Here is a 225,154-nt window from a genome sequence, read left to right as displayed (position 1 = left end):
AGGCCATAAAATGGCAATAAAAGCCGCTGGGCAGCGGGAGATAAAAATTTATCTTGCATCCGGCCACCGTTAGCGCCGGCAAATGGGCTGGCCCTGGAGCCAAGAGCTTTGGCCACAGGGGAAATTTCGAGCTCACATGTTTTCGTGTGGTTACGGAGGGCCGAACCTTCGGCTCCGTTCCCTCCGCACCGGAACCGTGACCTCACGTCGAATTCGGCTGGAGTGTTATAGCCATTACGGGTGGTAAAGAACTACACAGAAGGTCGACTTCGAAGCCCGTTCGGTGGTTGTTGGCTCGCTCGGGTGAGGATCGTCTGGAAATCTGGCCCGAAGCCGGATATGGCTAACTGCATTTCGAAATGACAGCACATTCATCTTCATTGCTGCCAGGAAATGAGGTCATCCGTCAGGGTTGGTGCATTCTCATCCACGGTGTATTTTATGCGCATTACTTGTGCAATAGATAAATGGTTTTAAAGCCTTTCTATTTCGCCACAACTGTTTTTGTACCAAGTTTAAAATTACCCAGCGTATTTTTTAAAATAAATTTTATACTGTACTATGTAACGTTTCGTAATCCTCACATTCGAACATCCTTTTACTGGCATTGAATGATTGATGACATGTTGGGTGTGGTGAGCAAACCAGTCTTAAAATAAAACCTTCCTTGGCCAGCGCAACCAGCAGCACTCAAAGTTTATTCCCGAAAACACAATATTTACACTGGGCCCTTCGAAACAACACCAAAGCACAAAGCATCAAAGCCGAAGGCTGCGAACGCACGCACACTTGCATGCGGGCTTTTGGCACCCGCTGGGTGAGGCTAAACATTTAGGGAGTTGTTTGAACGACAGAACCCACCCCTCGTACACACATACACACATACACAAACAACGAACGGCCCGTTAAGAAAACTATCCTTTTTATGCAGGGTTGTAAATCCTATTTTTGCATAATAAAATTTATGAAATAGCTTCACGCTAGCCCGTCTTGTGGAGCTTAGGAAAAGTTTGGATCAAAAGACGATGGACGAAGTTCGTAATTGAATAAAGCACCAGGCGCCTCCATTGGATTTTCAACGGCGTGGAAAAAGGGTTTTAAATTAGAAATCTAAAAATTTTAACTATATAGAAAACTTGGAAATTATAAACAAATTATTGCATGACGACAAAAAGGTAGAAAAAAGATAATCAATTTCAGAAGAATTGGTAACGTTGAGAAAAACACTCGTGAGCCACCATGCGCCTCCATCGGTGACATTCAACTAATATCCTTTCTTTTTGGTGGCCTTCATGGGGAAGACACTGTTGTGCTCGATAGTTTCGTTCCTGTTTTCAAAACTATTGTTTTTCGTTGCCCTTCGTGAGGGGAAAGGTATTCGTCGAAATTATTTGCTGACGACCTTTTCGTCGGCAATTGTTTTTCCACCTCCACTTCCATCGGGTCCATCGGATGGGCACATTTCGGTGCTGCTCATCCCGTGGCTCGTATGCAAATAGGCGGACGTATTTGATCGCCTCAGAAGGACGATGTTTGAGCAAACAACAAACCTTTAGCCGCTTCCTCCGTCTCCTTTTGTCTCGTCATCTCGCTCTCTTTATCTCTCCATCTCTCCTCATCGTCCACTCGGATGACGGAAGCGAACTCATACAGGCGCTTTGGAGAAGATGCTCCGGATGGCTCCCGGCTACTGGGTAGTGGCCGCTAGCGAATGCAAGGACACGGAACGCAAACGTAGTCGCTCCGTTTGCAAACATAAAACCCCGGATAGGAAATAATCCCAAACGCCAGGGCACGGATTGCAGCGGCAGATGCAGCTTTCGGTGGTGAATGGGAGGCTCCCATACGCTGCGTAACCTAGTTTGTCATTTATTAAACAAAGTGAGCCTCGTATTTTTCCAGCACCAGCTGGTTCAACAGTCGTACAACCCAGTAAGTGAAATGAGAGACTGGATGCCGCTTGATGCTTGTTTCTGTGTGTTCATCAGCAGACTTCAATGTGTAAATATTATTTGAGTAGTTTTCTTCTCCTGGTTCTTTCCACTGCCGAGAGTAGGTCCCATATTATATCAGTTCACACTGCGCAACATAAGCCATTGTAAACAACAATTTACTGGTTCAAACAATTCCATCCTTAAGCTTCAACTCAGTTTTTACTTTGGACTAATTGATATGCCCTTTTTATTCATTAAGAGTGCTCATCATGAAAGCAATAATAGTAGTTTTAGATAGGTAGGATCTCCAAAACTTTTACCAAATGCCTTGAAGTGTCAATGTTGGGTGAATTTTGAAAAATCTTATCGTAAACGGTTCTCTATCACAAGACTGAATACTGAAATGAAACCATTTGCTACATCAATCAGATGAGAGTCCAGCAAATGTTAATTTGATTAGATTAGCCAAAGTCTAGTAATTCGTTTTTGTAACTTTTAGGATAGTGTTTAGTTGGCCTATGTCAATGGTATGGTTTTGTAAAGGATATGTTAAGAAACAATGGTAAATAAACTTTGAAAAAAAAACTTGAAGGGCCTCATAGAGTAGATCTTTCCATTCCTAAAACATGATCATTTATCTTTCCATTCCTAAAACTTCCCAACGTTCATGCATAGGCACTTAGAGTAGAAATCATCAAAGGTTGTTTGTACCTTGCACGTCACCGACGTTGGTTCTGTAAATGCATTAGATTGGCAGGAGAAAAGATTGTCCCTTTTTCAGTGTTAAGTCCCATACAAATATCTATTGATGCATAAAGGGAGCAGTGAGATTACTAGAGCCTGATTGAAAGTTACCGGGGGATAACATTTCTCGTTTCGAAGCTAAAGTGCTAAACATTGTCAACCCCCCTTTTCGTTCTGCCCTTGGTCAAACGTTTCATATGACAGCGTGCATCTTCCTATGAAGATTACACTTGATTGCATTAAAATGCTGTTTGAAATGTAGATGTTATTGGTACTCTAGTAAAATAAAAAGGATCAACTTGAAGAAACGAGTGTGTCCATAGGTGCTGTTGTGAAGAAACACTTTATAGTTTCCTGCTTCAGGCGAACATTATCTCAGCTTTGGTATACAATATTGAACAAATAGCAAGTGGGAAATATTATTGAAAACCTGTTCAAACAAACATATTTATTTTTTCTCATCCAGACTCATAATTATGTTACGCAATTCTAAGTTAACCCTTTCACGACCAAGGGAAACATTTTTCCCATCTACAAAACTCGTTACTGTTTGTTCAACTATTATCAAAACGATACTTTTGAAACGAAACATCAAAGAAAACATTATGTCAAAGGCGGAAAATGTCTTTCTGAACGAATAAACAAAAAAGAACTATCAAAATTAATTGATCCAAAACCAAACCATTTGTGCGTGCAACCAACAACAAAAACTTAGTATGTGGCAAGTTGATGAATTCACTATTTTTCTCATAGAAATGGATAAACTCTTTTTTTTAGAATTTTGATTATGTAATTTGTAGTGGAAAGCAAATAAAATAAATTCCGATATCATAACTATACTGGTCATTTATTGACTTTTATGGTTCATAAAAAAAATATTTCCAATGAAATTATACAAAACCTGCACATACTGCTAGGTTTTTCTGGTGATATTCTCTTATTATACACCCCAAATAGCCAAAATATTGTGTTGTTTTGCCATTTTTAGTCTTGAATAGCTTACGGTCGTGAAAGGGTTAAAGCATTTGGATTTTTGTTTTTAATGTAAATTAATTATAAGGAACAGACGTTAGCAAATACAGTTTGATTCATTTATCTTCGTACAGGCAAGTTTTGATTCCCTTACCTTCGTACAGACAAACCAGAATTAGAGACTATCGAAAAAAAATGCTCGTTTCAAATAAAAATGCGCTCAAAACTTTGTTAAAGTGTTGGTATCAATTTATTCTGGTTTGAAGCCAAATTTGGGAGCGATTGTATCAATATTTTTCGAGGAAATCGTTAATATCTACGAAGCTGTCACTTTTTCAACCCATCATGCTGTGAGCAGATAGTTCGCCCACCTTGAAATTTAAGCAACCACTGCGTAAACAAATTGGAAGTGTTTTTTTCTCAAGCTTTGAATGTTTTTAGCAATGTTTTAGCTCGAAAAATAATTTTAATTACGATGTAAAAGTGGGCCAAAATAGAAATCTGGTTTCAATTGAAACGAAATTTATATGCCGTCTGACACTGACAGCCGATTGTCAAAAACATTCTAGACAAAAGAGTCATCATCGTGCACCGTGGATATTTTAATCTTACTTTTAATCACATGTAATCGCACTTATTTGACAATAGTAAAAGTAAACAGTAGATTCTAAATTTTTAAAGATTATTTAAACCATAAAACACATAAAATAGGCATTTTTCATGTGGGCCAAAACAGGTACACAGGAGGACCAACATAGAAACAAATGGTGGGAAACAATGAGTCCTCCAATTGTTAATTTTTCAGTGAAAACATCAAATAAACTCAAAAATATGTAATTCAGTGCATGCTTAGATAGCTACTCTACATTACCATACCAAGTTTATCGTTTAAATGGGCCAAAACTGGCAATTTACCCCTATTTTGTCTTTTATAGAAATTTCATCACATAAATCCAACAAAATATTCAAATAATGGTATCCTCTGTTTTGTGACAAACAATTACTCTATGCGATAGAGAGGTCATGTATCCAGCGTATTTAACTATAAGTTATGTTTAACGCAGTTGGTAATGGTTCGCAGAAGCTGTACGGTAGAAACGTTCAAACATGACGCATTATAATCCGAATGATCCATAACAATTGAGTTGATCAACGAGATGATGGTTCGACAAATCGAATAAATCGCCCCCGCTACACCATTCAGTTTTCCCGTGGTAATATTTGTGCACTAATCAGAACCATTATTCGTTCCCTTTCCGTCATTACAGAGCTTCCGTGCAGTTCATCGAAGGCCCTAGCTTCGACGGCAATGGTGCCGATCCCTTTCGAGCCATTGAATTGATCCAATCACGCGAATGGTTCTGCAGGGTGCATCACTTGAGCTAGTGCATTGAAGCGTCGCTTGCGGGATAAGAAGTAAACCATCAACCACTCACACCAACACACACCCCGCCCCGGCGCACAAAGCCACAAGAAGTTTTGCGGGCACTCGTCCAAGAGGGAGGAAGACCGTACCGGAAGTGTAGAGCGCGCTGCACACAATGAACCGCCGGCGTGCAGTTGTTGTCCTGTGGGTGACGCTGCTGGCGCTGGGTGTGAGGGCGGGCGAGCCGTCGACGGAGCAGGACGTTGAAGTGTTGTTGACTACCGCCGCATCCGTCGACTCATCCGGGGTGTCCCCGTCTACGTCTGTGCCCTCGCCCCAGCCCTCGCAGTCGCTGCCTGTCGTCGAAGACAGCCGAACGGAAGTGTCATCGTCGTCGTCGTCGTCCTCCTCATCGGCTCCGTTATCGTCACCGGCATCGGCGGTCGACGTGCCATCGACGGCGTCGCCTTCGTCTTCGCCGGCGCCGTCCTCGGAAGCGCCACTAATGGAAGCGTCGAGTACGGTTGTCTCTAGTGCGGCGACGACGACGACGACCGTGCCCGAGGCTGACACGACGGCGACGGAGGCGCCTAAGTTGGTGCACGAGGCGGGTGTGAGCCCCGTGGCGACAGGCACGCCCGATCAGACCCCTGAGGGTGACGATAAGAAGGTGGGCGGTGAGCTGGAACCGGAGAGTGAGACGCCGGTGATAAGCTTCGGCATTCGCTCGTTCACGGTGGAGGTTGGGACGGGCACGGAGCGTGCGAGCACGGACGTGGAGCTGGTGAATGCAACGCAGGCGGGCGACAACTTCACCCACGAAGCCGTGGCGTCCACTCCGGTGTTGCCCGCGGCGGTCGAACCGGGGCCCGAGAAGGCAGATGTACCAACAGCGCTGCATGGTCAGTCGACCGTGACGATCAACACGCAGGTGCTGGCCAACGGGGGGGCCGCGCCGCTCGATCTCGCCGAGGACCCGCCGGAGGAAGCGTTCTCCAACGAGATCCACGTCGAGCGCAACCTCAAGAACGGCCTGTACCGGATCAAGATAGCGGAAATCACGACCGACGAGTTCGACAACGGGCTGCGCGAGAACGACAACGAGAACATGCTGATGACGGACACGCTGGGGGCGGGGCAGCGCCGTCCACCGCTGCACAAGTCGGTCTACCCGAGCAAGATCAACATGGACGACTTCTACCCCTCGAAGCTGGAGGACTTCAAGCACGACGATCAGCAACCGGTGGCCATGCAGGAGGCGGTGGAGGAGGATGGGGAGGGGGAGGAGCGCCTGCGGGAGAAGGCCATCCTGCGGAACGGTGGGGAAGGGGGGACCGATGAGAAGCTGCTGTTCGAGTCCACCATCATGAAGCCGTCGGATATGCTGCCTTTGCCGCTGGCGACGACGACGGAGGTGTTGGGCGAGGGCATGGAGCGACCGTCGAATGGTGTCGGGACGGTGACGAGTGTCAGTAGTAGTGGTAGCAGCCCGGTAAGTCCACCAGCTAATGGAACCGGACCGGACGGTGGCGACATCTCGACTACCAAAATCGAAATCGAGCTGATTGACGACACGTCGGAAACGTCGGCAAGTGACGAGCGGGGTGGAAGCAGCAGCAGCAGCAGCAAGCCCACGATCGACAACATCACGGAGAAGCTGGAGGAGAACGACGAGGTGATCAGCCGGATCGAGGAAAACTTCAAGGGCTTCCGGACGTTCGAGGGCACCGCGGTTGGGGAAACGGAAGACGAGGTCGAGTACCGGGATGCGTCGGAGGGCCGGGGAAAGGACGACGAGGTGATCACGATCGCCATCTCCTCCGTGACGTTCTCCTCCTCGCAGCAGGACGTGCAGGACGCGCAAACGCAGCCGCCAATGGCGTCGAGTTCGCCGATGGCGGCCCAAACGGAAGAGGTCGGTGTTCCGGTGAGTGGCGGCGACATCGTGACGAGCGGCTTCGACGGCAATCTGTTCATCCCTCGGCGCGTGAAGAAGAACGACCCCTCGACGGTGGCGAAGCTGGCCCAGCTGGCGGCCAAGTCGGACGCCGAGCAGGGCGCGCCGATCAAGAAGATTGACTTCGCCGCCACGAAGTTCAACACGGACAACAGCGGACCGGGCGGAAACGGGCACGATCTGGCCGACGGCAGCAAGAAGGACAAGCCGGAGTTCTCCACCACCAAGTTCTACAACAGCAAGGAGCTGTATAGTGAGCTGCACCACCAGCAGGCCCCTCCTCCGCCGCCCGCTCCCGTGCCGAATCGGACGCAGTCGACCGCCAAGTCCCGGGCGGCGGCCGCCGCCATCCTCTCCGAGAAGGACATCATCACGGCGAAAACGATGTCAAAACCGGCGCAGGCCATTCTGGCGGCTTCGTCCCGCAAACCGACGCGCCCTCAACCCGCGTCGCCCGCCTCCGGCGAGTTGAAGCAGCACACGCTCAAGACGAACTTCGTGCTGCACGAGGACACCAACGGTTCGCCGTCGGCCGCGGTCGCACTCAAGCCGAGCAAGACGGTCGTCGACGATCCGCAGCAGCGCAAAATAAAGTCGCTCGGTTCGGCCGCGTCCGCCATCATTGCCGCCACCGCCAAGCTGGCCAAACCGAACCGCCCGTCGACCTCAACGGTTGCCACCGCAACGTCCGCAACGACAACGACGGCACAGTCGGCCGTGTTGCCCTCGGTGGACGGCGGGAGAAGCGGCGCTACCGGTGACCGGACGCTGGACTCCTCGAACGCGCCGCACGAAACCGTCATCACGAAACCGACCGCGCCCCTGTCGCGTCTGCACGAGAAAATTAACACGCTCGATTGCGAAATCCAAGCCATCGCACCGGAGTCGAGCGTCTGGCGAGGCAACGAAACGCACGAGCTGCAGCTTCCGGCCATGGTGAGTACCGAGGACTGTTGATGAGATGGGGGGTCTAACCAGGTGTTGCTTTTTGCTGAACTGAAGGAGTGCTTCACTGGAGAGCAACAACGATGCTTTTAACTACGAGTAATCTGAAACCCGAAGCAATGTCAGACGAGCTCGGGGCGTCACATCCACTTCGCAACTTCTGGGTGAAAGTTGTAAAAAGCTTCTAGCACCCGTACTCTATGATAAAATGATGCTTACGCAACTGTGATGAAAGTGGTCGTTTATATTTTGACGTACTTCCCGAAACATAAGTTATAACAGTTTTGTACGTGACTTTTACCTAGGATATTATTTTTAATTCATCAACTATAACGCGTACTTTAAAGATATAAACAAAAGTTTTACATTTAGCCGTTGGTTTGTGCTCCAAACCGTTTTACATGGTTTTAATGCGGTGCCTTTTTATATATTTTGTCATACTTGTTAATTTATTCCATCGGTCTTATCTTGTTATTACTTCCAACACGCAGTAAACATCTTAGAAAGTGCGGCACAATTTAAAAATATAAAAAAATAATGTTAGCTAACTTATTTTTCAATTAAACAGTTTTGCACGATATTTAGCTTTGAGTTTTTAATCATTTTGATATTAACCTTCTCTTTAGTCAGTAATTACCATATTTTCGCGTGAATGACCCTTCCATAACACTACCCCAATTTTTTTGTTATTTTGATGAAAAGAAGATTTGGTAACAGCTTTTTCTGTATCTACTTCAAAATTATTTTTATATGTTTTGTGTTTGTTTATCATCATTACAATCCATTTCAGTTGGTTTATGATGTACAACATCTAGTTCAGTTCCAACGGAGTTTACACCGAGATCCCCTATTTATTAATGTTTGTAATACTTTTGTTAGTGCAAAGGTCAATTTAAATTTGAAGTACAGTTGGGTATTTTTATTATACATTCCAACATTTCCTAGTGGGACCAGGTTTCTCCCCGAAGCGAGTTACGGGACCGAAAGATAGGATATCATAGATCGGTGGGAACACTACTGATAGTGTTGTGCCTTATGAATCCTTAGGTGAGATTCATTCATATCAATTTTTCACCTAAGATTCATTCAGGTTGATTCATGAATCTTTTGGGTTTCGAATCTTAAAACATTGAAGAATCCTTCAAGAACCTTCATGATTCTTTAATTTAAAAAACTATTGTGTCCCTTTTCACATTTTTATCTTAACTGTTTTTGAACATTAACGAATCTTTGGGATTTAATCCTTCATTAAAAGATTCATGAATCTCGAAAAATGTAGCATAAGGTCATTCAGCTTCATGAATTGAATGAATTGGAATCACACAACTTTAATGGTCAGCCATTACCCAAGGGAGCCAGCCTTGAACTTTATCTCCAGTTTTAAAACAAAAAGATGAAAAATGTATCGAAATAACACATTTTCGTATTGTCACACTTATCACATCTGCTTTTCGATGCAATAATCTGAGATGCAAAAGGTGGTGTTGTTCACGCGAAAATTCGGTATTTATAATGAAGCTGTTACTTTTAACGACTGGCGATCGAGACACCCAATAACATTAGATGCTGCCATTTCACTTGATGGGATAGAGATTCAAAAGCTGATGAATTCGACTGCCTTGAGAACCGGTAGAATGCATCTTTCAGCAAAACCACTTTTACTTACGTCCGGAGTAAAGTACATCGAATGCTGTTTTAAATATAAATTTCCTTGAGAATAATTTAAATTGTTCGGCTAATAAAATGTGAATCATCATTCAATTTGATAAGCCTGATGTAGATAAAAGAGTTAGATTTTTTTTTGTGGGACAACGTCCCCAAGTGGGACAAGGCCTCTCTCCGAGGAGAGTTTTCGGTGACCAAAAGACGGTATATCGGTGGATAGATCGGTGGTCAGCCGTTCGTAATAGCGGGGGGTGCCAAGACTCGAGATTCGATCCCACACCTGTGGCGTGGTATTTCCTCGCGCTACCGCTGCGCCATGGGCACCCCCAAAAATGCTAGATACTAGAAGATTACTTAAAGCTATTGGTCAAAAACTGAAAAGGAACAGCTCTGAAAAATATTAAACAAAGTTAAAAAGCTACTAATCTGTGGTAGTTGATTCATTGGGTACACATGACTTTACCATGCCATGATTGCACGATGGTAGCAAAACAAACCTAAGATTTCAATTTAGGCTGAACACATAAAAATCTTACTCGAATTGATACTTATGTTCCCTCTCAACTTAATAACTCTTATTTAACAGCCACAGCTCAAACTAACCATTAAGGGAAACGCTAGGCGGTTACGAAATAACTATTTCCCGGAAATGTTTTACTTTTAACCATCATGGTTGTGTTGATTAAATGAAACTAAAATCGACATCATCCAATATCCAACGGAGCTCTCATACCCACTCGAATCTACTCGAACCGAAGGATAATATGTCAAAGTCGACAATCCGAAAACACATCGAACGGCACGGGTAGATCGTGGCGGTATTTTCGTACCGGGAACCGTAGATTACCTTCAGCTTCAGTCGGTGGTTCCCGGAATCTGCCTAATTCCAGGGCACTCAAATGGAAAGAAAAATCGATGATCTCCATTTGAATAAAATTTTACTGCTCCCACGCTCCCACGCTCGGCAGCCGGCCATGGATGGGGAATCTGGCAAAAAAGGGATAAGCACTTGCAATAATACTGGTTGCGATAGGCGAACCGGGCCGAAAGTTGGATAGGAGCACAACGAGCACAAGAAAAAAAAAAAAAGAAAACATTACAGTACCGGCACCGTCTGGGCCGAATTTCCGAGTGGCTCGAACGAAGCACGCTTTCCAACTGTCTCATTTGAAATGGTGAGTAGCCGCCCTCGACTCCCAGCTGCTCCTGCGGTCACCTGCTGCTTCCGTTAGCAGTTTGAAGAGTTTTATGTGCCCAATAAGCAAACGCAAAACCCGATGGCGTCTGATACAAGCAAGAGGGTAGTGGAAGGGGGGGGGGGGGGGGGGGGGGGGAGAGGAGCGAAAAAGCGCACCCAACCTTTGGGAAATGAAAAGGTGGAACCGAACGGAAAAAGGAAGGCTAATTGAATTAATTTCGGTATCCGTACGAATACATCTTCGTTTTATGCGCTCCGGTGCTTCCGGTTTCTTTTTTTTTTTTTTTGGGAAGCAGGACCGGGGAAGAGGGTGCGTGCTTTTTTCCTAACATTTTTCTTTTCCGCCTGCACCCCCCGACATTGCTTTATCCCATTGATGCCATTTGTTTTATCTTTATTGCGAAACGCGAACCGGGCAACGGATTTCGCTGGATGGTGTGTTTTGGAAAGGGTTGGTATCTCATCCCCAGCGCTCGTGGTTTTTATTTTCACAAATTCACTGCACATTCTGGCCACCGCTAGGTTCAAGAGGCAGAAAAAGAAATGAATGGAAATCAAAAAAAAAAAAATGGCGACATAAAAATTCGTCCTTTTCAAAAGCTTTATGTCCCTGACAGGTGCTGGCTTTCGTCAATTGCTTTGTTATTCATGACCAATTTACGCGGGAAGCCCGGGAGGAAAAACTCGACCGAGGGAATGATAAGCCCGTAGGAGCAGCGTCGGTTGCGAAGAAAGAAATGTATTTGAATGGGTTGTTCCTTTTTCCGCGCTATTTCTCCACTTTATGGAACTTATCAATATCCGTTTGCAAAGATGCTTTTGCAGACAAGTCTTGTTTTGTTCGTCCGGCAGCAGCGGAACCGCACCAAAAGGTGCAGACGCAATCGGGAAAACAATGCACGCGTTCGGTGCCACCCACGGCAGGGGCACAAGGAACCGGAAACAAAAGCTTACCCCCAACTCGTTCCCGTTCGACCGAAAGGGGGGTTGCAACGCATGATATACACACACACACACGCCCGGCGCGCTTTATCTACCGAGCACTTGTCAACAACAGCCGGAATACACCGTTTTGAATGCGCCATTTACGGTGTGTCTTTTCAAGCCATCAGCGGCACAAACGGGAGGGCTTCCGGCGCACTATGGGCGTTGGTCGGTTGGTAGCTAGGAGGGAAAATGTAAATATAAGCTTTAAATCGATTGTTTTCGATAAAACTTTAACCGAGGTTAGAATTTTATTTAGTAATATATTTTTAAAACAGTGTGATCTTTTGCATCGCTCAACAAATATACATTTTTATAATGTTCTTAGACTTTTCCTTCGGCTCGCGAAAGATAATCTGTTGCATTAGCAATAACTTACCACCAAAATATCCCCCGAGCAATCTCGCCGTTGGCCGGGTAGGAGTTGATTTTTCCTGGCAGCCAGAATCCGCCGCATGAATAATGTGCCTCGTATGAAAAACGATGTACGATCGCCGGAGAAAACGGGGAAATGTTTTATAAAATCGCAGGGATTATTTATCTTCCTGTAAGCTGCTGCTGCTGCTGCTGTTCGTGTGTATCTAAACTTGTGCCCGGTGTTCGTTTTCTTCTTCGCATCCGGAAAGGCTCGATGGAAACGCGAGAACACACACACGAACGCACACATGTAACCGGAAATGTAGCGCACGACTAAGGATTGCCTTCCTGTTGTTGTTCACCGAAGCGAGGAGAGGAACCTTTTATATTTTCTCGTCAGGTTTTGTTTTTTTTTTCTTTCTTTTTGTTTTAGTTATTTCGTTCCTACATCTCGCGCGCAGGATGGGAGACTGAGAGCTCAAACGGGCGGATGAAAAATAGAAGTCGATGTCAAAAAGGTTTTACTCGTTAAAATGTTTTCCACCTCCATGGTATGCCTCCATGAACGGGCAGGGTGGGAGAGCGGAGTGTGGCCGCGGGTATGCATTTGCAAGTTGGCGTAATGCTTCGTAATTACTGCGACTTTTACGTTGCTGCATTCATGCAGTTAATCTCGGTGCGCCGGATATGCCATGGGCCCTGATGGGCACTGCGGTTTCGAACGAAGCAGAAGAAAGCATAAATCTATCGACAAAACATCAGCTGGAGGTTGTGCAAATGTTTGTGGAATGGAGAAGAAAAACATATTAAAATATGTTTTACGCAAAACTCGTTGGAACATAATCATGTTCATCATTTACATTGTATCATATTGTTGTTTTGAATAGACATAACGCTATCATTCGACCAATATGGAAAGAATCTCTATACCAAAGTATCGATGTATTAACCAAATTACAATTTAAAATAAATTTGTGTTCATCATCACGAAGAGATGGCAAAGGAACTATGTTCTAAGCCAGCATTCTTCCAAGTTAAAAAAAAGTAAAAACAGAGCACAGTCATAAAATGAAATGTTTATCTACTATGAGTTCGCTGGATTAAAATATCGTTGTGCCTTCACGGAATGTGGAAGAACTTTATCACCGAATTATACCGTAAAGAGACAAATCCTACGAACTCTATTTTCATAAAATCAAATAAGGAATTTCAGGAATATTATTATTGGTAGAAGAATGAACAATAGATCCTAAATAAAGGTGAATGGATGGGACAATATATTTTCTCAAGAAGATTTAAGGTTCTATTGAGTACCAAAGCAAAATGGAAATTGAAACAAGGAATTTCAGGAATATTTGTATTGTTGGATGAATGAAAAACAGATCCTAAGTTATTCACTTTATGTTGAAAACCATTGTTGGAAAAGTATGTTCCCACTTTTTACCAATCCTTTTTCACTATCGAATGCAACTTATGAAAATTAGCTGCGGGAATCATTGGATGGCAGAATCAAATAGTTAAATAGTTAAAGAAAATAAATTTACCTTTTTGAGGAGTATGCTAGGATAAACAAGTTGAAATCACGTTGGTTTACACAGTAATGTTAGTATCAGGGCACAAAAAAGCTTTTGAAAATATTTAGGAACAGAATAAATTAAGTTCTGTTTCAGCATTTCTGCTAAGATAATTCAACACTTTGTGTACCATGTTTCGGCGAAGCGTACTCAAGCTAAACTTTTGCCGAGCGTTGGGACTTTCGGCGGTAGAAATCTCTACAGCCCGCAATTTCTGCATACCAGCTCGAGCCACCAAAATATAATATCGCTGAGGAATGTACTTTCCGCGAAAATCCCGCATCATCGCTTTTAATGCCTCACTTCCGGTGGAGGGTGCGTGACGTCGATGAACCGAACGCTTGCTCTAAAGCCAGCCCAGCAAGCTTCGGTCGCCGCAACGGGCACTTGTGAAGTCTAATCGATCGTGGCCTTCCGTCTTCAAAGGCGGATGCTGAGCAAAATAGCGAGCGATAGTGAAATGACTCGCTGTTTTCTTGGCACACAACCATCTCCGGAGGGGTCCTACGGTTTGACCTTTGAAAGCACTTGAATTTCCACGGTTGGTGAGATTCAATTAATGCACTTGTTTCCCGCCCCGCAAGCCGCTATTATTAATCTTTGCCCGTAACGCAACACTTTTATGATTAGCATTATGTGTTTCGGTTCGCAACAAGAAAAAGGAAAGAAAAATAATGGCGATAAAGAATATGACGGTCTGCCCACCATCTTTTATTGCCCCACCGAAAACCACAGCGAGGCCCCCTTCGGATGGAAAATCTTATTTTCACCACCATTGGTCGTCGGTTTTCCAACGCCTGTTTTCCCCTTTGCGGTTGCACAAGACACGCGCCTTTTCCGAGCAAGTTAGGGGTCGCCCGAATTTCCAGCTAATAAATTAATTAATATGAAAGTACCCACGGTTTTCGAGGAGGGTACCCCGAGGTTGGCTTGGTTTTTTTTTATTTAGCTTCTCACTTTAAACACTTTACACACCCTGACCCACGAACGTTGACGCCCGTTTCTCTTTCGGCGGAAAAAAGGGACGCTTTGCTCCATATTTCAAAGGATTTGCGTTGGTTTTGGTTTTCCCTTTGTTGGGTTGCAAAATATCCACTGCTAACAATGCGTAAAGGTTGCAGGTAGGAGGTTGCGGCTGAGAACAGTTTGCGATGGCTAAAATTATGATGGTCAACCCCGACGTAAATAATATAAGCTACTCGAACAACATTTTTGGAAAAACCGACAACCACCCTTTCCATGGAAAAGGGAAGGTCATTATAAAGGGAAAATGCGTCATGGATAAGTTACGCGCATCTATCAAACTTGGGTGGTGTGAAAATAAGTTTTCTTTACTCGAGAATAAGTAGCCCCCCAAACAAGAATATGAAGTTTTTTTGAACGAAACAAATAAGAATCACTGGACAGTGTGTTGAGCAACTAGAAAAATATTGTTTTCTCCCAGTGTTCAATAACTAAACCGAAACGCTGCTGATGTTATTTTTTTCTGCGATTTCTCAGGCCAAGTTTCTCTCTTGCAAATTTATTAAATAAATTTCCAAACTCGATCGCCGATTTGATAGATGTAATCTTGGAATTTGCTCTCATTATAGTCATCAATTGTTCTTAAGGCCTTCAATACTAAAAGTCTTATTTTTAAACAACGATTTCGATTGTTTCGTGAATGCTGAGTTAATCATAAACATCGAGTGGCAAGAAAATTCCATTATCATTCGATTGGAAGTGATATCTACTTAGAAAATGTGGGTAGTATCGACGTGGAAAACTATTGGCATATTATGGAAAAATTAGAAAATTTCATTGAATTATGAAGCTGGAAGGTTTGGGTATTGATGATTTAAAAGTACAAAATCAAATAAAAACACGAAAGAGTTTATTTGTTAAACTTCATTCTTGATAACCTCCCAGTTTTTTGCATTGAACTGGTCAAATGGAGTGGTTTTTCTATTACTTTTGCAGAAATAACGTTATTTTTATGGTCCCATTGCGATGTTACGCAAACCATTTTGTTTCTTCCAAGTGGAACACATTGAGATGCACAGCGAATTCAATTTTGGCTAATTGATGACCACTCCATCGTAGATACCAAGAGTTACAAAGACTTAGTTTGGTTATGCAACAACGTTTTCGCAACCGTTACGAACCGTAAGAAAAGGGGAGGAAATTTAAATAACTATCGACATCTTCAAATGCAAAGCAGTGCTGAAAAAGAAAATACTTTGGAGAGGTTTTTAAGCATCCCCCAAGTTTTGCCGTCGTTTCGGTGCTTCGCAAAAGTATACGGCAGTTACATCAACGCTGGATGATCGGAACCTTAAGAATCTAGAAAAAAAAAATAATAATAAAGCGAAAAGAAAGAATGAATCTAAAATAAACCACCGAGGTTCGGGGCCGAACGATCCCTCCTCTGCCGCGCGGGGTGCCACGAGTACCCCATTTGGTGCAGCCATTTCCAGCGCTAGAAAACACAAAATGGAGCAAACACATTTATTTTGCGCGCCTCCATTTTCGAGCAGGGCGCCTGCTCACTGTCGCCGCTCGAAAAAGGGGAGTACGATGTGGATTCAAAGTTTTTCAATTCTATTTTCTGATCACTAGTTTTGCAACTGCTTCTCTCCCACTACTACTGCTTCTTCTGGAATAAATTAAAGTGAGCATAAGTTTGTCCGCGCGAGGTTCCTACGCCGTCGTCCACCAGCTTTTCCACCGAACTCCACGGCTCCCTTTATTCTTCCGCTGCAGAAAAAGGTTGTTTTCGCCGTTTGCTCGCTGGCCAAATAGCGTTTGATCTTGGAAAGATAGTTTGCTCGAGTGCTGCTACAAGGACCTGCAGCAGCAGCAGCGAAAAACGAAAAAGAAGGAACTTTGTTCCGCTGGCTCCCGAGGTCCCGGAGAACTTGATGTTTGCACTCATATTCGGGAAAAGTAGTTTCCATTCGAGCACACCACCGTACTCCGTGCGCTCCGAAGCGTACCGAATGGTGGGTAATTATGGCATTCTTCATAAATCGCCACCGGAGCTCTCCACCATCCGGCCCCCGCTTCGGTACTGATTGACTTTGATTGGAATTTCGAACAGATTTAACAACCGCCCCAACCCACCACCGGCCCCCTCTGATGGCGAACTCCGGAACCGGGAGTCCATTCATCATCATTGACTTTTGCCGACAAACCGGATCGATGTTTCGGATTTATGGATTCGCTCGTCACGCTTCCACGCGTCGCAAAGACGCGAAGCATACACTTCGAGGAATGCATAAACGAAGCTCGCTGGAACTGTCGCGAGCTGCAGCTCTCTTGAATTTCGCCCCACCAAAGCTCCCCCACAGATACACCCCCCTGACCCGCAAGTTTGGGCGAGTGATAATATTTCAATTTGTATGCAAATCTGTACCATTAATTTATCGCTTCCAAATCCCACAATTCATCCGTTCGCATATTGTCGAGCATGCATCATGAGGACGATGGGCAGGGTTTAATGATATGGCATATGCATGAGCATCGCTTGCCTCCGCAGATCGGTCCGTCCCGGGCCGAGACCACCGGCTGCACAATCATTATTTATCGCGCACGTGATACGCTAATGGGTCCAGTAAAATCATAAAGGCCGTTTTGTGTGACATTTCTTTCCCTTTCTCTAGCCTTTTCCTCGGCGCTCAATACTTTAACTTCGGTTTGCCCATCATGTTGACTGATTATCTGCGCCCACATTCTGAGAGACCGATCGGGTTGGGATAAAGTGAAATCATTCTGCCCAACAGGCGCACAACCATTTTTATTGTTCTCTTCTTAATGCAATGCTTTCCCCCTTCGAGTTGTCCATTAAGCTGTCACCCTCGAAATGTCAGCTACGCAAGGGAACCGGCGGCCCGTGCGTACGTGACGGCAATGTTGCTGACGCTTGTGAGCGGTCATCAGCGGACGAATGTGTGGCCATTTCGCCCTCAACCGAACCAACCATCCATTACTCGGCCATATGCCCACCTGCTCGCCAACGGCACGGACGACGGCTTAATCGGTTGAGAGGATCGTTTCCCTTCCGAGAAGTTAATCTTATGCCATCATCATTTGTAAGGATTCGTCCTACACACGCGGTACGATTGATAAGTGTCCTAGTGGGGGAAAAAAGAACCAAAGGCGCAAAAGAAAAACAAGGACATCATAAAAATCCGGAGAACGTATTTCTCGCCCCCACCCCCCGCCCTTTGGTTCTGTGCCATCCGACTACGCACCGCGAAGCGTACCGGCAGGCATTCTTTTGAGAGCATTCCTTCACCAACCTTCGATGGCCAGGGGGAGGGAAAAAGGATAAAGGAAGGACAAGAATTTTGACTATTCACTCGATGGCAAGAAGGTGCGCGCGGAAAGGATGGGGTGGGGAAAATTCTGCTTACAGCTGCTCTGGTTTGGTACGTGTTTTTCGTGGCTGCTATGTAAGTGAAGTCGAACTGCTGTAGAGATGCATAACATTTGCTGGTATTAGAGACAAGGTGCTGCAGATATGGTTGTTTTCTGTTAGCCACGGTTATCGTTATCTTTTCTAAATCTTCTTTTATTAATGATTTGGAAATGAACGAAAGTAACTGCTTTTGAAGAAGTATTTAGTCTTGAAAGATGTCTGCTCTCTTCAAGATTTTTACCTAAGGAGGCCCAGGCTGTAAACCTATTATTCTAGCTACTATTTTACTTTGATAATCCTTTATCACTTTTAATTTTCACTTTTAAAGTCTTGGTAGAATATATTTTCTTTTCTGTTTTTTTTTGTCTTACCTCTCCGGTTGAAGTGCCTGCGACACACTTGCAAAGGATTATATTGTTATCCATGCAAATTATTTTCCTCATCGGAGTGCAAAATATTCCTCATCGGAGTGAAATTATTGGAGAAAACTATTTAAAAATGGATATTACTTTTAATATATTAGTTTGTGCTACTAAGTACAAACAAGTAGTTTCCAATAGAAATTGATTGTGTTAGCTAGATTTAGGATTTGGAGGCAGTAATGAACAGCAAGATTCGGATAGTGTGGGGTTTTTTTTCTAGTTGTTTAGATTGCTTAAGTGAATTTAATGAATTTTAAAAGTTACATATAAACAACAAGTTAATATTGTGAATATAATAATATTAAGAAAACGTGAATTTATCACATCATAATTTTGCTGAATTTATAGAAATAATTAAAAATCGAATCCGAATCGAAAGTCGTTCGGAAATCATAAAACTAATCAAAGCTGCTTAAACTACATTATTTTAAATTCTTCTTCTGCTATTTCCCATTTACATCAACTAACATTCGTTATGAGATATGTAATCGAATTAGTAAAAATAATAGAATACTTTTTAGTGTTTATTATTCGTAATGATAAATATATGTGACAACACCTCAAACATGTGTAATCGATTTTAAGCTCTTATAAAACAAATAAATTCAATTTTGTTCTTTTGTATAGAAATATTTGAGGTAATGGAAATGTTTGGAGAGTCTCAATTACCCCACAGCTTGGGATCCCGGAATAGATTAATACGCCTCTGAATATCTGTTAAGACATTTAAATTAAATTAAAACGGAATCAATTGACAGGTTAAGGAAACCCATACCCGCAAATATTGATTATGTCCTCTGTTTTGCTGACAGTATGTTTAATGCAAATTCTTCAGATATCTGAACCACTACAACATTCTGAGGTTAAACATACTAATCGACCTCTGATGGCTTTTCCCTGAATGTAACAAGTTCTCAGCAGCTGAATATGTTTCACAAGGAGCTCAAGGAACGAAACAGTAACATGAAAATGCAATTGTTTGAAATTCCTTTTGCTACTTTGACAATAAAAAAACAAGCATCAGCTTTCGATTGCATAAATCTGTACCTATTCAGTCAGTATCCCTTTCCGACAAGCGTACTTATAAGAACATTCGTCAACGTAAGAAGCTCGTTCCGGATACAGATTAACGGTGCTCTTGCTAATGCACTGCAAGTTACAGTACATTCCAGAGAGCCACCGTTTTATATAAACAATGCTTTCCTTTTTGTGCCCCGACCGTGGCCATCCGTTGCAGATGTTCTTTGAAATGCAATCGTTTCAATTTGAACGTGTACACCGGCAGCAGCATGCTTTCTCCATGTGAGATACATCTCAGAGGATACATTACCCGTACCGCACCGTGACGGTACGAAAGGAATTGTGCAAACGCTACACGGCATCGTTCCGTTAGACAAACCCATCCGAAGGATTATCGGCAGAACAGCGGCAGCATTACTCGAGATGACGAGATGTTCTTTAAAGATGTTTCGCTACATTGTTCGGCGCTTTTCCCTCTCCGCAGACTCCCGAGGATTGCTCGGCCGGCTCGAGCTGCACCCCGACCACCATCTCCTGGGAAGGCACGGCCGACATCCAGTCCGGCGACGTGCTCATCGTGGAAATCGACGACCAGCACTTGATCCCTTCCAACTACAACAAATCCTCCGAAGGGTAAGTTATTCACAAGCGCCATAGTTTCCCAGGACGTTCCCCGCGCCTCCGGGGTCACATAAACTTGCCCTCCCCCCACAAGCGTGGGCTTACGCTTTTCCATTTAGAAACGATGAAACAGAAAACGCAGGCGAAAGTACAAATAAAAGATGTCCACCGTGGTGTCCACGACGCCGTCAACCCAAGCCGTCACCCCAAGTCGTAAGGTTAAGTGGACAGCTAAGCGGCTAGACGATTGCACTCGACAGTTTATTTCGGTGGTGCTTGCGAGATGTTTTTTCTTCATTTTTATGACGCAACCAGACGAGAGGAGTCGAGAAGAAAAAGTTCTTAGAAACTAAGGCTACCCCCGCAACCGTTCCCTGCCCGGCGCGATGGGGGGGAGGAAATTGTTTTACGTGGCTCATATGTTAATGGATAAGAATCGGCTCAGTGTAAGTGCTATTGGGTTGGAGGGGGTAGCTGTGAAAAAGTACGAGAGAGCTTTGTCAACGGACCATCGCTCGAATGCCAGCGGGCATCCAATAATATTTTCCATGATTACCTTCCTGTGCGAACAATTGGCCGGGAAAGTTGAAAGGCGCTCAACTGGTGAGCGGCTCAACGTCGCTCGCGCCGGGGAAGAAGAGATTTCCGGGCCTGCAGTTTTATCTTGTACTTTATTTTGCGACCAAAACGATGCCATTCGTCGGCACCGACGGCGAATGGCTCTAGGAAGGCTCGCTCGGGCCGAACGGCCAGGAGCAAGCAGCGTTCCGGTTCCGGGCGGTTCCCGTTACAGCCCCTCCGGTGTCATCTGTTTTCGCAAACGATATCAGATCCCAGCGACAGTTCCACTTACTCTGCACATTATTTTGATTACATTATTAACTTGCGCGCGGGCGCCGGCAACAGCGAAGTCACTTCTCCGAAGTTATGGCTCCGCTTAAGAAGGCGGAGCCATATTCCACCGCGTAGCCGAAGGATAAGCCGGAAGGCACTGCTTAAACGTCGTTGTGTCGTGACCCACCGAGGATCATTTGACTGGCGCGAGATGGACGGTAAGGACAAGGAGAAGCGAGAGGAAAAAAGAAAAACAAACTCGAAACGGATGGTAAAGATTTGCTGGTGAAAAGTGAGCAACCCAATCTATGGGCGAGGATTAGGTGAGGATCCACGGCAATGGGGACGGAGACGGGGGCGGTAGTAATCACTTTTCACAGCCAGCCGGACTTGATGAATGTTGTCCGCCGCAGTGGCGAGAAAATTTTCATTCCTCGCTAGCGTGCGCGCGGTTTTCCGGGTGTTCTCGGAGCCGGTAAGATTTTTCCGGGAACCCAAGTGCGCGGAGTGGGTTTCGGAGTTTGGAGGTTCTCGCTCTCCCAGTTATTGCGAGTGGTTACGCTCATTTTCACATCCCACCGGAAGCCCGGAATGTGGCCGCACTATCTCGCCGCGTTTTTCCAGCCCGATGCACCGCGAAATAAATCATCATTTTTCCCAACCCAACTTCTGCCGTCCGGCAACCAAGGAACCCGCGAACCCGCCTCCCCGAAGCCTCCTTCTTGCGCTGACCGCTGACGTTCTGCTGCTTGTTTCTTCCCTCTTTTCAATTAAAATCAGCGCCCATCACACGACCACCGCCGTTTATCAGGTTACCCGGCTCGGGCACGAGAACTGCGACATCACCGAGGGCGTCCTGCTCGACATCACGCCGCTCGTGGCCGACGGCAAGAAGCTGGTCACCCTTTACGACAAGGATCTGACGGAGGGAATTAATCTACTAATTGGTAAGTAAGATCTATCTCCGCCTTAGCCCGCGTCCGCCGGCCGCCGATTTTCGGCCAAGCGTGCCGGCTCATTAGCCGCTTTCCCGCCGAGGGAGCGGTTTTCCAAAATGTTCCCTCGCCCGGGGGGGTTGAGTGGTACAAACTTTCGCGGCGTACCTTTTTTTCCTTTTACATCCCACCCAAAACCGTGATATTTTTCCCTCCATAATCGCCCGGGTGGCCGGGGTTTGATTCGAGAATGATGGCGACGGTTCGCGTTTTTCCCGACCGTTTTGCGGCTCCGTGGGTGGGAAACGCTTGCCGGCCGGCCGGAAAAAGGTTGCCAAAACTGGCCCCAAACCGATATTAGGCGGGCCGATAAGGCCTTTGGCCACGGATGGTCGCTGGTTTTGGTATTCACGGAGTCGCAACGCGCGGTCAAAGCCGCGTTCGGTCCGATTAGCCCCGGGCTCGTGTCCGGAAAATCCCACGCCTTGCCGGCGTTCGTGTCGGTTCCCGGTGGTTTATCTTCTTCTTGGTGCTTCGGTACCACGAAGGTAGTTTACGTGACACGAATGAATATCGTTAATTCGATAATAGGATCACCATTACGCTGCAATGCTTTCCCGGTGGCACCCGCGTGAGATTCCCCACCCACACACACTCATATCACGCACACCGCACGATGTAACTCCGGGCTAACTGATAAAACTTTTGATCCTCCCCGCCGGCAAGCGATGCTTTTGGAGTGCCTCTTAGTGGAGGCTTTGGCATAATTACGACCGGATTTTCTCACCAGTTTTCCGTTTCGGTATGGATTGAGTTTAAAGCTCAATTTAAGTTGGTGTCATTGAAATCTCGTGTGTTCTTATGCATTTTTATCATTACATTAACTTTTTTTAAATATATTTCGTAGCTTGCATGCATCATGTGTCACAGTTCTTATTTTTTTTTACTTCGCTCGTAGGAGAACTCAAAAATTTTTATTTGATTTTATTAGTGATAAAAATCATCCCTTGGTTTACAGAAAAAGAATGGAAACTAATTTTCTTTAAAAAAAACTTTTTTGCGGTGCGCTATCTTGTGTGTTCTATTTTGTCAGTAATAATTCTGTTTTTGCTATCGTCCGACAGTTTCAAGCTCACTTAGTACTTTAGATATATTGATCATCATGTACCGTTTTACGTAATTGAAGATCAACCATCTTTTATGCAAACATTAATTAATGAGTAACGGTTTTCTATTTAATGTTTGAATAAAAATTGTGAAAAAGAAAAGTAATATTGATTGAGGCATACATATTTTTCAATCATTTTATCTCTGTTTAGGACATTGAATTTTAACCTCGTTTCAAACATCAAACATACGTTAAACTGATCAGAGTATAAAGTTGTACCTTTTTTATTTGGTGTTGCTTGAAAACTTCTTGACTTAGCATCTTTAACATATTTTTTGTGTCCTTTTTTTCATTCATATCAATTCGTTTACCAAAAATATAACCCGCTTGCCTAAATTTACTCACGGTCGATGCCTTTTATCAAGGATTGCGAAAATCTTATGTTTAGGTTTGATTAATAAACCATGATGGAAAATATAATTACGCTTTAGTCAGTTGTTAGTTTGTCATGAACCTTGTCTTTGTGTTGGTTTTTTTTGACATTGACTTTGTTTTTTTTATGACAAACCCATTCCTGGAACAGTCACATATTCTATTATATAATTTTACCAGTTTTTCAACTTTGATAAGCGAATCAAAATCTATAATTTGAGAAAACTTTAATTTTACTTCTTGTGATTAGTCTTTTATTATCTAATTGCACGCTAAGATTTAATTTATGTAGCTACTTATCGTTAGCTTTGAATCGAACGACATTCGGTTAGCTTTCCCGTTTCTATTAAATGGTTTTTTAATTTCCCCATCAAATGAAAGCATTTCAAAAGCAGCACCGTTTCGTAACTACCACGGCACAAAACGATTATATGCCGATCGCAGCAGTGCTGTCTCATTAATCCGCTTTTATCGAACGGGCTATAAATTATTTTAATTACACATAAATTATGTTCAAATCATAACACAAAAAGCTATTCCGGTGGCCAACGCCACCCATCTTGCAAACTCGAAACAAACATCAAATTTAATGCTCCTTCGGTCTTATACTGCTCGGGCAGAGTTTTCAGCAGCGGACTTTTCCCCTCTATATAATCTCTGCCCGGTCAGCAACTAAAATGGAAGCCTCGGCGAAATGCGAAGTCGAAAAGTAGACAAAAAAAGAAAAACCGAACACCCGTCACAAAACGCGCTGCATCTCGTACGAGTCACGGAGAGCTTCTTTCGTTTCGGTTCACGGCACCGCCAAACTACGCCAATTGTTGACCATTAATGCGACATCCTGACGTCCCTCGTTCGCTCTATATCTCTCTCATCCCCTTCTCTTTCCGTTCCCTCTCATCCACAGTCGTGTCCGAGCAGTGGGGCCAACAGTGCGTCCGGCTGAAGGTGACCGTAAAGTCGGATAATTGTGGCGAAAATGCTGACTGCTCCGGAAAGGGTGTGTGCTATTCGAATATTTCTATGGTAAGTTTCGGGCGCACCACGAAAAAGTGAACCTTTCAGCCTCCGCCCAAAGTTGCGGGGTGGTAAAAAAACGGTTCGTTGCGGAATCGCACATTCGCGCTGATTCGTCCTCGGAAGAGAAAAAAAACCCAACCGAACGGGGGAAAAAAAATCCAACCGAAGGAAGCGACGGAGCGGAAATGGAAGCCATCGTATGGAAGCAGGGCGGCAGCAGGGACATTAGAATGAAACAGAATCAATCCGGTCGAGCTCATCAGCGTTTATTATGTCCGTTTGACCATGACCGGAAGCCGGCGGCGCCCGAAAGCGCAGCGTCCCGGATGGACCCGAAATGAAATAGTGACCTCATTAATGCTGGATTGTCGGAGCCGACGCCGACGGAACGGTGACGACGATGGCGCAGCATCCGAACCACACAGCTGTCCTTCGCGTGCTCGTGTGCTACCCATGATGTTGCCGCATTTGTCATGGTAATGATGATGATAATGCCCTTTGCTGATGCTGCCACTCGACGCGGACGATGCAGATGAGGACATCAGCGTGAAATGATTACCAGCGTGGCAGCTTCGCATCATAGTTTTGCAGCTCACTCAACTTTTTTTTAACCGCACATCACAGCGCCATCTCCCCGGTAGTGGTTGCATATTCTATTGATTTCTGACACTTTCCTTCGTTTGGCGTTGCGTTTCTTCCTCGCACTTCCGGCCATTTGCGGGCGCTCGTGTGACAGGAGGGATACGAGTGCCAGTGCTGCAGCGGGTTCGCCGGCACGCACTGCGAGGAGATCGATGCCTGCAGCCCTTCGCCCTGCACCAACAACGGGATCTGCGTCGATCTGTCGCAAGGACACGAGGGCAACGCGTACCAGTGCCTCTGTCCGTACGGTAAGTACTCGCTCTTCGCGAACCGCATTCTTCGCGCAGCACCGTAGGAATTTTCATTAAATGTTAAAATAGCTCTCGCCAGCGTGGCACCACATGCTCGGCGTTCGGGGTGAGAAATTAGCCCTTTTTTGACTCGACCACGTTGAGATAAATTTGGGTGGGACGGTGGAGCAATGATGTGTTGTCGAAAAGATAACTCCATCACACAGGGGTGAAATATTTTTAACTCAGACAAACCATTTGGGGAAGAATGTTCAATCCAGCCACACATTTGTTTAGGTAAATTTGTGGTGAATATTTGCGCAAGGAACTCGCTGTAGCAGCTTTTGATTTGATTTTTGTTTCATTAACCATCCTCCATGTTTTCTCACATAAACTTCGTTATGTCGTTTTATAATAGTTTCTAATTGCATATTTCAATCATTGATTGCATTTTTGATGACACAACCCCTATAGGCACGCAGAGTTAAAAAATACGAAAATGCTGTATGGGCTCTATTGAATAATTTTATCTGCTAACCTTAGCTAAAGAAATTTGGTTCGATTTGAAAATAGCAGGTATGCATAATAATGATTTTGATAAAATACCTTTTTAAGATAAGAGATAAAATCGATTGTTTGTAAGAAAGGTGTTGTGTCATTTAAACCAATCGTTTTCTAAAAATCAATATGTTCCTGTTCTAGTTTCGCCTGCTGTAACTTAAAGTTTGCAGCTTGTAAATGATGGAAATGATTTGAAATGACGTTTAAAAATCACTGTATAAATCTGTGACTTATGTCAATATGAGATTTTTGAACAGTTGAACAAACAATTAGAAAAATGAATCGTTGAAGAAAAGACCTACTTAAGAATTTTCTGTTTCTCCATAGTCAAACACTTTGAAGAAGCATTTTGGAAGATCAATAAATTAATATCCCCATATTTTTTTTTTGTTGATACACTAAAATTATTACAATATGTACGAAAATCAAAATATCCAGCAACTGTCACCGTCAAACGGTTTCTGAAGTAAAAGATTATCTCATGCCTGGTTCTTTTGCGTTGTTTAAAAAAAGGAACACACAATTTAGAAAGTAAATCAGAATCAAATTCATCAAATCATTTGCTTTGTTTCATCCTGCATAAAGTCCTTCAGCCCAATGCCAGTACATTGCAGACTGGCAATCGCAAAGGCAAGACAAAATCCCTAAACATGATATCTTTATGTTTCATGCTTGACACAACAATTTGCAAGGGCCTTCGGTAGTGATTTTCGTTCATCAATAAAACGGTTCGGCCCCATAAAAATGCAACTGCTCGCCTCCTATTGACTGCAATTCGGCACAACCAACCGGGCACGTATGGCTCAATGCGTGAATAAGCACTAAAACCAAGCGGCCATTGTCGCACATAAAACCGCCATCGCTATCGACGGAACTATCGGTATTTTTTTTTCCCCCTCGCGATCGCATTTGTTTGAAGGGGGATGCATAGAACACATTTATTGCCACAACAATCACCGCACAATAACAATCTCAATTTGCGTTCCGGTTAGCGTGTGCAACACATTACCCGTGCATGGCCCAAAAAGCTAAAGCCCCTCCTTGGTGGGGTGGAAACCCCTGGAACCTTACCGTGGCCACTCGGAGGAGTGAAAAATTTATATAAATAAAAGTGAAACAAGGTTAATGCCTAATCCCGATCTTTATGTGCCGAAAGCGTTCGGTTTTCGCAATTGCAAACAAATCCTTCGAGGCGGCGGAATGTGTTTCCCCGTTGTTTTGGCAGGATTTTCCTCCACTTCTCCACCGAACGAAATAACGGGTGGAAAAGCATGGACGAAAAAATCAGGACCACATAAAAATTTATATCGCTCGCGCGCCTTTTATTTGCATTTGCCGCGTGTCCACCTTTCCCTCTACTCAGTCACTCGAGGACAAGGTGGATGGATTGTGTATGTGTGTGTGTTTGTATATGTTTTTATCTTTGCGATTGGTGCGCTTTTTCCAACCACCCTTTTGGGTGAGAGTTGTTGGGCCTTTTTTCGGTCCGGAGTCGGAGTGTCCTTTTTTCACATCCTCCCCGCCACTGATACCCTGGTGGTGATTCGTCACCCGACGGTTCTTGGAGTCGCTGCCATCGTGCCAGGAGTCAACGTCGGAATGTGGACGACGTATGGCGAGCATCGATAAAATATTGATACCCTGGCTCCCGCCGTTGTGTGCGTCCGGGAACGATCCGGTGGAGCCTGGGTCGGATTGTTTGGGTTTTATGTGGGTCCTATTTGAATATTTTACGACCAATGATCCCGCGAACCTCTCCCCTTACACACTCGCCCACCACCCTGCGTGCGTGCGTTTTTCCGTTCCGGCGCTGATGGCTGATGGATGTATTTCAAGCGGCCCTCGGTGGCCCGTTTTCCCTTTGATGTATGGACTGGCTTGTATGGGAATGCGACACCCACACACAATCGTACGTCGGGGTTGGCCAGTCGCAACGGGTAACGGGAGGGGGGATAGGTTTTTTTTCCTACCATTTTTCCTCATTTTCTCGGTGCCGCTGATGGTTTTCTTTTTTATATGCTTCCTCTTTATTTGTGGTAATATATTTCCATTTTCATTGCTTCTCTTCGCCCCGCGCAGGCTACACCGGGAAGAACTGTCAATTCGAGTCCGATCCGTGCAATCCATCGCAGTGCCTGAACGGGGGCACCTGCGTCGGTAACTCGACCCACTTCAGGTTAGTATGACCACATCCCTACCCTCCACGAAAAACCCGACCACTCGGTCCGAAATGTCTCATCGGAGGTTGACAGCCTAATTAGCATACCTCACCGTCCGTCCGTCCGAGTTATTTTTTCATTGTTTTTTCTTCTCTCTCTCTCTCTCTCTCTCTACCTCCCGCGATACAGATGCGATTGTACTTCCGGCTACACTGGGCCGCTCTGCCAGCACAATCTGAACGAGTGCGAATCGTCGCCCTGCGTCCACGGGATCTGCGTCGATCAGGAGGACGGCTTCCGGTGCTTCTGCCAGCCAGGTGAGTTCCAATTTTGGGCCCCGGAAGGTGTGCCATAGCCCTGGGCGGGACGCACAAAGGGCGAGCGTGATGGAGCGGACTTTTTTGATGAGGTTTCGAAACAAATGGATTACTTTTTCGGGACCCTGTTCGTACGGGGTTTATTTGCAAAACGAAAACAGATTTGCTGCGGAGTTTTTCTTCACGTTAAGGTTGTGTTTTTGTTATGGTTGTTTTGAATAACTTTCTGGAAATTGTCATTCCCTATTTGGAAAAGGCTTTGAGCATTGAACTTTCTGCTATTTAACTGCATTTACCTAACTGCTAACAATAACCGTTCCTTTTTAGATTATTTATTAATTTGCTAGATAAAGATTGCTATCATTAAATTAATTGGATTATAGCACAAAATGTCATCTTAAATGAGTAAGTTTCAATTGAAAATTCAAAACTTACGCTTGTAACATTCAAGATTATTTTTATCAAGATCCATTGTTTTATATGAAAAGAAATAAAACTGTAATTAAAAGAACATTAATATTATACAAAAAAACAAGGATTGATACACGTTTTTAGCATAAATTAACGCAACAACAATTTGAAATAAGTCTCATAGGAGTTGAATCGAGGCATAAAAGATGACTGTCGAAGAGAAAAAACAAGGAAACTTTCGAACATTTTACCGTTTTTCATCTGTAAAGATGAATGTTTAGTAATATTTAGATCCTCTTCTGTTATTTTAGCAGCATTTATGCGAAGGAATTGTTTTCAAATTAAAAATTACAAAATTGTTTTCGATAAACTTGTTTTGATATTTTGGCTTTTTGAATTCTAAGTTAAGTTTTTCAACTAAACAGATATTTTAGAAGTTGAGAAAAGGCAAAAGAAATTTTAGAACTCGATCCTACAGACTGACAGGACAATTTTGACCAGCTGTCAACAGTTTGACACAGCACCAGTGTTCTCATGACGCAACAGCGAAACAATGGCCCAGATTGGCAATACCGGAAGTCCTTCGGAGCAGCGTCATGCAAACGACCTGCCAGTTGCATCGACGCCGCGCATCTGTATGCATCGTTGGCCGCGACCGGTGATGCACGAATGAAAAACGGTCGATCTTGCACTTGACTTGGTGCATGTGCAATGTGCAATAAATTGGTGCGCCGAAATTGGAAGCCAACGGTGGCGCTTCCCTTTTGCGCCTCGAGAGAAAAACATGGAGTCAGAAAAAAACAAAAAACCTCCTGTATACAGAAGCAGAGATTGCGCCGAGTTAAAGAAGAAAAAAATACAACGATAACCCTATGCACTGCTGTCCCAACCCTGAAGGGACTCAGAGGGTCCTAGAAATCGGTGAAGCGGGCTCGTCCGTGTCGCCCTTGTTTCCTTTCCGTCCTGCCGCCCTGTTGGCATCCGAAGGCGAATTTGAGCGCGGCGACCGATAGTTTTCCGCGAAACCCACAGAAATGAAAGTCTGTGGGGAGAATAATTCAATTTGCTTGTGATGGAAAATAAATTGATGTTATTGACGTGAAATTATGTTGCGCAGCGTGGCAGTGCAAGAGGCCAGCGTGTGTATTTTTGTGTGTTTGTGTGTGTGTATTTTGCAATCTCGAGAAATCTGGAGCAGAGCTCATCGGTTCTGCGAGGCGCTATTTTAAGGAGCCGTCGCGACACGGCATCGCAGCGCGCAGTAAATATAGAAGCCATTGCAAATGCGAATAAATTGTACGTATGTGCTGCGCGAATTTGATCTCACTCTGTTATGGCGCGATTTGTCGTTTGAGAGAAGCGAAGCCAGAAAATGCATTGAGTAGAAACATGGGCATTAAAATGCTTGTTATGCATTTATTAAAAGCAACGTTCAATGTAATGTCGATTTTTTGATCATATTACAATTTTTGTTCTAGGTTAACCTCTATTATTTAAAGAACTTTAACCTATCGTAACAAATTATGCGAGTTTAGTAAAAATCTATCAGTAAGAAGAATGTCATACAATACTATTGACATACTGACGAATTATTTTCTTCTTTGTTGATTTTACCACGCTTACGTGTTGGAAAAAATAATTATTTTCGAGGCCATTTGTATTTACAAATGAACCGAAATGTAAATTTGGTTTCAATCTCCAAACAACCCAAATAAGAGTAGTTACAATAGTGAAAAATGGGTAGCATTCCAATTAAAAATAACAAGTCCACTTTGAAATTGATCTTTTAAAGTTTTCTAGTATTGAAACTTTTAACTTTACTTAGTTATAAATTATTTTCAACAGAATGAAATTTCATTAAGTGTAAATGTATGCAAAGCTCTTCAAAAAAGCGGTCGGATTATGTTATTTATGGTTTGTCACGATTGCAACATTATTGTATATTATGGCGATACAGCAATTTGGTCAAGAAAAAGAAAAATTAAAACATAGCAAAAACTATAGACAGTTTCAATTCATGTAAGAAACTAAACCAAGAAAGTAATGGAAGAGAAAAAAAACAAATGCAGAGAAATAAACAATTCATCTGAAATTCATGTACTATGACAATATAAAGAAACCCTGAAACTGTAATCCTACTTCGATGGACTAACAATTTGGCTTAGAAAAAGCATTGCTGACCTAACATCGCAAAAACATTTTATTGGAATAGTGATAGAACAAGCGTATTGAAGCTTTTGTTTGAGCTACACTTGTTCGTTTCAGCGCGTGTTGTCAGTTATCGATGAAATTAAGAGTTTTTAAGAATTTATTAATTCGTTTTAAGCATTCAATTTAATTTATTTGTTTTGTAGGCAAATGGATTAGTTAACTCTGAAAGCAGTTAACTTCAGCTTGCTTCGTTGAAAATACTGTACAATGTTGTGGTAGCGCCACTCGATGTTTCGTCTGCATCCATTGCAGTACGCAAGTGAAAGCAATTCTGTACAGTTCAATATAATTCTCCGTAACAAAGTTGGTTCGGTAGCGAATGACACAATTTATGAAACCCAGCTTTGCCAGCTTTATGCTGCCGTCCTAACGATCCCACACCCTTGCACTCCGAGGGTGAGGGTGGCACTTAAATTGATCTAAACTTTCTACAACAAAGCTGCATTACGACCCGGGCACGGCTGTGCACGAACCACCACCATCGTCAGCCGGGCCGCATATTTTATGGCACTGCTTGCGAAGAAAAGCCTCCGTCTGCTCCGATTTCCGGGAACCGTGCAAATTATTCATTGCCATGGCGCATTAATATAATTCACCCTTCTCTTCCCGGCACTCGCCACCCGCCGCGTTGCCGCGTCCCTCTATTTCGCAGGATTCTCCGGTGAACTGTGCAACTTCGAGTACAACGAGTGCGAATCCAACCCATGCATCAACGGCGGCCAGTGCATCGACAATATCGGTGGATTCTCGTGCAAGTGCACCCGGGGCTACACCGGCAAACGGTGTCACATTAAGGTAAGTTGTGCCAGATTGCCGTCGCCGGCTCGACTGCCTGCCGTAGAGAAACGGTGAGAGCATTTGAATTAAACAATCGATCATAGATTAAAATGAGCGCCAGCGCCATCGAGTGTTCCTCGGTTCGGTGCAAATGAAAGAAACTAGACGTTCTCCGGAAATGCACCTTGGGAAAAGACCAACCTACATGCTCGGGGTTAATAGCGCAGAAGATTTTAATTGTTCCTGCTCCGCAATGGCATCGACCGCACGGCGAAAAACAACGGACATCGAACGGCAGCCATTTGTCGGCCGCCATGTTCGCGCGATTCGCGTTCGATTTACAACACTAATGATGTTCTCATTACGCCCGCAGGTCGATTTCTGCGCCAACGATCCCTGCCCGGACGGCCATCGGTGCATCGACCATGGCGACGACTTCACCTGCGAGTGTCCCGGCGGCAGGAACGGGCCGGACTGCAATCAGGTGCCTCGTACGGTAAGTGCATGCCCGCCTGATGCGGGCCTAATAATACGGTTCAGTGGATTATTGCGATGAAATTCGATGAAAATATAGGGGGGGCCAAAGTGAATGGCTCAAGAATCTCCGATGGCAATTTGGTTGGGACATCTTCAAGCAATCTTGTTGCATGATTGAAAATTATAACGTGCAGTTATTCCGATTGAAATGGAATAAATCAATTTCAAACAATAAACCATTTCATACCAAAATTAATAACTTCATTCCAATAACATTTTGCTCATCCGTTTCGAATTAATACATTCACAATGCAATTTATTCTGAACAGATTGTCTGTAGTCCAGAGTTTCGAGTTTCTTTCTTTGTTTATATTTTTCTACCTTTTCGTATTGAGTGTAGTTTATTTTGAGACAATTTTTAAACTTATCAGTATTACTATGTAAGCGTCTCTTTAATCTTTTCTGTGTCCGTATGTCTAGTAGACGTGTAGATTTTACTTTGTTAATAAAAATCTTCAACGTTTATAATGTTTATCGTTAAATTTATAGTTAAAAAAATTTGTTGAAATTTGAAACTATCAAACTGCTGTGAAGCAGTTTTTTGAAACATTTCTTTTGAGTTCATCCTGACATGTTTCCTGATTGTTATTAGCGCTGGGAGCTGTTAAGGTGCATATGGTTTTGAAAGCCTTTCCGGTAAATAGCCCGATGCTAAAAATTTGCACATGTTGTATGACAGTCATGGTTTTTCTATCCATATATAACAATTCTGTTCCATATGCACATACATGATTTATCAATGTTTCCTTTTTCTGTACTTTTTTAACTGATTGAATTACAGTTATGCTTATTTCGGGCAATATGGACAGAAATCTATGAAATTGAAAATAAAAGTGTTTAAAAACAGGACTAGAGTGCAAAATAAACAAATAAAGTTTAAAGTAATAGATACGATGCTGACTTGAACGCCACATACCTATAATGAATTTCTTCAATTTGGTATCAGAAGAACAATATTTTTTAAGCCTTTAAAATACATTTCACAGACTTGTTCTTTTTTGTCAGGCATTTAACAGAAATTACCCCTGATTACACTCTTCTCATTCATTATCACTGAACTCAAAATAATTCTTTTCTTAAATCAGGTTAAAGTGCTTCATCTATATCCCGTCATGCGCTTCATTAGTAACTTTTCACTACAGTTCCGGTACTTCTGCTATAAGCTTTGCGTGGAATTGTTTGAGTTTATTTGTTCTCTCGATGTTTTCGCTTGTACGGTTGGTCACAACTTTTGTCGTTAATTTAAAGCCTTTTCACAATGATCCTTTTGGGTCCAACAGTTCTTCTTTTGATGTGATCTGCAAAAACTAGAATAGAAGCTTCCTCGTTAAGATTCTCCCCCGCTGAAACACGCGAAGAAACTCTAAAATCCTGCGAAAAGAGTTGAGTCTAGCTTTTAATGCAGATCCATCGCACGATGCAACATTGCAGTTATGTGCTGCAAAGATGGTGCCGGCTGGCAAGACGCCATATGGATATGATGTAACATCGCGCTCGCTATCAACAAATACTGCCAACTCTTGGTGGGCGACGTTCTGCGTCCGGGGAACCCACGCCACGAAGAAACCCACGCCCCCTTTCGCCGTTTTCACAAGTTTGTCATGTTGGTGTCTAAAATTTCCACTCAAATTTCCCCGCATAAGACCGCACGCGCCCTGTCGGTGTGCGCTTCAATTTGAGCGCTCTTTTCTTTTCCATCAAAAATCTCCTTCTGCACTCTATTATCTTGTCGTTTAGTTTGATTTATGTGGCGTGTTATCCGCTATTACGGCGGCACCGTAAAAGTGCACCCGGTTTTACAACATCCCGACGGCGCCATTTCTCGGCCAGCGTTTTATTTTACTTTCGTCCGGAGCCACGGTTCGGTGCCGATTGCATCGCGCTGCATTTCTTCGAGCAGCATTTTTCGGCGTTCGGAAAGCAAACGAAAGCTCGCAAGACGGACGGCCGGGTGTCGGTGGAGGCGGGTTTCGGGATGGTGGAATAATTATGCTCCTATATCTTCATACGGGGAATCGGGTTGAAAACTAATTAAAATTCATGACTCCAAGGCGGCGTGGAGTGGGGTTCGGTGGTACCCTCTTCCACCACCCGTTCGCCGCTTGAGCAACTGGGCGCCTCCATTTAAACTTTAATGACTTTGCCGGTAATTTAATCCGCAGAGCATCGACCATATAGCGGGTGTGCACGGGTTGATTGTGGCTTTATTTTGTTTGCTGCATTAGATCGGGTCGTAAGATGGCGTATGCGTTCCCCGTGAACGCGAACATTCATCCTCGAAACATCCTCGTGCATTTCACTCGTGTTTCGTTCATTCCGTTCGCTCCTTCCGTTGGGCCAGCAAGCTACCATTCCCTTTTACCTGGCCCAACCGATGCGCCAACCCTGAGCCCAGCGAAAATCGCGCGGCTCTAAAATCGTCGCAGGAAAACCAGCCAGGCGGACCGAAGCCGTCAACCGACCGTGCCACAAATCAAATCAGTCACTGAGTGCGGATGACTTATCCGAGCAGCCCGACCCCGAGCTTGTTTAGTATTGGTGTGGGATGGACCACCGAAACACTTTCGGGTTCCCGCTCGCGGTCGCACACTTTCCAACGGCAACCCCGGCCGGGCGTGGAAATGGCAGAAGTGGAGAGAAAAAAAAGGATTAAAACATAAATCAGCTTACCCGGGGACCGGGAAATGGGAATCACTTATTTTCGTTATTTTCGGTGCCTTTTCTCTCGCTCGCTCTCGCGCTTGAGTATTTTTTTTTTGCCGCACACCGCAGGGCATTTTCTGAACTTTTTTTTACGACCGTGGGTTTTTTTTTTGCTGTGTTTGTGCACTCCGGTGTGTCCTGTCGGTTTTCGTTCGATTGTTTGGACTTTTCGCCATCCGTCACCGAAAAGAACGGCCATCCACTAGGCGTCCGTCCGCTTTCCAGCTTCCATTTAGTTCGACTCGTTCACTCTTGCCCTCTATCTCTCTCTCTCTTTCACGCTTCGTATCCACAATCCGGTGGCCGAAAGTTTCCCTCGTAAATGGGGAAAAACATTTCGACTAACCGTAAGATATATTGTTCCCTTTGTGTGCCGTAAACCGGTTGGCGTACGGCAAAAGAAAAAAGGATTTTCCATGCCCAAAACCGTTTCTCTTCTTTCCCACGTTTCCCCCCCCCCCCCCCCCCAACTTCTCTTCTACTTTGGTCGAAACGCATTGCCAGGATAGCGAAAGCGGTTCGGTAAGCCTTTCTTAGGTTTCGGGCAGAACGAATTCTGGCCGAAAGTGTGTACGACTCTAAGTTTGGGCTTTCTCTTTGGTCACCCACCACAACCATGACCTCTCCCTCCAGCTCTCCCGCAGCTCCCAAAGCGCTGGCTTTTCTTTTCGCTACGCCCCAACCCCCCTCCTTTTGCGTCGGTGAAAGGATCACGGATTTGAGGTTTGAGAGTTGTTTTTCCATGCGCCCGGGCACACATCGGCTTTTGATCGGCAAAGAAAAGCCCTCCCGCGGCACAAGCGGTGTAGGGATAGTTTTGGGCACCTTTTCTTTTCGGTTGGCCTTTTCTACCGTCCCCCACACCGTATTGAGGGACCGGAAAATGGGCACCAATAGAACTGCTTCCTTCGGAAAACAACCTCTCCGGAGCATCCGGATCACCCGAAAATCGGGCCAACCGAATGGGGTGCGCCTTTGTCGCCAGGAATCCCATGGAAACGCGGCTAGAATTTCAATCAGGTTGAACTGAACTGTATGTGTGTGTGTGTGTGTGTGTGCGGGATCGAGAGTGCGCGTGTCATAAAACAAGACAAATGTCCTCTCGAGCGGCAAAAAGTGTCCTTTAGAGCGGCGTTAATTTTCAGTTAATTCGAATATCGGGTTGCAGCACTAATATGAAGGTTCAAACGGAAACCTTCTCAGAAGCACCAAAGCCAGCAAACAATCCCGAACCTGAAACTTGTACCGGGCACCGTATACAGCTTCGGATTAAATTATCCATGAATATACGATTAAAGATATCGGTGTGACAACCGGCACCGGGACGATAATCGTGCCCTCGGAAAGGCGGCCGCTTTTTATTATTCTATTTATTTCGAAACATCAAACGAACGAAAGCAAACCTGAACCGGCACACGATGTGAGCGAGAAAGTACCGATGTACATATTTTATGACCCGCCAGGCATCGGATGTAACCACACGCGAGTGTGTGTTATGCATGTTGTCTTCGGGCGACCGACGAATTGAAATTCTTGGCGCGTACCACCAAACGATATTTCTTTCCGGCCAGTGAATTGGAAGGGAAAGTACTTTTCACCTTTTCACCGGCGCAAATCGTAACGACACAGATTTTGCACTGATTCATTCGTTTCACTGGTTGAAAGTTGTGAATTCGTCGAGGTAAAACGAAATTATTGTCAAAAAAAGTGTTTATACGTATGAAAACATTAAATTTGATATTTTTAACTGAGAACAGAGGATTGCACAACAAACGTTGCAAACATATGAAATTTCCCTTTTCACACATCATTTGCCACAACTTTGTTTTCATTTCTATGAACGAAATTCGATTCCGGGCCTAGTTCTAGGCTGGTAAACGAGTATTTTTCATTTTAACATTGCCCACAAGATGCGCATGGAAACATTCTAGCGCATTCAAATAAATCAATTTTGGTCAATTTTTCAAATGCAATTCAAACAGCAGAACGCACATGCTTTACTCATTAAAAAAAACCAGGGTTTAACAGCTTTTCTGGTGTGGATGTTTCGCTTCTAATCGGTTGGCCACAATGCGCCACTCCACAGTTTTGATAGTTCATTTGTAACAGTTGATAGTTTAGTTAGTTTTTTACACAGTTTAGATGTTTCTAATATATAAATGATTGTTTTCTACGAAAGTATGGAATTTCCTAATTTGTTTAAAACATTTAGATGTTTTAGAATAGGGGTCCGCGACAGCCGAGCGGTAGCGCCGGTTAGAAAATCGGCCCATGAGCGCCGGGGCTCACCACCTCGACGGCGTGGGTTCGAATCCCAACCGAGACCGGACCCTCCCCTGTACGAGAGGACTGACTATCCATGTACACATAAGGTAAAAAGTCTCGTAAGCCCTTTACAGGGCAGGCATGACCAACAAGGTCGTTACGCCAAGAAGAAGAAGATGTTTTAGAATCCAAAATAGCTCTCTACAATTTATATCGCAATATGTTTTGTCATTTTGTCAGTGATGACAATAGTACGTCGGTACTTTCCATCCGTATGAAGATCAATATGTCCTAAAACTAATTCTCATGATTCCTTATTGTGTTATGCTTTATTTTAACTAAACTAATTGTTAAACATAAACATTTTTCCCGTCTATCCTGTGTACACATTATTGCAGACGTCTTTCTCGAATTCTCCATTAAACTTTTTTGTGGAAAACAGTATGTAGTTACTGTTCAGATTCCAGATTATTTCGTCTACATTTGGCTTTACATTGAACCACATTGAAATGAGTAACACACCAAAACAAAATATTTTTGAATCTCAAACAAGCTTTTATACTTCCATCGTGTTCAAAAAAAACTTGAGACAATGTTCATAATTCCATTGCAGTACAGTGTAGTATTATTTCATGTTTTACTCAGCTGATAGAATATTATTCAACGACGTCTGACACCTAATTGACTCAATGGCTTCGCCAGTATTTATAGACACCGATCCGAAGTGAGTCTAAGAAGCTTTGAAACTACCCTTTTCCCTCCTAAGTCATGCATATTTCCAATGCATACGTAACAAGGCGCGCTCCCTTTGCCTCGCTCAGCTCCATCTAATTCTGTCTGGCGAAGAACATCTCAGGTGACAACTCCCGGTGCTTGCGTTCGATTTTTATGCAACATCATTTGCATACCGGCGCACCCGGGGACTTTACTTCAACTCCATCACGACGCCGCGTTCCGTTGGCCACTCGAGGGTCTTGGAAAAGGTTGGGCTTCGGCTGGCCAAGCCCAAGAAGCTGCAAGAAGTGTAATATACCCTTGTCAAGGGACTTTGTTGCTGTTTGTCGGATATCACACCTCCGCACACCCGCACGTGAATGTGTATGTGTGCGTGTGTGTGCGGGGGTGAATAACATGTACATAAAACCACTGTTTACCACCTTCGGCCGGGCGTACATTTGCGCACTCTGCTGGGATGCGATATTTTCCTTCGCTTGGGCACCCCCGGAGGGAATTTAATCTGTATTGATTTTGGATCTCTCCACCCAGCGTCCCGCTGTACCTCCGGGTCGTCCCATGTCCCACGTTTCCAACGTCGACCGTCGGTACGATAAACAACCCGTGCTCCTCAACTCCGGACATACTTGGGCGTCGGTATAAATCAGATATAACTTTCATATTTGTATGCATTCGACATGAGGCGGGGGGTGGTACGTTCTTTTCCGAAATCGAGCAGCACGACACATTCCTTCCCAAAGGGTGGAAGCTTCCGTCCCACCCTCGAGACCCTCCGGAGCCCACAGCGGCCATGGGCGTCGTCAGCGGAGCGCTCGTGTCATCGCCAATGTGACTCGGTGGGAGTCTGTGGCCCGTCGAAGCCCAGACTTGACGTCGTATTTCATTCGATTCGATAAACTTGTCGAAGCTATGTGCTGCCGCATACTGGCGAAAGCCCGGGAAGGGCCCTCTCGGTCGGAAGAGTCCTTCGAGTCCTTGGAGCGAGTGAAAAGAGAAACGAAACACCCAAGAATTACGAGATGTTCAATACGCCATTTTTGCCCCGTTATCCTATAAAGCGTGGAATGAACGAAAACACGGAAAACGCCCTCTCAAACCACCAAAGGACGCCAAGAAGAGCCAGGATATAAATAAAATAAATACGAACGAAACGAAACAAATGGAATGAAATATTTCTCTCCATCTCGCCAATCGCACCAAGTGGAAGTAGAAGGAATGAAAACATCTCCGAAGGAATTTAGATTACGTCTTCCGGAACTGGGAAAGCGATTCCGGGTTCCCTCTTCTCCCACTACTTGGTTTGCTTTCTCTCCTCCACCGCTTGATGATGGGCTACAAATGTAGGCGCAAGCTACGGCCGAGCAGGTTCCGGGTCGGGATTCGTGTTTCCATCTTATCGGAGCGAATTAAAAGATTATATTACTAATTTTGTTTTCGTTCGTGCGATTGTGCGTTTTCAAAAATAGCCTCTTCCGGCAAAGTAAACATGCTTAATCCCGTTTCGCTGTGTACCTTGTTGGAGAAAGCTTCCAATTATGTTTATTTTTAACGAGCATCCATTACCCTTTAAATATATTTTGTGTTTGAAATGTTCGTATTTAAAGTAGCTACGTAAACGGAAAGCCAATAAATCATTAATTTTCCTAGCGTCACAAATCATCCTTTCATCGGTTGAACTTCATCATCCATCATTCAATTGATGCCGGACACGATGGACACGGTGAATGCCGAAGCCCGTTACGTAAACCTGTCGAAATGTGATGCCTTGTGCTTCCGCTTCGTTGCGTTCAAGGATCGATTCCGTGTTTTCACTGTGGTTGGAAAAACTCGTCTTCCCTCCCACAAACGTTGCAAATGAATATTAAAGTAATAAAAACACATTCCAGTTGAGAGGGGGGATCAAAGCAAAATCATACTCATTACAAAATGCAAACAACAGCATTCGGAAGCAATCGTCGAGAGGAGAATGAAACAGCAACAATAAAAAAGGGCACAATTTATTACGAAAAGGAAACTTACAAAACGCACCGAGGAAATGGTGCGCACGGAATGGGCTTTCCGGCCAGCCCCAACTTGCGGGCGACTTGTACAAGATGAATTGGAATCGACTTTTTTCCTCGGCTCGCTTGACACATTGTTTGCTATCGGCATCGGACCAATTAATCTCCGGCCGTCTTCCGTCGCCCAACTTTTTTGCCCTCCCAACTGTTTAACCGTCCCAGCGTTAGGCTTACGTATTTTTTTTCTTCACTTTTCCGTTGTTTTTATCAATCATGGGTTTTTCGATGCTTTTCCACACTCCCTCGCCCGCCCGATAAAAGGATTATTTTTTTGGGTCAAACATGTTGTACAAGCAGCGCTTTTGAGCAGCGTGAAATTTTGTTCACCCTCTGTGAATGGCTTTAAATGGTTTGGCCTTTTTTATTTTGTTGACGATCGATACGAAACATACAATTGGAGGTTTTTTTATCGATTGCGATGGCAAGCAGTGCGTGTTTTTCGTGACTTATCAACCGATTAAATGGAACACTTTTAACTTGCTTCCATATTTTTGCCATGTAAAACAGTCAATAAAAATATAAAACGCACCCAACAAAGGTATCGAAACAGCTAGCTTGGAGAATAATTGCACCTGCTACAATAAAATGTTAAAAATTTATTGTTGAGCGTGAAACTGTTGCGATCGGCTCAAACATTTTCCAATTCCATGTTGGAAAAGACTTACTACACTGTTTGAAAAGGATACTATAAATCAATTAACAAATAGTATGCATCAATGCTTTTTTTCCAGTGTATGTGCATTTGTTTAATTTGAATGAAGCGTAATAAGTCTGTACTTTGAGGTAGCAAATATTTTATTTAAAGAAAATCTATGAAACTGTTCGATGGTTCTCATATCAGTAAAAGAGGCGAAGGAAACCACGCGGTCCAAAGCCTATATAAACCATATATACTACTACTTCTCATATCAGTTCCATGGATTTGTCCTTATTATGGCGTTTTCGATTGTGAATTCCACCCCTTTTCAAACCTTTGTATATTGACTTCCCTTGTATTTTCTAACAAATTTCCTTGGAATGAGATTCTTGCGATAATACTTCTCCCTTTTTCAAAATAGTACTCTTTATTTAGGAAACAATAATGACACAAAAAAGCATTAACATTTCAAGCGCCAATCTTGAAAATCAGCATTCAAACGAAAAACAGTCAATTGAAAACGTTTGTCACATGATTGTCTTGATCAACACGCCACATATTGGTTTCTTTTCTCTCCCTTGTTAAGTAGTTTTTAATTTTTCAAAATAATGATGATTTATGAAAGAAAAAAAATGAATGTCTCAAAATGGCCTGTTTTATCGTCGTACAGTTTATCAATTATTCGTTTAAAGTCAGTTTTGAACTGTTGGTAGCTACAAAATGGAAACGAATGGCTCTCAAAATACTCCGTGATCGTAAAAATCAGAAACATTTCGCTATTTACAAAACCCTTGAAAGCTTTACCCCCAACATGAACCACCAGTCCACAACGCAAACATAATCATTTGTTTCCCGAATCCCGAAAGGATTTCCAGGAGATGAAGGTCTAGGCGTCCGTTTCTCTTGCCACACCCATTCATTTCCCATTTCCTGGGCTTCATATCCAAATCAATTCAAGGCTTCCGATGAAGCGGACGGGCAAACACACATGCGAAAGAATAACTACTCCCGAGCTAATGGTGGCCCATCCTGTACGCACCAATTGGTGCGTTAAACGCGGATTGGCGTATTATGGCACACGGAAGGGATGTAACAGGAACCGGAACAAACCATGCAAAACCCTCTATCCCACAGGTTTCCATTTAGTGCCCGGGGTTGAGGGTTCTTTTGCAATCGACCCCGATTAAAAAAAAAAAATGGGCGGGACATGGATCCCTTTTGTGGCGGGTGTAGCTTCGACAATCAGGTCAACGATGTGTGGGACGATAGAGCATGCCTACGCTCGGCCGACGCGGGTGGAAAATGCACACCAGATGATCTAAACCCTTTGCCGGGCCAATTTAATGGGATGGGAAAATAGGGGCAAATAGAGCTAAAAAATATATAAACCCATTCTTCGGAACCGTATTGTAAGCCAGTGTCCGCACACAAACCCACGCACACAAACGGACAGACACACACGATCCTTGGCCATATTTTAACATTTCAACATTCACCTCATCCGCAACAGCTGTGCAACGTGAATCCTTGCGCCAACGGCGGCACCTGCTGGACAACGGAGGAGTCCTTCTATTGCGCCTGCCGACCAGGATTTACCGGCAAAATGTGCGAAGGTAAGAGAGCCGACGGGGGCAGGGGTGCTCGGGGTTATGGGAATTATTATTTAAATGCGATATTAATCGACCAGGGCAGATGAAGAACAATGGGAGAATCCGTAATGGATTTCCCATCGAAGCCATCCGCGTTGCGGACGGGGAATCATTTTAAAGAACATTTGTGCCACGGAACGTGACAAATGAACGTCTTTCAATTCGATATAAGAACCTCGTTCCATCGGAACAATGACACTTTTCTAGAACTTAAAGGAAGGGGAACTCGAGCCATTATAAAGTTGTTAGATTGGCTAGTCTGGGAGTCTCGTATATCCTATTAACAAAAACAATAAATTTTAAACAGTTTTATAGAAATATGTCATTTTTATGTTTTGGTGTTATTTTAACAGTGTAATCAATTCAAACACAGTGTTTTAAGACCTGTTTGAAGATAATTCTTGAAATTGTTTTTAGATTTTTGAACAAAAAACCAAATGATCATGTATGAAGCTACTTTTTCCTTTATCTATGTTCAAAATTATTTTAAAATCTATAAAATAAACTCTTCTTGAGTAAATTATATTTAGGTTATAACGGTAGAATATAGTGCAATAAATTCTTATGCGCTTTTGCTAATTTTTCAGATTTGTGCTCGTATCAAATGTTGAATACCGTATATTACAATGTTTAATGGCAAATGGCCAACTTCTGTTGTTTTACTATGTTTTCCATCGCTGTTCGATCGATAGATCACATTTTTACTCATATAATATAATCGAAATCATACTAGGTTGGAGTCCTAGATCCCGTTTCCTTGTTGTATGATTTAAACTCAAATGCACCATCACCAAATTTTTGTTGTTCTTATCAGATAAGATGATTTGCTCTATTTATTATGTTTTAATATTTAAAAGTAGCCAGATCTGTTTAAAAATATGCAAGTACATCTGGTCAAGTTCGTTGCATATTGCCCAGCGATCCCCTATACAAGGATCCCTTTCAATAAATAGTCTACAATGTTGAAACCCAGCGCGAATCGTTTTTTTATCGAAAATAAATACAAAAGACACACAACACAGTGCCAATAAAATGGTTCACTTTACTTCCACTCGCCGGAATGTCCCGCACGGCCCAGGCCGGGGCGGTAAATTCCCACAAGAGCAAAACTAATTGGAGTATGATCCTGGCGGATTACGGCGGAAGCAACTGGACCATTTTTCATGGGTTTTTCATGGGGCCCAAATTAAACACTGGCCAGCTCCGATTCCCGTGCCCCTTTTCCCCGCACGACAATCTCGGGACGGCATTTCTGCGGAATCGAAACGTCCTAGACGGGACCGGTTGCAAAGGGAAGCACAAACACACGCATACACACACACACACATTATGAAAGTGCAGGAGCGAAAAAAAAAAATGAAGGAAAACTTTCCTAATCTCCCGGGTGTTATGATATCATTACGTTCGCTTTCACCTTCCGACAGAAAACTTCGTCATCGATACGATGGTGAGCTCGAGCGAGATGCTCTCGGACACGTTGGCCAACCAGAATGGTCTCCGGGCCATCAGCGGCAGCACGATGTACGGCGAGGACGGCGGTGTGGCGGGTGGACACGCCGGCAAGCACAACAGCGCGCTGGAGCTACACAATGCGTACATCGCGGCCGGCACGCTGGCCACCGCCATTTTGATTGTAGCCATTGTGGTGAGTATTGGGTGGCCCGGGTGGTTTCTATATTATGTTTTCCTACTCACCCTTCCCACACTCTCCCCCCCCCCCACCACCTTCCATTTCTAACACTCCATCAATAGAACATGTGCCACACCTCGAGCGAGACGTGTCGGAGGCATCTAAGCACAAAGCGGGGAAGGGAAAAACGCAGGAAAAACATCCATTTATTACTCGTCCAAGCGCCACCGCAAACATTAGCGAACCGTGGCTCATTAGTTATCGACGGCCCTGCTCGCCTATCGATTGCTGATCAAAGTCAATAAGATCCGCTACAAGTCGAGCAACAAGCAGGGCTCTGGCACACATAACTTTCCTCCCACCCCAGGTGGCTAAAGCCACGAGGGAAAATGAGAATTATGTTTGCTCTGCGGAGGGAAAAGCAGTTGCAGTGACCGCGGACGGCCACAGAAGCCGACCCGATGTTTATCCAGCGCAATCGATATTGTGCTACATAGTTTTTACTGTTACATGCTGGCTATACGAAATAGATTAAAATGTGCGATTAGGGACCATCGATGCCGCGGTGTTTATTTATTTTAGTCTGTTTTGCTTTCTATGCAAAAGCCTATGGAAGTCTTGTTTTTTTCCAATTCATCAATTATATTTGTTTAATTTTGCAAAAAAATATAACCATCCATAGAAAAAACCCACAAATCGCAGTTAACGCAACTTAAGTTTTGAAAAAAAAGTTGGTAATGCAGATTCCATTACCTTCTGCTCGTAATAACTAATTGATGGTATCACAGAATCATCTAACGTTCGGTCAAAATGGCTAATGATTCCAAATCGATCATCAGTGTTTTTGTTATAAAATTTGTATATAGATTCTGTTATGTCGATTTGCTTTGTTCAGTTTGTTGGTTGAAGTTGGTGATGAACAAAACATTAGCAGTCTGGTTGACTTTACCGTCTGCTAGTGTCTATTTTTGGTTTTGATGAATAAATGTTCGTTGTTTACATGCCAATGATTATTCTGGTTTATGTAACCTTAAGTAAATAAAGGTAAAGTAATATTATTTAGGAATAAACTTATTACATATTTAAAGCATGAGTATGAAAAATGATTCATGATTTCAGGTGTTATTTTGAGAGAGATCTAATAATTTCGCGAAAATAACATCTTTTCCTCTATTTAGCCGATAAATCCTCTATTTAGCAACCGTAGTTTTTCAATAAAAAGAACAAAATAAGTGATAGAGACGACTAGGAAAACTTGTTAATTGCCATAATTGTTTTCTCAGGCAGCTAAAGCAAAGAATAAATGATCGGTGGAGAACTCCAATTTTCTCAACTGATTTTAGTTCATGATTTCGTAGAAACAGAGCATGATTTCACAACAAATTCAAGCGGTTCGTTCTTTCGCATTTATCACAGAAGAATTTTTGTTACAAACACTCTCTGGTGGCGTAGACAATTCAAAGAGTTCTTAGAAATTACGCGGTAAAGTAAATCCAAAAATTGACTCTTTATTTCCTGCTGCTTGTTACAGAGTGTACTCCTTGTGCTTGTAACAGAGTAAAGAGAAACGTTGGCCCGCTTTCTATATATTTTTTTAGTTTTTCCTAACTCTAATCTCGTTCCTTTTTGATTTGATAAGTGCTGTTGGAGAGAGTTCGAACTTGCGGGTCCGGACTGTCTCTGACAAATCAGTTTCAACTATTATTAAATATCATTGAATAACTGTATTGCATCTGGTTGAGTAATAAATATAACACGTAATATTCTGTATTCCATACCGACATATTTTCATATGTCCATTGGAAATTCGTTCATGTACATTTAATTTGCTGCACAACAATAAGCAAGCAAGTACTTTGCCTGTGTTTTTTTTAATTTAAAAAGAAATAAAATTCATCCCAAGTGGGAAGTAAAATTTTCAACACTGTTGTAATTTAAACAACTCCATTGATTTTTGCCGGGGGTAAGAAAATTTAATCACAAGATTAAATGGCTGGTTCACCAAAATGAGGCCAAACGGAAGCAAAGTTTTCGTGTTGTTTCAGACAAACTTTACCAAACTTGCTCGTTATACTTATTCATTCCATTCGGAGCCTTTATATTTGACCCCTTTCGTCACCAACGTTCAAAATCAACCTCTCAACAAATGCGTCCCTGTGGCGTAACCACAACTTGGAACCGCTGCGATAACCTACGAACCGCTCTTCTCCGCCCGCTCCGCCGCACAGGTAACCGCATGTCACTGCAAGGTGCACCAGAGCTATCGCCACTTCGCCACCAAGCACCGCCAGCTCATACCGGTGTTCGGGCGGCGGACCAAGCCGGCCAGCGCCAACCGGCACTGGCTGAGCGGCAAGGGCCACCAGCAGCAGCAGCACCAGCACCAGCAGAGCCACTCCAACCCGAACTACAACTACGCGCACCAGCTGCCCAACTCGTACGCCGGCCTGCAACCGGAGCGGATAATCAACAAGCCGCTGCCGATGAACCTGGAGAACGACATGTACTACACGGTGGACTTTGGCGACTCGCAGAACGCCCCCTTGATACAGTAATGGCCCCGTGGCCGACGGTCTCTTGTAAGCTGTGTAAGTACGGATGGTGGTTGTTCTTAAGAAGAATGTTGTTCGTTTCCCATCCTCGCTTTCGTTCGGGTTTTTGTATCCTTGCGTGTCCCTCCTCGTTTGCCCCAGTTACGAAACAAAACTAAACTAAAAGACTAGTGCGTACGTACGTTTTGTGTGCATTCCAAACGATGAAAATGAGCGTGGTGGGCGAGTAGGAAAGGAAAACTCACATGCTCAGTCGGAAGTACTTGAAAAGTAAAGGAAAATTGAAAAGAAAACTCCCTCCAGCAAAACCAGAAAGAAAACCCCCTGCAAGACCCGCCCCGCAAGTTAGCAAGAAGCCTTTTCCGCAATACGCCGGGGCGAGCATAAATAAGTGGACTAATAGTGTTACCCAAAGGCAAACCAGTACATGTGATGGGTCCGATTCAATTGTTTTCGCAGCACGACATTCAAAAACATCTCGTGTATCTCACTGAGGAACGACAGAACGTGGACCTAATTTCAGCTCTACCACTCGGAGTGCAAACATAGGGCCACAACTTTGGCACAACACTGGCCGAAATGGAATCATTGAATTCGAAACCCGGTACGAAGCGGACCCCAAACTCCCGTGGGCAATTTGGCTGCAAGTTGCGCCCGGCGGAAGGTACGCCAGCGTAACGTACCGAAAGGTCGGAAATTAAAGATTTTTATCAGACAGAAGTACTCGAACGATTTTCGGATGGCGAGAGTGTGGAGAAAGTGAGACACAAGGATATGCAGCAGCAGTAGGTGAGGGCGGGAGCGGACCGGCACATAAATTGAGTTGCAAAAGTTCGAGGGAGTTTTCGGCCGAAGTGACTTGTCCGCTAGTTCCAACGCTTGGCCGTTCGCTTTTGGGATTGACTCGAAGTTGCCAAAACTCGTCAAAAAAGGGAAAAAAAACTGGCAACGGCAGAGAAACAACCGGAAATAAAAAGATAATAAGAAAGACAGAGCGCGTGTTCTGCGTGGGGTTGCTCCTCGGGGACCCACGGACCTTGGCAACGAATCAATAACTTTCTTCTAGCGATGCCGCTCGTTTCTCCTCAGAAATAGTCCGAAATACTGTTTGGGTACCGAAATCGAACGAGATCGGCCAATAGCTAAACTTATTCCGAACGTGTGGGAGTGCCAATGTGCGTTCGGTAAAGTTTGCTGCAAGATCCACTTGTGAGATGTGCCACCTCTCACCTTTCCCTCCTCCATTGGATCGTTTTTACCGATCCAAGGTCCACCAAGGGGGTTGTGGTGTTTGCTTCCGGGAAAGGTAAGCCGTATTGTCCACGCGACGAAAGGATGCTCGGAGGGAATTGTGCTACGCAATGTGTGTGCGACAAATAAACGATTTCATTACACTTTACCGGTACGGTCCTCCCCAGTGAGATAAGTTTTGCCGCTCAACCCTACTTACTCGTATTATTTCGATACGAAAGTAGCAAAACCAAATAAGTAGACCCGACCCGGTCGCCTCGATTAACGGACAGTCCATCAAAGGGTGTGCCCTTTTTGCCGAAATGGCCATAATTGTTCGACTCCTGCAGTTACTTGGGCATGGCTTAGTGGCAAAAACCGAAAGTTTTGAAACCTTGTTGAAGAAATACACCGAGCAGGAAAGCGCTTATGTAGCGCCGTGTTTAAACACACGGGAATAAAGTTTACTGTGTTAATCGTACCGTACCATGTCCGGAGCCACGTGGGAAGTAAAGTCCAGGGTAAAGTAATGGTGGAGGAGGCTTGAATGTGCCAATAATATATTTTGAATCTCATTGAAACGAAGTAGCAAGAAACACAGATCATTTGATGCATATATTAGAATAAGAAATACAACTAAATGCAACCAGGTAGAAAAGGATGCGATGGAGCAAGTACGATGCGGAGAAACTAATGGAGAGTTAAAACCAACACTCACCATTTGATGCGAGACAAACAAAACAACAAAGAAAAAAACTTAAAAACAAACACATTCATTGATATCTTATTACAACATAAATATGACCTTTTCTTAAGCTACCAAAATCTTAGCAAAAAATACCCGTTACTTGACATTGAGTGAAAAGAGAACTAAAAGAAAACACACGCTAGTAACATAAATCAAGAGCATGATAAGAAAACAACCGAAAAATATTACTTACAAATTTCAACCTACATTATGAAGTGAAACGAATGAACAAAAACAAACAAATGAAAACATTTAGCGAAACAAAACCCATACAACTGAACTCTTCCAATGCAATCAAACATTGCAAATACTGACCCAACAAACACACACAAATAGTTCCAAACGAAACGCTGTCAGCTGTTAGAAAGTGCAAGTAGAATGATAGAGGTTTAGTTGCTTATCGGTTTTAATCACAAGCAAACGAATAAACCAGAACAAACAAACAAACAAAAAACAACTTACATAAAATAGCACTAAACATCAACATACAAAAAATATAGGATTTATCCAAAATGAACACTCACCGAATTAATCCGCGGCCAACCCGAAAAAAACAATCGTAGAACTATGCAATCCGTGGCCAAAACCTGGATGGATCCAGTTGTTTCCCCCACAAACGTTTTCTCTTCTTCTCCTCTTCTTCTTCCCCAACACTAGGCTCAAATTGGGGGTTCTTTTACATTTTGCTAGTTGAAAATAAAGAAACGTTGAAGTCAAGATCAAGTCCGTTTTTGTAGTTGAACGTTTCCTGGTCCGGAAAGGGGCTGAACAATCCGGCTGCTTCCGTCTATCTTCGTCTTAGTAGTAGCGGCTAGGATTCGGTTAACTTCTTGTTCCGTTGAGCCGTGCGAGCGAAGAACAAAAAACAAACAAAAACCATCGGTGTTGTTTACGACTCGAGAACAGCTGTTTTTCGAGCCGATCACAAACCCAGACGGTTAGTTTTCTTGCTAGAGCTTTTAATGTAGCGAAGATTAAATAATACCGTTCTTATTGCTCCACCCTTCCGGGAAGGAAAGCTTTTCCTTGGTCGAGTTTCTTCCCGAACCTCGGACATGGAGAAAACGGAGCGGTGTGTGTGTGTGTTTTTTTAGTACCATCAATTGCGTTCCATGACTACAAGCCATCTGACGAGGAGGGAAGCATAACAAGAAAGTAACAAAAAAAGATTAATCAAATGTACATCTTTACCGTAGATATTAGACAGAAACACGCGCACACATACATAGTTCACCTAGTTGAGACAGCTGGAAGCAAAAGCGAAACAAGAGAAGGAAAAAGAATACCAAAATATTATAGGAAATAAAATGAAACGATAGAATAGCATCGGGAGGGAGAGATAGAAAGAGGGAGAGTCCACTTGAACGTCCACCGGATGTAAGCGGTAAACCTGGTGGCCATTTTCTCTCCTGGAAAAACCTCCCCCCGCGCAAAAGGACGCAAGCAGCACAATAATCGTAGAGCCAACAGCGTAGGGCATTTATTTCGCGTGTCCAAACGAGATGTGCTTCCGGCATGAATTTGTGGCAATTATTAGCAAAACCCGCGACCCAGTCCACCAGCAAGTGGAACAAATTGGTGGCCAGTGCGGAAGTGAAACAATGCATCCAGTAATCCCTCCATGATAGAAAACTTCAGACGTCCTGTGGAGCAGTTAGTTTTCTCCCCTTCTGTTTGCCTCGTTTGCTCGTTTTGTTTGCAATTGTTTGCGGTCAAATGAAATGCTGTTGCTCGACCCAGAGGCCCCCGGATGTGAGAACGTATGGGTCAGTTGTGTGAACTGTCAATTTGAGATCGAAATGCGAGGCTGCGAAATGTTAATAAATGATAAATAGCTGGTTTACGGTTTTTACATTCGGTATTGTAAACGGCTCGGAGTGAAAAAGCAAATATATACGGAAGTTATTCAAACATCCCAACGGGTACAGAAATAATTAATAGAATTCGAAAAATTCGCCATCTTTGTTCATGAAGGTCATCTGTCAAACGATGGATGGATTTGTTTTTATTTAAAGTTAAAAAATGGATACTATTATGTTAATACGTTTGAACGACGTTATATCTTGTTAGGTTGTACTCGTTCTGTGGCATCTCGACAAGAGCTCTTCAAACCGGTCCGTAAACCCGCTGGATACATGTCCAGCTCGGCTGCATTCGTTTGCATTCTTTCAATTGCCAATTAAGAGACCCGGTGAAGCTCGCATGAAAGTGCTCCTTCCCTAGCGCTAACTGAAGCGAACTGACCGCAATCAAACCGTACCGTCGAAGGACTAATGGGCAGTCCAGCGGAACGAAGCACTTGAGTGCGCTTCAGGATGATGAGATGATTTTTGTACGCTAGTGAAATGGAAATCGAATTCATTTTTCCATCGCCATGGCGTGCCGTCCACCATGTCATCCGGGATGGGGCCCTGGAAGATGCTTGGAAATTTAAAATAAAAGAGGTACAAGAACGATTAAATCCCACACTGAGCGACGCTTCTAGTTACCCGCGATCCAATGTTGCCACCAGCTAGGCTTAAAAGAAAGCATAAGTCACACATCCCGAAAAACTAAGCAACAAACCCTCCTTTAGCCAATCAGTATTTGCGACCCCTGATCCTAGGGCTGCTGGTCGAGTTGGTCGGCTGGTCACAGAAAGTAACTGTTAGAAGAAAGAAGAAGGTCGTCGTAGCATGCGGCTATGGCTTTCGATACGACTGCATGGTTAAAGAGAATGGGCAAGCATTTTAGTATATTCGTCCGAAAGAGGTCAGCCAAGAGGCGAATGAAGCCGAGTAGTAGGACGACCTCGATGGAGATTGTGAACGAAAAAGGAGGAATAGAAAGAAAAAGAGTGAAAGAGAAGCTCCAACAACCTTAACCTTCTAATGCATGAGTAATTAACGGAAAGTGACAAAATAAACATGAAAATTGTTATAAAATTTAACACGAAAGTTGTGCACACTTTGGGGTTGGAAGATGATCAGAGCTGGGCAAATCCGAAACAGATATTTTTTGATAATAATTAAAACGAGGTAAGTAAATGATGAATGTTAAGAGATCTATAGGAATACTTCATCAACTGCAAAAAATAATAATCTATTCTACTACATATCTTCTCATTTTACATCTATTACCAAGAACTTGATATAAAATAAAATTGTATTTTAAATATTATCCTAAAGTTGTGATGTAATGTGAATATCAGAAGAAGAGATATTGTTCGAAATCATCTGACGAAAAGCCATGAAATTGAGGATAAGATTTCTTTTTTTGTTTGTTTTACGGTACGTGCCATATTTTAGCGAATAAAATTTCTATTGTGTTAGTATTTTTGTCTGTTGGCTTTTCTCGATCTGGGATGAATGGACGAATTAATTGCAAAATGTTATGTTTTGGATGAAAAAAAATAACATGACTAGAAAGTAGCTCACAATTGCTCTTATTGTAGGACCTTTAGAATAATCTAAAAACCGAATCTATAAATAACAGTAGAAATTGAATACTTCAATTTACGTACTTACCATTTTGCATGCCCTATAATACTTCATTTAATAAAAATACCGTTCTCTGCACTTTTAGTTTTCAATGGAAACACCTGCATTTATGAGTTCATCCTTACATCTTGTACTTATGGTATGGAAGCTACAGATCGTACGCTGGTGATCGCAACCGCGACCGTGCTGATCAAACTAGCCCGCTACTTCAGGTGAAATGTATTGAACAAAAGAAATCGTACAGACTAAAACTAAACGAAACGGAAATAGGAAAACAATGATGTTTATCATTTATCGAGAATGCTTGTCGGAAGCCTGTCAGGTAGCGTCGGTTTTGGCCTGCCCATTAGCTATGCTCTGCCCATCGGCCGGGGGGACCACCGTTGCCTGGGACGGCTCGGCGGGTTCGGTCGGTGTCGGGGTGGGTGGTACCGGTGTTGACGGGCTCGCATCGGACGCTTCGACCGTGCGCTCGGGGATGTCGTTCAGCACGGGACCACGGGAAGCCTTCTTGATCATCTCCAGTTTGTAGTTTTCCTCCTCACCCTCGGTGATTGAATCGCGTTGTTCCGTTTCCTGTAAGAGGATTGTCCATAGTTTAAAACTGTTCCGACTCGGCCAAAGGAAGGAGCGTTCCGCCCGAGCGTAGAAACCGTGTACCATGGACGATGCATCCTCGTTCGAGTTTTTACTTCTCAATTTACTACACATTCCTTCATCGAATCAGATTTCATTTTCATTAGATGCAAAGCATTTCAAAGAATGCCAATTTCAAACTATTCAGAATAACCCGCTTCCTTTTAACCTCGTTTATATGTTTATCATGCAATCAACCTCCCTCACTCATGAGAATTTTAGTGAAGAAAACCTATTTAATAGCAAATCTAACATGTTGTAAATCCATGATCCAGGTCCCAGTATAGCTTAATAAATGTTGATACTAAATAACCTAAAACTGATCATCTAATACCTTTACAGCATGCAGTTTTCATGTTAGTTTAAAATCATAAATGATTCATGCTCTACATGAATGTAGGAATGTCTATAAAATTAAAAGGTGTGAATTGATTTTTTCTTTAATCAAGTAAGATCAATAAGAATAGGTTTATTTGGTTATGTTATCATAACTGACATATTCTTCTTTTCAAAAGCATATAAAACGATTATGACTCGCGTCTGGGTTTGATTCGAAAGCATATTAATTCTACAAAGTCTAATACATGGTCTAATCTAGTACGGATCTTTGACTCTCAATATATTTCCAAAGGTTCAAGGTCTTTAAACTTAAACACATGGTCGATTTTCAGCTCAATGATTAGCATTGGACATAATATCGAGCAAATTCATAAACCACATGCCCGGGTATTATTTCTTCACTTTAAAGTAATGTAAATGTTTTGATAAATTGGAAACTAAAGTTCAATCAAACTGAACAAGAACTGATTTCGATAATCGAATTGAATAAAACTTATTTCATCATTATTTTTCAAATCAGACATGTATAAAAATTAAATTCCTTATATGAATAAAGAAAGACGTTCTTAATACGTTTATACAACAGCACTTATTCAACATTTAACGTTACACAATTCGTTCATATTGTAATATTATTATAATATAAATCACTTTACGCACAACCATATAAAGGTTGAAATTCACAAGCCATATGTGGAGGGAGCCTAAAATCTAGCAAATAGTTGTTTGTCATAGTTGTCATATTTTTAACTGGCATAGCAACAACATACTAATACTGGCAGATAATTATCGAATAATTAAATTTACGCAACAGCCGCCCAACCAGCTCATTTCAATGGTCAATGTTTTATGGATGATTATCGATAAAATTACACAGAGCATTGAACCGATTGCAGCCGAAGGTCGGGCATATAAATTAGCATTCCACGAGCAAACACAAAACCCATCATGCATTATGCACTAAATAAAAAAGAGTAAAGTACGTCTCATCAGTGTGAGCAACATTACCCGTAAATAATTACGCAAATCCAGATCGCCATCCTGACTGCAGGCCTTCACCACCAGGATGCCGCTCTGATGGTGTTTTTTCCTGTGGCGCGACAGCACGGACGTCGGCAGATCCTAAACCGAACGGAACACTCGTACAACATCAGATACCCGTCAGAATGTCAAACCGTCCACCGACCGCGGACGTTCTACCCATTTCCCCCAGCCAGCTCCATCCCATCGCCCAACGAAGTGTTTCGTTGTTTTACGCTGCGGGAATCACTGAAACTGAACGCCTAGACCCTTCAAAGCCCTCGTTATGGAACACAGACTCCAAAGGCTGACAGTGAACATGATTCCTGCAGCTCTTCCTCGGTCGGTCCACAATAGAGCGTCCTTCGCACAAACCTATCCCATTTCTCTTATTTTGCTCCCAGTCCCCCCACCCTTCCTCCCGACCTTCCTCTTCTAGCCCAACTCACCTCGTCCACCACCGCACTCAGCGCCGGCTGGGAAATGTTCTTCGATTGGTTCAGACGTGGCGCACTGTCGGCACGTTTCGAGTTGAGTGACTGGTCCGAAGCCTTGCCCTCCTTGCGCAGGTGTGGGTGGGACGTCTTGTGGTTGATTTCCACCGCCGACTTCAGCAGATCGACCTGCGCGAAGAATCGAAAAACCGAACGGTTGCAATTAGGCAATCGATGTTTGTATCAGCTTAAACCGGAACCATACCTTTGACGCACTGCCACCGCCTTTCTGTACTCGCACGAACTCGATGTTGTAGCTGCTGCGACGCTTCGAGAAAACATCGTTAACGTCGCCCTGGAACGGGTGAGGGAATGAGGTTTAAAAACGTTGTTCCTCCCAACAGACGAGTAGTTTTCAACCAAAATGCAACAGTAAAGCATGTGTTTAATATAATAATATTTAGAAAAATATATAATATTATTATATTAAACAATAATATTTAAAAAAAAATTTAAACTTTTTTTTTAAATACACTTTTACATCCTCCAGAATTATTATCTTAGCATCTATTATTTCCTAGAAATGTTTAAACAAATATTACAACTTTTAGGTTGCATCTTGTTTAATCGTGCAAAATGTATCCTATTAACGGGTTTGGCTTTATAATAACACTGATGAAAGCGACAAAAATACATTATAATTTTACTTGCAAACTTTTAATTTAAATGTACCATAACACAGGATGAGGATAAAGTTATTTGAATAAAGTAATAGAAAGTGGTCATTGATGTGTCTAATGTGAATTTTACGGCTCTACAATAAGAGTTAACAGAGAAAATCGGATATGATAGTTTAACCTGTAGCAAGTGTTCAAATAAAATATTGCAACCAATGAGACATTCATAAAGTACCTCAATACGTTACTAAACGAATACTAAACATAATTAGATTCATAAATGTATTTGGCATCCGCAACTCACAAATTAATAGTTTTAGATATTTGATATTGAAATACATGATGTAACATTCAGTGCAACAATACAGAATTTTCTTGAAGTTGAAAGTACATTTAAGTAATTTTCTCAACATATTCTACTTTGTGATCTGGGTCATTTGGGTAGAAAATCTATAATGAATCTATGAAAATTGATCTAGGAAAATTCGGAATATTTTTCAAGAATGGTCTGCGAGATTCAAGTTATCCGCTTGAGGGGGGCATTTTGCCCCTATCTGCATTTTTCCACTATCGGTGCACAACCCCCCTTTTTCTTTTTCTTTTTTTCTCTCCCTAGGGGGGGTGGGGAGGGCCCTGCCACACATTCAGGGAGTATATGAAAAAAATGCATATGGAAAGATAATGATGAATCACATCATGCCATTCGTGATTTAAGTAATTATTCTCATGACAATTTAGAAATGACTTGTGAAGCACGATGAAAATACATTAAAAAAGTGTCAGTGCGATTCCACGAAAAGTGAATTCTGTTTCACTTAGTAATTTTCGAATACGTCAAAATCTATTTACTGAAAATTTAAAAATGGTTTTTGAAATTTCGAAACCACTTCACACCGGCAAGAGATAATCTTATTTTCTGTTTTTCGGTTTGCCCGCAAACTAAGTTTTAGGGAATTCAAACCGCTTACAAAGAGATTTCGATCGAAAAAAATCTTGAAAACAAAATAAAAGGAAAACAGATCTAGCAGGCTAACGAACCTTCGTCAAAGTTTTTCCAAAGACAAAGATCGAGAGACAGATTTGATTTAAAAAAATCCAATAAGTAGTCGGGTTTGCTGTTTTTCTACAGTTGAATAAGTTTCCAGGCTGCAAGCCAAATTAAATGTTATTTAGCTTATGGAAAATTTTACGTAACATTTAAAATAAATACCCAAAGTCTTCAAAGGGCAAAAAGAACCTCTCATAACTCATATCACTGGTAATTAGAACTGCTCTGCAAAATTCTCAACAAACATAGCGCAACGACACGTAGCCGAACCACGTGAGCAAACATTTTAAACTGATTTCATCATATTACCTACACGTCACCATCGTCATCTCGGCCAGAGTCGAAAAAAGCAGAAAAACCGGCCTCGTTATCGTTGTTATTCACCTTGTTATCTTACTTACTCGCAGAGGGAGATTTTTCTGCTTTGCTTTTGTTACCAAAATTTTCCACGAAAACAATCCCAAAACCGCATGGGTAATAACATGCGAACTGTCAAAACCAACGAGCTTTTTCAACAGCATAACAAAAATATAAGTAATAATAATTCACGAGCACGGTGCGCCCCCCCGCACGGTACGACACCCAACCCAACTTCTATCGGCCCGCCTAAAAGGAACAAGTTTATCAGTTCACGGCTCAGCATGATTTTCCGCACTGTGTGTGAGTTTTCTCTTTTATTTTTCCGCACATCCGGCCCCAGGAAAAGCTCGCCACGGATGACACGGGTCGCTCCGGAAGCTTCACGGGGGCGAGGGTGGGCAAGGACGTCGGCCAGTCAAGAAAAAGGACGCAGCACGCCAGGGAGAAGAAACACATTAATACTCGTTACACACCGCGGATCGGTCGCGCTCGGCTTGAAGGTAAACAGCGATAAGGGGTGTTTTAGATAAAAATAACTTCGCAAAGAGTTCTACTCCGCGCAAATCGCTGCCCGTATCCAGTTTGAGGCGGAAATCGACTTGGAACGAAATGTGACAGCAAACGTAGACGATGGGCAGAACGCCCGGTAAGAGGAAGGAATACACATAACCTTTTTTAATCAAGTTGTCGCACCCACAGTCAATCCTCTCGAGCTTAGATTCGGTGGATTGTTGTTGGTTAAAACATTTAACGAAGTTCCGTTCAGCCTGTTCGGCTAATGGAGTCGACCTGCTTCGCGTTAGGCAAACGTTTTGCCCCATCGGAAAAAAAAACTGTTGCATAACACGGCGATAACTTTACCACTCGGCACGTACTGGTGACGTCACAACTAGAGGACTTACCCTCGAGCCACGCGGTAGGGACGTGAGGCTGCCTATCTGATTGTACTTTATCATCAGCGAGAGCCGCTCCTGCGACATGGAGGTGCCCTGATCCTTCGTCTTCGGTTCGTCGCCCTCGTTGTACAGCTTCTCCGCCTCGCCCTTCTCGACCGCTTCCTCGTCCGCATCCTGTTTCCGGCCCGCCCGACCGGACAGACAAAGCAAAGACCGATCCGGCCAAGTAAATATCTTCGCCAACCCAAATTGCCAATGCGCCACAAGCGGGACCTTACCGGGTTGTCGTACTTCCTCAGCCAGATGGCGTGGATGAACTTGTACGCCAGGCCACCGGCGACCGCGACCAGACCCATGTACCGGAACGCTTCGCGCGTGCCCACCTCGGCGATCAGGAAGCCACCGAAGAAGGAACCGCTACCGCGACCCAGACTGAAGTGCGCCATACCCAGCACGCCGATCAGTGTGGCGAGCAGGCTCTTCGGAGCCAGCAGGGCACAGTAGGTGGCGGCCGCGACCCACATCAGGTGGCACGAGAGGGCTTCCATCGCCTCGAATGGAAAGCACCACCAGGCGTTCCTGGGGGAGGAAAAAGAGATACAGGGTATCCGATGAGGTGCTTAGACGGGGGTAAAGTTTGGCACAACCGTGCACCTACTCGATGAAGGAGTAGCCAACCAAACGGCAGGCGTGGGCGACGAATGCGATCACGATCAGATTTACATGTCCGACCACCTTCGTGATGCGACCAGCTCCATACAGGAACGGGATACTGCTCACTGTGCCGACAGTTATGGTGATACCTAGTTGAATAAATGTAATAACAAGACATATATGTAAATGTATTAGCGACTCTTTAAACTAGTACCACCCTGAAGTATTTCGTCTCAGACGTTTAGTTAACGAAACCCTAGAAAGAATTCGTGAATTGTTGAAGGAAACTACATGTTACCAATTAAAATCAGGACATGTCATGCAGCGCAAATATAGGTTTGAAAATACATGTTTGTTAGCAAGTCTAATACATCCTTTGCAAATTTCACGGTTGTACATTAAGATTCAACAGAGCAAACAGGGAGAACAGGAAGCAGACTAAGCCTGAAATTACGTAAGGCTTCCTTACCATAGTTAAAACTATTACAAGTGTTAACATGAAATATTGGAATAGACAATCATTCATCACGTAGCTCTATATTATGCTCAACGAATACTGAAAAGATTTGGATTCATAATTCTTGGTTATGTAGATAAAACCTATAACGTCTCATCCGGGAGCAATGTGCAACGGTAAATGTGGGGTACACTCATTCTTTCCCAACTGTTCAACCCAATTAATTTGAAGTCCCAGCTAAATTAACTCAAGGTTCCCCGTGTTTTGTACGAACTCGCACCTCACGAATGATTAATTTTCAATGTTTTATCTAGAAATAGTCTTTGCAAGAATTAAAAACATGTTCAGTTGGAAGCACATGTAACCAATTGTATAGAAATAGAAGTATTAGGGTATATGACTGCCGAGCGATTATGCCGGTTAGAAAAACAATCCATGAGCGCAGGGGCATTAAGGTTAGGCATGATCGAAGACGATCATGACTCTGCTCTAATTTGTAATCCATTTTTGCTAACAAATTATCCTATAATCTTAATTTTTGTAACAATTTGAGAAAATACATGTCATTTTTTTAGTTAGAAAAAAACCGATATTAGAAAATCGGTCAGCTGATATTAGGAGTACTTTTTTTTTTGACTGGGCCACGATGTTCTTCGCCTATAGGTTGTATCTTATCTTGCATTACCTTACGTGCAATCAATTGTAATTGTTATAATAAAATTGAAAGTAAATAAATTATTTATTGTTGATTCGACGACGAGATATTGGAGAACATATTGTATCTTTTTGAAAAACAAATTTTGAGAAATCAATTTAGACAATCAAACATTGTTAGGCCTTTCAAACATAAAAACAATATCATCAGCAATGAAATGTTTCATGTTGGAATTTACTTAATTTAGTAGTTCCCTATCCTATAGCGTAAAAAGAATCGTTATATCCATGACAGTAAAATTGTATATCCCTACAGATATTCCGTGTCATACTCACCAAGAAGATAGTTGGGAGCACCGAGCTCCTTGAGGTAGAGGAAGAGGAAGCTCTCGATGAAGCCCCAGAAGTTGCCGAGCAGGAACAGGAACCAGATGAAGATGATCACGTGCTTCAGCTTGAGCAGGTTCAGCAAGTCCTTGAACACGTTGTCGGCCGGCAGCTTCTCGCCGAGCGGCATCAGGAACACGGTGACGGACGAGATAATCAGCAGAATGTCGTACGTGTAGAACGCGGCCGAATAGTCCGTGTAGCCGAGGTCCTTCGAGAACAGATCGATCAGGATGCCGGTGATGGGCGAAAAGATCGCCATACCGATGCTCGAGAACAACCGTTCGCGTCCAAAGTCGCCGCCGTACTTCTCGATCATGGTGAGCGCGATTGGGTCCATGATGGTGACGCCCGCCGACAGCATCGTCGTCGCGAGGAACCGCAGTGCGAAATAGATCCAGAAGATCTTGTCATCGCTTTCCTTATAGTCCGGCGGACAGATGTCGGGTCCGTTCCGGCGGAACCGGCATCGCTGCACCATACAGTCGGCGGCCCACTCGGACAGTTTGAGGTTGCTGTTGAGCGACATGTTTGATGCCTGCACAAGACCCCCGCAGCGAAGGTCCTCCTCCTCCAATGCTGTCACATTGACACCTTGCTTCCAAAGCAATGCTACGCCAAAGCGCGTCTTGAAGTCCGTCACTGTTGCGTTGTCGTCGTGATCCACCTCCATGCCGAGCTGTTCGATCGGTTCGCCCAGATCTGGGTGCATATCGAGCACGATAAACGCCGAGTCACCACTGCCAGCTACCACCCAGCCTTCTTCACTTTCCTCCGACTCGTCTTCCGGCTCCTCCTTAAGTATCGGCTCTACAGAAGACAATAGAAAAAGGTTGATATCGGAAACCGTTTATGACGATCCCTTCGCCTCACAGGAGGTTCCACTTACTGTCCCTGTACGGCTCGGTAGTGCTGGGGATGGCACTACTGGTACTGGTACTGCTGCTAAGTACGTCACCCGGGGTGTGTTTGTTCTTATTCTTATTCTGCACGAACAGGTCCAGATCGTCCTTCGGATCGTTGACGGCGTCCCCGTTTGGAGTCACGACCAGCGGTATGTCCGTCGGTAGCGGTGCCTGCTCAATCAGCGGATTCTGCTCCAGCAGCAGACAGTGGTCCATGCATTGGTCGACGATGATGTCCATCTCTTCCTCTTCCGGACATTCGCGGCTAGGACAGGGGGACCACCATACCTGCGCGTACATGATGATAAATATCAACCAGCATGTTCCTTCAACTCAAAGGGTTTTTTTAAGCAAACCTTGTTTCAATTTCTAACAAAAACTATAAATATAAAGTACAACAGTTGTTCAAAACGATATAAAAGTACGTACAGTTGCTCCCAAAAGTGAAAGTAACGTGTCAATTGGCTCGTTTAGCTCCAATAATTTTGGTCTATTGTCATCGTAGCCGTAAAATTCTGAAAGCATATACTAGAGGAACGAACCAAACTATTCACGCCATAAATGTTCTATAGGGTTTAAATTCGACGACTGTGGTGACGTTTTCAACTGTTTGGAGACATTACGTAGCAGCCATTCCTACACCAAACGTGCAGTATGCTTAGTATCGTTATCCTACTGGTAAAAATGAATTGGTGGAAGTAGCCGTTTTGCTGCACTTTCTTTGACGATTAAAACATGTTTAAAAGCATCACCATCACTTCTAGCTCCGTATTTTTTATTCTCCACACCAGTTGTGGCAATGGGTGAAACATTATATAATTATGAACCCTTTATGTCATAATTACCTAAGCCTACTTGAGCCGTTTCTGGACGTTAACGGTGTAATATGACTTTAGTGAGGTTTCATTATCGTGTTTTATCAGGTAATGACTTAAAACTGTAGTAATTTGGCTATAAAAACCTCCTTTGAGGCATATTTGGAGCATCACTAGTTCCTCTATTATATGTTTGTATAATCTTAAGGCTACGGTGAGAGTTTATCAAGATAATTGGGGTTAAACGACCAAATCGACACTGTACCTACTCTTTTGGGACCAACTGTATTTATCCGGCGAAAAACATGCAAAACAATATTTGTGACCAATTGGTGTTGTACATTTAAATCTAGCATAAAATGTTACGACTTTTGTGTTGCAAGTCATACGTTTTATAGTTATTGAGATTCGATAAAATTTGAAAAATTATACTATCTGTTTATTATTATTTCTTATAATTCTCTTTTTAATTTGTTTGTTTATCCAGGATAATATGATGTCTTAATATGCAAAAACGAAAGTTTATTACTCCACACCACACATAAAGAAGATATAATAAACTAAAAACAAATATTTTAAATTCTTCCACAATTTTATCGCTCATTATTTTCTACATTTAGCAAAAACATGCAAATAAAAAAAAATCTTAGAAGTAGAAAAGAGAAAAAAATTATCACAAATTATCGGAAACAAGCTGTCTCTAAAATTAGTGTAAATACAATTCTAGCCAACCAAATATTTACATAGTTTAGACTGCTGTGAGTTTTCAGTATTTTAGAAAATAACTGGCGAATAGTTTTAATTGAATTACTGACATCTGTCAGTTCAACTCATCTTGTTCCGGATAAAACTGTACTTTTATTGCTCCATTTTTATGGCACACGGTCATGGGTCCAATGTTGTTGGAACCACTATGAACGCTGTTCGAGCTCCGCACGGTAGGTGGAGGGTAAACTAATTTCATCAGCGATGAGCGCACATCCCCCGGTTCTAACCCACCGGTGCTTTCGACCAAATCCTTCGCCCCCCAGTGCGCCGGAAAAGTTGACTTTTCACTTTCCCAACTGTCGAACGCGCATCAAGCAACAAACCCGCCGTGCGCCATCCCGCCGTGACCGACCGCTGGCTGACGAACGCCTGACAGCTTGACGAAATCAACACCCCACCATGCATGGTGATTGAATTATGAATGTGTTGTAACACTCACCTCTACATTTCCCGTGCCGGGATGTCTCATTACGTACGCATCCGGTACCTTGCCAGGTATTTCCTGCTGCGGGATGAGCATCAGCGAATGGTGGAATAATGCATTTAAAAGCAAACTCATGATGACGACCGGTTTGTAGCGTCCGAACTTGTCGACCAGGAACCCTGCCGGGAAGGGGATGTACAAGCAAAACACCAATGTTAGATGCTTTTTGGGGGGCAATCAGTGAGCCGGTGTGATTGCCCACGGCCAGTTGGCAGCAAGGAAATGGCAACTCAGGTTCAAACGATTCGATTAAGTCTTATCCAATTTTTTGGGTTCGTATGGGGTATACGATGGAGGGTTGTTTCATTGCAATATTTATAAATTTGTTGTGTTGTGCTTATGGAAAAATGACAAACAGATGTAGAAGAACATAGCTTTGATTTTTGTGTGCAGTTTTGTTGCATGGTGAATTTTAAAGATTTTCTCAGAACTTCTGTAAACTTCTATGCGATTAACATGTTTCACAATCTGCCCATGGTGACAAATCTGTTCTGCTCAAGTTTGCAAACCGAACAATTAGTTAGTTCATTTTTAACGCTAGGCGAGACGATACCTTGTTCAAAGAAAAATTATGGTCTAACATTTATAAACATTATAGAAACCGTATTACTTTTGCTTATACAAATAAAATGTCTAAAATGATAATAACCAAGTACGAGCGCTTAGTTTAATTATTGTTGTGTTGAAGAATACAAGCAGCTTTTTACGGCCAATGTTTATGTTATTCTGCTTCTTGCTATTCTCTCAAATACGTCTCAATTTGTGGCATCAAATGAATTGTTAAAAGTTATACCACTATCTTGCTGTAAACATTTCAATATTTTCAGAATGATATTTTTTATTTAAGCTTGACGACGTGTTTGAAAAAAAAAATCGATGCATCAAAGATATTGTTTTGGGAAAGTATAAAAAATTTTGTTTGCATTGAATCAAAGACTAACAATAATCAACTTATAGTCGTATTATACAAATGGAGGAGCCAGAAAACTAAACTTCTGTTATTTCAAATCGTTTTCAGGTGGTAAAATAACTTGTACTCATTGGTGGATTTACACCCATGGGAACCCTAAGCGTGTAAATGAACGGAGCCCCTAAGCAATACTGTAAAAAATATAAATTTTCGAATTATTGTTATGTTGTTCAACCAAATCAATATTAGGTATTATTTTTATCCGACAATCAAAATGTTTTGTGGTGAACTCGTCGAAGTTTGATTTTATCAATTTAGTTTTTTTCTGTTATTATTCAACTCGGATTATATACCGGACCATCTTTTCATTATTTCGTTATAGTTCTTAGCATTAATTTTTATAGGATACAGTAAAATTACCCATTATTGTAAGAATGGCCCGGTTCCAGTTTATTACCTATCGACCATCATAGAAGATTGATGAGCTCAATAGAATATTTGTTTAATTATCCAACGAACTTGGCCCTTGAAGATCCGGGGCCCCTTGCGAGCTCGGAGCCCCCCGCCGCCCCTTAGTCCGCGCACCGTTAAATCCGCCGCTGGTTGTAGGCATGAAGCGAAATTCATTTTTATTTCTTCTACCATTGCCGGAAAACATTAATACGTAGAGCTACCATCGGCAACAAATATGTTATTACAATAACCGAACCTTTAAACCTACACTTGTAGAGATTTATGAAACTATAACTTCACGGGAAGCTCATACAAGCATAGCTGTAGATAATTATGAAACATGTCGTATGATTAACTACCGGAAACACTACATAAAAGCATTGTTCAACGCCCGGTGGGTAGCGAAGCTGCCACTACCGCTGCTGTTGCTGCAATAATCGACTAAATAAATCCCCGGTACCGGACTGCCTTTACAACTAAACAACCACCCTCGTCCTGTAGCTTGGCGAAGCGTTGGCAGCTGCTTACGTTTCAATTAACAACATGTGCACCATTTTCCCCCTTATTAGTATTCGCTTAAATTATCATGCTGCTAGTGAGATTGATTAATTTATGTTATACAAAAACATAATTAATTTTACTTCCAGCGCGTCCCCTCCGAGCCACCATTTTGGCCTTTTCACTTCCATCAATTGCGGAAACACCAACCAGGTAGCGGGGAAAACCCATTTCCCTGGTTTCCCCCCACTCTTCCTAGGGATGAAGCTGCGGAACAACGTCACAAATCCGCCATCCGAAGTCCGCTTCGAACTCTCGCGGACGGGTGCCGTTGCGTCGTTGGCCCGCAGGCCACGCTGGTAGGTGGAAAATGGCGCATTCCCCACCATGTTCACACGCCCAATCCCAACGTCGACGTGCGGCTAATGATGGTAGCTTTCAATTTGTAAAGCTTTCTGGCTGATTTCACGCACTTAAGCAAGGACGTCGATGAAAATCTCGCCCGCCCATACCACCGTGTCAATATTATACACGCACATGCACAAACACACGCACACTCATCGAGGCACACGGATACTTTAAGATCAAACAAGTTCCTGTCCGCGGATGTTCAGAATTTCTTCTTGCTGTTGTATCTCACTCTCTCTCTCTCATCTCATCCCACATTCGCGAAGTAGTGGACCATCCCTTTCTTTTAATTTCTTTTATCGATCTTCTCGCCCCATCTTCTGGGCGGGAAAAAGGGGGGCCTACCTTAATGCGCTGTACTTTTCCATTCTACTCCTGGTCGGGCAAAACTTTGCGTTCCATTTTGTTTCGTTTGTTTCGGCCTGCCTGGGTGGGGGTTTGGACCGGGCTTTTCCTCCCGCCTGCCGAATAAATTGTTTTCCAATTTTCGAGTTTAATGAAAGAAAAAAGCGGAAAACTTTTCCATTTCGCCCGGCGAACCGTGGCGGACAAATCAGCCCACAGAACCGAAACCGAAACAAAACGCCGCACAGCCAGCCCGTCGGGCCGAGCTGTTATCGGTAAAATATAAATTTATTCCAAGCGCCAAGTTCGCCAAATCGCGGCCCGGAGCGAGACGCGCCAAGGATTGGAGTGCGAGAGTGTTTTCTTATCTCGATTTCGACCGTGCGTTGGACGATAAGATGCTGGGGTGGGAGGTTCGATGACGTCGTCGGATATGGAGGTGTCGTCCCAAACCCCTCGTGGCAAACGCTTACCGGTGATCGGTGGACTCAGGAAGGTCGTGAACGGGAGTGCCAAGTAGATGATTGCAATTTCCTCCACCGTCAGCCCGGTGCTCTGCATGTGGATCGTCAGGTACGGCAGCAGGGACGAGGTAGCTGCGGACGAAGTGGGAGAAAAACATGGTGAGCAAAGTTATTGGATGTTATTGTTTGAAAAATTCGCCACAGAAAATCCCGCCGGTAATTTCCATACATTTTTCTTCCATTCTAGCTACACGCAACACGCATTGACGGCTGGGTGGAAAATATTCTGCAAATTATATGTTTGACCTATGACCTCCACGAGACAGGGTAGCGTAAAACATGTGACAGAGTAAAACCTGTTTTCTTTCACAGGATACTTTTTTTTACATTCTTTCTCATTTTGAATGAAGTTACAAAGCATACATAAGCATATTGTTCAAGAACACGATGTACCCTTATGAGACAATACAAGGTGAGAAATGTGTTTAATGACATTGATATTTATTGACTGCTATCAATACACAATGGATCCTCATGGATCATGGTATAAATTTTAAATTAATAAATATTAAATTCACTGCGTATGTAAATCAAGCAGCAAGCTTTTCGCCTAATTTTGTTAGTAGTTGGCGTAAAACATACACTGTTTTACAAAAGAGATTAAAACGCAAGAATCTTAATTTGTTGATTTTGTAATAGGAATAGACAAATATTTATGAAAGACATGCAACTTATGAAAAATGAAAAAGGATCTAAACAATTTAAAAACAACGGTAAAGACGTTACAAACAGTAGCGCTTCAATCAATTGTTCTCAGTGTTATCAATCAAAACTGTTTTTCTCAGTTTTATCCCCGTACTAATTGAGCAACAACATGTTCTTAAAAAGAATAGATAGGATGATAACTGAAGCAAACTGCTTCTTTATCCTAGCTTGCAAGCAGTATGTTTCAGTTTAGTATGTTTTAATTTTCTTTTTGTAGCTTCTGCTTCCAACTTAAGCTGTTGAAGATCAATAAGATTCCATGACACTGATATACACCCATTTGCTTCAACGCGATGGCTGAGAAGAAGGACGAGAGTGACGAATTATTACAATACTGTTTAAAAAATCGAATCGCGAGGCTCTTTTCAGTATTTTGTTTTATACACATCATTTTATGGCCTTATTATACTTCTTTCCGGGGGTCCGCGACAGCCGAGCGGTAGCGCCGGTTAGAACATCGGCCCATGAGCGCCGGGGCTCACCACCTCGACGGCGTGGGTTCGAATCCCAACCGAGACCGGACCCTCCCCTGTACGAGAGGACTGACTATCCACGTACAACAGGGAAACAAGTCTCGTAAGCCCTTAACGGGCAGCCATGACCAAGAGGTCGTTACGCCAAGAAGAAGAAGAAGAAGATACTTCTTTACCGATCTGTCGAACAAAGGACATTCAGCATCTCTTTCATTTTTATTCTTTCCACCGTCGTCTTTGGTTTTAAGTTATGGTTTTATTTCTTTTTATTTATATTTTGGTCAAGTTTTTCGACATCTTACAAAGTTGGCAAGTTTTCCAACATCCATTTGTTGTGGATAAGTGCACAATGACGTAGTTTCGCCGAATTTCAAATCTCAAGGACAGCCAAAGGCATTTTTTATCTGGATTCTTCGTGAAAAGAATCATTTTATCTATCCACCAAATAACCGAAGCAAGAGTAGTACTGTCATTTGATTTGATTTGTTTATTTATTTCTCTCCCTGTCGTTGAAATTTGTAGCTCCCTCTGGCTAGGACAAATTGTTGAATCACACTTAAAACACACTGACATGTTTCCAACTTTGAACATCCCAAAGCTTTAATTACAATCGGAGAACGTTATTTTAACTGCAGTGAAATCAAATCAACCCCCAGCGGGGCAGAGAGTAGCCCCAGCAGGCAAACCCTATTCCAGGAAGCACTTTCACGACGGAACTGTTTTGATGAGCCCAATCAAAATGCTCCTATCGGTCAGATTTGCCTCCACGAGGGCGAAAAGCGCCGTTCAAACCGGCGAAGTCGCCGTTAAGCTCGAGTCAGGCAAATTAATTTACGACACTCGCCGACTGTCGTAAACGTTTTTATGTGCCGCAAGCGGTGTGTCATTTGCTTGAAGAGTCGCTCCCGGTCCCGTGCCGAACCGGTGGGCAAGTTCGAGGTGATCTATCCGCTTCCGTGCCCCAATCCGTTGTAGCTCCAGTTTCTGCATTCCACGTCGACCCAGCTCTCCGGCCATGAAGCTCACCGGGGACAGGCGCCGGCTCAATAGAACATATGTAGCGACACACTGCGAAACAGGAAAGTTCATAATTCAATTTCGCACTGGGACTCGTTCCAGCCCCTCCCACTCCGCAATACTCCACCCTTGCCCGCTACGTAAAGTATGCTACAGTTTCAAAGGATGCAGGCCACGTCTCGAGCCCTTCGGTTTCCTGTTCCGCCGCAATCGACAGCTTCAAGGAGAGTTGTCCAAGCGCTCCAAAACGGCCCGGCTCCTACGTACGACCGAACGACTTTGGAACCCGAGAACGGAAACCTCTCGAGCCCGACATCACCGGCATACCGGCCTCAATGGCACTCCGGGGAGTGTCTGGAGTTCTGCGGTGCACCGAGCGCCCATTCGTCATCGTCCGAGCGCATGCCAGGGTTCAGCATTAGGAATAGCAGATGCATTTTAACAGTGACATTGCCATGCCCACACTCACACCCCTTCCTTCGGTCGTGTTGCATGAAATTGAAACGAAAACGTTATGAATAGAAATAGGTTTTTGAAACATCATTTTGTATTTATACCTTCGACCAGGGGAGCCATGCCGAGCCAAAGGGAGGGACGCGAGACGAATTTGCCGGAGCATGAGTATCATGTAAATTCGATGACTTTTGACCCGACACTCCGGGACCGTATCCGCACGGTCCGGGAACCCAATCCGTCCGCCCGTTTTTCGCAAACCGAACTGGCACTCGTTCGTTTCGTCCGTGATCCATTTTTCACCACCGGATCACAACCATCGGAGCGGAATGCTGTTCCTGCTGGAGCTGGAGTGGCCGGTTGACTGGTGCCCGGCAAAGAAGTCCGGCCCGAAACATGGCTTACGGACGATACGGAATACGGAACAAGTTGATAAATTCGACTGTCCACTCTCGACGATGGAAACAGGGGGACGGGAGAGGGGGGAGGGGTTTGAATAAGCGTGTGGAGGTAATCGAAAAGAACTTTCCGGTAAAGACACCCGAAGCACTACATGGCTCCGATACATTGGGGCAAATAGCCAATATGCAATTGCAGTTCGGTAGGCTGCCTTGTTGATTATTGTGCATGTCCAGTGAAACTCGAGCGTCAAATCTGAATCCTTATTGAACGCTGCTATGGTTACATGTCTCGTCGGGAAAATTTGTTGCGCTTTACAAATAGCGTACCTTTTTACGGAATAATATAGCGACAAATTGGGAGAAGGGGTTTCGGTTTTGTAACTCCACAAGCAAAAGAGGCCTATTCTGCAAACCGTCAATCATAAAACTACTGTTTGCATAATCAAACCAACCAACCAAATACATTTCACACCAGATCCGCTCCAAGCTACAATGTTATGAAGATACAATGTACAATAAAAGCTACAGCAGTCATATTCTGTAGAATAGGCACTGGTAAAATGTTATGAGGTTTGATATTCAAACAGAGAAGATAAGATAGAAGGCAATCTTTGTTTACCTTACACGGGTAGACCTCACTGCTATTTTTACATTACGCTTAAAGGCAACTAAGTTTTAGAGGAAAAGGTAATTTGATTGGGGGTACAAGGAAATGTAAAAGTAAATTTGCTGTGTTTTGCCGTTTTTCACCTGTTATAGGCTATTTTGAATTTGTGCATAAGTTTCTTCGAAGAGAATGAAATGCTACATAAAGTTTTTAGAAATTCAGTGGCAGGTTCAAACATCGTGAACTGATTCTACAAAGTAGTTCGAAAGTAGTAAATTCGAGTAAATCTCATCTTATCGAACAATTATTGCTATTTGAAATAGCTATTTCATATTGAAAATATTGAATTGTAAATCTGCCCGTAATTGTAATTGATCTTCTCCAATTGCGATGATGTTAGCTATTACACACACACAGTACACACACACATACGCACACAGTTTTAGAATATTTCGACTATAACAATATTACATGAGCACTTTAAGGTATCTACGTACAAATTATTTGAAATGATTTTATGTTAAAAAGTATTTTTAGCACAATATGCCTTGTTGAACTTTTTGTAAATCTATTTTAATTTGTTTTTGTTGGATTCATCTTGATGCTTCCAAATATACTCACACAACGCATGTATTTTGTTTATGATCATGATTTTACTAACTATTTACCTAACACTTTTTTATGTACAATAAACCACAATTTAAAATACTTGCATCTTGAAATGTCCGCTGGGTACATGGGCAGAGGCGGATAAAGGCTTCAAGCAGCTTTAATTTGAAGCCGTTTTAGTGACTCACACACACTATATTCACCATATATTTTTCATTTTAAAATAAAATGTCAATTAATATTTAAAAAAAAACATTTATTTTTTTATTTATCTGCAGTTTACTTCAATGTTATTTTAAACAAATAGTTTTTTATTTCGCTTATTTTATGTGATACCAACAACAATTATCGAAGAGAATCCATGATATCCCTTTTAACAAAAAAGATTAACCAGTTAATAATTCTTTTACTCTAAGAAAATAGCTGTTCACTCGTTTCAGAGCTGGAATTTATTTTTTTATTAATGCTTGATGCTTAAAATGCTTAAAAATGAAAACATAATACAGTTTTAAGCACTATCTCTATGTTTTGATATTTACAGCTTATCTATACATGTCTATTATACTCAAACTATTCTACGAATAGTCCTCTTTCTTATGAAATCAAATCACAAATCTTTTCATTTGAACCCCAACAAAAACGCAAGAAGGCGACGTTTCGTGACGTTTTCTTCAAAACTAAATTCTGATAGTTTAGTTGCATTATCCTCACATTTTCATATTCGTGATTTTAGCGAAACCACAATCCCACGATTCCTTAATCCAACAAACACAATAAATCACTACTTACCACCGTACATCACAAACAGCGTTATCTTCAACATGATCAGGTTCGGGTTGATACCGTGGCGCTGGCAGAACTTCTCCCACCGGGTTGGATCAGTCAGCAGCTCCACGGGGTTGGTGCCATTTTCTTCTGCCATTTTTGGCGGCTTTTCACTGTCGGCGGACGCCATTCGCGCCAACCAACGCCCTGCGCACGTCACTCAAGCACTGAACTTCGCGGGAGTTACCCTCGCGGATCGTCGAACGAGTTCACGCCTTTCTTCCCTAAGTTCCGCGGATAACCACTGTAACACACTGTAAAAATAACAAAAAAGCGAAGGTCAATGCAAATTCCGGTCTATTTGGTTTCACGAAGCAGCCACAATGCGTTTCGAACGGTACGTCCCCGTTCCGCCGAAGGAGAAGCGACTTTAATTTGTAATTTCCGATCCGGATACCGCACTGGACGCGTCTGTTCGATGATGCAAAACGTCTTAACGCGCGAACGTCTTCCACCTACACCGACACTCCCGGCCGCGGCCGTCCATAGACTCCGGACTCCATCACGTACCAGTAATTGAGCGCAGTGTGTTAGTATCACTTTACGCCTAACCGCAGAACATCCCATCCCAACGAAGCGGCTCGATTCCATCTCCCGGACCGCATAACGGCTTAAGGACGGATATAATTAGGCCGGCACCGGCGGTGTGTAGCGTTTGCATCTAGATGCTCTTGAATTTGCATCATAATATTGGGCCGACAGCGAACAAACGGTGGCGCTACGGTGGCTGGGACGGAGGCCGTATTAACCCTAATTTAATGGCTCGATTCAATTAGCCTTGGCCACGGTTAGCGGTGTCCTTACGGGGGGAATAGGATCCTGCTTGTTGCAAAATTCGTTTGGTTTAATATTAAAAACCGTCAATCCTATCTTAACATTGAAGCAACAAAAAAGGGTAAATAAGATCCACAGAACAACCCTTCTTTAGTTTTAGAACTAGACCAAGGTTTCCTCCTAAAACCAATCGACTTTCCAGAAGCCACGAGTACTCAGACACTGTGTTCTAACCAAATACACCATGCTACGGTCGCCCAGAATGGTGGAAATGATGACAAAACAGGCATTGTAATTCGTCGTGGCATTCCTTGTTCCAGTCCAAACCGCATCGTTGGTTACGAACGGTTTCCTAATACAGCCGAGACCTCCACCAGCAGAGCTTACGAGAGCAATTTTTCAATCAAATCTCATTCCCTTCTGCCTTGCTCCGTGGCCGTGACGGACGCAACGAGAAACTCTGGTGTTGAGGTCGATCTTCGTTATGTATTACGCACTCTTGTAGGATGCAAGAAATTTTCCATCAAATATCCGATGACACTGCCACAGTAGAAGTTGTGTTAAAAGTCTTGTTTTTCGAGAGATTTAGAACTAAGTACAACACCAACACCTATTTCAATCCTGCACATTTCAGGAAGTCCAGTCATCCTGGGCGAACTTGATCGAGGAAAAAACTCGTTGGACACATAATCACTCGTTTTGAATTCTGATCACCTGATCACTACTCCCTCAGCTCTTAATGTCACCAACACCTACCGCTAGATTAGATCCTACCCAAGAACTGGAGCACCGAGGACGAACTACTCGCGAACGCGACCGTGGACGAACTGAAAATCTTGCCGTACGGTCGAGATTATACACTTGCGGCGAGTAAAGATCTTCCAGGTAATCTTCCAATCATCCCCACCATAGTCCATCAGTGGCGGGCCATATACTAGCAAGCCAGTACGGGACAACACAGAAATTGACTGTGGTTGTGTTACGGGAACCCAACAGCAAGCCCGAGCTGTGACAACCACGAACCCTGTGACTGTGGTCGACCTGACTGGAGCAATGTCGGCAGCCCTCGCGAGAATAACCGCATCTGTGTTGTGCTCCATTGTGTACCATTGTCGGACGGCCTGGAAGGAACTGCTTTGCCTTGGGTAAGAAGCTTCCGCGCAGTGTTTGTCATCCGATCAAGCTTATCGCACGCTCACCGATTCAAACGCGGGTGGCTCACCCGGTGACCAGGACCCGGGCCGAGGGTAAGTGCCTCGGTCCGGGCATCTCGTCACACCATTTACATCCCAGCCGTAGGCCCACCTTATCGTCGCCTCTGCGCCGACCGGTCGGTCATCGTCGTCGGCGTGATCGTTAGCAACGCTTCCACGGCCTGTTTGTGTGTTTCCCAACGGGAAAAATAGGACAGCAAGCTCCAGGCTGTGCGGGATAACTCGGGACTCAACTGCCAGGGCTAGCTACTCCCGACATAAATTATCATGTAATCCTTGCGTACCACGCTGGTGTTTGATGTTTGATTTGTTATAGAGGCGAGTTATAGCCATTCCAATGCTTTGGAATGATCGTGAAGTTTATTCTTCTTATGGTGTTTGTTAGATACTACCGAGACATTGTGGCTGAAAAACACAGTCAAGAGGACAGATCCGGCATTTGACCTGATTTTCGAATGCTTTTAGAAAATATTTCACAAATAAAGGGATTCGTTTTCTTATTCATTATAATATTACCGACTTTGTTGTATAGTCAAATAGCGTTATAGTATATTGACTATTAACACGTTCCGTACCGCGTCACCCAAATATGGGTGACAGCAGTTCTAGTTCTAAAAAGTTTTTGACCCATAAACAAATGAAAATGCAACATAAAAATTATTGTAATATTTTATATAAATATTTTGGAAAGCTAAGTTTTTGCTTGGCCTTTAAAAACAATCGGTTTAACAAATTTTATAAACAAATTGTCATTAGAAAAATTGTACTAAAAATTGTGCTAAAACGCTTGGTACGCAACGTGTTAATAGCTGCACAAATCTTATGCTGGTAATACCCATTTGGTCTAAACAGACAAGAAAAGAGCCAGAGACACAACTTTATTCAAATAAGGAAAAAATAATAAAAATTTATATTTTTCCCCATAAAGTACATTTTCAATCTGAAATTCCAAAATACACTTTTGGCTGAAAATTCCACAAATTCCCATGAGAACTTTTTTAAGAAACTCCCACCCACAGTCAACAGATTTTCATAGCTATCAGGGTGATGAAAGATTTTCTAAATATCCCTGAAACCCTGAATATTGATTAGCTTTAACCTTTCCAAATGCACAAAAAGCCTCTAGGTTGTTTATCCCACAGAAAGAGACAAAATATTTATCATGCGTTCAAATTTCAAATCCAATAAGTGAAGCTTTAATTTCAACTTCTTACTGTAACCTCAAGCCTTAGGAAAACCCCTAGATTTAATTTAACAGTATCTCATTTTAAGTTTTTACAAAAATATCAACATTATGCTCTCATCACACAAGACTCTTATCCAACGGTCAGGATAGCAACAATTTGTTGTGATTAAAATACCACGTGGAAAGCCGATTTCTCTTTTATTCAAAATCCTGCACTATTTAATGTTTTTGCTGATCATAAATATAAATATGACTCGCTCCTGCATCAAAGTATGAGAATAATATCTTTGCAATCAAATGTTCAACGCCTTGAACGTGTTTCCTGCGTACACATGCAGGAAGCACGTTTATCTTACTGTTTGGATAGAAACTGTGAAAGACAGGTGGGCCATTGTTCTTCTCACTCAAATATCGTAAATTCGGGTTGCTTTATTAGACTACCGTGTTTGATGCGTAATGTGGCGCCGCTTAAAAATAAGTTTATCTGACATGATTTGCAAGCAGGTTGTTATTGTTCCACGTTTCGGCACACACGTGATGGAATGTTTAGCTCACACGATACATATATTTGAATGTTTTTTGAAGCGCATAAAACTCATTCATATGATGTCATCCATTTCCAAGTTAGTCGTAGTGTCCTGCTAATTTGCAGAACAAAGTAAACAGTAATTACTTTTGATATTTGGATATAATTGCTGTGCCATACTTATTTCCAGAAGAATATTCCTTTTCTTCTTCCTCTTCTTCTTCTTCTTCTTGGCGTAACGACCTTGTTGGTCATGCCTGCCCCGTTAAGGGCTTACGAGACTTTTTACCCTATGTGTACGTTGATAGTCAGTCCTCTCGTACAGGGAAGGGTCCGGCCTCGGTTGGGATTCGAACCCACGCCGTCGAGGTGGTATTCCTTTTACGAAATGTTAATGCAAAGCATTTTCTCCCATGAATACGCACATCAATTAATTTCTTCAGGTGAATGTTATCCATAATTAATCAATTCCATTATCCGTTCCCGGATCAATTTTTCTGGACCAACGGTTCATTCGAATCATAAAAAATTCATGCAACAACCACTAGGCATTCAAAATTTGTCGCGAAATGTTTCCAAAACCGATTGAAATGTTTCGAATATTGAATTTTCAACTATTTTTTCCGTTCATTCCGAACGGTTTCCTCCCCTCATTGTCCACAGCTAGACGATCTTTGTCGTAAAATCGTTCTGGTAACCTTCCTATTAGATAATTAATTGGGTAGTTCGTCCTATTTAGCTAATTCGTTAAAGATGCTGCTTGTGGTGTTGGCCGTGTGTTTGTTGTCAGAATTCCCGCAGCGACGCGGTTATGTGCAATAATACTGTAACAGTACTACCCTAAACGATCTTTAGGTATGCGATAGTAATAACCCCTACACGGTGCGACTCCATTTAACCTGCAAAGTGTTAGTGACAAATTTGGCGGAACAGGTGCAACAATTTCGATGTGAAATAGTTACTTCCCAAGATGTGCCAGTGCCCACACAATTAGTCCGAGGAGGAGGATTAGTCGAGTAAAAGCTACACGGTGCTATTCCAGACTGACAAACCCGAGTACAAACCCGGTGATAAGGTGCAGTTCCATGTACTGTTTCTTTTGCCCAATTTGCGACCGGTGCAGCGAGACGTGGCCCCAAGCGTCTTCATCTCCGTCGCCAGGGGCTATCGCATCCAGAAGTATCGAGGCGAGCCTACAGAATGGTGTGTTTGGAGGAAGTTTCCAACTTGCACCACATACATCAATCAGAGATTGGTCAATTAGTGCGCTGATATGTTAAGAGATAACAATAGTTCGTTACTCTCACTCTAGCATTTCTAGACACCATCAGAGTTGCGGTATATATCCTCCCTGTGTTCAAGGTGGAGCTTAACAGTATACCCAAATCATTCCATTGCAACCAGCGAAACATGGAGTTGCGTTTGGCCAAGCGTTACATGGGAGATGCGTACCCCGAGCCAACTACAACGAAGGAAGCTGGCCGGTATCATTTAATGCTCAACGAAACTGCAGTGGTTCAATTCCCGACAAGTAACGATGAAGAGCGCTACGTGTGGTTCGATGTGGAAGTCATCGATAGTCTAACAGGCATCAGCTATAATTTAACAAAAAAAAATTTAAGTGTAAAGCATACTGCACAACATGGACATAATTGGTGATTTAGAAGGTTTTTATCCGGGTTATAAGATACCGGTGAGTTATAAGATACCATCAAGTTTAAGATTTAATGCATTATTGTCAATGTAGTTTCTCCTGCAGCCACATTGGTAATTATAACATTACCATTAATCTGTGAGTATTCGGAGGATCTTTTATATCAGCTACTGCCCAAGCATGGTTTGTACCAAAGGAGAGATTGAATTAAAAAATGCTTCAGGGAAAATATGACAGATAAAGTCCTCGTATACTAAGGGTATTACCGACAAAAGTTGGTAAACAATCGTTCCAGTACTGAATTCTGGAACCGATCACTATATTAGTTTCTCACAGTAAAAAACGTGCACGTCTAGTGTAAAAACGTCATTCGGACCAATTAATCTGCTAGTGCAATGGCGTTTGGAATGGTTGTAGATTGATCCGTTGTTCATTCAACACGAAGAAACAAATCAACACCGAGGTCCACATTGAAATTTTAAATAAGTATGTCCTTTGGTGGATAAAATAACTCTGCGGTCAGTAATAAAAAAGCTGTATTTCAACAAGAAGGCGCTCCGTCCCATACCTCCAAATGTACCCAAAACTTTTTATTTATATGTGGCATGATATCCCCAAGTGGGACAAGGCCTCCCTCCGAGGAGAGTTTTCGGTGACCGAAAGACGGTCTATTATAGATCGGTGGTCAGCCGTTCGTAATACCGGGGGTGCCAGACTCGAGATTCGATCCCACACCTGTACCCAAAACTAGTTGCAGGACAATCTTACGTTCTAATCCCAACCGAGACCGCGCTTCTTCCCTGTACGAGAGGACTGACTATCCACGTATACATAGGGTAAAAGTCTCGTAAGCTCTAAACGGGCAGGCATGACCAACAAGGTCGTTTACACCAAAAAGAAGAAGATGAAGTGCATTCCGAAAGCGTAGGGAGATTATAAAGGCCACAAACTCAATCGAAGATTAACTTGCTTAAATGTTGACAAACATTTCCCAACATTTAGAATAAATAAAAAACACTATATCCTAAAATTTTTGACGATATTTTAAATTTTTCTTTTGCTAAATGGTGCAAACATTATCACGCATACGTTCAGCATACGCATTTTTTTCAGCATACGTTCTTAAGATGTTATTTTTATGCTCAGCTGCCTAAAAAGCACTGCTTTATGAAACATTATAAATCAAAAATTTTGTGTTAGTTTTTAATTTATTTTTGAAAAATGTCTCTTTATTTTGATAACAGTTTTATTTTTTATTATTTTATAAGATAGCCAACAAAATTTCCTTTCTAACAATATTTTATAAACCATCTAAACTAAATTTTCAAAACGAAGCAAATATTTGAATGGAAACGTGATTTCTTCCCTATCTCTGGCTATTGCGCTTTAACGTGGTGAATCGACAGCTCATATAATTAGACCACATATCGTCTCCCAGCTCGGAAGAGTTTGTGCGCATCCGAATTCGCACGTCGTAGCGTGTTGCCGCGTACTTTAGGTCGCGCAGCGGCAACATATATTCCATGTTGTGAAATTCCAAGCCTTCGGTGCTAACATTCTGCCATACGTTGTTACCATATGCGGAAAGCAACTTTACCTCGCTGATGAAATCCCGTTGGAAAAGAGCGTATTTGTACCACTTCCTCCATTTTAAAACGGCACTGTCCGAAGAGATATCGTCCACGAAGCAATTATCATCCATGTATGGAATAACCACATCGAAATGATTGATGACGAAGCTTTGACTCAGCTCGCCCAGTTCGTTTTTTGCGGTCAGAGTAAAATAGTAGTACTCGTTCATAAGCCTGTAGCCATTTTCGATCACACATTCCTTCATATTCGTCTCTTCTTTGTCCTTCAGCGTGCAAGTTGAATTTAGTTTTGCGGGATAAAAATGAAACTCCAGAGCATAATTCACCGTCACCGGATTTACTTCGGGCGTGAACGTGCACACCATTCGGTTCTTCCAGAGTGGAGCGCGACACCTGAAGTCCTTCACTTCCTGCGGCTTGTGCCCGACGAAGACGTCACGGATCCCGATGCCCCAGGTGTCATCCAGCTTGCAAGTGTACGCACTGATACTTGGTTGCGCGTGTTCCACCGTCAATTCAATGGTAGTGGAGTTTATGATCTGCAACAGTTTGGAGACAAGTACCGCAAATAAATTTGTGCAGATTTGTTTAACGAATGTTCGTGCAGAGTTAACTCTTTACCTTCATTTGATAACCTCTGTTCGATCCGCGTGCTTTGGGGGAATGCATATTAAGGGTGCATGGTAATTGAATCGTGTCGTTCACCTCGAGATAAACTGCCGTTTGTGGCAAAATTCCTGATGTAATTAAATAAAAGTACAGATAGGAGAAATAACAAATTGTCTTGAATGAGATCTGTAATTAAAATACTTACGTCCCTGCGCAGATACTTCGCTGACGCAGTATACCGAACATAGCATAGCAAGAAACACTACTAGAGGCATCATTTTCAAATGCTGAAAAAAATCGATGATACAAGATTAATTTTCGATCAATGGTTAGCTTGTGCATATATTAACACTGCCTTGCTCCTTTGTCCAAACAATATCTTTGTCCGAACAAGCTTCCACAGTTTCTTTAACACTTTTGTGCACTTTGGTAAAGATTTAAAAAAAAAGTAAATGTGCGTTATTACTACAGCTAACTTATTGCTCCACATTTGTTATTTTATTTAAAATGCTCTTGTAGTTCATGACGTTTGTTTTGTATGAACACTATTTATTCGCTTGTCTCGGAAATCTGTGTGAAATCTTTGCTCTGGTCAACCGCAATGTATCGGCGTGATGCGGATCAAAGTTGTACATCACTTTCTTTTAGAAATTCTTTAAATTGACGTTTGTTTAGTTCTCTTGCAATTCATTCAATTCACCGAAAACCATTTTGCTATTCAAACAAAAGCTAATACTCATAGATCCAAACTTTCGATGTTTTGCTTCAAAGGGGTCGCGGGCCGGATCCGATGATCCGTATGTTTGACATCCCTGGTCTAGAGGATGGACGTTAATGATGCGTCTCTAGAAGTCCAATCATTGGCCTTGTTGTTTGCTGCTACGTAAACAAGTTCCAATGTCCGCTTAGTGCGTGCATCGTAACATTAGAACTATTTACTCTATGATAATGGAGTAGAAAGCTGTGCAGGCTCTTATCTACATAAAAAAGTGGAATGAGGCAATTCCAAGAAATGATTTCACACATTAATTCCTGGTTATTCTGAAACAATATTTGGCAACCAATTCAACTTCTGCGAAAACCTCATGCAATCGCACTTCGGTCTATGAGCTTTTTCACGAAACGTATAGAAACACTTGGCATTAGGACATATGGAAAATCCGTGATTTAAACCAAGTTGTTCATTGGTTGGTAAATGGTTTGGGTCCTGGTGCAACTAGAGGCCCCACATATCGATCTTTGATAGTGGTCAGCCACCCCCAAACAACTCCTGCACTACCTCCTAGTGGCGCCACAACCGGGATACGAGTAACGTTTGTGAAGATCAGCTTGGGTCGTATGCAACTACGCGCTCATCAATGTACACTCCCTTGATGAAGGAAGGCCCGATGATGAGAAGGCTAATGTAAGTTCTGACCACTCTGAAATTCGGAAGCGCATCTTCACGGGAAATCGTACCTTCCTTATTCTACACAAGTAGCTACCATACGATCAAGTCTCCCGGCAAACTAAACTGACGCACTACCGAACTCTAATATGGCCCGTTGTGTTCTGCGGACATGAGACATGGACCTTTCTGGAAGGAGATCTACGAACACTTGGTGTTTTTGAACGCTACCCAAGCAGAGAGTTTATCGAAAGGGACCCAACAGGCACGCGGAGGAGAGGAGCGCAGCAAGTACGGTGGTTTGACCAGGCCGAGGCGGACTTACGGATGATCGTCGTCCCCGATTAGAGATATGCAGCACAGGCTGTTATAGCGCAAGACTTTGTTCACGGCACTAATCGCAATACAGCTCTAGTCCGTTTATTTATACATAGGTTCATTCGGTTTCTTTAGAAAATTGTATGTTTAATACAAACTACCCTGCGAACAAACCGCAGTCTACCCAGGAAACAAAAGCCACGTAATCAGCCCTAGTCTAAAAAGTCTGATAGACTTCATCGGGATAGCCTTTAAGACTTTCTTGCAAAATATAATGATATGATAATCATTTCATATAGCATTACGGTACTATATTTACTGAGCGCGGCATATAAATATACATAAGCCATACACGCGGCCATATAAATATATATAAGTTAACTTGTCAAGGTGCAAACACCATTAGGAATCAATGTCGTTTGTGAGTTAAACTGATCTATTCGTATAGTTTTTTTTGAAATTGTCGATAATATTAGACAGGGTTTGATAAGCAAGATCCAGCTACATTCTTTGTAAATCAAATAATTTCTTTCATCATTTCGTTGTTGAATCTTATAATTGATCTGTCAAACGTTGTAAGTTATTGAAGTAACTACATGTTTATGATTTTCTTTATCATTCTTGTTATGCAAGAAAATATTGAAAGTAGTTCCAGCTCAAATGTGACCTGCTTTGTGAAATTCTCTAAGAGAACTTTAAGATATTCCTCTCAATCGTATTGGAAGAATATCCCAAGCGCCACAAGCTTTGGGCTGAGACTGGATTTCAATGAGAAACAGCGAGATGATAAAAATCTTATCTCTTGAACTGAACCAACACAGAAATTTCCTAGTCCCATCACCATCAGAAATTTCTCGCCGCCGCACCCATCTGCTGCGGCGACAGCCAATCCGAACTAAAAAATCGAGACTTGTGATTGGCTGATTGGCTTGCCGAACCCGCATGGATACAAACATGTGTGAAGAGCTCAAAGTGCCCAATACGATCCATACTTTCACACGGTAGACCAACTCGCAATAGTCTGAGCCTAATAGCAACTCGCGCTAATATAGCCTATACAAACGCGTACTGCTACGGAGAGAGCGCAGCGTGGATTCTGACGTTTCCACTGGCTAGTTATATATTTCGCGTTTAGCCCACCATACTCAACCAAGAGCGGTGGTCTAACGGTTGGACCCGCTGTGTCAGCTCAAGACATAAGAGTGCAGAAAAAGAGAGAGAGAGGCCCCCTACAGGCCAATCCCATTTTTCCGTTTTTTCGCTGCGGCAACTTCAGACTTGATTCGGCTCGAACTGAATATTCCCTGGTTGTCCCGAAGAGTATCCAGCGAGTACCCACCCGCGTTATATATGACGCGGTGGCCCCTGGGTAAGTTCTAATCAACAAAGAAAATCAGCGATGGAAAACTATCGCCAGTTACATTTTTTCTCTGAATTGATTAATCGGCTTCTTAGTAGCAAAACACATGAGAGTCGGTCCGCTGCTGGATTTAGAATTGCACGTTTCAGCAATATTGATTACTATTAACAATCGATCTGATAGTGTGAAAGGTGCATAATTGTTTATTTAATTTTTCTACTTGGCTGTTTAGGTCATCCGCATAAAATCCTGCACGAAGGACAGAACACAATTTCACACATGTTTCTTTTGTATAGTTCGCAATACCAACGATATGTATAGAGATCGAAAGTGTGAGTGATTTTTACGGTAATTTTCCAAGGTTAATTTATTTGAACTTGTTGATATCTCCATACCTCCCTACCGCTCAAGCAAATTTTAACTGAATGCAATTTATATGCAATTTTAACGTGAAGTGAAGGAAACTAGCAGCAGATAATTCAAGCAAATTCATACGGTTGAGTTTATATGTACAATATGTGGGGGTCCACGAAAGCCGAGCGGTAGCACCGGTTAGAAAATCGGCCCATGAGCGCCGAGGTTCACCACCTAGACGGCGTGGGTTCGAATCCCAAACGAAACCGGACCCTCCCCTGCACGAGAAGACTGACTAAATTATACAATAGAAACATGGCCGTATTGGTTGGAACATTAGTCAGATCTCTAAATGCTAGTAGACGCACTATATTGACTTTAAATCTTTATTTTAATTGTCTGAGTAAATACCACCTTCACACTTCCATCAAATCATAAATTAAACCTGAAATTTTCCGTTTTTACTTGTTTATACGCCTGTTCTAAACTATACCGCGACGACCCGCTTCAAAAGTAGCCCAGTTTCGGAAGAACAATCGCGCTAGCAAAGCGCGACAGAGGAGAGAGAGGGAGTATGTGGAAATACTCGGCGAATTTTTTTTTTGTAATAAACTCGGCGAATTTTTTTTGTGGAATTTTGGCGTAGTAATGCATGTTGTTTGTTTAGCTACGTATTTTATGCACCCCGAGTGAGTTTAGCGCTTCTACATTTCAAATTCACTGAGAAAACAACCTAAAACAAACATCGACGATATTTTGCCCCACCGTATGAAGTATATATTTTTCCTTCATCTCCTACTTGTTAAAGATCAGTTTGTTTACTTGGATCTTTGATGCTTCACAACTCCGTCAGTTGTAAAGCGACGGCTAGACTTAGCGGGAATCGCACGAATATTCCCGCCAGCCAGCGGGAATCACGCTGGACGACGGGAAACTTCATATGAAAAAAACGGATTTCGTTCCCGCTGTGTTTAGAAAATGCGAAACTACGACCTGGCGGGAACGGACGCAGTTGCTTAATTGAAACGTTTTATGAAAAGTTTCATTCGCTTGCTACAACAACGTTGGTATAGGCAACGTATATGGAAGCGGCCGATGTTGTTGGAGAGAAACCAAAATGCGAGTAGTCTTCTACGCAAAATTTTGGAGGAGGAACTCAACAACACCATTCATAAACTTTGATTTGATTCACAATTCCACTTTTACTTGCCGCCAATTTAAATCACGTAAACAAACTAAAACGTAAACAAAGGTTCACCTTGACAGATCGGACGAATTAGCTCGTTCCCGCTGGATATTTTGTCGAAACTGGGCTACTTTTTCCCGTTCCCGCCACCGGGAATTCTCGCCATGTTTAAATAGTGGTTAAGACGATTGGGATGATACATGTGTTTCAAAGATCTTTAGTAGTACGTATGACACAGATCGTCTATCTGTGAACAATGAGGAGAAGAAACCGTTCGGAGTAAACGGAAAAAATGGTAATACAAAATTCGAAACATTTCAAGCAATTTTGGAAACATTTCGCGACAAATTCGCGAGTTTTCACAGCTTTGCCTCTACACATCTTTTGCAGCACATCTTTTGCAATCATCTTGGTCGATGGCGTAGTAGAACTCTGCGCTCACTAGAGGACGCTAGCATAGACCACCAGCATGACGCCCTCTAGTGAGCTTTCTGGGAGGCAAAGCTGTCAATCCTTTCGAATTCGTCATAGATCGAATCCTCGGATCTTCCGATTCTGCCGTCATATGTCAACATGACACTTGGTGTAAAATGGCTGCCGTGTGGAAAATTTCTGCAGTTCCAGTCGATTTCGTCAATATTAAACAAACTTCGCGCAGCGTACAGCGACCCAATCGATTGTGCTGAGCTAGCACTGACCCTTCGCGTGCTGGTTCCGCTGGAATTAGCTACATTCAGTGCGTGAGAGCGGTGGTGGCCCGTGTGAATGATATTATTCAAGTGACCATCGCGATATCGTCGTCGTCGACGAGACAACGACGGCGACGGGAAGGGCAGTGACACGGTCGCGACGGGTGGTGACTACGACGAAGAGGACGACTTCGCGGCGACAAATATAGCAAAGAAGAAAAAAACAGGAAAAGATCAATCTCTCCTCTGCACCAACAACGGTTTCGCTGGATGGAAGCAAGTAGCAGTGCAAAATTGGTAATGGCGTGTTCTTTTTCCACCCGAATCCAGCACGCCAATTGCACTGCGAATGACCTGGCGAGTGTGTGCACCTAGAAGATGGTTAAATGCCCTCGGCTGCACGACGGGGTGTAACATACTCTTCTACTACCAGCTACCATCGCATTGCATTGGTGAAACGGTGTTACCTTCCAGAAGAAAGGGGGGTTGGACATAAAAAGAAAATCTATCGTCAGCGGGCGGACCGTGGAGAAGAAAGTTTGGCATAATTTTGTTCCGCTGCGTTCGTCGTCGTCGTCCCCCTCCCAACCCGCACTCCGGAGGAGGCGAGCTCCGTGGATTGCATGCGCCTTTTGGGGTGTTCGATCGTAATTGTCGACGCATATATAGAGCTGCGAAGGAGAAGGAGAGGAGGATGGTACGTGCGTGTACGTCATTTGACAGTGCATTTGACAGCTGTGTGTGGCCAGGGAATGCACTCCTAGGCAGACGGAGGTCGAAGGATTATTGATCTTCTCGCGGTTTCCTCACTTTTTTGCAATACCATTGTTTAGCTGTCCACCTGTCCTGTGGTTCGTAAAGTGGAGAATCACCAATCACACGCCCAGTCTGCGTACCGGATGGCGCAACGTTTTCATTGTGGTGAAATATTGTGAATGGAAAGAAAAGTGAAGAAAACCCAGCAGCGACAAACCAAAAAGAAAACCGCTTCTGCCAGTGTCATCGATATGTTGGCGTAACGATATGAGTGTAGGTGCGACACCGAAAATGGAAGCAACTCGGTTCTGCTCGGCAAATCCTGTTCCTTCCAAGTGCATACCGCAGCATCCTTTCCGCCGGTGGTAACCTTTCATGTTTCTCCCCACAGTTTTCTTCTAGCGAACAAAGTGGGAAAAGCGAGTGTTAGCGTTCGAGCAATGTGGAATAATCGATCGTGAAGTCGAGACGAAAAAGAAAAGCAGGGAAAAACAAGGCGAAGATTCTCCAGCAGCTGTCAGTCGGGTGGAATGAGAAATAAAAGTGTTTACTTGGATCGAGTTCGCGAATTGTAAAACGGCAGGAGCCCGAGAAGTTTATCGTCGGTGGTACACACAACTCCTTGTCAAAACATCCGATCGACAAAACACGTTTCTGGTCGCCGGAGCCTCGCGAAAGTGAGTGTTGTATTATTTTGTTTCGATTTTTCTACCGTTCCAACGTCGCGCGCAGTGTGAGTGTGCGTTTTTCGGGTGCGTGTGTGCGTGCGGGGTCTTTGTGGGTTGCGGGGAATAGGAAAAATCTCAATCGCAAAGCAAGTGGTGGGGAGGGGTGAAAACAACAACAAAAACAACAGTGTGCAGCAAACGTCAAACGGGCATCGATTCGAGCCAGCTCTCTCTGTTCCGAGAACGAACTTCCGGAAGGAGCGGACGAGCTCCGGAGTGTCGGTCAGAACCGGCAGACTATGGCCGACAACACCGTCTCGAACAGTTTACCAGCGTCACAGCCGCAGCAAAAGGTCACCGGCGGTGGAGGAGGAGGACCGGGAGTGATGCACCACCATCATCACCATCATCATCACCATCACCACAATCATCATAAGTCGATGGAAATGGGCGGCACGGGCAAGATGGGAGCGAGCAAACATCACACGAACGTTATTCACCGGACGACGAGTGAAAGTTTACGTTTGGGCGGAGCGGGTGGAGGCGGAAGCACGGCCGGGAATGGTTCGCCGATGAACAGCGTCGGTAGCGGCGCCGGCGGAGGAGGGATGGTGAGCGGCGCGGGCAATGGGAACAGCATCGCGAGTAATGACACCTCCAGCAGCGGCAGCATCCCGGCATCGTCCTCCTCGGTGAACAGTATTTCTCGTAAGAGCGCCAGCTCGGCGGCTGGCGGTGGTGGTGCTAGCGGTCAGGGTGGAGGAGGAGGTGGGGGTGGAGGCGGCGGAGGCGGCGGTGGGCCACCGAGTGGTGCCGGGAAGACGTCGTCCTTCACGATCACGTCGGTGATCGTCGTCCCGGGCAAGCACAACGCGGATAACGGGGACGATTCGGCGGACGATTTGGACGAGTCACACACGGACGACAACAGCCGGATAACGGACTTCGAGAACGAAACGCCCAGCTTCTCGGAGGACACGTTCAGCAAGGAGGACGTGTTCTTCGGGACGAACGCGATCGGCAGCGTGCCGGTCATTCCGACCAGCTCGCAGTACGGGCTGGCAATCGTGGCCCCGACCGACCGGGCGCACGGCGGTGAAGCGCTGGCCGACGCCATGCACGTCAGCGTCACCGACGGCGGCCTCAACATAATGGGCCACGGCAAGGGTGACATGGGCGACGGGAAGGAGCTGCACCATCGCAACGAGCGGTTTAAGGTGGTCAAGATCGAGAGCACCGAACCGTTCAAACGCGGCCGGTGGGTGTGCATGGACTACCTGGATCACACGCTGAACGCGAAGGAAGGCTCCAATTCCACTGGGCCCGGTGGAGGAATGGCCGTCGAGGGGGCTAACGATGGGACGAACAATAACGCCACCGTCACGCAGGACAGTGGCGTGGGGTTGAATGACAACGCCAGCTATGCCGCGTCGGACGGTGGTCCGCTTCCTTCCGGTGGCGATGTGCCGAACATGGACGGTGGATACCTTCCCAGTACGGCCGGATCTACGGCTTCACCGGCGGTCGTCCCGGCTGGCGGGTCGGTGGCAACCTCGAGCACCACCTCGTCCAACGTGAACAGCGTCGTGCTCGGCATGCTAAACAACGAATCTCCCGGACAGAGTTTAAACCTTCCGCTCGCGGCATCTGCCCAACAGATGGCGCCACCGCAGGCATCGCAGCAGTCGCAGCAACAAACTAGTCACGTTCAGTCCACTGCATCTGGTCAAGGGGGCGGCGGCGGTGGCGTCGGTGGTGCTGGTGGTGCTGGGATACCACACAGTTTACCTCAGTCGCAGCTGCAAAACGCGTTGGCCGGGCAGCAACAACAACAACAGCAGCAGCAGCAGCAGCAGCAATCTCAACCGGCTGCGGCCTACCCGACGCAACAACAGCAAGGACAATCCCAGTACTATCCCCACACGATGACGAATCTGGCCGATCTGAACCAGGGCCCGGTGTCCAGTCCGGCCACGCACCAACACCAGCATGGCGCGACGCTGCCGAGCAACATGCAAATGCATCCGCAACAGCCCAGCAGCAACAACCCGGGCGCCGTTTCTTCCACCACCATTCTTCCACCACTGGCCGCCCCGATCCCGACATCACAGGAGATGAACATCATCATCAACAATCCGACCATCCAATCGAGCTTCCCCTCGCCCCACCAGCAGTTTAAACCGCAGCCCGCCCAGCAGCCCTCGCAGACGAACTCGCCCGGCGTCGTGCCGACATCCCTGCACGACGCCGCCTCCAACAACCCGTCGGCGGAGCCCGTCGTCACAACGCTCGGTCCCACAATCCTGTCGCCTTCCGGCACCGGCTCCGGCAATCCCACTCCGGGTGGCGGCGCCACCGCCGCTTCCCACGATACAGCCGGTTCTGTATCGATCGCTCCGGCCGAGCCGCAGCTGATTAGCTCGTCCCCCTCGGCCACCTCGTCCCCGGTGGGTGCCGGTTCCTCTTCCGCTCAGATGATTCCACAGCAACCGACGCCGTCGGCGTCGTCAGCAGTCCCGGCCGTCACCGGTGCTCCCTCGCCAGCCGTCGGGGGGGAGTCCTCTACTTCGGGCGCTTCCTCGACGACCGGTGCGACTACTGCCACGGCCGGCACCTCGACCGGCACCGGAACGGCCAGCAGCAGCACCGGCAATGCCAATGGCACGAACAACGCAACTGCAAACGGTACGAACGGCGCTACTGCCGGCTCTCCTTCGTCCAGTTCCGGCTCGATCGCAACGGCGACGTCGGCCGGTGGCGAGCAGCTATCGTCCGAAGCGAAACTACTCTCCGCAGTGTCCGGCGTCACCGGCGGCGGCGATGGCGAAGATCCCGACAAGCCCGGCACCGAAGATGGCGAAAGGTAAGTCGCTTCGTTCGTTTAACGCGCGGGACAGAAAGAAAGGAGACCTAGGGCAAAGGGCGAGTGGGTGGTGGGTACCATCCTTGCTCTTACGCTTCCAAAAACCATTCGTTCATGCTTCTTTCGGTTTGTTTCGTTCTGGAATGTTGCGTTTTACTACTATTTTACTACTACTAGTCATGCATCGAACGGGAATGCTGCTTCATTTCATTCCAAGAAACCGCCCATTACGCCTTCTCTTACGACAATGCCCATTCATGACTGGCCCCGCCATTCAGTAACAGTGCGCGAGCACATGCTTCTCGCTGTTTGTGTATGTGTGCGTGTGTCTGTGAATGTTCGGAATAGAATACTACTACGCCATTTCGGTAGCAGTATTGCTGCATTTCGTCCTAGTTTTATTGCAACAACAACAACAACAACTACGCCTTCGCTCTTCCTTTGCCACCTCCCTTTACTTCCCCCGGAGAAAGTACACGACTCACACGACACACGGCGTGGTAAAGTTTCCATCCCGTTCTACGGAACCTCCTAACCTTCACCCATTTGTGTTCATCTTGTAAATATTGTGCCGCACATTTGATTGATATTTTTCAAACAACGATTCGAAACAAACATCTAAATCGTTTCAGCAATCTGTGAGCCATTTGTAACAAAAAAATAAACATGCTACCGAGTTCCTTTTCTACTACACTGCCGTCTAATTACCAATAACCAATAACATGCACTGGACGTGCCTACGTCAATACGAAAACGGTCGGTGGATTTAACGGGTGCGAAATAAATAGGTGGTTTACCGATTGCTTTGATGTTTTATATAACAAGTAACAAATAGGTTGAGGTTCATTTACTTTGCGGTTTTTATTTTGTGAAAAAAAAATTCAGACAGTTTTTTCTATGAACTCGAGACTTAGGACGGACCTTTCTGTATTTATTTCGATAACCTAAAACTGAGTTAAATTTGAATTTAAAAACGTAAACTAATTTGATTACTTTTTGAATCTAACACTTTTTCTGTTGGCTTCAATTTACCCCTTCAGACCGCCTTGCTTTGCTGTTCTAAAACACTTATCAAATGAAATTACTGGACCGTTAAGTGGAGAATGAATCCAAAAAGAGTATTTCATAAACTTTTCTTTACTTCTTTCCACAATCAATGTTTTATTAAAAAACATTAAATCGTCAGTTGACGTTAATTGACTTTCATTTGCAGTACTTTTTTATTGGGATGAGAGCATTACAAATTTTAAAAGCATGCTATCAGACAATTTTATCTGCTACTATTATTACCATTGATCCTTATGCTGTGTGTGTGTGTGTGTGTGTGACGTAGCTTGGGAAAGAAAAAAGTAGAATTATAAAACGTTGACTGTATATATCTTTCTTTTTTCAAGCCACGCGGAATGTAATCTGCATAATTGTTTTAAATTACTAAAAACCCTATAAACCACCAAACTTTTTCGACGCGATGAAACAAATCTCTGTTTCTGATTTAAGTGTGGGTTTATGTTTTGATCGCATCTACTATTCGTAGAGACATATTACATGTATATTATATTTCATGCTTTATGCGTGCAACAGACACAAGATCAATTATGAGGATTAAATTCATGAAGCAACTTTTGCGGACTACTTCCCTTTCAAATTGAAGTTTTCCATGATTCAAAGATCTTGTTTCCGGTTCAATCTTAATGAAAATATTTGAAGCTGTTGCATATATTTTTTAATAGCAAACCCTCGAAAGGAAGTTTTTTAACGATTTTTTTTTTAACTTGATGCGAATCAGTAAACTTGTGGAGGAATGTTGTTCTACAAAATCATTGTGTTTTATATAAAAATAGCCTTTATCAAACAAAGCTTTAAAGCACCAAGCTTGAAATTAAAGTAAACTGATTTACACTCTAAGCACATTTGAAAAAATGTGATCGGAATTAAATTTTATGCCAAAAAATTCATCGTAAAATGAATGGAAAGCTTGTTTTCCGATTTTGTTGTTGCTGCATTGTGCCTAATTCTACGTAAAAAAAAAATCTGAAATTCTGAAATCGATTCCGGTACTCCTCCCGTCTTAAGGTCAGGTGTTTGAACGAAGTATTTACTCGGCAAAGCCCCCTTTTAACTCAAAACATGTCTCTTCACTTCACTTGCGAATGAAGAGGAAAGCTGCCTGTGAGTTTTTTTTCTTCTGTGTGTTTTGTTTTCTTAATTGTACGGATGTTTCTCAAGATTTTGTTTTTGCCTATTTTTTGCTGCTTTGGTGTATGGTTTTGGGGTCGAATGTCACCCGTATTTTAGCGTGCCGCCTTCCTATTGCAAATATTTATTGCACTTTACACGGCAACCCAACTCCGACCACCGATGGAGTGGGAATGGGAAAGCAAAATTCTTCAACGAAGGTCACGGACGCTCCGATGGGTCGGCCGGATGCGTTGTGCAAAACCGAAACTGTACAAGCGAAGAAGAACCCACCACCGCAAGGTGGGCACGAAAGCAACCAACTCAAACATATATCTGTGTGTACTGTGAAATATCCTGGCCTCTGTCGACGGTGTGTTAGGGTTGGGTGCATCGTTTGCCATCGTGCCGTTGGAAGAAGTTGGCTTTTGGAACGAACTCCACAACAAAACATCGACCAGGCTAGTGGTAGTGGCCAGTAATATCCTTCGGAACGTTCGAATCGGAATATCGATCGCTCTCAGAAGGGGGGCAAACCAATGTGTTACACGGCCCACTTCCTTTGGGATAGGTTCAATGAAGTTCCTACGCGGCCGCGGCCTCTTGCGGAGTTGGAGTTGCTGGCAATGACAAAGAAATGTTCACGAGGAGTACGTTGTTTATTATGCGGACCTTTCACAGGGACGAACTTGTGCTTACTTGTTGAATCGATATTTGCGTGCAATGGCAAACCGGGGTTGGAGGATGGGTTCCGTTTTTCGTATCCTCCGTCGAGCTGGATTAATGTTATCCTTTCATTCATGATTTCTTATCCCGTATGAACGCGTGTTAACAGTCCACCGATATTGATCAATCGTTACCGCAAATAATGGCACGATTAATCATGTATTAATTTGATACACAGTGATGCACGAACATTTCGCATACAACTAAAACGTGTTTGCATTGGATTATGATTTCGAGTTTCAAGACCCTAGTCTAAAAACTTTTGTTTCGTTCAACTCACTTTAAAAGATTGTTGTAGCGCCAAAGTAACTCCTAGAGTGAGTAAGTAAGAGTTTAGGCTCTTTACGTGAGGAATTACACACGTATTTGGTTAGTACATGCCAACGCATATTGGTTACAGGCATTATTTAGGCAATTTTTCGTTATTATAACAAACTAATATTTGATAAAACCAGAGATTATGGTTTTCCGCGAAAGCATCTTATCACCAAACAACTAACAGAAAAATCGAAAGCGTGCTATTATTGCACAATTTTTGAAAATTCATGGTACCACTTTTTATGAATTAAACTTATAACATTTTTTTTCAATCCTACCAAAAATATTTATCTGTATTATTCTTTCATTCTTGCGAAGTGTTTATTCTAAACTTGTTACACACTACAGTTCTTATACACTATCAATCAACTCAACTGCGTCAATAATAATTTATTTTTGGTTTTATTCCGTCACAGTAACCGTTCGGTGTTGGTCTTCACGGCATTACTGAAATAGCGTTACAACCGTTGGCCATTTTTGGCCTTAAGAAGCCTTATTTGTGGTCTACTCGCAACTTCTAACAATCTCTTCTAAAATGGAGCTTTTTCAATTTTCTGGCTTTACTACCTAATTAGCTTCATTGCGTCAATAGCGTCTTCGAAAGAGTTAGTAAATTTCGAGACAGTTAGTATTCAATTAACACGTTCACTGTCAAACGTTTTTCGCACACTTTTTTATTTCAATCTTGGTGATAAAATTTGTGTATAAACCAAATAATTAGACTTGTTTTTAAATTAATAACATGTAGACTAAGTTTCCATAATGAATTTCATTGCAAGCTCCGAATTGTCTGTCACTCACTGTGTGGGTCATTGGCAGTCAACGTATTTACTCGTTGATTACCAAGCGTCGTTAGCACACTTTTTCATTTTCATCATTTTGATAAAATTCATTTATAACATTTACGAAACCGACGGTTTTCGAAGGTTAAGCAAAGACTTTGCTTCCCAAAAAAAAATTAGCTTTGGATATTACAATAGTTTTTATGTTGTATTTTTATTTATTTATGAGGCCAAAAACTTTTCAGAACAAATTACAGCTGGCTATAAAAAATGATAGCCAATGGCAGCCAACGTGTTAAATAAAATGGAGAAACGTTCTAATTCTTCAAATCCCTTAGGATTTAGCTAAACTGCGGAATTCTCCTTGGACGTTAATGTGTATTTATTTTGCATAACGTTTGATGTTCGAAGCTAAATGTGCTGTTGTCGTGTCCTTCATTGTGCTGGTAGAACACAAGAGCGTCGATTGCATCTAATCTCGGCGCATGTCGATTCGCAACTGAAATGCCGAATGCATTTTGTCGTGCGCCATTTGAGGCTCCCAAATCTTACCGAAGGTTTATCTGCCTGCTTACATCCTAGTCGTTGCTGGCTTCTCCCACCACTGGTTCTTCTTGTTGGACCGAGCTGACCGCTAGACACACTGCATTGGCACGTGGAGAAGACAACCGTATTCCAGTCCAATCCGTTCTACTTCCTCAAGCATGACGAATGGTGCTGGCGATCGCCACCGCTCGAGCCATACGTGTGTGTGTGTGTGTGTGTGTGAACGTTGCGCATCCTTTCCTACCGGAAGTGTGTGGTGTACTGCCGGGCTCTAGCCTGTGCTACGCATGCCGACACACCTGCCGCAACAGTTCAGTGCGGAGTGGCGTAGACGACGTAGGTGTAGGATATCGCGATATCGCTGAACGACGACGAAACCGCTTGGCTGCGTTTCACGTGCCTCGCCAAAAGAACACGGGGTTGTGGATCTCCAGCCCATCACAGGAGGATCGATCGAGAGTCGAACTGCAGTTGTTGATATTTGCATTAGTGTGTGGCGAGGGAGGACTGTGTTGTTTTAGCGTGCCATACACCACCTCTAAGTGCACCGCGGTGTCTCGGCGGACTTTGAAGGCATAGGCAGGCGCTTTGCTCAGGATACAAATATTTTTTCAAAATTTCATTCCTTCGCTCGCTCTTGTTCTCGCTTCCTTGCTGCATTCTTTTTCCCGCCGCCTATTTGTGGCTGCACATGCTGCCGCGTGTGTGTTGATAGCACCGAGGGAAGGACGGAAGGAAGGAAGGTGGCTGCGAGATTAGGTGGTGCGTTCTTGAGATGTATTTCTTTTGTTTGGCCGGACCGGAGGTTTCGAGTAAACAGAACGCTGCCGTCTCGCGCCCCGTGACGCACACTGTCGAGAACGGTTGGCTTGCCGGTGCGGTGTGCCATTCAATCTGCTTCCAGACTCCGGTCGGCGCGGGCCGTCAGTGACTGACGGCGATCAGTTTCCTCTCGGAGGTTGTGCAGCGTGCTTCGGCCGGGAGCGATCGGTGACAATCAAAGACCCGAGTAGACAAGATAAGACAAGTGTCCAAATTCCCAAAGTCCCGAAGTGGAAAGTGAACGGATACGCGAAGTGAATGTGCAACCAAGCAGTGCTGTGCGGCAAATCGAGCGACATGTTCGGAAACAATCACCTCACCGTCGGGGCGTACTATCATCGGAGCTCCAACTTTTACATTTGGCGCCGGAACTCGATGGTACCAAGATGGTGAGTAACACGCGGTGATCGATTTCAGGAATTGGCAAAAACGGGGCACGACCGTTTTATTAACCTCACATTATCGGTCGCCTCGCATGTGGGATGATACCCCCCCGCACCACACAGTCATTAAGCCAAGTTTTAGCGCATTGGCGCGTTCTACTTGACTGGGCAGCGAGAGGAAAATTATAATTAGAAGCAAACATATAGCGAACGCGCCTTTCGACTGGACAATCGTGTTGTGCGGTTGATTTCCGACTAACGACGGTTATACCAACTGGTTGTGAAAAACCACAACAACTGACACGATCAAGATCGTTTCGGGAAAATGGAAATTGAAAAACTCATTCCAACCAATGGGAAGGTAGCAACAGCATCTAAAAGAATCCCGGGACGTTGTTTGTTTGTGCAGGAAAAATGCAACACAGTAGGAAAAACAACACACCAAGGGCGCGGGCACACACTGACACACACACACATACGGCGCAATGCCAGTTCCTGTTTACTCTATGGCGGCATTATTGTTCGGTACTCCGCTCCGTTTCTCCGTTTTCGTTTGCCTTATAAGCGCCGTGTGTCGTTCCCAAAATGCATCCCAAAAATCCATCAGTTTGTTGATAGAAGAAATCAATCGATCATAATGGAAACGGATTTTTTAAAGGATTTTAATGATTCTGCGAAAATTCGGCCGTTTTCGTCGTTACCTGCTCGTGCCTTTCTGAAATACTGACTACTGAAATATTTGTGAATTGAAAGATCATCAGTGATCGCAGTGGTGGATTTAGCGGTGCGCGGACTGAGCGGCCGCGGAGGTTCCGCAAGCTCGCAAGGGGCCCCGAACCTTCAAGGACCAAGTTCATAAGATTTATACTTTAAAAAAAATGTGTGGATTGGAAAAATGGATAATTTTACTGCATCCTACAAAAATTATTGCTAAGAACCGTAACGAAATAATGAAAGGATGGCCCATAAGGATCATACATAATCAGAGTTGAAGAATATCAAAACAACAGAATTTTGGAACATATCAAGAATAGGATTAAAACAATGCGTTGAAAAACTTAAACTCAATGCAACCAATGCGTTTTTGACATATCCTGTTAGCTATTGCAATACATTTGAAAAAGCTGCATAAAATTTTGAATAAAAATCGTTAATAAAACGAGGTATGTGTTTAAACGAATATTTTATACGGATTTAAATGCGTGAAGTAAAATTATATAATTTTTCTGCTTTAACTATTGAATAAGAATCGTTAGACAAGATTGTTAAAATCAAACTTCGAGGAGTCAGCCAGTAAACTTATTAATTCTAACAATTCCATTGTTTAAAAGCATATAAACAAGACGAAATTTGCTTGTATAATTTTTTACGGTATTTTTTTTTATATGATCGTCGTCGTGGGGCGACCTCTCTGACCCTTTGTTCCCATCCCGCATGTGCACCAATAAGGTAGGGCTAAGATGGGAGGATAAAGAGGGTATTGCGTAGGGGCCCCGTACATTCTACCGCTTAGGATCCCCATGAGTGATCGTGAAAAATACAAATTGACTATTCGAATAATCCGCTGGTCATCCTTCCGCCCGTATTTATGCAATAGGCATTAAAGGTTGTAACTGAATCGATGGACGGGGTTTAAAACTGAACGAATTCAAAAAGGATCATTCGGATGCACTGGCGACGAAAAGATTTTGATAAGTGAATGATCACCGGACTGAGTTACAATCTGCTTTCTTAAAATTATTTACAACGCTATCTGTTCTAGTCAGTTCTAGTCGTGATTCTGGCGACATCTGGGGTCGACTAGGGAAATCTCTCGCTTTGTGGCCATATGTCACGCGGCGCACTTGTAATCTTATCAAGTGCAATAGACACCGCCACCATCGACTTGGCCTTACCGCCCGTTTTGTTGCCTGCCTGCCTTACGACCCCCTCGGACGCGCGAGATCATGTAACGGAATGGACGGGACTCGTCGACGCGCTATTCCACTTCGATGTTGTTTGCTATCGCTCGCAAGATGCCACAAACAGCTCGATGCAAGTAGTAACAGCAGTAGTGGTTGTAGCAGTAGTAGTAGTGCGGCCGGCGGTCCGTGATGAAATACGTGTGAAATAGTGTACATGGACATCCGCGCACTGCACTATTCCCGAAGCCACTCGTGGCGGCACTGGCTCATTAATACCCTTAGGTGAATTGAATCATCAACTCCTCCTGATGCAGCGGTGCCACACGCGTGCTGCAATCACAGGGTGCGCCCCCATACAAGCGGGCAGGAGGACGCTAGATGGGGTCACTTTTGTCACTCCGTGCAAACACGTTCCACCCTTTTGGCGGACGTGAGGGGAATGTAGGGCCAAATTCAGAAGGTGTACCATCGTCAGTTGTTTTTGCAATTTGCTAATTAATTTGGATCTTGCCCGTATTAGCATATCGCTGTCGGTGGAAAACGATGTAGCACAAAGGTGCCGAGTAGAAGAAATGGTGACATGTGAGTTGTTCTTTCGTGTGGATTTAGTTTTTGTACAGTTTAACATTATTCAGCTTTCGTGAGACGGGTAATGATATATCTTTTATTATTATAATGTGACATATACGGTAAAGAAGAAAAACTGGTAAACAAGACACGTGCACGACCCGACTCATTTATGTATCTTTTGCTCCGTCTATGACTGGAGATCCATGATTTGGAAGAGGTGGAATTATTAATGACAAGAATTTAAATTCTGTTTCATTCTGCCTTAATAATTTTGAAGCCAAAATTTAGGACGCTTGTCGTTTAAAGTTTTTATAGAACTAACAGTTCCCTTGTATATAAATACTTAACACGTTCGCTACCAATGACCATATACTGGGTGACAAGCAATCCGGAACGAATCTCATATATTAATACACTAATATAGTCGTAGGCTCTCGTAAAGGTTATATTTTATTCTTACGAAAGCTTGGTCTATCTGTTATTTGTTTAAAAACTAATTTGTATTTGTTTTACATCCGTATTTGTTTCTGTAATCAGTATTTGTTTTACATCCAAATTTAATCAAAAAGGATTACTAAAAAAAATATTCTAAACACGATCGGCGTTGAACGTGTTAATACGCAATAAATAACTACTCTCAATTAAAAAGCAAATCAGTTTTGCAAATTAATCCCACCTCATCGTAGGTGTAATTTATTGCTGATTCGTGTTGAAACATGTTGAAACGGACCAATATTCAATTCTGTAGATTTTGCAGTCTTTCGGTTTGATGTAAAATTGACAATAGTCAGGATTAACACGTTGACTACCATGACTAGCATTTTTGTTAGCCAGCTGTTATTAGTTCTAAAAAGTTTTTGCCCCATAAATTAATGAAAATGCAACTTAAAAACTGTAGTAATATCAACTAACTCGTTGGGAAGCTAAGTCTTTGCTTGGCTTTCGAAAATCATCGGTTTGATAAATGTTATAAATTGTATCGAAAAAGATTGTGCTAAAGAAGTGTCACCCACATTCGGGAGACGTGGCAGTCAAGGTGTTATAAGCGGAGTCTACTTGGTTAGTCTTTTTACAGATGATCATGATCGTATGTCGGAGAAAAAGAACGAAGACAGAAAATGGTGCTGCTGATTTTACTCCTTATCGAAACACCTTCGATTCGTACTGATATCTGACAGTTACTGAATATACTGACGACTTTTCTAGTGCCTTTGAACAAAATAGTTCCTAGCGCCGAGTCACCCTGTGCGCTTGCTCTGGTACTAGCAGTAGTGAGTTCTGATGGAATGTATTTACGCCGCCCGCCCGGCCATCCCGTCACGTCGATCGCCGTCGGTCAGTTTTTGTTTATATTCCTGCCCCGTGGTAATAGTGGTGGCGCGCGAGAGATAGTGTATTATGATGATCTCCGTGCTGCTGGGGGCTGACAATGACGCGCTGATTTGGCTGGTTTGGTTTGTGTTGGCAGCTCGAGAGCGGGCGTCGGCGAGTAGTGTACACTCGTAAAAGTGCACCAGCGTAAATCGCGCCCGCTTCATTCAAACATTTTCCCTACGCCGTGGCTGTCGTGTGTTGTTCTTTGGCGCTTCCCTCGGCGCGTAACGCGAACCTGTTGTACCGAGAGTGCGGACGCGTGTACTCCCCTATCGTCGGTTGGATCGTGGTTTTGATTCCCGTGTGTTTTTGTTCCGGAAACGACGAGAAATCCTTTCTGTGCGCGCACCAGAAAAGGGCGGAATCCGCAGTGTTGTCACTTGTTTATGATCGTCATTCGTGAAGGTTGCCGTCGATCGCCAAAGTGTGCCTTTTCCACCTCCTGGTGATCGGGGACCCGCCCTGGCAGATAGATGAAGATCGCCAGTTCCACCGGCGACGCTGCAACATCCCGTCCTGTCTTTGTGTATCTGCACGGCTGATAGTGCGATAGTCGTGGAGCAGTGATTTGCGCGAATTCCTGATAACACAGGCCAGCGTGTAGGTGGCTCTCGTTTTATGACCAACAGTGTTGGAGAGATTTCCGGGCCACAAACAAATTTCTCCGCACACAACGAACCGTCCGGTCAGCATTCGACCTTCGCGTGAAGTTCTTCCAGCCCTACCTTTTTGCAACAAGCGCGTGTGTCTCGATGTTACTGGCCGACGGGCGGCGGCACGACGGACACTCCTCGGCTCGTGTGTTTAAACAGACCTGCGAAAACATGTCAACACCGCCGGCACGAAGGATAACAATCGGTGGCGTACCGTCGAAGATCGTCAGCATCCCGAGGCGCATTTCGCTAAGGTAATTTACAGCCAGCCCAGAATAACCCGGCGTTGCTGGAGTTCTTCGGTGCGTGCGCCGTTCAGCGAACGGGGTTTTAGGTTGAGTAATCTTCTTTAGGTTAATTTAAACACCCTTACTCATGGAGAGGCACTGCGTTTTGAGCAAAATGCGCCAGAAGCCGTGTTTAACTATGCAAGCGCGCGTGACACATGGGAGATGAATTTGGACGAAGGTGAACCTTCGGGTGAATCACCGGCGAAAGAATGGAAGACCACACTATGGCCCTGTACACTGTTTACGCTCAGTAAAGAGGGAAATTCCACCCGTGGTAACCTCTCGCTAAAAATGAGCGAACCCATCAAAATAGCTATTAATCAGTAGATTAAGTGAAGTTGTTCCCGTGAACGCGTTTTCATATAAGCGCTCTTTTGTAGGGGAACCTGTACCAATATACATCACCATTTTTAATAGCTCGGGCTCAAAATACGTTTTCAATGATACGCAAACTAATCAATGAATGTTAAAAAGTTTCTGCAGAAAGCGATTCTTTCTTCGTATCATCCTTACGTCTCCTTGTGTTTTGTTGAAATTCCAAAATCTAAATTGCCTGTACTGATCGGAGCATAATTTGCAAAGCGAATTTTACCCGCTGTACAACAAGCATATAGACAAATGGTATCAACATATTTTATAGCGTTGCGCATTTAGATAGACGGTATCAAAATATTGAAGCGAAAAGTTATAGTTCAAAAGTAAAAGGTTTTCCAAACATTTTATGAGACGACGACACGATCTGTCAGTTTTCTCGCCGCGTCCTGCCAAACCGTCATACAGAAACAAATTAGGGTTCGCATCGCGTCGTTTTGTATCAGCGGAAACTCCGGGCGCGTTGCTAACGTTTCAAACGTAGATACATTCTTGACGTTGTTTACTTTTTGTATGGGAGTTTGAGGGGTAGCGTCGAGAAAGCTGACAGATCGTGTCGTTATCTCATGATAACCTCAAATGATTGCTTCATCTTCAGGATTATGTTTTTTACGATTTGTGATAACAACTCATTTTCTTTTGTTACAATCTGTAATCTGTTTTACGAAAATTAACTGCGCTATTAATACTTTCGTTCGGAGCTTCATTCGGTAAATTAGACCTTTACTATAACTTCTAGTTTTCTGGTGTGTTTCAATGTATCTAAAATTCATTTTACACATATACACTTTTACATTTTAATTACATTTGAATTCTGGTTCAAGATTCAGAAGGGGTTTGACAGTTAGTAATGAGTGGAACGTCCTGTTATGTACATCGCCTCTACTCATTTATTAGTATTGCGTATACTTGGTTTCATTTTCACTAGACAGGTTCACATTACCCTCACTTTACTCTATAATGGCGAGAGAAATGATCGTTTGCTTCAGAAATACACTTGTTTTGTCTTAATAACCATCACAATAGATATTCGTCAAAGAACATCAAAGCGGGCTTTGAATGATACCTTTGCTCTGCGCCTCTACCCGCGCGACATAACTCTTCCGTCAACCCAACGTGAAGGGGGAAGACTTCAATTTAATTCAATCATCTTTTTCTGTCTTCTCCCGGTTTGCCGGTGTGCTGCCGGCGGCGCTCGACCGTGTGAGAAAGGCTGTGGCGAAACGAAACAGGAAGGCATGAGGAGGGAGGACTTGATTGTCCATCCACTAATTTGCCCGGCCACGGTTGGCCGCGGCTTGATCGCCGTTGAGCTATTGCGGTAGTTGTCACAGTGGTGGTGTTGGCAGGGAGAGAAGGATGCGCGATTTAGTCTTATATATTGGATGATTGGCCGTATCGGGGTAGGAAGCGGGCCCTGGGCGGTTGGCGGGAGTGATAATGGAGAGGCGACCTGACTGCCCGAAGTTGATAACAAGCCGGCTAAAAATAGTGTATAATCCGTTGGTTGGCGTATGCGTCCGCGCCACTTATATTGCACTAACGAGCTGAATGCCGCCGTATGCTACCGTCGGCTTCTAGCGGCCTTCCTGCCGCGTTGTCCCGACCGAAAGGGAGCGAACCTCACTTGGCAGCTTCTGCATCCATCGAACCAAATATAAATCCCCAATCGCAATGCTGCTCTCACCGTTCATCCTTCCGTCGTCGTCGTCAACATGCTCGGCTCTGCAGCGTCTACGCCGTGTGTTGACAAGCGATCACGACCAGAGCGTGCACCGGGGACCCTTTTCCTCGCGATTAGACCCGAGCAACATGTTGTTGTTTCGGGTTTCCTTCCCCCTATCTCGGCGATAGTTATTCACTGACGATGGAACCGGACGCGAGGGTGCAAAGGGCAACGGAGCCCGTCAGAAGGCCGGGATGGGGGGGATGTGTCAGGCATGCTGCTTGTTCTGAAGCCGAGATCGAATGATCATCTGCAGCAGCACGCGAACCGACGATGTTCGACAACAGCGTCATCAGCGCGAGGAGACGCGATTTCCTCAGAGGATCGTCTAGGATCTCGACGTTGCCTGGTAGTGCAGGGTGCGGTCGGTACACTTGCACCCACGAGCTGGGGCGGCGAAGGCCTTCGATCGATCGATTCCCACTACCAATAAGGCAACAACGGAACGCGGGCAAGTGCGCCGTGGACGGATCGCCAGTGGTTTGCAGGGACGCGGACCTGATCGAACGCGAAGTGGTTGTGGCTTGGTGTACACAAATGGAAATGGCACTCGAGAAAAGCGTAGGAAACAAGTAAATCAGAATCGAACTGAAGGTGCGCGGGTTTACTGATTTTTGCTTTGTGCAATATCCAAGTTCGATGCTGTGCGAACCGTGCGGGTGTCGGCATAAGAACATTCTATATTTTGAGACTGAGAAATCTGTCGTCTCACACCGGCTCGGTCGAACCGGAACTAAGAATTCAACAGTTCTAGAGCACGGGAGTTGCCTAATACGTTAGGGCGGCGTTGCATATAGATGTTTGGTGTTGTGCAAAGTTCCTGTTTAAATTAAATACTGTGACGTTTTACACTACACTGCTAAGTGCAAGACGATGCTAAACGTCGCAAATCATGGCACACGTATGGAGCAGATCCAAGCGAAGAAGCAACCTGATCGACCGCGTGGAGGAAGAACAACCAGTTCCGACTACTCGGTAGGTGGCACCGCATCGTGCGATCGTGTCCTTTTCGTTTTCCACTTGACAAAACGGAACGAACCCCTCCTTTCGGTACAGCGTCAATGGGTGAGCGCATGACCGGCCTCACCACCCTGTACTAAAACAATGCGCGATCCATCTCTTGACAGATAAAATGTTGTTTCCGAATTGGCAAACCGACCAGACCGTTCTGGCACCGATTTCAAAATACATATATCGCACCGCAAGAAAAGGGTTGTAGCTGTCTAACGCTAACGCGATAGTGCTAAAATGTATCTTGCAGCACCTTGAACTTGTTTATCTAAACGTGTTGAAAGGGTCTCCTTTTATGCCGCCCTCTGGAGATAGTGCTGTTTTACAAGCCTAAGTGGGTTGTACTCTACATTGTTTCCTTTTTCCATAGCACCAGGAAACAGTATTTATTTTATCCTCCCGAATCGATTTTACCTTATTATTGTACTCTAATTCATCATTTTAAATTTAATCAACGTAACGTGTACCTTAATTATTTATCAAACTATCTGAATTATGGAACATTAGCAAATGTATTTGATGATTAGTTTAAAAAAAAACAAAAAAAACATACAACCGCTTCAACGGCGAAACCGGTTATATATTTAAATCTCAACCGGTTCATCTGAAACGGTTCGGAACGGGACGCGAAGTGTCTTCGCTAGCAGTTGGTTACGGAAAACGCCGTAGTGGCGCTAGCGTCGCAATGGAGAGATTGTGTTTCTCTTCTTGCGAGGGATTTCACAAAAAAAAACGCTTTACATGGTCGAACGACTGTTGAACTGGTTGAACAACAAAGTTTGTGTGTGTTTTTTTATATAACGAATATTAGCATTTATCAATGTTAGCAAACCAAATAATGTCAACAAAAATTCAAATCAGATTGATACTCCATGTTTTAATAGTGAGCAAATTTTGAATTTCAATTTGGAATCTGCAGCCACTGTTCTCAAATAGAATACTCAACACTAAACTGCGTTGGTGCAGTGTTCTGGTATTTATTTCTTTATGTTTATTTAAGTGATGAAGCATTTCATGTTTTTGTTTGTCAAATAGCGCTCGTAAAGTCGTTTAGAAAATCAGTTGACTTTTTCATTAAAAAAAGGTATTGGATCATAACTGTCGAAGTAAATAATTGTGCGCTTGATTGTTTAATCAAAACCGGTCATCGTCATGCGTTTCGTCAGACCCAAGATTAAATCTCATGACAAATACAGCGCTCTCTGGCAAAAATTGTCGCTTGAACATGCAAATGAAGCCAAACCCACTTTGCTACGGGTACTGTGTTTGCTCTCTCTCTCCAGTTTCGTCATCGAGTTTCAGGTGTTTTCTGTAAGTAAAAACTCTTCCAGAAGAGGTTTGGCCGCAAACGTCACCGTCTCGTACACCGATGCCAAACATTTCCGTGGGCCCCGTGTGTCCGAGCAGCGGACGGCCATAACAATGATATCACCGCCACCGTCAATGAGATCACCTGAATCTTTGGTCTTCCGATGGTGTGTTTACTTCGGCACGCCAATACGAAAAAGAAGGAAACCGCAGACAACTGTGCAGCGGAAAAAGGAGTCGGCTTGGCCGAGTGCCAACCACCGGATAGTTTGTTTATAATGTTCGAACGTTCCCGAACGAACAACAACTTGCGGCGGTGATAAATAAAATGACCGAATGTGCCCGGTTCGGTTGTCCACCTATACAAAATGGAGTGAGTGCGTGTTTGGCATGTTTTTAAGACGATCAGCTTAAGCTTTTTCCTTCGGTTGTCTTTCTTCCGACCACTATTTACCGCGAGTGGTTTTGCATTAATGGTGTCGAATTGGGAATGGGCACTACACCAATCTGCTCTTAACGGTGGATGTAAATAGCGACACTCTTTGGTATCTGTTTTCTGCCTTCATCCGAAGGATTGGTTCATTCTACGCTGGAATGACGCTGGAGTGATGCAACCTCCTATCACTTTGCAAACCCAAGGCAATGTGCAACGCGCACTGGACCGTGTTACGCAAAAAGGACGACAGAGTTTCGGCTTAACAAACGATCATCACCGTACCGTCAATCAACTCAGCGCAACGACAACAAACGTCTATGATGTTTCTATCAGAGCATTAATCAGTAATCGCCAGTCTAATAGGCCCTAGTTAGGGCTCTGAAACATTAAACGTTGCCGCTTGGTTCACTGCAGCATGTGCTGCTTGCTGCGCCCGTTGCTACTCATTATCATTTTTACCGACCGGGCTCGATCGGCGGCGGCAAGGTCTCTGCCGTTCACCCGGTTCGGAGATCGGTCCGCAAGAACAGCGGGGCCATACATATGTTGTGCCAGCATTGCATTGTACCTTCGGCGGCCGGTGGCTCATCGTTAAAACTAATTGTAGCAATGAATCTAATGTGCTTGTGTGCAATTTTGCCAAACAACAACAAAGATGGTGGCACAAAAAAAACACACACACACACACAAACGTGTGTACGAAGTCTTCGAACTGCGATTAGGAAATCGACTTCTACCCGCTTCTTCGACAAAAGGGTCCGGGAGGTTTTTCGCATCGCCGAACGTACGCGCGCGCGCTTTTTCACGGTTGGTGTGTGCTAGTAACTGAAATAAATCACCAACGATCGTGACCGATTTGGCCATCCATACACACTGACAGAACTGAGGTTCGCGTGCACGGTAGTAGTTAGCGGGAATTGCCCCGCTTGTTATACAAGCGAAACTGTCGTCTTACACATCACGGAAAATCGTCGGGCCGGGAAGGAGCTGGGAAGAATAATTTTTATTAGTCTATTTAGGATGTTATTGTGCCGAGGAAAAACAATCCCCGCGCAAATGTCAGATTTAATTTCCGTCGTGAACGGAGCGGGGACAGAAAGGCTTATGTACAATGGTGATGTAAGTGACACTGGAAAAATCGATGGCTGGTTTTTCCTCCTTTTTTAATATTTCAGAATTTTTTCATGCATTTTTGCAGCTGTTATCGATCAATTGTTACAGTCACATGTTTTATCGATTGCATCAAAATGCAATTTGTGTTTTTTCCATTTAAACTATCGAATGGATAACTAACAATAACAACAAATCACTATAAAAGTATCGAAAACCTAAGTAGCACATACGGAAGTCTTTTTTTTGACAAAATAATCACGTTTGATTTACTATGCGGTTGTCTAAGGAGCTTTAAGCAAATGGCAAAATGTCCCTTTTATAAAACACCTTATTTTGTTATCCTCTTTAATTTTAGATAATTTATCCACACATTCGATAAAAGACTGCGTGTTCTATTGCAATAAAAATATAGAACGCCATTCTAGAATACAGAAATACTTCTACATATCTAAAGACTGATGTCCACATATCAACGTTGGAACGCTGGTTGCCCACAATAGTTAACCCACACAACATGAAGTCGCAGAAAGTTGTATGAATTTAATCTCAAATCATTCTTCTCAAATCATATTTCGAGTCGGAGTCGCATTATGAATAGACAATGTACGAGCAATATATATTGTTTATTGAATATGGTGCCGATTAAGAATGTAATACGATTTGCTTTATGCATACGTATAAATGATCGAGCAATGTACGGATAATGTATATCGTTAGTCCTATATGATGCCGACTAAGAAACATATACGTTTTGAACAATGTACGGTCAGCGCCTCCACTGTTGTACGTATAGGCATTATTTTAGCATTATCCACGATTCAGTCATATTGAATGGAAGTACGATTATTTCAAGTTGAATTTCGATTTCCATACCATGCAATTAGAGTATCTTTTTCTTAGTGCATATTGAATCTTTAAACTGTGTTTCAAAAAGCGTTTTCTTTATTTTTTATTTGTTAAAACTAGTTTGGTCATTATCAATTGACTAATTAGAAAAGCCATCTCTATGTTCTATGTATTTGACAAAATCCACGAGTTGCAACTCCTGCAATCCGGTAAAGTAGACACCATTTGTAAGGTTCAGTGTTTTAGTTTTATTCTACTTTAATTTTCTACCATAATGGATCCAAATATGTTACGTTACAATGGTGTCCTTAGGAAAACAGTGGTAGAGATACTTCCTAAAGCTTCGTCAAGATACATGAAGGATTTTCTGGTTCAGTCTTCAGAGTCCAACGCATTGCAAACCCAACATCCTTCGAATACATTGTAAACTAGCTTGTTCTCGGAAGGAAAGCAAGGTTCTCGGAAGAATAAAGGTTCGTCTCTAGCAAAGCAAAGGATCGAGTTCAAACAAGTGGATACTCAACTTCCAACATAGGAGGAGGAAACCCAACATTAATGTATAGAAAGTTGCATTACTCGACTCATCGCTTGACAATCTGTCCTCCATCACCATGACATGTGTATGTTGTATGTTGCCAATGCGGGAATGCTCATCACGACGAAACTCTTCTGGATGTTGCTTCCGCCTTCGGAAGAATTGCGCTCATTTTCGTGCTAACTACTAATGCTGCTGGATGATGGTACTAGGATGATACTAGGATGGTACTAAGCGTCCGAGGGGACACTCAGAGGTGTATGTGTGTATGTGTCCATGGAGTCTCATCGCTTTCCATCCATTAATCCGTTGCATCTGGGGCATCTAATAAGCCGCGTTCATATGTGTTCCCGATTGTGCTTGCTTTTCGCCGACAACAACCGAGGACGCTTCTCGCTTCGCTTTCGCGTGGCCTCATCGTGCGTGAACCATCACGGACCACACCACCCCCATTACCCGCCCTCGTGGCGGCTTCCTGCGATCGAAAGGAGGAGTCATGCTCTCATCCGAACCGAAGCAACCACGTTGCATCCATAGTTGCAGTTGCATGTGCCGGAACAGGAGTCGAAAGCACATCCACATCCTACCAAACCCTCCTGCTCCGCAGCCCCCACTTACCCCTCACATCCTCCACGGGGCTTGGGTCGCAAGGCTTGGGGCGCGGTGCTGTGTGCGTGTATGCGTTCGGTGTGCGTGTGGCTGATCGGTGTTGAACTGTTGTTTCCTTTCTCTCTTCTGAACTCGATTGTTTCGTCTGTCTATAGCAACGCGTTGCAGTCGGCGCAACAACCGCCTGCGCTACAACAGCAGTCGCAGTCGCAACAGCAGCCACAGCAACAACAGCAACCACAGCAACCACCACAGCCACAACACCAACACCAACAGACAAACGCCGCAAACGTTCTGCCTACAGGCTTCCTTCGAAATGCTTCCCCCGACCGAAGTATCCTTCCGACACAGACCCCACAGGCCCACAGGCCACCACTCCAGCCACACCCCCAGTATCCCCCGCAGCACTACGTACCGCACCTGCCCCCCTCGGGCGCTCACGCCGAAGGCTCGGAGAAGCTGCCCAAAGCCTACTCGCTGCCCCCTTCGATGGGGGGCGCCGCCAAGGAGTCCCTGCGGAAGGACCTGGCACAGAACCTTCTCGAGCAGCAGGTGGCGGCCAGCAAGCGACAACCGTTCCAGCCCCGAGCGGGCGCTTTCAATGTTGTCGTAAGCGGTAGCAATAGTAACACTACTAGTAGTAACAACAACCCCACCACCGTAACGACCGCACAGCAGGACAGCAATGTCTACACGGACATCGCGCTCGGCAAGAGCATCCAGAATCTGATGAAGCCCACGCCGACGCTGGCCACGGCCGTCTCGAACCGGCTCGCCGGAGCGTCCCTCAATCGCTCGTTCGGAACGCTCGGACCGTGCCGCGAGCTGCCGGAAATGGCCGACACCTTGGCCAGCCCCTCGACGGGCTACTGCCGGGCGGCCACCAACCTGCTCGGTAACTTCACCGGAAGTAACAGCGTGAGCGCCTGCACGGACACCTATCCGCACCGGTGCGTGCAGGATCTGATCAAGGAAGAGCTCGGAGGCATCAACGGCCCGGTGCGCGCCTCCTCGATGGTGGTCGGCGGGGGGTTCCGGCTGAACAAGGCGGGCAGTATGATCAATATGGCGATGGCGGCCGACCTGGAGCTGTACGCCGGCTCCCAGTCCCATCCCGCCTCGGGTCGCTCGAGTCCGGCCTTCATGGCCGGAACCACTCCGGTCGGAAGCCCGCCCCGCTTCGTCAACACACTCGGACCGTCGTATGGTGGTGGTGCTGGCGGTGGTGGTGGTGGTGGTGGTGGTAGTGGCCGTGTCAGCCGTGCCGCATCGCCCTCCCTTCTGCATGCCGGTGGCGCTTCTTCCGGTGGAGAACACTCAAGGTTTGACGTTCGTTCCGTTTTCTGCTTTCTTGTCTCGAAACAACCGGGGTGCCTCCTACTTTCATACTGACATAACCTCAAAAAAGGCATCGTGTAACCGAATGCGCGCTGTTGTTGTGAGGTGCCGCATTGCTAACCCTGGCGCATCCGCTGCTCGGAAGCCACTGTCGTGTTCTCAGCGATCTCTTCATCGATCTTCTCATTCGCAACCAAAGTACGGAAAAGCCAATTCTTCGTCGCATATCGGGATGTCATTTATTTCTACTCCTAATGAGCCCGCCATCATCGGGACTCTCAATAAACTACGTTGCGCCATCGTTTTCTGTGTTGTTGCCACCTGTTCAAGCTACCGATTTGTGTGCGTTTTGTTTTTTTACTAATTTATCGAAACCCCGTACTCCGAATAAGGAACTGAAACTGTTCTGATTTTTTCTTCTCTTCTTGCTCCTTCTTCTTCGCTAGCTTGTTGATGTTTGTTGTTGTTTCTTTGCCGGGGGTTCTTTTCACCGTGTACCTTTTCAAACTCTGTAAACTAACACCTTCACACACGCACATACACACATAGAAAAACGCTCACACAAAACAGGGTCCCTCGCCGGAAAAGAAGGACACTCTTGGGGACATACACACGGGAGTCGAAACTGTTTTATCCTGTTTTATGATCGTTTTGATGAAAAATGTTTGGTTTTGTTTCGGAATGCCATTCGAGGAGCCTCTAGTAGTTGTTATGCCGGTTATGTGCGGGGAAAAGGGGTTTGGAGCTGCCAGGCCAGCGGGAAAAAAGAAAAATCCATTACATAGTAAACACGATGACGTGCGACGTGTCTCATGCACCTCGTCCTCCCTCCCGCCCCTCGGTGGAAAGCCGTTTTTCTAACATCACTCTCTTCTCTCTCGTTGCAGGTCAGTGTTTTTGGTTTTTGGTTTTGTGCCATTGTGTGTCGTAAGCGTCGCAGCGTGCTCGTAACACACTCTCGTAATGCACTCTCGTTTCTATGTACATCCATCCATGTTGCATGTAGGTATTCCGAAATGTAGTAATATGCTGGAAGCGCTTTCGCCGTGCGGTCCCTGACCTAACGGGCGCATATGTCACCGGAGGTAGCGTAAGTTTATCATTACAGACAAACTTTGGCGATACCCCCTGCCCAGGTAGAGCCAAGGGAGGTCATTACGAGGGTACGAGAAGTTTCTCCCCGCCTCGGGTGCCGGATTTAAAATGTCCCCCGGGCGCCCGGCAACGCCAGGTTCGACTTAAAAGTGTGCTCCGCAGCCGATCGCGCGCGGGCTACTCCTAATGCAATTAGCGCTAATCAAATTATCAGCAAAAACAACTTCATGCTAAGTTGGAAAGAAACATCTATGTGGGCCGCTCGGCGGTCGTGCGTGTCCAGCGACACTGAGGAAACAGCCCAAAAGGCACCCGACTGACTCGAACAGACTGTTTGTCGCCACCGGTTTGCCGGTTTGGCGGTTGGTATGTTTTGGCTTTTTCCTTCGCCACCTTTTTGGCGAATAGGATAAAAGGGTTGCTCCGGTTGACTCATGGATGGCGAAACCGACACCGACTTTGGTGCGTGTTCGGTCCGATAGATCTGTTCGCAACGCTTCGCAAACATTTCGTGCGACACGATGCGAAGGTGTGAAGGCGATCGGAAGATGAATAGTTTCGAAAAGGTTTTAATTATTGTGTTTAGCATGGCATGTTGCGAGAGTTGCTTCCTTATTCGCTTCATCCACGTGATCGAGTGTTTGTGTATTTCATTCAACTGGTATCCTGAGGTTGAAGTACTTTACAAACCGATTCCAAGTTCAATAACAAACTATTGCTAGTCTTATTTTGAAAGATGGAAACCTAACAGAATGTTTAGATTTCATTTCGTTCGTGTGTCCAGTATAATTTTAATCCTGCTAGCAGTGTAAATTTAAAGGTAAATGTGCGTTTTGGTTTGAAAAACAAATCGAACCATTATAATTTATCAACTTCTTCATTTAGGGAAGTAACTTCTTCCATCTTCATTTCTATTTCAAGCTTAAAGAACTTTCAGTTATTCTATGTGGATACCGACTTAGTTTATTTTTTTATCTATCAGTGGAAAAAAACTATATTTCCGTTTGAAAGAACTGCATTTATGTTTTATGCAAATGAACTTTGCCTGGACCAACCAAAAAAAAAAGAACTGCTTACGAAAATGTTTGGTTTAGAATTACTTTTTGTTATGCTTTTAACGTAGTTTAATGCTGAATATTGGATAAAATCAATTTTATAAATTTGGAGGGCCAAATATTGCACATCGATGTACCGAAAATTAAAACTATTTCAACCTAATATCAAATCAAGACTAGTTGTAGCGCAAGCATTTCTCTTCTAGCGACTGAATCAGATTACAAATTAAAGCAGTCAATTGACAATTTTAGATTTCGTGTTGTAATTTGTCAACAGACAAGTTATTTTCTGTTGAAAAATAACAAAACCATACAGTCTCCCTTTGAGTTAAGGGAGCGTTTAGTGTTAACCTCTAAGCTGTTTCAAATTGTCCAAAGCATTCGGAATGTTTGGTTTTCCGCAGTTTGAGGCTTTGGACAGTTCTTTGTTTGTTTCAGACTCAGATTCGGTTCGCAACATTCGTTGTGGGCTTTCTATAACTGTAACGTGCAGGGAGAAATAAACAAACATGTTCCACTTTGATTCATTGTGTCACGTGCTAAATAAATCATTAATGTGACAGAACCGACATTTTCGTAGCGTACAAAGTATTTAGCATTTTTCCAAAGAATTACATGATAACTTGATCAAGTAGCACATGGCTTTACACAACGTATTTCGAATTATCATTGCAAATCGATTAACAGGCACATCATCCCACCGTGCGATGTACCCCCCTGCCTGCAGGGAGGGGAATGCCGCGAGGCTGAATGTGATTACAATTAATCAAGTTACATCCAGTTTCAACTGACGCTACGATGACGTCGCTTGGCCTCTTCCAGTGTGTCGGGAGTTTTTCAACTCCCATCCTCCCGATCGCAAGACCGACCGTGTATAGATTTCATGCCATTTCAACTGCAAATCTTACGCAACCCCGCACGGGGAATGCGCTCGTCGAGGCAAAGGTATATCTTAATGACAGCCCGCAAACCAATCATCCTCCGTCCGATGGTGACGGAGGACCGCTGCACCCGACTGGTGTGAGGTTTCACTGTTTCTCACCTCACAGCTGCCAGAACTAATCCGATGCCTCGCGGGGCCCGCCAAAGAGAGCCACAGCTGACGAAGCTGACGCAAACGCCTCGCTGTGCAGCAAACTGCAGCAAACCGCTTGCAACGATTGCACGGCGAGATTGCGATTACCATAGCTCTTGGCTGCTGCTGCCGTCGACGGTCGTGTGCGCGAAAAACAAAACTCTTTCAACCCAGATGATGCTCGGATGATGGAACCGACATTTAGCAACAAATTAGTCGCACACAACTCCGGTCGCGAATAGAAAAAGTTAAGCGAATCGAAACAAATAGGCGAAAAAGGAAACCAGACGGCAAATACGTAAAAGTCCAGACAGGCTCGAACAGTGATGGAAATGAGGCAAAAAGAAGGCGAACGAATGCGCTGCCCCGAAGGCTTATGCAGCGCCTCTGCAGCGCCTAGCGGAGGTGGGTTTCGGACCAAAACCGATCATTTACGCTTATCAGGCCCACTGCTGACAACTGACGGCAGCAACAGCAACACCAGCAGCAACAAGCATCAGTAACAAGCAGTCCTAACCTGATTGACACTCACTTGTCCTTCTGTGGAATGCTTTTGTGTGACGCACGAAATCAAAGGTGGGATTTTGTCTTTTATCGCCATCGGTGTGTCCGATATGTGGGAGGAAATTAAACTGCAGCAAAACATCCGTGTTTCGTGGGATGGAGTGATATGGGCGATGGGGAATCGTTGTTTTTACTGAGGGTTTACGCAGCGAAAATGAGCAGTTTGTTTGATCGAGCAGAGACATTTCAATATAATAATGAATTAACCGAAAACTGTAACAGTTTTTTTTTAGTTTGACATAGCAATCAACGTGTTAAGTAGGGAATCAGGGTACATGAAACACATGAAACAGCGTAGAGTTTACTATTTTGAAATACAGAATCATTTTATCTAAATACACTATGAATTACCAGAAACATCCATGGATTTCACGTGATCTCATTGTCGTTTGATTGGAGCCTTCCTTCTCTTTTAACACCTCAAAGGGTCTTTGGGGATGTTATATGTATGGTTAGGGAAGAAAACATAATAGTCGCATGGAGTACACAAAAAAACTAGTCACAATTAAATTTTATTGTAAATTTACATTCCTATAGTACTTTGAAAAAATATCCCGTCGGCCAGTAAGGCGTCCTTAAGGTACTTGTTGGCCCATAGCCGATTGTTGTGTAGCCTTTATAACCAAATGCTACTCTTTTTGGGCTTTACAAAGTTGGAATAGGTCCTACCTTTAAGAGTTGTGAATGTTTTTTTCGATTGGTTGTAGTTGAAAGAGATAAGCAAGAACAGCGACTTTGTGTATAGCCTTCTCGCTGATTTTCAGCCACGATATGGCGTTTTGTAGTAGTTTAGGGACCCCAAAACATTTTAAATATACTGAAACATACCCAAAACACTTGCGATCGACACGTCTGTTTAACAATGTCCATCATTTTTTATATAGTATAAGACCAGTTGAAGCGACCTTCTAGCCCAAAGAACCGAATGGTTAAGCCGTTTTGCTTCTGCCTGTCGTAATGGCAAATAGGTCCGTGATACCAAAATTTACATTCGAAAAGTTATGAAACTAGTTTTTGATGCATCAAAAGACCAAACGACTAGAGGTGCATAAAAAACCAAAAAACGCCAAAAGATAGTTAAAAAATTGACTAACAAGTAGTCGTTAACGGATTACACAAATCTAAGCTATGGAATTTAAGAAATACCTTTTTTGTTCTGAAGAAATGTTCAGCCTTTTTTGGAGATATTAAAAACGAAAATTGCGTAGCGGTCGAAGTGATCGCTATTTGGAGTAAAACTGACCTACGCCTACTGTGCAACCACCGAGGTGCACCGGCTGAGTTCACTAGGCAACTCCTGCCGGCAAAGAATACCATACCCTTTAATTTGTGCAACCCAAGACAGGGCTGCAACCGTGAGCCCCTTTTTTGCGCAAGAAAAGTTACTTTTTTGTTGCTCCGTTTTTTTTCTCCTATGAAGCAAACCGAGCTCCACTCGGTGTTAAGCTGACCGTTTACAGCAAGCTCTTCGAAGCTACGCGCGGACAAATTAGTCTTGGGGCTCGGACGCCAGCAAAGAAAAGTGTGTCTTTGTGTGCGACTTGTTGGTTCTGTCAGTCTTCGTAGCCGGTTGGTTCGGTCTGGTAGGCAGAAAAAAAACCTATGCAACGCAAACTGGGACGAAAGAATTATCGGCAACGAGAGAGCCGACGAGGAGGGTAGCTAATGAGCTGCAAAATTTGACGAATGTCCTTCGCCGGTAATTGGACCTTTAGCTGCAAAATGGCGAAATCTGCACGCCGACAAGGTTCGCGGCGACGAGTTGTGGCAGAAGACCGACTTCGGTCCGTCGCCGCGGTGTGTTTTGTGAGCTTCCAAATTACCTTCGTTTGCAATTGTGCGTTTGGAGCTCTGTTGTTACATTTCATATTTCCTACGGACAGTTTTACCGTCTGTTACTCATGTTTATTACTTTTATAAACCCTCAGCACGTTTTAACACACGAGTTTTGGATTCACAAGCCGCCTGCTCCAATGCAGGAAACGATTGATAATGAGCTATTAATAACGTTTATCTTATCTCACCGTCACTCACCGGAGTTCTTCCCCGTCGACCAATCGTGAATCGGCTCGCGTGTTGTACGAGCCTTCATCCGAGGAGCCGATGACGTAGGCCTCCCGGTGGAATCGGTGGAAAAATCTCGCCAATCGCACCACATCTCGTCGTCCCGCGTCGACCTAGGTCAGGGGTTTTTCTCGTGGAAATCACGACTCACGACGTTAATTTTCTCGCACTTCACACTTTCTCTCTCGCGTGAGAATCCTTTTCTCCGGCTCGTGAGTCTCGTTTTTCTCTCGCCCGCGGTCCTGCGCATGCCCGCCTGTCAAATCGATAGTGGGAAAAACTAGGCACACCACCACCGCCCCCGCCACCTTCGTTTGAGCCCACAGTTCGGCGACTGAAGCCTTGAGAAATGTGAACCACGATCGAGGGCTAATGGACGCGTTACGCTCTCGTCGTCCTCGCGCGCTGCAGCAACACCGCTGGTTTTTCCACTTCCCACTGCTTTGGTACCAAACATTGAAGCAAACAAACCGAGAAAAACACTAACCTAAGCTGTGCGGAAAACTTTGGAAAAGCGTCACTGGTGCGGTGAGAAGAAGCGCCAACTGTGGAGAATTGCGATTTAATGTGCATGCTGGCAAGGACGTGCGTGAAAATCATGTTGACGTTGCGTTCGGAAAACCCTCCTGCGCCAGTGTTCCGTGTTTAGTTTTCACCAGTTGTGTGCTACAAAATGTACATGGTTTTTGGAGACGTAATGTGCGAAACAACCTAATCACACCACAAGTTAGTCCTGCCGTTGGTTGTGGAAAACTTCCCTTTCCCCCCACCGACGACCGCTTCTGACCGCGCGCTACTAGTGGTGGCCTCGCGTGGCAGGAGTTCATTGACTTTCCACCCCCTAAAACTGGCGCAAACTGGTCGCGTTTTTAACGGCGGTTTTCCTTCTTCCTGCGGCGTGAATTATTACGTGCGTTTTCGCTCATTAGAACGGTTACTGTTCGATCCTCGTTCGAAAGGGACAATTTTCCGGCTGATGTGCTGAGGTGGAAAGTTGCTGGAAGAACGACGACGATGATCCTTTATTGGATGGGCAAAGGAAATGTACGGTTCAATCGAGTAATTTTGGTGTACTTCGAAAAGTACAAATGAACGCGTTAACGTGACCATTCGCGGTGGTCCAAACAATGGACAGACTGTAGACATTGTATTTGCATGAACATAGTTCAACACGTCACTGCCAGTGTGGTTCCTGTTTGGCGCGCATTTGTATTGCCTGACCCAACATTTCCCACGGTACGTTATGCCCACATACTCTTACCGATTTACAACGTTACTACCGTTCGCCGTTTTGGTTGATGAAAATCCAAATATCGTAGAAGCAACAAACTAAAGTAGAATTCAACACCAATTTAGAATTCTATGCTTGCCTTAAAGGGGTTTTAAACGATTGCAACTTTCACTTACAAAAAAAACTGTCAACCATTAATTTCACTCAAGTGAAACCAAACTTATCTTGTCTAAACCCAAAATAAAAAAGCAAATTTAAGTTGCTTAACTAAAATTTCACTTAACGTAGCCAGGCTAAAACATTATTTCAGGTAATGAAATTTACTGCTCTTTCTATTTATTGGACTAACAGCTTTAGAAGGAGTCAACAGTATAAAATCATTTAAAATGATCGTTCAACACAATGAACACAATCCTTTATGTGATTTAAGTTCACTCGCATGATTCACAAATGCTAAATGAGTATTATTATCAATTTTAGAGATGAAATAATCTAGCACATTTACAATTCTGCATAGTTTGTTTACCGGCTCATCATTTCCGGTTGACAGTTAGCGTTAATTTGCTGTGAGTCGTGTATATGCGTGATGAGATTGGAAACTTTCAGTTCCCTGAAATGAAGACGAATGAAATTTTCTGATGAATGAAAGTTGGTGTCATCTATCTGTACTTTTAGTCCTAGAAATCTCGCTAACATGGTGAAATAGTATAACTTTTTTAGACGTATGCTCAAAGCTAGCTCCATTAAATATTTGGTCATTTTATTTTCTTTTTCATTCGATGTTGTAATAGCTCAATCAATTCTTGGAATGTAACGCACTAGTAGCGATAAAACTTATTGCATTTTCTTATATTTCATTATCTCTTTTTCTATTTTTGCTGTTAGCAATTGGTATGTCAACGAAAAAAGATATAGCTTTAATTCATTTTATCTTTTAATTTGGCCTTATTCTTATGTTTGTGTAGTTACGATAATAGTAAGATTTATTGCAAATTCCTCTTTTTAGAAAGCAATCTAAAATTCATGATCTTTGATAGATACTTAAAATCAATCTGAAAATTAAGTTGCCAAGTAACAAAAACACGTTAAATAGCATCGTTTCTTGCGGGGAAAGTTGTTCCATATTATGATCGAGTATGTTTTATAATTTATTTTCACCTTTCTTTATTGATTGACAATTTTGCCCCATACTTTCGTTTTGTTTGACTGTTTATCCAATTAAAGGACTAATCTTAGTCTGCAAAATATGTGACTAATCAACGATTTTATAACGCTTTAAACAGTGTTATGTTTTGTTTAATTTCACTGCAACCAAAGTTGTTTGTTACGTAGTTCGTTTGTAAAACATGGCTTTTAGCTGTATTGTACGTTTCAGGTGACACATAATAGTATGAAGAAAAGGAATGTAGCCAACTCTCCTGCTTATCTTGCGTGCAAATTCCCCGCTCGATGTATTCGCTAGGTTGTTCTTCCACTCTAATCTACAATTTAAATAAGTACGTCTGGTCAAGCACAACGGTTTCTTGTACTTATCCACGAGGCACTCGAAACCCCGAAACGACGGATGCTTCAAGCTCAAGAGCAGCCTCAGGTTCGTTAACAGTTAGGAGTGAAGGGAGGCAAACGTGGTAAAAGTTGGTTTCGAATTAGGTATTCGGTGGATTTTTTTATTCCCTCCCGCTTCCCTTGCTCGATCCGTCTCTCTTGGGCGAGGAGGAGGAGAAGGAGGAGGTGGCAAGCTTTTTGTTAAACAAAAATCGCACCAGGAAAAACGGCTAAATACCCCCGTGTGCGCACCTTATACGGATCTAATCGGTACGAACTGATCGAGCCCGTGGCTCCGGTTTGCACACACACACACGGACGCACAATCGAACGTGACCGCCAGACTGGTGATCATGCCCGACGGGTATGGGGAGGAGGGGATGCGTACCTAGTGGTGGATGTGTACGCACTTTTTCCTCCCCTGCCGATCGCAACCGATCGCGAGACGAGAAGATGAAGATTAATGGTAGTGCGGTGGCGGTGGCGGAAGTAGCCGAGAGGAGGAAGATGTGGTGGTAGGAAAAGCGAATGCAGGAGAGCCGTGTAACATCAGATTTAGGTCAGCAGCGAACGAAGACGACGATGACGGCGCGGTGGCAGCTGTTTTTTTTTTTTTGTTTCCTTCGGTTTTTGTTTTCTTCCGTCGTCTTCCTCAAGACGTCGCACCCTCTCTCTACCACGGGGCAGCCTCCCACCGCCCGGGTTCCCCATCGGAATCCATTACTGCACTCTGCTGCTCTGCGCAACTTTTTGCCCCGAACGAATGGCCGTTCCTTTTTCTTCGCTTCGTTTTCTCTTCTCGAGCACACAATCCCGAAGATCATCAAGCCGGCATTTTACGTTTTTTACGCTCGACGCCTCGGTGTGCGTATCTGCACACTGCCATGGTGCTGGGAGGGAGAGGGGGTGTTGTTTGAAACTTTTACTTGCTTTTTCCCGTATGAGCTAATATAGCAACATATCGGGGCCGGTTCGTAACGTGTAGTGCGTAGAGAGAACCTCCTCTCGACGCCGCGCGCTTAAGTTGCGCCACACGATCCGTGGTGTTTGTAAATGTGCCTCCATTTCTTCATCTCTCTTGCTCTCTACTTCGCTCATGCAAAATGGCTCTCGTTGCGCTTCGCACACACCGGGACTTATCCTTGGCGAAGGTTTTCACGTCGTTCTTTCGTTCGCCGCCAAACGTCAAACCGGCGAGACTTTTAACTGCTCGATCGAGACGACTTCGCGGCTAGAAAGAAGAAACATAACATTAAAGAAAAAAAAAACAGCCCCAAATACAACACTCGACTTATGCAAAGAACTGACCGCCAGAAAACAGAGACAGACAGCAACACAGCAAACACACCGACACACACACACCCGGGGCCAGATGGTTGATTCGAGTTTTGCTACCATATTTCAATGTCCCCCCGTCCTTGGGAGTTGAAAATAAACGTGGCACACCGGTTTGTTTCGGCATCGGGGCTGGCTTTTTCGGCTTTTTAATAGCAGAAATAAACCTCCTTTTCGGTGAAGTTTGTTTGTTCTGTTGTGCCTTTTCCTTATTTTCCCACTGCCAAAAGTGGTTTTCGATCCGGATTTTTCTGGCTCCGGCGGCGAACTGAGCGCGATCGTGAAACGTCCGTTTTAGCCTTTCGCGAGCAAAGTTAAACGGGGTTAAGATACTTTTTATGTGTGTTAATTCAAAGAATGGCTATGTGGTGGGCAACTTCTTAGCGTCAGGACGTTTAACGTTGTAGGTGTAGTGCGCAAGGCCACCTTACATTATTTAAAACTCCAGCGTACAAATTGCAACACTGGAAATGGAACGGAAAAGTTACCAACCACGTGTGTGCCATTTCTTAGCCATCGCGGTGAGTGTCGCTTTGCAAACCTAACCTTATTCTGCCGTCCCTTCCACTCCTTTCCAAGGGCCACCGTACCTCCCTCGTGCCACTGCAGCGGTGGTCCCATGCGCCAAACCGACAGCCGGCCATGTTTTTCTTCGTTGCTTCTCCATCGCACCATGCCACGGTTGTGTATGTGTGTGTGTACGTGTGGTTTGTGCTGCACTGGCTGGCGCGTTTCTCCACCGTGTTGTGGAGAAGAGTGTGTTGCAATTTCTTCCACGATAAGCTACCGCATAGCGAGCATAGCAAGAATGGCAGCATAATTCATGGGGGTTACACCACCCAAGTTTATGAGTTTTTTCAGGGAGGAAATGGGGTGGATGGGGGAGCCATACAGCTATGTTTGTTTATGTTTTCTTGAGCTCTCGTGCACCAGAAGCAGTGGCCAGAACACGCACACACCGAGGAGCACGAATAGTGGCAGACATGAAAAGTACGTCGCAACCGACGAGAGAGACAGAGAGAGAAAGAGACAGAGAGAGAGAGAGTAAATTCGGGGGAGAATTATCTTACCCCAAGGAGAAAGATGCATTTTATGCTGGCAGGTTTTTGGCGGTGAGCATATAAAAGCGGCCGACTTTTTCGTCGGCCGCGCAACCAAGAGAGATTCGTGGGATTTAAATCTCGTTCGTTCAAAGAGCGCGCACAGATGATTTAAATGCCGATAAAAAAATCGGCCTTTTTACAACACATCCAGCCGACGGACGAGAACTTTTACTTTCCAACTGGCGACATGGCAGAAAAGGAGCAAAAACCATGGAGAATGGGCCGGCTGATGCTGTGGGGGACGCTTTATCGTTGATGGTTTCTGTGTGCGTTTCAAGGACATCGACGGTTTCGTTGTGTGAACTGCAGCTTTTCATTAACTTGTGCGTTGTTCGCATTGTTTGGTACAAGGGCTGTATCTGTATTTTAAATGTTTAGAAGACACTTTTTTCGTCTTCTCACCAGCACTTGAACCTATCTCAACACATTTTCGCTCAAGAACTTTTTGGTGCATGACGCGCCTCCGTCCTTCCTGGCACTCTCTTCCATTTCTTTTGAGTTTTATCTAAACATTTTTCATTCGAGGGAGTCCCGTGGTGAGCCTGAAAGATGCGTGTCTCCCATGTTAATTAGCCTTCCCAGAGAAGTGCTTATCTTCACTTTTGGTTTGCCCAACGGGTGATAAAATAAACACAACCTTCACAATCCCAAACAGCTATTGACGCTATTGGCACTTTCTCTCGTTCTCCACCTTTCTTGCCTTTTCGCTAGTAAGAAGAAATAAAAATCCCTCCCAAACACATTTCGCAGAGTTCTTGAGGGCGAGAGATGGAACATGGGATGAAGACAACAACACAGAAAACACCGAAGGATATTCGCTCTCGTGACTTAATTCGTTCGCTCGTGAGCAAAAGACCCACTCCACCACGGCAGGTTATGTCGGGGGGGGTTTCGGTTGGGTTTTTCGTTGGGGGAAAAGTTACCCTGGGTGTGTGGAAAAACGGTGGGATTTTCGGTCCGCCCGAGCGGCCCGAGCAAAGATGGCGAAAGAGAGAAGCAACAACACGCCACCATCAACGGCGCGGGCGCTCCAAGTACGCGGCTCCCCCCCGAAGCGAAGAGAGAAAGAGAGAGAGAGAGGGGAGGGAAAAAGACGGAAGAAAAACGAGAGACAGAGAGAAGGAGGGAGAGTTGCTGGTTGGCTCGAAAATAACTGCATCGTGAGCCGCACATTCCCGTAGTAAAGTGCGGACTTTTGAATAACTAGCATCATGTCGTCGACGGCTCCGTCTCGGTGTTCGCTGTTGCTCCCACGGCCTGGAGTCAAGAAGCTGCCCAGTGCCTAGGCCCCACTTTCCGCTTCCCCACGCAGGTCTAACAACCTAAAAAAAAAAACCCGTGCCGTGTGCTAAGTGGGCAGAAGAAAGACCGATTCACCAATTCACGAAAAAGTTCTCGTGTCAATTGCTTGGGAAAAGAAACTCGAAAGGAAAGTTCTCGCTCGTCGTGACGGCGTAGTTTGTTCGTTTCGCCCAAGACCTGTCCCAAACAAAACCTGCCAAAGGCGGTGGCGGTCAGCAAGATCGCATCGTTGACGACGAAAAAGCGTTGCGTTTCTCGTTCTCGTGTCGAAGGGGGCAAAATAAAGCAAGAAAAACTCTAGTCGGTCGGTTGTTCGAAGGGTTTTGAAAAATGTGATCAACACTCTCGCTTGCGTACAGCGTCGTCGGAGTCGCCTGTGCGTGTGTGCGTGTGGGTGTGTGTGTGTGTGTACTTTTCTTAATCCGAAGGATACGTCCACTTTTCTGTTAGTGCTCTCAATCCAAGCCCCCCAAACCAGGGCCAAAGTGATTGTGTTTGCTTTCGCTGCCTTTTGGGGCTAAAAGAACTCGCCAAACAGCACCAGGAAAGATATATTGTGTGCAACGCAACGACGCCACCTCGTCCGTCCTGTGCGTGTGTTGTGTTCGGCGGCTCGAAGTGTCCAATGTTTGTGGCCAATTTGGCAGTTTGGTGGGCTGCGATCGACAATCAGAGCCAGTAGCGGGTTCTCTCGTGTCCCGTTGACGGCCATCCATTTTTCCTCTTCTTCCCACACCCTTCCGTCGACTGCGCGACCCAGTGTCTCGGTGTGTCGGTTTGTGTCCCGTCGTTTCCCGGGACAACTCACCCAAACAACCGACCCCCTGGTGCATCGAAGGAAAAACACGCCGCTGCACCAATCATCCATTTTCGCGATCGTGACTGTTCCCCCGACGACAAGACGGCGAAGTGTACGGCTCTGCATCAGCCTTGAGTTGGTGGATTGTGCATATCCGGAGATTGCGGCTCGTTGACGGTGTCTGTGTGTTTGGGCAGCCCAAAAATTAACCCAACCGCGATCCCTTTTTTTCCACCCCGAGTGCAAGAAGCAATTTTCCAACCTGCCCTGGCTCGGCCATTTTGGTTTCGGTATTATTGATTCCTCCTCGCTGTCGCCGTTGCCTCGCGGAAGCTGCCTTCGTGCATCGGCGGGGTGCCATCGTCGCGTGCTGGTGTGCGTTTACTTGCCCCAAGGCCCTGCCCATTCCCTCTCGCACCCTTCTTGGTGTGTTCGTACGGGAGGAAGAACCAACCGTAGTTTAATGCAAGTGGGGTTCATCCACCAGATGTGTGAGGTGCAGGCATTTGCAAAGGCACCAGGCAAGCTTCTCGCCGCGCACGAGGAAGTGTAGAAGTGTGGAAAACTTAATTTCACCACAGGAAAGGAAGAAAGTAATTTCCCGTGCGAACCAAAAGGATCTTCCAACGCGGAGAAGAAAACCCGAGAGAACAACGACTGACACGAGTGGCAGTAAAATAGTAGAGAGAAAGATCGTGATGTGCGTTATTGGCTTTGGAAGCGAAAATGTGATTTCAATTTCGTGTGTTTAGTGACGAAATTGTTTCGTTTTACAAAGGTTTCCTAAGGGCAATTTGTTTTTCCCAGAGCTCGGTGTCTTGGTTTTATATTTCGCCCGTCCTCGGTCCGTTTTATTTGTTGGGGCCACCAAAGGAGAAGAGTGTGAGTGCGTGTGTGTGTGTGTACATTATTAATGTGTGCATTGACGGGAAGGAAAATTTGGGTGAAAAGAAAATCCGACTGCACAACAGAAAGGCTACGTCAACACCACCGAGCGAAACATTCTTCTGCGGTCGTCGATTCCATTGCGGAAAAGTAAAAGGATAAAACGTTTGGTCGAAGAACGAGAAGGAGCACCGATTTTCCACACCCCCAGCAGTACAACCCAGCGCAGCGAAAATGAAAAGCGACATAATGGCAATGCACCAGTACTCCGTGTCCGGCAAGAAGGACATCCTGCGGGAGGTCGTAATCAAGTACATCGATCACTTCTACCCAAAGTAAGTGGAAAAGGCTCCGGTTCGGTTCGCCCACCCGGTGCACACCACCCGGTTTGTCTTGTCGCGATTTCTTTCCCCCGAACCAATGCGACTCCGGACTCCGAACGAAAGCTGCTCTCTGCAATATTGATGAACATTTGGTTTGCTCCACATCACGGCGCGTTCAACCCTTCGTTCGAGAACGATTTCCCGTCCAAGATGGCGCTGGAAATGGGTGCTCCTCCCTCCCCACGGCCCTATGGGTGTATAGTTGGATTGTGGACGTGGCATAATATGTTTTCTTTTCAACCGCTTCGGGCTCCAACCTTCGCGAATGACAGTGAGAGTTTTAAGAAAAGGCAGCAAATGAAAAGTGAAAACTGCTACCGTCGCCGCCGTCCATCAATCCGTGCCTGGAAATGGTACAAAAGACCCCCTTCCGTTCCCGTTCTCACACCTTCCGCCCCCCGTTTCGGCCAACGAAGGCTGCGGCCCAAAATGTCCGGCCTCAGAATTGGAGGCGGCATGCTGTGGGGGGTTGGGGTAAAATCAGCGCACGGCAGCAAAGATGGAAGCGACTTGCGCAATATGTACTGTCTGGCTGTCGGTCTAATGGCGTACGACTATGTGTGTGTGTTTGTGTGTGTGCTTCTATGTTTGCCACCTTTTCGCGTCTCACTTTCTGGAGAGACCTCAGGAGCAGGAGCGGCCGCCACCAACGCCATTTGCAAATGGTGCGAAACTCCCTCTCGCCCTCCCTTTGCCCTCCTTGACATCCGTCGAACTAAGAAGGCCACCACACGGGAAGGCGCTGAAAAACTAATAATCATCCTCGCGTCGCGCGTTCACGGGGTGGGAGAGACTTGATTGATGCCTTTCGAGACAGAAATCCCTCATGCCCCGTTCCGTTGGGGGTTTACCGATCGCCATACGAGGGGGATTGCCAGGGGAGGAGCCGGCCCGGTCGGTTCAGTTCAACCTTTAGGCCGGCGAGCCCTTGGAATGCCAGAATGAGTCGCACGTTGTTGTTTGCATAGACTGCGGCACAGATATAATCATAATCATCTGGCACACATTACGATTTCCTTTTCATTGGCCCATGATAGTCGAAGGCAAATATGAAACGGTGATATAATAGGACATATTTCTTTGCAACCTTTGATGGAGAATAGTTTCATTAAGTGTGCTTGAATGAAATATATGAAACTCAATTTTTTTTTTAAATATGTATAACACACGTGTGACACATATGTATAACACAAAAATTTGCGCACCTGATATAAAGTGGGAGTGGAGGGAAAATAGTTGTTTGTGACAATGTGCAACGGTTGTTAATAAGATTTCGATGTACACACTACCTCTATTCTGTTTCTACTACTAAACTAAGCATTAGGGAAGCTTAGTCTATTCGTTGTTGGTTTAAAAACAAGTCTAAGCTTATGATTTATGAACAAATTGCATCAAAAACGATTGTATCAAAAAAAATTAAAAAATGCTTAGCAGTCAGTCAAGCCATTTCTGATAAAATGTTTGTAAAATCTATTAAACCGATGATTTTTGAAATTAACATAGAAACAAAGACAAAAATTTCCAAAGAATTAGCTTTTATAATTACTTTAGCTTTTAGTTGCTTTTCTATTGACTTTTGGAGCAAACACTTTTTTACAACTAATCACAGCTGGTTATCAAAAATGATAACTATAGCGGTCAATGTGTTAAATAACGTATACTTTGAATACATTTATCGTTTTCCGTTCAGTTTTTCAGACAAAATAATTAAGTTAGTTATCAGTCATTCGATCTCTTGACGAAATGAACCCTCTTCTTCTCTAATGTTATTTACAAATCGAAAATGGAAAAATACTCTATCGTTCGAGACAAAATAACGTTTAATGATTTCAAAATGACAATCTGGTAATAACCACAACCGTCGTTATCTAAAGAAATTCTTAACACGTTGTTGACAGAGGGGGATGGCGTGGCTTTACGTTGTGACGGCAAGACGAACATGTTCGTAGCAACACCACACACGGTAGGCAAAGATAAGAGCAACTCGATCCACGCATACTTTGATTGCGGTGACTGGATCATATTTCTCCCAGAAAGCGTCTGTCAACAAAGTGTTAAGAAAACAGCTAGATTTAAAGTTTAAAACTTTTCAAACCTCAACAAAATTAAACATGATTGTAGAGATACTGAAATTATACTACATACTCAAAACATTGAAAATTTTCTGCTGTCTGCGTGCAAATAGGTTGACAAAATATTAAATTTCTTCTTCTTGGCGTAACGACCTCTTGGTCTTGCCTGCCCGTTAAGGGCTTACGAGACTTGTTTCCCTGTTGTACGTGGATAGTCAGTCCTCTCGTACAGGGGAAGGTCCGGTCTCGGTTGGAATTCAAATTAACTATTGATTCGTTTACGTTCTGACAAGATTCTTCTTCTTGGCGTAACGACCTTGTTGGTCATGCCTGCCTGTAAGGGCTTACGAGACTTGTTTCCCTGTTGTACGTGGATAGTCACTCCTCTCGTACAGGAGAGGGTCCGGTTTCGGTTGGGATTCGAATTAACTATTGATTCGTTTACGTTCTGACAAGATTACGCATGCGATTATTGGGTAGGTGTGCCAAAATTCTTTTTGACAGATTGACCAGCAGAATAACACGATTACGCAAGCGATTACGCTTCGTTTCCCGTCCCCTTTATAATATTTTTTTCTTCTTCTAATGAATGTGTTTTTCAAACTGAAGTTTTTAAATAATACACCGTAAGAAAAATCTATAATTGATTTATAGTAAAAAACTACATTTGAAACCAAAAACTAATAAATTCTAATTTGGATCAACGCAATTTTGTTCACTTTATATTCAACATTTTTATGTGTCTTAAGTTTTCTTTAGACCACTTTGTTTCATTTACTTACAACCTATATAACACAGATCCAATGAATATTAGTTCTTTATTTCATCATCAAACATTATGCTTTTACATATATATTTTATTGTTTTAATTTTTCCGTTCTCATCGTTGAGAATGATGTAAATTCAACATCACCTACTTCTCAAGGGTGCAAACATGGTCCATGGCAGTAACTTCGGGTAGACTTCGCCGTAAATTATTTCCCCATTTACTGCACACTTAACCCTGAGCGTTTTGGCACAAAGCTTCGAACGATGGTGAAGCGTAGAGTAAAGAAAGAAAAATAATAAAAAGCTGTCTTACTTAACCTTTCTCGTGATGAACTTGCAAACTGGCTGGTGCTTAGTTACGATCCTCGCAAAGGCTCAGCTGCTCAGCCGCGCTGGAAAAGGAGGAAAAATAAGAAAAAGATGCTTTTCCAGCCCTGCACTGGTGAGGTAGCAACGTTTTGCCATCGAAAATCATAACTCAGTTTTGGGGCCCCGTTGTGTTATGTTTGGCGATTATTATTATTTTGGTGGTGTTTCTGTTTTTCGCACGCGCTTTTCCAACCCGCTTTGGTGGAAGTCGCTCGCAGTGTGACGGTGTGTACGGCGTGTGTGCGGGTCTGGTTTTTCCGAAGTGTTATTTAATCCCCACTCGCACAACGGGTGAAAATTGGGCTGCCACAGACGGTGTAGGGTGCGGGGGAGGGAGGGCGGAAGAAAGAAACGTCGGCCTGGTGAGCCAAACAATCGGGTTGAAGTATTAATAAAACCAAACCATAACAAACCGATCGAATCGCGAGTGACGCGAGGACGAGCAAAACAAGATGCCCTCGGTTACACGATCGTGTTGGGTCTTTTTCCGATAAAATAGCGTAATACTCACTCACACATAGTCATGTTGTTTGCACGCGCGGAATCTTTAAAACCATCATCATCTGGGTTTTTTTTCTTTGTTTCGAAGTCCGCCAGTCGATTGTTCGATAATGTTTGCGCGATGCGATACCCGTCGTCTTCCCCACAAGCGCTTGGCGTCCTTTTAGTACTACTCCACTTTTCTCGCCGGCATGCGCAAGGGGTGAATGGCGAGGGGGTGGGGTGTGCGTGGTGATCGATGGACTGCGTGCAGAATTTAAAATTTTAATCACGACGCACGATCCATGGGTTCGACTTCTGGGTTCGCGCGCGTGACGCCTTTTCCTAAGTAGGTTTTCGCATTTCGCATTGCGATTCTCGTACTTTAGCACACGCTTTTCTGCGCCTGAATTAAATAAATTGTTCAGGTTTATGTGCCGTGTGTGTTTTTGTTGTTTTTACAAACATGAGCTGGATTGTTTTCTTCACTTCTTCATTTCGGTACTTTGCTACGACGTAGTCGTCGGCCATTTGTTTTACATCGATCTCGAATGTTAGTTCGACTGCATTACCGATGACCCACCGACGAATGGCGTGAGGGAGTTCTCGTGATCTGCGTGCTCTGCAGGCTTTTAAGTGGCAGGCCATAACGTCCGCATCGACTTGGCGAAACACGCAACAGCAAGGTGTGTGTGTTTAGAATGCGCAAAATGAAAGCCGAATGGGATGAGCATCGCAAACGAAACGGGAACGAAAGTCGCACCGGCGAAAACAAAGACAAGAAGATTTGGAAGATGGTTTAGAATCAGTGTCACACCTTCCCCCCTCCCATCAATCAAACACAAACAAACCTTCCCCCCTCGCTGGTGACGAAGAAAAGACGTATGACGAAACACTTCAATCGACACTCGTGGGGGCATTTGAAGCTTGAGCTGCAGCTCGCTCGAAACTACAGGGAAAAAATAACACTAGACCACCGATGTCATGCTTCTGTTTGGTGTGCGCCGCGAATCGGTGGCGGTTTCTGTGTTGAGCACGTTGCTGACTAATTGGCGAACCCAGCTGTGAGCGCGGACCCGGGCCAGGGAAACATGATTCTTTTGCAGGCCGTGTCAATACTGAAGATGCTTTTTCCTTTCGGGCATATTGGCGTATTGCGTCAGCCAGTCGGCGTTCCACTTTTCAAACATCTGACACCAGATGTGTGTGCACGTCGTCATCGCGGTGTATAGTTTAATGTACTGTACGCGGATTTCCGTCGTACGGTTTGTGTTTCTTTCGTCGACTTCTTGGCGATGACTTAAAGGGTTGTGAGGTCGGTCTTGCCGTTAAGTTTACTCCTTTATTGTAACCGAGATCACTACAGGGTAACAAATTAAGGAGCAAATTTAATTGAATAAACACCCTAAATAGTTTCAGAGTAATTTCGTGAAACATTCAAAGCATTTTATAGTACAACTTTTGTTATAACACATTTTATGTCTTGCTCTTTATATAAAATCTATATTTATTAAAGGGGTTCAAAGCAATATAGCATTGAACGTGCTATAATATGTAAAACTATCTGTATGTTTGAATTACTGACATTTATCCGTCAAAATGATCTGCCAAATTGTCTGGAAATGAGTGTTTCACATTGATGAAGGATAACAGAAGAACTCAGAAAAAAAACCTGACGATAATAGCATATAAGACATAGCGTATTCGTTGTTCTACTCCCTGTTTTGACAAACAATCGCTCATTATTTCATTAACTCATTCGTGTTTCTGCAATAGTAATATCGTAAATATTGGCATAAGTCAATCAACAGATTAAACTCCCCTTCCACCGGAACGGAGTAATAAAACATAAACTTCGATCCGATTCGGACCAATAAAGCAGTCGGGTCTATTCACCTTCAATGATAAACCCATCCGCTTAGCGATTCATCAATCGTAAATTTAATCCATGCCGCCCGATATCATAGTTCCCTCATTCCCTCCACCACCCCTTTCGAACGATAAAGATAAACCATAATTTCATAGCATCATTTGCAAAATTTATTTTTAGAACAACTGGTGCGATACTGGCGCACGACCACAAATCGCACACCCTTTATCGAACTTACCTTTGTATCGTCGATTAACTTATCTTTGTTTTAATTGCAGTGCTTCTGGAACGAGTGCGGTTGCCATCGATAACAAAATCGAGCAAGCAATGGTAAGTGGAGTTTTCCTTTCTATATATATTTCCTCCTCGCTGCCCTTCGTGCAGCTACCTTTGACTGACAAGAAAGTCGCCCCCTTACAACCCTTTTTCCGCCATTTGCCAAAACAAACTCGCGACACGTCACTCCTGGTGTTGTTTGTCCTTCTGTGGAAGAAAAAGATAAGACGCGTCACTAAACATATCGTTTCGCGCATCGGTTATGCAGCGATGTGCTCCTCTCAAATAACACGTAATAATCTGACCGCGGCAAGGTTACACTTTCCGTCGTGCCATAAAATGACTCGGGCTCTATTTTTAGAGCTCCTGCTGGACCGTGGAAGTGTGAAACAAGAGCAGGTAAACGGTGCAGTTTTCTGTTGGCTCATGGGCATTCATTGCAAAACTAATGTTGAACAAACTACACGCCATTCCACATCTAGCGAGGGACAGAACCTTCAGTGACGTGCTTCAAATTTTTCCATTAACCTCGACTGATCCTCCTCGACTTGCCTGCCGAGACGCGAAGCATCACGTGGCAGTGAAACGCGGCACTAAAAGATTCTGTAAACACACTGCTCCGATCGTTGGCTATGATTTGTGTGCGTGTGACAGCCCCAAGCGTCTTGCGAGCTTATCATACGATGGAAGATCGGCTGCAATGTTTACTTGAACCGCTTTTTCTACCCCCGACGCGAGTCCACAACTCCCCTGGCCAGCTTACGACGGGAAACCGCACCTTAGAACCGATTAGGGCTGACTTACAATTGAAGCTTTCTTCTTACCTCTCGCAAGGAACCGGTTATCTGCGGTGGTGATGTCGTGAGAGGGAACCGGCTAAGGAAACAAAACACGTCAGCTTAAACCGTACGCGAAGAAATAAAAATGACTTCGAAAAGGGCAAACAATGCTCGTTTGCGATAAAGAAAGCGTTTGCCGTCGGATTGATGCGTGGTACACCTGGTAAGACATCTTCATCGGGTGGCTTACACCGGATTAGCCACAGTTTGTTGCCCACAGGGTTGTAAATTTATCTTTCAACCGCCGGACGGACAGCTGATGTAAACCAGAGATTTAAAAACGGAAATGCTTGACACGGACGTAGCTTCGGAAATGAACGGACGACAATGAACGCTTGATAAAAACAAAGCGAATATAATAACTCATTTTCTTGTTACATGTATGTATTCACTATTATTTTTAGAAGAAAAATTAGGATTTTTCTTCTAAAAATAAATCTCCAAAGACTTTTCCAAATCAAGAACATTAAATTACGATAATTGTGAATTCTTTTAATCTACCACAACCAATGAGTAACTGCAAAGTTTTGTGTAACAAAAATATCCCCGCTCGAATGGATATGAAACAAAAAAATATAAAAAAACGGCAACATTGTTTAAACCGTACAACCGTCATATGAAAAGTATTAGCAATAGTTTAAATCCCCGAACCAAGTTGACATTGTTCTTCAACGTGGTATGATACTAATCGACAAATGTGCCTGTTTATTGGCAGCTAAAGCATGTGCTTTGTTTGTGAAGTACATTAACCGTATGCTACTTAACGAAACTCACAGTAAACAGAAGTCGTCCAACTGATAACAGTGCGTACTCACGTATACTTCCCACGACAGACACCAGCACGTTGTTGGTTGATCGGGAGTTTGTACAACAGCGTACAAGAAATGTAAGAAACAGCCCTGCAAGCTGATATGGTTGTATGAAACGACAACAACGTCAACAAATCCTACCATGTAGCAAAAATGACCGACGAATAAAACGTGTACGTTGTAGAAAAGTTGTAATGGTTATAAAAAAAATAGATTTGTGTTTTGTTTTCCAAATCACAACATGAAACACTGTTCACACATTTTTCTAAATTGCAACGGCTTTGCAAAGAGTATTTCAAAGTACGCAAAATGCAGTTCTATGGCGTATTAAGTTATGAAGATGATGTAAGTCCGTAAAAGTTAAAATTATATAGAATTTTCTTGGGAAATATTGCATCACAAACAGCAAAACTTCCCAGTTTTGTAGCTCGTGAATCACTCCCTAAAAAGAATACTGACTCATGCACATTGTGCACGTCTATTATCTTTAAGGAATATTTTGTACATTGGTCATTGTTCTTATGTTACCAAAACAGTTTATTCATGTTCAGTTCCTGTCGCTTTGGACTAGGTTTTTTCGGTAACTTTTTTGCAGTCGGACAGACTCATCATATGTGGAATTCATAACAGCTTGTTTATTCCAGAAATGTCCTATAAAATGTTTTAGCTTGTTCTTGTTTTTGTTCTGCTTGACTTTGAATCACCGTTGTACTCCTCATGCGAGCTATCTAATTTGTTATCAGTCTTTTATCACTAAAGCTTGCGTTTTATTTTTGGTTCACATGAGTCGGTACTGTTATCGGCTGCCTAGCATGTGAAACTTTCGAAAAACTGTCCAGCACTCTGCCGCTGCGGGTAGTCTGTATAGGCATATGTACGGGTAGGATTGACTCCACCAAGGAAATCCCCTGGTAGGGATTGTTTTTTTGCTCAATTTTTGCTCGTGCACGTCCAGACTCCGTCCCCCTATGCACTTGCACTTGTGTTTCATCTTTCCTGCCGGCGACGCGGCGCTGCACTTTCTCCGTCGAGCCGGCGAAAGGGATTTGAGGAATAATACGTCGAGTCTGGAACGTGCATGCTTTTTTTTTACTTATGCGAAGAAAAGCAAAGGTAAAATCGCACTTTTGCAAGTAGGTCAATCCAATTAAGGAGTAAGCGTCTGTCGCCATTCCCATTCTGCTCCGTCTCCGGCATGCGTCCGCTATAGCTGGTGTACTGTGGAATAGCCGTGAAACGCACGACGAAACGGTGTATAGTTACAGTTGGCGTTTGAACTGGACGGTCAAGGATTTGCGACGGGCGCTATCGGTTTCGCAATCGCGCATTCGCTCAAGCCGGAACATCGGCAGGGCCCGGGCCGAGAGTGGACCACCGACCGGTTTAACTAAAATTATAACCGGCGCGAAAGTACACTCCCCCTCACCGGCAAAACAGGTTGTTTCGGCTTACCGAAACGATCACTATTGAAAACCAATTTGGAAGAAATCCTTGGAGTTGTACCTTGACTGGTGTAATTCTTATGAGGGGCTTGTTGTAGGTGTTTTGAACTAAAATTCGGGAACAAGCTTGGAAATGTTTTATCAACCCAACTCAACTACTGCTTCAATTGACGATTTTAAGCTTCACGTAAAACTGTGACCCAAAGATCAAGCCATAACTTTGTCTCAAGAAGTTAGACTAACTTTAAGCTAGCCTACAGACAAGGCTAATCTGCGTTATTGAGGTCATGGTTAGTATCTGCGGTGTCGCCCTGTTGCTCGGCAGTTGTCGCGTTTTTGCTGCTAGCAAAATTTACAAAAGATCTCACACATATGAGATTTTGACATAGGCCATCGTGATATTCATATATTTTACCTGTGTTTAGAACATAAACTTCAGAACGATCTATGAGCAATACCAAGATCAGATCAGAACCTCAAGAACCAACATTGTTAGAGCATAGGGTGGACATTCAAGACACGTCTCTTATCGTGGTTTTGTATCTGCGCAAACTTTTGACCGATCACTAGTATCGCTATTTATACCAAACAGTATGGCTTTCCTTGTTTATGTTCACTGTGTTATTTTATTTTGACATAGAATTTTAACAGGTTGTGTCGTGAAAGGTGTTAATAACTATTATAATTTCTCCATATAAATTCAAAGCATTTATAAAGACACAGTAATTATAAGTTTTTAACATGTGACAGACGGTCTATGTACATTCGGTAGCAAAGTTGATCATCTCATATAATTTTCAAGGAAATCCTGAAGATGCAAGTGAGTAGTCGAACATGATTAGATTAGAAGGATAAGAATTACGATTATTTTCAATGCCATAGTTTTATTATTTATAAAGAAAATTGGGTAATTTCACACTGGTCGTTAGCTATAAGTTTTAGTATAACAACTTTAGAACAGATGATCTGATCTCCAATGAAGATCTCTCTCTAGAGCTCGGATCGACCTAATCTGTTTGGCTACCTTGTACCCCATATCGAAGTGCATCTCCACCATTTGATGACCATGTGCAAGAGGCTTTGTTTCCTGCTTTGTTCTGGCGTTGTGTTCGTGTGTGCCCCGTTATCAATACTAATTTTCCCCCTTCGGGGGGGGCAGAATCAATCTCGCACAGTCTTTGACCGTAACTAGATTAAACCATCAAAAGAACCGGAGTCGTGTGTGCCTGGTGACACCGTTGCCTTGCCCTGGCTCTCTCTCTATCTACCCCCGTCACATTCCTTCCCGGAGAGACCAACCCGGACTGTTATTTTCTTCATCTTTCGGTATCACCAGACGCCAACCGGTTCGAACCGGTTTTGCAGGAGGTATTTTGAAGAGATGACCGAAGTCTAGAGCGGGCCGGCCTATCGGTTCCGTCCGGGTGTAGGACACTCAGCACTTTCTGTTTCGCTTATCAGTGGTGTTAACAATGTTTTCGATTGAACTTTTATTACCCCCTTCCCCGAGGTTGTTCGGAGGAGCAATAGCAAGCGATGGAAAGAAGAAGAGCAACGTGTGACGGTGTTGTTGTTTTCATCACCGATGAGCCTTTTCCTCCTGTTTTGCTCCCGCCGGGTGCGTGTCATTCCTATGAAACATTCAAAACAGCTGGAAAGGTTGAGCGTACGAGAGAAATCATGTTGCGTGACGATGGAGGCGCCCGATATCCTTGAAATCGAAAGGTGAACAGCGCATACACTTTAACGGGCCTCGATTGGAGTGTGTCAAAGTCTACACCAGCGTAGAAATTAGAATCGTTTCCCATGAAACGCTAGTCATTTCATGGGGTAAAACAAAACAGGCAGTCGCCCTTTCTCCTTTCATCGCACAAAAGCATTGGTGAATGTGCGCTTGGCTGCGGAAAATGGCCTGCTGGCGGAAAACGAAGAGCGTGCGCGTCGCCATTCGGTCTGGCCCTGCCCGTCCTGCGAGGCGTGACCTTCGAATTCTCCCATTTTAATGATCCGATGTAAATCGCTGCGGTGTGCAGCAGTGGCTCGCTTACTGTGCGACAGAAATGTCATTTTGACGTACGTCCTCACCCTCGCGACCACATTTTCCCGCAAACGTTTCTCCTTTCTCACTGAATGCGTTTGTAAAACACACCTTCCAGTGACGTCTTTCACACCGTCCGTGCCGGTTTGAGAAGTAACCAGGGCAGGGCAGTGAAGGGCTGCGGGTGATGTACGGGGGACATATTTACAATCTGGTCGATTCCGTTGTTTTCTCTTTTCCCGACGATGATAACAAACCGCGCTGCCTATGTTGTCATCGGGGCACCATCTTGATTATTTCCACTGGAAAAGGACAAAGGGGGGCAGGGTGCCGCCCTTCTCGGGGTGGGGAGTAGGGAGGAATGGAGTTGCCGTGTTTGCACTATCACGTCGTGCACTCGTGCATGGCGTGAACGATTAGAAAATGGCCCCCCCCCTGGTAAGGGATGGGAAATGAAAGGAGGTGCCAGAACGGTCGTTCGATGTGGCGATAGTAAAATCAGGAGAGAAAATATTTTAAAAAAGAGAGAAAAGGGGAGTAAAGGGGAGAGAGAGCGACGGAGAGTTGATAAAACAAACTCCTAGAGAGCCAGGTTGTAAGAGAAGAATGGGGCATTTATTTTTATTTCCCGACGTCATATTAAAGCAGAGATTCTCAACCTACCCTTTTTGTGTTGTAAAGTAAATGATTTAAATGACTGTTTTTCAACTCCAGATTTTGAAATCAGCAACTATACTTTCAGTCAGTATTTATTTGTGCAATAAATGTTGTTTTGTTGTTCGAACCCAACATTCGAAACCATTTAGTAAGAGTGAATTTGCGATAATTGTTGGTTTTAATTTGCAAGTTGTTATAAACAATATTTTATTACGCTATTTTATTTTGTTGAAAAAAATACCATTTACATTGCCAACTACCTTCCATTTCTTTCCCATCTTTATTTGATACCTTCATAAATTTGAAAGAAGCTTGAGGATGTCCTTAAACACATCTACTACAGCAATTTTGTTAAGTATACGTCTCACGTAGTGAGGTTAGAATCAATTGTATTTGGTATAAATTAGCGGTTAAAAACAACCTAAATTGAGATTTAGGCTTACTTGTAGGCAAAACTGCAAAACAAAATCGTGACACAACAAGAGGTGAGAATCTCTGGAATGTTGGAGGCTGGTATATTTTACGTTGGTCCTTTCTCTTGCCTTTTTTACTGAAGGGATAGTTCACGGTGGATCGGGGGTTGACATTTTCCACGATCACACCCCCGTTTACCCCGGTGCCACCCGTGCGGCAAACTCGACCGTCAACGTGTTTCCTGCGAGCGGACGTTTTCCAGTTCTCATTCTCTCCTCTCTCTCTCTCTCGCGGTGAGGCATTCGCGCGAGATAGGCCTTCCGCCTTTTGTCCTCCGCTCGCGAGAGAGAACACTCTGTTTTGGGGCAGAAGTTGGTGCGGGGGATGAGGAAGGGACCTGTGTGGAAGCCCGTGTGGCCACGGTTGGTTCACAATAAAGCTGCTCACATCCCGGTACCAGACAGTCAGTCGCCGTTCGGAAGTCCACTGGATCGCTTAACCAGCCTTAGCGCGAGTCCCGACACATACACACACACACATAGAAAAAAAGAGTGTGACACGATTGTTCACTACCAAGTTCAAAACAGACGTTGTCTTTGTTGTTTTTGCCTTTCCTCAAGCGACTGTCCGTGTTAAAACCGGTTCGGTTGGTGAGATAAGGAGGTGGACAACCAAATCCAGCCGAAAACAATTAATCGAAAATATAGCAGCAAAAAAGCAAGAAGAGAGACCAATCTCGCGCACGGGCCACGATAAGAGCGAACCGAATCCCGGCGAAAATACACCACGGTGGTGCGATTATCGAACTGTGATCGTCCTTGAGCACCGAGGAAGCCCTAAACCATGGACAAATCCGGTGATTGGCGTGCCGAGCTGTGTGTGTGTGCTTGATTAAGGCAAGGCCAGACGAGACTGGTCGCGTTTTTTGGTGATAATAGACGTGCTTGGTGAAAAGTTTCTGCCGAAATCGTTCCGAGCACCCTAGATCACGTGATCCGCAGCGAAGCGATAAGGCCCAGGAGGCAAATATTGAACTGCAAAACAAAATCGGGCGAGTTGTACAACCGTGTACAGGACAGTGAGTTTCGCCAGCTCTGTGGCTCAGATTTAAAAGGCACAGGGCTTTGGTTGAAGTGAAGAAAATCGTAAAAGACATAAAGTTACCGAGAGCGGGAGGAGAGTAAAGTTTGCAACAAAGCATCCGAGATCGTGAGGTGAAAAAAATGGAAACCCTTCCGGCGATAAACAACCCGTATCCGGCGCTCGCGACGGTGCTCCGGCAGCAGCAGCCGCCACCGGCACCGACGGCGGCCGAAAACTGGCTGTACGAGATCCGGCAGAAGGGCCAGGACAGCACCTACTACGTGATGGTGCAGAATGTGAAAGTAAGTATGTCCGCTCCACGGTCGTGGTCCGAGTTGGTTCGAGGGGGACACACGTTCACGATGGAACACCGGAACGGTTCTTTTCACCCGCCGTTTGTGTGATTGTGTGGCTTAGGTGTGTGGTTGTTTGTCGGTTCTTTCTCTTGTGCTACCTTTGAAGCATGTGTTCGGCACACGTGAACAACTATCCTGACTGACGTATGTACTGAGGGGTGGTAGGAACATGTTCGATCACTTTTAAAATGGCGACCCTGCGACTAGAATTGCGCATCGCGAGAACCGATCAACGATCAAATCGCTCCCCGTTTCAATTAAGCAGCGGCAAACCGGTGAAGGCAAGCCCCGTAATAATCCTTGCGAGGCAGTTTGTGATTTACGGCCCCCTTGCTGCCATTGTTGCCATCGCGCTCCAACCCTCCTGGAGGTTTGTGTTTTGCTGAGAAGGGTCTCATTAAATTTAAATTGCGCGCCCGCTTACGATTACCACGTTTTTTTTACCCCCGTTAAGCTGCTTTGCTTTCGTTCTGAAACGAAATTAAGTCCAACAACCTTCACCCGGGGCGTGTGTGTGGTCTGTTGTCAGCCGCATGAGTCACCTGGTTGGTTGGTTTGATTGCTCATGATGGAGCGGGAATCAATCGTGCCCTGCGCGCGGAAGGGCCTGTCGAATTGTGCAAACAGTGGCAAACTTTGAACCCCCGTCGAACACACACGACACCGTGCAACGGTTGGGAGGAAAGTGGAGTGTTCTTAAAATAAATTTCCCCGCAAAGCCGGACATTCCGGAGCAAACGCGATCGCGAGAGTGAATGTGTGTTTGTGGACGAAAATGAAATGATTATTTTTTCCTCAATGAACCGGTGAAAAGAACATTTAGTATATCACACATTCCCCAGCGCGCGAACGTGAACACCACACACCTGTCCTGGCGGTTTTCCATGCCTTTCCCCCGTGTAGCAACACGAATCCCTCCGCTCCCAGGCGCCGTTAGTCCTTGAACTCACGATCATGAAGGTCCACGGAAGGGCAATTATTCATGCCAACACACCCGGGAGAACAGCGAACGATGGAATGCGATTCATACTTCCTCGTCCGGTTAGTCGAACTTCCTCTCAGAAAGGGCCCCGATCCTCGGACGAGAAAGACAATTTTTAATTTTCGCACTCCAACATTCCAATGTTTTAAAAATCAATGTGTCAAAATCAATTTACACTCAAGGGGGTAATAATTTTATTACCAGAGGTAAGGGGATGTTCGCTTTTCTTTTACCAGGTACTTAAGAAATTCATTGACATAATTCGCAAATTTAAAAGAATGTTACAGTTTTTTTCACGTCCTGCTACTTTTTGATGTTTCCTGATATCCAATTTAAATTTTTATAAGTATTCTTATTTGTTAGCATGATTGAATTCTAAATTCCATTACCTTTTCATTCTTCCATTGCTTATTCTCGTTTTCCATCATACAACATTGTGTACAATTTAAATTTCAGGACATGGACAAAACCATGGGCAATTTGCAGCTTTTATTTATTAGAGTAAACACTCCAAGGGTGTAAAAATAGTCAGGTTTAAGATATTGGGCTGCACTTTTCAAGTTTCATTCGTCGATAGCTCAACTACCAGCTCTACGATCAGATAGTCATAAAACTATTTGCTCGATGAAAAGTATGACGCGTTTACCAGCAACCTACGCAAAATGGCTGCACAACATGTTTGTCCATTCATTGCAATGCCCGCCGCCACACGCATCTCACATCGATAGTTTCTCTGGGCTCCCCCAGATAGAATTTAAATTGAAACGTTCGCTTCCAGAAACACCGAAAATAAACCCTCCCCAACCGAGAGCCGCATATTGACGATCGCCGTTCTGTGTAGAGAGTTCTCAGCGGCAACGCAGCAGCATCGAACATTTCCCAATCGAGGCCACGACGGATCTTCGTCTTCTTCCTCGAGCCGTGTTCTTGACGACAACGCACGCCACCGTCCCTCGGGCTGTTTGTTTCTTGATGGTGGTGTGGCGCGCTGGAATTGATTTTAATTGAACGGCGATCTCCGATGTCAATGTTACATTTCGCTAGTTTTAAACGCAAGCCGGAGACGTGCCGTGAATGTGCGCCACATTCGGGGAGCAGTGAGTCAAGTGGCAGCGGGGTAATGTTTAAAAATAGAATATGCTGATCTGGTGCGCCTTTTGCGCCTGTTCCGGCAATCGATCGACTCGAAATAGTTCACGCTTTCGGCCCTTTTGCCTCGCCTCCTCACTCTTCTGGATGGAGATTTGTTATTTGTTTGCGAAGACACGGCGATAATTCCGGCCCGAGGCGTAACCGTCCATCTTTGGACGTGGAATATATTGACTCGACGCGAAATATGAAGCAACTGGTCGCGACTTCATTTTGCATTCACTCACAGCCGGCCGGTCGAACGGTGGAGTTTTATCGCCTCATGATCGAGTGGCGATATCAGGAAAATAAAATCATAAAATGTCTTTCTCGTTCTCTCGTCAGTCAAAAGCTGAAGGGGCGTGTTGACGACGATTGCTTATCGTTGACCATATGGGGAGCGTGTTTAAAAACGCGAGCTCCAAAAGCCCGGCCAGCGGCGTACATCATTCCCAGCAAGTAAACGTCCCTTTAGCGAGCTGCTTTATCTTATCTCCTCGCCCTGTTTTCCCTCAGAACTCAACAGCTCCAAGACACGTTTTATGGAGTGTGATGTTGATTTTATTATTTATTTCGCTGCCCTTGATATTCTCGGCCCGGTTGGTTGGTGGTTCGCAGGTTGGCGGAAAAATTCCGAATGGATTTGCGATTTACCCAACCGAGGCGTGCAATTGCACGGTTAAACTGTTACCTTCGCAAGATCACCGAACGTCATCTGCGGTACGCGGATGGGTTTCATTTCGCTTGGCGTCTCGCTTCTTCTGCTCCTTGCCAAAGATGCCAATTAATTACCTTCTTCGCCGCTAAAGTGCACTAAAAATAGCCGTCATTGAGCGCTATGTGCAATTTAGTACATAAACGCACGCACACACACACACTCACACACAAATCAACCGATTCATTTTAGTACCATCAATTAGCATCGACCGACAACAAAGCCAAAGCGCAGCCAACGTGATGTGATTCGTTTCTTTTTCCGGATTGTGACATTCCGTTTTTACTTCTTGGTAATAATCGGAATCGGGATGACGACTTGATGCTGTGGTCATGCTCTTTCCAATGTGTTTGCGAATGGGTGACGTTACTGAAGCAGCTAAGACGTCATTTTTACGTCGTGTGCGATGTTGATGGGACTGGACTGTGAGAGTGCTGAATCAGCAGCTATTGCATCAGGCAATTAGAAAACATTATTCGTTGACATTATGTGTGTTAGGTATTTCCGCTTCCGGACACAATTGTTTTTCCCTTTCGACGATCGAGCAGTAGGATTTTCCGAGTAGAGTTAATCGACGTGGTTGAACCTTACATCGTCGGTTTATCAAAGTATCGAGTTCTCGATCAAGCAGCGTTACTATAGTCAGCCGGAGATAAAATACCTACCTAATCGAATCGCAGAGATTGGCATACGGATCTGCAAGGATTGGTACAGGTCGCCCAGTCAATTGTATAGCAATTAAATCGTAATTAAAAGCGGTAAACTTAACCTCACTTTCTGCAATTGAATTACCCTTTTAGCTGTCTTTTATTTGCAGGGGCGATATTTTCTTGACAATCCACACACCCTCCTCCTATACACCATCCATCGAGTAAATAAATGTTAATTTTCTACTTTCTTTACCTTTTAGGATCTGGTCAAGTCCCATCTTATGTTTGCCGTTCGCGAAGAAGTCGAGGTGCTGAAAGAGCGGATATCTGAGCTGATGGACCGCATTAACCAGCTCGAGTACGAGAACAACATTCTAAAGGCGAACGCATCACAGGAAACGCTGGCACAACTGACGACCGGTGGCAGCAGCGTGGCCGCGGTGGCAGCAGCAGCAGCAGCCCAGCAGCAGGTGTCGACGGCGGCAGCAGCAGCAGCAGCAGCAGCAGCGGCCGCAGCCGCCGCAGCAATCACCGGAGGCACCACCAAAGTTCCACCCTCACCGGCGAATCCTGCCAACGGTTCCGTTTCCTAAGCCTCCAATGTTCCAATGCAAACCGATAGGCGTTAGCACGCGTTGACATAAAGACTACTGTTAGTACAGCTAATACTACAACTACTACTACTATTACTACCACTACTACTACTCACCGCGAGCGGCAGGTAGCCGTGGCTGCTCACCCAGTGCGCCTGGTGAAAACGCACCAAAACACCAGCACCAGCAGCGGCAGGATAACGTTCCTTGTTAAATGTTTTCCAACGACACTCGGCGCTGTCCAGAGAAAAGACGTCGTGTAACTTGCGCTGGTGGTGGTCGATGGTACGACGGTTGAGGCTGCCGACTGCCTGGATACAAGGGTTCTCCCCCGTGGCGGGGAACAAGGTGCGGCCGCTACTCTGCGCGCAAGCAACTTCGATTCCAAGCCCCGTAGTATTAATTGATGCGACACTACAAACACTCACACACCACACTACCGACGTGACGCAGAACGAATGCGCGTGTTTCTGAGCGTGTAAGACGTTTCAAGTGATCCGTGCGACGGGATGCAACCCGGTGTGTGACTGCACTCGACTGCAGTGAACGATAAATGAAGCCAAAAAAAGCATTAACAATCGACGCAATGGAGGACGCGCGGCATCCGAGAAACATATAGAGCACACACCGCTGCTCACAGCGGATCGCGCAAATTGATCAAAGGAATTGCAAACCAGAGCGAAACACGGACCGACGAGGTGTATGTGTGTCATGTTGCCAACGGAGACGCGATGGTAGCGAACGTAACTATATAGATTCAACTTTAAGCCATATAGCGCACCAGGCAGACGGCAGGACGAACTGTAAACTTCAGTGCTGACCTTTTCCGTTTGATAACGCCCTTCCCGATTGCATCGACAAAAACACACGCGTAACAACAGGAGCACCACAGCAACAGATACTTTTGTTCCCCCGAACAGGGGGCCGAGGGTTGTAAACTCAAAAGTAAATACCAAACGATGGCCAACATTATTTTTGGAGGATAAAATATGTAAGCGTGTGTCCTTGCGTGCGTGCGTACAAGGGAAGCGTGGCACAACGGAACTAGTTTGAGTGGAGGATAGAGGAATGGGTTAGCGAGAAAGGAGAAAGCGCACCGAAGAAAGCCAACAAACGGAACTGAGATACGTTAAAATGTGATTTAATGATAGGAAGAGGTTACTTTTCGCCAAGAAAGCGAGATTACGAGTGCACAGAAAGAGACAGGGATATGAAGGGATCCGGTGTGGAGGTAGAAGCGTTGTAAGCGTAAAGACCCGGAACAAGCTTTAGTTATTTTTGTTTTTCTCTCTCTTTGCACCAGAAGCAATAAAAGAAGACGAAGGAACGCTGGGACCTCTGTGCTCTCCGCTGGCCGAAACTAGCACTTATCGAAAACTCCGTGTGTGCTTTTAATTTGCAAAAGTATTGACGATCGATTTTTTTCTCTTTTTTTTCTTTTAATTTTTACGATGGTGCCCCCCAACCGATTTGGTTCGTGCGGGCCGGTTTGTTTTTTTTGTCTGTTGATCCCTTCACTGAGCGCACGCTTTTCCGTTTTCCGTTCCGTTGACACTGTCCAGTTAAAAACGATTGCCATGATTCCTATTGATTGTGTGAGAGGGCCTTGTCGACTTGTTGTTAAATTATTTCGTCCTTTGTTTGTTTGTCGCAGGCAGGCGATGATCGTGTCGGGATGCGCACGGGCAGCATTAAAAAGCAGGTCTTTGTACGAGTAGAAACTGTCGCGCGGTGATTGTTGAAAACAGCAGGTTAGGATTGAGGTCCTTATTAGAGCAAATACTTTATTGTGATCCGTCTGTACATAGCGAAAAGGGAACGTACGAATGGGGCTTAGCAACACAGGGGCACGGGATAAAAGAGATTTATGAAAACGAGCACACTGAGGGGACTGGTGCTAGTCCCCGTACTCGTAGGTTTTGATGATAATTATGATGAACGGGGTGCATTCGGGCCACCAAAGAGGAGGCGGCCAAGAAGGAGAGAGGGAGCATGTTGTAGTATGTATGCAAAGATGCAAGCGTAAAGTATGTGCAAGGGCGTGTGAGGTGACGAATGAATGCGATTAAGGAAGGAGAGACAGAAACAAAAACGATGAAATGTTAATGCCGCTTCACTGTTTGCTTTTGTTTTTTACGCTGTGTCCGTAGAGACTAATTTGGTACCAAGTACCAGGCGCACGCGCGGATGCAAGCGAGTTAAGCAAAATTCATACCACTGTTTATTACAAGCGTATCATAGCATGGGAATGAGTTACATCCAGCTCATTCGAACGTAGACTATTCCTCCCATACTCCCTACACTTGGGAGTCGACCTGCTTGCAGCTTAGACGTCCCGAAAAAACACTCTACTAGAATCCTAGACGAACTGTTGTAAACCATACGTGTAGACTGTTCCGACAAACAAGCTGGCCACAGCCAAAGGATATCGGGATGAAAAATTGGGAAGGACTTGCTATGTTCACTGCTCGGCTGCGCATAGGTTATATATTTTTCTAACGAACAATGAGCACAGTGAGTCAGTGTGTTTTGCGGCGTGCGAATGCAAGCACTGGAGTGGCAAAAGACGACGAGTGGGGGAGGAGAAAAAAGCCCACCCCCTCCCCCGCAGGAGCAGAGAATAAGTCATATAAGCATAATTATATATTACCCTATTTGCTTGTCACCCGCGCCTAGCGTTTAAGTTAAGTAAGGACTGTTTTATTGAACACCTCCCAGCAGACGGAAGGATAGATAAAATAGCAAAAAACAACACACAGACCCGTGCAGCAGAACATGTAGAAGGAGTTTGAGGAGCTTAGAACCAATCCGTCGTATGGCATACGTAGAATCTACGAGAACTTTTTATCTACATTTTTGTTTTACTTAGAAAAAATGAAAACATCATGTTTTCTACAACTTTCGCTTTAACCACATTTATAAAAAAAACACACATCCACACACATACACACACGTACATACACACCAGGCTCCTTTATTTACATTTTATTTATTGCATACAACAAAAGGCTCCTATAAAATAATCCTACGCGTAAATGCAAAATGCAGAAGAAAAAATACCAAAAAAGGATCAACAACCGAAGACAGATGTAGAAAGTCTATGGCATGATGTCCCCATGGTGGTGGGGGCGCGCGCACGGATGAGGCGAGGAGGGTCCGATCGACTGTAGATTGTGTGTCTCAGTGGAACACGTTATGAAGAAAAATGGATAAATAATAAATACAACAAACAATGAATGAAACTCGTGGTGTGGTTGTCTAAATGTGGGTTTAAGTTGAGAAATACGTTACCAGTATGTTAAAGCTCCCAGCATGAACAAAGTCAAAGAATTAGCAGGACGGGTTAGCTAAATATAGCTTCCAAGATGTTTTTAATATTTGGGTGTAATAACACTAAATGACAAATGGTAATCCAAATTTACCTTTCAATTCCTTTTAACAAACGAAATTGAATTTTGAAAATGTTTTTGTGCATTTTTGACATCGTATGTGCCTCTAGGAGTCAATTGGAGAAGGTTTCTTTCATGCCATTGAACAAGTTGTCCATTTGAAAAATGAAATGAAAACTCCAACTTAAACTTTTCTCAACTAATTTAAAAAATTCTATATTTCTATCTAAACATATTTGTTCTATTATTATTGATTTATTAACTTCCACTTTTTCAACTATTACTGCGTACTTGTTGTCATATTGGTAATTAAATTAATACAAGCTCACTCTGCCGTCTAAATAAAGTTGAATGTAAGAAGACCAGAGTTAGCCACCAATGGCAGGTTAAAAGTATGTTCAATTATTAAGTGCCTTACATTTATATGTCGGTCGTGTCTCCACAAACAATCCGTTTAGTTGAGTCCTGAAGATGGTCGAAGAAAGCTTGAAGATGACAGACAGATGTTCTAATCTTACTGGTGAAGGTTAACCCGAACATCGGTCATGTGCTTAGTATGTTGTTGAAATTTAGCTGAACTCTTTAGAATTCCCGCTGGCTCTACAGACGAAGGTCAAGATGCAACATCTTATAAGAAGGAAATACTACGTCTATTGGTCTACAGCTGGCTTACACCTGGGCGCAAATGCTACTGTCACAACATCCCGGTAATCACCTTTCAAAAGTCCGTCTCCGGACTCAACGGCCGCCCGGGAACGTTTCTCGTTCGAAATACTGGACCCCCATTTCCCGGCGGTGGACTTTCCGGTGAAAGCGCTCTGGGGGAAAATAGTCCGTCGCGGGCGTAATCCCTCATAGCAGGGCCCACCCTAGGACCGAGCTGCTGTGGTGAATGCGCCTGCCCGACCTGGTACACGCTGTCACCGTCGCTGTCCGTCAGTCCCCGCGGTAAACTGGTGGCCGATCGGAAGTCCAGCTGGTCCTCCAGATCGCTGGAGACTTCGCGAATTGGCAGTTGGCGTACAACCTGCGCGTACTGGGCGGATGAGGACGCCAGCGGAGACACCGAGCGTATCGGATAGGACGGTTGAGTGCTTTGGATGGTCTGCAGCGATGGGATGGGCTCGTCGGCGATCAGGGTGGCTGACTGCACGACCGTGTCGGAGGTTGTGGTGCGATCACCCGGTTCGTGCATCCTTGCACTCAGAGGCACCGTTTCGGCCTGTGTCCGTGCCGGAGATATGAAGCGCATCTCGATGGGACTCCTACAAAATTGAAACAAAAATATGATTTAAAATCTTCTCCCACCAAATACAAATATCATTTAAAATCCAGTTGTAGCATATGGCGTTGATGTACTAAATTGTACTAAAACAAGTAGCAAAAGCTACTATCTCTCCTTCGGGTAAAACGCTATGCGAAAGGTATACTAAATCGTTGGTGCAACTGCAAAAGAATAATTGTGAAAAGAAATACTAAAATGGAATGATCTCAACTAAACTGTTTTCTGACCTCAACTAAGCTGAAAATGTAATTATCTAAGTAAAATAGCATGCGATTTAAATTAAAATGCATTTAGTGTTCACTCAATACCGTCGCCTTTCTTATGATGTTCTAAATATATTGTTTCTTATAGGTACCTTTTCCACGAAAAATGAAATTGGTAGTAATGTTTTAACAAGTTTTTAAGTTACTTCAAAGCAACTACCTGTAGTGTACGTCAAGATGGTATATAGGTCAAGATAGTGGTCTACGTGTTGTAAATTTAAAAATTATAACTTCAAACTAACTCATATAATAAACTCATGAGCGCCGGGGCTCACCACCTCGACGGCGTGGGTTCGAATCCCAACCGAGACCGGACCCTCCCCTGTACGAGAGGACTGACTATCCACGTACAACAGGGAAACAAGTCTCGTAAGCCCTTAACGGGCAGGCATGACCAAGAGGTCGTTACGCCAAGAAGAAGAAGAAGAAGAACTTCAAACTAAAAATACATGTGCGATCTCGGAAAGTATTTCTTGTTTGTATAAGCCGTAGAAACAATTGTCTTTTTTGCCAGCCTACACCGTGCCGTGTAGGTAGTTAGTCTTACAGAGTAGTTAGAGTTAGTAGTATCAAACCCTATGTGGCTGTTTTCCTTAACAATAATAATAAAAAACTAACGAAGATTTCCTAGATTTGACTAAGGACTATTGAAAACTAAAGACGATATGAGATGGCTTTAGTAAAATTCGTATCAAAGGATATTTTTCGCCGCACGATCTCGATCAACTTACCGAATGGAGTCCAACTGATCATCCCCGTAAAGCGTCATATCTTTTACCAAATAGAACACGACCATCTCGAAGATCAGACCGATGATTATCAAGGCGGCCGTTATCATGTTCAAAATGTTACCGAACGTGGGTGTCTCATGGAGGAAACATTGCCTCTCGTCCGAGGACCAGAATTGGCAGGTTTGTGCTAAATGAAACATTTAAATTGAAAACCAGGTGATCGTCAGAGGGAAGTATCTTGGTCTATCAAACTGCTGAACGGGAAACATCCAGAAGCGGTAGTAAATTCGCTCGGAAATTCGATAGCTTACCTGCCACAACCTGATAGATAGCCGTACCCGGTAGGTAAACCACCAACCCGACTAGCGTCAACTCGACGGCCAGTGCCATCGCTTTGTCCTGCGTCAGCACCGAGCGCAGGCTGATGATCACCTTCCCCGTCAGGCCGGAGGCAAGCAGCATCGTCAAGATCACCGTCAGCACCTGAAATATGATCCAGTACGGTTGACAGTCCTCCACGCCGCAGGCTCCTTCGGTGGCGTCACCACCAGCTTCCAGCACGATATCGACGTCGACGCCGCACGAGCAGTTCCGGTAGATGACGATGCTGTTGATTTCCTCCCGGTCCTGGCAACCGGCATGGCACGGTGAGAAGTACGTGAACCTGCTGTCCACCGGGCAGACCGGCGTGAACGGAACGTTCTCGGCGCACACGCAGTTCGAAGCGCAGAACGGTTTGATCAACTTCCGACCACGGTACGCACCGGCGATCTGTTCCTCGTCGCACGAGATGAAAATTGATGCTGGTAAAAGGAAAAGGCCACACAAATAAGTAAGAAAGTAAGTAAGTGAGTGAAAGGAAACGGTAATCATTTTAAATTATTTCAGAAAAGATAGAACCACAGATATCATACCTATGAACAATCCGGTTGCCAACACGCCAACAAAAATGTTCCAACCGGCTAGTTTCCTAAAAGAATAACAAAACATAAATGAAAGAACTCCAATAACATTAGCTTTATTCTATCGAATCATATTTTATGGAATTAAATTGTGGATCGATAGACCGTTTTTGACTTTATCTCGATGAACTAGAATAACTTTTAACTGTTGTTTAAATTTTATCTCCTGCCTAAATGCACAAATTACCATAACCATTAAAGCATGAGTTTGTCCATCACTCCACTGTCGTAACAGTCTTTAAACGATGTAAATAGTACCAATTTGCTGAATGATGTCGGCGGCGAACGGATTTAATTACATCGATTAACGACATTTGTCCACGGTGCTGTTGGCAAGGTCTTTCTGCCTGCTGGCGTTAAATTGTTGCTCCATTGAAGTTTCTTCAGATGTGGCACTCGGCAAGAACTGATGCCAAAATCCCACTTCATGAGTTTGATTGTATGCTTTTATTTTATTTGTGTTACGTTTCAAATGATAAATGAATCCCATAATTTGTTTTCTAAATTTGCTTACAATGCAATTCTATTATTGCCAAAAAGTGCCATTCAAAATTATTATAACGTTATTACACAAATATAGTGTTAGGCTATGGTAAATGTGTAGATTTTGATGAATTTTGGATATTAAAAAAATACTAAGACTTATTTTTCAACAAATAACAAATAGACCAAGCTTTCCTAAGGATAAATTTGTACATTTACCACAGCCTACGACTATATTAGTGTAATAACATATGAGCTTCGTGACATGTTGCGGATTGCCTGTCACCCACTATGTGGGTCATTGGTGCTCAAAGTGTTACTAAAATCTGTTTATGTTGCTTTTGTTCTGTTAAAACTCGTCAATGAAGTTTCTAATAAATTTTAATATGGTTATATGTTCTTATCATATATCAAGCTGTGATCAAAGTTTCTCAAAGTAACGCTTCTCAACGGATTGACAGCCGAACGACTGGCATTGGATTCTTCGGTGGAATATTTTAGTAAAAATTCAAATTGAAAAAAATAAAAGTTATAATGAATAGATAAAAGTGGGTTTTTCACTGTGTTTGCTACCATCGCTATATGTGGCTCAAATATATAATGTTTCGAAGCATTTGGAAGACATGAGAAGAGAACATGGTTGATCGAATCGTGATACCCAAATTGGAATAGTTCGCTATCTGGTGGCCGTAAATGTCACTCACCTGGCCGATGGATTAGCTTTGGCAATGACGAGCGCCGCAACAACCACACCGACGGCGGCCGCAAACGGCTTCAGCAGGTTGGTGATCAGCCGCGAGGTCCACTCGTCGTTGATGCCGTCGGCAGAGGAGGTTGGCAGGAAGAATCGCGACTGCAGGTAGGACTGCTCGTGCGCGTGGAAGTTCAGCACGCCCGTCTTGATAAACACCAGGGCGAGCACATTGCACAGCAGCACCTTGTTGGAGAACACGCGCCGCAGCGTGGCCCACAGGCTGATGTCCGCCAGCCACTTGTCGACGGTGGCGAGCGATTGCATGCTGTTGTTGGTGGCCGTCTCGACGATTTCGTTCGCCGCCAGTCGTACCATCGTCGAGAGCAGCCGCCGCGGGAACAGCGAGATGATGAAACCGAGCAGGAACGTCAACGGTCCCACGATGGTCCAACCGAGCCACCAGCCGAGCGGGGTGGCACCCACCACCAGACCAACGGCCAATCCCAGCTGTGCGCCCCAAATCCGGGCCCCTATCACACAACCTGAAACGGACGACCAGCAAGTACCATGTTAATAACCAGTCTTTTCCAACCCACCCCTCTACTTAGGTGACGTACCGATCAAACTAGGGCTATGGTGCTCCCGTACGTTGTCGTCCAAGTAGCTGATGCCCAGCGCGTAGATGGCGACATTCGCCATGCCGATCAGCACCTGCGCGATAAACATGAGCACCAGCGTCGTTATGGCGTACGGTCGATCCGTTTCCAGCCGGGCCGATTGCTCCAACGCGCACGTTTTGTCCATACTGGGCGCCTCGATGGTATTGCTTTCATCCGAGCTGCAAAAAGGCAATGCATCGACAAATTAGGCTGACGGAGAACATTATCGATCGGTATGGTGAGTGTGATCGCACATTTATCAGTTTTACTTCACTGTTGATGTTGATACCGAAGTGATACACAACGTTAATATGCTTGAGCTTGCCTTATTTACAATGTGAGGATTGCATAAATTTTATCGTCAAATATGCATATTTGATAGAAGAGGTGGTAAGTATCCACAATAAACAAGACCTGGTCTATGTACTGTAGCATAATATCTTTTAAATCACTTGGAAACATAAGGGACCACCCTTTCTTGAGCTCCATCCTGATGCATTGCTTCCTAAGAACTAGTTCCACTTACTTGTGTGTCAACGTCGGTATGATCAGAATGATCAAGCTGATCGCCTGTAGCATGAAGATTCCTCCGAGCCACGAAATACGGTGCAGCCGGTTCCCCCAGTAGCTGACCAGCAGCGCGCACACACCCTGGGCGATGCCGGCCGTCACCAGCAGCCAGTCGAGCACGATCGGATCGAAGTCTAGCTCACTGGCGGCCTGGTGTGCCGCGAGCCGGAAGTAGCTCTCGATGCCACCGCTCACGAAAGCCACCAACGAAAGCACCACAACGAAACCGGTGGAAGTTCCGAGTCGCAAACATCCTGGGCCACTGCACCATCCGCACGCCGTCACGCCGCAATCGATCGCATCTGGCGAAAAACGGGCGAAACCGAACGGCGCGGTTTAGTCAACATTAGTACTCGATATCACCACTACTACCGCTTCTACTACTACAAGGCTCCCTCGGCGATGACTGATAACAGCGCTATCTTGGCGGCAACTGACGAAGGTGAGTAATCTTCCACCTCGAAACACGGCCTGGACTCACCCTGTTTGATGTTGTTCGCGTTGGCCTCGATGCGAGGTTGCCTCTCGTCATAGTCACTAAGTAAGGATTCTGGTCGCATCTTGCTAGAATCTATAGGCTTTCGATTGATTCACACTTAGCCTAACATTATTATCCGGTCGGACGGATGATCTGTTATCCAAAAAAGGAAATAACTAATTCACCGCACGAAAGTAATGACACCCAAACACTCGTTCACCCTCGTGGCCTAACCCAAACTGAGGTATCTAAGCGTTGCGGCAGAATGTGGACTCCACCCTTATCTCTACTTCTACGGATCGTATATCTTATCTTATCAATTCATTTGTAAATCTCAGACGGAACAGGGTGGTTTTGCAGGTGTACACATTTTGTATTGTAATGATTTCAAATTTTAGAACTTTTATCATACGATCGGAGCCGTCAACAATAAGTTATACCCCTCACCAATCATCTACATTTTTATTATTGGCTAACTCGCCATTTTATAGCTCGCCAAAGAGTAGTTCTTTTAAAGTTAGCTTCCTTTTGCCATAATTTACATATAGACCTTCTAGTCAGAATTTCAACAGCTATTGCCGAACATTACTTGATATCATCATTACATTATTTGCAACAAGTTCCTAGTTTGGCATTTAATGTTATCTCAAATGCTATGATTAAACCTTCGTGACGGTGACGTATCTGAATTTCACGAATTTCACTCGGATTAGATTAGATACCGTGCATACCACAGAAGGTTGCACTATTCACTTCCTCAATTTATCTAGAAGTCGAATGTTACTTTTTTGCTACGCATTGTACATGTGGGGCTTAAAGTTTGTTTTTATCTATTTTATTTACTTTGGCAAGAGTCCTAAAAGAACTTATTTTCAAGATCTCTAGCTTATAACAAATGATCTATTTTGTTTTAAATTAAATCTTTTAAAATCCATTTGCCGTTCCTTCGTATGTGCCACATTTATGTTTCACTACCCATAGATTTTTAACCAGTTTTGTAAAAAACATGTTTTTCGTTACAATTAATCTGTTTGACAAATTGTAGTAGGATATGAATTGCTAAATGCACCAATATTTCGTTAAGAAGTAAGACATTATTTATTCTTAACACCGATGGTTGCATAAACGTTGCGTTCGTTACAATTATCACTTTTTATATCTCTCATTCCATTCATCGAGAAATAGCTAATTATGCTACTATACTTTATGACCTCAGTTCTATCGAGATTTTGTTTCCCCTTGTTCACCTTTATTCATCAAATGTTTACAGGTTTTCACTTCTTTCATCTTCATTCGTCTATTTTTATATATTATACATATTTTAATTACATTCATTACCATAAACCCGTATCAAAACAAAAGATTCGACTGATGGAAATGTAGGCATTTCGATAAAAGTGCAGTGTACTAAAGCAATTTCTTCTAATCGGATTAGATTCTTATAGCAAATAAAAGATTCACGATTTAAAATTCCAGATTCCAAAAGCAAATATCGCGCCTTTTCTTTGCCTCTCTTTCGAGAGCGAAATACTCCACGCGCGGATTCATGAATCTGCGTTACCTGGAACGATCGGATCAGATGCATGAATCCGCTGGACCGAGCACACTTCGTCAGTTTGAAACGCGACGCGCGCTGAAGAGGAAGCATACGCGCGCGCAAATTTATTTAAGGCCGTGTGGGTAGCTTTATGCTGCCGTTGTAGCACATTTGCGCTAAACTTACATGTTGGCCGATGTTGATGATCGACGATCGATCGCATTTAGGTCAGTCACTGCGGAGTCATTTTTCAGATAAGTTGTCGAGCAGCTTTCGCGCCCTGTGTACCTCGCTGGGTGAAGTTTCGAGATGATGGAGTGTCGTTGCCCTGCTGAAATGATGATAGTGTTATGCAAAGAGTGTGCCACAAAGTGAATCGAACGAAGCATGTCGTCTTCAATTTAACCATCTTTGATTTGTGTTTAATTCTTTGAGGTTTATACATCATTTCTTTTAATACAAAGTGGAATTCAAATCATTTAAATAATATAACCGAACCCCAATGCCATCTTTTTTGCAAGTATTTTAGAAAACACGCCAGTTCCAAACAATTTTTAAATCAAATTCACACTTCTCGTTTCCACACGCTCGTTGGTCGTTCGGGATTTTAGTGGTCGAATTACTATCCGACAGCCGTCCCCGGGCTCCATTGTACTGTGCTTCATTCTACTTCCGTTTCGCAACGAAAACGCCGCGATTCGCAGATGTGCTGATGTGATTATGATAATGGTGTGAAATTACTGTCCGCAGGGGAGGGACTACAGAGTGACGCTTGTGACGCTGATGTCTCGTTTTTTCAATTCTCACTTTTTAAGCGATCAAAAGTGAAGCCGTTTCGTTCGCATTCAGTCATGCCCGCAGCGTCCCACGTGTATGTTTCGCTAAACGACGTGACTGCAGAAAGAATGTTCTACCTCGTGCCGGCTGATGATTGCATAGGACTGTGTCAACCGATAAACCTAGCCGTGAGGGTTATCCGCCGTGTCACTAATGATAGTTTGTGGAAGGGAAGAGTTAGCAACAAAAATAAATGCAACCGGAAAGAATTAGGTTTTATCCAAAGCGATCAACTACAACCGACACGCAGGTCAAAGTCTGCAATACAATAATGGCTACTTTCAGAGCACATAGGGTTTCGATGTGCGAAAAAATTACCGCGAAGCTCTAATTATTTGCTTATTTTACAGAATTACTTTTGTAAACAAAAAGTAGAATATCTAAATCTTCTAGTTTTGTAATGCGAATGTCTCTACATTCGAATGAAATGTTCTATGTTCTGTTCCTTCGAAATTTTACAAGAGAATAAAACTCCGTCGATCATTCTCGATGGCTTAGCGTTTCGTAAACAAGGTGACAGCGCACATTACTTCAGCACCAGCTCCCTCGGAGCATCTACTTTTACTCAAATGCCATTCAACTCGGCCTTCATTGAAATCACGCAGTGTCCCAGATGACCGAAGCCCTCGAGTAGTATTGAAACTTGTTGTGTTCCCAATTCCACACACGAAAATATGGCACCACACGAACTGACGCAGTATAGTCACCCAAATGGTAGAACTGACATAGAAATTAGAAAACCGGTTGTGTGAAGTGTGTAAACATCACCGTTCTTCGCGAGCCTAACGATCAGCACCAAACCCCATTGAGTTGGTTAGCCAATTGACGATTAGTTTTCCCATTGGAAGACCACAAAAAAGGTTATATGAAGGTGGCTAATGAAGCACCAGCAACGTCATCGTTGACTCGTCTTAGCCTTAACTGTTCACGGTTTGGTTTAACAATTTGCACAAGCACAAAACAAAACGGAACAGGTTCCAAAAAGAGGCGTTAATAAAAAAGCTTTACGTATGATGGTCATGCAAAATGAATAAAATAATTCCAAACGATGTTTCTAGAAAGACAATGCATCATAAATTGTGCAAAGTCATATAAAAATTGGCGAAAGTTCAGTTCATCTTTATTGCACAATCAATATTTAATCGCGTAAAAAAAATTGCTAATGTATGGATCAATGCTAGCGAAAATATTTTGTATATATATATTTTTTGAAAAGATCGTAACTCGTGATAGTGAAGCTAAACTTACTCCCATTCGTTCCGTGGCGTAGATCATTTCTGCAAAGATGCTAAATTCTCTCAGACATCAGAAACATTCCTCGGCTAAATGTATTATGCCGGCGAAGGAATGATTGGATCGACAATAGGCATCCTCCACTTAGTTATGGATCAGACACCAGATGACAGGAAATCAATCGCCCACAACAGCTTTTTCGGGTCCCCCTTTTATCTCATCCCACGCGTTTGGAGACCTTCAGTGCTTATCAAGGTGCTATGAACCCTTGCCTCGACAGTTTGGCGGTGTGAAATTTATCTGTAATTATTTCTTATCGGATCGCATGTAATCCTTCCAATCATTGATCACACCAACAGTGAAAAAAACACACACTTAGGTGCCTATCGCATTCATGTCGTATGACGTTTGCGTTGTGCCGTATCAATAAACCAATTCTAATGGGGAAGCGTGTCGTCGGTAAGAAAAATCTAGAGCGGGTACCAACAATTGCTGTTGTTTTGCCATCTTTGCTGACATGACATGATAACTGTCCCATCCCGCTATACTACCCTAAATATGAACCCATTGGCTAAAGCAAAAAGAACTACCGGATGAGAGATACTGCCGCCCGTGGCTACGGGGATTGACGGTCAGATAGGCCCAGTCGCTCCAGTAATCAGTCCTATTGACCGGACCTATCGGACCATTCAGCAGAGCATTGTCAACAGCATCGTTCATCAAAATACGAGGCGTCCGAAAGGTGCGCACTCACGGTGGTAACACCTGTGTAAGGGTGAAGAGTGGACTAATGGTGCAGTACCTTTGTTGGAGTTGAGGGGGGTTTCCGATAAGGAATCTGCGATTATCTCGCATTCGTGGCGTATCTTGAAAGGGCCGTAGGACTCCGCGGTGTCGAACGCAGTCAGTACCGGATCATTCGGATAGCGGACCTCGGGCCAGTTGGGTTGCCAGGTCTTTGGTTACCCTAACTCAAACGGTCGCCTAACTGTTGCCCGCCGCGTTACGATTCAATTTTTCCCAGAGTCGTTCGTGGGGCGCCATGATAAGTGATAGTGATTTCCGGGACTTTCGTAACGTGATCGGAAAGCTGGTGCATTATTCCGGGGAACGACCTTAGCTGAACAAGTGGTGATTTTGGTTTTGTAGCTCTAATCCAACGCTAGGATAGAACTCCTGGAAAATTTAGGTAGTGATTAAGTGTTCGCAGTATTTAGTTCTAGTGCGTCTAACGGTCCAGTGGAAGGCGCTCGTTAAGTGATATTCCAAAAGCCACAGTGCAACTGTTCAGTACAATGAAGTCCAACTATCTCTGCGGCATATCCTGCTGGCATCCAGCCTGGCTGCAGCGTTTTGCCACCCCGAAGTCGTTCATCCTGGTCTACGGCTTTCTCGGAACCGTGCAAGCGATGGCGTACATCTACTTCGTCATCACGCTTACGACGTTGGAGAAACGATTCAAAATTCCGTCCTCGACCACCGGTAAGCAAAATGATTGGGGGTGACCGGGTTGGGTATCTGACACCCATAGCAAAAAAGTCAAGATTAGATTGAACCACTCCACATCGCCACCCGCTATCCACCTACATTATCTCAGTACACGTCGAACATTCGGCACAGGTTGCAATTCGCTATCGACTACACTATCAGGGTGCCCGGCTTTATCTCCGGTGCGTTCGTCAGACGTGTCTGGACCTCGATTGGCGGTACACTTTACCTAATCCCTCAGCCCTAGACTCCTGTTCAAGGGCTTCGCAGAGTGTCTAGAGGGTTGTTTGCATTTGCAACTGATCGGGAATCACTATTCAAATGTTTCTGATGCTTTATGGCATCACCGGTTACTTACAGTACTAACCTATCATAAACTAAAAGGTTACCTACCACAATATTTTGGATGATCTGTCATTTTACTTCACGAATAACTTTGGGCACGCTTAAGGTGTTCCAGGCAAAAGTCAACAACCCGACGATAGCAGGGGATCTCCAACCAAATGATAAAAGCTATGGTGTATCAGACAAACGTCCAGCTAGCCTCCGGAATCGGTATGCAAACACCACACAGTAGGCTAAGGCTCAACAACCCCCTGGTAAAGGTTTGTGTGCCCTTTGTGCTCGCTCCGTTCAACAAATATGCACCATGCGATTAATTAAATGCCCTTATCGATTTGTAAACAGCTGATTGCGACTGATTGATAAAAAAAAGTACTTCCGTATGTCAATGCTAGTAAACCAAATTGAATGTTTTCCGTGTCGTTCAGCAGCTGTAAATAAAACATGTTGTTTAATGGATGCTAAGATTGTCAATAAAACTAATGTTTGTGTGGTTATTTTTATAAAATTAAGGGTAAGGAGATATATGAAGGAGTTCAAAACGATACTGAAGACCTGTGTTTGTTCTACAATTCATATTATATTTTAGACCTTCATTTTTTTTGTTTTTTGTCTCTTTTTTCTTATGTCAGCATTTCTAATCAAAAGGATTCAAAGGCTTTAGCGCCACTTGATTGATTGATCGATTAATTGTTTGATTGCCTTCAATGCTAGGCAGCAAATTGTTGTACATGATTTTCTAATCGATTGATAGAGCCACTCGTTTCCTTACCTTTAAATGAGTGTTTTCATGTGCCATTGAGCAAATGTTTACTTTTGTTGCAATTTATAATTAAAAATATACATTTTTCCACCATGTTGGCTCCAATTTAAGCACTTGTAAATTGAGATTTGAATATGCTTAACCGTGATTTGTTGTTGACCGAATTAAAATTTGCAGTTATATTTGGATGCTACGGTCAATGTGTGGAGTTGCATCTAAGCTAATTAAGTTACAACCATCATCTGTTTTGACTACTATTTTTTGATCATATGATCTCTAACAGCATATAACTCCGACTATCTTGAATGAGCTAAATGCTTCAGGACAAGATGATATTACGTTTAATTGAAAAGCTTCATAGATTACTTGAACATTCGCATCCATTTGTTGGCTGATGGTAATGATTCTGACGACACGCTTAATTAAGTCTACTCTAAAATACAAACAATGTGAATCTCAATTTAAAAAACAAAATTATCAATATGGTCCATATGTTTTATTAGTGACATTAATTCTTCAAAACGAAGGCAAAACAACAACATTTAACTCTTCGTACTTTTTCTTGTATTGCCTTGACAATATTAATTTGTTTATAGTAATCCGTTTTTTTTTTTAATCTGAACAGTTTCAATTTGTTATTGGACAAAAACTATACCTAGTGATCTTCTTGTTACATTTACGATACAGTTGTTAAGTTATCGGGCTTCGTTTCGTTAAAATTCGTTTTTTTTAACACTTGTACAGGCTCAGAGTAATAATACAACTACACTCATTGCCAATCAAAGTAGTAGTAAACCCATTCTATAATCGGTGCAGATTTAGTGATTCCTGTTCAGCAGATCTTCAGATACTTCAGATAGTTTTTAATAGAAAATACAACCATGAAACTTTTAATCGACCTCCCGTATCATCATTCGGGAATAGGACATAGCACGAGAGTCGGATTTGAATTCGAACCATGTCATTGCTTTATCGCGATTTGTAGGAGGATTTCCGTAGGGTCCGTTCAGATTAGAAAAGCTGCATGCGCTGTACCACCAAGCGCCATGCTGATCCACTGCACAATTATTCGACTGCCACCTATCATTGTCCCTATCCTTCGTAGTGAAGCTATACCCCACTTTGTGTATGAAATCATCTCCTGCCGTTCCGTCATAGTTTCCAACATCTTTAATTTGAAATTCCTCACTTTCATTACCGATCGCAAAATGATCGTAGTGCGTGTATCCATAGTTTCCATGGTAGTCCTTCACCTCGACCATTAGTTCGTGTCTTCGGGCTGAGGTAAGCTTGTGCACGTACTTAAGCCCCAACCAAAATTCATCATCAGGATCTCCGAAGCCGTCACGATACTCCGTCCAGTTGCGGAAAAAGTCTACTTGTCCATCAAATCTATACTGAAACACGATCCATCCACCATCGTACGCAGTCTGCTCGCAATACACTGATAATGGTTTCTGATTATGCTCGAGTAGGATCTCATATTTGCCCGAAACTTTTGTCGGCACTTCCTTGCATGATTTGTAGATTACGCCTTGGTTAGTTTGGTTGTTCTCCGACGGAAACAACTTTTTCTCCAGTTCGTCCAACTTATCCTGCGTATCGGTCGCTGTTGTTTTCACATCTCGCAGAATATCTTCCAAGATGCCCAGTCTGGCCTCGAATTTGCTAAGTTTTTTCTGCATGGTTGCTTCTCTCACTTGTATAGCTTGTTTTTCCTCCTGCAACAAATTGTAACTTGCTTAATACTATTCTGCATTTTTTGAGTTGGCTAACACCTTAATAAAATAAAAATACTAATCACCTTCATCGAATGCTCTATATTATCCAGTTTTTGCTGCAAAACCTTTAACTTATCCAGAATTAATTCTTTTTCATCACCACCACTAGCCGCAGCGGGCTGAGCTGACCAAAACAGAACATTGTAAAACAGTAACACAAAAACTATGCTTATCGCCATTTTTCAGCGAGGGAACAACTGCTCTAGCCGCTTTACTCTTCCGAGTTTAACACAACACTAACGCGAGTGATCGGATGTTGAGTTTTGTGGCGCTGATGATAACGAATACAGTTGGTTTTGTTTTTGGTAGAGTAATGTTATCGCTAAACTCTGATCCAAAATAGCCTAACCGCGTCTTTCTCTGAAATGGACTTTCGGGGCAATTCAGATCTACTAATGGCAGATTCTTTCTAGAAGTGATAACCGCGAACTTGGCTAGAAATTGGTTGTAGCAGATGAATTTGGAAACAGGCAAAACGAATAAGTTTGTATGTAAGGGACTTACTGATTCTTTTGTTTGATATTTAGATGTTTTTATATGAAAAACCATTACATATTAATTGAAACTTACTCAACCTCAACCAAATATTCGTTTCTAACTAACTTAAAATAAAACTTTCAGAAAATTTTACTGTAATAATTCAATTGTAAGTTTTTCTCACGACTAAAGGGTGAAATCTCTGTTTTATGTTTTTTCTCCAACTATGTAATCTACATCGTTGGAAACAATGATGCTGTGATTGAAGCTAAACGTTTTTGATTGTTGCATGTAAAAATGTGTACAAATAGAAACATAATAATATTTATGTAACACGCACAATAAACGACATTTTATGAAAAAAAGATACGTCGTTTTTTTTATAAAGATCGGGATCTCTATGGATTTATTCTTTCCATTTTTATAGGTTTCCTGATGAAGACAACAAAATGATTGTAAGAGAATATGAAACAAGACATTTAAATTTGAAGAGCAAACGGTCACTGAATTCGGTCACTCTCACAGTGGAACGGCAAATAAAACACTATTTTTTTTAGTCCCCCCTCCCTTGTGGAATTCGATAAATTGAGTTTTCACTGCTATTACCTACTCACGTTGCAGTTTCAACATAAAAATTTTTAAATAACGAAAAAAAATGTGTGAAACATTTAGTCAATTTGTTGGTGTTAGTATAAAAAATACATCTCTTGTTCAGCCGGCGTTCATTTCACACTTAATGGTATTCAGTTTTTGTTACAAAAAGTCTAACTTATACAAAATAGCGCGATAACACGTTTGTCTCCATACTTCAACGAAGGAAAAAAAGGAAATATCTCCACAAGTTAATTCTTCCGTGTTGAAACATTACCGACACTGAAGATCGGATGCTTCGATTCTCCACCCAGGACTGAGAGTTATTGCATTAATAATAAAATCCTGGACATTAAACCTCGAATTATTACATCACTGAAATTTATCTTATTCGAAGTAAGAGAAACTCATTTTTCTTCTTTGAGGAATAATTATAGCTCTACAAATTTTACATCAGAGACATTTTCGTATTTTTTTCATGAAAAGCAGCGACATTTCTTTCTTTTTCAAAATTTCTTAAAACATAGTGAAAAGGTGTATTCATTTTGTCTCATTCATTCAATGTTCTAAGAATGCAGACGAATACAATGTATCTATTTTTCTATGGTGAATATTTTTGTTGCCCGTTTTAAGTCTATTCTAAGCATTGAAAGGATGTTTGGTCTATTTCGCTTAAGAAAATATAATTGAACAACAGTGTTTTTTCTTATATCCTCTTTTGCATGATTTTATAATATTTTTTATTAAATTGTTATGTATATTATAAGTTAAAACCTGCTTAAACTTACACGTTGTGTGGCCGACGGAAAGCTCCTCCCTGGCGTTTTCACGTTGTCTGGTTTTTAGTCACCAAAAAAATTGATGAAAAAATTCAATCAATTTCTTCTCCCGATGTACAGGAATCATCCTCAGTGGTAATGAAATATCGCAGATACTTCTCTCGTTGATCCTATCGTACGTGGGAGGCCATCGAAATCGTCCCCGTTGGATTGCATGGGGTGTCGTCTTTTGTGCACTGTCCTGCTTTATCCTCGCCATGCCGCACTTCATCTACGGTGCTGGCGATGAGGCGCTGCGGCTCACGAAGGAGTACATCCGCGAGCAAGAAGAGGACGAGGCGCGCATCCGGACGAACCAGACCGCGGTAAAGAGTGCCAACCGGCTGTGCCTGGACACGTCTTCGCCAAAGGAATGCCTCGAAACGATCTCGGTCATCCCGCTCATTCTGATCTTCATGTCGCAGTTTGTGCTCGGCATCGGTAACACGCTGTACTACTCGCTCGGGCAGACGTATCTGGACGATAATACGAAGAAAACCAACACGCCACTCATGCTGGCGTACGCTTCCTCGCTGCGGACCTTCGGACCGGTGGTAGGGTTCGCACTCGGTAAGTAACCCATCACAGACAAGCAGTTTTGCCCTTTCAACTAATCCCTGTGTTCTGTGTAGGATACTTTGCGCTGAAGATCTACATCGATCCAACGAAGACGCCCATCATCGACAGTTCTGATCCGCGGTGGTTGGGCGCCTGGTGGTTAGGTTGGATATTGCTCGGTGTGGCGATGCTCTTTTTCGCCATTCTCATCGGGATGTTCCCGAAGGAGATACCGAAGAAATCCCCGCCGAACGCAAAGCGGCCCAACTCCAACATGCCTGTGATACTGATGCACGATGCGGAAGCCTTTGGCAAGGAGAAGCAAAGTCTCAGTAAACCCCGGCAAGTGCGCCCTGCTCCGCCAGAGCCCGTGTCCGACTATGTCGAGAGTATCGTGGAATTCCCCAAGCTAAATGGTAAGCTGTTTTGGGGAAATTCGTTCCCTTCTTTTTCTATACCGCTTAATTGGCTGAGCCTTAGCTCACTGTACATTAACGGAGTATCTGTAGTAAGTACTGCAATAAGCCATACGAAATTCCACATAGCCATCTTTCTGCCTGGAGAACATCTAAATGTATGTTTCTAAATAGTCAACTTTCCGGATTCAAATTACTTCAATTCCAAGCAAGTATATCTTGATTTTTTTCGTTAACAAGATTATTTAAAAATATGTCAATTTACTGACCTCACTTCAAGAGGATTTCTAACTTTAGTTAGTGAGAAGATCTTTTGCAGTACATTTGAAGTGCTAAAGTGGTCTTCTATCGGTATATTCGGTGTAGCTTCGTTCACATTACATGGTGTATGTTGTTGTAAAACTTCTTTTTCTTCTTGTTTAATTTATTTATTTACTTAAAATGATCCTATTGTAATGAAGGAATTACTTGACGATACCTAACGAAATGTTTTCTCCTCGTTGTGTAGACTTCCCAATGGCACTGATGCGCTTGATCAAGAACAAGCTGCTCATGTTCAACATTTTGTCCGGGATTTTCTACATTCTCGGCTCGAGCGGCTACATCACCTTCCTTAGCAAGTACATCGAGGTGCAGTTCCACAAATCCACGGCCAACGCCACCGTCATCACCGGGCCAATAACCCTGTTCGGCATGGTGGCCGGTTTCCTAATCTCCGGTATCGTCATCTCGAAGAAGAAGCCGTCCCCTCGGAAGCTACTCTTTTGGAACGTGATCGTCGGGGTGGGCTATATGGCCGGGCAGATCTCTTACCTCTTTCTGACCTGTCCCGATGGTACGATGCCGCTGGTGAAGGGTCGGCTGAACCTGACGACGGAGTGCAACAGCCGTTGCCATTGCGATGGTGTCGCGTACAGCCCGATCTGTCAGGAGGACACGGGTATCACATTCTTCTCCGCTTGTCACGCCGGATGCGAGAACTGGAACACCAGCATGAAGTACTACGATCAATGCTCGTGTCAAAATGAAAACTACTCGCCCATTACGAAGCTGCCCTGGGAGCGGACGACGAATCCTTTCTACACAACGCACGCCGGTGTAACAGACGAGAACTTCTCAACAACCGCAGCCTATCGAGAGACGTCAACCGTTACGATCAGCGCCGCAGGTCTAACGACCGCCTTTGTCATGGACCATCCCCTAACTACTCCAGAATCAGCCGACACAATAAAGCTTCTGGCGGGAAACGAAACCACAGTCAACTACACGCTTACCCATGGGGATCAACACGATTCGCGGTACATCGAAGCGGGCTCTGGTGAACGACCATCAGAAGCGGATACAGATGAGAATCCTATGGGGGAAAAGGAAGATGCTTCGCCGTCCACTGACAATACCATTACGGTGACAGACGCCACAACGATCGCTGAAGCGGCTCGTCGAAGAAAGCGAGCTACCGAAACGATCGACACAGAGCCGACAACAACGACGAGCCCACCGGATAGCGTCCTGTATGCGGCTAAGCTCGTTCCAGGAGCATGCCTGAAGGGATGTGCTCTCGGTTTCTACCTTTTTTCGATCATTTCCAGCATCATCAACTGCCTCGGTGCCTCCGGTAGAATCGGCAATCTTTTGGTGAACTATCGGTAAGTAAACACCGGTAATATGCTGTACAGCAGTATACTAACAAAAACTTGATCTTCTTCTAGGTGCGTTTCGAAGCAAGATAAATCCTTCACGCAAGGACTCATCCTTATGATGATTAGTCTGTTCGCCCTCATCCCTGGCCCAATCATTTACGGTCGCATCATCGACAGTACGTGTCTGGTGTGGACGGAGGAATGTGGGAAGCGTGGAAACTGTCAACTATACGATCAAAAGATGTTCCGATATTATATCAACATTACGGCGCTCTGTAAGTTCGAAATCATTAATTTGCAATTTCATTAAAGTAAACATTTGTTATTGAACTTCAAAATAATGTTGTTCGAAGAAGTACCTGTGGGTTGTGCACATTTCTTCAAGCTCTTAGGTGAAGTGTGGATATCTTTTTAATAATATTTGTTTTCTTATTAATTATAATTTATTTGTTGGCTCATTTATCGACATTTGAAGTGCTGCTCTTCAAATGCTTATCCTACTGATTGAAAATACACCATCTGATGAGGTTTATGAAGTATACAGTAGTAGCAGTGTTGTGATAGGACCTGACCCGATGGATAAGCTTTGGGCCACTCACTGATAACTCGCCGTTATCAGCTGATGTGGGTTCCTGCTATCCATCGGGGTCAATGCGCAGCGTCCGTCGACCAGTGGACTTCGGCTGGGGATCGGTAGAGGATCGGGCACGGACGAGCCGCGCGTGGCGTCTGTTTTATGTACCGTTAAGTTTTAGGCCAAGGACCTCTGTTTTTAAAGTGTACGTGATCGTCATAGTAAATATAGTTCTAATGGTTAATTATGTAATTTATGTGTACTGATTGAAAAGACCAGAGCTACACGAAAGAACATAAAAGTGGCGACGAGTGAAAAAAAAAAAAACGCTTTTTGTGAACGTGTGCATTAAAGACACAAGACTTTTGGTACGAGCGTGCACAGTGAAGACAAAATTCCGCGTCCACGGGCAAAAAGGCGAAGGATGAGCGTTAACGGAAGCGGTGCATCCGAGTTTCCAGTGGAAGGGGACGAGCGTCGATCATCCGCGATCCGCTCTGGTGGTTTTGTTCCTGGGCAACATCATTTGCAGCCCGCCAACGAAAACCAAGCGCCATGGCCACAGGCTCCATTGCAAAGCGCATCCGCGCAGCCCGCCAACGAAAGCCAAGCGCCATGGACTCAGCCTCCATTGCAAAGTGCATCCGCGCAGCCATTGCAGAATAATTTTGCCGCGTCATCCGGAGCGCCTGGGCAGAATTTTGATTTTGCGATGCTGGCCCAAATGATGCAGATGATGCAGCAGCAAATGCAGCAACAGCAGCAGCAGATGCAGCAGCAGATGCAGCAACAGCAGCAGCAGATGCAACAACAGCATCAGTTATTCGCCCAATTGCTGCAGCAGCCGAAATCCGCATCACAGCCTTCCCAGCCGACAAATAGTGTTCCCAGCAATCCCGAGGTGATTATGGATGCTTTATCGAGTAGCATCACGGAGTTTCGTTACGAGGCGGAATCGGACGTAACTTTCGGTGCATGGTTTGCACGATACGAGGATCTGTTTGCGCAGGATGCCTCTCGCCTCGACGATGCAGCTAAAGTGCGTTTGCTGATACGCAAGCTGGGACCCGCCGAGTACGCGCGGTACACTAGTTTTATCTTGCCGAGTGTCCCTCGTGACTTGTCGTTCGTCGATACTACGAAAAGGTTAACAGCTCTTTTCGGGAAAGCAGAGTCGCTCGTTAGTAAGCGATACACTTGTTTGCAGCTTACAAAGTCGCGGAACGAGGATTTAGTTTCATTTGTCTGCAGAGTGAACCGCTCCTGCGTGAATTTTCAACTTGCCGCAATGAGCGAAGAGCAATTTAAATGTTTAATGCTCGTTTGCGGATTGAAAGACGAAGCCGACGCTGAAGTGCGAACGAGGCTTCTGTCTCGAATCGAGGAGCGAAACGACGTGACATTGGAGCAGCTTTCCGCGGAATGTCAACGGATCGCGAGTCTTAAAGTCGACAGCGCGATGATTGCAGCAAAATCTAATGATCGCGTCCTGGCACTAAGGGCCAGAGGACCGCGATACCAGTCGCCTGGTCAAGATCAAGGAGGAAAATGGCGGCAAGAACGTGGCGTGTATCGAGAAACTCGCGACAAGCCGGCTGGGCCTTGTTGGTTGTGTGGAGGTACCCATTGGGCAAGAAACTGTTCTTATGCCCAACATAAGTGCCGTGACTGTAACAAAACGGGCCATAGAGAGGGTTTTTGCAACCAACAAAACGGTAGGCGCCAGCGGCGAAAATCCAAGAAATGGAACAGGCGCACTCCGGTTGAGACACGTTTTGTAACGATCAACGTCTGCAAGGTGACGCAAACAAGAAAATTCGTCGACCTTCTGATCGGCAACAAGAAGGTGCGCATGCAGCTCGACACCGGTTCGGACATCACGGTGGTCGGACGGAGTGCATGGGACCAGTTGGGTAGGCCAACATTGAAGCCGGTAGGAGTATGCGCGAGGACGGCGTCTGGCTCGCAGCTGCAGCTGGATGGGGAATTTACGGCAAGGGTAACGATTGGCGACAGGACAAAGGTCGTCGTTATTCGCGTCATACAAGCAGACTTGCAGCTTCTGGGAGCAGATGCGATCGAGCAGTTCCAGCTCGGGTCGGTGCCAATGGACCACTTTTGTAACGCGATAAGCACAGAAGCGCTAAAATGGGAAAGCAAGTTCCCTAAAATGTTCAGTGGAAGTGGATTGTGCACTAAGGCAAATATTCAGCTGCGGCTGAAGGATAATCACCGTTCAGTATTTTGTCCCAAACGTCCGGTTGCATACGCGATGCAAGCTATTGTGGAAAAAGAGCTAGACCGCCTGCAAGACTTGGGTGTTATCACCAGAACGGACTATTCGGATTGGGCAGCCCCAATCGTGGTAGTGAGGAAACAGAACGGCAGTATAAGAATATGTGGAGATTATTCAACTGGCCTGAACTCAGCTCTCCAGTCCCATGAGTATCCACTACCACTTCCAGAGGATATTTTTGCAACACTTGCTCAGTGCCAGTTTTTCAGCAAAATTGACCTTTCGGACGCGTTCCTGCAGGTGGAAATAAATGAGCAGTATCGTCCGTTACTTACGATAAATACGCATCGCGGACTATACCATTACAACCGCCTGCCACCCGGGATAAAGATTGCACCAGCGGCATTCCAGCAGCTGATGGATGCAATGCTCGCCGGATTGAATCGTACATCCGGGTACATGGACGACGTAGTCGTGGGAGGAAGAACAGAGCGTGAGCACGATGAGAACCTGCTAAACCTTTTCCGGCGCATCGAAGATTACGGATTTACCATCCGCGCGGAAAAGTGTGCATTCAAAATGACTCAAATTGAGTATTTGGGGTTCATCGTTGATAGCCAGGGTCTCAGACCGAATCCCGAAAAGATAGCAGTAATTCACGAGTTGCCGGCGCCAAGGAATGTGAGTGAAGTACGATCCTTTTTAGGAGCCGTGAATTATTACGGGAAGTTCGTTCCAAAGATGAGAGACCTTCGGTACCCTCTGGATGTGCTGCTGAAAAACGAGTCACAATTTGAATGGACACGCGAGTGCGAAGATGCCTTTCGGAAATTTAAAGAGATACTGGCCTCCGACCTGCTCCTGACGCATTACGACCCCAACGCGGAAATAGTGGTTTCTGCGGATGCTTCGTCGGTTGGTCTAGGCGCAACGATCAGCCATAGATTTGCTGATGGATCGATGAAGGTGGTGCAGCATGCTTCACGAGCCCTAACGAAGGCAGAAGCAGGGTACAGTCAGATCGATCGTGAAGGTCTAGCGATCATTTTTGCCGTTAAGAAATTCCATAAAATGCTGTACGGACGCCATTTCCGGTTGCAGACGGATCATCGACCACTGTTGCGCATTTTCGGCTCCAACAAGGGTATACCTGTTTACACAGCCAACAGGTTACAGCGTTTTGCTCTGCAGCTTCAACTGTACGATTTTAGCATCGAATATGTTAAAACGGATCAATTTGGCAACGCGGACGTGCTCTCAAGGCTAATAAGGGAGCACGCAAAACCAGATCCAGAGTACATCATTGCAAGCGCTGAGTTGGAAGAGGACGTGAGTTCCGTTGTAATAAACTGTATTAACCTATTTCCGCTTCATTTTAGAGATGTCGCGAAGGCAACGGAATCCGACCCGGTACTGCGGCAAGTAACAAAATACATTATGGAAGGTTGGCCGCGAGACAAATCATACGGCGAAGATTTGGCTCGCTTTTTCCACAGAAGCGAGGCCTTATCCACGTTCCGGGGAAGTATTTTGTTCGGGGAGAGGGTGGTCATCCCAAGAAAGCTACAGCGGCGTTGCTTGGAGCAGCTGCACGAAGGACATCCAGGGATCCAAAGGATGAAGGCGGTGGCTCGCAGTTATGTGTACTGGCCAAGCATCGATAGAGACATTGCCGAGTACGTGAAAACATGCCACGCCTGTGCAGTAGCATCGAAGTCCTCCCCACGTGAGAAACCCGTTTCCTGGCCAGCTACCAAGAAGCCCTGGGAGCGCATCCACATCGATTATGCCGGTCCAGTTGACGGTGATTACTTTTTGGTAATGGTTGATGCGCATACAAAGTGGCCAGAGGTAGTAAGGACATGTAGCACTACGACAAAGGCTACTATTGCGATGATGCGGGGCATCTTCGCAAGATTTGGCTATCCCGAAACGTTGGTCAGCGATAATGGGCCCCAGTTCGTATCGTCCGAGTTTGAGGATTACTGTTGTAGAAACGGCATAGACCACGTGAAAACCGCGCCGTTTCATCCTCAATCGAATGGGCAAGCTGAGCGTTTCGTGGACACGCTAAAAAGAAAAATGCAAAAGATCCACGAAGGTGGAGCCACACGAGAGGAATCACTCGATATTTTCCTTGCATCTTATCGGATGACTCCCAACCCGGTTGTAAGAAATGGCCAAACTCCGGCGGAGGCTATGCTGGGGCGAAAGGTTCGGACCGCCCTAGAACTATTGAAACCTCCCTCCGCAGAAAAGGAAGCACCGCCAGTGGGCGATAAACGGTTCGGTAGCGGTGACGCCGTTTATACCAAGATGTATGCTAGAAACTCTTGGCGGTGGGTTCCAGCACGGATTGTACGAGAACTAGGTACGGTGATGTTCGAGGTGGAGACCGAGGATCGCAAGGTGCATCGACGTCACCTGAATCAGCTTAGAGAGCGCGGTGCTGCCACGCCAATTAATGCACCTAGTAATACCGTAGAGCCGAACCGATTGCCGTTGGATTTGCTCATCGATCCAGCGCCGCAGGAAACAAGGCCGATTTCTCCTGCAGGGCAGCAAATCATCGCATCGGATACGGTTGCATCTCCACGTCCAGTCCCTTTCGTGACTAGCAGACGACGGCAGCCGATACAAGAGCCACGCCGGTCTTCTAGGCCTAGAAGACCCCCACGTAGGCTCGACGAGTATCGTCTGAATTAAAAGGGGGAGATGTTGTGATAGGACCTGACCCGATGGATAAGCTTTGGGCCACTCACTGATAACTCGCCGTTATCAGCTGATGTGGGTTCCTGCTATCCATCGGGGTCAATGCGCAGCGTCCGTCGACCAGTGGACTTCGGCTGGGGATCGGTAGAGGATCGGGCACGGACGAGCCGCGCGTGGCGTCTGTTTTATGTACCGTTAAGTTTTAGGCCAAGGACCTCTGTTTTTAAAGTGTACGTGATCGTCATAGTAAATATAGTTCTAATGGTTAATTATGTAATTTATGTGTACTGATTGAAAAGACCAGAGCTACACGAAAGAACATAAAAAGCAGAATACAAGTTTATGATATTTTCCCAGCTACTGAATACTTTTCATCATTTTAAATGTGGTAATTTGTTTTTTCCACACATTCAGTGTGTTTGTCCATATTAATAAAAGAGGTATTTCCATTCAAACAAAAGGGTACCAAATGCAATTATAATTCACCCTGAATTGTAATAATCAAAGGGTCGAACAAGTAAGGTCTCTTTAATTGTCCCTTGTTGGTTAGAATATTTAAAATGGGTATGGATTTTTTTAAATTTTAAACCAAACCTGCTATATATTACGTTTGTAAATTTATATAATCAAAACTATGTTTAGATAAAGCAAATAATAATGTTACCTTTCAGTTTTTTATACAAACAAATTCAAACTAGATACTTGTATATGAAGTAGTTTCATTTTTATTGAAGCAATTAAATTGATTTTTTAAGATACCTTCAACCACTTTAAAACATTGAAGAACAGCACTGTATATGTTTTTCCTACATTTATGATCATACTTAATTTTTCATTACATTAAGGGCAACTTTGATTAACGTAAATTTGTTTCATAAAACTTCGCTGTGAGTTCTTATCTTCTCCTACGGCGTTTCCATATCACTTTTTATTGAAATCCATCATACATCTACAGCTTCAACTTGACACCCTCGACACTAATTACTCTGCTTTCCCTGTCTTGAACACGCAGGTCTCACATCCGTCGGGGTATTTTTCGACGGACTCGTTTGGTGGTACGGCAAGACGTTGGATTTGTACGGAGAGCGGGAGATGGCTGAGCAACAGCAAAGGCAGCAACAGTCGCAGAGCCACAAAATTAACCCGGAATCGATCAGCAATCAAGCGTTCAAACAGGACACTCGATAGATAGGAGCGTGACCTGCATCAGTGAGCTATGTACATTATGTATTACCTTCTGTGTTTGTTTGTGTCTTGTTAATTTTTTTTTAATTTTCAAATAAGAGATAAGGCGCACAATGCGTGGGGTGGTGCATTTTCTTGTTTATTTACGTCTCCCCCACCCAGGTGGTGGGAGAGGGAGGGTTGGGACCTCATCCTAGGAGGAGAATGACCCGGTAAGAATTCGGTAGAAATAAAGCAACGATGTTATTCCATCCATGAAAGCCCGGAAAGTTGAGCAATCAAAGGTTAATGTGAAATTCAACGAACCAATAACACAAGGCGATGATTCATTGACATCATCTGATACAGCCAATTGAAACAACAACCTCTAATTGATAACAGCACCTCTAAACATAAATTAAGAAGAAATTACCGAAGGTTGAATGTTTTTTGCCGTTCAATCCCAACTTTCGAACTGCCTCGAAAGAACAAAACAATTATAGGGTTTTTACCATCCGGAAATTGTCGTTATGGTTACATTAAAGGTAAGCTGGGTGATTTTTTTTACATGAAACATGCTCTTAACACCTTGTTGACGGGAGACGAAGATCTTCGTCTGTTTTTGACTCAACGTTGAGGACGGAAAGACGGACATGTACGTTGCACGCATACCATTGCACAGTCGAGCATTCGGGTTTTTGGTTCGTTTCGTCGTATCCGTTTCGATCGGTCGTTCGTTACCGGGGACCCCGGTGACAGCAGCTAGTTTTGGGAAAAAAACGCCCGTCAACAAAGTGTTAAAATAAATAAATAAATCTTTGCAATACATATTTAGTTATTTGTGTATTTAAAAAAGTTTATTTATTACCAAAACTTTTTCTAATAATACATAACATTACTCTGTTCGCCTGCTTTTTGATTTCCTTTAGAATGACACGAACTGAAGTGAGGAAAACAAACATCTCAATGGGTAATTCTGAATTAATAAGTCCTAGCTGTACGAACCACTTGGCATGGAGTGTAAAAAAATACGATAAAATCAAATGAAGAATATTTAAAACAAAAAAACAATTGTTTGTGAGAATAAAGCGCAGAATCCTTTAATGCTGAAAATGAGACTCCAAAAAACATCGCCACGACTTTGTTGGTCAACAAATAATCGTCGGCGAGTGAAAATTGTTCGAAAATGAACATATCAAGACCGCTGACAATTGTTTACTCAAATGACTTTGAATTCGCTTAAACAAGTTCACATTTAAAATTTAAAAAAAAAATGTCTCTGGTAATCTGTTGTGATTTCTTTGCTTTTCACTGGTTGTACCACAAACGTTATTTTGTGATGTTTTTAGCTTTTAAACTACGATTGGCGTAGTTCGACTACGCCCTCCGGTATTATGATTTCATCTTCAACATTATGAACTAATAAAATATCTTCCACTAAAACGAACGATAAAAAATTAAACCATTTCTGGCAAAGAGAAAACAAACTTGACATTCGCTGACCGCCTTTTGTTCGCGGTTCATGCGCGTTCTTTTCCCCGACTAGAGTATAGGTGGTCACTCTTGGCTCGTTACTTCGCAATAGATGGCGCAAAACTTCTATTGCGCCAACATCCGGCACATTGGTTTTGAATACATTCCTTCGTAAGTCTTATACGAACGATCTTCCCGCGTACTGATGTGGCTGTGGAGGTGGGCGATTTACTTTATTCTTTCGATACTCGGACGCCCGAGCGGTGGGCGGAATGCCCAGTTTTTTCGCTTTGGACAGTGATCGCCAAATCTACGCAAAGGATAATAAACAATGAACCCGTCCATTAATGCACCTTACTGCCATTGGCAGGTTTTTTTCAACTTACCTTAATTTCATAGTCATCGCTGGTGGTTACAAGCATCTCATTATCACGTGGGTTGAAGGCAACGCTATTGACCACATTGTCGTGCTGGTACTTCGCCAGACAAACACCGTAATATCGATCCCAGATGAATGCGTGCATGTCTTCCGCACCGCTGTGAAAAATAGACGGGAAACAATTTGCATTAAGTGACGCCACTCGCCCCGTTCATCGCAACGGATCCTTTGACCTACCTAGCAACGTAGTTATCACAGACGTCCAGGAAGATAAAGAAACATTCCGTATTCGGAGTGTACGCCTTGTGGGCACGCAGCATCTTGCCCACCTTTTTCAGCGTCATCAGATCGATCACGTGTATGTCGATCTCCTGCGCGATCGCCGGAGGTTGCAGTGGATTGCGAATGACGCAGTTCTTCGGCCACGGTCGACTGTTGACGTATAGATAGCGATGGTCCGGGCTTAGCCCCATTCCGATGATGTGGCCGTGCAGATCAATCAGCTTGTCCACCTTGTCAAACCGGCCGGCCACCTCATCGTAGTTGTTCCAGTTCGGTTCTCTCGGTGGCGATTCGTTCTGTAAGATATACTGCAGGCGAATTTCTTCCGGTGACATCTCGCCCATAATTACCTGCAACTCGCGCTGCCGATCGCGCAGAGCGATGCGCTCCTGCAACGACGGACCCGGGTCGAGGCGGCGCGGAAAGTTGACACTTGTAATGCGCTTGAACCCAATCTGGTGCGGTGTGTACGTTTTCGAGCCGGTCGAGAAGATCAAATACTTTGGGCAAAGGTTCTCCAGATCGTCGTCGCCCTCGGACAGCTCCTCGTCGTCGCAGTCGTCATCGTCGTCTCCCAGGCAATCATCCGACGATTCGTAGTACGAGTCGTCGTACTCTTGCCGGAACTCCTCCACATACTGTATCGGGCCGGCGTAGTCTCCATGGTCGGGAGGTTGTTGACGCGAACTGGCAGCGTTTGCGGGTGCATTGCGTAAATCTACCAAAATCACCAGGCAAAGAAACGGTCATTTTTCTTCGCCCAACCAATAACACCTCGCAGTTACGCGCTACTTACGCTCATCAGCCGCCTCTGCCGCTGGTTCTTCGTCGGAGTCCACATCTTGATTCATCTGGTAGTGTGACAGTGGATTACCGGCTCGACGATCGTTTTCGCTAGAGTCCTCGTCCGTCGGTTTTTGCCCACTGCTCGAGCTCTCACCGACCTCATTCTCCTTTTTAGCTCCGCTATCATCGTTCAGCCAGGGGCAGTTCGCTATCATGATCGCCCGTATCGAACTGGCGTTCCGATTGTAGAATTTGTACATTTGTTTTCGTACGGGGGTGTGCTCGGAGTCCACCTCTTGATTGGCCTTGTTCAGCCAAAGTATTGACGTGCTGACCAGATGCGCCAGCCAGCTCATGTCGCCCGAAAGCAGATGCTGATCGCTAAACCATGTGCCGAAAATATCGTACGGTCTGTTCGTCACACGGCATTTCAAAGTGAATCCATCTGTAAAAGTATAACCATAATAATTAAATGAGATTACACTAACATTTTTAAATATTTCGACGTATTATATATGTTCCCATGAAGCCAAAAATATGTCGATAAAGGAATGCGGCAATAATTGTAGTGTAGTTGAAATTCATTCAAACCAATGCATTGATTTCGTTGGCAATTGAATTGAGTCATCTCTTAGTCTCATCAAGGCAGTCACAAAGTCTTGCAAAAGAACTAAGAAGATGACTGTCAAACAGTATTGTTAACAAGTCCTGAGACTGGTTTCACACAAACTTGCATGTTTCCCACAGCATCCATAAAGCGTCTGTCTTGAGTCCATGCGAATGTGATAAGACAAACCGAATTTGCCAAACGAGCGGGGTAAACCCAAAAACCGGTTTTGCCTACAATCTTTCACTGATTGAGGAATATTGGTTTCCAAGACGGTTGTGTAAAATTTGTGAAGCAAACGAAGTGTTATTGGAAGTGCTTTTACAAAAACAAAACATAAATTTAACTATTTTGGGATATAATTCCGTGTATGACTGATCTAAAATGTGTACCTATTACCGGTTTTTAATCCTTTCTACATTACCATTTAATATAATTCGGACAAAAGCTTACAATCATAAGAAATTATCGAAAATCCGTTGTACAAAACCAGTAAATGAGCCAAATCCAGAAATCAATCAAACCAACGTAAACTCCTATCGGCAGATAGATGTATGAGAGAGTTATCAGAATTAATTAAGTGCATGTAAAGGGGTCGTAAACCGCATCCGTAACGAGTCAATTTTCTTTTCAAAACCCATCGTTCAGACCCACCAAACTTTCTTATCAAAAACTTACTTTGGACAGTAAACACCGCAATCTCGCCGGAAGTGCTGTGCGGAGAGCCGAAGTGAACCCCGGACACCAGTAGCAGCGTGTCGCTTTGATTGAACTGCGAAAATTGTGTGTACTTCCAGCTCAGTTTTCGCATATCATACGAGTCGCGTATCGTCGACGGATACGCCGAGTTCCAAAGCTGTAATGTAGCAGCACGATTTTAGAGGTTTTATTTTTAAAACAAAAAAAATGGATCGCATATGTACGGGCACTTACAATCACAAATCCATCCTTCGAGCAAGTGGCAAACATTTTACCATTGTGCGAGAAGCTAACGTGAAGTACTTGATGTGAATGACTCGTTAGAATGTCTGTCAGGACCATCGGAACGTTGCTCGTCAAGCGGCGGTACTCTGCGCGCCAGGATTCTGCACCTTTTTATGTGTAAGGGAGAGAAAATGGATTAGTTAAAGCAAGCCAGTAATCAACCTATCGCGCTTTCTCACACCACATTTTGTTGATGCTTGATGTAAACACGCAAAAACCTAGCGCATCGGTTGACGATCGTGCATTATGTCACCGCAAGATGCGATCGATCCGAGGAGGCGCTACTTTTGCGCTCGATTATCGAATTGGCAACGGTTTGATTGCATCGGCACATGAGCGCATATTGCGCGTCATGCGCGTTATTCTTACCTCGTTTCAACGGGATCGACGGGTCGACATTGAATTCGGCCTGAAAATATTTCTTCCAGATGTAGTCATCCATCGACAGCTTGTGCCAGCGTTTGCAACATTGACTGGCATTCAGCAAATCGCGCGGTTGTAGTCGCAAAAATATTGTGTTGAACAGTGGCTCCGGCAGAAATACCCACGGACTGTTATCCAGGTACACGCCACCGTCGTCCTGTTCGCTAGGGGTGCTGGACGTGCTACTTGCATCAGCCATTGGTACATCGTCCATTTCCGCCATGGAAAATCTCGTTTCCACCGTTGTTCAAGCGTTTTTTTTTTCTATTTCTTCGCCGTACTCAACACAATACCACCTCCCACAGCACGGCAGTACTTCCGCCGAATCTGCCGACTGCGAAGTTGCACCGTAAACTTTCACTATCTACGGTTGGTTCTCCGTCTCCGTCTTGTGCTGCCGTTCGTTGGCAAACTACGGAGATGTTTTACTCCCGCTACGCAGTAAAAAAAAACACACGCACGCACAACCGTACTCACAGCCCCTAGGAAAACGTAAAACACCGACAACGGTCACGAATTATTCCGTTTAAATTAGGGTGTTACTATAATTATTTAGATAATTGACGCGACGGAAAAACCTTGGACTGAGTTTTAGCACCCGACAGCTGACCCAAAGCGGATCGACCAATTGCTCACCATCAAGTGCGATGTCGATCCGTCGGGTAGCAAATAAAAATAAATATTAGTGTTGGCAGAATCGGGATTCGGAAGATCCTAAGATTCGATCCCTAGACGGATTCCAAAGATTCGAATCCCATTTGACTCGGGGTCCACACTACAGCGCGACGTCCCGTCACGAAACGCGCCGTCGCCTGACAGGTGGCCGAACTCCATGCAAAAAAAGGGTCGCAAAAATCGCGCTAGACATTGCATAGTGTAGATACAGCGAAAAACGCGCTAGCTCTTGTCAAATGTCAATTCGAAACGTAAACAAACCGACAGCTGGACAAAACGTAAACAAACCGAAACACAAACGCGAACAAAACGAGCAGTTCCAGTTCGGTAGTGCATCAGAGCGGATGTTAGCAGTGCACAAGTTTCCTGAAAGGGTTAGCGGAAAAGTAAGGTTACGGCACGACCGCGTGGTCACCCCGAGCTGGAGCTCAGGTAAGAAAAATCCTAGCTGCCGCACATCTCGTTCTGTTTGAGTCAATCAAGCGGACCACGAGTTCTTGTGTCCTGACAACGGAAGGAATTATCCCTCCCGTGGCCGGCGGGTGGACATATGGCTATTATTAGCCGGTCCTAAAGGACGAGTCCCTTCATAGGAGTTCGGACAGAGTCGGTACGCCTCTGATTACGAGTAAGGGAACAAACGTTCGACTTAGCGTAGGAGGATATACCCCGACTCGCATAGCGAAAGAAGAAGAAGAAGAAGAACAAAACGAGCAGTATTCTCCACAAAACATCGGATTTTTCGTTGTACTACTTATTTCTAGCCTTGACAAATGTAATTCAGTTATGAAACCCCGTTTTAATTGATATTTTTACCAAAGTTTTTTCGGGTGCCGAAACGTAACCAAACTGCTAAGAACAAAACAGTAGCGCGATTCGCGCGACATCGCACAAGGTTTTTTACTCGGGGTCCACACTACAGCGCCGCGAACTCCATACAAAAAAACCTAGCGCGATTTGTGCGACATCGTGATAGTTTTTTTTTTTTCATATGGAGTTCAGCACCTGTCAGGCGACGTCGCGCTGCAGTGTGGACCCCGGGTTATATGGAGTTCAGCTCCTGTCAGGCGACGTCACGCTGTAGTGTGGACTCCGAGTTAGGTAGCGCTCTGTGACCAGCCCAACAAACCAAACAAACACGACAATGTTTGAAGGGAGCTCTGCCAATTGTCGTGAAGAGCTGTCACTCATCCCAGCCGCAAGGTAGCAGAATAAACAATGTATATACAGTTCCACCGTGGGATACAGCCCTGCACGACAAAATCAAACTGTTTTGTTCTGTGTCGTGTTTGTCTGACATATTCTATGCAGGTTGACAGAGCACCTCCATATGATTACATGGGTTTGTTCGTGTGTTTTTTGTCGTTTTTGTCGGGTTTGTCTTGTTCGATAGCTGACAGAGCGCTGCCTTAAGTTATCTTCTTCTTCGAAGCAGCTAGCGACACAAAACTGCACAGGGGACTTCTCCAACCTTTGTTCTTTGCGAATATACAAAAAAAGAAACAAAAAAACTCCAATTGCGGAAATAATGAGACACGAATGAAAAAAGTCTTGTTTTATGCTCTCAGCTCGATCGCCATCTACGATGTTATGCGAATAACGACAAAAACGAAAAACTGATACATAAATACATATCTCACGCTTTCCAGACTGCACCGTCGCGTAACGCGACGTCGCCTGACAGGCGCTGAACTCCATGCAAAAAAAATCTAGCGTGATTCGCGCGACATCGCGCAAGGTTTTTTTTATATGGAGTTCAGCTCCTGTCAGGTGACGTCGCGCTGTAGTGTGGACCCCGAGTCTCATTTAACATACATTAATTTTTTAGTTTTTAGTACGTTTACGGAAAAACTTTTATTTTGAAAATTTATTATTCCATTTAATTTATTTTATACTTTTACGTATTACTGAACAGCGAAAACAAGATTTATTCTTTTATATGAAAATTTTCATTAAGTTAGTTGAGTTGGAGTGTTATAATTCATTATCAAGCTTAAGGAAGGAGTATAAATTCACTGCCTGTTACTGCAGGATCTGGCACAACTCGTTTTGCTTTGCTGTGAACAGGATCGCGATGTCCGAGTACCAATTATCAAGGAGTAAGAGTAGGACTGCATTCTGTTTTAACGTTTGCTATGAACACTGAAGAAGTGCTCTCGTTTTACAGCACTGCTGCGAGAGAACACAATTTTTATGTAAATTATTCATTGAATTAAACACATCATATGAAAAATCGGCATTAGATGAGCATGTATTATACGACTGATTGGGATTCGGATTCGAAGATCAGGATCTCAGAATGGATTTGAATCGAAAGATTCGAATCCCTGTAGAGATTCAGTTTCACCACCACTAGATCCGACGGGTGCAAATATAAAAATAAATACGCAACTGACAGCAGCGTTGCCTGGTACCAACATATTTACATTTGACCAAGTGGAGCTATACAAGCTTCAAACATCTTGATCATTATTTGAAATAATGGTTGAATGGTTGCACACATAAATTCAATAAGTATATTTGTACAATAAAGATTCCTATATTCTACATGTCTTGACATGTTCAATTAGGTTAAAGGGATTGAGAAATTGGTTTGATGAGGACTTCGACGAAGACCAAAATCAATAACTTCGAGACAAACAGTGCCAAAATATCAATAGTAAAGACCAGATTATAAAATGTTATTTTGCAACTACGGGTTAACCCACCTCTTTTATTTGAATGTTACATAGCATTACCTATAGTTATTAGATTTTTTGTTTTCAATGTAATAAAATCATCATGTCTGACTATGATAAAAGTTTTAATTTATTTAAATTAGAGATGTATGTACAGATTTGGTTCTAAATACATTTTTGTTCATCTACACCGTTCGCTCCGTGCCGCAATGCGTTGTCCATTTTTTGTCGTTTCTTGAGCAATGACCAAAAACAAAGTAAAGCGTCTCGCACATCGTTTACAAAATTAATTTTCCGATTTGCAACACTGTGGGGTAGGATCACCCGTCGGCATTGGTCCATTGACACCATCGGAATTATCGTTCTCACCCTCATCGCCGTCCCCATGGGCTGTTGATGGTTTTTTCTGGTTTTTCTTTTTTAACTCAACATGCCCAAAGCAGTTTTCGCATTCATCTTCACTTTCGGATGAACTCTCGCCGAATGCCCGTGGCTTAACGTAGATGCAGCAGCACTTTGATTTCTTCTTGTTCATATGCTCGTTATCGACTGTACCATTTGTCCACTGGACCTTCTTGTCGTTACGCGGTTTCTGCAGCCGTAATCGTAATACTGGTGGTTCCTGCAATTGCATTTTAAAACAAAATTATTCCTTAACGGATAGTGATTACTATTTCTTCGGAAAAACATATTTAAAGCGCAGATTATGAAACAAAGATACGCAGTACAAATAATAAATGCTTTATTGTATAATATTCTCTTTCCTCAAGCGATTTATCTTCTCCTCCTCGTACCCAAGCAGATCGCGAAGCACATCATTTGTGTGCTGCCCCAACTGCGGAGGAGGAGAAGTTACTTCATTCCGTGCCTCGCTGTACACAACCGGCGGACCGACAAGTTTCACCTCTCCGGCCGTCGAATGGGGAAGCGTTTTAACCAATCCTATCGCTTTGATATGGCTATCTTGAAACACTTCTCGCATGCTATTGATTGGACCAACGGGGAAAGATGCTTCCTTGAAAACCTCCATCCACTCCGATGAGGTTTTACGCTTCAGAATCGCGGAAAGAATCGTGATTAATTCATTTCGATGGTCTACCCGTGTCCGGTTGTTAACAAAACGGACATCCTGGGCCAACTCTTCTACTCCCAACAACTGACAAAGAGAAACGAACTGAGCATCACTTCCACAACCAAGTGTGATGTAGCCCGTCTGGGTTTCGAACGCTTCATACGGTACTATGCTTTCGTGGGCCGTTCCCCAGCGTTTCGCTTCCTTGTTGGCGTTTAAATAATTGCTCGCGACATTGATAAGACAAGCGACCTGTGTCGAGAAGAGGTTCACGTCGATTTTCTGCCCACGGCCGGTGCGATAACGCTGCAAAAGGGCTGCAAGGATTGCACCATGTGCGTAGAGTCCGGTTGCAATGTCCGTGATCGCAATCCCCACCTTCGCCGGCGGTCCATCCTCGCTGCCAGTGATATGAAGAAGTCCTCCCATGGATGCAGCAATGACATCGTACCCAGGCTTACTACGGTACGGCCCTTCCGAACCGAACCCCGTAATGGAGCAGTACACCAGGGACGGAGCAATGGTTTTCAGTGTCTCGTAGCCCAATCCTAATCCGTCCAACTTCCCAGGCACGTAGTTCTCCACCAACACATCACACTTTTGCGCCAGCTCGTAGATCACCTCCCGGCCAGTCTTCAAGTTCACGCAAACACTTTTCTTGTTGCGATTGGCCGCCATAAAGTAAACCGAGTCGGTCGAGTTGGGCATGAAGGGGGGACCCCACTTGCGCGATTCGTCTCCTGCGTATGGGCGTTCGATCTTGTAAACTTCTGCGCCAAGATCACCGAGCACCATGGTGCAGTACGGTCCGGCGACGATGCGTGTAAGATCAAGGATCTTCACCCCTTCCAGTGGGAATTCTCGTGCGTTTGTTGACAATTTTCGGCAGTTCGACCTGAGGTTGCCACCATGTCTGGCGTAGAAATTGCGCACAATTCTATTGCTCAACGAATTCGGCAGCACAAATCGCACAGACATTTTCAGCAAAACTGTGCAACGATGGATGAAATATGCAAATCACGCCTAGCTTTGGTAACAATATAATCGCACGCGGAAGGAGAAAATATGATCACCTCACTGTGGCCGTGTGGAACTAATGCAAATTATCATTGTTTACCCACACACCCCGATAAAAGAGCCGTATATGTGTTACTTGCCTGTCGCGGGCTGGTGCTAGGACCGGGGACTACCTCATCTTGCGGGATAGTTTCCGTGATAGTGCGGCTGAGGGTAGGTGTTTCCGCAGACATCATGGCTCGTCGGGACAAGCAAAACCTAGCGAAAGCTTGCTCGTTCAAATTGACCAACAAAAACCGCAGTTTTTACCACAAAATACAGGCTATTTTGGAAGATTAATTAATCGAAATTTACATCACAAAAAACGCAGTTGTCAAACACATTGTCAGTTGTGACAATAGACTCAAGGTACGTATATTTATAGCATCTAATTTTTTTATGTATGACATTCAATCTATTTTCCTTAAGCATAGTATCGTTTTTGGTTAAAAGATAATATGGTGTTAATCTACAGTTTTGAATATTATATTATACCATTTTTCCAATTCTTCAATGTAAAATATACAACATTCAAATCATGTGCAGAATTCCACTATTGGCTATAAACTCACGATTCGGTTGCTAGAATTTCTTTTATAGCGGCATAGATAGTGGTGGAACTAACAGCTCCGTGAAAGGATCTAATCATTTAACTCCAATTTTCAACGGAGCAAATCCTTTCACTATCTCCAGTCTTCTACTTTTAACATACGCTTTTATTTGTTACTGTATGTCAGTATTTTTTAAACAAGGTAGGTGAATTCTGATTTGAACTAAATCTTTGATCAACAATGGCAGTTTCTCAGCCTGATTCCTGATCAGACAATGGTCATATCCCATTATCCTACTACCACCAACAAATCAACGTGAATTCTCATTATCATCAACCCTGTTTTCACGTCCAAAATTCCATTCGCTCCCAGATCAAGAAGAGGAGCGATTCACGCCAAAATATAGATCGGATTGAATCACTCCGGGTTGGGGTCGGATCATATTATCTGATCCAGCTCGGACCACGCACCTCTACTGGAAGAGGTAATTTTGTCAGTGCAGTTGTGGAGGAAAAAAGGAAAGATTGTGTGTATTTTTGCATTCTAATTCCTGCCCTTCATGTCCTTTGATACGGCGGTGTACGCAGTAGTGAATTTTCGCCGCGGCACGTGTCCGTGTCCGTGTTAGTAGCTGCCCGCGTTCGCTTCTTCCGCCGTGCCAACCAAGCAAAAGCGGAGGTGCCACCGTCGTGTCGCGTACGAGCAACTTTCGAAGAGGCTGCAACAGCGGGCCGCAAGTGGGACAGTGTGGAGGCACTATTTTCGTATAGCCACGGTACTGTAAAAAGCGATCAAGACGCCGATCGTAACCGAGAAATTGCCCCGCAGAAGAGGTCAAGCTTTGGGCTCGAAAATTGCTCTTCGATCGAAAAGGCAGCAGGCCCCCCGTCGGAAGCTGGTCCATCCACCATTTATGGACCTCCCGAGGAATCTGCATGATTGTTACTTCTTCTACTACTCAACATGTAAGAAGGGTACCAGCTGCGAGTACCGCCACGAGCCGGCGGCGCTCGGACACGAGAAGACGTGCAAGATGTGGGCGGAAGGAAAGTGCTACAATCGCACCTGCACCATGCGCCACATGAAGATCGAAAAGCCGCGCTCGGCGACACCGTGCTTCTGGGAGGATCAACCGGGCGGATGCCGCAAGCCGCACTGCGTGTTCCAGCACAAGATCCCGAAGCCCTCGCAGCCGACGACGAGCAACGTGGGTGTCCCGGTGCAGCCGGCAGCCGCTGCTGCCGCGGCAAATGCTGCCACCCACCTGCTTCACTCTACTTCGGCCGCCGTCGTACTGGACTACAACTATGCCGCTTTGCTGCCGAGAATCATCTAAGCGACCAGCAGGCGAACGCTTCTCGCGGGGCATCATGGCGACCGTGTGTGCGGCTCGCCATGTGGTTTGTGTCCTGCGATCATCCTGGACGACGATATTAGGCTGAACCGCAAAACTAACATGGAGGACACTATGCACACCAGCTGATAGGATTGTTGCATCGATACTGTAGCCGTGAGTGGGTGTGTGTGTCCCATACTAAAGATCCAGCTAAAGTACACATCCTTAGTTTGCTCTTATACTATCGTAATGTTTGGTTGAAGGAAGGCAACTATTTGAAGCTGTTTTGGGCACTTTTCTCAAAGAAAATGTATTTATTATAATTATATTATTTTTTCGCGCTTAACCTTATCATTCATCTCATCATCAGCAGTGGATGGGAAATTAGCATCCTGAAATCCAGAACAGGCATCTAGCGAACTCGAATAGCTATAAGAACCTTAGCGAAAACTGTTGACCGGTTTGGCGAGCGGATATCCTTTCCAGCAGCTTATGGGCAGAAAGTTAAACTCTACGAAACAAAGTTATGGCGCGAAGCCCGGCAAATGGACGAGAAACCATAGAAGGAAACGATAGTCGTTTAGATTTGTTTCACGGTCGTACTGAATGCTTTCAGCACTCAGCATCATGCGTACCACGATGAGTGCATTAAATCTCCACTTTCTTTGTTACTTTTTACGCATACAAACACTGCAATGAAGCAGAAAAAGAAAGGACCCACCCGCTCACACAAAAGCCCGCGTATGGCGAGAAGTTAATTAAGGGTATCTTAGAGCAAGTTGTTTCTTTTTCCCAGTTGTTTTTCTATTTTTGTTAAACCAATTCTTCTTTACCACACATTTTGCAAATCTCTCGGCTTGATTGTGCACGTTGCATAAAGTGTTGTTGTTCACATTTGCAAACAAGTAATATGAATTATACTCGAAACAGGAAGCCCCTAACGATAGTGTTCCACTTGCTCTATTGGTAGACGGATGTCCGAATGGTTAGTTAACTTTTTTTTCATGTATTTTGTTTTTGGTGAAGGTTTGTGATTGAAAGTTCCTTATCAAAAAATATTACAAAAGGAATCTAAACAAAGTCAGTCGCGCAGTGCATGCTCATAAATGAAAATAGTAAAAATTCATAGTAGAAGACAGACTTAGAACAGCAAAAAAAAAAATCCATCGTATGATTTATGTTCAAACTCAAATATTATTTTCAATTGCTATAACACTGAACGATAAGAACATGGATACAGTTCAGAAACAAAACACATACAAATGAGAATTGGTATCGTGCGACACCTGGAAAAGGGTGGTAAGAAAAGTAATATGAGTATAGACAAAAGCAGAATGTTACACATTTTAATTGATTGAATATATACTATAACCACGAGATAGGAAAAAAACAGATCAAGGACAGCAAGACACCTCGTGCCCAGAAGCACGTACAGGTACTTGTGTTTGGACGTGTTTAAGAATTCCCCAAATGAAATAGCATGTTTGAGCAGAGTTTTGGTTTGTGACACATTGTAAAACCTGAGTTTGAATTGCGCTGTTATCCTTTCAAGGAGGAAGAACGCAATCCCCCCTATTATCCTTAAACGAATAAGAAAAAAAATACCTAGCAAAGGTTTCTTTCGAATTTGCAATTCTAAATTAAATGAATACCATGGATAAAAGTTAAATGGCGTAGGGCGCAAAGTAAAATGGACTATAATCGTAAAATTTAAACGTAATAAACAAACAAACAGAATCAATGGATTAACCAATGTCTTTTTTTTTGTTGAGTGGCCTTAATAAACTGCTTCTATGAGGAAATGTGCAATTGAAACTCCATGTTGTTATACTTTGTTCACAAGACTAAACTATCAAAGATAACCAACGAAATGCAGCAGTTTTGGTATTGCTAAATTATTGAATCTTCAACGGAATGATTGAAATATTGCATTTGATTGAAAATAATCACCACCCAAGACTTTTAGAATTGAAATCGGGTATACGACACTCCACACGATTGTCAATTTGTTGACAGCTGCAGTGACAATGTGCAGCTCAGTAGTGGTGGGTTAATCAAATCCTTACAGGGACTCGAATCTTTCGATTCAAAATTGAATCCTAGTCCGTCCGCAATCTATTTTGCATATCTTTGGTTAAATTCATTGCATTCGATTTAATCGGATTAATTCGATCGAAGTCAGTGCTAAGTCTGATTGTCTCTAAATCGATTCTTAATGAGACGTATTCGACTCATCTCGTGTCTGAATCGTGTCAGATCAAAATTGATCCAGATCAAGTCTGATTGAAATTATTTCAAAACCATCGGGTCCCAAACCAATCAAATCTGATTCAATTCCCAATTGAAGCAAATCTGATCCGAGTCCGTCAAGTGGGATCCAATCGTTTAGAATCCGCCAAGAGATCTAATCTTTGGATCTTCCGAATCCCGATTCTGCCAACACTACCGTGCAGTATTTTTCTTAATATCGCGAAATTTCTTCGATCAGCAGTCCGTGTCCACATTGAAAAACAGTTCTTCTCGACTACGCAAAACATATAAGCGGTATCAAGCTAAACAATGGCGAACGCCCTTGTGCGTATCAACTGCTTGCCAAAACAGCAGCTAGGTAGGTACTCAGTGCAATCATTTCTTTGAAAGGTCTACGTATAGAACCGTTGTTTTGCGTAGCTTCTCAGCAAGCGCAACTTATGTAATTTTTCATAACAAAAAATCTCAATAACCCGGATATTCTTTTCCAGCGGCTCTTGTTCCAGCGGCTATCCGCAGCTCGGCAGTAGTAGCCGATTGCAGTAAGCAGCAGGTTCGTCGGCAGTCGGCCCAAGCATCAGCACCACCGCCACAAACGAGGACCAAGTTTGGCGGGTTGGCCGACCAGGACCGAATCTTTACCAATCTCTACGGACGTCACGATTGGCGCCTAAAGGGTGCTCTGAAGCGAGGCGATTGGTACAAAACGAAGGAAATTTTGTTGAAGGGCACGGACTGGATTTTAAGTACGAACTTTTTCGTCATTACACAGTGAAAAATCAATAATGAACTCTGGTTATTTGACAACTGTTTTGATCTTCTCACCTGATAGATGAAATCAAGGTATCCGGTTTGCGTGGACGCGGTGGTGCCGGGTTTCCTACCGGCATGAAGTGGTCCTTCATGAACAAACCTTCCGACGGACGCCCGAAGTATCTGGTCGTAAACGCGGACGAGGGTGAGCCGGGTACGTGCAAGGATCGCGAGATCATGCGCCACGATCCGCACAAGCTGATCGAAGGATGCCTGATTGCGGGCCGTGCGATGGGTGCCCGAGCCGCGTACATCTACATTCGTGGCGAGTTTTACAACGAAGCGTCCAACATGCAGCTGGCCATCGCCGAGGCGTACCAGGCTGGGCTTATCGGTAAGAACGCTTGCGGATCGGGCTACGATTTCGACGTGTTTATGCACCGTGGTGCCGGCGCGTACATTTGTGGCGAAGAAACGGCCCTTATTGAATCGCTGGAGGGCAAGCAGGGTAAGCCGCGTCTAAAGCCGCCATTCCCTGCCGATGTTGGTGTGTTCGGTTGCCCGACGACCGTCTCGAACGTGGAAACGGTGGCCGTTGCACCGACCATCTGCCGTCGCGGTGGTGTCTGGTTCGCCGGTTTCGGGCGCACGCGTAACTCGGGCACGAAGTTGTTCAACATTTCCGGACACGTCAACACACCGTGCACGGTCGAGGAGGAGATGTCGATCCCGTTGAAGGAGCTGATTGAGAAGCATGCCGGTGGCATTCGAGGTGGCTGGGACAACCTGCTCGGTATCATTCCTGGTGGCTCTTCGACACCGGTGATTCCGAAGTCGGTCTGCGAAGACGTGCTGATGGATTTCGATGGGTTGGTGCAGGCCCAGACCTCGCTGGGTACCGCGGCCATAATTGTGATGGACAAGTCGACCGACATGATCAAGGCCATCTCACGCCTGATCATGTTCTACAAGCACGAGAGCTGCGGACAGTGCACTCCCTGCCGCGAGGGTATTTCTTGGATGAACAAGATTATGCATCGCTTCGTGGAAGGTAACGCCCGTCCGGCCGAGATTGATATGCTGTGGGAAATTTCCAAACAGATCGAAGGACACACCATTTGCGCTCTGGGTGATGGTGCTGCATGGCCAGTTCAAGGTAAGAATAAAAATAGGAAGGCGATGAAATAGCGAAACCCGTTTTAATAACACCTTCTCATACTTTATATAGGTCTTATCCGACACTTCCGTCCGGAAATTGAGGCTAGGATGAAGCAATACGAGCAGAAGCAAGCTGCCGGAAAGAACTAAATTGTCCTCCTGTGTCTGGCCGGTTCCACTCCCGAAGCATCCTAAAACTGTAGTGATTAAATGGGTATAAAAAGCAGGCATCCAGAGTGTGAAGATACTAAACATCATAAAAGTCAGAATTTTTGGAACAAGTTAGCACCAAAAGATTGTTTAAAATATCGACAGCACGAATAAATTCGTTTATTATGTTACAAGCTGGTTCGTTGGAACAACTCAATATGTAGACTTAAAATGTTTTGAACCGAATTCCAAAACTATTTCAATTTAAATGAACTTTTCACGGGAAGTCAGTCAACTGAAACGTCTTAAAAATCATCCAACTAAGTAACAATGCAACTGGATTATAACATGTTCCAATAAGACTTTCGTAGAAAAGCTACGTGTTCAAAAAGAATTTGATGTAACTATGAATCATTCAGTGTGATTTTGCCTTTGTTCTGGTTGCATATTGATTTCTCTTTAAAAAAACAAGCAAGGAATTGCATTATTTTACGAAATACTACCCTTTAACGTTCTACCATAGCAGGCTAGAGTGTGTCACGATTGTGAAATACGTGCGCATGTGGAATTGAATCTCCGCTGTTGGGAATATCGATCCCGCATAATTGTGCTAAATAGTTGACACCTGCGCTGTTAAAAGTTGTTTCATTGGAAGAAGGTTTCGTGTGCCGGCAGTCCACTAACGAGATTTTTCGTACCGAATTGAACGTTTCTTATTTGAATTTTGACGTCTAGCGATGACACGCAACATGGTAAACAGAATGGTGCGCGTGTAGTGGTGTCGTCCATTCATGCGAACTGCTTGTCGATCGTCTCGCTCTAGCAAGCGTTACGTTGCAATGTCTGCTTTTGAAGAAGAAGTTGCCATGAAAATGCCAGTTTTGTGGAAACAGCGACCGGTGCGGAACAGGGACGGCGTTAGAGCTGGCGTCGCATTTGTTCGAGCGTTTGGCATCGCGTACGGCGTTCAGTAGAGCGATGGCATTCAGCGTGTAAGGAGTGTTTGGCGATTGTACTCGGTCGGTCGGACGGTGCGTTGTTTTGTCGTACCCCTGTTGATGTTTCAGCCCTCGCTCTGACGCGTTCGTTTGCCGTCGTGATTTCACAACCGTTCACGTATGTCACCATACATTCTGTGCAAGACGGCACGAGAATACACAGCCAGCTCTGCGATTTTGTGATGACGTAAATTCCAAGTAATCTTGTGCGTATCATAGTAGGCCGATTCCTAGTGATGCTTCGGTAGCAAAGTGAACTGAACTCCGTTTGAAGCACAACTGAATGTGTCGAAAATGAAGCGTCAAGTTTGAAGAAGTGAATAGTGTGTCTGTAGCTTATATGTGAAATTTGGCCAGTTTGAACCACTAACCAACAGTGTCAACAATGTATATTTGCAGTGCAAACTAGGCATCGTGCGCGGGAGTAAAGGTAAAGAAGTCGTTGCGAGTGATTTTGCAACCGAAAGTTAAATTTTTATTCGCAATCATAACTGTACCGAGAACCGTACGCGCTGGTGTGTAGCTGTGGTCGCCGTTCACAACTGGTTTGTAAACACCGCTGCTGAGCAAGTAGTAGTCGAGGTGGTAGTGGGCTAACCACTTGGTAGTTGTGTTTCATTTGTAGTAGCGAAACTTGAATGGCGTACACAGACGGGGTAAAAAGTTATGAATTGTGAAACACACTCGATGCCCGTCGTCTTCGATGTCAAGACTTTTCGGTGCCTAAAATAGCGTTGAAATATGGACCACAAAGGATAACGTACAACACAGTTCAGGTGGCAGAGGATGTTTTGTGGCAAAAAGGTGGAACATTTGTGTTTCTTTTTTCAGCGTTTTTTCCTTGTTTTTTTTTGTATCTCGATCCGCATAAAGAAAGCGCATATTATATCCCTTCCATGCACACGTACACTATCGTTGGTCATTGTTTGGTACACTCTCTTCCTTTTGCTGTTCCTTTTCCATCCTTTTTTTACGCACCGCAAAGAAAAGTGTTACAGACCCAGGGGCATGGGTCGTCTAGTGTTCGACGTTGTGCACGACGGCAAATAATTATCGTACCATCGGCAGGATTTATAGGTCCTTCAAGAATAAAATAAATAGGGGAAACCGATGGCACCGTGTGCGGCGTGCGGCGCAGGATTGGCACAACGACGCGGTACTCGTTTTCTTCGTTGCCAACCCCAAGACGCGATCGTAGAGTGCTTTGAGCGAAAAGGTTGTGTTTGATTTGTAATCACATTTGGTGCCGCATTTCGATGCAACTCGATCCAAATTGTTTTCTGCTCGTGTGACGCTTTCGTGGAGCAATGACCGAACAACCCGTGAGCTGCGGAATATTTGACCAGCGATGTTTGCCTTTTTTTTGGGACGCCTCCCGAATGCGTTAGTTAAATGCGTAGAATGTGGTGAGGGCACCGTTTTGCTGCGATGGCAAGAAAAATCTATGCTCCCGTTATGTGATGTGAAGCTTCGCGTAATTACGATGGGCCGGAGAAAGCACCCGAAATAGGAAAGGCAAGAGAAGGCGAGCTGGGAGAAAGTACGGGAAAATCCAGTTGATTGGTCCATAAGTTCCGTTGCATGACCTGTTTCGTGGCGTTGCCATAGTTACGACAGTGCACCTTTCACGGGAACACAGCGTGCCGTGTGGAAGCGAAACATGCTGAACCTAGGTGGCCATGAAAGATGCCACCGTTCGTACCGAAAGCTATGACACGTTGTCCTGAGACAACGACAGACCTCATGGCCACCGGTTGATGGTCACCGATACTGATTTACGGACAAACGAGAACAAGTTGTTCAATCTGTGCGGAGCTAGGTGCGATCGTGGCGATTGAACATCTTATCTATTGTTCACATTTGTGCAACCCTCCGGAGGAGATAAATAGTGAAATATGTGTGTCCTGCCCCCCCTTGGGGCACTCGATGCGAGGGGATCACGTAGATGAAATTTCGCCATCCAAGCATGCGAGAGGTGTCCACTTTGTGCCAGCGCGTCATCGTCGGCCACTTCCCCGGCTAGTTCTTTTATTTCTATTTTTGTGATAAAACCCACCACTCGCAAGGAACGCCTGACGACAAAAGGGACAGTACGATAAGATAAGAGCGAAACGTTGTTGCAGTTTTTTTTCTCTGCCTTCTTTCATGCTTTACTACTATCGTCGGGTACGGTACCACCCCAAACCGCCACCCGATTCTTATCTGTCATTGCGCCATTGTGATCGTAAAAAAACTGGAGGCGAGAAATTGCTCGACCTTTCGTCAGGCGGCCTCGATCGAGTTGTGGATTGTGAAATACAGGAATTCCGGGATTGCATTGAATCAATAGCCGCACTGGCCGCCACGCCGTGCACTGTTCTATTTCTCGTTGGTGTATGAAGTGTTTTATTGGTTGATGCGTTCAATTCAATTTGAATTAAAAAGGGGTTTTTCTTACGCTTACGTTTTTTCCTACGCTTCACAGGGAAACACGCGCTGCGTTGTACAACAGCCGAATGTGCTTTCTGTTCAATTGGCCATCATTGTTGTGAAATTAATAGGCTAAAGACATTTAGCCAATATTACTGCGAACCTGTTGTCCCAACCGAATTAATGCAAGCATTGATTATCACTGATCTGTTCATGCACCTTATTTTGATCGTTAGTTACCTGAATTGTTCTACCTCAATTATTAACAGTAACTGAAGATCATCTTTAATGTTAAGTTTACTTTTTTGATTCCTTTCTAGGACATTCTGAGACGCTCGTTTCGCTGAACTATTCTGAAAAATACGCATCGCCGATCAACATGGTTACCGGTTTTTGATTGCTTCTTCGGTACATTTTCGGATCTCAGCATGCTGATTGCGCACAACGAGATGGCGCAGTAGGAGAAAACCATCAACTGGGATTTAGTGGTGCGCGATTTTGTGAACCTCACAGTAAACAAACGTTTCGTCGTTTCGTCGTTTCGTGATAACGCAGTCGGAGAAGAACAATGTGTGCACTGTGCTGACCTGTGACGTCACCTGTCCTGTGATAGCGACGTGTCCGTGTGTGACAGGGCGTCGTGGTTGTGTGTGCGCTTGTGTATTTCGGCGTCGGCAAGGCCAGCCCATTCACAAGGTTTCGCGCAAGGAGGAGAAGGAGAGGTGACAAGTGACGTGTATTCGTGTGCGTGCGGTGTTTATGTGTGAAATAATTAAACGGGACAGTGTGGTTCTAATTTCGTAAGGGTGCATCATCATGGCGCCGATGATTCATAGTACAACCGGGAAGCTGAGTATATAGAGTAGTAGTAAAAACCCACCCGCGCCAGATCACGACGACGTTCGTGAGTGTGAGCGATCGTGCGTACTTCAGGCGCTTCAGGTGACGCACGTAGTGATCCGGTGCGAAACAGGTGTCGCGGTTGTGTATAGTTTTTTTTTTTTGTAGTGTAAATAAAGAGTTCGTTAAATAGTTTTGTTAAGTTAGCACCCGTTTGAGAATCGTTGAACCTGTTTGAAGCGTATCAAGTGTGTGGTTGTTTCTCGTTTGACAACAAGTGCCGTCTAGAATGAGTGCACTCAATTCGACCACGATCGTGGCACCGACCACCACGGTGGTGCATATCACTGATCTACTACCTCGCCTCCACAAACCGGACGAACCGGTGTCCGCGGCCGGTGCAGCCACGATCGCAGGTTTTTTGCCGGCCACCCACGCCACCTCCGGGGTTAGCATCATGCCTCCCGCGATACCGTCACCGCTGTTCATGCCGAACGGTCCCTCGTCCGATGGGACGGTTAACGCCGTGGTGGACGAAGGCGGCGTGGCTAACACGGTCAGCGATGCGGTCGGCAGTCATTCGTCGGCGGCGTTGCTATCCCACCCGTCCAGTGCCGCGGCCATGCTGAACCGGTTGCTCTCGGTTTCGGCGCAACTAGCGCCGACGGGTGGAACGGTGATGGCGATGCCCGGAAGCAATGGTCCAAGTAGCGGTAGCAGCAGCTCCGGGCACAAAAAGTGTCCGTATCATCGGCAGTGCTCGCGGAGCCATCATCATCTGCATCAGCATCACCTGCACCAACAACAGCATCAGCAGCAGCAGACGCATCTCCAGCCATCGGGCAACATTCAAGGACACCCGTACGCGGCCGCCTGGAACCGGTATCGTAATGGCGGTTCCCCGGTCGCCTACCCCCAGCAGCGCGATGCCATTTCGACGAACGTTTCGCCGCCACCGCCGAACGCGGTCCTACTTGCCGGTCGCTACCTGATGATGGAGGCGGTCGAAGGCAACAATCTGTACCACTGCTGCGACATCAAAACGCGCGGGGAGCTCGTGTGCAAGGTAAAGAAAGAGTGTCCACGAAAGCCGGCATTTCTTCCAGTGGACGGAGGGATGAAATCTTTAGCCTTAGTCCAGGGAAAACGTGCTCTGCTACGTGAGCTCTTTACCCGTGGCGATCAGGTTTAGGATCGGCAGGTGCCATCAATATATTAATGTCACACTGCCATGCTGTGGAGCGTAACTGAAGAGGAACGGTTGGAAGTACATTTTACTACCTTCTGTAATCTTTTTTCCATTTTCGATGCACACAAATATAATTTAGAATGCCATCCAAAGTCGTAAAAGTGTACGAACCCAGACCAGACGCGACAGTAATTTGAAACCGTTAAAAGATATTTTTATTTCCCTGTTGTATTAATTTTCCCTTTTTACGATTATGTCCCTAATCGGCACTTTGAAGGATAACTCGCGAACAAAGGCTTTGGTCAGTCGCGATCCTTTATTTGGAGGCGGAATTGTTTTTGTACTTACGATTTCTTAATGGGAGGAAAACATATAATATTTCACGGTCACGGTTGTAAAACAGGATTTATGAGCGAGCGTTTTGTTTTGCTGTTTACGTTCATTTAAGAGTAGCAATGATTTTATTGCATCGATAGGTGTTTGTATTATTTCTTCAGCCGTTGACGCAAAGCAAAGATAAAACACACGAATTTTACGGGAAAAGTGGCTTTTGCGATCGGTTAAAGTCGCTGACGATTTGCGATTCGGGTTTAGGTGACTCATGTTTGTTTAGCACGTAGCACGAGAAATGACTCTCGCAAAACGTGTGCTACCCTTATCTATCGGTGTTTCTAATTTTGGTACGTGCCTAGATAAGGGGTGGGCGCGAATGAGAGGGTGAAATTGGTAAAGCCGTAATAAATAGCACCAGTGCAGATTGTTACTTTTTTGCCCATTTTTTCTAAATACCATTTTCGTACGCTCAACAGGTTGCGAATAATCCCTGCTCGAACCTGCTGACGGCACACTTCCGGCTCGAAGGGCACCCGCACGTCAACCCGCTGCACAAAGTCATCCAAGACAACAACAAGACGTATCTGCTGTTCAACCCGTCGGAGGTAAGTGTGCTAATTTCTTTTGTGATAATCATCAGCGATCGGGAATGGAGGTAACAAGTGCTTTTTCTTCTTTCATTGTCTCTCTCCTGCCATCAACATCGACAGGGCGATCTGCATTCGTACGTGCGCGTGCGGAAACGACTCCGTGAACCGGAAGCGCGCCGACTCTGCCGTCAAATGTGCGAAGTAGTCAAGAGCTGCCACGAGCAGGGCATCGTCTTGCGTGATCTCAAGCTGCGGAAGTTTGTATTTGCGGACCGCGAAAGGTAGGTAAACAGTGGGCTTGCGGAACTCCGGCACAATGGTTTGCCGAAGGAAGGGAGAGGGAAGGAAAGGAGAAATACCCCTGTGGGAACAATATCAGTTTCGCGTGAAACGACGAAATACATACACCCAAAAGACGGCCGTCGATTTTCAGATACACAGCTCCGGGCGAGCTGATAACAGCGGTGGTGGACACGTCGGTGCACGATCACTGCGGAGAGCGTTCAGACTTCTTTTGTCGTTTGTGACATTTGCGAAGGCGGATCTCTTAATGGGTCCGGTTTCCAAGCATGGAAATGCTGAGGACGGAGCGGCTTCAGGCTGCACAACCTGTTCTGCGACCGCTCGCGTCGCTGGCGGTTCGAACATGTTCTGTCCGGTAGCGTTGAAGCTGACGTGAACTCATTACATCACTAAATATGCTTGAGAACGCGCCAAGCCGCGCACTGGCCAGCGTACGTTCTTGGCTGCATTGTGCATTATCTTGGTGACTTGTTGGTACAGGATTGATTTCAGGGCTACATGCGAGACCGGAACGAACAGGCTTGCGTGCCTGTAGAGCCAAACCAAGGGCCACACAATCGACAAAGGAGCTTTAGGTCAGAAGGAAAATATACATTGCATTGGCAACTAAACATGTTTAGACTTTGATAAGCCACGTAGTGGATTGTTATGATAAGATGAAATATATTAATCATGTTTGTTCAGATATTTGAGAAGTAGGGAAAATTGCATACAGACGAGTTAGAGTAACAGAACAAAACTTGAAAGCTTGACGAATAAACCAAACCTATCCATTAAATTATGGATTTAGCCTATCTGAGATTCTTTGAGGACTCCGATCGGACAGGCCTTGGGGGTCAGATATTCCAAACTTTTGGATTCAACTACCGTACCAACTATGCTATGGAATGTTGAGTGCTGAGCCTGTCTATTATCAACATGATGTCGATTAGCCAACGTGCTTGTACAGCAAAACTTCCCTTCCGTTTATTGTGAATGATTAAATGAACAATTTCTCACGTACATGCTAACCACCAACACGGGTTTTGTGTGTGTGTGTGTGCGCTGAACGCCAGTTCCCACTGATCCCAGCAGTGGCAACACATTCCATCGGTTTGTTTGTGGTTTGGCCAGATTTGGCGGTGTTTGTCAAACGGTGCGGCTAGAATCGAGATAAAATTAGCGTTCCATGCCGATCGTAGAGGAGCAACGTAAAAGCGCAAACGCAAATTAGAGCACAGTAGTTGTTAACCCCCCCGTATCCGTCTTTCCGCAGCGCACCAGCATAATTGTGGTTTGGTTTCATCGGGGGCCGCCCAAGGTTATGGGAGTTTGCGGGTAGCGCATGTTTGCAGCCTCGGTGCAGAAGTCCGTCGTCCGCCTCTGCCTAACTTCCGCTGACCCCACATACATGTGTGTGTATTTCTGTCGATCACGTTCAAGCCCTGCGTTTGTGCGCGCCACCTAATTGAGGGTTCGTAGTCGAAGTTCCTACGTTATGCCGCATGTTCATTCGGTCCCCTTGCCAAACTGCAGCCTCGGCGTAGCCATTCCGATTGGCGAACCAATGGACGAACGGATCCCAAATGGAATTAGTTGCCCACTTTGACGAGATTTGTGCCAACAAACACAGCACCACCTCCCACACGTTCACTTCGGCGTTTGTTCCGATGACCAATGTGCAATGCTTGCTATTGTGCATTGAGGCAGGTAGCACTCCCTTGAACGAAGGCTTCATTTGACAAGGTTCTATTTATTTGAAATAGTTATTTGACCCAGCTTGTAAGGAATGTTTGCAAACATATCACGTAGAAAGAACCAAGACATTAGATTAAATAAGCTTTTGGACGCTGGACCGAGCGGGAAAGTCACTCAGTTGTGCAGTTCTATATAATAAAAAGCAATTAGTTAACGCGCTAGAACTCAGCAGTCCCCCTCCCCCCAATACTAGTGTATCCTTGTTCATGTTACGCTTCAGATTTCTTCTCAAGGTTGCCCTCGATGCGGCATCCGGCACCCGTGCATTCAACCGACCGCAACGATATCTCTTCCGATGGATTTTGTTCTTGGTCTCGTTTCTTTTTTTTTTACCTTGTGCTAATCCAATGAAATCTATACATTTACCGCATCGGGCACACGACTAACTGCTTCGGACGTACGTTCCGGGTTGCGAAACACGAGAATCTCTTCCCTGAGATATTATGCCCTTCGAGGGGTCGGCCCTGGGACTGGTGTCCCTATTTTTGACCAATTAAAAAAGGTGCAACTGCTTCCCCAAGACCCTTCTCCGGATGGCTCGTGGCACAACGGTTCCGGTTTCAAATCTTGCGAATGTTTGAGGGAAAGTTTACGTCCAGCAAGCCAAACGGAGGAGAATTGAAAAAAGAAAACGCATCGCAATGTTGTGAGTCAGTGAAGCGATTTCGCATAAATTTTTCCTCCATTTGCCACGTGCGTTACAATTTTATATGCGACGGCACGCTGCCGTCGGATGTGTCGGTATTTGAGGAAAAACCGAGCGTCGGTTTCGCCCGGTTGGCTGGCCACCACCGGTCTCTTAACCTTCTGAAGGGGACGCGCGTCGTTCGTTCCGCAATTCTTGGTGGCACACTCCCTGTTTCCATTTTTATTTTTCTTGGTTGGTACCTCTCGTGCCTTCTCGAGTTAACAAACGTCTCCGATGGTGTAGCTTTTCAGGCACGCGTCCATACGGAAAACGAAACATCGATTCTTGTCCTCCGGGCAAAAGGGGGGGACTTTTTTGGCGCGTGCACAAGCTCACCCTTTGGCCCCTTTGCGACGTTCAACCCCTGGCCACCTTCGCCAGACCGTGAAAGGTTATTCGGGAGACTCCAATGAGGGTTTGGGGACCGGAGTCGATGCTTGCACTTGGATTGATCGCGTGACGAGTAGTTCCAGACTGCATCACTGCCACCACCACCTTGTTGCTTGAAGTTGAGCCGATTACCGTATCTGCTAGAAATTAAGATTAATCTCCCCCCTCTCTCTATCACTCGAGTGTTGAAGAGATGCTTCAAGGGTGCTCGGTTGGTTTGCGTCTCGACGTTTTTTTTACGGTGCTCCTTTGAGAGGTTCGGCTTTTTCTTCACAAATTCTTAAATTCTCAGGCTCTTGCGAAGGATCGTAAAGCACGGTGGTTGGCTCATTCATAGCCGCACACACAAACACACATACAGAGCAGCGATTTTAATTCAGCAAATTGCCAACTGCAACTTCAACTACCACAGGCTTCGGTTGGTGTGCGGCAAACTGGAACACTGAAACCTTGAAAACTATGGTTCAATGAGTAGCCTTTACACGACGGCGGCGGCCACTGTTTCTCTCGTTCTCCATCCCGCTCCCTCTCCTGTCCACCTCGTTTAGCTATTTGGTGTCACCTTCACCTACCCTTTTGCCGGCGAAGATTGTGGTCCCCAGGTGTGGTTCTCCCCCCTCCCCCCCCTCCCCTCCACCCCAACGGATTGCGATGCTTCTTGTCGCGGATCGTGAACTGGCTCTTTTCTACTCTCGTTAAATTTCATTTGTTTTCTGCTGCTGTTTGTTGCTGCTGCTTGTTGTTACTCGGCGATTTTTCTCACCAATCGCAACAATGCTGCCGCAACGACGACGACGACGACGACGGGTGGATGGCGTTGGTGGTGCCACCGTTTTTCCTTCCTTTTTTTGGTTTTATGTGCCTCGGATTGCCTTTGCCATATGCTCTCTGACCTCAATATGTGACCACAATGCAATCGTTGGTTGGGCCCGGAAGGGGATGGGCTGGTCCGGAAAGGAGGAAATCCAGATGAAGAGAGAGAGAGAGAGAGAGAGAGTAAGTGAGAGACCACCATCCAATTCGAAACCGAGACCGCTTTTCATGCAGTGTACCTCGCGTTCGCCAATGGAAACTTTCCGTGGCTCAAAGGAAAATTATGCGGAGGGTATCCGAAAATTAGAACACGTGGTTCTTTTATGGCCACTGGCCACCGAAAAAAAAAAACGGTGGCCCTCGGCTTTGGACCGATGGTGTTGGGTCAAGCGTGATTCCCGTGAGGTCGCCAGGCGGATCTCGAACGAATCGGATCGGAACCTAGGTCAGTAATGCTCTCCAGTATGTCGTGATTTGAAGCGCTCCAAAATGAAGGTTTTCCAATTGTGGTAACGATGAAGCTTGATTACGTTGTTGTAATAATTCCAAGGACTTGTGCTGTTGTGGACTAGAATTTAAGTTTCTTATTTATTGATTTGTATTTATTTTCTATGTTGTGCAGCAACTAACCATTGCACATCAGAAATTGATTGAAATTGTTTTACCTACTTTAACAAAATCATAAATTATGAACTGTCGATTTAAAGGAAAAATAAAATGTACATTACAAACTGCATGTAAAACCAGCATAACTTGAGACAATTATGACGTGTTGCATGGACCAGCAAGAGTAAAACAAAATGCGCCAACACTGCATCCCTTCTCCTGACGCTGTCGAAGAGAAACCGCCCGGTGAAGAGAGAGCTTGAGCCAAGAAGAAGGGGTAGGGAAAGAGCGTCCGAATGACCGGCTGGCGGCGCCCGCGAGCACGTGTTGCAACGTGACATTGGACGCCACACCGACATCCCCCCCCCCCCCCCCCCACCCCGCCTCTCCCACGCCGGGTCGATGTTGAGGTATCGCAATGCTCATGGTTGTGTGGAAGGCAGGCCGAAACCGACGGCCACGAAAACTGTGAGAGAGCGGGAGAGGGAGCAAAAAAAATGGACGCGGCTTTTCAGATTTGTTTGGACGAAGGCGGGGGGGCAGGAGGGTTCACGAGCGCGCCAGCGTGGGGTAGTGGTGGAGTGTTGCGAGGTCAATTGCATTGCCAGAGTTCGCGCCCAGACTGCTGCGGCTGGCATTCAACATAATCTTCTCACCTAATGCTCCCAGCAGCGGCGCATGTCGTGGCGTCCTGGGGCGCGAAGGGGCGGCGAAAGGCGCGGCCAGCGTAACGCCGCCACCCATGTGAAGGTAACGACATCTCGCAATTTGGTCGGGCAATGGAAGTTGATCTTTTTCTACCACCACCGCCGGGACGCGTGTGTGTGGTGTGTAATCAGTGGTGTGTTCTATGTGTAACATTTGGCCGGTTACTAAACACACACTTGCACTGGAACAAGTCAGTACCCTTTCGGAAGCTGCCAATTGAGTGACGATCAATTCTATATTTTTTCTTTCATCCGTCTAAGAAACGTGTCACATGATATGGAACAGTTGGTCCACCAAGCCGCAGAAAAGGACGGTGACCTTCAACATGGATGCTGCACCGCCTTTCTCGAGCAGCGCCGGGCAAGACCAAAAAAGAGCCATGCCCGCAGGCGGCGAACTAATTAGTACCCTTGGAATTAATTAGCTTCAAACAAACAAAACCAGCGTGCGTCGATGATCGATTTCGATAAGAGACGAAAACGTTTAGTAAAAAAAGGCACAACCCTCCTCCTCCGCTTGGAGTCGTGCTGTGTCCCCTTTGGTGCGAATGGCAAACCTAGCACCACCGTTCGGGTGTCATCGGGAGGATCGCCTCCGCACGTGTCCATGCCCCGGACCAAAACCAATGTGACGCAATGCGTGCCCCCCCAAGGAGCCCCACCGGCCATAGGACTCCGACGCTAGCGGAATGCAAGAATGCTTCTTTGCTCGTGGAAATGATCGCTTACGCGTGTTTATTTACACTTCGAATGCTAACCTTGCCCTGGCGGATGCTGTTAGCGCCTGCTTAATTATTTAGCAATATCAAGGGGAAGAGTTTGAGGAAAATGTTGCGCCGAGGTGTTAACGGGTTTAAAAATAACGCTTACTCTTTTGCAATGAGGCAATGAGAGTTTTGTGTAACAATTCATCTGATCATGTAATGATTGGACGGGGGTAGGTGGAAACGTGAGAGGATGGGGTCGAAAGCAAATAAATTAAAGCAGTTTAAAAAACATTGTATTTTAAAGCCTGTCTCATAGTAAATTGAGCCAAAGAAAGCGCGCTACTGTGGCGCCTCTAGTGGCGTCAGCCGGAAACTGATATTTTTAGTAGTATTAATAACTAGTAACAATGATGTTGTGAAAGTTTCAGACCTGTACTATTGTTTTTCGCTAAATGCCGTATTTTGGAAATTGAACGACCAAAAATAAATCCGCACAAATAACTATAGCACCAAGGCAACTGAGCAAATTGAAAAGACCGGGAACCCATTAAAACAAAAAACAAAAAAATGAAAAGTATTTTTCTCTGGTACAGTTTTACATAAAGTGTGTTATAAAAATAGGGTGTTACTATTTACGTATTCCCTGTTTTTTTAAATTCACGTATTTTGTTTTTGTTTCCTGCATTAACGCCCATGTCGTGGAATGGGACACCGTTTTCGCAGCCTCCGTTCATTTCCTCTTGCCAAGAACATCTGTAACTATTCCACCAGTTTGTCTAAGACGAAGTTTTGAGACTGCCCAGTGTTTTTCGATGAGGCGAACTCTGGGAAATTTGGTTTTGGTACAAAGTGAATCTTATTGGCCCTGTACCACTCTAAGACAACCGTAGAATAATGGCAGGTCGAAAAATCGGCAAAAAAAGTATGTGAATTTATACGAACAGGGATCACGCAAAAAGTAAAAACCTTTTTTTTTAACAAACCTTATGTATAACTGTACAAAAGAAAAATACTTTTAATTTTTCTTTGCTTTTATTATGGATTCCAGGCCTTGTCAATCTTTCCACCGGCGCTCCAGTAATTTGTGCGGATTTATTTTTGGTCGTTCAATTTCCAAAATACGGCATTTAGCGAAAAACAATAGTACAGGTCTGAAACTTTCACATCTTCATTGTTACAAGTTACTAATACTACTAAAAATATTAGTTTCCGGCTGACGCCACTAGAGGCGCCACAGTAGCGCGCTTTCTTTGGCTCAATTTACTATGAGACAGGCTTTATGCCAAATCTGTCGGGTAGCAATGTAAACCCTCATACATTTGTATCCGACAGATATTGAAATTTAATCAACATTTTTATAAAACTTGAACTTTTGAATACTCCGATCAGTTTTGATAATTTTAATTCTCTCTATTACCAATTTTATAAATTACAAAAAAATCCCCTCTGGAAACAATTCACAATATTGAAAAAAGATTATCAAGAAAGGTTTCGCATTCAACAAAATAAAAAAACGCCTCAGCCCGGGATTTGCCAAGATGTTGCCGGCATGTATTGTAATGCTTTCGGTGGTGTCGAATCGATGAAAGCATAACTCTAAAGGTCATTATGGAAATTATTCTTTATCTTCCATCGACATACACCATTATGCCGTTGCCCGTGCAATGAACCTTCTTGGCGCAGAAATAGTATCGTTCGAAGATATACGATCCGCCCGTTAGAATGCTTGCCACCCCAATGCTAGAACGCTGGCCACCCTGCTGCTCCGCGTGTTGCAACAATCATTTGCATACAAAATGCATTACATTTGCGCCGTGGCGGTGTGTCGTGGTGTTGGCCTACCTCGCCGTCGATGACGATTATGACGGTGTAGATGGAGTCCTTGAGCGTTGTGTTTTAGTTGACTTTTTTGTCTTAAATTAAACGTGGTGTTTTTTTACTTAAAGGCTTGCAGGCTTTACTTGGGAATTAAAGATGGGTTAGTCAACGTCACAATTAACGTCACATACCATTTTCGTCTTGGGGTCATCTTTGAGATGAGCATTCACGAGGGTAATAGGGAGGGAGCCACCGAAACGGTCCCGATCGAAATTGATTCAGTGGCGACATTCAAACGAATGGCAATTTTATGGCCAACGGATTTGTAGCTCCCTCGTCTATGTTCTGCCTCGACGTGAGGTCTCTTTCGCCTAAGGGACAGGGGGAGTGAGACGTGGCGGTGCATTTGACCGAGATCAAAACCGCAACCACGGTCCGGGCTGAGGGCCGAAGTTCGTCGGATGAAGCGAGCGGATGTCCAAGTGGAAGTTGCAATTGTGGGGTGTTAGAGAGTACACCTCCTAAAACCGCGGCACCGAGCCCCGCTTGCCTCGAGAAACGAAATCCATCTGGACAGGAAAGAGATGGGACAAGAGAGCGAGAGAATGAGAAGAGTGTCGTGGGGGTTGCGTGAACCACCGCCACGGAACGGTTTGACCATGACCAAGATTTTGTTTGGACCGCCAAAACCGTTTGGTTGCTTGCAGAGCGTGCTCTAAGCCGGCGTTCGTGGACGCCACTTAATGTCTTTAGCCGATCACCCCTTCCCACTTACCACCGTCCCTCTCGCCGTCGGTGCGATCTTAAGTTTGGGTGGATGTGGTGGTGGTTTTCTTCTTGCATCTTCCAACGTTGGACGACGACGCGAAAGAACAACGCCAGAAGAGTCTTCGGGGGAGCAATGGAAAAGATTTGCGGTAGAGGAGGACAACTGAGAGGAGAGAAGGGGAGGACATTGCACATTGCACAGCGACCAGAGCAACCCTAACGCAATTGGATTGGCATTGAAGAGCCGCCCAGAGACGGCCTAATGTCAGTGTGTTCGTGCGGGGAGGGCGCAATTGCTTTTGGTTCAGTTAAGCCGCTGGTTTTTGGTGCAGCTTCCAAACGGCCGAGGATTTACGACCCAATCGTGCATTAGTTTTCCTTCGACAGCTTTAATGCGATCGCCATCCCGTGATTTCAATGCCACCCGAGTCGCAACACGAAGTTCTAATTTGGCCGCCATTGTTTTTTGATACAGTGACATTGATAGAAGAAAATTTAATTAGACCAACGATTGGAATTCAATTTGTTACCGACGTCTTGTCTATCAGTAATAGATCATTCAATTAACGCCCACGTCTCTGTGAAGAGGGCACTGCTCCGAACAGTATTATTTATTAGATTAACTGCAATTAGTTTGTACTTATTACCTCATCTGCTAAGTGAATAAAGAACCTGCTGAAGGGAGAGTTCTAGGACCTCGTCGTCGAGGTACGATCGTAAATGGCAACAAAACACCGCACGGTGTCAATTCCAAATTGAATTAAAGTGAAGAAGAAAAGCCTACAGTGGCTAGGGTGTGAAATGAAGGAAAATTAGATAAGCTTAATTAAATAAGCATAAATTTAATAAGCAGCTAACAGAAAAAGTTACAGTCACAATGGGACAAGGAACTCCACTGTCGCGTGGATATCGTATCGTGTCTTTCTGGGTATTCGGGAGTATTCGCGAGAGTGTGTGCGAGCGCGCCCCCGTTCATCAATTTCACTTAAAATCGAACGCCACGAGCGGTTTATGGAATTAATTCCTCCCAGTTCCGATGCGTAAGAACACGTCGCGCTGATTCGATTAGTGGAGCAACTCCCGGACTCTCCGGTGCCAAGGTGGAGCGATGGAAGCAATGGGAGAGGGTGAGTGTGGTAAGGTGTGCCAGAACCGTTCGACCGGAATGTAATGTAAGAAGCTTTGTTTGGTTTAATGTTACACATTTGGTGGTAATGTATGTTGCCTTGGGCCCCCTTTCACCACCACCACTCCTATCATCCAACGTGATCTTTCGATCTGGTCGACCTTTAAAATTGTATGTCTTAGTTCCCCCTAAATAACCTGTCGTATGAACTGAAAGTCGGTTTCATTCGTAGCACGCGCTCGGTGGAAATATTAATATTTTTCGTGTTCTGTACTCTTCCAAGAACACGAGGACAGACTCCTCCAAGCCTGGGTCAATGTTCGAAAAGATAAGATTTTTAAGTGCGAGTCAGATAGCCGCAAGGAATGTGGTATTCCTCCCCCTTGCGGCGGCACTTCAGCATCCCCCGCTGAGGCTGGTTTTAAATAGGAACGGATGGACATATGAGGCAAAGTTATTTTCCCAAAATGCCACCGGGTTGTCGGTTCCAAAAATAATTATACTTTCACGCCTCCTCGAGCGAGCTGCAAGTGTGTGGTAATTTTTCACGCCCCAAGCGTGAGTACACTTCGCATTTTATCAGCTAGAGAAGGAGCTCTGGTGCGCCGAGAAAGATACGATGTGGGATTCAAGATCGAAGCTCGCTTCTCCCCTTTATTTGGGATTGGGATAGAAGGTAGCTTATCGCTTGCAGCCTCCGACATCCAGAACCCCTCGTTGAATGTGGGTAGAAACTGTGGGAAAATAAATTTGAGACACAAAAAAGAAGGTCCTGTCTATATACCCCATACCATGTGTCGTTCCTTTTCTAGGACTTGTTGTGGAGAGAACGCTGCTGCCGTTTATTATTGCGGCAATAAAATTCACCCACACTCGGATATGGGTACAACCTTTCCCGGATTGATCTGATCTGGTGTAGGCTTCTCCTTCCCGCATGCGGGATCGGTGTGAGACTCCTGAGAGATCTCTCTGCCTGAGTTGTTGTGGGCAGACAAAAAAGAGGAAGAACGAGTATTGAGAGTTAAGTTAAAAGGAAAGGAAAAACGCTGAAATCCGCTGTTGCAGATGTTCAACATTTCCCATCCCAAGCATCAGTGAAGGCGAATCCCAGACTCGACACGACACAACACCCCCGTATATGATCCCGATCATCGGGGTTTCTTCTCGGTGGTTTTGCTTGTTGTGAGAGAAAACAACTGTTGGGACGGTTGTTTTTCTTTGGCATGCTGCCGGCGATCGTTTGCCTGCGAGAACGAGTCCTCCGACTCCTCAGCCCTCGGGATCAGTTATTGTATGGTCGGTATGTCCTCAGTACCGATTGTGTATGCGCTTCCGCGCTGGCTAAAGCGCATGTTTCCTCGATCTTTACTTCGGTTGTGTAAGTTCACCACCACCACCACCACCACCACCGTCATACAGAGAGTGAAACTTCACCCTGCCAGAAGGTGGTTCGGACTTCCTCAGCCGACAGACGGCGGAAAGTTTACCTTCCCATGCCAAGGATAGGTTGCGGTACATTCGATATCGGCGTGTAAATATGGGAACACTTTGCACCCGGTCTCTCTTCCCCCTTACCACGCGATCGTTCACGACATCGATCAATCCTTACCTGCCCGCTGCGTGTTCGCCTAGGTTAGGGATGGCTTCCTTCACCTTCTCGCCACCGGCCGTTCTGAAGTTCGAGCGAAAGGAGAGGTTGCACATGGCTACGAACCTCGCGATGCACTTCTACTGCTACGAAGAACTGTGCCCGTGAAGAAAGGCACACCGTTGCACCTTTTCTTCTGGTTGGGTTCTCTAGGTAGAATCCCAGAACCCAATGCCGATATGTTGCCATCACGTGTCGTCCTACCTAGCTTCTAGGAAGAATCCTATTGCAAACCAACCAACACAGACAAGGATTCCTTTTCAATGGTTTTTTTTCAAGCGTCAGCGAGGGTTTGTTCTTTTTCGATCGCGACTAGATCCGTTTTCAGGATTCCAGGACACGGTTGACTAAACGACCTAATGGGCCACCGGTGACGAGAAAGGGAGAACGAAAGAAACACAAAGCCTACGGGTGACAAAAGGTACATACACCCGCACTTTGTTTCGGTGTGTGTATATCGGTAGGGTAGAACCAAGCCGCACTGCAAACACCCGTAGGAATCAACGCACCACGCATGGCATCATTTTATGGTACCTGGTAAAAATGGCGATCCTTCGGCTGAAGCACGCATACCTGCGAGATTGAGATCGTGGGTACATACCGGGAAAACTTCTACACACCTCTACCTCTACCGGAGGACGAAATTTCTTTAGACCAAAGGACGGGCGAACCAAAAGGAAGCCCTCATAATGACGCTCCGTTGGTGGAAACTGGTGCACCATGGACAGATGTCGTCGTTGGGAGACGCATTCGATTGCGTTTGGACAAAAGAGCAGAATTTTGGAGCGCTTTTCTGTGTTCTGAAGCTACTGCACGCACCATGTTTGAGAAAGACGCCGTGCGAAGCCAACGGCCATAAAGATGTAGAGTGGTTCAATCGATTACGTTGGGCTTCTGGGTCGCTGGGTGGCAACCAGGGATTAGAGTGGGCAAGATTTCAAACGCATCGGTGGAGATCATATAAGTTCCAGGTGCAATTGGCTGCCAAAGAGGACGTGATGTTATAGAGCTGTAAAAGCCAGTATATGGCTGTAAATTCAAAGTTGTAGTGCAGTGCGATGGAAGTCCATATACATTTTTAACTTATTTCTGTTGATTCTTTCAATCGACCGATATAATTCTTCACATCCGGAAAAAAGATTTTAAAAGTCTGATTTCAGTCCTGATTTCTCAACCCGAGTAAGTTCAATGGTAGAAAGAAATTGGAAGAAGGTTATAAATGTTAAGACCTGCATCACTATGTCATGTTGTAAAGTGGTACTGATGATATTTTACAGCCTGGTCGCATAAAGAAAAACTCCGAATCGTACTGGTGTATTTTGATGCCACTCCATCACACTGATTGTGAGTCAACAAATCTGGTTCCTGAAATATTAGGTATACCAAATTAATTTGAATTATTGAACGCCATTGCTCCTAATGTTAAGGTAACCACAAAAAACCATAAGTTAGTTCTATTTGTGTCACACAAGTAACTTAAAATTGAGGACCTCAAGAGTTTTGAAAATACTTTACTGGACGGAAAAATACGTGGAAATACTCACGCTTGCGTTTTTGTGATCAAGAGTATGTAGCACCGAATTCAATTTATTTACTCTCCAAAGGGTATGTTCACACGCAATAGGCTTATGCCGATGTTCAAATGGTGAACGAGTTTGGAAAACTCTCCTTCTGGTGCATTAGACTTTCAATAGGCCTTCCCCAAAAACGGCCTCGCGACTGCAGCGTCGTAATAAATTGTGCGCCTTGCTTGCTGACAGTTGCGTTGTCGGTTTCGCGTGCTCTCCTCGTGGTTCAATTGCGTAACTGAGTGAGTGTGAAAAACTATCGTCGCCGGTTTGGTGGGCGCCTGACAACGCAACCAGCGAACGTCCAGAGGCGTGATTAGACTTGGAAAGAAGAAAGCTGCGTGCGCCATATTTTTCACTTCCCGGTGCCGGTCTGCGGTTGTAGGGTCTGATGTCGCTGTTTGCGATTTGGCGGACGGGAAATAATTCCTCGTGCAGATTGTTGGTTAGGCGAAATATGTAACACACAGACGGTGTGCGATCGTGCATTAGTATGTGGTTTGCTTCCCCGTGTACTTGTATGCCATGGTGATCACTTTTTTCCTATGCATCGAGTGTAACAGAGGCACCCGTGTTTTCCTGTCGTGTTAAGCTCACCTAACACCTAGCCCACTCCCGCTTGATCTATTGCCTAACGAAAGCGCAATTGATTATTAAATGCCATTATCGGTGCCCGGGGGAGTTTTTTTTTCTGCCCTCCAATGCACCGAAAAGCCTTCCGTATCGGTGAAAGAAAGACACTCGACCGATGCGATGCAACCGACCTGTGGCAACTGCAGGGAGTGGGAGCGATGGAATCTGATCGCACGTAAGCAAGCGTCCATCACCATCCTCAGCAGCGATGGTTTTTGCGTTTTGGGAGAAAGTGTTACACAAAGCACACCCCGCGATTGAAATGCAATCCGTGGCAACGACGAGGAACATCTCTGAGTCGCATGAATAACGCAAAAAGCCGGTTGACTCGGTGTGCGCACCCCGCCCCCTGAAGTGCATTCGGTGCATATGCATCGCTGTTGTCGTTGCATTCAGGTGCGGTGAGGTCACCGGTTCTCTTTCCTGGATCTCTTTTCTCTGCATGGTGTGAAACGTTGGTCGGTAGGTTGCTGTTTCTCGGTCCGTAAATGTTTCAGCCATGCTAGACGATGGACTCTTTGCGGATGACGGCGTTGTGCAACCTTTTTCGCCATTGGCACAAAGGCACACGAGGAACCAGGAAGTGAAGCATTTCTGCCGGTTTCTGCGGCGAGAAAAACTAAATCTTCCACCTGTATCGTGCTTCCCGCTTTGGGAAGGAGTTGCGAAAGTCCAAGCAACCAAGATGAACCTCAAAACGGGAAAGAGTGAGAGACGAGAGCGGGAAGGAGATCGCCCCATGGGGTCAATCACTTCATAACTTTCTCGAGCTACTTCGCGGCGAGGCTTATGTTTTCGTCGTCGCATTTCCTTGATCTTTACAGCAATGTTACGAGCCAAACCTGATGCCCTTCTCTCTATCTCTCTCTGGTAGCAGGGGAAAATAAGCATGCAATCAAAACATTGAAGAAATCTCGGTTCCGCTGAGATGGCCGGGAAATGGGCAAAGGAAAGAAAGACAGAAAGAGGGAAAGGTTATAAACCAGGCTGTACTATCCTCACCACCGTCCATGTCGGATGCATGGTACAACATTTTCGCAATTGCATATTTTCGTCTCGGTTCAGGTATACCGTGCCTCACTCTCTGCACCGTTAGCGGCGCTATGTGAAACCTTTGGAAAAGTGTGTATAGCCTTTCCACGGAAGGGACCGGGCAGCCGGTCGGTAGGCGTCTCGTAACTGCACGGAAGTAAAGCCCCGAGCACAGAAGAGGCAGCATGTGATGTGTATGGATAAACGGGAAGCAGAACGGAACAGATGAGAATCGACGATCGAATCGCCCCGTGTTGTGGCCTGGTGGGACAGGAAAAACTTTTAGATAATGGACAGGAAATTGAAGAATTCCGGGATACGCGTAACATGTTTTCCGGTGCTTTTGGAACTGACTGTGAAGTAGAGTGATGTGGCTCAAAGCGTTCGGTGGAAAAGATGCATAAGATTCTGAAGTGGAAACACGTTGCTAGGCACAGATGTCTTATCTGGTGGTTGGATGTAAAGTGATACAAGTTCCTTTTCTTGCTAGGCTAGATGTTTTGACGGTGTGTTAGTCCTGTGTACCATTCCTGTTCCAGAAAGAAGAAGTATTTTAACGATGTGTTGTTGGGAAGCGTTCGATTTTTTTGGTGAAATGTTGAATGTGCTGCAAATATTGCAGACACCGATCATGTGTGAACATACGTTACCTAGCTATATACCACGGCATTCGCCCAACATATCATGTTGGAAGCCTAGAATGCTAGCGCCACGGGCCATAAACAGTCATAAAACATTCGCCAAAGCCAATTCGCACTCAGTCCGGAGACCCACACCTACGGTCAAGTATCCGTTGGCTCTGCGAGCCTGTCAATAACCTTTGGCGGCTGCAACGAAAGGCAGCAGCTGGACCGGATCGTTTAGCTAGTATAGCATCGGTTCGACAAACTCCTCGGATTAAGGCACAATCGCGAAACGCAAAACGAGTCGCGTACCCCTACGTACGGTGGAGAAGCACATTAAAATTGCTGCCCGGCGTTGACCGTTCCACTGCCTGCCAACACCAATATTATTTATTACGGCCGCTGCTGCAGTGCGCACACCGTTTCCATCTTTGAACGTTCCCCAGACACCAAATGCGACTTTCAGCTCTAGAGCTAGTACCCTCCGGTGTGAGATGGGGCAAAGTTGCGCACTTTGTACCAAATAAGCTTAAATTTGGATTGAAAATAGCAAGCAAAGAGAGAGAGAGAGAGAGAGAGAGAGAGAGAGAGAGAGAGAGAGAGAGAGAGAGAGAGAGAGAGAGAGAGAGAGAGAGAGAGAGAGAGAGAGAGAGAGAGAGAGAGAGAGAGACTATTGAATTGATTACCAAACAAGACAGAGCTTTTCCCTGCATGAGAATATTTACGTACATTATGGGAAAATGCAATGCAAGGCTGACAACATTTTTTTTGCAAATCGTATCAATAGACTTGAATTTAAAATAAACTTTACAATTGGTTAGCATATTGGTATATTATTGTAATGTTATTATTACAAGGTTTTCTTATTTCGCGTAACGACCCGTCTTCGGTAATGCCTACCCTATGTGGGGCTTACTCGTCTGTTTATAGTTTGTGTACGTGGATAGTCTGTACGGTCTCAGTTGGGATTCGAACCCACGCCGTCGAGGGAATCGATGTTTTCCCCGGCGTAACCCCTCGGCTGTCTGCTTTTATTCTACATTACAATTAACAATTTCAAACGCCAAAGACACAAATTCAAACGCGTTATAATATTGTTTTTTTTTTTTAATTTATACATCTGTACATGGTATGTCAAATGGTAAACATTAATCAAATAACTATTGCTGTGCAGTTCTAGCAATTTTGTGACATTAGCTATGTCTTTGGGTTTTCAATAATTGCTGCCGCGTAAGTTTACTCTCGCGCACACTATAGGCTGACCATTTGCAAACGAACCACGCACACGCACGCGAATCGAGAGCCAAGCGGTTTTCGATACATGATCACGCCTAGGTGATCGTGTCCCCTCGTGGTACTTCGCGGGCTTGCCCTTGCCCGGTCCACGTTTCGATCAACCAACACACTGAGAGACATATCCCAACCGTTGGTTGTACTATTTTTATTTATAGACAAACACACGGCGCTCGGTAAGTTTATTACACCACAAATGTGCTGCTGATGTTGTGAGTCTACGTTCGCGTTCGAACTGACAGTTTTAGTGAAGTCCCTCGCGGTAGACCCTCGCTCGCTTGCACGCAAACTCTCTCTCTCTCTCACGCGGAACGTCGCGGACTATCATCTCTCCACCAGCGCCGCATCCTCGACTGAATGTCTACGCGACTCGAGTGGCATCTTCGCGGCATGCACTTGCACATGGTTGGCGTTTGGATACAGCTCAGCTTCAAGTCGAGCATTTCGCCAGCAGCTCGCGTAAACACACGGCGGTGGTGGAATGTCATCCGACAATTTAGCAATGTTTAACCGATTACACTGACAGCAGCGCCGGGCATGATGGTGACGGCTCGCAACTGGGGGGACTGGGGTTCTTTTTTCGTCAAAGATGAATCCCTTCCCCACCCCCCTTTGCGTTCACGCCGTCCGTTTGGGCCGACTCATCATGGACGACCGAGCGCGGCGTTAGAGGATTACAAAATTCTAACCTAACCTCGCGAGGGCGAAAAATGATCGGCGAACGATCGGTCCAAGATTCCCTTTTTACCGCTCCGCTTCTTCGCCGCTCCGCCGCCGGTTCGTCGACGAACGTTGAGGCAAATAAATAAATCACAACTTACGCGCGACGCGAAATCGCATATGAACGACAATCCGAGCTCGATCGTCTGTTCGTCGGGCTTGAGTCGAACTGCAGACCGGGCTTGGCGGCGGACCTTTTTTCACGTGCCATTGCATTAGCATGATGCAATGCTAATACGCCGCCGTGATCTGCGCTCTATTGCACCTCCCCCCCGACGGGCCGTGACGTCGTAGACACAACACCACGCGACTTGGCGGTAGGAAAAGAGCAACAACTCTATCGGCGACGGAGGGGAAGGAAAAAGTTAGCGATACCGGTCGGCCAGCGCATAACGCGACGCATAAATGTGGAGTAAAGTTGTTGCAAGTGAGTTGAGGAATTGCGTTAGGTTTGAATTCAACCGAATATGAGGCCAAGCCGGCCTGCTCCACCCGGGAAGGTGGAAGTTTACCGCCCGGGACGCACTCTTTTTGGCACACCGTCACGTTTGGGAAGTATGTGCGTCTTAGAGGAGAGGGGGTTAGTGGCGTCTAGTGTGGTGACGACGCCGAAAGCACGCATAAAGTAGCCCCGATTGCGAGCATCGACACCTCGAACGGCCACATGCACCACTACTGCGCCCTGTTTTGCACCCCATTTGTCCTCCGTAGATCCCGCTGTGCGCCGCGGCTCATTTAGCTTTCGACGGACGGGCGTTCGGCGGTTCTGAATGGGTTCAGCAAGAGAGTCTTACGAAATGCTGGTAAATCCTAAGATGCGGGAGCCCTCGGGTGGCGCACGGGGAGGGAAGGGAGAGGGGCGGGTGTCGAAACACGATCAGTCCGAGAGGTGTGTCTGGTGACAATTTATTTATTTATTTATATTTATTGTTTAGCTACCTTTTCCCTTCTGTCGATTGGCAAAATGTTGTAGCATTAAAGGTTCTGGATCATTTGTGCAACTTGTCCCGTGGCTTCGATTGAGTGATGACGAAATAAGCAAAATTAAGTCCATCGAAACTCCAAATGGATGTTTTTCAGAAATTGAAGACAAAATTATCCCATTTTTCAATTCATACTACAATACTTAATGTAGAAATAGAAGTTCTACTTAAATGTGTTTGTTAAAGACAGATTGTCTTTAACGTCGCTCTAAACGGAATGAAAAAAAAAGAGAGGCAACCAGCTTTCTTTTCCTACTACTATATTCACAACTTTCTTGTACGTTATGTGATTCGTTGTGCGTTGTGCCAAAACATTATCTGACTTGTCACTTTGTTTTCCGTGTTGCAAAGAGATCATTAAACATGTTACAACTTATTGGCATAAGATGGGTTGGAAGTGACCTATATGCTCATAAATTTTACAAAATGCTATTTATTAATAAGTAGAATGGTGATTGACACTTGAAACTCAAAAATCTTTTTTATTTTTTTTTTGTCATAAACTCAGTTACCCATTTAGAGACAATTTCTTAGTAAATCCAAACGTGATGCTTTAAGTAAGCCATGTGTACGGTGTGAGTAATAGTTTATTTGATTCATTTCACGAGATTGCGAAACCACCATTCCGCGGTTCGTATGCTGCCAAAGCTCGCCGATCGCCGGCTCTCTCACCATGTGCCGTTTGTCTCCTGTATTCCTTCATCGGAGGTACACAAAAAAAAGAAAAAAATAAGCCAACCCCCAACTCCCCCCCCCCCTCGCTCTCCCCCCCTCGCCGGCGATGAAAAGGTACCATTTACGAAATACAACCATGTTCAACCTTTCGACGACAGGACACCACAAGCAAATATACCACCACCCGGTCGTCGGAAAAGGACCGTCGCAAAATTGCCACCCCCGATTTGGACGTTCGGGTGACGGTGTTTGAAATTGGGAAAGGAGGATGAGGGGCGGGAGGCCCGAATGTTGGGTAGGCCAAGGAAGAACGTTTCGTGGAGGGTTTCTGTGTGGAATCTTGTTGCACAAACACGCATCTTTATTTTTGCACGCTGGGTTGCACACGCGGGCTTCTTTTGGTCACGACGGGGTCAACGCAAAACAGTTGATAAAATTATTGTTTATACATTTCGCACTCCAATTGCGTTGCGCCATTAGGTGGTTGGGTGGCCAAAAATAAAAAACGTTGAAAACAACAAACCGGGACCTGCCGCATCAGAAGCAGCAGAAGTGTCGGTATCGCAGGGTGTGTCCGCGTTTTCGGCCATAATGATAAGCAAACCACGTCGGCCCCGCGGAAAGAAGAAACAAATGGTAACAACAACTTGCCCAAAACATGGTTCCCCGGCGTGACGTGTGCGCGAAATTACCACACGTCGTCGCATTACGAGCCTGGCGCATGCCCTCGGGAGGGGAATGTTTGTGAAACTGGTTTTCTTCCGTACGCCGTGCCACGCGAATGGCCATCTGTGTGCCGCAGGAAAGTTCGCTTCCCGGCCGTAGAAGGTGGCGCCCGAACATAATAATCTACGACTAAGGCGGTGCAGCAAGTTGCACAATGATTGGCTGCCAAACATAATAATTCTCTACTGAACTCTGATACACTTTCGAGAAATTGATAAGTCGGTTGCGTTGTATGGCCATCAAGTATTTTCGAGTATGCTATGATCGATTATGTGAACATTAAAAATGCAATTTTTGCATGAGAGACATATTCTTAGCTTGAAAATATTTTAATTATTTTCTGTTACTCACCACTTTTAAAATCCTTTTAACTTATTACCACTTTTAAGCACCTTTCAAAAATAATACCACCAACGGACGAATGTTGCATATGTTTTACAAACGAAAAAAGGTGTTAAAGAGGAGGTAGAAAAAAGCAACCAATAATTCAGCTTTAGCAGTTAAAAGTTCTCATTAATCAGCCATTTCGAAACTAACCATATCTTACACAGAAAAAAAGTTATGGAGCATTAAAAAATTTATGTTGAATAAGAACAATAGCGCCCCCCAAATATATGGAGTATGTGGTACGGAACGTATTAACAGATTATGAAAACCATAATATTGCTTTCCTTGCAAGTAAACTCTTGACAAACAGAATATAATCAAATTGCAATCATTGGAACTCTTAAATCAATTCAGACCTTTGAAACCATTACCTTTGTAAAACCATTGGATAAAATGATTAACAGATCTTTTTTTGGTTTTATTTAAATTGATTTGGATTTTGACTGAAACCTGGATAAAGGTGACCAATATGGTTGCAATTACTTTGTTGGTTTATGTACAATATGTACAATCTTCAATGGAGAGTTAAGCTTATATTCTTCTTTAGTAAAAACTCTAAAATATACCGTAAAAAAGCTTTTCAGGTTTTATCAAAACATAAAATAAGATAGTTCCTTGCGTTCTTATACATTTTGGTAAAATACTGAAAAATATTATTCAAAATGTGATGATTCGTCCGACGTACAAAAATTTACTCCACCAGGATAACGAAATTCGTTTCATTCCCAAAAAGAAAAAAGGGATCAAAATTCTAAACCATTAAACAACCTCTAAAATGCAGCAAAACCTGTCTCCAACGGTGCCAAATCCGGGGCCAATTTGAACCTGGGGTACACGTGGGATGAAAGTTCAGAAACCGAAAGCAAAACCGCGTGCGAAAAGGGTAAAACATGCCGAATTTGCAATTCAAAGAACCTATTTTTACCAAACACACCACCACCGAACGCGGTTCATCGGTTGCGTTAATGTTATGCAGAAGAAGAAGAAGAATTTAACCCCCCCAAAATAAAGGTGATCCTCCGTGCCCCCCTTTCGTCGGGTTCCCCTTGCAGCGATGGCAACCACCCCGAGTTGCATACTATTGGCGACGTGATTCTTGTCATAATTTTTACGTAACCCACGCGGCGAAGCGAATATGGCACTAAGAATAAAACTAACCGGTGTGTCTTGGACAGTGCAGGCCCAATATCCGGTTTCCGGTTGCGATCATTAAAAAAGGAACACACACACACACTTTCCTCGCTCGCGCGTCGGTTTGTGCACGCTTGCCTTTCTTCCACCCACAAACGCATAAAACACACAAGAGAGGCAGGGGGACTACGATAAGAGCTGCGCTGCTCTGTCTCCGATGGTTAACAACTTCCCGCCCAATCAATGGACCATCAAAGTTATTGGTAGAACGCCAAGTGGTTGTGTAAACACGCGATCGCAAGCGCGACGCCGCGCGACATCCATCTACTACATGGGGGGCGGCGAAGGAGCAGAAGGGAGGGCGGCGAGCGCGGAGACAACCTCTAAAATCGTGGCCTTCTACTGCCTGTTGGGTTGGAGTGGCGCGAGGGGGAAGGTTGGGTCGGGGGAGGTTACGCCGATGGCCGCGACGAAGCGTAAAGGTGACGACGCGTGACGCGCGGTGGATCGAAGAAAACCGCAAAGAAAACGGCTCCGCCGGGTCCACCGAGGATCGGGCCGGCGGTTGGGGTGGGATGGTGGGGGATGATCGGTGCATGGAAGCTCATTTACATGACAACAATCGGTGTTTCACCTTCAGCTGAACCTCGGGCTGGGAGTAGCAGCACCGGATGTACACTGGGGGTGGGAAGAAGGGGGTTTGTGAAGATGGCCAGTGAAACGGTAAAGCGCCCCCCCTACCATCTTGTGATACTACTTCCATTTTGGGTTTCTCCTTCTGTCGGTGGTAATGAAAAGTTTCAGTGTGAAACAGAAGCCGCCTGGAGGACACGACGACTTCGTTATGATGAAACGGTTGTGTGTTAGCTCTGCTCAGGGGCAGCAAGGCGCGGGGTTAAGCAAAACACAGGACCGCAACAATGGACCGAGAGCGGGACAAACATAAACACTGCGGAAAAGATATGTTGCATGTCTCCGCGAAGGGAGAAGATCGGTGCAATATGAGGTTGTACTTGGTGTTTGTTTCTTCACTGAAAACCGTGCCATCCATCGTTTCAATTGTAAGTAGTCCATCGGTCGGCATCCTTTTACGATGGGAAATTGTCGCCTTCAATTGCCTTCGATTGGAGCGAACACAACGGCTGTGTGTGTGTGTGTGTACCTATTTCTGTACGATAGGGTGATCGAGTGATCTTCAAGCATGGCCAGCGAGTGTATTGGCTGTGGAAGCTCGCGCGCGGTGAGGTAACGCCACCATAACCCTGAGGGCCAAGGTAGCGGTCGTGAAATCGTAATTTTCACAAAGCCGTGGCGAGAGAGAGAGATGGAGAGAGAGTGAGAGTTTTGCAACAACACCGAAGTCGAAGGATTTACTTGGCTGGAAAATGGGGTTTCTCGCGAAGGACGGTTTCATGAAATTCAAATAATCGCTCAATGCGAAGCCATCGGATTTGCGTGTGTATGCGCGCATGTATGGGTCCTGTCAAAGAATGCCATAACAGACTTATTTGGACACATCATTAGAATTTCGGATTACGTGCTGCCGAGAGTCCTTGCGGTTGCCGATTTCAACTGAGTTTGATTCGGAGGTGTTTCAATTCGATAGTAAAATTTCACCACTTAAGAAGGTTAAGTTAAAAAAGAACGATGAAATTGGACAAATGATCTAAAAGTTCTTCAATATGAATAAGAAAAGTTGAGTTAAGCGAACCTAATCAAAATGAGAATTCAAAATAATCGAAATTTACATAAATGACTTAAAATATACAGCACTAGTAAAATATACTTTCGAAACAAAAAACAATTCATACAATCGAAAAGATCTGAACATACAATAGTAAAATGGTGCATTGACAAAGATCTAATCTTTATGTACTATTACTGCTTTATGTACTGTACTGTTGTGCTTTATGAATCTTTAGGCGAAATGCATTCATATGAATCTTTCATCTAAGATTTATTCATATGAATCTTTCATCTAAGATTCATTCATATTGACTCATGAATCTTTTGGATTTGAATTCGGGGGATTCGAATCCTAAACCGATGATTAATTTTAGGAAACCTTCACAAATTTTTCATAAATCTCAAGCGACAAAAAGAAGAACCTCTCTTCCAATGTTTTGCATTTTTCCTTGATTTTTATTTCTCTCGAGCTTTCTTTTAGCATTTACGAATCTTTGAGATTCATGAATCTCTTATTAGAAGATTTATGAATCTCAAAAACTATGTAAAGAGTAATTCATGAATCTGAATCAGAATCACACAACTCTACTTTATTGGAATTATAGAAACTAGGAAACAAATCGATTAATTATTTAAGTAAAGCAGTTAGTCTTCGAGTAGTTGTGTCAGGATTATTTTTATCGTACCTTAAATTAATAATGCTAGCATGTTTTACATGCTATTATTCAGGGGTCGGCATAGATTTGGCCAGATGATTTAATGGCCAGATGATTTAAAGTAAACCGAAAGCACGGGCCAAATACCTTAAACGATTATTTAATGTTTTCAAAGTAGTACCCTTTAGAATGTAGCATTCACTTTCCTAATATTAAAGATACATTGAAAATGAAAAAGATTAAATATTTTAAATTTTATTGTTAAACTATTTAAAACATTTTCATACTTATTTTCGTTGAATTTCGTTTTTTTTTTGACATATAACAGGAACACCTCATTCAACATTATTAATCTTCAATTTTGGAATGAAAACAAACTTTACATCATGAACATTATCATAATCCATAATCCATTATATGCTATAATTGAAAATTAGCTTGCAAGTGATAAAAAATGGTTTTGGTGGAAGGCTTAGCTTCATTAGATTGGAATATATCCGTTTGGAAAATTGATACAAATTACCATTCCTTACTTTTCGGGGTAAAGAGAGAACTAATGTTCAATCAAGGAATTAAGTTTTCACGTTGTCAAGAAACCCCTCCATTGCTTGCAGAAAATCAATTAGCGCACGCTCGACCAATCTTGGGAGGTCCGCATAGGTTTTCATCACCCTGACGTCATTATCCCGAACTTCATGCCACACACAGTGGTGTACTCGAAAGGGCAACAAATTGACCTAGCAAAAACATCATTAGCCTAACGACAATCCGCGTCGAGGAGGAGGAGGTTCCAGTGCACTCCGTATTGACCGTTTCCCTTTTTTTTCTTTTGCTAATTGCAGGACGCACCTGAAGCTGGAATCGCTGGAGGACGCGGTGGTGCTGGACGACCCGACCGAGGACCTGCTGCAGGACAAACGGGGCTGCCCCGCCTACGTGTCGCCGGAAATCCTCCGCGCCAACACGACCTACTCGGGCAAGGCGGCCGACATGTGGTCGCTGGGCGTGATTCTCTACACGATGCTGGTCGGAAGGTAAGCCAGCCCCCACAGTGCAATACTAGAAATTACGAGAGACGTTCGGATGGAAGAAGAGTCGGCCGGGGTCGGGCATCCCAATCCGCCCGGGTTGCGAAACGGAAGTGTGTAATTATAGCCGTCCGACTACGGCCGCCGCTCGTTTTGGCGTGGAAAGGTGGTTCAATCGATAGGAGATCATTATTCCAGATCAAAGGCATCGCCTTCCGGGAGGCCCCGAAGGGTAGTCGGGGTATGATTGAGTGCTAATGACAAAGTCATACCGAAACTCATCTCCGGAAGTTTGCTTTCGTGCAGTTCCGGTACTTAAAGCAATCTCGCTTGTTGAAACACACACACACACACACATATTTAGTGTACGCAATAAATCACGCCAGCTGACGACGATGATGATGCCGTTTGATCCGCTCGCATGCGGTTGAGTGACCCCTCCAAAGCCCGTTTCATTGACTCACCTCACCAATTCAATGCAGAAAGTCACAAGTTCCGACAGTTTGCATCGGCATGCACGAACAGGATTGGATCACGACCAACGGAAAGGTGACGCGATTCCCGGGTTCAGATTCAGGAACTGTGCCAGTCAATGACTCGGTTTGTGTTGCCTATCGCTCGCCGGTTTGTGGTGAGTCGGTGTTACTAGCATTACCTCCACTGTGTTCGCGAGTAGACGCGTCGTCGATGTTGGCAAAATCACGTTTAATCTTGTTTCCTCCCGCCATTAGCCGTCGTCGTCGTCGTCTTCGTACAAGCGCGATTGTGGTGGGTCATGCGAAGAAGGCAAGCGCGAGCACGAACAAACGAGAAGTTGGAAAAAGAGATTGTGTTCGCGGTTCGCTTCCCAACGGGCGCTAAACGGTATTCGTACACGCGGGACGGGAACGGAGAGAAGAAAGAGGTTACCCCTCCTTTCGGGAACTGGACGCGGGAGTTCACTGCTGATGATCGATCCGACAGCGCGGAAGGGTTTTACCGCGACGATCATCGCACGCGCGCTGCCTACGTCAGCCTTGGCTGACATCACTCCGTGCGGCTAAAGGTAGCATAATTCGATCGGTTCTAACAAGATTTCTTTTATGCTAAGATTAGTCAGTTTTTTTGGAAACATGAAACAGAGGTAGACAAGCTGTTTTTCGTTTTATCTTGCGAGCTTTGTGTTTGCATGACTCATGCATTCCAGTGTAAACGAATGTTGGGAATGTTGGTGCAATCTTCTGATGTTCGGCGAGCAGAAAGCATAATTCCCCAACAGTAAGGAATTCCAGGAATTCCCGGAACCTCCAGAAGGAACTGCATAAGCGGTGAATCATCATTCTCGCGGTCGCTCTCGTTGTTGCACATAAAGCAGTTGCAAAACAAGCGTTACCGATGTGCATTTGTGGGATAGGCAATCAACACTTTTGTGAGGAACACAAAATAACATGTTAGACCAGGGCTCGGCATACAATTACTAAAAACGGCCTGATGATTTTATAAAAACCGAAAGAGCAGGCTGGATACCTGAAAAGATGATTTAATGCTTTCAAAAATGAATGGAGTACACATTTTCTAAATAGTAGTTACATAAGAAGTAAAAGATAATATATTAAAAAATTTGGTAAAAGGGTCGGTGAGTACAACTTTTTAAAACACTTCCATACTTATTTTCGTTGTATTTTGATTTTTTTTCAACAAGTAATCGGAACACCTCGTTCAACAATTTTAATCTTCTTTTTTGGCAAGTAAACAAACATTTTGAAGCACTAAAGTTATTTTTTGTATAAAGCAGCACGGGCCGGATAAAATCAGTTGGAGGGCCGGTTTTGGTTTTGCCCACCCCTGTGTTGGACTATGTATCAATTTTTATATTTAGACTTTAAATATACACAAGCTATCGTTTGAACACATGTGCTAGGAGAAAATTAAAATTCAATGGCATTCCTAATGAAAACGAATATCTGATGGTCTAACTATGATACATGCCAATCTATTGTTAAAAAAAATAAACTATTTATATATGAAATGGTTCATAATTGCTTATGAAACTAAATATTTTATTTCCAAAAGTATAAACATGTTACTGATAAAGTTTGCAGTTTGTATCTTTAAATTTGTGTATTAACAATTTTGAGCTTTCTATAAAAGTTATAGAAACATTTAATAATTGCAATTGAAAATATTTTTTCAAGGGCATGGTTGCGTGAATTATTTTTAACATTTCAAAAATGCGCAAGACTTACAGGCATGTTTTATTATTTTTACCTGATCGTAAATTACAAACCGTCTTGTATGCAATTCAGATGGGCTGCATGCAATTTGTATAGTTTCGCAAAGCATCGCTTCAACTTTTTAAAAAATATTTGCCAATGTTACAAAACAAACTGGTACAGCTTAGATTAGATCTTTTTCTTTGCAAGCCTTGGGATTTGTTATTTTTCCAAAGTAAACCTGTACACCTAGCTTTACGGAACCCGTTCGTAGTGTCAAAAAGTTAGTCAAAAAGCACCTCGCATGGTTTTAAAAGGAAAACGTTAAGGTACGCGTGTACCCTTCTAGTTCTTCCTCTTCCCAAGCCGTGACAAACTGCCCAAAGGGCAACAGCCGCCCCACGAGTCTCCCGGTACAATGGGAAGGAAACGTGTAATAGACGAAGAAAAGGATGCAAACGCCGCAAAACAAAACAACACGCAACGGTCAAACCAAAGATCGGGACCGAACGACGAAAGATGTCGATCTTCCAACGCAACACGGGCAAGAAGATGTACACGGCGGCAAAAAGCGAGAGTGTGTAGCGCTCAGGAGGGATCGAAAGGGATGAATCGGGACGAGGACACGACTTTTATTAAGCCTTTCTCTGCCCTGCCACGACAAAAGCCAGAAGAAAAGGGAAGCGAAGCTCTGCCGTCGCAGTCGGGAGTCCGGAAGGATAACTCTCGCGGCAGGTGCACACGCGACCACATTCTGTTTTTGACTCCAATTTTTGGCGTTCCCTTCCTCCCAGTCAACGGGTCCGCGACCCGTGTCCTCAGGTGTTTTTTTTTGTGGTTTCACCTTTCCGTTGCGATTCATACGAGCCGAAATGCATTAGAAGCGAGGCAGTGTTTTTGTGCGCGGTCTTGCTGTGCATTCGAGAATCGAAGGAGGGAAGATGGACGCAATTATGGTGATAAAGAAACGGGCAAAAAAAAAAGAACGAACGGCGAACGATCGTGTACGTGCAGTTTATTTATAGGAGGACACGCGCTCGCGAAAAATAAATTGGTCGCTACCAAAAATAATCATTACAAAGGACCGAAGTTTGGGGTCCGTGAAACCCATAAAAATTAAATTGAAGATTTGAAACGTGAAAAATTGGTCAAGAATGCATCTCAACCGCATCAGTATGAAAGAGAGTTTAAAGTTATAAACGAGATTGAGAAAGCATAAACCGACCGATAGATTAAAAGATGTCCTCCAAAAAAGACCACAGAAATGTGGCCCTCACATGGCGTGGTTTGATGAATCAAAATCACCTGCGTTTATGCTTGCCATGCACCCGACAGATATGGCCACTTCCAGGTGAAGGTCAACGAAACGTTTGACTATCAAATCGCAGCTGTCATTCCAGACAGAAGAAACAGCCCGCCCGCTATTGAGAGGGACAAGCTGTACAAAGAATCGGTGCTCGGGGTCGATTGCTTCTTTTAAACTTGACCGAACTACATTTTCTACACCAGTTTCAAATAAAAAGAAAAAAACAAACACGACCACTGATAGCGAAAGAAAAACATCGAGAAGAACATAAACATACATGTTACTGGAGGAAACAAGGTCGCTTATAGCGTTTATCAGATCAATCGTATTTCTCCGGTAAGATGTTTCGGTTATCAGAGTGGGAGGATCGTTTGATAAAAAAAAAAACGAAGAAAAGAATCTCACATCCGGTTGTCGGAGATTGTGATTTACAGAAAGGCACCCCGATTCCAGAGAAAATTTCAACTCTTATCGAAGGAAATTTTCCTATGAAAATGATAAAACAAATGGTTGCAGAAAAAAAAGTTGCAGATACAGACGTTTTTTTCTATTGATATAAAGATTGAAAAATGTGTTATCTTATCGCAATTCGACGCTTCCAGATAAGAATTAGAATGGAATTTTTAAAATAAATCTTATGAAACCCAATTAATCCATGCTTTATTAAGCCCTCTGAAATCAGCGAAACTGACCTGCTTTGGACAGTCTTTTAAAAAAAAATTATTTGAGGATCCTAAAGATCCTACATCTTAAGGTTCTCAGGTCGTCCTACCTTTTGATATTTTGCTCCTGAACTCCTCTTGACCGACAAGCACTTGAGCCTATAAAATCCTTGTGGAGTGCGTGCCCCGGTATGTTTGGCGAGCTCGTTGAAAACCGATCGATAAGCATCTGTGCGTTTTTGGGAAGAAAAGACACTGTTCTCCAGCACAGCAAAGATGATCAGAACGCGAAAACTCCGAAATAAGTGAGATCGACGAGGAATAGGAAAAGAAACCATCGACCGAGCAGATGTGTTTTACTTTTTAAACTTTTCCGTGTACGATCGTGCGCGCGCGCGTGTGTGTGTTTTTCCTTCACCATCCTCCTCATCCTCCTCCCTTTGCCGTATGCCTTTTTTTCTTTCACTCTCGGTGAAGGTATCAGGAAGGCAGTAGCAACAGCAGCAACAGCAGCTCCCTACGCCACCGCACCATCGTCGTCATCATCGCGAACCGCCATAAAAATGGCCGAAAAGGATGTTAAACATTGCGGTGCGTGGTGGTGCTGCCACAGGATATGTGTGTGCTGTGGGACGCAATGTGGAATCGAAGATAAACTTCGAGCCAAAGGATAAGCGCCCGCCGGGAAGGAAGGCGACGCAAAGGAGAGGCACATAATGATGAAACACATGTTGCTGTTGGCTTGGTTTCCAAAGGATAACGACGCACGATGCAAGCATATAAGGACTTTGGATGAGTCGAGGAAGGAGTTGAATCCCGCCGCGTCGACGGTTAACGGATTCGAAGGAACAACGGACACCAGTTGGATTTCCTCAATCAAAAAAGAAAAAAAAACATCCTCCTTCGCCTACCTTTTTTTGAACGAAGTTTCGTGTGTACGGCTCTCTTTCGCGCTCCCTCTCTCTCTCTGTAGAGAAGCGTTGTCCAAAAACCATTCGTCCTCTGCCGTCGACTGCTGGCCAGAAACAGAATCAAGTCGGTTTCCTCAAGGCAGCAAAAGCGGCCTGCTGCTGCATCCATCCGGCCAACGCGGATGACGCTTCAAAGATGAACGGATAGAAAATTATGCGTTTCTGGTCTTTTTTTCCCTCCCCCCTCCACAACACACCGTCCGTCCGCAAATCATCCCTAAAACGTCATCTGCTGGCGGAGTTCGGTTTTCAGCTCGGGTTTGTGTTGCGGGCAACAATTATATCTGTCCACCTGCCGTCTGACGTTTTCAAACGATTATGAAACTGACAGGCAACCACCACAGGACGCGACGGCCGGAAGAAGAAGGACGGGAAGGGTAAAGGGAATGCTGCTGCATGCAGCTCAATTGTCAATAGAATTTGCGTGCAAAAGAAACAAAACGCTCGTTTCAGCCAATTTTTGGCGGATGTCCGTTTTCCTGCGTCCGGTGTGTTGTTTCACCGTGTGTGTGTGTGTGTTTTTTTCCTTTTGCCGATCGAATCACACCAAAGTGGGACGAAGTGGAGAACGGGGGGAACCTTTTTGCATAAGGCACGGATAAACAATCTTTGTTCGAAAATAATCGCTGCCAGCTTGCGATACGTGGAGTAGATATACTTAGATGAACCACGAGGATCATTGAACTCACTTGAGAGAATATAAAAAATGGATTTTGAAACTAAGATGTGGTATTGTTCGTCGTGTATTAATAATGGATTTAAAACACACCAATATAGTATCACAACTTAACGTTAATGTACAAATTTCACGTACCATAAATTAAAAAAAAATGACTTGGAAAAAACAGTTAAGTGAAGGTATGCTCACTTTATTTTAACACCATGACGAAGTCGAGTTGAGCGCTAAATAAGTCCGTCATAAATAAGCTGTTTTAAAAAGGGTATTACAATTTAGTCGATACGGTTGCATAGATTGCGGCGCTTATGAAATATTTTATGGGAGTGTGCTGTCCTTTTTTATAGCAACTGTATGATCGAACTTTTTAAAGAGTTTTCTTCACATTTGTTAAGAAAGTATTAACGATGAAGTAAAACTTTCGCATACAATATTTAATTATCGTGATGTTTCTTCACTCGGATAAAACGTGGGTATTAAAATTTAACCTCTTCTTTTCCTTCTCGTTTCAGGTATCCTTTTAACGATTCCGAGCACGCGTCACTGTTCGCAAAAATCAGCCGTGGCCAGTTCACGGTGCCAGAGTGCCTATCGTCGAAGGCCCGCTGCATGATCCGGGCGCTGCTCCGGCGGGATCCGGAGGAGCGTATCGCATCCGAGGACGTCCTGTACCATCCGTGGCTGCTGCACGACGACAGCAAGGATCACGCGTATGGTTCACTATCGAACGGAGGCGGCAGTGGCAGCCGGTCCAACGATGATCACTGTGTTCCGGAGTGGTTCGATCCGTCGGAGGATGCCGATTCCACGCGGACTAACCACACTAACGGGCGAGAATCCGGCTTCGATAGCAATTCCCTCTAAGGATGACACAAATCCGCATCTGCAACGACGACGAAGATAAATTGTCTCCCGCCACACTCACACTGGCATATGTATAAGAAAGGATTGCCCATGGGTCATCGCTGTGATTAAATACATCTGTGAGAAGGAATAGGTGGAGCTCGCTCAACGAAGCACGGAACAACGGGATGAGTGAACTACTGTCGAGTCGCAGGTGTACAGACAAAAGCGACCATGTTCTTTCTCACCCGTTGAAGCTTCTCTGTGCAGGACACATACTGAACAAACAAGGACCGACCACTAAGGGCGTTACGGGGGAGCAGCAACAACTTACCTAACAAGCGCGCCATTAACGTTACATTATCAAACCAGCAAAACGATATGTTCGAAGTTAATCGTTTGCGGAAACAGAAAAAAGGACACGTACGGATCAGGGAATCCTTCCGATCAACCTTACTGTGTAAAACCACGGTCGGCAGTATTCGTTTCCCTACCTTACCTTTTGTTTTTCCTTCGTACAAATCGCACCGAGGTATAGTTTTCCTTTTCTCTAGCTTATCCGTCAATGGTAAACAAAGAGGTAGCGTGTAAAAACGACCGGAAGCAGGGAGAGAGAGAGAGAGACAGGAGGGCGAGTTAGTAGTAACTATTTATATATGAAGGACAACAAGTCCGGACGGATGTGTGTAGCGTGTAGGCGTAGCGATTAGATGGCGCTCAAAGGAATCGATGCTGCGGTCCAACACAAATTACCCGGTAGGTAGCTAGGATATTATTTGCAGCACCTTCAGCGATGTCGTCCGTTTTTCTTCCTCCTCTTGATTCGTGTTGATTTTTTTTTAATTCCTTCGCCAATGTGTGCAATCTATGGATTCGTTTTACTTTAATGTTTATACGCCTAGAACATAACAATGCCTGTCCGGTTTCTGCAAAACGAAAAGCTCCTTCCATGCATTACTTTTACTTTTTCTTCCTCTATTTTTTTTCGTACCATAAAAATAACTATGCGATATATTGTGGCCGAATTCGTTGCCGGGTGTAATGTTTGTTAATTTATAACAAATATCCATTGCCATCCCCAGAGTGAACATTACTAGAAGGGCAACATTTACCCAAGCAGATGTGTATATTAAAAAAGCGAGCGAGGAATACGAACAAAACACCCAGCAAAAGACGTTGCCCGTCCTGGGATTGGGGGACGACGATAAAGTGGAACAATTTTTAAGAGCAGCATATAAAAGCATGCATTGTGATAGCGGGGAAATGACGATGATAGCAGTACGGCCATCTCCCCACCGCCGTGTACCGTAAACGTGTCCCCTTTATCCCATCCCATCCTAGGGAGCGCATCGTTTTGCTGTTGGGGTCGTAAACCGCCGCACTTCGAAAACAGACAGAGGCGCGCCTCTTTCGCGTACACATTCAAACAAGCCCACGTGTTGCAAACGCCAGGCCATCCAATCTAAATGATCTATTGTGATCTAAAGCTGATCCATGTGCTGGCTGATGTTGGCCCGATCGAGCAAACAGAAGTGTACATTTTTTTCGCTTATAAGTTTCCTCTTCCTTACGGTTAGTGCACCACCCACTTTGGAGCAAAAATAATTCAAAAATGCATATATATAGACCTATCACATAGTAACATAACAATTTGACCGTTTACGTGTAAAGAAGTAGCTTAGGGATGTATCGTTACGAAAGAGATTTTGCAATTAACATGAGTACTACAAATCTTCCAAACGAAGGGAAAAGAAATTTTTTTTTCTGCCACTACATATTACATAGAGATATATGAAATAACGAAATGTGTATCTTCCCACGTGTTTATAACTAACGTGTTAAGTGTAGAAGTGTGTCGACCAGCCACGCAATATGTTAGAACGCCCTGTGTTCCGCATGGGGTAGTACAAATCGCGTCGCAGAACCGGGTGGGTACGCAGGATGCAAAGGATTGCGGACCCGCGAGTGTTGTGATGACCTCTGCATCTTACCTCCCCCCACCCCCTCCGGGCGGAAGGTAGTGTAGACAGAAAAGAGGGGGTTCGTTCGCGGATGAGATATTTAAAAGAGAAACTGTTTTATTTTGTTATTTTCAAGCGATTGTTGTAAAAGCAATGGAAAACGTGAACTATTGTGTACAAACAAAGCTGACACAACAAAGGTGGTGAAATCGGAAAGAGAAAATGGCGAAAAGCGATACAGGAACCCTTAGTTATTATAGCTACGATACACGGACGGATGTTAGCCTAATAGGAGTAAATAAATTTTGTTATAAATAATACAAAGTCGGTTGCGTTTGGTGTTTTACTCTACATGGTAGGTGGTTGAAAGAAACTATTTAATAAAACAAAATGCAAAGACGAAAAAGGAAGGTGGATAGTTCAAGAGGAACTAGTGCAGAATTTGTGAAAAAATGGTGAATTACAGTAATAACCGCTAAGCATGCAAACTAAAAGAACATTTTTAAAATACGAATAAAGTTTCGATATATTTCTACAAATAAGCTAAAGTAAAAACATTTCCGTTAGGTTACAACAATTGGAGTCATGTCTACAGCGCAAACATTCAATTATCTACATGATATGATTCATTATTACATCCTTTTTCCCGGCACTACTAAATACACTCGATAAAAATAAACATTGCACAAACGTCACTCGCTAAATA

At 44.4% G+C, this 225,154-nt stretch overlaps 11 protein-coding genes across 14 annotated transcripts; 6 read left to right on the top strand and 5 right to left on the bottom strand.

The window, feature by feature from the left end:
• Positions 1-5,191: 5,191 nt before the first annotated feature.
• On the top strand, positions 5,192-46,566 carry LOC131263922 (uncharacterized). Its single transcript, XM_058266205.1, has 12 exons — positions 5,192-7,909; positions 20,022-20,170; positions 21,773-21,939; positions 24,375-24,493; positions 25,224-25,377; positions 28,000-28,096; positions 28,269-28,396; positions 31,671-31,813; positions 32,169-32,291; positions 42,243-42,345; positions 43,806-44,026; positions 46,240-46,566. Exons 1-12 carry the CDS (start codon positions 5,192-5,194, stop codon positions 46,564-46,566), a joined length of 4,449 nt encoding a protein of 1,482 aa, XP_058122188.1.
• Positions 46,567-52,141: 5,575 nt separating this feature from the next.
• On the bottom strand, positions 52,142-70,879 carry LOC131264373 (uncharacterized). Its single transcript, XM_058266675.1, has 12 exons — positions 70,747-70,879; positions 65,642-65,764; positions 62,510-62,673; positions 60,472-60,775; positions 59,532-60,392; positions 58,089-58,233; positions 57,709-58,009; positions 57,437-57,604; positions 54,715-54,804; positions 54,465-54,638; positions 54,004-54,117; positions 52,142-52,596 (listed from the first exon to the last, which is right to left on the bottom strand). Exons 1-12 carry the CDS (start codon positions 70,877-70,879, stop codon positions 52,339-52,341), a joined length of 2,835 nt encoding a protein of 944 aa, XP_058122658.1. The 3' UTR covers positions 52,142-52,338.
• A 14,339-nt stretch (positions 70,880-85,218) lies between these two features.
• On the top strand, positions 85,219-141,065 carry LOC131264372 (TSC22 domain family protein 1). The gene is made up of 4 exons (XM_058266674.1): positions 85,219-87,918; positions 106,573-107,739; positions 128,029-128,080; positions 139,400-141,065. Exons 1-4 carry the CDS (start codon positions 85,355-85,357, stop codon positions 139,730-139,732), a joined length of 4,116 nt encoding a protein of 1,371 aa, XP_058122657.1. The 5' UTR covers positions 85,219-85,354; the 3' UTR covers positions 139,733-141,065.
• Positions 141,066-143,839: 2,774 nt separating this feature from the next.
• On the bottom strand, positions 143,840-149,328 carry LOC131265777 (solute carrier organic anion transporter family member 4C1). Its single transcript, XM_058268088.1, has 8 exons — positions 149,250-149,328; positions 148,725-149,070; positions 148,157-148,377; positions 147,550-148,081; positions 146,315-146,370; positions 145,712-146,203; positions 145,401-145,587; positions 143,840-144,386 (listed from the first exon to the last, which is right to left on the bottom strand). The coding sequence occupies exons 1-8, from the start codon at positions 149,326-149,328 to the stop codon at positions 143,840-143,842; spliced, it is 2,460 nt and encodes an 819-aa protein (XP_058124071.1).
• Positions 149,329-154,148: 4,820 nt separating this feature from the next.
• On the top strand, positions 154,149-168,925 carry LOC131263422 (solute carrier organic anion transporter family member 74D). Of its 2 annotated transcripts, XM_058265622.1 has the most exons (7): positions 154,149-154,335; positions 159,195-159,683; positions 159,746-160,087; positions 160,596-161,255; positions 161,301-161,733; positions 161,797-162,002; positions 168,262-168,925. In XM_058265622.1, exons 1-7 carry the CDS (start codon positions 154,149-154,151, stop codon positions 168,435-168,437), a joined length of 2,493 nt encoding a protein of 830 aa, XP_058121605.1. In that variant the 3' UTR covers positions 168,438-168,925. The 2 variants fall into 2 exon arrangements, with proteins under 2 accessions (XP_058121605.1, XP_058121604.1); XM_058265621.1 differs by having other exon boundaries at positions 160,596-161,733.
• Positions 168,926-169,689: 764 nt separating this feature from the next.
• On the bottom strand, positions 169,690-173,972 carry LOC131262092 (F-box/WD repeat-containing protein 5). Of its 3 annotated transcripts, none has more exons than XM_058264015.1 (8): positions 173,294-173,972; positions 172,874-173,031; positions 172,619-172,796; positions 171,340-171,778; positions 170,898-171,234; positions 170,503-170,843; positions 170,273-170,423; positions 169,690-170,196 (listed from the first exon to the last, which is right to left on the bottom strand). In XM_058264015.1, the coding sequence occupies exons 1-8, from the start codon at positions 173,568-173,570 to the stop codon at positions 170,065-170,067; spliced, it is 2,013 nt and encodes a 670-aa protein (XP_058119998.1). In that variant the 5' UTR covers positions 173,571-173,972; the 3' UTR covers positions 169,690-170,064. The 3 variants fall into 3 exon arrangements, with proteins under 3 accessions (XP_058119998.1, XP_058119997.1, XP_058119996.1); XM_058264014.1 differs by having other exon boundaries at positions 170,898-171,265; positions 171,344-171,778; XM_058264013.1 differs by having other exon boundaries at positions 170,503-171,265; positions 171,344-171,778.
• Positions 173,973-176,808: 2,836 nt separating this feature from the next.
• Positions 176,809-179,158, bottom strand: LOC131262336 (E3 ubiquitin-protein ligase PPP1R11-like). The gene is made up of 2 exons (XM_058264313.1): positions 178,930-179,158; positions 176,809-177,322 (listed from the first exon to the last, which is right to left on the bottom strand). The coding sequence occupies exons 1-2, from the start codon at positions 179,023-179,025 to the stop codon at positions 176,987-176,989; spliced, it is 432 nt and encodes a 143-aa protein (XP_058120296.1). The 5' UTR covers positions 179,026-179,158; the 3' UTR covers positions 176,809-176,986.
• LOC131262335 (succinate--hydroxymethylglutarate CoA-transferase) lies at positions 177,443-178,800 on the bottom strand. The gene has a single exon (XM_058264312.1). It carries the CDS (start codon positions 178,748-178,750, stop codon positions 177,443-177,445), a length of 1,308 nt encoding a protein of 435 aa, XP_058120295.1. The 5' UTR covers positions 178,751-178,800.
• Positions 179,159-179,891: 733 nt separating the features above from the next.
• Positions 179,892-182,464, top strand: LOC131262338 (zinc finger CCCH domain-containing protein 11B-like). Its single transcript, XM_058264315.1, has one exon. The coding sequence runs from the start codon at positions 180,293-180,295 to the stop codon at positions 180,713-180,715; it is 423 nt and encodes a 140-aa protein (XP_058120298.1). The 5' UTR covers positions 179,892-180,292; the 3' UTR covers positions 180,716-182,464.
• Positions 182,465-183,175: 711 nt separating this feature from the next.
• Positions 183,176-185,243, top strand: LOC131267800 (NADH dehydrogenase [ubiquinone] flavoprotein 1, mitochondrial). Its single transcript, XM_058270756.1, has 4 exons — positions 183,176-183,323; positions 183,457-183,711; positions 183,798-184,874; positions 184,947-185,243. The coding sequence occupies exons 1-4, from the start codon at positions 183,275-183,277 to the stop codon at positions 185,024-185,026; spliced, it is 1,461 nt and encodes a 486-aa protein (XP_058126739.1). The 5' UTR covers positions 183,176-183,274; the 3' UTR covers positions 185,027-185,243.
• A 4,319-nt stretch (positions 185,244-189,562) lies between these two features.
• LOC131264371 (tribbles homolog 2) lies at positions 189,563-224,737 on the top strand. Its single transcript, XM_058266673.1, has 5 exons — positions 189,563-190,339; positions 191,272-191,400; positions 191,506-191,666; positions 215,652-215,843; positions 222,157-224,737. Exons 1-5 carry the CDS (start codon positions 189,563-189,565, stop codon positions 222,506-222,508), a joined length of 1,611 nt encoding a protein of 536 aa, XP_058122656.1. The 3' UTR covers positions 222,509-224,737.
• Positions 224,738-225,154: the final 417 nt, after the last annotated feature.

Source organism: Anopheles coustani, chromosome 2 (assembly GCF_943734705.1).
Source record: "Anopheles coustani chromosome 2, idAnoCousDA_361_x.2, whole genome shotgun sequence".
NCBI lineage: Eukaryota > Metazoa > Arthropoda > Insecta > Diptera > Culicidae > Anopheles > Anopheles coustani.
Note: the sequence above shows the minus strand (reverse complement) of the source record. Positions and strands in the feature narration are given on the sequence as shown.

Bases quoted from the DNA above. Each gene is read 5' to 3' on its own strand.
- LOC131264371 (XM_058266673.1), top strand. From the start codon at position 189,563: ATGAGTGCACTCAATTCGACCACGATCGTGGCACCGACCACCACGGTG. The intron at 191,667-215,651 runs GTAGGTAAACAG...TGCTAATTGCAG, and splicing joins GTATTTGCGGACCGCGAAAG to GACGCACCTGAAGCTGGAAT. The intron at 215,844-222,156 runs GTAAGCCAGCCC...TTCTCGTTTCAG, and splicing joins TACACGATGCTGGTCGGAAG to GTATCCTTTTAACGATTCCG.
- LOC131262336 (XM_058264313.1), bottom strand. From the start codon at position 179,025: ATGATGTCTGCGGAAACACCTACCCTCAGCCGCACTATCACGGAAACT. The intron at 177,323-178,929 runs GCAAGTAACACA...ATGCAATTGCAG, and splicing joins CTAGCACCAGCCCGCGACAG to GAACCACCAGTATTACGATT.
- LOC131262338 (XM_058264315.1), top strand. From the start codon at position 180,293: ATGGACCTCCCGAGGAATCTGCATGATTGTTACTTCTTCTACTACTCA.
- LOC131264373 (XM_058266675.1), bottom strand. From the start codon at position 70,879: ATGGCAGAAGAAAATGGCACCAACCCCGTGGAGCTGCTGACTGATCCA. The intron at 65,765-70,746 runs GTAAGTAGTGAT...CTTCGTCCGCAG, and splicing joins GCTGTTTGTGATGTACGGTG to CTACCTCGTCCCTGCTGCCG. The intron at 58,010-58,088 runs GTAGGTGCACGG...TTCCTCCCCCAG, and splicing joins GTTGGCTACTCCTTCATCGA to GAACGCCTGGTGGTGCTTTC.
- LOC131263922 (XM_058266205.1), top strand. From the start codon at position 5,192: ATGAACCGCCGGCGTGCAGTTGTTGTCCTGTGGGTGACGCTGCTGGCG. The intron at 24,494-25,223 runs GTAAGTTTCGGG...CTCGTGTGACAG, and splicing joins GCTATTCGAATATTTCTATG to GAGGGATACGAGTGCCAGTG. The intron at 31,814-32,168 runs GTAAGTTGTGCC...TTACGCCCGCAG, and splicing joins GCAAACGGTGTCACATTAAG to GTCGATTTCTGCGCCAACGA.
- LOC131264372 (XM_058266674.1), top strand. From the start codon at position 85,355: ATGGCCGACAACACCGTCTCGAACAGTTTACCAGCGTCACAGCCGCAG. The intron at 107,740-128,028 runs GTTTGACGTTCG...TTTTAATTGCAG, and splicing joins TCCGGTGGAGAACACTCAAG to TGCTTCTGGAACGAGTGCGG. The intron at 128,081-139,399 runs GTAAGTGGAGTT...TTTACCTTTTAG, and splicing joins ACAAAATCGAGCAAGCAATG to GATCTGGTCAAGTCCCATCT.
- LOC131263422 (XM_058265621.1), top strand. From the start codon at position 154,149: ATGAAGTCCAACTATCTCTGCGGCATATCCTGCTGGCATCCAGCCTGG. The intron at 154,336-159,194 runs GTAAGCAAAATG...CCCGATGTACAG, and splicing joins AATTCCGTCCTCGACCACCG to GAATCATCCTCAGTGGTAAT. The intron at 160,088-160,595 runs GTAAGCTGTTTT...CTCGTTGTGTAG, and splicing joins GGAATTCCCCAAGCTAAATG to ACTTCCCAATGGCACTGATG.
- LOC131267800 (XM_058270756.1), top strand. From the start codon at position 183,275: ATGGCGAACGCCCTTGTGCGTATCAACTGCTTGCCAAAACAGCAGCTA. The intron at 183,324-183,456 runs GTAGGTACTCAG...ATTCTTTTCCAG, and splicing joins CTTGCCAAAACAGCAGCTAG to CGGCTCTTGTTCCAGCGGCT. The intron at 183,712-183,797 runs GTACGAACTTTT...CTCACCTGATAG, and splicing joins GGGCACGGACTGGATTTTAA to ATGAAATCAAGGTATCCGGT.
- LOC131262335 (XM_058264312.1), bottom strand. From the start codon at position 178,750: ATGTCTGTGCGATTTGTGCTGCCGAATTCGTTGAGCAATAGAATTGTG.
- LOC131265777 (XM_058268088.1), bottom strand. From the start codon at position 149,328: ATGCGACCAGAATCCTTACTTAGTGACTATGACGAGAGGCAACCTCGC. The intron at 148,082-148,156 runs GTACGTCACCTA...CGTCCGTTTCAG, and splicing joins CCATAGCCCTAGTTTGATCG to GTTGTGTGATAGGGGCCCGG. The intron at 146,371-147,549 runs GTGAGTGACATT...TTATTCTTTTAG, and splicing joins AAAGCTAATCCATCGGCCAG to GAAACTAGCCGGTTGGAACA.
- LOC131262092 (XM_058264013.1), bottom strand. From the start codon at position 173,570: ATGGCGGAAATGGACGATGTACCAATGGCTGATGCAAGTAGCACGTCC. The intron at 171,779-172,618 runs GTAAGTTTTTGA...ATACTTTTACAG, and splicing joins TGCGGTGTTTACTGTCCAAA to ATGGATTCACTTTGAAATGC. The intron at 170,197-170,272 runs GTAAGTTGAAAA...TCCTTTGCGTAG, and splicing joins GCGATGACTATGAAATTAAG to ATTTGGCGATCACTGTCCAA.